This window comes from Dermacentor andersoni, chromosome 3, assembly GCF_023375885.2.
Source record: "Dermacentor andersoni chromosome 3, qqDerAnde1_hic_scaffold, whole genome shotgun sequence".
NCBI classification, from domain to species: domain Eukaryota; kingdom Metazoa; phylum Arthropoda; class Arachnida; order Ixodida; family Ixodidae; genus Dermacentor; species Dermacentor andersoni.
Window position 1 is genome coordinate 14,369,474 of NC_092816.1, and position 234,509 is coordinate 14,603,982.

Here is a 234,509-nt window from a genome sequence, read left to right on the forward strand (position 1 = left end):
AGTTCTTGTTTTTTAATCATCGCGGTCGATAAGCGACGTCTGCTGGGGACAGAGGATGCAACCTTAACATTCCAAATCGGCAACCATCTACGACTTTTTTTTTGGCAATAATTATCAGAGTTAACGATAATCAGCGGCGCGCCAGGCGGATGAAGTCCACTTCAGGGCGAAAACCTCTCCCTGAGCTTTTCACTTGCCTCATCCTGCGCAAACCACGCCCACCCTATATATGCGGATAGAAAGAATCAGATAACAAACGCAGTTTAACGAAATGTAACTTACCCATAAATAGAAAAGAAAAAAAAAAAACGTAACGAATTAGAATGCTGATTAATGCGTGTACACTTTCGCGAAAGCGCGGATCACTGTGTCGGTCACCAATGCGTTACATTCAAAGAAATTAGAGGCATCCAAAGAAGTATATGTCTCTGCCGAAACATGACTGACGAAGTAAATTGGAATACATGTGCGAGTAAAGATTACGATCTCTTCACGAGCCCGGTAAATATACAAATATAAAGAAACTAATCACCGGAACAGGTGGCAGAAGCACTTGCGCTCGCCGACATGCGGCGTCGTCCTGCAGCAGTCCCCGATTGCATTTGATGGGTTTTGAGACGGGACAATTAAGCACTGTCACGTAGAAGCGCCGACCTTATAGGGCTTATAGATATACCTGTTGCACAGCGACGGCCGGGACCAGCTTTGGCCTCTTTCTCCCGTTGTCGCGGAGGAAAAAGATGGTCGGCATCAACAGGTGTCCAATCAAGCAAAGAAAGAAAAAAAGGCGGCGGTGCGGCGGCTCTCTCAGCGCCCGACTGGCCGCGCTCTCTCTTCAAACTGCACACACCACTTTTCCCCGCAAAAATCCATCAACTGCCGGGACGCGTCGCTCCCCGCGGTTTCTGCAAGGGCGCAAACCGTGCGCACTGCACTGCTTTATTGGTCTCCGGCGCTATGCCGGCGCTACTTTTTCAAGCCAGGCAAAGGCACCCGGGAGTTCAGCGAAAAGCTTCGAGGCGGCAGAACTTTCTTTCCCTCGGTTTTTCTCTTCTCTTTCAGGAGCTTCGCTTGCCTATTGGTCAAAGATGACGACACCCGCACGATGCTATTGGCCGACCCGAATCACGTGCCCTGCGAGCGGTGCTTCGATGCGAAGCAGGGAGCGCACTCGCGTCGTCTGCTCAGCGGTGCGGCCGCGTCGTCTGCTGGGGATCGTCGAGCCGGCGATTTCAACGAATAGGAAGGAGCAAGAAAAATAGTGGATAATAGGCGGCAACTGACAAATCAACTCGGGGAAGGTCCTCGCGCAAACCAACATCTTTCGCTTTTGCGGTGAGAGGTTTCAAGCTTAACTTAAGCAACAGGTGCGTGCAGCTGAATGCGCGTCTCTTGGCCCATTGCGAACTACGTGCTCTCGAGTCCTCGCTAGAAGAAGCACGCTGCCTCATTTTGCATGGCGGAAACAGACGAAAATTCGCCTCTGGCGGGCGAGCCCAAGGCGTCGTTGGTCAACGAAGGTGGCTGCAACGCGGCTTCTTCTGATCGGCACGAGCAGCATTCGTCATCGGCCAACAACTCCGGTTCTCAGGCCGTGACGGAAGTCTGCTTGACTCCCCGCTCCGACGCCAAGGATGCGACGGACAGTTTGGGCCGCAAGTCCGGCGACAGAGAAGTATGGGGCAAGAAGGCCGATTTCCTCCTGTCCGTGATTGGATTTGCCGTGGACCTGTCCAATGTGTGGCGCTTCCCCTACCTCTGCTACGCCTACGGCGGGGGTAAGTGTTATCGCTCACTTCTCAGATGAGTGTTCTCTCAAAGTCTATCTCATACATCGAGCTCAAACCTGGAGCGCCCTCAGCTTGCAAGGACTAAATTAAGGCCGAGCCGGATAAACTATAATAGAAATTGCAAGCACACTTTCGTTAGTCAGCTGCGCGCAGTTGGGTACCGAGAAAATAAAATATATGTCAATTTATAAATGGAATAACAGCACGGATTTATATTACTTACAACTGTGCAAATGCTATTTCTCGCACCATCACTCTCGTAGGCAGGTATACGAAGCATCTTAAACAGCGACAGTATAAGCGTTACAAAGAACAAATAGATAGCGGTCCCGCTTACTTGCTGTCTCTAGCGCTTTGGGGTGAGTGGTAAAAAAGTAAACCGTGACTGAATATCGATGCGCGATCTAGTCAATAAGCGCCTAATCTTACTCTTGTGTTGCGCTGCGCAGCGTATGCACATGCGCCACGCAGATCGATCTTTATTTCAGGTGTGAGTATTCTAGTGGCACTTCGCAGAATTTCGTTGAAGTCAGTTGGTTTTGTTGCGAACCGAGGACAATCGGCGACACAACTGCCAAAGAAAGGCTGCAGGGTGAAAGAAATACCGCGGGTCCTGAGCGTTGCACGCACGCGCATAACTCGTTGCAATGCCTCATCGTCGCCTGTCTTGCCCCGACAGAGGCGCTGAAACGGAGGCAATACGCTAACGAGCCTGGGCGGAGTGGGCCACAACTGCCAGACTCCGCGCTTGTTCACCGTATTTATGCTGCATGCAGCATTCATACGGGCCATTTATCAGCTACGGAGAAGACAAGTGCCCGTAGCAATCCCTGTGACGGATGCGAAAAGTTGAACTGACATGCAATAACTTGATTTGGGCGAACTTGAAGCAGCGGGAAGAAGACGAAGACAGCAATCGACTAACACACACAGCAGGACAAGCGCAGTTGAGCTGACGTTTTATAGGGTTCTTTTATACCTGTATACTGATTTTTTTTAAAGCCATGTGGCTACCAAAACCGCGAAATGCTTCACGGAGTTAGTTCACCGTCCCTGCTGCAACCAAGTCTTGGCGTCAAAAGAACATCCCGGCATCCGTGATGTCCTTCCCGGATCCTTAGATCTCCACATTCGTCCTATACCCTTCACAGCATGAACGCAGTATGGACACGGCTCTCGGGAAAAGCATCGGCATAGATAAATAAAATATCTGCTTTACAGAGAGACAGAGAGAGATAAAGAAAGAAGGCAGAACTGGAATCATTAATATGCACATTTATCTTAGCTAATTGAATATAGTCGCGCATGAAATTGCGCACGATCAAGTGTGGGGGTTTAGAACGCTACGCACATGTAAAATGTGCGTCCACGTGGATTATGCCGCTGCGGTCGTATCGGAGTTCGCGTTGCTTGTTTTGAGGCGGTTCACGGAGAAACTGACGGACTCACGCGGTTTACTAACGTGCCCCCCTCCCCTCCCCCAATGGGACACAACTGTAAGGACGATGAGAAACGCCGTATATAGCGGACGGCTCCGCATTAACTCTGTCATCCTGGGGTTCCTTAGGGCACACATAAGTCGAAGTACACGAGCGTTCTTGTATTTCGTCCCCATCGAAATGCAATCGCCGTGGCCTGACATCGAACCCGCGACCTAGTGCTCAGCAGCACGAGATAAGCAGTGAAAAACGTGTTTGATGCAGCCGGCCACAAGATTCACGAATATATAGAACAAAAGCGTGTTACAAGGATTATCAACCAAGCGATATTACCGAACGATTACTAAACGATAGAGCTAAAATGTCTGCCAATTTTTTTTTTTTGATCAGCGCTTCATTATTATCATTATCATAATAGGCGCTTCTAACTATCCGTCAAACGATGACACGTCTTTCCATGAAAATGTTCATATTCGTTCGCTTCGCATCAGTTACAGAAAAAAATAAACGAGGCTTCAACGCTTTGCATGCCAAGGGCATCCACTATCAGGCGATGCCCGCAAAATCCAACTTCTATATACGCCCTGGGTTGCAACATTCTAGTTTTTTCCGTCGTAGCTTTGAACACTAGCTGTAGCATCTCCCTTCATGGAAATTGCTCGCTTGAACAAGGTTACTGGTTGAACAAGGTTACCACGCTTATTGACGCTCTAGTGTCTACTAGTGAGTCCACACTTTTCCATTTATGTCGTAACACATAAAAGGTTTGATTTCAAGAGGCACACATTTCTCGTTTCACCGCAATGGTCGAACTCAATATTCAGATATTCTCGCTTTTCGCCATGTACTTCAGTACTTAGTGATGGGATATTGGGCTTTTTTTTATGGGTTTTCAATTAGGCGATCACAGGAGACATACCTAGGCAAGTAAGCAAGTCATCTGTGGAAGTTGGAGAGTGTATGGGCACACTTCTTCGCGAGTCTTTAGCCGTGCCGTGAATCATCAATGGCAGGATTGCACGGTGCCGGAGGCTAGGGTCGGCAACGTAGACCAATCGTCTCTTCTAAAAAAAAAAAGTAATCCAAAAGCGTGCTTTCCGTGTCTAGTGCATCGTCCCACCGGTCAATCGGATTTCACTTAAAAGCAGAAAGCTATCCTTCCATTTGTGCCGTTGGTGACTGCACCGGCTTGTAATTAGAAAGTTATACCATTTCCCGACGTTACCCGATAAAAAACGGCTCATGTAACACAACTTTTCGTCCGAATACATATATACACTGCTTCTTTGTACATACGTATTCATAAAATATTAGCCACAATTTGGCTGTAGTGGACCGCCCCATCGAAAAAATCGGGCGTTATTTCATGGATGTATAGTTTCTGGGATTTTGGTGAGTTGCACGCTGCTTCAAGAACACATCGCGGCAGCTTGTGCTGTATACGGTTTGTCGCTGCGTCAGCCTTTGCAATTAAATGTTAGCCGCGCACTCAATCTTCCTCTTGGAACGTGAATCTCCCGGATAGATTTTCTCAACTTCGGATGTAGAAGCATCGATGAGTACTGCATGCCTTTCCCGACCTCTTCGCTCAGTTGACTCTTCTTACTTACTTCCTATATGTGGCGCGCATACCCACTACGGCGAATTCGGCGCCTAAACGGGTGTCTGGAAAGAAAACGTGAGAGAAAAAGTATATTCTGAGCCATGATGTGGAAGCAGTTCCGACCATGTCGCTGATACCTGAAGGAGCACTGGGTCTTCGCCATCAGGCTAGATGGTATTCACGGTCGCCTGCCCATCCGCTCTTACGAGCGTTATTTCGAGTCACATGAGTGGCTGCACCAAATATAAAATACGAGTTAAAGTGCACTCATTTATTTACAAGCGTGCCTCTTGGCCCTCCTCTTCTTCCTCTTCCTGTTCCTCGAGTCTTCTTCTTTTTCTCCGAAAAATCACAAGCATGTCCGAGCAGTACAGCTGGCGCGCAGCTTTTCACGATACCTCGTCTATCACGTTTCGGGGCATTGCGACGCCGTCGACGTATCGTGCACGAGCACTACGTGTGGCATCATCTCCCGCCGGCGGACTTGTCACCGTCACATCGCGTGCTAAGATAACGGGGAGCTATGGGAGCGATATGATTTTAGCCAGGGCAGTATCACTCGGACGCGAGACAGGAGACGAGGTGGGCACGTGGACCGGGGTGATCTTGCATAATTCGCGTTACCGAGCTTACAGAGGAACCTACTTTAAGCTCTCGTGTAGCGGAAGAGGAGCTTGTCGCTCAATCACTGACGGCAAGGCGCGATTGGAGTAGAAACCAGAAAGGCGGCCGCCGTGGTGCTGCCGGCTCTCGTAGCCTCGTTTCTAAGGCGCCATCGACGCACAAAGCATCGCGAGAGCGACTTGGCGAGCGAGCGAGCGAGCGAGCGAGCGAACGAACGAACGAACGAACGAACGAACGAACGAACGAACGAACGAACGAACGAACGAACGAACGAACGAACGAACGAACGAACGAACGAACGAACGAACGAACGAACGAACGAACGAACGAACGAACGAACGAACGAACGAACGAACGAACGAACGAACGAACGAACGAACGAACGAACGAACGAACGAACGAACGAACGAACGAACGAACGAACGAACGAACGAACGAACGAACGAACGAACGAACGAACGAACGAACGAACGAACGAACGAACGAACGAACGAACGAACGAACGAACGAACGAACGAACGAACGAACGAACGAACGAGCGAGCGAGCGAGCGAGCGAGCGAGCGAGCGAGCGAGCGAGCGAGCGAGCGAGCGAACGAACGAACGAACGAACGAACGAACGAACGAACGAACGAACGAACGAACGAACGAACGAACGAACGAACGAACGAACGAACGAACGAACGAACGAACGAACGAACGAACGAACGAACGAACGAACGAACGAACTCATAGACAAACAAACAAACAAACAAACAAACAAACAAACAAACAAACAATTTCTTATATTAACGCATAGACAAACTTAAATCATAGACAAACAAACAAACAAACAAACAAACAATTTCTTATATTATTTAACAAGCAAATGAGAAAGATTAGCTGTCGCCAGCAAATAACAAGCAAATGAGAAAGATTAGCTGTCGCCAGCAAACTACGACAACTCCAGTTAACCTCGCCTCAATAAAGAAAATGGCAACAGCCAGTGCAGTTTCTTTTGTTTCTCTCGATTACTTGTAAAAGGCTGCACGTGACGAGATACCACTTGCTTGGCTGAAACCTAGTCCAAGCCTATTAACTACTTACGTTCAAAGACACTAACGCTTGCGGTGGTAGCGTGTACCATTGAATCACCAAGTGCGAATCGGGCGCGGTAGTTTTTTACTTGGCCACGGCGTACAAAAGGCCCGCGTGTGTTATAGGAGGAAGTCGCGCTTAGCAACTGCTACAGTCTATTCCCTTCAGGCGCTGTGTACAACTATGCTATTCAAGATGGTACATCAAAGGCAAGAGCACTGATCATAATAATTATATTTACAACCTGCGGCGTGTATTTTTGTGCACTTCTGATTGGACCTTTGCTGCACGTTTGAATAATATGTCTGAAGTGTTTTAGTAAAACGAGTTCGAAATTTGACGGCTGGGTGGTTGCTCTGAGTGTCAGTTTGTCGTCATGCAGCAGGTTCACTTCTTTCATTGTCTTTCTTCACGTTCTTTAAAGTGGTGGTAAAGGTGGTCTCCAAATATGGTAGAAATGAAATAGGTGATGTCCTCATATCTGATGTTCCTGTAGTGTAGAGACTTGTCATACGGAGTCCATTCTATAAACTTTAGAAAACTGTCTGAAGAGCCCAAAATTCTTATACTGTTCTGCACGTGCATGCTTTCCATGATTTTAATGAAGCAAGATATGTGCATTGTAAAACTATATTTTCAACGAACAGAACTAGCTGACACCTCAAGGGGGCTATGGTGCAGAATAGAGCATAGCGAATGCTAGTTTTATTTCTTTACAGATATACTGCCATTCGCATTTCATGAACGCAGTGCAACTGTTTCCACACTGCATGTTCACTCGTGGTCCATGTTACCGAAATAACGAGCTAGCTGCAAAGAATATCAGCACCTTCGAGTCTGAGGCCAACGAGTAATCCGGCAGAGATTCCCTATTGACGGTAGTTGACATGCGAAAACTTCATAGGCATTCGCGCTGGCAAAGTTACTAAAACGTAGGCAAACAGAAACGAACGAGATTGATGTGGATCCAAAATAATGCTTGGTACGCGTACATCGTCCTCGTACTTCTGGTTTGTGTGTTTACTGCACATAACCTTAGCAGCGCAAATACCTGTATGGTAAAGGATCACTCGCATGCTCGTCGAACCACATGGTTGTGCGTAAGTCACGAACGAATGCGTTCGCATGTTTTACCTCAGTGCTCTTTTGCCACTCGCTCCTCTCAAGCGAGTACACGGCTCATGGGACCGTTTCTTGGACCCACGAGCACCGCCGCATATCTTAACTTTCCTGCGTGAGGTTTGCTCGATCGAGACACTGGGATATATAGATTTGGTTCCGTGTTATTGTGTGTTTTGTGCGAGTGCGGTGTGCTTTGTGTGTGCGTGTCGTTTCGTACGTTTGCGTTTTCATCTCGAGCAGCGCGTCAGACACGTCAGCCCCTCGTTAAGAGCCTCATTCGCGCAAACATAAAACCTATCGAGTGTTTCTCTGCTGTCGTGCACGTGTGCGTTGATTGGAGTTTAGCTAGCAGAAAATGTCACCTGAAATGATAGCACGATGTCGAAGGCTCCGCGCGCTTCGCAAACGTTCGTGACGGTGCAGCGAAGTTCGCTAGATGTTTTCGGCGAAGGCGCAGCTTTGGAGCTGCCGGGGGAGCTGGGTGTTGCAGCTGCGTCTGTTGTCGGCTGTCAACACGGTGACAGGCGTACGAGATCGGCGGATACACAACGCCTAGCGGAGGGACGAATCGGCCGATGGTAGAAGAATAGCTGCTGAGCGCCGAACTTATTGCCAGTCACCTCGAGCAGTACTCGTGTATAGCTTCACGATTAGCGTAACCTGTGCAGCTTATGCTCACTCATCAGCACCTATGCGGTGTTACGGCCAGCTCTTTACTACGTTTTATTCGGACTTCTGGCTATAGTTCAAATGGCCCATGTCTGTCGGGTGGCTGCTATTTACTTAACTTTGGGCGGCTCCGTTATTCTTAAGTGTTTTATTTTCTGTTGCTTATATTGTTATAAAGTTTCTTACTTTTAAGTTGGTGTCACATCCACTGCCGATACCGTTATTCCTCTCTGTCTCGTATAACGTTCGCGTCGCTCTTTGCAAGCGCACCTGTAGTCTGTCATCGCAATTTTGATCCTGCGAAAAAAAGAATAGAAATACTGAGTTTCGCAAAGGGATATGCAGTGCCTCACCACATGCATATCACACCAAAGCTGACGAAGGAAAACTTAGAGACATCATGAATAGGCCAGTGTTATATATAACATTCACTAAAAGACAAGAAAAAGATAATTATGGGATGTGAGGAGGTAGAATACGTGAGCTCACACTTACAGGAGAGCTAACGAGAATAGAGCGAAAAAGTGAAGTGCCCGTTTTACCGAATTCCACGTGCACGCACTGTCGATGCGGTAATGCTGCGGGAAAGGAAGTTTCACAATGTACACATTGCCATATATTCTGTCAATTCTATGTGGGTGATAGCCGAGGACTGGCCACGACATTGTGTACACGAACACGCACTGGCTGAAAGCAGTGCTTCGACCAGTCGTGGATAATCCGAAAAGAGAAAAAAGTTTCCAAAAGCAATTACGACCGTTGTCATCAGTTGTCTGCGACGTTTACGTCCTGCCTCACGGTTTATCGCATGTACACAGCGATCGATTCCGCCTGTTATTTCCTCTTGACACGGTTGTCCGATGGTGTGCAGCAAGAACGCCGCAAACGCTGAACGTAAATGTCCGATGCTGTAATAGTGGCACACGTGTCGCGTTCTAATCTCACGTCAGGCTAACGCACGAGTGCAGTCGGAAGTCGTGAGCGGAGAGGAGGATGCCTATTGTCTGCATCCCTACCAAACTTACTGGTGCGAGTCAGAGCTAGTCATGAAGATGCGTATGCCGTTCGAAGTAAATATGCCCTGACTTATCCCCTTCCAGCAACAATGTGTCGAATGTTCCATCTTCAAGTACCAATTTGCAGTAATAACACTAATTTAGGCTGCTTTCGATTATAAGCGATCCCTGCCCCTGATTTCGCGATTGCGCAGTCGACTCCCTTTAAAGCGATCTCGAAGTTCACCTTAGCATAATTAATCGACAAAACTAAATATATACTACTGCGGGTGCACCCAGATACCAAATACACACAACAATAAATGCAACGGCATGAAAACAAGAATGCTGGGCGTAAGAAGTCACATTTGTTAAATTTGCATGATACGAAGCGTCGCTTTATGCACTCTTAATCAATTTATTGTGTCATCAATGCGGAAACCTGTGCACTGTTAGAAAATCGGGCATATAACCTAGCTTGTTCGAAATTTATTCATTACCATCATGTAAAAAAAAAAATGTGCATAGTGTTCGGAGCGATATCAGCAGCATCATGTGTTAACACCGCTAGTTTTTGTGACTGCTGGCCAGTGTTTGCACTTTAATTATCGGACTCTAGAGGAATTTCTTGCAGCTTTCTTGACATTTTCATGTTAACTCAAAGAACCCACCGGAAGTAGTGAGCCCTGCATATAGCAGCCCCGACAACTTCAGCTTTTATTGAACCATCTCTCTCTCTTTAGGATCTTCTCGGTTATTGTTTCGAAGGTGCCAGTATGCAGGGTTCCACGTCATCGTTGACCCTGACGTAGATGTTTGTGTCCACAGAAGCATGATTTCCTTGTCGTGCAGCAAGCAGAATACCAGCATTAGTGGTGGCTCCAAACGTTTGACTTAAGCGAATTAGTGAATCATGTTAAGCGAGTCCCCCCCCCCCCCCCCTTATGAAAATATGAGATGAGTTTCACATGGAAGTCTGACGAGTTTTGACATCACAGCCATTAGACTTTCTGATGAGTTTCTTTGGAATTTTCTGATGTATTCCTAATGTCATTCTAAAACATATTGGCCACCGTCTTTCTGTAGAATTCTTGACGAGTGTTTTTCTTGTGAGCATGAAATGTCTTCCTAATGTGCGCTCCAAAGCAGTTTTCTTGTGACTTTCTCACGTCTTCCTAACGAATCTCTAATGAGCTTATACATTAGATTGCTGGTGCTCATATTACTGCTATATCAAAATTGGCCACCACATGTGGTAACATTCTCTCATGTGTCCCAATGGTAGTCAGACCTTAATTAAAGCTGTTACCTGTGCGTGACTGTCTGTGGTGCTATATATATGCAGCCTGTATGCATGTATGTCCAGCAAAGATGCAGCACTTTTGACATGTACATGGGCCCTACATATGCTGCATGTTAGACATTACTCAACGAAAGAAATTTAACAAAAACATTTATTGGGCATATCAATGCTTCCTTAAATGCAGAAGGAGGTGAAATGGAAGGAAAACACAGTATCAGTCTGGTTACGGATGTGATATCTTCCTTTCATTTAATCTCGCTACTTATCATTGAAGAGAGGCTGTTCTTGAGGTGGAGTGTCGTCATCTTGAAGTAAGTGCATGTGTACCCTGCATGGTAGAAAGGACAGAAAATTAACAAAACATGGCAATCAACCACAGAAATACATGCTGTATCACTTGCTGCAGAACGATCTGGAGATGTTATAGCTAGTTCTGCGAAAAATTTATGTGGTGTCGGTTCACACAAAGTTGAGGAACCACTGTGTGGCCTTTGGGTGCAGCAGTAACGACAGTAAGCAGAAATTGCTCTTGGCTGTACAAATGTGCAACATGGATCAGCTGTGGCATGTGTACATGTTGTGAACAACTTCAGCTATATCGCTTTCCACTTGACAAAGGACAGCAGTGTCTGTGGATTGCTAGCGTGAATGGGAAAATCTCACTAATTACTTGGCATGGAAATGAGCGTAGGAGTGTTTGTGTACAGGCAACCCAATCCCAGAGACATCCAAGTGCCAGTCGTTATAGAATATTTGCATCAGCTACGGTCACAGTTCTCACACATTCCAAGCCTACTATGTCATGCATGTGTTGGCCTCCTGAATGATGGCATATATCCCATTCAAGAAATACACCACACCATGTCTGGGTTTTTTTATAATTTACACCCGAGCACTGCTTTCAGAGGGAGGGCACAAGTTGAAAAACAAATGCGTAGAAGCATGATAAACAAGCTTGCATAAAAATAATTTAATAAATAAGCATGGTGGTTGCTATCCCACGTCATTAGAGAATATTCCTCTTTGTCATGCAATCATAATGAGCGTTGACTGACACACGTCCCATTTTTGGATGTGGTATTCCTCACTGATTTTATTGTATCAATCAGTTGCCATAGGCGAACGAAACAGATAAACAATCTAAATCCAGTGCACAGCTTGTCGTGTCAATGCATGGTCAAATGGGAGGAGCACACTGGTCCTTTGAGTGAATTATGGTGCTCTCCTAGGCGCATGCTGAGGCACTGGCTAGTCAGCGTGCCCGATGTACATTGGACCATATATGCATGTGATAAAAGAATAGCCTACATTAACCCTGAAACATACGAGACAAATTTTGGGTATCTTTAACTAAGCAAGCCTCCAATGCCTGGGTGCCTTTGTCAATTCACTTGTGGACTGCAATGCACATAAATTTCCAGCAAAAATAAATTAGGCAGCATATGCACAACAGTCATGTTGTATGGTCTCCCTTCCCTCGCTGCGCAAATTTTGTCCTGAAAAGTTACATGAACTGATTGAATTGAAAATTGAATCGAGAAAGGCAAGGAGGCAAGCGAGGCTTGCTTGGTTAAAGGTAGCACCAAATTTATCCAGTGCGTCTCAGAGGCACTGTACTGTATTCCTTTCACATGTGGTCAAATGTACATAGCGCAGACTGGCTGGTGCCTAAATATGTACCTATGAGATCACCATATTTCACTCAAAAGACCAGTATGCTTGTCCGACTTGGCCACACATATCCGCAATGGGGCTTCAGGCCGGATTAGGATTGTTTGTCTGTTTTCACCCATGACTGAAAATTGGCAAGAGAAATCAGTCAGGCACACCACATAAATAACAATAAGTGTGAGCCAGCCCCCATTATCAATGCATGAAGAAAGGCATCCTTTGTAGATTACAAGGGATAGAAATTAGTCTGTGCCTATTTACTTACTTCTTTTTATGCAAACACCATTTATCATGATTTTATGCCTTTGTATTATAACTTCTGCCATCCCTCTCAAATTAACTGGTGCACAACACAAGTGCACATCCAGTGCTATTTTTGTCAGTGCACATCCAGTGCTATTTTTGGTCATGTTGCATAGTCTCCCTTCCCTCGCTGCGTAAATTTTGTCCTGAAAAGTTACATGAACTGATTGGCAAATTCAAATGGACACTACATGTTTCGCCGAGTGGACACAGCTGGTTCTCAGAAATGCACAAAAACAGTGATGGGTATCTGTTGGCATCCTGGAGTGTGTGCAAACTAGCTGTGACATTGCTGCAGTAGACACACTCACAACTGCTACAATGCCTACTAGCATGAATAGGGGCAGCTTGCAAAGAAAAGAATACGAAGAAAGTGAGAGAAAAAATAGAAAGCTTACCAGAAAACACCTCACTACTTAAGTAACTGCAGCACAATGAATACTGGCCTTTCATTTCAAGAAATTCGAGTTCATCAAATGTGTATTTGCCAGTGACAGTTATTCTGAGAACAAGACAGACATAATTGTAAACATCAATGTTAAACAATAGTATGCACACTGCATGCTTAGACCTTTGAGATATATGGCACACTACACTTCGAGTTCTTACATGGTCAAAAACAGCACATGTGTGCATCATAAGCAGAAAGGAAAACAGGGAAATATATGCTACAGCATAAGAAACAGTTCCAAACAAATAAAACCAAAATAAAAAAGAAACATACTGTGTATAGGCAAAAATGAAACGGACTTGCAGCCAAGCAATTGATGCGAGAAAAATACTAAACGTCAGGTCATGCGAGGTGTAGCTTTAACAGAACAAGATAACGTGTGCATAATGTCTACAAACACAAATAAGCAGCAAGTGGAATAAAGTTGCACAAATATTTAGCCTATTTAGCAAGATGCATTAAGTAATATGTCGATACACTTATCCACTAATGATACAGAGATCCTACTTTTGTGAACACGTACACTTAAAGCATACCTGACATGTCCATCCAGATTACACGCCGTGCTGCTGCAGCCATGGCCACGGGTTATGTGGACACTGTTGTGGGTCACGGCTTCACCACTACAAAGAGAATTCTGTGTTAACTTATAGCTGTGGCACAATAAGACTATCACATCGTGAACACATGCAAGGAGCATGTAAAAACAGTCACGAAAACAATGCCTGCACTGGTGCAGGGTGGCAACAGAGCACAAAGTCGAAGTCACTGTTGAATGTCACGATAACAGGGACCCCTTCAACAAGGCAAAATTTCACACGCAGCAGCAGCAGCGCATTACATTAATGTTTGTTTACATAACGATTCTAGAGTTTCTTTCGTGACTTGAAGTAACTATCCCTTGTAATGTTTACTTAAGTCAAAGTTATGGCAACACCCCTTCAAAACAAACCTGTACCAGTAGCACGCTGTGATTGCTTACATATTTTTTCCCCTAATACTGCTCGTAAATCGAAAACCTTGTAAGCAGAGATTATCTACAACGTCGAATCATTTATAAGCGAGGAAACGTCGTAGCAGTAAGAATCGGTCAAGAGGTAGATGAGTCGTTATCATGCGACTTCAGCAGAAAAGCGGGAGCTCACGCACAAGCGCGCATGATGAACACGATTATTTCCGAACGTAATCTTTCTCATCAGAAGAAAACGCTTATCGAGATTTTCAATTCTGCATTATGGCAATAAATTCGCGCAACTCAAATCTGACACCCAGCAAGCATCGGCATAGGTTTCACTGTTGTCGTGGGAGTTCTCTTTCCTACGTTCGCAAGGCACCCTATGCCCACACGAGAAGCACGCACAACACGTGTGTAGTTAGCAAGCACGGTTACTCACCCGTTGAATGGCACGACGCGGTCGAAAAGCGCCTTCCAAGTTGCCGGTGCTTCGATGTTACTCCCAGCAGACATGTCGGTGCATAGTGGACGAGCAGTGGCACGCTAACAACACGCATTAATTCTTCGCGACGTCCACCCAACTTTCCACGACAACCAGAGACAAAGGGAACGCACTCCACGGCATGAACATCGTTGGTCCACATTTGGCTGGCGCGCCAGCACACGGCGAGTTTGCAGCGTGACACAAGCTGTCTGTGGCACTTATGCGCACGCGAACTAAGTCACATTTCGGTACAGCGAACACAAAAACACACGATCAAACAAGCACGACGTTGCAGCTCGCACACCAGACAGACTCGTGAACAGAGCGACAGGCTGACTGGATTGGATTGGATTGGATTGGAAACGGGACGGTGGGTGGCGCCACCAACAGGTCGGTTGGGGCCAGCCAATGTCTCGGCTAGCGTCATCTGAGGATTTGTACGGCTGCCTAATTCCGCATAGCTGTTGCAAGACAAACGGAACCACAGATAAGTCTATATTGTAAGCTATAGCTTGGCATAGAAAGAAATTCTATAACGCATTTTCAATTTGAATCGCTTCTGCTATCTGCAGCCAGCAAACGCATGACCTTCGAGATCTGAAAATGTTAACCCTATAGAAAACCGTTGCGGTGACGTTATTCGAACGATTTTCACTTCGGTTACCTCTCATAAAACCCGTGAATTACGCATTTCGCTGCTCCCCGTGCTACCTGCGCCGTCACTTCAAGTTAAATAACTTCCTGCTGTCGTTAACATCAACTATATAGCCTCAGACATCGTTGACGCGATCTCCGAGAGACACATGTACAGTGTGCGATGTTTTAGTGCCCGTTGCAACAGTGTCAGTCGGAAAGCATCAATTCTGCTCGTGTGGCGCAGCTTACACCCCTGTCGTCCGTATCTTGCTTTCGTGTTAGTGTGTTTAATGTGCGCGGGTTGGAGTCCTGTCGCTCGTGCTTTCTGTGTTGATCGTGCTACCCACGAAGATTCCTCGAAAAACCCACATGTCTCGGCAGCGTGCATTTGTCCTATGTGGTATATGCCAGAAATGTGCGCTGGCGTACGATGTGCTTGCAACCAAGTACTACAGTGCGTTCCAGCAAATAGACGCTGCCGCTTACGCGCAGTTTTTTTTTTTTTTTTTTCCCGTCGTGGTTGCTCAGTGGCTATGGTGGTGTTGGGCTGCTGAGCACGAGGTCGCGGGATCGAATCCCGGCTTCGGCGGCCGCATTTCAATGGGGGCGAAATGCGAAAACACCCGTGTACTTAGATTTAGGTGCACGTTAAAGAACCCCAGGTGGTCGAAATTTCCGGAGTCCTCGATCCACTACGGCGTGCCTCATAATCAGAGAGTGGTTTTGGCACGTAAAACCCCATAATTTTTTACGCGCAGTTTTCCATGTCATGATCATGTCAATCTGCACAATTGTCGGTTTGCCACTTAAAGACTAGTAACACATCCGAGAAATCAAACTGCTGAGAACAAGGCATACGCTATAGGTTTGCACTGTTTACCAAATGTGATAACGGGGTAACACGAACTTACAGTGCTCTTTAAAAAGGAAAGAAAATGACGTCGTTGTTTGGTGCCTAGCCCTGATATATCGGAAGCGTTTCCAGAGTACTCGGCGCTCACGCTGTGTTATATCGTTTTCTTCATTTCTTCATTCACCCACCCAAGGTACTGGGTGTGAGTGACTTAATTGCTAGATATTAATTAACAGTGCATTAATTAGCACCATCTTCATTAACAAAGGTCATGGGTTCGAGTGCCTCAAATAACTGTATCTTAACTGTACCTTAATTAACATCGCCTTCATTAACACCGAAGATCGTGGTTTCGAGTGTCTTAATTGACTATACCTTAATTACTAATACCTCAATTAAAATCGCCTTCATTAACAACAATGGTCGTTGGTTCGATTCTCACACAAGGTAATGTGTTCGAGTGACTTAATTCCTAGGTCGTAATTAACCGTGCCTTAATTAGCATCGTCATCATTAACAAAGGTCGTGCGTTGGAGTGCCTCAAATAAGTGTATCTTAACTACGCCTTAATTAACAGCGCCTTCATTAACACCAAAGGTCGTGGGTACGAGTGTCTTAATTAACGACATAATAATCAGCTGCACCTTAATTAACATATTAATTAACAGGCTTCGACTTCCACTAAGGGTCGTACGTACGTTCGAGTGCATTAATTAACTATATCTTCAATAACTGTCTTAATTAACGGTGTCTTAATCAACACCAAAGGTCGTGGGTTCGTAGCCTTAATTACCGCCAAAGGTAGTGGGTTCGACTCCCATGAAAGGTTGAGAGTTTGTAACCTCTTCGTACATCGACTGCTCACGCCGACAATGGCGGATTTTCCGGCTCATGAGCCATTTAATGCTATCGCATTACAAAGAATTTTTCACGACTTGGCACCGTACACATTCATATGTGATGTACTTTGACATTAGCAATAACACAAAAAAGCTGTATACTCCTCTCATCAGAAATCCTAAGGTGCATTGTCATTTGAGTCTCTGATGTACTTGTGATGCCAAAATACATTAGACGATGCATTTCTTATGAATGTCTGATGTCACCTTAGGAACACATAACGTCCTCTACAGAAACTCATGGTTCATTTTCATAAGGGCCCCCCCGCCCTCCATTTCTTTTTACTGCGTCTATGGGAAACCAACCAACTGTTCACACATTAATCGCGTTTGTCTTATCGGGCGCTAACGGGAGATAACACTAAAGTAAAAAAAGGGGGGCGGGAGGAAAGAAAGAACCACTCTCGTTGTTTTTGTTTTTTTTTTCTTTGTTTATCCGGGTTTAGAGCTGCAGTGACCTCAGTGACATACCTGGCATTTCCTGGCACTAGTCTAAAGACGAGCAGAACTTGCGGAACGGGTTGTGTAAATCAGGTAACGGAATGTCCAACCATGGGTAGATATAGTTTGCCCATCTGCTATAATCTGTATAACATCTTCTGTATATATGTACCTGTAATGAAACAACAAACTTGAACGAAAGCATTTGTCCTAATGCAAGCGCGTGTTGCCAGAGGCACGGCGGCGAGGGGGATTCAGGTTTGCTTACGGCACAATGTAGAGGGGGAAAAGGTGCGATAGGTGGGGGCGGGCGATGCCGATTCCAACACGAGTGCTGCAGACAGTGTGCGTGCGTCCTGTCGTGTCCCGCTGATTCACTCAGCTGGCAACGAGAATTTGCGGGCTGTGCACTGGAGTGTTTGATTGCGGGCGCAACGCGGTTGTTCGCGACGTGCACCCAAGCTGCGCGCCCCAAGTCCGGTCAGACGCGCCTCGTTCCGCTAAACTCCAATGTGCAGCCAGCGGGAGAAAGAGCGGTGAAGCCACTTTGCTCTATAGTGCACGTCGCTGGGTTGCTCCATGCTGGAATCTGCAAGCCTGCATCGCCCGCTCGGCTGCATGGGATCACAGGGTTCACAAGTGTGCCGTTATTTGCAAAGTTGCCAACATTTTCTTCGAATGTACATCGCTAAACTGAGACAATGAAGTCGCTGAATTTTTGTGAAATTTGGCTCCATTGTCGCTAAAATTGTCGCTACAACTGTCGCGTGAATTTTACATAGTGTAGGAGTTTTTGGAACGCTGTAATATAAACTAACATGGCGTAACGCATCTATGTAAATGTGTCACGTTCGTCTAGTGTCTATGTGGTGAGGAATAAACCGGGAAATTACCAGGAAGGTGTAGATTCCTTTATCTTTTAAACATTGCCTTGAGATTTTGAGATTGCAAATCTACACGGCTCAATAACACGGGTCACCTGATTGTTTTCTCAAATATGGACTTTCTCCACGTTATGGCTGCAAATTTTCCAGTATTCAGCGCTCATGTAAGGAGAAAAACATTATGCGACATGACCTTGTCATGTTTTTAACACGGCAGTGACCATTACGTAACTTTTATGCAGGTCAGTACTATGTTGCCGCCTTTTAATCCACCTGAAAGGTCCAGGCAATGCTGATTTGTTCAAAAATCGTGAGAAGCGGAGGCAGTGCGTTCAGATTCGCGTGAGCAAGCCCAGCCGGTCCGAAACTTACGCCTTTCTATAGTTTATCTGTCCTATTATTCAGCTGCTGCGTTCTACAAAACTTATTACAATAAGACTTGGTATTTAATTTACTGCTTTACTTGCGAACGTCCATCAATCGAACATACTAGTGAAACTGCAGTGCTCATCCGCAGCATTAAAACATATTCTAATGAGTTTCATAAACGATGAAAAATAGCATATTCTGTGAGCACAATGGGAAGCTTGTTTGCCTCGCCGCAATTAACAGTAACGTATGGCCTCCGTGAGTGCAGACAATCGTTGATTCATTATGTACACAGCTATAACCCACGGGCCGTTATACAGAAACCCTAGGCCGCCTTCTTGTAGTTTTTGTTTTCATATCGAAGTGCGTTCTAGAAAGTCGAGCACAAAGCAACTTTCTTACCTTCGAAATCGCTAAATATCGTCAATGTTTCTGTCACATCGCAGAAAAAAAAAGAGAAAAGAAAGAGAAAGGTTCGTGGGTAGCTAAATAGAAAAAAAAAAGAATTGTCACCAAACAAACCGAAAGTTCGTTAAGTCGATTGAGAAATCGCTAATATAAACTAATCTGAACCGTTATCTTACGGTTGTGTTTCCAAACCACGCGACCTCGTATCTCTATTGCGGGAATTCGGAAACAATATCCCTGAATTCTGATAGTGGAAATACGATGATTTATTGGTAAACGTGTTCAGTATGGACAGAATGTTTCGCACCCTCTCGCACCCACTTTTAGAGCAAGCGTACTTAATCTAGACTCCAGACACCACCTACTATCTGCGCGGTTGAGACAGCGGGCTTAATGGCAGCTGACGACGAAAGTCTTGACGAGCAGGCACTGCAGCGGCAAGCATGCGAGATGAAACGGCTGAGCGCTAGCCTCGGCCATTCGTTGTGTCAGTAACCGCAGTCCTCTGTTAGAAATGGAACTGTCAACTACAAGCGTTGCAAATTTTACAGCGAAGCTGTATATGTGTAGCCGATTCGTGCGCACGTCCGTACCTCTGTTGCCTGTACGCCGAAAACTCCTCCGGCGAAACCATGTGCACATGCGCGAAAAAAATAATTTAAAAGAAAGATAGAGAGGCGCGCGATTGGCTTTGCCAGTGGTGACGTCGTTGCTCTTCGTCGCAGCCGAGCGCGCGCGCAACAGTTTCTCTCCGGCTCCGAAATGGGCAGGTCACACGTCATACGTATTCCTGAGGAGCAGGCAGCTTTCGATCAGCAACACCGCGAGCAGAACCGGGAACGAGCTCGTCTGCGCCGTGCCGATGCTGCAGCCCAGGCACAAGAACAGGCTCGTGCAGCCGAGCGCAAGCAGCAACTGCGTACGGAGGACGCGGCAGCCTGCCCAGCCGTCGTGGATTAACCCAGTGATAAACACCGGGGCCGCGCGTTTCAGCTTCGCTGATTAACCATCTGTACAGAGTGCTTGGGCGGTGTTTTTTTGTTTTGTTTATAGGGACCCTTCTCAACCGGCTATAGTTCGCGCACTATAAACATATGGCGCTTGTGCACCGTGACTATAGCCATTTGTTGCGTCAAGAACCGCTGCTTAGCTTCAGTGGTGGTTCGATTCCCGGTCGAGTTCCTACCCGGATGGAATGCAACAACGCTCCGGCGCTTAGCTATAGATGCGCACGTCAAAAAACGACAGATATGGTCGATGTGAATCCGGAGCTCCGGCACTACCGCGTCCCTCGTGACCGATGGTCCAGCTACATGAGGACGTTGAACACCGCATCTGAAAGAGAAGATTCCTTTGCGAAGCCACCCGGACTTTCCAGACCGTGGCTGCTGCCTTGCCGAAAAGCATATAGAAATCGAATTACCTGTCAGACGCTGGGCTCGAACCTGGGTCTCCCATCACAGCAGCCCGGTGCTCAAACCGTGAGGCCGCAACCGCGCGTCTCTCGTGCCGACCAGCTCTTTGAGGCGCCGCGTGTGCCGCCTCACTGCGCAGCACGGGTGGACGACGAGCGCGCGCTATAGTTCAAATTAATAGCGTTTGCTTAACCGCTTTACGAAAGCTTCGCTTCGCACAGATTCCAAAATGGGCGTAAATCTGCTAAATATGCCGTACGCGTACTCATTCAGGTGAAGCTGCTTCTTAGTGGACGGGCAACTGTGGCATTCTAACGTGGATCTTTGTACTAAAACCTCATCAGGGCGCCGTGTTTTGTGTTCACAAGCGAGAAGTATCGAAAAAAGAAAGATGAACCACTCGTTAATGGCGTTCTGTCAATTCTGCTTAACTGTATAGATATATACTGTCCTCCTATGCTTTCTTCGTCCTTGTTTCCTTGCGCCACAAGCCCGGAATAAAATGCCAAACCATCACCTAACTCAAACCAAAGTATTGCTGTGGCTAAAAAATCTTGGGATTATTTTTATCAAAGGCAATAATCCGAGAAGAAAAAGGATATGATGACTGATTGGCACTGCAAATTTAGTCGACACTTGTCGTTCGCGCTTGTAGATATTTATTTTCTGGTCTTGATTAACTTCTGGCCCCATTCACTGAAACTCAATGAATATATGAGTGCACTCTTTGGGGATTTGGTCCACTAATGGGTGGTTTACATGTGCTACGTGAGAATGTTCGAAGCTGAACGGTTCGTCAACAGTCATAACATAAACGAGGGACCAAGAATATTACGTACTATTACAAAACTTCAAAACGTGGATGTTTGAAGCTCGCGGCACGATATAGGTAAAACTGGCGCATTTATGACACATTTATGTGAGGTCACATAGAAAAAAAAAGTCGCAGTCTTGCCCGAAAGGCGAAGCATCGAGTGCGATAGCAAGTTAGTACACTACTGTATGAAGTAAGAATAGCAGATTTGTCGGTCGTATAAACTTGTTAACATTCGCTAACTAACTAAATTAACAAGCATAGTGTCACGCGTGCACAAGCAAACATAAAAACACCTCACTCGACGACTGCGAACACTCGCTGTCAAAACGCTGTCAAAACCGCGGCAGAAGCGAGCCAATTGACCTTCGTATCGCCTCTCGCTTCAACGCGAATTAAGCGGCGAGAACGCAGCGCACACGAAGCTACCAGCACTCGGCGCACTTTGTCACCATCGCAGATTGCTTCTAGCGGCAGCACCGTACACAGCCCCCGCCGGAGTAGAACCCCCCCCCCCCTCTCTCTCCGGTGTCTTTCGCGAGAAGGAAGACGGCGCAATTCATCCCCGCTTTCCTCCCTTGTGCGTGCGAGATCGAGGTACAATGTCGTCGTATCGTGAGTACTGAGAGACAAGGGTTGCGCGAAGTACGCTAAGCGATTTGTGCGCTGCGCTGTAGGGTTAGTCTACGAGAGTCCCCTCACCTGCGAAAAGTTGTATCTGTAGGCCAAACGGGCAGATGCCTGAATGATCGACTGAGGGAGCATTCCAGCAACTTAAAAAAATGGTGGGCGACCCTAATCTTTGACTTAGGTGTCCCTTTCATTTTTTCAATTCAATTTTCATTTCAAAAAAATATACATTTGGTAATGATAACATTCAATTGATCGGTCTAAGCACACTGCGCTTGTCGACCAACCGGCAGTAGATAGCGCATCTAAATATATATAACGAAAGTGTTCCACAGAGTTATTGTATCAACATCACATGCTACCCATTATTTTTCCAAATTCAACAATTCAAAATGATGCGCTATACACAAAATGCACTGCTTTTCCACTTACTTTTTTAACAAGACGCTCTTTTAATGCGCTGTACACAAAATGCACTGCTTTTCCACTTACTTTTTTAACAAGACGCTCTTTTAATGCATTGAGCCACAAAAGTAAGTGGAGCGCCAATGCATCTATCATATCATGTTATCTGCAACACGCAATTTAGAAAAATCCCATTAAACTTTAAAAGTGATGACCCTGTATACAGCAATGCTCGCATCATTTGGACAAGGCGTAATGAGCATGGAAGGATGGATATGCGACATTTACGTGTCTTCTGACGCTTTGTCCAAATTTTCGTGCCATTCACGCATACATTGTCGGCGACAAGCGCCGAACTGGCGGCTTGCTACGACTACATGCCAGCCGAGGTACGCAATGGGTGCGTCACCACGTGATGAAATATGGCGGCGCCCATGAGGGCGGGGTCGGCTGTTTCAGCTTCCTGCAACTGCTGCCGACGCCAGCCGCTTGGACTGCGCTACATAAATTAGATGACACAACATCTGTGCAGCAACATCTGGACACAACCTCTGTACAGCAACAAAGGCGTATGTGTTCAATGATATGGCGTACATGTGCTTACACAAATCACGGCCCTTTGGCAGCGTATGTATTCGTGCACGGCGAGCGCGGTTTTACTACCTCTTGTCTCGAGAGCCTTACCGCCGGGCAAGCACGATCCCGTATCAGGCCCTGATGTCGCTCGCTTTGTGCTTTCCGGTGAGTCGGAAATAGACGTCACTCACCTGGGTGGCTGCTGAAAGCGCGACTGTTGCGCTCTTCGTCAATTCAGTCTCTGTTTTCTCACTGAAGGTGGCCAACAACTGATTGCGCGTCTGCAACCGATCGTGAACTCCTCGGAATACAACTCTTGCATTAGGGTCAACCGCGTGACTCTCTGGTTAAAAATTTAGTCTAACGTTCACAATTAATATACATTAAGAGGGTTTAGGCCAGTTGGTATTAGCAATGAGAAAAGTGCAAACTCAGTATACTCTAGTCATGGCGACCTAAATGTAAAAGTGGGCAAAGGGCAGGCTGGTGAACAAGCGATTGGCAACTACGGCATTGATTCTAGGAACACTAGAGGAGAGATGTTGGCAGAATTCGCGGAAAGGAATAAGCTGCGAGTAATGACCACCTGCTTGAGGAAGGCAGAAAGTGGGCCTGAAGAAGTCCTAATGATGAAACCAGAAATGAAATAGATTTCATACTTTCTACCGACCCTAACATAGTGCAGGATGTAGAAGTATTAGGTAGGGTAAAGTGCAGGGATCATAGGTTAGTGAGGCCTAGGATTCACCTCAATAGGAAGAGAGAAAGAGTAAAATTGGTCAAGGAGAAGCAGGCTAACCCGCTAGTAGACGCAGTAAGGGCAACAGCAGACCAATTCAGGCTAGTACTTGCAAATAAATATGCAGCCTTAGAACAGAGAGCTGAAGATGACATAAAGTTAATGAATGAAACGTAACTATAGTAGGATACAACTTACAAAACAGCAGTTGGCAACTAAGGCACGCGGACCGCGCGAGGTTGTTACTCCGCCCGCCAATCACGGAAGCAGACAAAATCGTCATCATGTGTCCATTTCAATATGACGTCGTACTTTATCGGCGGAAGCGATTAGGTGTGCAACAGACATGGACAAAGTCTATGGAGTCTGAGCATTTCACTCTTCAAAAGTACGCGGTATAGTTCATTTCACTGCTGACCTGATTTTACTCATGAAACTTCAGTGTCAACTGAAATGAAACTTGGAAATAAATGGTTGCAGCGAAGTAAGCCATTTGTTTCAGTTCAATAAAGAATTAGGCTTTCACCGTTCCACTGTATAAGACGAGTGAAAGCGTACAAAATTACGCGCTTATAATTTTATTTTTGCGGTTACCGCCTTATTTAGGTAACAGGGAAAGTTTGAAGTACGAACTATTTGCAGCCTCGTGGAGGAACAGTGGCTAGCGGTTATGAGGGCGTAGGCGGGGCTTCACTGCAGACTTGAGTTGTATCCGACATGAATCTCTTTGGAAAAATCTACAAAGTTTACACAGCTACCTTGGTTCTCGCTAAGAAAAGTGGAAAGGGGTCGGACAAGGAGACACAGTCTCTCCAATGTTATCCACTGAATGCTTGGAAGAAGTATTCAAGCTATTAAACTGGGAAGGCTTAGGAGTGATGATCAACGGCGAATATCTCAGCAACCTTCGGTTTGCAGATGACACTGTCCTGTTCAGCAACACTCGGGATGAGTTACAACAAATGATCGAGAACCTTAACAGAGAGAGCGTAAGAGTGGGGTTGAAGATTAATATGCAGAAGACAAAGATAATGATCAATAGCCTGGCAAGGGAACAAGAGTTCAGAATCGCCAGTCAGTCTCTAGAGTCTATGAAAGATTACGTTTACCTAGGTCAGTTAATCACAGGGAACCTTGATCATGAGAAGGGAATTCATAGAAGAATAAAAATGGGTTGGATCGCATACGGCAGACATTGTCAGCTCCTGACTGGAAGCTTACCATTATCACTGAAAAGAAAGGTGTACAATCAATGCTTTCTGCCGATGCTAACTTATGGGGCAGAAACTTGGAGATCGAAAAAGAAGCTTGAGAACAAGTTAAGAACCGTGTAAAGAGCGATGGATCGAAGAATGTTAGGCGTTACGTTAAGAGACAGGAAGAGAGCGGTGTGGATCAGAGAGCGAACGGGGATAGCCGGTACTCTAATTGACATTAAGAAAAAAAAATGGAGCTGGGCAGGCCATGTAATTCATAGGTTAGATAACCTGGGGACCATTAGGGTTACGGAATGGATGCCAAGGGAAACGAAGCGCAGTCGAGGACGTCAGAAGACTAGATGGGGTGATGAAATTAGGAAATTCACAGACACTATTTGCAATCGGTTGGCGCGGGACACGGGTAATATTGGAGGTCGCAGGGAGAGGCCTTCGTCCTGGGCAATGAACACAAAACAGGATGCTGCTGCTGCTGCTGAAATGATGTATGTATGTATGTATGTATGTATGTATGTATGTATGTATGTATGTATGTATGTATGTATGTATGTATGTATGTATGTATGTATGTATGTATGTATGTATGTATGTATGTATGTATGTATGTATGTATGTATGTATGTCATGATTACTGGGGAGAGCGCCCTTAGTGGCTATGGTGTTGGGTTGCTAAGCACGTGGTCACGGGATCAAATCCTGGCCACGGCGGCCGCATTCCGATGGGGGCAAAATGCGAAAACACCTGTGTACTTAGATTTAGGTGCACGTTAATGAACTCCAGATGGTCCAAATTTCCGGAGGCCCCCACTACGGCGTGCCTCATAATCAGATCGTTGTTTTGGCTAGTAAAACCCCATAATTTATTTATTTTTAGAGCGCCTAGCAAAAGAACAAGTGGACGGTAAGACAGACAACAGCGGCGCTCGTTCTTGTTGGTGTCGTCGTAGAGTTATTGTTCTGCTTCGTGCTCTGCCCAGTAATGTTAACGTGTGCGTTCCTATGGCAAATCAATCCAGAGAGATTATCGCGTCTTCCCTATTTGCGAGGAAATTTGAACGAATTTTATGAAACACCCTGTAAGGAAAAGACGTTTGAATTCAAGTACGCGAATCAGTCCTATTACGCAGAAACAAATTCCAATCTGACATAAATGCAGTGTGTAAAGTGTTTCTGAAATTTGGTGGCATGAATAATTTCCCTTCCAATTTAGCTTTCTTACTATTTTACAACAAGCTCCTACAGGACTTTGTATGTTCTCTGAGTGTGTCAGATGTTTGAGATGCAGAGAGAGAGAAAGATATCATAAGGAGCCAACAAACACTGACACGAACGATAACATAGGGGAAATTACTTGTGCTTAATAAATGAAATAAAGAAACGAATAATTTATCGTTTCTTTATTTCATTTATTAAGCACAAGTAATATCCCCTATGTTGTCTTTGGTGTTAGTGTTTGTTGGCTTCTTATGATATTACTAATAAAAATCGAGCCCCTCGCTTAACCCCCTTTCTTCTCATTTACAGAGAGAGAGAGAGAGAGATTCTATTGGAGGATAGGCATGCTTGAGCTAGCGTGCCTGCTACACTTTGAGAAACAACTTTGTTGCCTCGGTATAGAGCCGTACGCATCCGCGTAATTGAACATAAGAAAGGGAGTTAGGAATGTTCTCGCGGATTCACTGGGATGCTTGTGTGGGATTAGAGGGAAGGATCAATCCCGAGTACTACGTCAGGTGCACACATCAGTCTTGTTAGCATCGAACTGGAGGAGCTATCCACAAACACAATGGCGAAAAGGAAGAGTTTGAATGGTTTTCTTAACACGCAGTGTAGTGTTTCTGATTGCTAACTCCAACTTTGTTGCAGTTTATTTCTCGTTCTTCTATCTGCACTTCAATTGTGCCCCCCATTTCCTTGTTATGCCTACTGGCACATTTCTGTCGTCATTGTAGCAGGCGTCTTTAACGCTTATACCCCATTTGGGGCTTTGGTTGCTTATCTTGAGGTCCACGTATGTGCCCTATGACATCATACGTCTGGACTGTAGGCTTTGAGTAGACCAAATTACTTGCATTGTGTTTTACATCCTCCTTCTCTCGTCATCGTCACCCATCATGCGCCTCTTTCTTCTCTCTTTCTTTCCCATTTCCCCTTCCCCCAGCGCATAGTAGCTGGCTAAAGGAATGTACCTCAGACCGACCTCTCTGCATTTCATATTGTCACGTACGAGTTTGTGCTGGACCAAAGGACGTTGTGAGGTGAAGAGGAGGTTGAAGTGTCTCGACGATCGGTATGTCGACGATACAAATTGTTAAGAAAAAGACACCTAGAACTTCCGTTCGCAAAAGTAGGGTTAATATTATCACCAGAAATCATACTATCTTTCGGTGCGTCAGTTATAGGGGTCAGCCACAGGGACGTATTTGATGCCGTTTGCAGTTACATTCAGTCAACAAAACGAATAACTTTTTAACTTTTGTCCTGTATTTTGTTTGTATTTGTATGTTTTTTAATCTCTCTTTCGTTATATTTTTTCTCATCGAATAAGTAGCACTTCAAAAGATTAGGTGAACGTTTCAGCACGCAATCCTTGGCCAATCCCCCAGTGTGGGTATGAGCCATAACATGAGGCCATCATCATCATCATCATCATCATCGGTAGATGGTGTTACCCTGACTACTGAGCTACAACCTTGTAACTGTTTATATTGTAAAAACATATATTTTCTCCCCCGTAACATCTTGGTGGACGTTCGGGGCACTCTTGCCACAAGCCGGCCCTGGATCTTCGCAGCGGGCGTCACATCGGTTCCGCTGTTATGGCTACTGACGCTGCCTCCGTCGCTCGGACACCAGCGGAAGTAGTGCTAACCCACCTACTTCACCCGGGAATCTTCATTGGCACTGGCAAGGTCAATGTCGAAGACTGGCTGACGTCGTATGAACGCGTCGGTAAGCACAACAAGTGGGATGCCACACTTTTGCTGGCCAACGTGATCTTTTACTTGGGAGGAACCGCGAAAGTATGGTTCGAGACGCATGAAGCCGACGTTAGAAGCTGGGACTCCTGCAAGGAAAAGCTACGCGGTCTTTTCGGAAGACCTGTGGGACGTCAAATGGAGGCCAAGCAAAAGCTAGCGTCTCGTGCCCAGACATCAACCGAATCGTACGTCCCGTATATTCAAGACGTTCTGGCTCTCTGCCGTAAAGCGGACGCGGACATGCTGGAGGCCGATAAGGTTGGACACATCTTGAAGGGCATCGCGGACGATGCGTTCAACCTCCTGCTTTGCAGAAACTGCTCAACACTTGAGTCTATCATTAAGGAGTGCCGGAATTTTGAGCAAACGAAGAGCAAACGCATCGTGCAACGCTTCGACTGACTTCTGAATACGGCAGCCACTTCCTCCTGCAACGACTCTCCGGCGTTGCATAACGACTCCTCCGGCGTCACATTCGCCTACAAAACGACGCACGTCATCCATCGCGAACTTGAGGCTACGGCTCCAAGTTCTCACTGCCCCCATACGCATGACAACATGACCCTCTCGCTCATTCAAGCTGTTGTCCGCCAAGAAATTGCAAACATGGACATGTAGTCTGCCGTCCGCCCACATCCCACCCCTACCGCTCCTGTCATTGCCTCTGCTGCATCCAACAGTCGTTTCCGAATCGATATCGGAACCCCTCTGAATGGCGAACACCGGATGACAGGCCAATTCGCTTTGCTTGCTCCCGGGTGGGTTACATCTCCCGCCACTTCCGTAGTAGCTGCTGGTAGTCCTCGCGTCGACCATATGCTGATCGACAGAGACCCTCGGCCTCTGTCACCCCTCTCTGAACCATATCATGCCGGCCTTCCACCTCGGGGACACACCACAAGCCGCTCGCCTTCGCCGCAATGCCGTCAGTCCCGCTCGCCTACAACTCGACGTTCCTCGTCCCCATCCTACGCGGGCCGTTTCTCGCAATGCAGCCCCCGGAGGTGCGGCTGCATTCACGACTCTGACTACAATACCTCTGGTGACCCCTACTGCTCGACCGAACCTTATTGAAATTTTTGTTGATAATGTACCCGTTCAAGCCCTCATCGATGCTGGCGCTCAGGTATCGGTTATGCGATGAGATCTTCGTAGCCGTCTCCGTAAAGTCCTGACACCTGCCGAGTCGCCTGCCGTCCGAGCAGCTAATGGCAGTACAACAGCCGTGATGGGAATGTGCGCCGCCCGTGTTACCATTGCCGGCCGTCCAGTGTCAGTCCTGTTCATTGTACTAGCCGAGTGTCCCCACGAATTGATTATTGGAATCTACTTTCTGACTGCCCATTCAGTACTTATTGACTGTGCCACCGGCACCCTTGGCCTCGAACTGCCCCATTACTTTGCCGACCTGACCGACGGCCACAAGTCCCGACTTCGTTCTACTGAATTTGTTCGACTGCAACCTGATGTTGCGACTTACGACCTCATGTCGCCTTCTCCACCACTTCTAGATGGTCCTTACGTGGTGTCCCCACTTTGCGACGTCCTCCTGGCCCGTCAAATAGCACTCATCGTCGTCGTCGTCGTCGTCGTCATCATCACCACCACCATCATCATCATCAACATCATCATCATCATCATCATCATCCGCCTGTTTTATGTCCACTGTAGGACGAAGGCCTCTCCCTGAGATCTCCAATCACCCCTGTCCTGCGCCAACCGATTCCAACTAGCGCCCACAAATTTCCTAATTTCATCGCTCCATCTAGTCCTTTGTCGCCCTCGATTGCGTCTTCCTTCTCTTGGTAACCATTCTGTAACCCTAATGGTTCAACGGTTACATGACATGACCATTACATGACCATCCCAGCTCCATATTTTCCTCTTGATGTCAATTAGGATATCGTCTATACCCGTTTGCTCTCTGATCCAAACCGCTCTCTTTCTGTCTCTTAACGTTATGCCTAGCAATGTTCGTTCCATCGCTCTTTGCGCGGTCCTTAACTTGTTCTCAAGCTTCTTTGTCAGTGTCCAAGTCTCTGCCCCATATGTCAGCACTGGTAAAATGCACTGATTGCACAACTTCTTTTCCAATGATAATGGTAAGCTTCCAATCAAGAGCTGGTAATGTCTGCCGTATGCGATCCAACCCATTTTTATTCTAAATTTTCAAATAGCACTACCAAGCTCAATTGTAACTCTTGTCAACAATCAAGCGTGGCTTCCTCTTCTGAACTTTACTTCGTGTCTGCAAGTGCTTCCTGAGGGTGTATCTCTCGCTGTGCTGTCCCCTTTGGAAGACTGAAGTAGCTGCTCTTACGCCCGAACCACGATTCGACACTGCTGCACCTTCTGCCCCTCCTACTTCACGCAACGACAAGTTTACACCAATGATAGCTACCGATTTACGATCTGCTTACGCCGACGCCCTTCGCCGCATTCCGATGTCCTATGAAGACATCTTTGACTTTGGCAATCGCCCACTAGGTCGAACCCGTGTCGTCGCCCATCCAATCCACACTGGTGACGCTTCTCCTATACAACGGCGGCCCTACCGTGTGTCTGCGGCTTAACGCCAGGTGATCCAAACGGAGGTGGACAAAATGCTCTCCAAAGATATTATCGAGCCTTCCTGCAGTCCGTGGGCGTAACCTGTCGTTTTGGTTAAAAAGAAGGGCAATACCTGGAGATTTTGTGTCGATTACCGTCACCTCAATAAGATTACCAAAAAGGACGTGTATCCGCTTCTGCGTATTGATGACGCGCTGGACTGCTTACACGGTGCCAGTTATCTTTTGTTAATTGATTTGCGCTGGGGCTACTGGCAAATCGCTGTGGATGAACGAGATCGCGAAAATACCGCCTTCGTCATGCCAGATGATCTCTACCAATTTAAAGTGATGCCTTTCGGACTGTGCAATGCCCCTGCTACCTTCGAGCGCATGATTGACTCTCTTCAGCGCGGATTCGAATGGACCACATGCCTCTGCTACCTTGATGACGTCATTTTTTTTTCACCGACATTTGAGAGCCAACTCTACCGACTGTCAGCTATCCTTGGTGTTTTTCGACGAGCTGGCCTACTACTCAATTCTGCAAAATGTCATTTCGGCCACCGCCAAATACGAGTACTTGCTCATTTGGTTGACACTGCTGGCTTCCAGCCTGATCCTGATAAAGTTCGTGCCGTTGGCGAGTTTCCACTTTCGCGTTCTTCTACCGGTGTCCGAAGTTTCCCAGGGCTGTGTTTCTATTTTCGGCTATTTATCCAGAACTTTCCCGAAATCGCTCGTCGTCTCACAGGCATCCTCAAAAAGAACACCACTTTTCGTTGGGGACCCGACCAGGCTGCAGCATTTTCAACGCTTATCAGTCGCCTTATCAATCCACCCGTGTTGGGTCATATTGATCCGCATGCCTACACAGAAGTTCGCAATGATGCCAGCGGCCATTGCATTGGCGCTATCTTGTCCTAACGACAGCGGGACACCAATCGCGTGATCGCGTATGCTAGCCGTCTTCTTTCAGCACCAAAGCGTAACTACTCCATAACAGAACGTGAATGCTTGACCCTTGTTTGGTCCATTGCTAAGTTCCGCCCTTACCTGTTCGGTCGGCATTTCACCGTCGTGACAGATCATCATGGTTTATGTTGGCTATCTTCACTCAGAGACCCGACAGGCCGTCTTGGCCGCTGGGCTTTACGCCTACAAGAGTACACATTTTCAGTGTCCTACAAGTCTGGGCGCCTACATAAGGACGCCGACTGCCTCTCCCGCTATCCTGTCGACCCTCCTGATGGCACCGAAACCGATACAAATACCTGCGTTTTGTCGATCTCCGACTTCTCACACATCGCCGACGAGCAGCGTCGTGACCCATATACGCGATCCATCATCGAACGCCTTACCTCGGATCAACAGGACGTTTCCCTTTGTGTGTTTGTTCTCCAGGACGGGACCTTATACCGACGCAATATGAATGCACATGGTGCTGAACTGCTTCTCGTCGTTCCCCAGCATCTGCGCTCGACGATTCTCTCGCAGTTACACGATGTGCCCACCGCTGGTCATTTGGGTGTCTTCCGTACGTACGACCGTGTGCACAGGTGATTTTTCTGGCCTGGGCTATATCGCTCTGTTCGAAGTTATGTCGTTGCCTGCTAACTTTGCCAATGCCGCAAGAAGCCTCCATTGTCTCCCGCTGGGCACCTTCAGCCTATAGATATCCCAAGTGAGCCATTTTACCGCGTCGACCTGTACCTCCTTGGCCCATTTCCAACTTCATCCTCGGGCAACAAGTGGGTGGCCGTTGCGACGGACTATACCACGCGTTATGCCATAACGCGGGCCCTCCCTACGAGCTGTGCAATTGATGTGGCTGATTTTCTCCTTCATGAAGTCATACTACATCATGGTGCCCCACGTCAGCTACTCATTGATAGAGGCCGCTGTTTTCTTTCTAAGGTTGTCGACGACCTTCTTCGCTCTTGCTCCACGTCCCACAAGTTCACGACGGCTTACCACCCACAGACAAACGGACTTACCGAGCGTCTCAACCGTACACTTACGAACATGCTCTCCATGTACATGTCCGATGATCACCGGGATTGGGACTGCACCTTACCCTTCGTGACATTTGCGTATAATTCGTCGCGTCGCGATATTACTGGTTATTCTCCGTTCTATCTACTATATGGCCGTGACCCACTCCTGCCTCTTTGACTCGCTGCTACCTTCCGATGCCACCACTACCACATTCTATGCTCACGACGACGTTGTCCGCGCGGCCACAGCACGTCGCATTGCCCGTGACCGTCTTCTGACGTCTCGGACTATCCAAAAGCACCGTTACGACAGTCGTCGTCGGGACGTTTATTTCAGCCCTGGGTCACTTGTCCTAATTTGGTTACCCTCCCGTCGCGTCGGCTTTGCGAAAAACTGCTGTCGCTATACGTCGGGCCATACCGAGTCCTTCGCCAAGTCACCAGCCTCACATATGAGATATCACCTATAAGTTCGACTTCTTCTACACCACCAAGCACTGATATCGTGCACGTTTCGCGACTAAAGCCATATAACTCGCACTGATTTGACACCCTAGGAAGCATCGAGACGATGCTTCTGCCGCCAGGGGTTAATGACACGTACAAGTTTGTGCCGCTGTGGACAAAAGGACGTTGTGAGGTGAAGAGGAGGTTGGAGTGTCTCGACGATCGGTAGATGGTGTTACCCTGACTTTCTGTTCTCTCTCTCTCTCTCTCTCTCTCTCTCTCTCTCTCTAAGACATCATATTAGGGCACAATGCTTTCTTTTTAGGGACCGTTTCAGGTGTGTCAACGCTAAAAAAGTCTTTCATGCCGGACTCAAATCTTATTGATTTGAAAATAAAGTTTACAATGTTGCCTTTATTCTTTTCCCTGTCTATGTAGCCAGGGATAAATGGGGTCCAACTGGAGGGGTAGGAAGCAGCACGCACCCGGCTGCTCCATTTCACACATCTGAAAAATGCAAATTTGCATTCAAAATGAAGGGAAAATGTGAAATATTAAAAAAAAGGCACTTTCGTTGCGCTAGAAATGACGCACACAAGAGGGAAAAAAGAGACGGAACGTTAACAACGAATGCAAGTGACTGCATAAGGTCGTCCTTAATATTTTGAGAGCATATCCGTGCTACAATAAAGATGTTTTTCATTGGAATGCATCATTTTAAGATCATTAACTGGTCATGGTCTAAGTATCATCTCAAGTGACAGTGGACACTTAGGCCCAGAGCCCTAAGTGTGTGGCGTGGCTGTAACTACCTTTGATAGGCACATATGGGGGGCGGTCCAGCAATATGTGGGTCACGTCTCCGTCCGCCACTCCACACGCACGCCTTGTCGAGCTTCCAGGGTGGCTTTAAAAAGAAATGCTTCCGCCTTGGCGTTCTTCGCCACATCACGGCGAAAGCGGTGAAACAAAGTTTCCCAACTTCACAGATGCACAAAATTCTAGTTTAGGGTCTACGGCGTACAAAATTGATGTCGTGGCCTCTACGTCGTATTATACCGCAGATGATCTCTATTATGCATTTCCTAGTTTCTAACCTTGTTACTGAACCGCGTAATGGTGCGTTCTTCTATTGTATGTTCGTGCGCTCGTTTATTTCCAACTTTGCCACTGTAAACTGTCAAGTTGGAACCCACCGAAGTGTGAGTAGAACTTGTTGCTGGGCGAGTTGGTTGAGATCTAATGAATACAATGTTGCGTCAAAAAAGGAAAATAAAGACTTGGTAGGGAGAGTACGAAACAGCGCTCAATCTGTCGTTTCGTACTCTCCCTCCCAAGTCTTTATTTTCCTTTTTTGACGCAACAATGTATCCACTGAAGTGTGTGGAATGGTCCTCTCCATCCCCGTCAATGAAATTCCATGACCGCGATTTGTCGCAACGTTTGTCAGCTCCGCATTTTTTCACAATGACTTAATTTTCCTTTATCACGTTACTTCCGTCTCCTCATTTGACAATCACTTGTGGATGAGGAAGTGGACACGAATCGTCGGCATTTTATTTCTGCTGTAAAATGAAGCAGATATGTGCACAAACGGTCGTAGCACGGGGTAGGCGTGCATTGCAAAAGCTGCCGGCAATGCTCCGCCCGAGCGCCGCTTATCGGCCGCGGCAGAGAGTCCGATGCCTGCCATAGTGCACACGTACTGACAGCAAAAATGAGCGGCGAGGAAGCGCAGGGCGCAACCGGATGCGCGCAGTCCATCCATCCTCAACCCGGCTCGCACTCCGGCCCTGCAAAGGCTCACCGGGGGCCGAAACACGCTTCTTCCAATTTAAATGCACAATGTCCCTTTCGGGAGCAAAGTGGCACTCGCGTTTGTTCGCGGGTGAGGGTGCCAAGCAGTCCTCTTGATAACTATCGATGGGAGTTGTGAATGCCTTTGGGACAGCCCCTCTAATTACAGCTAAATCAAAGGTTAACAAAGTGAAACCAAGACTTAACGGGGCTAAACCAAGCTTTCGCTTTGCATATCCAGGGTTAGCTGAGCTGAGCCGCAGCCAATTGTTTCCTTCCTCCATGAAAGCAACACAGCGCATCAGACGCGTCGGGCACCACGCCACACAGCAGCACGGCGCGCGCAGTAGATCCGCAGCAAATTCCATATCCCAGAATTGAAGTGTATGGCGTCCTGTATCTGCCTTTTGAACGTCGCTATTGGAAATGACAAATAAACGTTCAGCGTACTAGAAGTTACAGCTTGAGTGATATTGTGAACAAACATTAGAAAAAACTCGGAAGCAATATTTTTTTAACTTGTTTGGGCGTAACTAGCGTATGCAACGCGATCCTGTACAAAGGGTGGGGGGATCTCGTTTTGTTCTCGCAACCTGTCCGAATGTTCTCGTTTGAGCGCCCGGATAACGGCTCTGGCTTTTGGCTCAAGGTCACTTGGAGGTCGCCGACAGCGGAAGCTGAAAGCAGTTCACGCTTAAAAATAATGCGAGAAAGTCTTATATGTATTGTATTCGGGTACATATGCCATTAGTGAAAGTAGATGCCGCAGCCTCCGCCACGGTCCCTTTTCCGCATCTTGAGGCGCAAGAACTTCATCGAATATAAGCAACGACACGGCAAGGCGGTCTCCGCAGATTAGGTGATGGACGCGGCTGTCGGGACGCGCCTTTGTGCTCGGCCACCGTCTCGTGACGTTGGCGTCGTCGAGACGGTGGCTTCATAGCTTCACAAAAACGCCGTATGCGGGCTTCCGGGTGCTGCTATTCGCATTATCGCGCATTTACGACAGACAAAATGAGCACGGTTCCTGAGTGTACAGGAAGCGTGGATTCTTATCGAGCACCTGCATTTGATTTTTGGTAATGTATAACAAGCACATGACATATCCAATATACTCTCGAGCCAAGGAAGGCATACAGAAAATGCCTTTCTTTTTTAAATTGAACTGTTATATGAAGTGCCGCCTAAGATTGCGACAATCATTACGAGAGAGAATTGAATTGACAGAAAGCGGAGCTTGGGCAATTGCTCGCTCATTGCCTTCTGCTCTGCACTGGGGAAAGAGGAAGAAGATAATCGTCACATCCCTTGTGAGGTAAAATGAAACGAAAGGGGAAGAAAAGACAACTTTATGCCGTTGGTGAGCACACGTAGCCACCGTATACGCCGAGTGTGCGGTGCTCCATCAATGGAAATACGGCGGTGCCTGTGCCGTCCTCAACTTGCATGCTTACGGGCGAACCACCACGGTAGTAGCTAAGCGGCTATGGCGTTGCGCTGCTGAGCACAACGTCTCGGGTTCAATCCCGGCCGCGATGGCCGCATCCCGTTGGGCGGGAAACGCGTGTGCTTACATTTAGGGCCACGACTGCGGACCAAAGGGGGTCGAAATTGATCCGGAGCCATCTTCCACTGCGGCGTCACTCGTAGTTGTGCAACACACGGGGCAATGTATGCCGTCACGTATTATGGACGTAACCAATTAATTAGAGAAGTCATAATGCTTTCGCATTCAAATCACGTAAGGATACTGAAGTGACTGTCAATTTTTTCTCCTATGGTATCTTCAAGCTTTAAGATTGCTGGAGTCGAAGCTTTCGCTTAAAATGTGCGCGACAAACCAGCGGAACTGAGGCACTTGGCCATTTAGTTAACTAGCCAAGCAGCATACTAGGAGCAGCATAGAAGGGATTATATGTGAGGAGAAAACCTGCGATAATATTGATATACTAAGTAAAGGAAAAGGAAATGAAAGAGCTAGTAAGCTAAATACTTGCTCTGTCCACCAACAGGGCTAGCTAACTTATGTCTTTCTTTAGAATGTGCAGTAACCAATGACGGTTATTGTCAATGTAAGCGAATAGGCGAAGGCTTCTGGAAAGCCATTCGGTCCATTAAAGGAGTGATGCGCTCGAAGCTGTATATTAGTTGCAGTGAGCATATTTAGGTCGCGTTTGTTGTTTCTTATAACGAATACATCTGCAGCGGTAGTGTAGGTGGCTATACAGGAAAGTCGATTCGTCGTGTGTGTTGTCATCCAGCGTGATAGGCGACTGCCAGCCTCCTCTATCGCAGATGCCGCAGAGAGAGAGAGAGATAGAGAGAGAGATAGAGAGAGAGATAGAGTGGCGGGAGATGGAGGAGTTTGTCCTTCACGACCACCCCGCCACCGCATCTCGACCAAGGCATCGAACACCCAGTGACACGTGCCAGTACGCTAAATCAATGAAAATCAAGTAACTCAAAGAAACTGCTGAATGTAATATGCGCCATTCCATTGATAGGTCGGTGTGCTTTAGAGATACCTATGAGCCGACGTTACTATATGGGCAGCTGTTATGTAGGAATTTATTTATTATTACTCAAAACAGGGCAGGCGCGCTTACTGGCACTACTTTGTCGGTCAGCATACTGCAGGGTTTATGAAATGAAGCCCGTTTGTACATATATATATATATATATATATATATATATATATATATATATATATAAACGAGAAGAAAGGGGGTTAACCGAGGGGCCCGATTTTTTTTCATCCACTTTAATTTCCCCTATGTTGTCCTTGGTGTCAGGGTTTGTTGGTTTCTTATGATATGACTATATATATATATATATATATATATATATATATATATATATATATATATATATATATATACAAGTCAAGTTTCATTAAGAGCTTGTGGTTCCCGCGCGCATTATATTTGTTGCATACAAGAAGAATGCGACGCGTGTCAGCGAGCGACGTCTTAATAACACAGTTTATTAACCAGAACACTATAATTAATTGAATAGAACGGACTTTCGAGAAGCCAACAAAAACATCAACAGGTGTTTCTATTTTCTCTTCCAAATGCTGAGTTATGCACTCGTTTTGTTCTAGCATGGCCAATTCAGTTTATATATTTCTGTAGAAGCGAGATTGGCAAGGCGTAAATATACTAAACTGACCGAGATACTTTGTAGTTCTGTGGTAAACATCGCTAAAACAGGATCATAACATGAGAGAAACGGTCACACAGCAACCGTGTCTTTAGTTTCTCTTGTCTTCGTCAACTTTTCGAGCTGTTTGCCGTATTACGTCGTCGCAATGACAAGCCCGGCTAACAGCCATACTGAAATTCGTACTTGCTGATTTTTAAAGGGTGATAGAGGTAAAATACACGTAGGTCTCTAATTTCTCAAATTGTTTTGTAGCGCTTGTTGTGGAGTGTAGGCACTTGCGGTTTCCATTACTGTTGGAAAAACTGCTGTTTCTTCGATGTGTCCGTTGGACGTGTACGGCACATCCGCGTGCCAATCAATACGCTGTTGTTATCATGTGGAGATGTCACTATTGTCCAGCATTGTCGTCCAAGTTTTGCGTGTTGAAGGGTGCCTCGGTTTCCGTGCTCGTTATTCCTCTCACTGCCAATCTGCGGCATGCGTCAGCGTTTAATAACATCCCTATATGCGCATTAAATGTCCCACAAGTGTGGAAGTAGCCGCTCAGTAATGAATTCGCTGTTCATTCGAAGGGCCGTGAGTGCAGTCCAAAGGGCACCGGCGTACAACGCTGTCTTTTGCGTGCTTCCATCACTCTCTTCCTGCTCGCAGGCGCGTTCCTGGTGCCGTACATGATCATGCTGGCGGTGGGCGGCATTCCCCTCTTCTTCATGGAGCTCGCTCTCGGCCAGTACCACCGCAAGGGCGCCATCACCTGCTGGGGAAGGCTGGTGCCCCTCTTCAAAGGCATGTCTCACGCCGTGTACTCTGTAGTTGCTGCCCCGCGGGTAGACGGCGTCTCTTTGAGTGTAGACGGATTCTTGTAATGGGGGGATGCTGTAGATTTCCAGCGAAGCCGTCTCTATCTTTTCTTTTATTGTCTCCACCCAAGCTTATATTCTAGGGCGACACGTGCGAAATTCCTTGCTATTATTTTTCCGGGAAACGCAGATTTTTGAATGACATTGCTCAGTTTGTTCTTTGAAAAAGGACGTCACCACCTATTTGCTGTACGTCTCAAGCGAAATTATTTTTGCAGGGCTGAAGAGCACCTGCGAAAAAAAGAAAGAAAAAAAAACGAAGGAAGTAAGGAAAAGAAATACAAACAAGCCATTTTTGTTATTTGGTTTTATTGCGTGTGTGTGTGGCGACAATTTTGATTGATCAGTAAATTAAATGCTTTTGTGGTATGCGTATTTCAGCGCTAACGTCCGAGAGTCATTTACCATGCATATGCCGTGTTTGATGCTTAATCACTTAGTTCCCAGTCCATGTGGGAAATGTATCCCTAAATAACCGCTCGATATTTTCTGGATGCAGTCTGTTTTCTCTTTACCCGCCGTGCTTGCTCAGTGGCTATGGTGTTGGGCTGCTGAGCACGAGGTCGCGGGATCGAATCCCGGCCACGGCGGCCGCATTTCGATGGGGGCGAAATGCGAAAACACCCGTGTACGTAGATTTAGGTGCACGTTAAAGAACCCCAGGTGGTCGAAATTTCCGGAGTCCTCCACTACGGCGTGCCTCATAATCAGAAAGTGGTTTTGGCACGTAAAACCCCATAATTTAATTTTTTTTATTTTCTATTTTTTGTGTGGTACGCTCTGAATTTTGCGCCAATTTTTCGCAATTGGAGATTCTAACGCTTCGCCGAGTATTAATTTTTTTTACGCCAGCAGTCTTGACAGCTGTACTTCTTTTGTTCATTGTCTGCGACAATACCATGTTTGTCATGTTTCTATGACAATGCCTATAGAACCCGGCGTTTCCAGGAAACCAGTCTGAAGGCAACTCCGTCGCGCCGCGCCGTTGCTTCATCTGTGCAATCCTGTAAATAGTAGCATCCGCCCTCGCAAAGCATCGCTCGAGTAAAAGCGTAACAAGATGGCGCTGCCGCGCGCCAGGAGGAGCCAGTTCGCCACGGCTGCTTGTGCCTCCCGCGACGGGAGCAGGGGAAACACAGGGATCCTCGAGGCGTCACTAACGCGGGCTTCTCCGAGGCAGCAGAAAATGAATTTCCGGCGATCCTCTGCCGCCCATAATCCGTCGGCCATCGTAAGGTGCAGCGTCGCAAGATCTTCGCCCTTGCCGCACCTTCGAGTGTATAGCTCCGTTCGCGATGGCCTCCTTGTTGCCGCTGTTGGTTGATAATGATCCCCCCCCCCCGAGAGAACTCTCCGCGTTCTCCCAGGAATTGCTCCTTGCTCTTTAAAATCCCTCTCAGCCGTCTTTCTTCTTGCCGATCCAACGAATAATAGACCAAGAGACCAGAGTGACTTGCCTTCTGGGGTCCATTATTTGCTCTTCCTTCTCCTCTCTTCTTCGCCGAGCCCACTTGCCGTTTTTATCGATAGCTCGGTCTCACAATAGGGGCGTAATCCTTATGACGGGCTTCTCAAGGAGCGCTGTTGCGCAAACTCTCTGTGTCCCAGCTTCGCATTATTATTATTATTTTGTATTCCCTGGGTTTTCTCTGGCTTTAACCTTATAGGAGTTGGATGGTAATATTCTGTACCTACACCGCTGGTAGCAATCGGCTATCGTCTCGGACGGGTGGTGCACTCCATAGTCCGTGCCGAAGGTGCGAACAAGTGCAGGCTTTCTCTTTAGCATTGTTTGACGTATCTGTTCGTGCGCAGGTCGGAGGTTTCTTATTCGCTCGCAGTTCAATCGGGGAAGAGAAAGAATAGGGTTGCCGGCGGTAGAATGTAATTTTGTAATCACACAGCGACGCGAAGTTCCTCTCGGTTGCGGTTGCCTGGTGTAGCAGCCGGAACATCGAAATTGCATGAAAAGGCCCAGCCAAGTTCGTTTCTCACTCTGTTACCGTTTGCTGCGCCATGTTCCAAGTCCGTTACGCCGTGTTTGCCTTTTTTAGTAACAAACACGTGACCGTAACGAAAACGGCGAGTCTGGCACCGATTGCCCTCTGTCTCGGGAAGTTATACAAAAATGTGCGTACATCCGGAGGCTATGCGCTCGGAGTATGCAGCCGCGTTCGAGCGGAGCACGCGACTGGCACAACACCTCGACAGCGTCACCAAGAAAGTAATGCGGTTCACGCGCAGGAATGAGTTCTAAGTTGCGCACATTTCTCCCGGCGCATGTTTCCGGAGTGCAGGCGTGGGTTACACGGTGGTGATGATTGCCTTCTACGTGGACTTCTACTACAACGTGATCATCGCCTGGGCGCTCTACTACCTGGTGGCGTCGTTCACCACTGAGCTGCCGTGGACCAACTGCAACAACTCGTGGAACACGGAGAACTGCCTCGAGCTGGCCTACGGCCAGCGGCTGCTCAGGCTGCCCGCCAACGAGAGCTCTTCGGCCCTAGACGACGGCGTCGACGGCCGCGACACAAACGCCACCGACGACTCGGACAAGGCGCTCGCCATTGACGTCAGGGCCAACTACACAACGCCGGCCGAGGAGTACTTCACGTGAGTCTGATTGCTTGGCGCCATGGTCAGTGGACGCACTTTAAGCCAACTCACGAGGCCTTTTGTCCATAGCCAAAACTTGATTGTCTTGTAGATATTGATGTTGGAAACGAATTTGATTGATTGATTGATTGATTGATTGATTGATTGATTGATTGATTGATTGATTGATTGATTGATTGATTGATTGATTGATTGATTGATTGATTGATTGATTGATCGAGCGAGCGAGCGAGCGTTTTCGCCTTCATCGGAACGCGGGCGCAAATAAAACCAGTGACATCGTGCGCAGCATCTGGACGTCATAGGAATTGAGCCATGATGGCGCGTGTTGGCTGTTTTTCACAGACATTTTGAGCTATAATGCGAACTACATGCAGAACATTTATCACAAGATCGTCTTTATACCACATGAACTGCCGCTGCCACACAATGAGATTAAAGCAACGCTAATACGAGATTTTGCAGCTCAGCTGTAGATCTTATAGGTCCTGCGAGTACACGTCATGTGGCGTTTGACGTATGGTGTGGCTTCTCTGGAATCTGCATCCGACGACCGTGTACAATTCTATTGCATGATGGCGTTTTTAATAAGAAAGATCATTGCGATTTCGTATGGAGAGAGAGAATAAAGATTTATTTTAAAGAAAAGCTAGTAAGAAATTCTTGCTCGATGAGTGGGGCCCTCAGTCCAGGGCTACGCGTGCCCGCTGAATCAGCCGTTGCTGCCCCTGCCGGCTTGAGCTGAGCAGCGCAGACTTGGGTGGAAGACCTGAAGGATTAGGGCATTGCCATGTAGAGTGGTATAGCGTGGGTTTGGTACCACAGTAAGGACATTAGGAAGGGCTGGGATGAAAGAGGTGTAGCATGTACACGACAAGGAAAGGAATTGGTCTGCAGTTGTCGTCAGGCAGCGGCATCTGCCCTATTAAGAGCAGGATGAGGATGGATATAGATATGGCGGCCCTGTTGGCAGTATTCGAACGTCGCGGTCTAGTGTGCGGGTTTTCTTATTGCGTCATCTGGGTCGGGCAGCTCTTCCGACGGTGCCCTGCCGGTCAGACCTTGGGCGAGCGCATGAGCGCATTCATTGCCATGGAGAGAGGCGTGTCCAGGCGGACAGACGATACGCACCTTGCGTAACGCGGAAGGAGAGGATTCGATGTGTGTGTGTGTGTGTGTGTGTGTGTGTTGCTACAGCATCTGCATTCGCCTGGTACAGAGAAGCTTATATACTGTATGCACTACAGGAGGGAAGAGTTCTTTTGTTTCGGCAAGGTGGTTCGACACACTGTAGGGTAGATACGTATAGTACAGCGCTGGTCATGTGTGCAAGTGTTCTTTGTCTTCATCTTTTCGCGCTATTTAATCTTGCTCTATGGAACTCCTCTAGGAATGTTACAGACGGCTCGATGGAGAAAAGGTAGACATCTATGGCCACATACTATGTTACATTTGTTGACATGTATAGTATATGAAATGACGCATACACGTGTGCACACATCCGTACATACATCTACGCATCCACGCGCGCGAGTAGTACATACATACATACATACATACATACATACATACATACATACATACATACATACATACATACATACATGCATGCATGCATGCATGCATGCATGCATACATACATACATACATACATACATACATACATGCATACATACATACATACATACATACATACATACATACATACATACATACATACATACATACATACATACATACATACATACATACATACATACATACATACATACATACATACATACATACATACATACATACATAAACTGAGAGCACAATATTCGAATGGTCATCCTCCTCGTCTCTACATACACACATGCATCGTGGAATCCGTGCGAAGTCGTGAAGCGATTAATCAAACGCTATAAATTTGCCGGTTTAATTGTCGCGTCTTTGGCATAAAGGCAACTGGCGCGCGCGCTCACGTGCACCTCGTGCCATACGCAGTGTGAAACACGCGGCGATCATCTCGAAGAGCTAGTCGGCATCGGCACGATCGAAGTACACGCGCGGTTCTAGCCTTACGGTTGGAACATCGGGCTTCTGTGCTGGGGGCTCATAGTTTCTATCCCACCGTCGGGCACGTAATTCAATATTTATTTTTTAAGCGTGAGCTATTCGACACGATAGCATCACACTAAGCAACCACGATCAGGAAAGTCCGGGAGCGTGCGCCAAGAACTTTGTAGGAAACAGGAGCAAGCGTGAAGATTTAACTGCGGGGCGTCATGTCCCGAATCGGCCCAGTGAGTCGACACGATTCCTTTTGACTGCCTGTCCTCTCCGGGGTTCAGGGCACATTCGTGAGTCCACGAAAGGTGCTTAATTTGGCAGGAGCTGGCACTCATTTGTTACACCGTAGAAGACAGTGTCCGCCTGGCCACACAGCCAGGCGCGAGCCGCGGTTACGGTGCTCGCGGGTGAGCGAGAACCCTGAAGTGGAAGCACGACGTGCAGCCCTTGCGCAGGGGGAGCGAAAGGAAGTGAGCACGCAAACAAAATAATCGTGCGAATCTCGCACACGCGTCTGACGCATGCGTTGACCCAGTACGTTCTCAGTGGTTCTCATGTATACACGCAATAGCGCTTACATCGCAATATCTTCGATTATATGCACACATATCTACAACGTGTGGGTATTTGCTTGTGCGCTTGGCGCAGCTTATATACCAAACATACCGTGTTCAATCAAGCTTCCCTTTCCTCTAAATCTAACTATGTGTTAATCTGGTCTAATTATTGAACGACGCATTATTATTTCTTTTCCAGCTTTCTTATTCGCGTGTTTCGTTTCACTTATTATACTTTTATTATTTATTTACTTTCTTTAAGTCGTCCAATTCGTGCCCCCTCCCCATTTCTTTTTCTTCTCCCCTATTGCTTGTCTTACGCGCTTTCAGCTTAGACGAATTAATCATTACAACAAAATGATTAATTAATTAATCGATTGATTGATTAATTAATTTTATATCTTCGTATTGAGTCCATGCGATGTTTGAGGCTCGACAACAACCGATTGACTCTAGGAACGGCATTCTTTGGCAATAAATCCAGCTGAACGGACCTCTTTTCAGACACCTTACAAGAACTCATTTTACAGCACTCAGGTGTAGCGTAATGTTTATTGGCACGAGACGTACTTTACAAACAAACAAACAAACAAACAAACAAACAAACAAACAAACAAACAAACAAACAAACAAACAAGCAAGCAAAGAAGCTAATAAGTTCACACCTTGAACGCGAAGTTCGAACTTGTTTCCCGCGGGTAAGAATGTCGGTAGATAATTTCACAAATTTTCCCCATTTCTTGTATATATGTAAATGCCAGAACAAACGAATGGCTAATGTTGTTTGCGCGTAACCGATCCATTGCGGAGGAGCTGCACGATCAACGAGCACTCTGAGACCCCTCGGCCGACAATGTGCGCAGCGTAGGAAAGAACGCTTTCCCGAGTGATTTGCGCAATTGCTATAGACGCTCGCGATTGTTTACACAAGTTTTCTTTTTTCTTTTTGATGACATTTGTATATATAGTGTGTGTTTTTATATGCATCTGGGTAACCTAGACATGACGTGTCGCGCGACACAAATAATTATCATGTCTTTGTATGTTACATAACGAAACTGGCGGCAGTGATTACAAATATAAACATTCTTCAACCAAGCATCTGTATTAAAAAATAAAAAGAAGAAAAATTACTCAGCTTTGCATTCCTCAACTCGTGTGCGAAGATCGCTTTCTATGCAACGAAGACCGCGGCAGTGAAAAACCTAAGCAGGAAGAAAAATGCGAAAATGTGGTGCACCGCATTATTTACAAAACCATGTCCATGGTTTTGCTAGATGCAAAAGTGTCTCCTGAGGAACGAAGTGAAACGGTGCAAAAAATAATAATAATAACAAAAGAAGACAGTAACGTAGCCAGCAATTGAACAGTACTCGGGCCGTGTTTTGAAGGAAATAAACGCCATCGTCGTCGTCACAATCATTATCATCATATCTGCGATGGAAATGTACTTCGAACGGAACTGCTCTTTTCTAGTTTTATTATTAATTATTATTATTATTATTATTATTATTGTTTTTGCTTGTTGACACCATATACACTTCGTCGTCGTCGCCAATACGCGTGCTTGAGAGTTTATGGACTTATGGAGTTTTTCGTGTCGCTCTACGATTTTCTCATTGACACCTTTAAACTAATTATAATATTTCAGAAGCTGGTTAATTAATTAAGACTGATTATTTAATCAGGCGAAATGAAAACTAATCTGAGTATCTACAAGCGACGGCAAACAACATTATCTTGGTTCTGTCCAGCTACGTGGCATTTGCATATTTGTTTAATGTTTGACTCAAGTTACGTGGTACAACCTGCTTATGGCACCTCCTTCGTGTTTGAAGGTCTCTCTTTCTTCTTCTTTTTTAATCGACAGATATTTTGTGTGCGCCTTTATTAGCCTTAGAAAAAAAAAAATATCGAGTTCGCGGGGCGCGCGGCTGCGTGCATCGTATGTAGCGCACCTCCTGCACGCAACACTGGAGAGAGCTCCTCGCGCGCCCATATATCCACGCCCAGCGGTCTCGGCGAGTGATGGCCGCGTGCTCGCGGCAGCCCGACCCGATGATCGCGCGCGTCCGCCCACCTGTGGCCGCGTATCGAGGCGCAACGAAGCACGCCGTCCATAAAGGCGCGCACCCCGAGGGCACCGCGACCGCTCGCCACGGAGAATCGCCCGGCAGTTGCGCGCAGCGCCGTTGGACCTTGGCGGCCGGCAGCCGCGCGGTACCTCGTCGCGTTCTGACGGGAAAAAAATAGAACGCAGTGGCGAAAGTGAGGGCGACCAAAGAGGCGGGAGCGGTATCCGCCTTGCAAAGAACGCGAAGTGTATTATCCCGAGTGTGCCAGAGAGAGAGTGGGGGGGGGGGGACGCGTAGTGAGAGTGGTAGTCCCAAATGTTTTAAAGGGCAGTGGATATATCGCCTATACCTATCGATAATGTCAACAATCAACGCAGTCGCAGACAACGTATTCGTTTGTCGACGTCAATGCAGTATATCCAAAGGATAAGGACTTTCGTATTGCGACAGTCGGTGCCCCGATATTCTTTAGAGGGAGAGGGTGTGGTGTGGAACTTTGCGATCGAAATCAACGAGTTGCCGGCGAGGCTACGGGGTGGCGGACGGCGGATCGAAGCCAGTCAGATGGTTCCAGTGGAGCTCGGTAATCCCTCCGTAGTGCACCGAACTTCGGAGAGCGGGAAGGACGCCATATTCGCGGACCATCGGTAACCGTCGAGACAGCCGCGGGGACCACGGGCGGCCGGCTTTCCGGTGTCACACTTGACTGGTCCCAAATGCAGCCGCTCGGCGGGCTACGCTGTACCCGCGCACACGGACCCTTTCTCTGGCCTTGGCTTTGGCTCCGACTCTGGCCATGGGCTGGCCCAGGTCTGTCAACGCAGTGCACCACTGCCTGGCCGCTGTTGCGTGCCTCACTGCGGCGTTTCTCTTTTACGGCGATCAGCGCCACCGGTATGCGGTGCAGTTCGCGCCAATCAAAGCGGTATCACCAATCACCGTGCAGCTCGATCAGCTGGCATCAGTTGCTCTCCCCTTCAGGCACTTGCGATGGCACGCGGATAAATGCCTCTCACGTCAGCGCTAGATGGCGTTGACCAGCTTCCGAGTCCAGCCTCTAAATGTTTTTAGCGTTATAGGTCCCGACTCTCGATTTTAATCATTTGCGTCTTTCATACCGAAACAACAACAACAACAACGACGACGACGACGACGACGACGACGACAACCACAACAACAATAATAATGAATCTTAAGCCCCCTTGCGCCCGAAGCTCACGTTCCGAGTATGAGGAACTGTTGTTGAAAACGAAGGTTAACGGCTTGTGGTTGGTCGGAATGTGAAAGCTACAGCCTTTAAAAAAAGCGGAAATGCTTGACAGCGCAATAGATGGCCAACATCTCCCTCCCGAAGGTACTGTAGCGAGCTTCTGTATAGGTTTGAGGCGCTTTGAGCAAGAGCCCAGCTGCTTCCATGTCTATGCCATCGTGCTGCTGCAGTACTGCACCCACTGCCGCGGTCGACGTGTCTACCATATGGCGAGTGGGCCCGTCGGGCAACGGATGAATCAGCAACACTGCAGTCGCCAACCGCGATTTGGCTTCGTGGAAGGAGTGTTCGTACTCCGAGGACCAGTGGAAGGCAGGCGTTTTTTTTTTCCAAGTCGTGACGCTGCAGATCGGTAAATGGCTGAAGAACTTGCGCACAGGATGGTATGAAGTGCCTGTGAAAATTTGTGAGCCTCAGAAACTCGCACAACTTTCAGAAGGAGGTTGGAGAGGGGAAGTCCTCGATTACTCGCACCCGTGAATCCAGTGGCTTGATGCCTTGGGGTGAAATGCAATGGACGAGAAAACCCGGCACTTGAACTCCGAAAATGCATATCTGGGTCTTTAGGACCAGGCCGTGTTCATCCAGTCGCTCAAATGGGAGGCGAAGGTGCTCTTTGTGCTCTTTGTCTGTGAGACTCGCAACGAGAATGTCGTCAAGGTAGACGAGAATGAACGGGAGTCCGCGCGTAACCTCGTCCATGAACCTTTGAAAAGTGTGTGCCGCATTCTTCCAACTGTAAGGAATACGGACAAACTCAGAAAGGCCAAGTTGAGTAGTGATTGCTGTCTTCGGAGTGTCGCTGGATTCGACAGGAGTTTGCTGCTACGCACTCATAAAATCGATCTTGCTGTATATTTGTGTTCCTGCGCGAGACGGGCGCCGAAGTCATGTCTGTGGAGAAGGGGATATTGATCCGGAGTAGTGACGGCATTCAGAGCTCGGTGATCACCACAAGGCCGCCAGTCGGCACTGTCCTTCTTTGGCACCATATAGAGAGGCGAAGACCGCTTGCTGGAGGAAGGACGAATAACGCCGAGCTGAAACATGTGTTCGAACTCAGGGCGGGTGACTTCCAACCTCCGTTCAGCGAGCCTTCGTGGCCGGGTGGCGACAGGTGGGCCGGCGGTGGTGATGTGATGCGTCACCTTGTGTTTCACGGGCAGCACATCGTTTCGGGGCTTCGTGAGTTGCGGGTACTTAGAAGTATCTTACCTTACGTTGAGACCGGCCGAAGCGTACGGATGCCAGATGAGGCGAGATTAGACTGCAGGCAAAGTACATCGACGGATTTGACGTTATCCTTTAGGCGCCAATCGCGAGCACTCACATCTAGGTTGTAATGGCTGAGGGAGTCCACTCCTAGTATGGCAAAGCTGACGTCGGCGATCGCAAACACCCATCTTTGGAAGCGCCGTAGTTGAAAACGGGCCTCTACTTGCATAAACCAAACTCGGGGATTCTTGGGCAAAAAGCTGGGAAGCTGAAGCTCTGCGGCGATGACAGAAGACGTAATCGTGACATCGTTTCTGTCAGCAGGAGTATGAGCAGCGTCGTTCATGGATATAGTGTTCGAAAAAACAAAACCGTACATGTCCTCGGTGACCACTTGTTGGGAGCTCGGTTTAGCGAATACACGTTTTGGCAGGTTGAGAACGGGGAGTCGACTGGCTTTATTCAAAAGTAAAAGCAGGCTTGCCGAATGGCGGTGGTGGCGTCCCAGTCGGCAACCACTTCGGTTCCAAGAGAGAGCAGGGGGAAATGGCGACGGCAAGGCACGGCCAAGCGACGCCTTAGCCAACCACATTGTGGACCTGTCTCGGCATTAGGTACGCGGGGATTTTTTTATTTTGTTTACATAAATGGGTGATATAGAATGCAAGACTGCAACGAGGAAGAAACACGCCCTGTAGTGCCATTTCGAATGACCTAGCTGGCCTTCAACATCCGCCGTGGAAATCAGGATCATCTGGTGCACGGTAATTTTTCTGTGTATGTGTGTACTTCCCACAATTTCATGGTATAATGCCCAATGGGGTCGTGCCCGACACGTAATATTTTGCACTGCTTGCAACGAACGGGTGCTAACCGGTGAGACCTCGTGACTGGTAGGATGCTCGTGAGATCAGTGCCGGGAGAACGCTGCAGAATCTAAACATACGCGCGTCGACGCCACGTCTTCTACTTGCTCGCCGCGGCCGCTTGACACTCCGCGTTACAGTGAACTAGAATCTAACTCCGTGGTGGGTTCTAGTAACGTTGGTGACGGTTAACGTTCGAGACACTGACCAACGGGTTGACGCGTAGGTTTACGGTGTAGGCTTTTAGGAACACTTAATGAAAAATGGCGCAAGCGAACGGGGACTCGATAGAAAAAAAATTCAGAGCCATTCCACTCTGTGCAAATAGATGACCAGCGGATCTGTATATATTGCCGCGTGCTCTATGTAGACGTGTAGACGACGATACGTGCTTTAACGGACTCCGTGTAATGGGACTGGGGGAATGGAAAAATGAAGAAGACGCCTTTCTTCTGGTGGGTTTTCAACAGGATATTCTGCCGTCTTGCTCAACGTGTTGTTGTGTCATGCTCGCGTTGAACCACGACAATATGGCGATAAATATGTTCGTAACAAATATATTGATTGAAAATAAAAGACACATACCAAAATGAATTCCGTCTTTTAAGATTTTTTATTGTTTCATTAAATTGCATACTCAATGATATTTTTCTTATTTTTAGCCTTCTTTTGTTTGCTTTTTTGGATTTATTATTTGTTCACCAAGGTGACTATCGCTGCATGATCGCTATGATATACGGCCAGTGGCTCTGCGGCGACAGTGAAAAGCCCCTTGGCCAATGTGAGGTATACACGACCGATGACGCGTCATGGACACACTGATGTTTGTGTAACCGTGAATGCCGAACCTTTCCAAGAGAAACGCCACGAACCCCTTTCCGTCTGTCCGAGACACGTCTATGTTGAAGTCACCTACAATTATACGATGGCAGTGGAGTCGGTAAGGGTGAACAAACCGAGGGCACACACGCTTGGCGTTTGCGGCACGATCTCCGCCCGCCGTCGCCGCGCGCATTCCCGCTTCTGTTCACGACGGTGCTCTTCATATAGGCGCGCTGTTCTTCCGCATTCCTCACCGCACGCGGATTGCACGGCTGGAAGGGAACTGAGATAAGGTTACGTGGTTTGCCCATAGAGCCCGTGACATCGAACCACTATCCATACTAAACAGTGTCTGTTCTGGTTTTACGTTACTTATTACGATAGTTTTTATAACAATACGTGCTGACACTTCTCGCTATTAAACGCAGCTGGATCATACCCGGCAATACACTTTTGCTTCTTTAGCTCTTTTAGCTGTGGGGTGGCCGCAATCCTTTTTTCCTACGCACACATATCGGCAGAACCTAGCGTATAACAGCTCCGCTGTAAAACACAGGCGAGCGCAGAAAATGTAAGCACGGCAACGAGCCCAAGGAGCTAGTGATGGGATTTAGAAATACTGACTGTCGGGCGTGTTTCGTAATCCATGCTCAAAATGGCGAAATGTAAACGCAGGAAAGAACCCAAGGAGCTAGTGATGGGATTTAGAAATACTGACTGTCGGGCGTGTTTCGTAACTTATACTCAAAATTGCACCATTTAAACAAGATAAAGTGCTGGAGGAGCTAGTGATGTGATTTCGAAATAATGACCGATGGGCGTGTATCGTAATCCATACTCAAAATTCCAAAATTTAAACACGGGAAAGAGCCCAAGGGGCTAGTGATGTGATTTAGAAGTACGGGCTGCTGGTCGTGTTTCGTAATCCATGCTCAATATGGCAAAATGTAAACACGGGAAAGAAGCAAAGGAGCTAGTGATGTGATTTAGAAGTACTGGATGTTGGGCGTCTTTCGTAATCTATACGCAATATTGCACAATTTAAACACGGGAAAGAACCCAAGGAGCTAGTGTCATTTACAAGTTCTGCCGGTTGGGCGTGTTTTGTAATCCATACTGAAAATGGCAAAATTTTAACACGGGAAAGAGCCCAAGGGGCTAGGGATGTGATTTAGAAGTACTGGCTGTTGGTCGTGTTTCGTAATCCATGCTTAAAATGGCAAAATGTAAACATGGGAAAGAACCCAAGAAGCTAGTGATGTGATTTAGAAATACTGCCTGATGGGCGTCTTTCGTAATCCATACTAAAATATCTCGTCCCTGTTCGTTTGTGCCATTCTTTCTTGAGTATGGGTGACCAACACGCCCAAGAGTCAGTACTTCTGGTAACACTTCCAGCGATAGCATGTCCTCTCCTGTTTTGTCTCGTTCGGGCAATCACCTTGAGCTTCAGCACAATGCGTTGGCGGGCTAGTTGGTGCGAATCCATGAATACTTTGTTTAACGCAAAACGACAGAGACAAGAAAGACGACAGGACAAGGCGCTACTCTCAACTGACATCATTTTATTGCGTCACTCCTTTATAGGTGGCTCCACCGCATGGTGCTCACTGCGCATGTTCCTCTGGTTTGAGCGGTCTATAAAGGAGTGACGCAATAAAATGATGTCAGTTGAGAGTAGCGCCTTGTCCTGTCGTCTTTCTTGTCTCTGTCGTTTTGCGCTAAACAAAGTATTCATGGACCTTGAGCTTAAATTGTAAACTTTAGGACCTAATTATATCACGAAACATTGATTGACATCAGCCATGTTTACATGTCCGTTCTTTAGCGCCGTGCTCCTGGCATTTTCCTTTATGGACCGCAATGTACATCTCAGCGTCGGTTGCTTTTCCGTGCAATTAAATGGCAGCTGCGCAGCGTGGGAAACGGGACTCATGAAGATTATTGCGGCGCCATGTAATTACACCCTGAAAGTGAGCAGTTTTCAAAAAACTACGAATGACATTCAAATTATCATCACAGGCGAACAAAAAAAACAAAGAAAAAAAGAATCAAGGTGAAAATCTGTAGAAACCGTGCATGCCTTGTGTGGATGTTGGTCTTAAAGTCGGTCTGGTAAAATCCGGAAGCCTGCATTCAATGAAGATGTTTTCAGCGTGCATTATGGGAGCATGGATATGTGCACTCAGGTGAAAGTAACTTTCGGTGGAATTCGTAATGACTCGTCCAACATGTGGGTGTTCGACGAGCGTACATTCGCTTCGTTGTTGGACTTGCCACAACGGTTGGGCCGACAGACGAATGCTCGGACTGTGCAACAGAGAAGTTAATACAGACGAATATGTATACCTACATATGTAGGTATAGCAGTGAGTGAGAAGAATGGGTCGGCGTGGTTTTATGTACTACAGTCCGACGTCCTTGGCTCGCCGATACACCCTTACGAGTATGAAAAATGAGCGAGGTGTGGCGATCCTGGTCACCCAGGTTTGGATACTTTCCTGTAAGATAGCGCACAGGAGCAGTCTCAGAGGCCCTACACGCGTAAGTGACTGGCGTAAATTTGGTTGGCTCGCACCACTTTGTGTGGGTGACGCGCAGATTCGATTCCCGGAATGAATGCAGGGAAGCACTCATCTCCGGACCACGTGTCCTGACAGTGCTGTATATAGAGCCGTCGCGGATGGGGTGACATGCCTCTCACTCCCGGCGTCACCGAAGGTTGCTTTCGCAAACGTTTTTATTAAAAATTCTTGCACGCAGGATACATATAAGCCATCGAGGTGAAATATTGTAGACAGTGAGCAGACTGAGAGTGAGTACTACAGTGATAGCCTTAAGCATTGTCTTGTGAATAATGAATATAAATGAATAAAAACAAATATGCAGGGAGCATTGGATCCCCTTTGGAAATCCTTCCGAACCTTTATAGGGTCGCTTTCAGCCGATGCTGTTCTTGGTGTCAGTTAAGCGTTTGAATCTACCATCTTTCTGTATAAAAAATGTATGCCAACTAAGTGTTTGCGTGAATTTTTCTTTATTTGCGTGAATCTTACAGATATGCGAAAACTACAACTTAACGAACGTGCCGATCAACAGGGGAGCAAGATAAGCAAGTTGAGTTCGACGCAATAAGCCAAAGCAATAACGAAGAACTATATTAAAATCGATATTAAACGACACTCTTTGTAATGTGGTAGGGCAGGTTTTACGTGTATTTAGAATCTGCATCACGGAACTTTAACTTTACGATTGAGATACGCTGTGAATCAATCGCTTTCTGTATATGTATAGTTAGCATTTAGTAACGAAAGTCATGTTTATTGGACATATGCACCGGGCACAATAAACGAGGCCTCTTTTCTTTCGCATGGGCATTTCGCAACTTCAGCTATAGTTAAGATATGTATTATTATGTTTGCCTGGATAACGATCACACAAAAAAAGCTGTATTTGCTAAATGAAGAATAATTGGTGGTGTAACCGCTGGCTAAGGTGCAAAAGAGAACAATTCAGCCAGTGATAAACCAGACGAGGCAATCACAAATAACAACGACCTACAAGGTTCCCGTCGTATTTTACTTACATGCATTTTCGCACAATTTTAAGGTGGCGAAAAGACAATGCCAATATCCGGTCTTGAGCACCCAGCAAGCTTTGTCTTTTGTGTAGCCGTATCGCCAGAAGGAAGTAGCTCAGTAGCTTCACGGCAAAACACACCGCCAAACTAACGAAGCGGGCCGCGAAAGCCGTGTACAGCATCCCTTTGGTACATGCGGCGCTCTTGCCTGCCCACGGCCGTGCAGGTGGCAGTTTACCCTTTCATTTTCGGGAGTACTCCTGTACTCCCGATTTTAAGGATGTGCGTGTGAAATGAAACTACGATTTGGGAACGCGAGCTCCTCGAAGAATACCTAATTACAAAATACGGATCCGTATACGATGTGTCATCGCGTCATCTGTTATGCGTGCCGATAAAGCATGCAAGTATCCAGAGCGATGCACTTGCTTTGATTACGTTAGATATGATTGTGCAGTAGTCTGGAGCATGCGCAACATGGTGGATTTGCGGTTTGCGATCCTCGACCATGGACTCGTTACTTTTACAGTTTTTTTTTTTTAGCAAGTCATCACCAGGTCTACACAGTGTTCTATAGAACACCGTGGTTTTGTCAGCTTGTGATCTTTAGAAAGGTTCGAAACATGTTCATTGAGATATTTGTCTCACTAAACGCGGTATAGTCTGTGCGCGATTCACGCCCAGTGTCATCACTCCGTGTGGCTGTAATATTCGGAAATCCTTGAAGCACTGCCGGCGCAAGAGTGGCGCCCGTTACCCGAGACGCATTTGCGCTGCTGATGTATATGGCGGAGTTTCATCGTACGCGACGAAATCGCCTCTTTTTTCTATTTCTCTCGCCGCTTCCTCTTTGGCGCCCCTTCCCGGCACGGCCATCGTGAAATCTCTCTCCCACCCATCGCTCCATCACCCGTGCGGTAAGTATGCACCCGCCTGCGTGTATTTACTTCGCCGCTCCGCAATGCTTAACTTCGCGGGAATGATAGATGGATGCGATCTGGCTGGTGTCACCAAAGTGCCTAGGCACTTCCCTCCCCATCCGCACGTATACGTAGGTGCGCGCAGGCTTTCGTTTCCTTCGTCTTCCCATGGGCTTCCTGCTTTTGTGCTGCCATGGTTTACTACTTTTACATTCAGCGCTCTGCCCGTTTGTGCTCCTAGACGTATCCCCGCTTCCCGCCTCCTCGTTTAAGCTTAGCCTGTTCCTTGGCCTTCCCCTCGGAGGAGCGAGGGGGAGGAGGGGCTTGACGTACGTATGTGCGTAACATTTCTCGTCGAATAGACAGCTATAACTTGGAGCACTGAGTATCTGCCCGTTCTTGACCAATCCCCCAGCTATGTGTATGTGACACATGGATGTAAAGAAATCTATGTAATTATGTGTCGTATACTTCTCCGTGCCCATACACCTCTCGCCAGCATAGCTCCCTCGACAAGCATCAGACATCGCCTTCGACCTCGTGACGCAAACAGCTAACAGCTACAGGTGACGAAGCTGTGTTTGTGTCATCCGCTATTGCTGTAACCTCGCTAACTCAAGCAAGCTTCGTTTGCGTCATTTAGTCCAAATAGCGTTGGTCTGTCGTGTTCTTTTTTTCTCGCTCATTTGGCGGACCGTTGTCTCTTAGCGTAACTTTATAACCAGCAGTGTCGGGACATGTAGTCTCGATGCAGGTTGAAGGTGCGTTCATAGCGATCACGTGACTGTTGGCTATATACTTGAAGCGATTTTTTTTTAAACTCAGAAGTTTGGGCCCGACCTTTCGTAAGCGCTCTCGTAAGCGCGTATGCTCTTTTATTTAATTGTGGTGTTTTATGAGCCAAAACCACGATTTGATTATGAGACACGCTGTATGGGGGGACTCCGGATTCATTTAGACCACTTGGGATTCTTTAAAGCGCACCTAATGCACGGGTGCTTCTGCATTTTTGCCCGTATCGAAATGCGGCTGCCGTGACCGCGATTTGATCCCGCGACCTCGTGCTTAGCAGCGCTACGCCATAGCCGCGAGGCCACCACGGCGAATCAAGATGAAAAGACACGCACTAGATAGATACACACATACATTATCTACGTCTTTTACGCTGTGCTTCATCATCATCATCATCATCATCATCATCATCATCATCATCAACAACAACAACAACAACAACAACAACAACAACAACAACAACAACAACAACAACCTATTTTGTCTCCAATGCAGGACGAAGGCCTCTCCCTGCGATCTCCAATTACCCCTGTCCTGCGCCAACCGATTCCAACTAGCGCCCGCGAATTTCCTAATATCATCGCTCTACCTAGTTTTCTGCCGTCCTCGACTGCGTTTCCCTTCTTTTGGTACCCATTCTGTAACCGTAACGGTCCAACAGTTATCTAACCTGCGTATTACATGACCTGCCCAGCTGCATTTTTTTCTCTTAATGTCAATTCGACTATCGGATATACCCGTTTGCTCTCTTATCCCAACCGCTCTCTTTCTGTCTCTTAACGTTAAGCCTAGCATTCTTCGTTCCATCGCTCTTTGCGCGGTCCTTAACTTGGTCTCCAGCTTCTTTGTCAGTCTCCAAGTCTCTGCCCCATGTGTCAGCACCGGTAAAATGCACTGATTGTACACCTTACTTTTCAGTGATAATGGTAAGCTTCCAGTCAGGAGCTGACAATGTCTGCCGTATGCGATCCAACCCATTTTTATTCTTCTATGAATTTCCTTCTCATGATCAGGTTTCCCTGTGATTAATTGACCTAGATAAACGTACTCCTTCACAGACTCTAGAGGCTGACTGGCGATCCTGAACTCTTGTTCCCATGCCAATCTATTCATCATTATTTTTGTCTTCTGCATATAAATTTTCAACCCCACTCTTTACACTCTCTCTGTTAACGTCCTCAATCATTTGTTGTAACTTGCCTGCAGTTTTAAAATAAATTTAACTTTCTGATTATGAGGCACGCCGTAGTGGAGGACTCCGGAAATTTCGACCACCTGGGGTTCTTTAACGTGCACCTAAATCTAAGTACACTGGTGTTTCCGCATTTCGCCTCCATCGAAATGCGGCCGCCGTGGCCGGGATTCGATCCCGCGACCTCGTGCTCAGCAGCCCAACACCATAGCCACTGAGCAATCGCGGCGGGTTATCTGCAGTGTTGCCGAATAGAACAATGTCATCAGCAAACCGAAGGTTGCTGAGATATTCGCCGTTGATCCTTACTCCTAAGCCTTCCCAGTTTAACAGCTTGAATACTTCTTCCAAGCACGCAGTGAATAACATTGGAGAGATTGTGTCTTCTTGTCTGACCCCTTTCTTTATAGTCATATCATAAGCAGCCAACACTGACGCCAAGGACAACACAGGGGAAATTGTGTTTTTTAATAAACGAAATAAAGAAACGACAAATTAATGGAAATGAAAGTGAATGAAAAAACAACTTGCCGCACGTGGGGAACGATCCCACAGCCTTCGCATTTCGCGTCCGACGCTCTACCAATTGAGCTACCGCGGCGCCGTTTCCCCATCCACTTTCTTCGGTATTTATGTTTCCGAGTAGAAACATGGGAGTGTTAGCCAGCGCCACCACTCACAGACCTTCGCGGCGGATGTGGAACATCCTTTCAGCCGCAATAGTCACGAGAACGTGATCTTTTTGGGTGAAGGCAACCGGTCAATAAACCCAGACATGCTACCTGAAGGCATCAATGTTTCCGGATTCGAGACCCTCATTATGTAATAAACGACAAATGCGAAGGTTGTGGGATCGTTCCCCACCTGCAGCAAGTTGTTTTTTCATCCACTTTCATTTCCATTAATTTATCGTTTCTTTATTTCGTTTATTAAAAAACACAATTTCCCCTATGTTGTCCTTGGTGTCAGTGTTTATTGGCTGCTTATGATATGACTAATAAAAACCGGGCCCCTCGGTTAATTCCCTTTCTGCCCCTTTCCTTATAGGTATCTTCTTACTTTTCTTGTGGAGAATTAAAGTGGCTGTGGAACCTCTGTAGATATTTTCCAAGGTATTTACGTAAGCGGTTTGTACTCCTCAATTACGTAATGCCTCTATGACTGCTGGTATCTCTACTGAATCAAATGCCTTTTAGTAATCTATGAAAGCCATATAGAGAGGCTGATTGTACGCTGCGGATTTCTCGATTACCTGATTAATGACATGGATGTGATTCATTGTAGGGCATTCTTTCCTGAAGCGAGCCTATTCCCTTGGTTGGCTAAAATCCAGTGTTGTCCTTGTTCTGTTAAAGATTATCTTGGTGAAAATTTTGTATAATACTGGGAGTAAGCTAATGGTGCTATAATTTTTCAATTCTTTAACGTCTCCCTTTTTGTGGACTAGTATAATGTTTGCATTCTTCCAGTTTTCTGGGACCCTTGCAGTCGATAGACATTTCGTATATAGAGCCGCCAGTTTTCCAAGCATTATGTCTCCTCCACCTTTGATTAAATCGACTGTTATTCTATCTTCTCCTGCCGCTCTTCCTCGTTTCATGTCTTGCAAGGTCCTTTCGACTTCATCGCAAGTTATAGGAGGAGTCTCTGTATCCTGTTCGTTACTGTTTCTAATTGAGGTATCCTGACTCCTCTGGGTACTGTACAGGTCAGTATAGAATTCTTCGGCTGCTTTTACTATACCTTCGAGATTGCTGATGATATTACCCTGCTTATCTTTCAGTGCACACATCTTGGTTTGTCCTATGCCAAGTTTCCTTCTCACTGATCTCAGGCTGCGTCTATTTTTTACGGCTTCTTCAGTCTTTGTCACGTTGTAGTTTCGAATATAAATTATTTTCGCCTTGTTGGTCAGTTTTGACAGTTATGCGAATTCTGTCATATCTCTTGAGTTAGACATTTTCATTTTTTGTCGTTTCTTTTTAAGGTATTTTATTTATTTATTTATTTATTTATTTATTTATTTATTTATTTATTTATTTATTTATTTATAATACTGCAGTGTGAGCCTTTCTCAGGCTCTTACAGGACTATAATGAACAATAGGTAGTACAATAGGTTTGGTGCTCCGGAACATCACTGAAAAGACGTAGCTTACATAAATAATCGAATCAAAAGTGTGCAGAGCTCTAGAATCACACAATTCATGACTCATAATCAAGAAAGTTATGGCTATAAACAGATTTACTTGGGAAATTTTGTTACTTGGGAAAGCTTGTCTACTGGTTGCCTTGGTGCCTTGCCTCCCAGTTGAAGCCAGCTTAGTTAGGGTTTCATTCATTACCTCTACGTCATCTTCATCTCTCTGTTCTAAGGCTGCGTATTTGTTTGCAAGTACCAGCCTGAATTCGTCTGCTTTTGCCCTTACTGCATCGAAGTTGACTTGTTTCTTCTTGACCAATTTTACTCTTTCTCTTCTCAAATTGAGGTAAATCCTAGCCCTCACTAGCCTATGATCACTGCAGTTTATCCTACCTACCACTTCTACATCCTGCACTATGCTGGGATCAGCACAAAGTATGAAATCAATTTCATGTCTTGTTTCGCTATTAGGGCTTTTCCAGATCCACTATCTGTTGCTACGCTTCCTGAAAAAGGTGTTCATTATTCGAAGCTTGTTCCTTTCTGTGAATTCTACTAGCATCTCTCCTCTAGCGTTCCTAGAATCGACGCTGTAGTTGCCAATTGCTTGTTCACCAGCCTGCTTTTTTCCCACTTTTGAATTGAAGTCACCCGTTACCACAGTAAACTGAGTTTGTACTTTTCTCATCGCTAATACAACATCTTCATAAAACTGATCTACTTCCTCATCATCGTGACTGGATGTCGGAGCGTAGGCTTTTACTACCTTTAATCTGTACCTCTTATTAAGTTTAATTACGACACTGCTACCCTCTCACTAATGCTGTAGAATTCGTCAATGTTGCCCGCTATGTCCTTATGGATAGGAATCCCACCCCGTATTTCTTCTTATCTGGGAGACCTCTATAGCAGAGGACATGGCCGTTATTCAACAATGTATAAGCCTTACCAGTTCTTCTAATCTCACTAAGGCCGATGATATTCCAAACCATGTCTGATAATTCCTCAAAGAGTCCTGCTAAGTTAGCCTCACTCGACAGAGTTCGGCTGTCAAAGGTTGACAGGGTCAGTTTCTATCGGCGGCCTGTCCGGACCCGGAGATTCTTAGCACCCTCTGCTGCGTTACAGGTCTAACTGCCGCCTTGGTCAGGTGCTCCACAGCTGCTGGGGACTGATGGCCATGGGTTAATTGTAGCAATCATCAGGAAAGTAGTGGGCGAATACTGCACCAGGGAGGCCAATTCCTATTCTGGTGAAGGAGTGTCTTTGTTCAAGCTAAGTGGGGCTTTCTAATTTGGTTGTACCTGGATTAGTATAGCCCCACTCGCTCTCGGCATCTTTTGCCGGTGTCAGGTGTCCCTCCAAGCCTGCAGATGGGCACTGGAGGAGGTGAAATTCAATCTTACCATCGTCAGATTAAAAAAAAAAAAGAGAAAAAAATAAGAAGTCGAATGGTGCGGACGCTTTGACATCGGCTCCAGCTTTCATCAATGTTCTCGAGTGGTTCTCCCTACGAAACCGCGCGAGTTATGCCTTAATCGACGTGGCACGTCAAGAGGAATCTGCCGATACCGGATTTTCGTCGGTAGAAGGACTTGTCGCCGTTCTGCGAGTGTTTGAAACACGGCGAGGGTAGGCTTAGACTCCCGCGCATGTGGGACTTTGAATCCAGGATGGACGTTGTGGAAGGAGAAGATATTACTCGAGAAGAGGCATGCGACGCGGGATGGACGGTGGCGTACGGCCGCCGGCCCGGCAGGCGCAGGGAAGAATATTCTTCGGCTCAAGACGGTGGAAATACAAGTGGCAGACGGAGGGACGGCGGCCGCACCACCGCACCACGCGACGCGATACGACGCGTCACCGCTGCTTCGAGGCTGCCTCGACTGCCGAGGGACACTTTTCGCATCATTGTCAGACCACGCGACGGCCTGAATGTAAACAAGGTCAGTAAAATACGCTTTGAGCAAGCCTTGGCCATGGCGGCATCCTTGGCTCCGGCCACAATCGAAGAGGACACGATGTGTCCCAATGGAGTTCAGAACATTTTTGTCGTGTGTACTCCTCACGAGAAAAACGCGGACGCGTACGCCCGAGTGCAGCAAATCAGGCTCGGTGAAGGCACGTTTGGGGTGGCGGCGTACCTGGCCCCACCCGAGAATACGTGTAGAGGTGTCATGAGAGGAGTCGACGTGGAAGTCAGCGAGGCTCAACTCAGAGCGAAAATTGTTAATCATAGGAATCCGGGCGCTTTGGAGGCCAGGCGGATCAAGAATACTACAGCGGTGGTAATACTTTTCGACGCGAGTTTATTTCGCTGCACACTCTACCGACGCCACACAGAAGTCTGCTACGGTTGCGGAGGACTGAGACACCGGGCTGACGAGTGTCCCAACCCGGGAAGCAAGTGGTGTCGCACCTGCGGCAAACGATCGCCGGCGGAAAATCACCAGTGCGATCCTAAATGCACGTTGTGCGGTGGCCCGCACCCCACAGCGGCCAAGGAGTGTAGGGACAAATTTCAAGTTCCATATATCGTCAGAGGAAGACGGCGGCAGCGGCGTCGACGCGCCGAGCAGCTGAACCGGGGAACCGACGTCATCACGGCGGGCGGCAGGAGCCGCTCGCGCACGCCAGCTGTGCAGGAGCGCAGCACCGAAAGAAGCCGCTCTCGCACGTCAGCTGCGCGGGAGCGCGGTGCAATCAGGCAGCGCTCCAGATCAAGAGGGCGCTCGGTGTCCAGCGTGAGGATCCAGGAGGAGCCTACCTGGGCGGATCGTGTCAAAGGGAAGACGAAGAAGGAGCTACAGAGACCCACGGAGGTAACGCGGTCGGCTTCGCCAGAGCATGGTAGTAGATCGCACGTGGACGCATTACTAAGGAGGTTAAGAAGCTTAGAGAGGAGGTACGCCGACTCAAAGCCGCCAAGGGAAACCTAAAGGCCATTGAAATAGAGGAGAGAGACCAGGCGCCACAGGTAGTCGAACACGCCCCCCTTCCTAAAGACGAGAGCGACTCGGAAACGTCTGAGGGAGAGGTCCAGCAAAGAAAGATGTTGGAGGAACTACTTAGGATAAGCAGAGAAAATCAGGAAAGCGTAAAGCTTTTGGTCCAAAGAGTGACGGTACTAGAAAAAAAGGCGGGGATTAAGGCCAAAGCCAAGGTCCGGGCGCAAAGCAAGGTAGTGAATCACTCCGAGGTTGCTCCGGCTGTGGAGCAAGGCATGTTAATGTAGCATCATGGCGGGCGATCACAAAGAGCTGGTAATATGGCAGTGGAACTGCGCTAGTTTTCAAAGGCACAAGGCTCCGCTATGGCAATTTTTGGCGAATGAGGTGCAACACTGCAGATTTTGTTATTACAGGAGACACTATGTGACAACCCTACCCTCTCTGGCTTCAACGCTGTGTCGGTCAGGAACGAGGGGGGCAGAGGACTAGCTACGATGATAAAAAAAATCTAGCCTTTATTGAACATCCAATCCAATCTGAACGGGGTAATATGGAGGCCCTTTTCGTGGAGTTTATACCGCACGGGCGTCTTAAGCAGAGCGTCTTTGTGCTTAATGTCTATAGCCCGCCGTCGGACCAGAGACAGACGTTTAACTCCCTGCTTAGGAAGGCGACGTCGATAGCCAAGCACTCTCCTCTGATAGTTGCCGGGGACTTTAACGCCCCTCATAATGCATGGGGCTACGTCAGACGAACTGCAAAGGGAGAGAACCTGGCGAGGACCCTGGATGATCTCGCGTTTTCGGTAATCACGGACCCAGGGTTCCCCACTAGGCTGGGCACGTCAGTTGCGCGAGACACACCTGATTTGGCATGTATAAGAAACGTAGGTAACGTAACGTGGGCCAATAAGCAGGAGAACCTGGGCAGTGACCACTTCATAGTAGCGGTAACTTTAAGGGTGGACGCCCGACTAACGTAACGTGGGCCAATAAGCAGGAGAACCTGGGCAGCGACCACTTCATAGTAGCGGTAACTTTAAGGGTGGACGCCCGACCGGCCAGGGTATTTCGAGTCACGGACTAGGAGGAGTTCAGGAAACTTAGGAAGGAGCGAACGAGCGCATTTTCCTCGTTTGGCGAGGCCATCGAATCGCTAACGGAGGACGTCGAGAGGGCTACTAAGGTAGTACAAACGGAAGCGGAGGTCGTAAGAATGGATCCGCACCTAGCGCACCTGTTGGAGGCGAAATCGTCAATTCTGATGAGCTGGAAAACACAAAGGTTAAATCGCAGGCTGAGAAAGAAGGTTGCGGAGCCTAATAGAGAGATCGAGAGATATTGCGCGAAGCTCAATAGGCTACAATGGGACGAGGTCTGCGCGGCAGTAGACGGGTCCATGCGCTCAGGAGGGAAGTTAAACCTCCTCAAGCACCTCCTGGGTGACGCACAGACAAAGCATAATCAATGGCAAACACTTAGTAAAGTCATACACCGGCACAAACAGGAGGGAGGTACTGAAGAGTCACTTTTGAATGGCATCGCGGATAGATACCTTCCTATAGGGACGACGCAGGAAGGTGATTATCCGCAAATCGAGTGTGCGACGGTAGAGGAACTGGTCGCGCCCTTTAGAGAATCGGAGATCAGGGCGGTGCTCTACAATTCAAACAGCAGATCGGCTCCGGGTCCGGATAAAGTTTCTAACAGGCTATTACGAAACCTGGACGATAAGGCAGTGGAACTACTAACTAAGGAGGAAGGAGGTCAACAGGGTATGGGAGACAGGACATGTGCCTGACGGATGGAGGTCGGCTATAGTGACACTCATCCCTAAACCAGGAAAACCCCTTCATTTGGACAACATGAGGACAATATCACTAACCTCGTGCATAGGCAAGGTAGCTGAGCACGCGATCTTGAACAGGGTTTCCGGGTACATAGAGCGCAGAGACCTACCTTTTCCCACATAATATGGTTGGTTTTCGGCCTGGCCTATCGACGTAGGAGGTTATGCTAATGCTAAGGAAGCAAATCTTTGATAGCGGCACCTGGGACGTGAGAGGAATTCTCGCCCTGGATCTCACTAAGGCGTTCGACACAGTGTTACACAGTAGATACGTTCGACACAGTAGATACATTCTACAGGCCACGGCCGGGATAGGCCTGGGAGTCAAATTCCAGGCCTTTGTCAGATCCTTTCTCATGAATATAACTGCTACTATTCAGGTGGGGCAGATTCGGTCGAGCGTGTACAGATTGGGGGCTCGGGGTACCCCTCAGAAATCAGTCATATATCGCCACTGCTCTTCAATATAGTCATGAAGGGTCTATCAGACAGGCTGGGCGGCCTCCAGGGCACAGGTCACGCACTTTACGCAGATGACATCACGATCTGGTGCTTAGGGGGCTCCCTAGCTGAAATGGAGCAAGCTCTACAAGCGGCCTTGGACGAGATGGAGGCTTACCTCGCGGACACGAGTCTCTCAAGCTGTCTATGAGTAAATCGGAGCTGTTACTTTACATACACGCAAGACAAGGGGTTATGGGTATGACACCCCTCAACCAGCTACCCGTAGTATTATACGCGAATAATGGGCAGAAAATTTCTAGAGTTGACTCAGTTAAGATCCTTGGCCTGCTCATGGACGCGAGGGGCTGCAATGCCAGAACAATTACCCACGTTACAGCCAAGACGGAGAATATGTTGCGGTTAATTGCTAGGGTGTCCAACCGAAAGAAGAGGTTAGGGGAAGACAACCTCCTTCGGATGTACAACGCGTTTCTCATGAGTCATATTAACTATGTGGCGTCAGCTCTAGTATGGACAAAAACGGAAAAGACCAAATTAAATACCCTCATGCGCAAGAGCATCAAGAAAGTGCTAGGCTTGCCTATTGCCGCGAGCTCCGACAGGCTAGATCAACTCGGGATGCACAATAGCATAGACGAGATCATATAGGCACAGATTACTGCCCAGGTGGTTAGGCTATCGTCGACCGAAGCTGGCAGGCGAATTCTCGACGAGGTTGGCATGGCTTCTAGGATAATGGAGGACCGGCGCATAACATTGACATGAGAAACGAGGGCGACCTACTTGGTGAGGCCTTTCCCGCGAAACGTGCATCCACAGCACAACAAGGGCAGACGTAAAGCCCGTGCACGAGCCATCTTGAAGAAAGTTAGAGATGACAGAGACTCCGCGGTCTTTGTCGATGCGGCGCAGTACGGGAACATGAGAGTGCTCGCGTTGTCGGTTTTAGACGGACAGGGGGTGCTTCGCTCCTCGGCCTCGGTCAGAGTATAGCAGAGCAAATTGCGGTTGCGCTGGCCTTGTGTGACTCAGAGCGTTCCTACATTTACACCGACTCCAGAGACGCAATCAGAGCTTTCGAATCGGGTAACCTCGCACGAGAAGCGGCCTCTATTCTAGAGAAAAGGGCTTGCCCCGGTTCTCATATTATCACGTGGTTCCCCGCACACATGGGGACGAACGTTCTCGAGGGCTTCCCAAACCTCAACGATCTGGCCCACGACCGTGCGCGAGAACTCACGCGCCGCGACGGTCTGGAGGCTCCGGAGGGGCAGGAAGGGACTCAGCAGAACGATCCACTCCTCACATTTAATGAAATTATTAAACATTACCAACTTGGTCGGAGAATTTATCCTCTGCCTCACCCGAAGCTCAGTAGAGGTCAGTCAGCTACTCTTAGAATGTTGCAGACGGGATCTTTCCCGTCGCGGGGATTCCTCAGCAGGATGTACTCAGATGTGGACCCTAGTTGTCCCGACTGCAGTGGAACGTTTTGTTCTATGGCTCACATGCTCTGGCGATGTCCCCCGTTGCCTAACGACTTCCTCTCCAGCGAAGCCGAATGGGAGGAGGCCATCAGAAGCACGGTACTCCAAAATCAAACCCAGGCTATCCAGAGGGCCCAGGAAAGGGCGGAGCGTCACGGCGTTCTGTCCTCTACGTGGGTGCGGCCAGCGGCTACAAAGGCCTCCCGTTACGAAGTCCTGACGGTAGCTCCTCAGGATTAAATAAAGTTCGTTGTCGGTCTGTCTGTCTGTCTGTCTAGAAGGATTTGAACTTTCGACTATGGCAACCGAGCATTCAACATAGCTCGGTCAGGTAGCCCTGTTGGTAGCGAGTCTACCTTATCGCCAGCAAGTACAGCCCATATGGCCCTACATGCCCGAAAACTTCTTTGATTTATCCGCTATAGATGAGTTCAGCTGATCGCGATGGGTAACTCAATATAGAACGATTTCTAAGCGGTTCTGGCCTTGTAGTTCCGGAACTCTCGCGTGCGCAGGCGGCCGTGAACTTGGCTAGGGAAACTATACAGGCGTTCTGATGGCCTCGGACAGCACTTAAAACGAGGCAAAATAATGGTGGAAGTGGTCGCTTCTCTCACCCGAAAGGCGACGAGACACGGGGTATTTCCATCTTGTGCTGCGTTGGAAGATCAAGTCGTCGAGAGTGGATAGGCTGCACTGTGCTTGTGTTACGATAAATTACCAACACGCCCAAGCCTCTTCCAGCAGTCAGTAGCATTTAGTTCTCTAGTTTAAAACAACCCCTATGCTGGAGCCACGTAGTGGTTCATTGCTGTGGTCATGAGGGTGGATCGTTTAAGATCTGATCCTACTATTTATCTTAATACGGTAGTCTGGTGGTAATTGCACCGAAGCTAAGAAATAACTATATATAATATATACACTGACACGTAATAATATTCAATACGTAAGCAACATTGGCTGAGGTATCTTCAGGGCACACATGTAATGTGCGGAGCTGAGAGCATTAATCAGGTGCAGGTGTGGATATTTGTTATAAGTCCTTGCTTTTCTCATGAACTAAACGTTAAACGAGAAGTTATCCGAAAGACAATGCCCCCTGACAGTTGCCCGTTTGTCCTACCCGCCCTCCGTGCAGACGCCACCTGCTGCAGCTTCAGTACAGTTCGGGCATCGACGACTTAGGCTCGATCAAGTGGGACATGGCGCTCTGCCTCCTCGCCGTCTACATCATCTGCTACTTCAGTCTTTGGAAAGGAATCTCCACCTCCGGAAAGGTACCTCCACTCTCTTCCTCTCTCTCTGTCTCTGGGTCGGACCATTCTACAAGTATGTAGGACTGTTAAGAAGTACTGCCTCAAAATGGTAGTTGATTTCTTTTTTTCTACTCCTCTGAGTATGTATATTGACCCATGCAATCATGATGATCCATGGAATCATGATCATGATCATGATTGCATGGGTCATGATCATGGATTAACCAATCAGTCATGAATGCAAGTGACTGCGAACCTGAACCAACGACGTTCGAGAACACATATGAATTTTGATGTGCTGAAAATTAGAGCATTGTTCAATAATAGCCTGGCTAAAAAAAATCGGTTTGCAATTGGTATTCAGTCACGTCATTCAGTTAACGTTTGTCAAGGCAAGTAGTCACGGTGCGTCCAAATTACGAGAAGTAAATCTAAAAAAAAAAATGCGACGAACCTATGCCACTTTAGGTGCGTTACATTAGTTTACTGTTCTGTAACACTATTTTGGCTTATACGTAAAAAAAAGATAAATAAAGATGATGATGACGATTACGCCTCAATTAATGACGCAAACCAACTGTGAAAGCATGAATGGAAGAGAACACTTTCAAGCAAGTGTGTAGAATTAATCCGTACCACTATATGTGAACTCACAGGGAACGAATAAAACAAAAATAGGCAGTCTCCCTCTCTCTCTCTCTGTCTTTATTTTTTAGAGTATTCAAAATGAAAATTTGGAGGGAAAGTCAGACGGAGAGCTGAATCGAGCACAGTGTCGGGCGCCGCTGTGGCAAGGGTGGCGACCTCTGGCGTGGTCGATACGTCGGTCTGGCAGCCGGGGGGTGCCGGTGCAGGTGGCAGTGCACTTCCGGTTAAAAGCTAATTGGTTGCAGCCGCCGGAAGTGCGACCCGGAGAGTCGGCTGACGGCGCGGCAGCGAAAGAGCGAAGAGCCACGGGCCAAATCCAATATGGCCGCTGCAGCCGAGTGGCTTTTCGTGTCGCCGAGGCCTCCAGCTTCACCACCTTGCAGCCTGCCAGAAACAGACGAGCAGAAAAAGCGTCGAATAAGTCATCTGTAAAACAAAAAAAGAAGGAAGTACGCATAGCACACAGATTGGCGAGGGAAGGGCCATCGCGTAGGAAGTCACTGACCACAGCATAGAGGAAAGGAAATAAAATAGAAGAGGCTGAAGTGAAGGGTAGACGAAAATATGAAAACGGGGATGACCATTACCTCTACGCCGCCGCTTAGCGTCAACGTTCCCTGGCCTCGCCATGGAAAGGGGAGGCGATACGCTTGGCGAGCCTTTACGGCCACAGCGATCCCTTTCGCGGCATTGAAGCGATCAAAAGGGCTGCGCCTTTGTGTTCGACAAAACCTACCGAACACATCTGTCCCTTTTCTTTTCCGTTAGGCACACGCACATGTCCTGAAGCGTTTCGCGTCTTCACTTTGGCGCCACTTACTGGCAACCTCTTCTTTCCATTGTGACCTAGTTACATTACCCGCTGCTTCGCCTGGATGACTCGAGTGGCCTTCCTGCTCCGGAAACCTGTTGCTTCGCCGCATTGCAACGGTGCTTTGCGGCAAAGGTGGTTGTTTTATTTCAGTTTAGTTTTTTTCTTTCTCTTGCTCTGTCTTCCTTATATTTGTGGGAAAAATGGACAGCAACGCTAACGGTTTATTACATTTCTTTTCGTTTTCAAGAAACGTGGCCCACGTTACTCGGGCTGGAAATGACCACTTTGTGGAGGGTAATTTCTTACTGTTTAAGCAGCAATATGGCCCACTTGCCGCTTTAGCAGAGATGTGCGTTATATCACCGCCTTAATATTTCAGTAAAGAAGGCGTCTGCATAAGCTTTAGAATGCTGCCTATTAGACATAGGTAACGTGTTTCATTCTCGACACCTAAATGTTGGTGAAGCTAACTGGTCTTTCAAGGTGTTTTTGACCTGAGCTTGTCTTCTTTGGCGTGAACGAGCTTTGAAATTAGCGGTGCGGGCTTTATCATGTATATTAGTGTTTCGACCGCATCCTTGTTCTACTTTTGTTTGCGTTCGCATGCCTGCTTTTTCTTACGATAAATACCTAGCGACTTGTTCATCTTTCAGTCGTTCGATGCCTAGCCTGCATTGCAAGAATGATTACTCACAAACAAAATGGCACTATTCGGCGCCGAAGCGCTTTGACTTTCTCCTTTGGCTGAATGTGTATCTGAGAGAAAATATGGTGCTCAACTGCTGGAGACCGAATAAATGAAACGTTGCGTTTGTCTCGGGGCCGTGGCTAGTGGCACTGCGAACAGCTGTCATGTATTAGGGCTGCACGTGTCGCTTACTGGCCGAGCACATTCGTCGAACTGCGCAGAGCGATGAGCATTCGGGAGGAAAGTGGTTGTGAGGCAGGATGTGAGCGTGAAAAAAGTTTCGCGTCGGCTCTCGGCTGTCAGTGCAGTATGTCGCCACTGAACACGAAGGGACTCGCCATCGGAACGGAAATCCACAGCCAAGGCCTTCGCGTCGACCAATTGAGTGAAAGCGGAGGTCCAACAAGAAAGGCATCCCGGAAGGTGGGCGCGTTCGTAGGATACGCCCGACAAGATATCGTGTAGCAACTCGAAAAGAAACGGACCATGGAATAAAAAAGAGCCGCGAGAACATGTCCCGTAACTGCGGCTTTTTAGTTGAGATAATCGGAGGGTCACTGGAGCCTACCAGCTTTTTTGTTAAGGTTTTGTTTCTGCTTTCCTGACAAATATGAGCGAAAACATAAAATTGTTGGCCCTTATTGTCCCACCTCCGTTCACCGAATGCCTGTTTCTTTGGCGCTTAACGTAGATAACCCCGCACTTTGCAGAATTTTCTCGCCAGTACTTAGTTCATTCATCGTGTCAGCAAATAATTCCGTAATTATTTAATTACAATGTAGGCTCCGTTGTGCCTCGGAGAAAAGCAATGGGTGACGTTATCTTTACTGCGTCTGCCTATCGTGCGTCACCTGCACAGAGTGAGGCACGCCGGCAGGGGCAACTCTTCCGCCCGGGAGACTCAGCCCTCGCTGTGCCGCGCAGGTGGTGTGGTTCACGGCGCTGTTCCCGTACTGTGTGCTCTTCATCCTGCTTATCCGCGGCACCACTTTGCCCGGTGCGGCCCAGGGCATCGCCTACTACCTCACGCCGGACTTCAGCGTGCTCGCAAACCCGAGGGTGAGTGACACTGTTCGGCACGTAGGCCACAATCGCGGCTGCTTGCTAGAAATCGAGCTCTATGCAGGCCGACTACTACGCCCCCCCTCGTTCGAATGATCTTGCTGTGCTTCGGATCTCGAAGCGTTGAGAGAATTATCACACTTATAACCACTCTTCCCAGCAATGTTAGAACACCCACAAACGCAGAAAAATAAGAAAACAAAAAACAAACAAGAAGGCACAGAACAGTGTGCTGACTTTCAACTAACACTTTTTATTGAGGATGAGTCATTGTTTTCCCTACTTCTGTATGTGCTGTAACAGTGCCAGAATGGACGCGCGCATCTCCAACTAGCCAGCCAAAAAGCATTGTTGACGCTTATAACTGACTGCACTGCGTGACAGATGAACCGGTGTGTATGACGGACGTTCGTGCATGGCACACCAGCCCGCCGTGAAACATACACTCTCGTGGCTTTGACTGCGAGGAGTGGTACAGTGGTAGTAAAACTACCTTATTTTTTTCTTTTCTTTAGGGTCTGTTTTTATTTTAGCAATTATTTTGACAAAATGTCTGCCGTAAGCACGTGCGGCCACATACGCTGTTGTTGCACGTGCTATGACGTTCGAAAGTTATGTCACACTTGGGCACAATGCTACATGCAGCGCCAACATACTTTGTGGCACACTTTAGCTACGTGCAGAACTCTTAAAGCGGGCGCTACTCCTAAGATGTATATAAACACGCCTAGAGCATAAGCTACGCCCTTAATGTACCCACTTTTAATATGCACCACCCTAATTACTCTAATTGAGACGATCATTAGTGAATGTCTACAAGTCGGTGTGCTAATTCAAATTATGCATGTTGTAATTATGCATGTTATAATTCAAATCATGTCCTATCGGAGTGCTTTTCCGTACCGATACATTTTCCTCCTTTCAAGCACCAGGCACAATGTAACTTTCTGTTCGTATATTGCGTGACGGAGCCTGCAAGTTGTTTTGACATCAAAATGAGTGATATTGTCTTCGTCCAAGACTTCAACCATGCGATTACTCAATGTAGCAGCTCTCATCACAGGCGTTCATCAAAGTGACATCATTTGGCTGCCTCCGAACTTATGCATTTCCTTTCAGGTTTGGGTGGATGCGGCCACTCAGGTATTCTTCTCCCTGGGTCCCGGCTTCGGCGTCCTGCTGGCATTTTCCAGCTATAACGAATTCCACAACAACGTCTACAGGTCGGTGATGCATGTAACGGAGTATACATGCTGCGATGCAGGCATTCGCACAAGACTGCAAGCAGTTCAAATAGTTGGGGATCGTTTCGACATCTCGCGTCAACGCACTGGTATCGAACACCGGTACTAATAGAGGAAATTTCCAGGCGAATAAAAATATACCCATGAGCATGACTGGCACTGCCGAGGCAGCCTACTGATGTATCCTATAAGAGAGAGAGAGAGAGAAAGCATTTTAATGAAATGCAGATAGTTCTGCAGGCGTATGTGTTGCCGCCTAGATGCCACTCGCTCAGCGGGCAGAATATAGTGCACGCACGCTGCATTATGCTGGAGCTAACCAATAAGCACGAAGGTTGGGCTTATAACAAAGAAGCTTAAGAAGAAGCCAAGAATCCTGCGACGAGTGATGGAAAAAAGAAGGGCGTATGCGATACGTTGAAAGGGAGACTGCAGCGTAGAGTAGAACGTAAGCGGCTCTAGCTACTAGTTTAGTTAAGGTTAGAAGAACAAGTGGAGTTGAGCAGGTGATATAATGAGTACAATAAATAATTGGCGGTCGATCATTGTAACAGAATCGATACCAACGGAACGGAAATGCATTCTTGGGCAGCTGGGAAATAAGCGGTGGAACGAGATAAGAGAACTTCCGGGCTTAGGAATGGAGTCGACTGTCACAAGACATCGTCCCATGCACTGACCGTAAATCGTTCCGCGAGATGCTAAATAACCACATTCCTTAAGTACCGATCTTATCCACCCTTACTCCAACACACGTTTCCCTTTCTTGACAATTCTTTCTGGCTTGTTTTTATTAGTTGTTTCTTTTGCTGTTCTGATCATTTGTTCTGACATTGTCGCAAGGATTATGTAATGCATCCGGGCCTTTAAGGTGAAAATAAATTAAATGACATGAATTGAACCGGCTAGTTAAAGATCGCAGGGACAGGTCTTTATCTTGCAGCGGGCATAAGATAGACTGATGGTGATGATAACTAAGGAAGCCCTTAGGGAACCTGCTTTTTTGTTTTTTCTAATGAGACAGTGGTTTATTTCAAAACTGAAGGAAACGTATAAAGGGAAGGCTGGCTTCTTCTGGGGTTCTTTAAAGTGCACCTAAACCAAAGTGCACGAGCGATTTTACATATCGCCTCGTTAGAAAATGTGGTCGCCGCGCCCGGGACCGAACCCGCGTCCTCGAGCTCAGCAGCTGGGCTACCGCGGCCAATGTTTAATATTGGGGTCGTTCTTTATATTCGCTGTTGTACAAACGTTCTACCTGCCACACAATTCTTTCTTGCAACTTTTCTTTAATATCACACCTGATACACGTTGACGCCGAGAACTTACAATTTAGGCTTCGCTATGCTTTTGCCGAGTGACACAGCGTGAAGACTGAGCAGATCTCTCCCGGCTCGTGCACTCGCATTACCACTCGTCTGGTCGCGCACTACAGCGCGGGTTCGTTCCCCTTGCCCCGCCCGCCTGTTCAACCTGTGCAGAGACGCGTTGCTGACGAGTGCGGTGAACAGTGCCACCAGCTTCCTGGCGGGCTTCGTCATCTTCAGCGTGCTGGGCTACATGGCTCACCGCGCGGACATCCCCATTGAGAAAGTGGCCACCGAAGGCAAGCTTTCTTGTCTCGCCGAGCTGTCTTGGTATACGCCGTTGCCACATCGCCGTGATAACGCGATCAAATCAGCAACCACAGCCATGTCTTATGAAGACGTGTCAAGACACTTATAACCAAGAGGCGAACCGCGTGCTAGGGTGGCGTTCTCGGCCGATGGCTGTCGGGAATACATTAAACTTTGCGAGATTTCGGCTCACTGGCACCGGACGCGTCGGCGTCTATGGGCGACAGCGTTCCTGGCACTGTGCGTAGAAACAACGTGCTTGGTAGAGTACAGGGAACGCTTTCGCCCATATAGTCGCCGACGCCTCTGGTGTTAGCCGAGCGGAATTTCACGAAACCGATTGCGTGTATTCCAGACAGTGATCGACTTCGGAGAATATTTTCTCATGTCACAAATGTTGACGACATCCTATAGCGCGACCGCATTCTGTGTGCTTCACGGCAGGAAGAGTCACGTCATCGCAAAGACGGTGGTGATGTATTCTGATTACAAACAATATCTCAAGGCGTCGCGTCTGGCATAACGGCAGCTCCTAAATACGTTCTGGCACAACGGTAACACTGCAGAGCGTATACTTAAAACGCTTCATAGTTTTCATCGATCTTGATTGCTTTTATGTCCGAACTTTGTCCTGGGGTATATCGCTGGATGTAACGTTTTGGGAAGGGCAGCCCCTATAGCCAGACTAAACACAGAAGTTGAGGTGAATGGAGTCACCACACCGAGACGACATTCGCCTTTACTTTTGCGTTCTGTATAATCTGGTTCTGTTCCTTCCAAGATTGTATTACCAGCGGCTAGCAAACGCTTAATCTCGTTGAACTCCTGGTACCGGTTTATGAAATTACGCACCAGACGAATAAATCGGGTCTGAGATACCAAAGACCACTTTTGATGCCACCTTCGTTTGTCAACGGAAAACGCAGGCCCCGGCCTGGTGTTCATCGTGTATCCTGAGGCGATCGCTACCATGCCTGGCTCCTCCTTCTGGGCAATCATCTTCTTCCTCATGCTGCTTACGCTTGGGCTCGATAGCTCGGTGAGCGAGAACGCGCGGCAATGTGTGACGCAGTGCGTTTCGGTCGTGTCGTGTCCGCGCTGACAAAAAGGAATGAGTACACAAAGATATGGTAACGGTACATTGCCGTTATAACCATCGATAAGTGAGCAATGTACCTCGTAACTTAACGGCCAAATTGAAGTGTCACTCGTACGGAAACCTCAGCCCTCTGAAAGTATTAAATGTTCATCGCTTTATATGTGTATTTAAGGAATCGGTTTGTTTTTCCTGGAATATTGGAAACAAAGGTTGTTCCATCTTGCAGGCCTCACAATAAACTAACAAGTCTGTTAAGGGCTAACTTAGTGCGACGGTTTCTACCAATGGAAAGTGCGACAGCCATGTGGAGCAGGCGTGGGACCTTATGACGGTCTCTGGCCTGCGCTGGGAGAACAGAGGCATCAAAAGCCTCCAGGAGTATCGCTGTCGAGCACCGTGCATGGTGTGGTCGTGTCTCTCAACATCAGCTGCCAGCCGTCGGCGGCCCGGTGCAAGCATTAATTTTACATGTCGCTTTTACCCGAAAAGTACGGAATAAACGATGCAAACACGACTTGAGTGCATGAGATAATTTGTTGATAACTTAAACGAAACGGAAACCACGTTGCTTTCTGTGGAAACCGAAAACCGGAGGCACGCGAGTTCTCGACAGTAAAGAAAACAACCAAATTTTGTTTTCTGTTAATTTCTGCAATTTGAGAAAAAAGATTACAAATTAAATTATGGGATCTTACGTGCCAAAACACGATCTGATTTTGAGGGACGCCGTAGTGGGGGACTCTAAAATAATTTGGGCCATCTGGGTGTTTTTAAACTAAATCTAAGTAAACGGGTGTTCTCGCATTTTGCCCCCACCGAAATGCGGCTGCCGTGGCCCAATTTGGCAAGCCCTAAGTTTGCATTCAAATAGGACTGCCGTGTTTCCACAATGCGTCCTTGTCAACGATTCCTCCCCCCACTTCCCCCCCCCCCAAATTCCTACATAGATAAATAAATAAATAAACAAACTTCTTCGGAGTGTCTGTCCTCCCATTGCCTCGTCCCACTCTCTCCGTGCAGTTCGGCGGCTCGGAGGCGATCATCACGGGCTTTAGCGACGAGTATCCCTTCGTGAAGAGGAACAGGGAGCTCTTCGTGGCCGGCCTGTTCACGCTCTACTTCATCATAGGACTCGCCAGCTGCACGCAGGTATGGCACAAGCGCTCGAAATTACTCGAGAAGCGTCATTCCTAAAAGCCGTGCGCAATATGCACGAAATAGCGGGGAGAGGAAGGAATACGCGTGAGAAGGTAAGAACGTAGCTGTCCTGAATGCGTTAGCAGTAGTCATTCCGCTGTTCGTTCACATACCTATAGTCATGGGAGCAAGTCTTGCTCTGTTGAGAAACACCTTGAGATGACTGAGTCGCTGATGTAGCAGTTCCCCAAGACGAAAAAGCGTTGATTGATTTATTGATTTATTTATTTATTGATTGATTGATTGACTGTGTGATTGATTGATTGATTGATTGATTGATTGATTGATTGATTGATTGATTGATTGATTGATTGATTGATTGATTGATTTCTCTTTCACGGTCAGGGCGGCGTGTACGTGGTGAACATGCTGGACCGCTACGCCGCCAGCTACTCCATACTGATCGCCGTATTCTTCGAGGCGGTGGCTGTCTCTTGGATCTACGGTGAGACGCCGTGCGTCGTTCTAGAAATAACGACACGCAGCTAAATAACTCGTTTTCAGGCCGCGTTGCGCGATCTTTACGCTCCGGTCACACGTACGCCGGGCCACAAGGAAATCGGGCTTCCACGCGCGCACTGCTAATGGTGACTGCACCGCTGCGTCCGCGATGACGTAATATATTTACCTTTGTAGCGGGTGGACACTATATGTTCTGTAACTAATGCAAAGCGGTGATTTCGGCTCTGCCTATAGAAAGACTGGATCAATACTGCGAGCGTGACTGAATATTGTTCTAGCGAAAAAAAGATAAAGATAAAAGTCTCGTGCTTGTGTTTTGCTGCAGTGATGCTGTGTGTTAGACGTCTCGGTAAAAGCAATTGCAGAATATTTTAGCGTCAGAACACAAGTACAGCAATATACCAAGTACTGTTGTGTATAGATCTAGATCTTATTGCCGACTGCTCTTATAGCGCTAAATCGTTATCCGACTTGTTTGCTTGCCTGTTTTAGTCAGAACAATTGCCAACGAGAACCAAATATATTAGCTCTTGCCTTAAGAGATTTTTTTCCTTTCACAAACTTTCATGGCTGTTTATTCAGGGCTTGGTACCACTGAGTGTAAACATTAGCGCCGTTATTGTCGGACCACTTTCCGATCGCTGTTCCAGGTGGCACTTATGGCTCCTTTTCCTTGAGTGGCCTCCGCAGTTTTATTTCTTTCACTGCATATTTTTGTGTTACTGGAGGAAGTCTAGCAGGCCTTGCATCGCTCCATGAGTTATCCCTCTTTCGGCTATACTAGCTGATCAATAGTTCAAACACAACTACCTCATAATGCGTACGCCCATTCACCTGCGCAATGAAGGCGCTGCTGTCCATGGCTCTTACCGCAACTAACGTATTGGGATACCTTCTGCGCCCGCCGTGCTTGCTCAGTGGCTATGGTGTTGGGCTGCTGAGCACGATCGAGGTGGCGGGATCGAATCCTGGCCACGACGGCCGCATTTCGATGGGGGCGAAATGCGAAAACACCCGTGTACTTAGATTTAGGTGCACGTTAAAGAACCCCAGGTGGTCGAAATTTGCGGAGTCCTCCACTGCGGAGTGCCTCATAATCAGAAAGTGGTTTTGGCACGTAAAACCCCATAATTTGGGATACCTTCTGTAACATTATAAATTTCTACAACACTGTCAGTTGGGGTCATTGGTGTAGATTGATCGTTATAGTGAAAAACAATTCAACCTTAGAACAAGAATACGAAAAGATAAAAAAAGGGAAGCCCTGGCCCACATCCGAAAAAGTTTGCTGAAGAGAAAGCATTATAACCGGCCCAGTTGGCCCCAAGATCTCAGGCGCCGAACAACGCAGCTGTACAATAGGTTGTGCCAAAGCGCTGGCCCACCGCGAGGTCTTTACACGCGAACATCTGCGTCGACCCGTAGCGGCCGGTTCTGGTTGTCCGCTAGCCACGACACCGATACTTTCCGCGTGTTCTTTCTAAATCGCTTTGACACGCGCTCGCATTGCAAACCGGCTCGCATTCTTATAACTAGCTGTGACGCCCAGGCCTGTAAATCGATCTTAAGTAACATGACGAGCGATCTTCTGAGTTCATACTGGCGTCAAGCAGATTGAATCGAGGGTCTTCAATGTAGTACCATATTCAATGGTCTCAGTAGATAAGAATTTCCGTTGGCGATAGGCGCAACCTCTTGTCACTAACGAAAAAAATGGCGGTGTTAATGTATACGTAGGTGACAACCGGTCGGAAACGTGCGAGTCTCACCGGTTTACTGTCATCCGTTTAGTCTAAACTTGCTGCACTTGCACATTTCCTGCTTCTATAGCTCCCTCGTATGCTTTGCATGCATTTCACGTGTTGTTACTCTTTAGTGTTATTTAAAAAGAGTTGTCACCCTTTGATATCAGTGAGAGTTTGTGACGCTTCAAGCACGCCGTATACATGCTCGCCCTACTCGCTGAAAGTATAGAACACATCAGCACAAGCGCGTAGACAGGGACGAAACAGAGCAAGTGGTTGTGCGCGAAGGAGCATTTTGGTGCGGCTCTCCTCGTGGCTTTTTTCCTTCAGCCAGCCGCGGTAACTCAGTGGCTAGTTGGCTTAGTTAACACTGCTGCTGACCATGAGGTCGAGGGTTCGATTGCAGGCCAAGTGACTGCATTGCAACGGCATGCAAAAAGCACTGAGACTTGGGTGCACGTCCGGAAACACGAGTTATCGCACTCTGATTTCTTGTGGTCTCCAAGTCATATCGAAACACTTTAGAGTGCGCGGGGATGCGTGCGTATATGTACAATCGGCACTACGGATGAGGCGTGTTCCGCACCCCGTGCCATTTTTTAGAGACATGCGCTATCCAATAAATAGTTACACCTAAATTGATGAATTGATTGAATGGGTTTGACGTCCCAAAGCATGAACAGTGAGTCTATTATATACGCTACAGAGGGGGGCTCCTGAGTAATCTCGACCGCTTGTGGTTCTTCAGCGGGCACCTAAATATAAGTGCACGAACGTTGTTGCATTTTGCTTGCGTCGAAATATCTGCGCCGTCGCGGCGGGTGTTTAAACGTAAAGGTTGTACGCCTCAATGATATGCTCTGTAGCTGCTCATTGGCACCGATCCACGCCTCAGATCTACGATAATCCCAAGGTGCCCATGCAGTTAAGCTTTTTCTTTCGCCAAGTATATCGCACAGTGCTGGTTTATCATTTTCTCTGGTCGCACATAATTTTTTCCGCTCTTATCTGACGTTATGCACTTGAGTAAGCACTTTGTTCTCATAGATAACGGATACAAACGGCCCAATTATAGAGCCAAACTGAAGAGCGGAGAAACGAACAGGAACGGGTACCCATAGCTGATAAAGCGCTTTGAAAATCGAAAGTCTTCATGGTGACTCGTGATGCGAAGAGGTGCTTGAATGCTCCGGCAAAGCTCTTATGCTTGGAATAAGGCTAGCGTGATTACTGTATCAGTTGGACACCGTGGTCCGCTGCTGCCTGATATAGCGCATCGCTTAAGGCCGATCCACACGACGGACTAAATTGCTCTTTTGGACCGCGGTCCGCGCATCACGTGATAGGACGTCACCAGTTCGTGCGTACCGTCGTTGGCCCGCGCAAGACCGCGGCCCTCGCGGTCCAACAAATCACCGAGGCTTTTCCCGCTTCAGTTTTGGCGGCGGACCGCATGCAAACCGCAGCGATTTTGGCGTAGCCAACGAATGTTGTCCGGCAACAGAGTGTCTTCAGCCAAATCCAATCTAGTTTTCAGCTCAGCAAAAGCCAGTCAAGGCAGTCGTTTCATGTCCGCCGTTCCGCCTACACGTGCGTGCAGCAGATATATTGTTTAAACACCGTGTCCTTTTGGAGTGACGAGGAGGCTTTATATTTTGTATCCCTCGTTGAGCAGTTCCCGGCTGTGTGGGACTCGAGCCGGCATGATAACAATGATAACACTCTGGCCGAGAGTGTAGCTGGTTGGTCTGCTCTGCCGTCTGCTATGGCATTCCGCCGTGTGGATGTGCTCTGCGCCGGACCGGACCGCGGCGGGCCGTGACGTCGCATCACGTGACCGAGCGGCCCGCGGACTTGGTCCGTCGTGTGGATCGGCCTTTACCGACGCGGAAGTGTGAGGAACCGCGACGCACAGTCTACCTGCTTAAAATTTACTTACGTGCGTGCGATGTATTCCTTAGGCGTGCCCAGCGTTAAACAGCAGCTCTTTCACTGCTCCATTCGCCCACGGCGTTCTACGTAAACTTTACCTACTTCGCTGCGACCCAAGGTGGTCGCCGTGTCAGCGGAATTTCGCTCCACACAGCGATGCCGATATATTTGTAGCACCCGCATCTGCTGCCCACATCCCCCCGGCTACACCGCAAGCGTGAAATGGGCGCGATGCGGACGTTCTGGAGGTTTTCAGGGAAGGTGATTCTCTGGGGAATCCGTGCTCTGGAGATGCAGGTGAGTCACTGGTGTCTCCGCGTAGGCCGGCTTGAGGCGGTCTATACAGATTCTCCTCACGTCCGGGTCACAACTGTGGAGCGCGCAATGAAGAACGACCGACACGTAAGCTGAAGAACTGATGAATGCAGCCACACTACCATCTTTATTTCCTTCGTTGTTCTGGCTGTGGGCGCCATCTGGCATTGTAGCGGATTCGGGCGCTGCAGATTTATTTCTCTCATATGGTAAAACACACCGATTCTCCGCAAGGCGACATGTGCCGGAAACGTTTCTTAAACAAGTGTTTAATATGATCTTACACCAGATTTTGTTTTCAACGCGTAATATGACCTCTGAGAAATTTAATTGGGAGTTTTTGCGCCACAATGCTTCTAGAAGTACGCCATAGTTGTTGGCTATATTTTAGTCTAACACGGTGCACGCACCCCAAACAGAATGTGCTTAGCGGAGCCGAAAATCGTGCTGGTGCAGCGCGGAACGCAGTAACGATTGAGCCACGTGGCGACTTGGACCTTGGCTTAGACCGTGTTTGACTTTATATCTAGTACGAGGAAATAGTCTGTGAAGATTGACGCAGACCTGCGTGCCACGGGGTCTTGGCTCGCGCTCAGACGCAACCCTTGTTCGCAGGGATCAGAAGGTTCTCGGAGGACATTAAGGAGATGCTGGGCTTCCCCGTCGGCTTGTGGTGGAAGTTCTGCTGGGCCTTCGTGGCACCTTTCTTCATACTGGTGAGTCGAGCAGAAACGGATGTCTTTTTGTGCTGCGCCCAAAGTTTTCATCTCCCCATTCTACGCGTTCCAGTGTGATACATTATTTGATGACGACCAACGTACTAACGGTTTCCCATCGATAATTCACATACTGCTGGGTTCTATTGTGACCAGGCGCACAAGGATAAGGCGGGGCATGGTCTAAGAAAACGTGTCGCCCTATCGGTATGCTGCACATTGCGTCTAGCGTTGCATATCACCTTTCCCTAACCTAACGAGAGAACAGCGTCAGCGCTTGTGACAAAACAAGTACATTACGCAGCGGCGATGTTGTTCGAAATCGTCGTACGCTTAACGGTATTAAAGGGCCCCTCACCAGGCCCCATACCAAATTTCGGTTACACGCTGGAAGTTGTTACGTGCCCTCTAGGGAGCGTTCTGCCGCAAAAATGTTTCATATCGGCTCATTAATAGCCGAGATAGAAATATTTCAGTGCCACGAACCCACGAATTCAAGAGGCAAGCTCCACTGCAAAGCGAGGCACTCTCTCCGCTTGCCCCGTTTAGCCTCCGCAGCGAAATTCCTTCGCGTGACGCATACGTCACGGGCCCCGCTTTCATTTTTTTTCCTCGCCTTTCTTGCGGCGCGGCGCACTTCCGCTGATGGCGGCGCGCGCGAGCTGTTGTGATACTTTGCAGACACAACAATCGTTATCGCGCATTGCATGCTGTGCACTTGTCAGCTCAATATGGCCAGACCTGGTGAGGGGCCTTTAAAAGGTTGACAGTTCGTTACAAGGAAAGACTGCTGCGCCCCTCTGGATATAGTCAAGTCAGTACGAATCACGTTCCTGTTCTTTCACAACTCTGTGCTTCGGGTTATTGCACATGTGCGCGGAGGAGGGCTTGTGAGTTGCCGTGTGGTGTAAGATTCGTCGGACGATCTCGCCGCTGCCACCATTTGTTAGAGTTGTCGGACGATCTACGAGCTGTAGGCCGATCTCACCGCTGCCATTCAGATGTAAGATTTGGCAGTTGTAGCTGTAGGAAGGAGCTTGACTCTTCGTCGGGACTTAGGAGAGCAGGATTTATTTACATGCTATTTACAGTTGAACATGAGATACATCGACAGTCTAGCGTGACTCCCAAATGGCGCCCGCAAGACAAAGCATACAGCAAACGAGCACACAGCTCACCAGCACATTTCGAGCACGACAACGAGCACCCTCTAGCAGCCGACAATCGCTGCCTACAAGCACCCCGCTCGACGTCATAGTTCGACGTCATTGTAGATGACCCGCCCTTTTGGAGGAGGTGGGCTCTCGACTTGGAGGAGGATGAGGGCTCACACACACGCACGCACACACACACATAGGTGCAATGGTATGGAGCAGACGTCAGAGGGGCTTCGTAGAACTCGGAGCCGTTCCGGGTGGCGCGTCCCTCTGGGTAGCACATTGTCTGCTGTCTCGAAAAGTGCATGGGAAGGAGCCTTCGACGGCTACCCGCGGCAACTCCCCCACTCATAGCAGAACAGGGCGGCGTTGTCGTGTTGCGAACAAAGCCTGCTTCGTCGAACTCGGAGCCGGCCCGGGTGGCGCGCCCGGGTAGCACATTGTCTGGTGTCTCGAAAAGCGCATGGGGAGGTTCCGCCAATCACCTCCCCTCGAGAACTCCCCTGAGCTGACCCCTCGCCACGTGGCTGCCGGTTATCCGCAGTTCTCTGAAGTGCGCCACCGTCCCGGTTGGATCGGAACACGTGCAGCGGGCTGAAATAGCTGCAGGCCGATCCTAACAGTGGGCAAGCCCTGCGACAGCCGGTGTAGGTGAGCTGCCGCAGACCGGCCGGCAGCGGCGGCCCTCTTCGCCACCAACTTGCAATGACACAGCGAGGAAAGCTGTGTGTTCTTGCGGTTCTGCCCTACGCAGTTCATGCCAGCGTTTCATGCTGCATGCACACGGCTGTTGTGCAGTCGTTTTGGACTCGTGAAGCGCGATGGCCGCTGGCTGGCCACGCAGGTATACCATGTGACGGAACGCGTGCTCGACAGACCTCAAAATTAGAGCGCATTCACACCGGCGATTAAAAAACCGAGGAGCGCACGACTGACGCAGAACAGTCGCTTTTCGACAAAAGCGACCAGTTGCGAGCGTTCGCTTTGCGACCAACCGGGTCACTTGACTTCTGCGAGTTGTCGGTGCGAATGAGCCCTTAGTCATGCCAATAGCGAAAAATTAGCGAAGATGGCTGCATCAAATCGCTATGCACATTCGTCAAGTGTGCTTTGCGGGGCAACAAAGAAGAATGATTCTTTGAACTCATTGAGTTGCGTTTAACGTTTTGAAGCAACCCACGGGCTATGGGAAATGCCGCTGCGAAAGGACTCCGCATTGACTTTCACTACGTGAGGTTCTTCGTTATGCAACAAAATCGCGGCGCGTCAATGCTTTTACATTTCGTCCTCATCGGAATGTGGCTGCCGGGAATCGAACCCTCGGCTCAGCAGTACGACGCCACAGTCACTCGGCCATGGCAGCGGGCAATCCGTTGGACTAACCTGTGCCTAACTGAAGCCATTGTAGCGCAAATAGAGCCGACAGAGAGAACACGAGACCGGGCACCACGGTCTTCCGCTTTTATTTGCGCTACAATGGCTTCACCGAGTATCGACCAATTGCCGAATAAAAAGTTACGTTAACCTAGCTAGGTTGCTGTAAGCTGCATTCTGAAATTTGTAGCGCTTTATATTCTAGAAAGCGATGTTAAAGAAAGACGTATAAAATAATCGGTGACTCGAGCGCGTATGAAAGCAGCTGAAGCGGTGGCTAGTAGCTACTCTTCAAAAGCGTGTACTCGTTTTTCTAAAGGAGTTTTTGGAGGCAAGTCGTAGTGGCGATAAGTACTCTGCTAAGAAGTGAATGTAAAGTTTTTGTACGATGAAAACGACATCATATTTTGCACTTGATCTGTAATTTGAAGAACTCGTGTCAGTATATTTTTTTCTTGTGACATTTTGTTGATACTGTAACGCGACGCGAAAAAGAGGTTGCAAGCTTGCGTCGTTACGCTGTTCCTGCTGGAAAGCTGGAAATTCAACGGGAAAAGCAAGCAAAGCTGGAAAAGCAACGGGAAATTCAGGAGCAATCATAGTTATACAGTCATCGAAGCTGCTATTGCTCTTACAGTGTTCGTGATATTAAAAGCTATGTTTCTTGCTCTATCGTGACATGTGTGTCTTGAGTATTTGTTGTACTGATGTCAATTAATGATGTGTTTCTTTTGCCTTTGGGATGTTCCGTTGCCTGCCATAAGATTTTCATGTGAAAGTTTCTGATGTGATAAGTTTTTCATGTGAAAAAGGAGTAGTCGGATCTTCCTGTTAGTGCTAACCTTATTTACCCTTGTAAAAAAGAAATAAAGATCAGTGGTTACACCACTTTAATCTTCTCGCACAGTGCGTCATAAATTGTGACAGCCTCTTGCCAAGTCCAGTTAGTTGTTCATTAATAAAAATAAACTTACATTTCGCCTGTGTTTATTATCAACCCGCCCAAGTACGTATTCCGTATGAATGCATATTAAGACCTGAAAGTATTTTATTTCGCCCAAACGTTACGATCTTTTCATTCTTTGTGTATGTCAAGAAAGTTGCTGCGGTATATTTCTACTGGTATGTATGAACACTGTGCTGTTTAAGCTCCTCCGACTTCATGTTTCAATGTACTTTTCTCTACCGATGATCAACGCTTTAACTAGTGGTTAGGTTCTTGGTTCTGTTTTTCCACTCCGAAACAGCGTTTTTCCTACACAAATACCTCCACACCTTAGCCGCCCATCATTTTTTTTTTTTAGGAACAGGCTGCAGAAAACAACGCCTTATTCTGACCTTACGAATTACGACAAGAGAGTCACAATCGAACTTACTCAGCTGGCGCCGTGTCCACCCTCCTTATTGAATTCGTATTTTCCGTTTGATAAAACTTGCCCCAGGACTCGCTCATCTGCACGAGGTGGATCTCCTATGCACCTTGTTCGTTGCAAATAAACCACCAAGCGAGCCAAGTTGCAACAGATTCAGTCGTTGTCCCATCGTGTAAACTGGTGCCGAGTTGTGTAACTACTACTCTGCACGAATATTCCATAGTTCATTTGCACTTCCCTAGTAGCTGCTTGATTCGTGTTCTTGAATAATCTATAAGCGATCCGAGCATGTATTCATGAAAAAGTTCCCAAGCTAGAATGGTTCGGCAACAGATTCCAGCAAACCGAGGAGTTGGACACATCATTAGCGAACACGGCGGCCCGTCAATAGCAAACAGCACTTACGATCGGAAAACTTTACGTGTCTGACCCGTGGTGCATATGTACGCGAGATAGAATCCAGACGCCCTGCTACTTGAGCTGCCGACCGTGCATGACACAAGTGAAGCCGCCCGTACGCTGAAGAGCATTTTTTGTGTGTTTAACGAGTACACTGACTCCCTCGGCGCTGCACAATTAAGCGCCCGGCAGCTTTATACGCACGCATACACGCCCTGCTTTTATAGCCATTGGAAAGCCGGCTCCCTACCTCTAAACAGTTTGGAGAACGCCACGAATTTGCGAAGACAGACACAATGTTCGCTGGCTATCCCCGTTTATCGTCTACGTGGAGCGGGCGCAGGCGCACGGACAGAACCAGTGTAACGATGCTAAATACCTGTATGCCCCCCGCTCTATCCTTCTCGCCCAAAAATTCACGTCTCCTTCGGGACACACGCGCCTTAACCTCTCCGAGTGTCTGCTCCATTTCCCGTAATCTTTCTCGGGTGGAGGAAGTCTCTGTCCTGAGAATACGGGCTGGGCCGGCCTTAGACACTCCGTCACACCTGGGCCTAGAGCCCAACACCCACTGAACCGCCCAAGGTGTTGTGCACCAGCTTCTACAGCGTACCTGAAAGGAAAGTTGAGTTGATATGGAGACCGGCTCACTCTGGGCTAGAAGGCAACGAACTTGCCCACCAGTTCGCCCGAGAGATGGAACACCGGGTAGAGGAAGGTGAGCCACAGTCGATAATTAGTTATAGGGACATTACGAACCATTACAAGATGGAGAGGCACCGTTACCCCGATCTTCACAAATCGGTTAGCAGAGAACAGCAAGCGATCTACAAGCAGATATAGGCAGGATCCTTTCCGCACCCTTACCTTCAAAACAAGATGTACCCGGAAAGGAACGAGAAGGAACGCAATTTCTGCAAGACTCAGTTAGGCACGCTCCAACACGTCATTGGAATATGCGATTTCGTCAAGGCGATCCCCCACCTCTTACCTGCCCCACTACCCTACCCCATCCCTCATCCACCCTTATCGAGTGATGGGAGACCTTGCTAACCAGCCCCGCCCTGGAAGACCAGCTCGTCCGGATCTCCAGGGTCGAGGAGGCTAGGGAAGCATATGGGTTCCGTGAAGAGGGAACCACTTCCATCGACGGCGTCTAAGAAGATGTCGAGCTCGGCTCAATAATGTTGTTTCTCTCTCTCTCTCTACAGTGGACATTCACACAACCTGCTGTGACTCTGCCCAGCGACGAGGGCGGCTCGAGAAAGGATACTGAGCTGGCTAGCTACGAACGGAGTTACAGGCTCATCGACGACAAGTTCGCTAAGCCACTATGCTGCACTTTTTATAGGGGCAGGGCCTTCACGCTTTTCTTTAAACAAACATCTGCGCCACGGGGCAAGCTTTTCGTAAAAAGAATGTACACAACGTGCGGACAGGTCTCCTCGGGATAGAGGGCGAATGGTCATCCTGATAATACGCTTCCGGGGCGTCTGCGTGGTATTGCAGGCCGACGCGACAACTTGCGCAGCCGTGATCTTCGATAAGTGCTACCTTAGCCTCTTTATCTATGATGGCGGATCTTACACACACACAGAAAAAAGTGAGCTCTTTTTGTGGGCTCCAGACAAAAGTGCACGTTTCTGTGTTTTTCTTTGTCGTCTTTCTGGGTGAGTAAGCATTGTCTCACTATCGCTCCTGTATCCAGATGTTCAGAATGGAGCACCTGACTGCACGGTGTGTCGACGGATGTCTGTGTAACAGTTCAACACAGGAAAGAAATTCGTGCTGTTTTCTTACTGCATGGCCGCGGCTTAAACGCGTTGTCCTTTGTCGTTTCCCAACGCGTATAACAGAGCTCGCAATAAACCCCATTAATAATTGCTCAGTGCCACTACGGCGTGTGGCATTATTATGCAGCCTGCATGATCGATGATGCGGGCTACTCAGTGGTGCGCTACTGGACCTTTCCGTGACTTCCTAGAACAGTCGGGTCTCGTACTCGATGAAACAGTATATAGGACCGACATACTTTCACCTTTGCCAGTGCTCGCGCACTTTTTTCGCGCTTTATACGAGTGAAAGTGAAAGCGTGTCTTCGACACCCAGGTGATCATCGCCAGCGGCCTGGTGAACTACGAACGGCTGTCGTACAACGAGTACAAGTACCCGTGGAGCGCCGACGCTGTGGGAATCTGCGTGGCAGCCTCGTCGGTGCTCTGCATACCCGCGTTCGCCCTGTGGAACCTCATCCGGACGCCTGGAACGCTGGCACAGGTACGTCGCCCTCTGGGCAGCCATCCCGGGCAATGTTCAGAAACTCGTATAGCTGTGAGGTGCCACAAACACTTGAACATATATTTTGCGTGTGTCCCGCGTATGCGCAAAAACGACAGCAACTTGTCTCTTCCATTGCAACGATCCACAAGAGACCGCTATCAGACGAGTTTCTTTTAAGTCATTGGCCTAATGCAAACAGCGCAGCCCTGGTAACAAGTGCCGCTATAGCTTTTCTCCAAGCCACTGGGCTAGACGCACGGCTTTAGAGATGCCACAACTGTGTGGATTTGTATATACGCATCTCTTCCTTATACCATCATCATTCATCAGCCCTTTCCCTCAGTGTAGAGTAGCAGGCCAGAGCAAGTTATAGCTCAGGCCGACCTCTCAATCTTTCTGTAAATAAATTTCTCTCTCTCGTATCGCGGCACTTCCGCAGCACGTCCCGAACAAAACAAAAGTTGACCAGGATGATTATAGTTAACGACAGGTGTTGCGTGGCGTTGTTGTAGAGCTGCGTCAGCCTCTTAGTTGTGTTTGTGATTACTTCTTGAGGTCTTGCTGGCGCAAAGACCTCAATCCACATTTTACAAACTTGTTGCGACACATTAATTAAGGTTGCCTCCCGTCTGGATTTACACTAGCAGCAAGACCACTGTTACCCCTGTGGTGCCTACAACAGCCACAAGTACACCTCACAATCCTGCAGGAATTACGAAGAAGAAACGTCACTCCAGAGTGGCTCTGTATACGACAGTTGTCACTGTCATTACTGAACGAGACATATGAACAAAGAACGCACATTTACACCGATGGATCTGTCTCAGCCACCATTTTCACAGGCGCTGTTACCATCCCGGCCTTACAAGTCCCAATGAAGTCCAAGTTGTCCCACATAACGACCTCTACAGCAACAGAACCTGCTGCCCTACATGCCGCTGTTAATTACATCGCAGAAGCGAAGCCTCGAAAGTGGGTCTTCTTTTGTGATTCCAAGACAGCTGCTCAGAGTATACAGTCAGAGTTACGACGCAAGACGCATGAACAACTGGTGGTTGAGACTAGAGGTTCTCCATCAACCCCTCATAAACGGACATGACATCATCTACCCATGGCTTCCGGGGCACTGTGGCATCGTCGGTAATGACCTCGCTGATGATGCCGCCTGGTCAGCCCGTAAAGAAACCCTGACACTTCCTATACTCTTCTCAAGCTTACTTGCTCAAACCAAGACTGAAACTTTGGGAACACCCCGATTTTCTCGAACTGTTGTCTGCACTGGCTGGATTCTACATTGAAGCTGCAGATTCCATCGCACTTCTCCCGCCGTGATGCAACTTTACTGCACGGCGTCTGGTTAGGCGTGGCTTTTAGGAAAGCCTACTCATTCCTTATCGGAATGTCCGACAAACCTATCTGTGACTCATGCAACTGTGAAGAGACGATCGAGCACTTGTGTTTTTGTTATCTTTATGAAATCGAACGTGACGTGCTTGGAAGTGTGCTAAACCAATTACACACCGTACCATTTTCAGAGAAAAAGATTCTTGTACCATAGCCCAACGCGTCGCAGGCTTACAAGGCGACGCGGGCATTTCTAATATTTGTGACATTAACTGGCCTCAGTGACCGATTGTAGTCGTGAAGTGATGGACAACCGCACGTACTCACACTGATAGTACCTTCTTCACTCCCTCTCCTAACGGCAACCTAACCTCCACAAAACCTGCAATATCTTCCGACATCTCCTCGATGATTGCATCAGTAAATCACACAACGGCAGAATCTGCAGAAGCTACTACATCGGGCCCCGGCCTCCGATGATCAGTTATTATGGAACCTATCTGCCAAGTACATTAGCGCCCAAACACCTCAACAGAAACCGCCCTACACAGGCCAGGACAACGCTGAGATGGAGGCCTCCGTTACCCTTGCGGAACTACAGGCGGTGTTCGCATCTTAAGCCCAAGGCCGCCCCTGGGGTCCACTGTATTAATAATCGCCTTGTTCAGAATGCATACAACGCCTCACTGGCGACCCTCCTGTGTCACATCAATGCGGTATGGGAATCGGGCTCTTTGCCGTCGTCCTGGAAGCATGCCAAAATTGTAATTATTCCTAAACCGGGCAAACCACTGCATTTAGACATTCTGCGCCCCATCTCCCTCACATCATGTCTGGGGATAGTCATGGAACACATTATTCTTCAAAGGCTTACTGCACACTTGGACAAGCATAGCTATCTACCACAGGCCATATTTGGCTTCCGCCCACGGCTACCCGCGCAAGCCATTATGCTTCAACTATATCACCAAATCATTGATCCTAATCAAGAGCCCCAACTCGACACCTGGGCCATCCTCGGTTTGTATCTTAGAAAAGCTTTCGAACAACGTCAAACACAACGCCATATAGACAAGAACGGCACCGCCGAGCGGAGTTGTAGCGCCGGCGTGAGAGCGCCACATGCGGGGCAAAATTCAACCAGCGGGTGTACATCTCTCCCATCTCTCGTTAACACCGCCTTGATTGCCTCTTGCACTGCGCGTGTTTGGGCACGTTTCGTACTGCGCGCGGTGTGTACCTACGTGTGTGTGCGTGGACGTTTTATTCGAAGGACGGTGTACACGCTTCTGTTTGCCTTGAAGAAGATTGGTACGCTGGCGATTATTTTCATGCCTGCAATGCGGCGAAAAGGCAGCGTCTGCTTAGCCATGTAAGTGACATTGAGCAGGTAACTGGAAACGATAGCGGGTATGTGCCGCCGAAAAACATCGTCGGCACATACGATGCGTGTTAGCTAATGTTATTTTTGCAGTTTCCCACAAAATGTTTGCTACAAATCCGTGTTGTCTGTGTTGGCGACAACGGACAACACAGCATCGACACTGTGCAGAAATAAACAAAATATATTTCGCATAGCACAAGTACGACATGCGTACACAACTGTAACTAGTACGTCCCCTACAATATAGAATAGAGGCAGCAACGTAAGTAGCTTGATCATTTTTCATCAGTGATCAAGAGAGGGAAGTTGAAAGTATTAGTAATCATTTCTGCTTCGGCAATGCCTGCGCGACCAAGACGCTGGCGTGTATCGTCCAGTAACTCGATCGATCGGTGCAGTGGTGATGCAGGAATGAACTCCGGTCATGTTCAATGCATCGTGCACATATTCAATTTCTCGGCACATGCGAACTTCGGCCACTGCTAGCGCATATAACAGAAGTGGTTTCCATTTTTGGGCAGCGCACGCACAAACGAAACACGAGAAAGAAGACAGGACAAGCGCTGGTCGAACAACTGAAAAGGTTTGTATACTCAGTAATCATGAAATTCATGTGGATTACATGTAAAAACAGTCATATACTCACGAGTTATCAATGAACGAGATCGCTTTGTTTGCCAGTTCTTTACTTCGTTCGGCGCACCCCAGTAATCCATGGCTGTCGTTTGCTTTTTTCGTACCATTTTCTTGTGAATCGGCAGAATTTCACTGGTGGCATCAACCCTTTGGTGTTTACATTGCTGTCGGGAAAGTTAACAACACAATAATAATTTCTAGTCATCCGAAGAGGCGCCGTCGCAAACAAGAGACGTTTCGCGCGCAGCGCCAACAAAGCGCGGGCGCAACCTAGAAGGGAAGCGGCGGAAACGTACACCCGTGGGAGGTGAAATCGTTCCGGCAGGGGAGAAACGAGCGCTGGCGCCTAGGATGAAACTTGGCGTGCGGACGCCTATTGGAAGCGCTGTCACATTTGCACGTCGGCCGCAACACATACCGCTATATTGCAAATTTATTTTCTAGTCGTAAAGCCATTCTAACCATCGGTGAGCTCAAATCAGACGTCACCTCACTAGGGAGTAAGGGCACACTGCAAGGGTCAGTACTCTCGCCCATGCTCTTCAACATCGCCCTCGTCGCACTCCCGGAACGCCTCTCTCCACTTTTCGCCCAACGCCGCCAATGTAAAGCTGGGATGAGTTGGGGCTCAATAATACTCTGGACGAGCTCATCGAGGCTCAGCGCTTAGCTCACTACGAATGCCTTTCCCACACCGCGACAGGACGCCAAGTCCTCAGTAAGCTGAGCATCCCTTACCTCACGCAGGTTGGAGTCAAACTCCCATACCGCTGGATATCCGCGACATTTTCCTGATTCCCCCTCTACCGAAGAACGTGCACCCCGACTACAATACACCACGTCGCACGGCAAGGATTCAGCAACTTGGCAATAGGTATGAGGGTGCTTCGCACGTGGATTATGTCGACGCCATGGACTACCCGACTTACTCGGCCGTGGCACTTGCTGTGGTCACGGGCAATTGAATCTGGATATCACAATAACCAGCTAAATACGCAGAATTAATCCTGAAGAGGGCGAAGAGGCTTCTATAGCTCTTGCCTACGCATAGGCTACTGCATCGTGCATCATCACTGATTCCAAGATGGCCCTACGCAACTATACCAGAGGACTCATCTCATCCCAAGCGCTCCGCATTCATGGGCACACACCCCTCCCGTCGCCGCAGCAGCATCCACCTGATCTGGGCCCCGAGCCACGCAGGTTTTACCGGAAACGAAGCCGCGCACGACGCCATCCGAGCAAGCGTCCACCGGGCACGTCAGGCCTCTTCGGGCCAGCAATTTTCCGGATGGCCTTACCATCCGCAAGGCCCTGATCACGTGGCCGTAGCCTTCTATAGCGCAGCCACGCGCGAGCGTATCATCACCTATGGCGAGATCCTCACGTGCTATGGTAAAGCCCGCCTCAAATACCCCTCTCCCTACTAGTCTCTCAACAAACATCAATCGACCACGTGGCGGCTTTCACAGAACTTTCCTACGCCGTCCCTGTATCATCACATTTACATCGATGCCTTCACACCGAGCTGCGAAACATGCCATGCGCAACGCGCAAATGTCCACCACATTATCTGGGCATTGTTACGACTTTGCACCGCTGCCACCGCTATTCCGACTTTGAGGTGGTCCCGTAGCGCTCGTCACCCGTTTCGTGACAGAGCGTTGGTAGCGAAGACTCCGAGTCAGGCGTCGGTGAGAATAACAAAAGGGACTTTATACACTATATACAGGTCATTATACAGGACATGAAGGGATCGGCACTGGGGCCGAGAGCTCACAGCAAACGCGACTGTTCCCGCACGGCGACGTCCGGCGAAAACGCGTGACACATCTCGCTCCAGTCGAGAGCGGCACTGGCTCCCGGTGGGTCGGCGGATCCGGTTTTCCAGGCGGCGTGCCGCGGCTTATAAGCCCCCAGAAACCATTGTCACTCAAACGGCCCAATACAAAGTGAGCACTCGACGGTCGTCCGAGAGGTCCAACCAGCGACCGCGCTGGCCACCCCGTTCAAAGTTGGCGGGCGCGGTGACCTCCAGGCAAGGGGAGGTACGGCGCCGAGCTGTCTGGCACTTGGCGACACGTTTGAACATGTTGCCCGCCGATGCTTCTCCGCAGGACACCACTGCCTGACGGCTCAGCATCTTGACTTATCAAGGGAGAATTAGGGCGCTGTGCCTTTCGGCGCAGCCCCGGGTTTGTCCAAAGGGCGCTCGCAGGATAAATTCTGCATCTTGCAGATTCGGAATCCGGGCTTGTGGTAATGGCACAACAGCATGCCCCGCAGCACCGCACGCCATCAAACAAAGCACCTATCCTACATTCAGAATCACCACGCTGGAGCAGTAGGAGGCCATGCTGCTCAGCTAATGCCCGTAGGCTCAAATCTGGGTAGTCCGGATGGCCGACAACGCCGCCAAGACTCAAAGTCTTGCCGCCGCCTGAGGAAGGGAGGCTCCGATGGGGCTAATCTTCTGACCCACCGCATTCCTTTGCCCCAGCAGGGACATTGAATAAAGTTCTTTACTCACCCTCTTCTTTCTTTTCTTCCCTTAAGTCCGTTCCCCTGTGCAGGATAGCAAACCGGACGTGCGCCTGGTTGACCTCCCTACCTTTGCTTCCTTCTTTTCTTCCTCCTCCTCCTACTTCTTCGAAGAAATCTGTGCTAACGCTGTGGGCGCTTGTTAAGCTATTTCTGCCGTCAACCGGGCGGGCTATTTCGCTTAGTCGTCTTTGGTTTGAGCAGCGCAGAGAATACGAGGGACGGAAAATCGGCGGATCCCGTGCACTGTGGGAATCGGTGTAAGCGAAGCTTTGTATGCTTATCTTATTTTGTTGTAGCGTAAACTGAACGACAAGGACAACAGAAAGGCACATCTGACACACACTGCACTGTGTGTGTCAGATGTGCCTTTCTGTTGTTCTTGTCGTTCAGCTTGCGCTACAACAAAATAACATATGCCGTATACCAACAAGCCCCTATAGCTATCCTTTGTATGCTGTTTGGTTTTATTGACGATAATTAGCGATGATGTTGGCGGCGAATGTGTAATTTTTTCAGCGTTTAGTCCAGTACGAGAGTGGTGAGTTGATGTTAAACGTTACCTTGCGTGTATCGCTGCTGTTTGTCTGCGTAGTCCACAGAACACATAGGGAGACGTGCTTCCTTGAGGCGTTGTTGTGCGCCGTTGTTCATAATCTCTGAGAGAGACAGCCGTGGTCATTATTAACATGGAACATCGCATCGTGGCAGAAAGGTTAAACTTTGATTGAATCATGTGGCTGTGCGTAATTCAATTATCATAAAATTGTATGTGTATACATTGTATACATGTATACATTCGCAGTCTGCACCACGTTTCGCTGCGTAGCGAAGGCGCTCCTGTTCCGCGCGACGCTTCTTTCGGGCCTGGGTGTCCTCAACGCTGAGGGCACGCTTTGGAGCCATTTTGCTGGCGCGTGTTTATGTGCTCCTTCTGTATACATGACCAGCACGCTGTTGAGACGCCAGCTCCAAGCGCTTTCTTCAGGCTATGTACGGTTGTAATGTTTACACTATCGCAGCCCAGCACGCGACCTCCACAGCCCAGCACCTGCATTTTTGTCGCATAGGAAAACAAGCACAGCACGTTCCTGCGCACAAACTCTGAAACGCTGCCGCGGCGGCGCCGGCTGGGTTGCGCGGAGGCGAGCGCTAGCTGGTCGTGCAGCAAGAAACCCGGCGGCACGTGCTAGCAGTACCACAGCAGCAGCGCCCGGAAAGTCGGGAGAAGAGGGTCGACGGCTTCGCTTTGAAAAAGGGAGACTCATCGCATCACTTGCAAATGACGTTTGTAGCCTTAAAGGCTGCGATGTGTGTTTTTTTTTTTTTCATTCCTCTTTACGGGCAATGATGGACAACTCGTGCGTTAGAAGATTAGTGTAGACTGCAGCGACAAGTTTTGCGATATTGAGATAGGTGCAGCAGAAATTAAGTAGGTGTAAACACAACGTATATTACACGAACAGGCAACGAAGAAAGAAAAAAAAAAGTCCGAGGACACCTAAGCCCTTGTTGTGGGTTGTGAATGCGCAAGCAAAAATTGAATTGAAGAAATCTATTTTCCATTACTTTGATTGTCGTACAAATACAGTTGCAAATGTTGTGGTATAAAGTTTGTAAACAGGGATAAGGTGCCTCAGAAAGACTGACCAACGTTTCAATTGGAGGACCTATCTTCGTCAAAGGCGGCCTCGTCATCCTCGGCATGTTAGTTTTAAAGGGTTAGTGCAATGACGTCACGTGCGGGTGTTGTAGCTGGCGGCTGGTTTTAAAGGGAGAGACTTCAGATGTAGTGAGCGCTGTCGTCCGACGTCTGTGAGCTTCGTTCCCAAGACGAGGGGACAAGAGCGGGAGAGTGGGAACGCTGAGAGAAAATAAAAGCAAGAAAGGAAGAAAAAAAAGAAAAAAACCAAGGCGACACCAAGACGAAAAAAAAAGGAGAGAAAGAACAAGAAAGAAAAAAAAATAAAGAAAGGCGGGGGGGCATGGGAGGGCGTTGGGGGAGCGAGAGGTTAAGCAGCATTCAGGGGTGTCGTTGGCGGCATGTTCTTGTGGCATTAGAAGAGCCGGTCAGGTGGTCAGTGCGAGAGTAACACAAAAGAGAAAAAAAAAACATGAGTTGAACGAGTGACTTGAGTTGCATAGCAACAATACGTCGAGTAATATTGAAGTAGTTAAGATGGCGACGAGGAGTCTGCGGTGCAATGTATGGGGTGACTGAAAGGCAGCGGCGTGGTCTTTCAAGGGGCATTGCCCCAGTCGCTCAACGTAGGTGTCGTTCCGGCGGCATCCAGAAGTGGTGATACCATGGGTTGAGGCGCCGAAAAAGGCATTGAGCGACTGGGGCAACGCCCCTGGTACAGCCAGAAGGCCTTAAGTTCTCCAGAGGATGTTGCCCTGCCTCGCGCGCCACAGGAGAGGGCACGCGAGATTGAAGTGTGCTCGCCGGCTCACCCTCACACGCTTTCACTCATACGGAACCTCACAGAGACGGCGACGGCAGAAATGCACCCCTGGAGTGTCCATATAATTGCTATTGCACTAAAAAAATAAAAATTATGGGGTTTTACGTGCCAAGACCACTTTCTGATTATGAGGCACGCCGTAGTGGAGGACTCCGGAAATTTCGACCACCTGGGGTTCTTTAACGTGCACCTAAACCTAAGTACACGGGTGTTTTCGCATTTCGCCCCCATCGAAATGCGGCCGCCGTGGCCGGGATTCGATCCCGCGACCTCGTGCTCAGCAGCCCAACACCATAGCCACTGAGCAACCACGGCGGGTACTAAAAAAAAAAAAAAAATAGAAGAGGCGCTGGGTAGATACGCATCGTTCGATAGTGAGACGCCTGCTGTGTCACAGGGAAAGCGCAAATGCTAGACATGCAAGGAGACGCCGCGAACATGCGCAGCGTCGGAGCACAAACTAACAGGGCGCGAACGTGGTCGCTACATTGATCTCGACGGTGCGACGCCTGTTGCCTTCCGGACGCTCTCCAGCTCGCCGGGCGATCTCCGCGGGGTGGTCAGACGCCGCTCCCGCGCAATGCTCAGAGAAGACGGCCCGGCCTCGCTCTCATCCATGGCGAAGCTCGCACTGACTTAGCGAGCGCGGCGCTCCTAGCCAGGGGCGCGGCGAGTCATGTGGTCAGGCGGCGGCTAGCGCTCGCGGCAACACACGGCGGCGCCGGAGCGCGGCGATTCATGTTATGCGTTGCCAAAGTTACGGCGCAGCTGCGGTCAAATGAAGGTCAAATTCGCGGCGACGGCGGATTTGACGGCGACGGCGAGGTTAGTAAAGCTTTCGCTTTAAAAAATACAATGTCCAGTTGGACACCGCAGTGCGGTCCTTCGAGTTATGAACTCCTCGCGGGCAACCGAGTTGAGACGCTTACCGAGCCGAAGTTAGTGCGCAGGCGATAGCTTGCGCGGACAAGGAACGCGCGGATAACACAAGCTGCCGAGAGCAAGGGTGATGTGTCGTCACGGCGGTGCCCTCTCCCCTCACGCAACACATACATCACGTGCAACGCTGTGTAAGCTACGCAAGTAGTGCGGTCTCCAAATTTTATCACTGCGCGCGTTCCATCTATGCTTCGCTGGGTGCCAGCGGCGTTTGCTCGTGCGAGCATGCACGTGAGGCTGCCGCGACGGGATGCAGATAGCACAAGAACGAAAAGCAAATTGATATAAAACAACGTGTTAGCAGCCGAATGAGCGCACGGTTTGTCTGCTTCAGGGTAAATTCTTCTTTTCATTTAGAACTGACCTTATATAAAGAACATTTTCACAAAAGTCGGTCAAAAGACACCGAACTGTTTCTAAGTGCGAACGCAGCCACTGCAAGACTATCTCTAGCCTCCACAGCGTTGCACCTGATGTTAAAAAAAATTAATTATGGGGTTTTACGTGCCAAAACCGCTTTATGATTATGAGGCACGCCGTAGTGGAGGACTCCGGAAATTTCGACCACCTGGGGTTCTTTAACGTGCACCCAAATCTAAATACACGGGTGTTTTCGCCCCCATCGAATTGCGGCCGCCGTAGCCGGGATTCGATCCCGCGACCTCGTGCTCAGCAGCCCAACACCATAGCCACTGAGCAACCACGGCGGGTGCAGCTGATGTATGAAGCGGTGTATAAGGAGGTGTTTCGCCCGCTCTGCTCCGTCGAGGCGCGCTCGTGCCATCGCGTGTATGCGCACTTGTGTTGTGACGTCGCAGCCAATGACAATGAGAGCTTAGGTGCCGTTTCACTGCTACAGACGACAGACGCGAGGCTTCTTCGCTCACTGGGCCATTTGACGCTTTCGCATCAAAAAAGCAGGATGATATGCAATGCGCTCATGAGATATCGCATACTTAAAAGAAAGTGGATAGTTGATATGGTTTGTCGGTTATTTTCTCGGCACCAGATAAACTGGGAAGAATAGACTGCACTTTTTCGCGAAATTCCAAGCGTGGTAGAAACGCCATTTGTATACGCGATGTTTTAGAGTTGTAGTTTATTCATTGCCCTTGTGGTGTGTTCGTGTTTTACTTGTTAAAGTGGTTAGTGTTTTAACATCCTGCAGATTTCATTTTATTCACATTTCACCTATTTTAAGGATGAGCAGAGTGAGAAGACGGCTAGAGCACATTGAGAACAATGTGCCTTGTGTTTTCGACCTGCTTCGAAATACTTGCAGCCTCCGAAATGCTCCAAAAAACATGCGCTATCTGTAATAGTCCTCTGGACACTCTCAACTACAGATAACTGACAAAAGGTTTGTATATGCACGTGGAGGGTTATCCAGAGCAAGTGTCCCGTTTCTGCATGCACAGTTGCACTGGTGTGCTGTTGTGTTGGTAGAACATATCTGCTTCACTTTCTTTTTCAATCTCTGTCACTTACTTCTCCTCATCGCATCGCAGCGGCTTCGGCTGTTAACCACGCCCTGGCGTGACCAGGAATGCGACTTCAAGAAGGACGCCAGTGCCTTGGCGCCCAGTCCACCTCCGGTCAGCGTCTAGGGGGCGCGCGCAGCGGCTGGGTCGAATGCAGCGAAATGGAGACTCGGGATTCTCGTCAACTCAGCTTCCTCCGGGGAATCGTGACAAGCCGAGTACCGATGTTCTCTTGGCCCTGTGCGCTTGTATTTATGTACACATACTCAGCGTATACTCAACGTCCAGCAAGCTTCGGTGGCGTCGCTGCGGTTTGGATGCGGTATACACCATTGTCTATGTGCCTGCATTATACCACTTGCCACTTAACTCGAGAAAAAAAACAAAAAAAAAAAACATTATACGTGTGTCACTGCTCTATCACAGCAGGACAAAGCGGGGAGATAATGGACAAGATAAGGCTGTTGTTAATGTTGAGCCACGTTTGCTTACGGCTTGGCAGACAGCACTTGACAAAGAAAAATTGGGTCAAAGCCCTTGAAAGCACTTTCCCTATACGTGCGCGATGGAGTTATAGTGTTTCACGGTGGGAAACAGTGTCAAAAAAAAAGAAAAGAACACTACGACTGACTGAAGGGCTGTAGCTGCGTATTGGCTGTTATTATATTTTCCTTATCTTATGATTTTTCACGGCAGGCGTTACAAAAAACGAAAAAGATTGAAAGAAAACCAGGAGCGTTTCGTGGACCACAGGTGTGGGCCGACTATGGTTAAAACGCGTGCGTTATACTTAGCATCCCTTTTACTGTCATATGCTGTACTTTCGAAGGAACCTACTCTGCCCTCCTTCAGCTATATATGCATATATAAACGGCTGGACAGTGCCGCACAGGGCTACCATGAAGCAACGTCATGTCGGTGTGCAGTTGTAAGCATTACAGTTTAATACTCAAAATTACCAAAGGGAAATATGCTGCTAACCTGCGTATTTCGGCAATGCATCCTTTCATCCACTATGAAAATGATGTGCCGTACACATATTCGTCTAAGCTTCACACTTTTGACATTTTACAACCGCCTGGCCTGCTATGTTAGTCTCATTTGCAATCGTACAGAGATAGAGAGACAGATGGGAGGAAGGAAAGACATAAAGGTTAACTAGACTTCGTCCAGTTTGCTACCCTACACACAAGGAGGGAGATGGGGGAGTGATAGAGAGAGAGAGAGATTGTAAATTTTTACTGTGCTTATGACCTACCTAATTCAGGCTCTAATTTCTACGATCCTACTGCTTTTGTAACATGAAAGATAGAAATAACTGTTTAACATATCGAATATGTTACTGCCCAAATGTAATCCATACCTAGTGGCGCGCATGTTTAAGATTCTCGAAACTCTAGTATTGACGCACAAGAAATGTATGAAGCTGCAGTGTGCTCTATGAAGACAGCCGTGCTAAATTGTGAAAAAAAAAGATCGATGTACTAGCCATGACTTCTCTCGGTGGTTGAATGATTGTAGCGCCAGATTTCCCTCTGTGGTAATCTGAGTACGGGTGCGCAAGGGCCGTGTTTTCCTTTTTGCGTCCTTCTTCGGTTTCACGATGCCCTTGCTGGATTAGCAACGGTGGCCAGCTAACACGCAAGCAAACATGCATGCACGCGTGCACATTGAACATGAAAACGGAGGCGCTTTTGATTTTGCCCCGAGCTTCGCGACATCGGCGTCGGGCGTTGCGCAGCGTTTCTAATTTCCGACCGCGTGCGTGAGTGCTGGCGGCGATAGGGCAACATACAGCACAGCATCGTCTCGCCGCGCAAAGTATATGTATATTGAATGAATGCTGCCTCGCTTGGGCGTTTGCGGGTCCCACCATAAACCGCGTGCAAACCCGATGCATACCTGGAGCGTCGATGGCGCACCATTTTTCGACACCGTTAAGTGTGATTGAATGAATGTGAATTATTGTACTCGTTAACACTAGGAATCGCAGCTGACGTGCGCACGGGTGGTGTCGTCCTCGGACATCGTGTTAGAAGCACTCGGTTTCCTTGGCGACACAACAAACGAAAGTATGAAAAGCCATGCTATATATAAATGCAATATGTTGAGTACAAATATCCTTTGTGACGGCTAAACTGTGCATGTAGTGCAGTGCTGCACAGTGGCAGGCACTTATATATTTAATAACGATAGTGAAGGCGTTATGGCGGATCAGCCGGGGTGGACCAGTGACCATGGTGTTCAACTTCTGACCGTGTGGTAGCGGGTTCGATCTCGGACGCGTTCCCGTGGAGACGCAAGGCAGAAACGCTCGTGTACCGAGCTTTCTGGTCAAATCTACGCGAGAGTCTTTCGCAGCCCTTCTGTTGCGCTTGTACATTGGAGCTTTCATTTTGCTGCTTTCTCCGCAATTAAGGTTTCTATGCACAGAGGGCACTATCACTCTCAGATAAACTATTCACACAGTCCAGCGGGGCGTAATGCTTTTCTTAAGCTTGAAAGAGCTGCCGCATTCGGCTTTGTTTTATTAGGCTACGGCAGTGCGAGAGTACGCTGCTAGTTCCACTATAAACGCACAGCTTCGCTTCAAGTTTGTTAGAGCTAAAGGTGATTGATCGCTTACTGCAACTCACTACTGCGTCACGCGCCACCGATGACATTCTACACGTCCAACACAGTGTTGCTAATTCTCTATCAGACTCTTTTATTCTATGTGTTCTTTTTTGAATAACGAGAAAACTAGCAAAGAGCAGGCGTGACTGCAAGCATCCGCTTCAGCATGCGTTCACGAATCTGTATCGATGCCGTTCCGCTGCGAGAAGGTGGACACGTCCTTTTCTTCCGCAGAGGGAGCCTGAGTTCTTCCGCGACAGTGGCCAGCACGGGCAGACTCGGCATGTCTCGGTATCGAAACAGCCAAGGATTCTTTTTTTCTCTGATTTTATCTGTCGGACAAGGCCACCAGATGCGTGTTTGTTCATATTAGGTGGCAGCGAAAGAATGTCTTAGATGCAGACATATATTTCATGTAGTGTAGGTATGCGTGAAGCTGTATTTTCTATAAGGTGCCATGTTTCTGGAGAACTAACGTCATATTTGAACATTATTTTTTACTTTCTTCTAGTCAGTGTGTCAAATGTCTTGGCACACAACTGAAGCACGTACGATGTCATTTACCGTGTTTTGAAGACTATGTCACATGTTAATTATACGGGTGTCATGTGTCGGTGTCATCTATTTTCCTTTCATTTTGTATGTATGAAACTTGAACGTAAACTGGAAACTGCCGACATGCGTGCATGAATAGCGGTTTCGTTTTGTAACGTGTAGTATTCCTAATACTTAATGTATGCGCTTATTAAACCAAACACGGACTAGAAGTGTCGCTTACCGCAGCCAACGTTTTGGTTTACATACAGCAGGTAGCTGAATGTTGTTGCTCGCTACAAACATCGGGGAAATCGAAACCGATGTGCGAGTTGCAACGGTTTCATAGCGGTGGGGAAAATGTATACATGCCTTGGCGTATTTCGTTGAGACGCTTCCGTGGTTGTTTATATCAAAACAGAAAATGAAAGAGATAAAAAAAAAGAAAGAAGAAAGTTCCTCTAGGAGCAGACCGCGATTATCATGTGCTTCGTTACGCGATAACTATACCTGGAGGCGTATAGCGACGTATACGCGCACGAAAGGCAGGAAGGCAGACACACACACAGCGCTGGTACGTAGTACATTCGTAGTTACCACCGTTAAAGGATTGGGGTGCGTCACACGCCACACAAAATTACAGCAGATCATGTCAGACGCGTTCGTGTCGATGAACCATCATTCGCACAAAGGTATAAATGCGAAACTCGGTACGTATGACACCACTACGAGCCCCTGCACGTCCGTTGGAGACATCAGGTGCAGCGCTGTGCAAGCTAGAGATCTCGAGTCTTTTAGCGGTGGGTGCGTTCGCACTTAGACATACTTGGATGTTTTACAGGGAAGCTGCTAGCCTCTGGTTGGTCGAGATTTTTCGTGTCAGTAAGAAAAAAACTTGAACCAAAAAAAAAAAAAATTCATATCTGCCTGACTCTGCAAACTCCCGGAGAGCAGCGTGAATACGATGAGCGTCGAAGAGTGCAAAATCGTAATGCTCAACAATGGTGTCGTGCTAAGACTAGGCAGAACAATAAAACATTTCGCATCGAAATCGAAATGCGTAATCGACTAATGAACAAAAATTCAATGATTAAGTTATAACTAATTACCTTTTAGCGCATGGTGCAATTCACAAATTGTAGCCTGGGAGTTCGCACGGTAGATCCAACTGAAACAAATTATGATGACACCAGTTCCGAAATATTAATTCCCGAACTTTACAAAGGAATACGTACATAAAACAGCGTTTCTTTTTTTAAAAAGTAAGTGGAACGAAGGGAATCCTTGCAGCAAGTTTGATGGCATATATCTCGAACGTTATGTCATCCACCAAATGCTTGTTTAGTAATTATGCCTTGCAGTCTCGCGAGCGACAATTTGTAAATTGCAGTATGTGACGTAAGGTAACTAGTTGAAAGTTTATTTCGTAGATTTTTTTGTTGATTAGTAGCTTATGCCCTTCGAGTTCTCGTGCAAGTAATGTCCGCCTCTTCGATTAGACCAGCTCAAGAACTCGTATCGGGCTATCTGCCACAGGGGATTTTTTAAACATTACTTAAAATCTTCGCAGAAAGAGCTGATATATGTTTGTGTGGTCATCCTTACGGTCGGCTCAGCAGCCGTGTCTCATTTTTTGTTCGGGGCTGCGGTACTTGGTTGCGTTTAAAATCCAAATTGCACGACCCCGTTTAGAAAAGGGGACCCATGATTTCGTCCTATCATCATGTGTGGTGAAGCATAGAGGGAACCATAGTCACGCTGGAAGAGGTGTAATAAAATTTCGTCGGTACGACGTACTGGTTATTGCTTGTCTGTTGGTTTATGCCAGAAAGCACGTAACGCATTTCATTGGTTCCTTTCGCTCAGTGTAAACTCGCAGTTTGGCGTCGAACTTACCCTTGTTCATCACCAAAATAAACGCGTCTGGTTCTTCTGTCGTCATTATGTATTTCTTAATTATGCACAAGCCTTAGGTTGGTAAGACCGTTATCTTTTCTCAACGCGTAGCTTAGCCGGAAATGATTAAATTTTCTCTGAACTTGAATAAAAGCTTGGCCAAAATATAACTCGTCTGTTCACCCTAGTAAGCAGCAGCAAGTCAATTTATTTTCTGCGAGTTCTCTGCAGTCGCTCTCTCGGTGCTCGAGAGCACAAGCGTGCCACTGGGTCCTCCTGTTCCTCGTGACTGCGTTTGCCTGAGGCCAATATCGTGTTGCCTTCTGTTCCTTGCTCTCCCGGCTTAGCAGTAAGAATAAGCCCGCGCTTGGTGCGAGGCCGCGGAAACAATGTTGTCTCTCATTACTTTTGAGGTACAGACGGACCCTGAGTTTTGTTCGTCGTTATCTGCTCTCATCAGACAAAAGAGAGGAGCCTTATCACACTTCGCATGAGGCATTTGGCGCGGGAAAGAACTCTTTGAGGGTGCCACCTACCCGCCTCTCGTATCTCTCGCTCCCTCTTTTTTGTTCTTCAGGCGCCTCTCTCGCGCTCGCGTCCATGACGTCCCTCATTCTCGCTTTCTCTTTCGCACGTCTGCTCGCCAATGCATCACTCGCCGCTACACAGCTGGGCGGCACAGACTGAGCCCTGACTTGCCCTTGCGGTGCTGCTGGCGCCGTAAGCGCAGCGCACATTCGAGGAGTTGACAGCGCATGCGTGGTCTGCGGGCTTGTAGCTATCCTCTCTACGGTCCTCGTCGGATACCTGCTCGGACCCGGCAAGTGAGTACCGCTGAGCGCCGGTCTTTCTTTTTCTGGCACCTTCCAAATCCTTCCAGTGGAAACAGGAAGCGCAACTTGACGCACTGGGCTAGTTGGCATTCCTTTGTGTGACAAGTGCGTGTAGCGTGAAGCAGTCACAAGAGGACGACATAGAGAAAGAAATTCAACTGTTGAAATTTCTTTCTCTATGAGGACGGCATCAAACAGAGACCAGTGGTCGTTTCTTTCTGCAGGGTGTCGTGCTGTTGTTACTGCTTGACGCCTGCGCACTTTGAACATAAAGGAACCGAACATTAAATTTCCCGAGTTCACCAGGAAACTTGTACTGTAACTTTCGTCAGCCGGCGACACCGAAGTGACCGGCGGTCAGCTTAAATGTTGCTAAATGTTGAGAACTTCCTTAGCTTTTTTTTTTGTCTTGTGAAGGCATAATAAATCGGCAGAGTGGCTGCAGGTATTCCGCACACATCGCCATGACCAAATGCGCAATGACCTACCAGTTCCAACCTATGGGCTTGAGAAACGGCAATGGCGAGGGCGAAGACGAAACACAACGCTAACCGGTATTGAATTCTATATATTACGACCATTCTAACTGACACGCGAAACTAGGGAAACACAATCGAAAAACAGGATTCGACCAACGCCGATGTATTGGACGTTAAAGATATAGTAAAATCTGATGCAATTGAGCCTTTGTGATGGTAGATAGCGTGATATTACTTGCCTCAGAAAATGAAGACATGTAGTGCGGTAACGCGTGGTAACCGTGTTACAGACCATTGGAACGTTCATTACGGGACATTAAAGCGGGACAGAAAACATCAGAAGTACGTAGGTTAATTACTGGTGACGTTCGTGTCTTGACAAGTAGCATCGTTGTGTGTGCTTACCAAACCCTACCTTTCTGTTATTCTTGTTTTTTGTCCATTCGGGAAGACATAAGCTAACGGCGCTTATTATAATGATGTGTGTCAAAGTCGGCATAAATCGCATCGATGCTCGTACACACACACACACACACACACACACACACACACACACACACACACACACACACACACACACACACACACACACACACACACACACACACACACACACACACACACACACACACACACATATATATATATATATATATATCCGCGGCGCTCGACACACAAGGACAATGGCGTGAAAATGTCATGACATTAGGACATTGGAAGTGTTTCCGACTTTCTACCGAAGAGTTTTCACGCCGGCAGGCATCAGACATTTTGCGACGATCACTAAGTAAATCATAATTTATCCATTTTCAATTTTTGATATTTTAGACCTTACCTTAGCTATACGGAATTGTATTACGGAATTGTAGCGGAGCAGTATGACGAAATATCTGGAATGCTGAAGCTTACACAGGTTTCATACGTTTGTTGCTGAAGTTTGCAACGAAATGCGTTGGTGTTTCACGTACCTTGGCACATACAAAGGCCTTGAGTGAAATTGATGCGGTCAGTGCCAATGCATTTCTCTGTAAGCTTGCAAACGTATTTGTCAAAACAAGGTTATACTCTTGCGGTAACTACAGAGTTTTCATGGGGACCTTGTACACCGCCAGGCTTTAATTGGCTGCATTGGCTTCAAAAGAATAGGAATTTTATTTAGTTAACATCAACTAATTTTCAGACAATTAGTTATCACGCGAGCGCTGAAATAGGACGCTTTTCGTACCGAGAAGACCGCGTCACCAGTCGGCCGGGCCCACTCGTCGTCGCCTGGAGCATCACCCACGGCGAGATTTAAGGCAAACACTCGGAGGTGACATGGTGCTCTTCAATCACGGGTCCCTTCCCCCCAAAAGAAATATTTGGCCCTTACCATTAAGAAACCTTAAAAAGAAGAGCGCTTGTGTATAGCTTTAAAGTTCTCAAAAAGATAATGAGCTGTTGTACGATCAGGTCCGCGACCACTAATACAAGTTTGGACAGTTACTAAGGTAATATGCAATTCACGTACGTTCTTATCTGAAGTCATTCGTTTGCAATAAAGATATCCCGCTGCTCTAACTTTGTTGTACACTTCGCGCCAGAATTTGACTCAATGTTCCGCGAGACCTGCAACTGGCCTTCGCATATGGGCTCAACCAGATTTTGGAAACATTGCACTGCTTCATTTTGTTATAGAAATAAAAAATGTTGAATAGTGAATGTCTTACAACTTCTTACACGTGCTTAGACTATAGAGGTTTTGCATGTTTGACTTCATATTTGTGGTTTGTAAGCTTGTTAGTGATGTGATTGCGTTAGCGTATTTGTGTTGATTCATGTTGTGACCATACTGCGCTTATAAAGTTCCGTTTTTGTATGAATTTGTGCTTAAGCGTCGTGAAGTTATACGCATGTTGAATTGTAAATCTGTGAACTTCACATTGCCTCTGTGTTTAGCTAATTGTCTGTTGAACTGTATATGTGTGCCTATTGTTTGACTGTTTTGCTTGTTTCTTTTTCTTGCTTACTCTGTGAGAAGTTGTCGGCGTTATCTAAAAATGGCAACATTTTCTTTAATGTATAAATAAAGAAATCGTTATTATTACACAATCTCTGAAGTCCGCCGGTGGGAATGCTGCATTGTGAGGAAGAAAATACATTTTGTTTTTTCTCTACTGCACTGCTTGGAAAATTACTGGAAGTTCTCATTAAAATACCCGGCGTAGCGCTGCCTTGAACTTGAAATTCAGTCCTGTTACCAGAGCGCGACTTTCTAACTTCTAACTTCGCCGCTATATTGGTGCGTTTTGTGCAGTTACACATTATATAATATACCATAACTGCACCTTTGTGAGTCACCGCGATTCATGTATGCGTTTGTTATTGTGTATTGTCCTATGCGGCCTGGCTTTTGGTTCCTACAGAGCTGTCAATAGCAGTTTCACGCCTCCAAACAGAATACAATATTTTCATCAAATAAAATGAGTGAGTGAATATTGAACAAAATGGAATTTAAGGATTCCCAGCAAATGCTGACAGCCGATAAGACAAGATATATTCGGGTGGTGAAAAGAGGCAAAATCGACAAATCGATAAGATAGTCAGTAATGGCAGCTTAACACATCCAGTCCGGCATTTGTGAATGGCAGGTTATTTATGACCGTACAAGAGTCACATTTTTGTTTGCAGAGTTCGGTTTACGATACTACCAGAGGGAAAATTGGCGCTGATTTGCTGTTTTATGCGCGGAAACGCCGGCATATGGCGGCTTCGGATTGGAATCTTCCTCTCAAAGCCAGGAACCTTGGAAGTCTCGTCTGGTTAACAGGCATTACGTCTATAACAATACCTAATTATTGAATAAAGTAGTGTGTAAAATGAAGTTTCTCCTTTATTGGTATATAAAGTTATTTGTATAAAACAATAAAAACTTGTACAATTATACAACGCGTGAGCGGTACAGGCTAGCCCCTAAAGCGGAAGAAAGACTACAAGGTCTACGCTCAATGTGCTTCAGTTTCAATAATCTGACTTTGTTTTCGACACTTACTTGTTGTGTTAATTGTGAGTCAACAATAAGAAAGGCGTGTTCCGGGTAAAGAAATACTTTTTCTGATGATTTCTTTCTAAGAAATCTTTACTTATTCGGAAATGTCTTAAGCGAAGCCATTTAGAGACGAGCACCGCACATCCAGGCATTTCCATGGTGGCACAGCGTTCATTAGGGAACTCGCATAGATGGTGGCGCCAGATGTTTGTCAAGGCAATATTGCAAGAAATTCCACGCAATTATTCCCCAGATGAAGGCAGGGCCGTTAGTCAGTGGTGACACTAGATGCGCTCTAAAGGACGTCAGTATAGTCGCTGATAAATGTCACCGATTGGAATAAATACCTAGCCTTTTATGGTTTCTGCCGTCATATATCTGACCAGCAGCAACCGAATCTACAACACATGGATCCCCTATAATGAGTGCGCAGCTTGTAGCGGCGATTTGCATGCCCCGAAAGAGCGTTCGCTCTTCGTATACTTACAGGGATGTTGGATTTCCTTTGCTGCGAATTGTCGTGACTTGTGATGTGTCTTGCCATTTCGCCCAAGTTTGACGAATATGTGTTGGAGCGTGTGTCCATATACTTATGTATATGACAACATTTTTTTTTTAAGTTTCACCCGTACTTGTTAGTCGAACGTGCAGCTGACACCGTTCGTGATTTTGTCCTCTGTTAGATGTCTTGGCTGTGGAGTGTTCATTTTTTTGTTCGAGACAGTGTGAATGTCAATTTAGCTGCACGTGGTCAGAAGCTGCATGGTCAGCAGCTGCACATTCGCGCGTTTACTGTTCCGTGCTGACCAGGCTGGATGTTGTGGCGCAAGTTTCAGTGACCAATAAAGGCACAGCGGTAAAATTGAGACGTGTATATCTCGGCAAATATTCTCCCTCTTTTTTCGCTCTTCACACACACGCACACAAAGACACACAAATATATGTCGACTTGACTTAAAAAAAAAACAGTTGTTTTTAAGAAGCGCATCAGCTTCTCAAAGATATAAACGAGGACAAAAGAAACAGAGGGGCGCGGTTGTTGTTAATAACGACCATATAAAGCCAGCATGCAATGAAACAAAGGAAAGCATAGGGATGAATAGCTGTGGTAAAATTAAAACCTAGAAAGTAATGAAAAAAAAGGGGAATAAAAGTGGACGAAGGAATATTTAACTTTTCGCTGGTGGGGACCAAACCTAACACCTTCGAATTTGTGTTTCAATTTTTTTTTCATGCATACATTCCGACAACTGGTCGTTCTTGTTAACCAAACGTTTCTCCGTGCAACTTTATCTTTTCACCTGATCAGTCGTGATCCAGAGTCAACCATGGTCAATCATGATGACCTTCGTCGGCCGCCGTGACGTCGTCCTACACAAAGCTTTTGAGAGCGATCAGAAGCCACGGATCATCAATTTGTTTCATTTTAATGCGTAGCATTCTTGTCCGAGTCAACCCAGTATTTGTCGTTTATCTCGCCTATTTCGCACAGCAGCCACTAACAAGCAGCGAGTAAAAAAAATGGTTTGGATAGTCATCGTACATGACTTCTACCCTAATTAAATTAAACAATGTGTGCCCCGGAAGAAGGTGCGTAGAACTACATTTAACCATGGCACCACTGCACTTCTCGAGAAGCGCTGCTTTGCATCAAAGGCCAGGCTCCCCTTACTTAACGGCTATTTCCGTTTGTTCTCTGGCCCACACCGCTCTCTTATTGTCTCTGAACGTTATGCCTAGCATTCTTCGTTCCATCGCTCTTTGCGCGGTTCTTAACTTGTTTTCGAGCTTCTTTGTCAGTCTCCAAGTTTCGGCCCTATATGTCAGCACCGGTAGAATGCATTGATTCTATACCTTTCTTTTTAATGATAATGGCAAGCTTCCAGTCAGGATCTGACAATTTCCGCCGAATGCGCTCCCACCCATTTTTATTCTTTGAATTTTCTTCTCATGATCAGGTCCCCTGTGAGTGATTGATGGGTAAACGTACTCCTTCACAGCCTCTAGAGGCTGACTGGTGATCCTGAACTCTTGTTCCCTTGCACGGATATTGATTATTATCTTTGTCTTCTGCATAGTAATCTTATACCCCACTGTTATACTCTGTCTGTTAAGATCCTCAATCATTTGTTGTAACTCGTCCCCAGTGATGCTGAACAGGACAATCTCATCTGGAAATCGAAGGTTGCTGAGTTATTCGCCGTTGATCCTTACTCCTAAGCCTTCTCAGTTTAATAGCTTGAATACTTCTTCCAAGCACGCAGTGAATAGCATTGGAGAGATTGTGTCTCCTTGTCTGACCCCTTCCTTTATAGGTATCTTCCTACTTTTCTTGGAGAGAATTAAGGTAGCTGTGGAATCTCTGTATGTACTTTCCAAGATACTTACGTAAGCGTCCTGTACTCCTTGCTTACGTAATGCCTCTATGACTGCTGGTATGCCGACTGAATCAAATGCATTTTCGTAATCGATGAAAGCCATATAGAGAGGCTGATTGTATTCTGCGGATTTGTCAATTACCTGATTGATGACATGAATGTGGTCCATTGTAGAGTATCCCTTCCTGAAACCTGCCTGTTCCCTTAGTTGACTAAAGTTCAGTGTTGCAGTTATTCTATTGGAGATTGTCTTGGTGAATATTTTACATATTGGAAGTAAGCTAATGGACCTATAATTTTTCAATTCTTTAACGTCTCCCTTTTTGTGGATTAGTATAATGTTGGCATTCTTCCAGTTATCTGGGACCCTTGCATTTGATAGACAGTTCACATAAAGGGCCACTAGTTTTTCAAGCATTATGTTTACACCACCTTTGATTAAATCGACTGGTAGTCCACCTTCTCCTGCCGCTTTCCCCCGTTTCATGTCTTGCAATGCCCTTCTCACTTCATCGCTAGTTATAGAAGGAGCCTCTGCAACGTAGAATAGAATTCTTCTGCTGCTTTTACTATGTCTTCGAGATCGCTGATGATATTACCCTGCTTATCTTTCAGTGCATACATCTTGGTTTGTCCTATGCCAAGTTTTTTTCTCACTGATTTCAGGCGGCGTCCACTTTTTACAGCTTCTTCAGTCTTTCTCACATTATAGGTTCGAATATCACTTTTCTCCTTGTTGATCAGCTTTGACAGTTCCGCGAATTCTATCTTATCTCTTGAGTTGGACACTTTCATTCTTTGGTGTTTCTTTATTAGGTCCTTTGTTACTTGGGAGAGCTTGTCTACTGGTTGCCTTGGTGCCTTACCTCTCACTTCAATTGCTGCTTCTGAAGCCAGCTTAGTTACGGTTTCATTCATTGCCTCTATGTCATCTTCATCTCTCTGTTTTAAGATGCATATTTGTTTGCAAGTGTTATCCTGAATTGGTCTGCTTTTACCCTTACTGCGTCTAGGTTGGCCTGTTTCTTATTGACCAATTTTACTTTTTCTCTCTTCTAACTGAGGTGAATCCTAGCCCTCACTAACCTGTGATCACTGCACCTTTACCCTACCTAACACTTCTGAAACATCCTTCACTATGCTGAAATCGGCAGAAAGTATGAAATCAGTTTCATTTCTTGTTCACCATTAGGGCTTTTCCAGGTCCAATATTTCTTCCAACAGTTCCTGAAGAAGGTGTTCATTATTCGCAGCTTATTCCTTACCGCGAATTCTACCAACATCTCTACCCGAGTGTTCCTAGATACTTCTAACCTAACCGCTTCCTCTAACCTAACCTTGTCCATTGTATCTCCCCTTCCACTGCTCACTCTTCTGCTGCCACTTTAAATCTAAGATCTTGTAATAGTGCGCCGGTCCATTCGACTGCGGTCCCGTTCGGCTCGAGTTGGGTTGCTCTCAAAACGCTCTTGCACTCGCTGCGCCATCTGCGGATTTCTTAAGACGCACATAACCTGTGCCACTGGGTATGGGCCCGCTATTTATGTATGTCCGTATGTGCGTAAGGCCTCTAAGACCAAGCGCAACCTACGTTCGTGTCCTTGAAATATGGCGGCATGCACAATAACATCGTTCACATATTACTGAGCTAGAGTCACAGTCCACTTAAGGGGAAGCTTTAGCTCGGGCGCTCCAATCTAAATACGTGTAAAAGGAGAATTCGTTTTTCTCGGCAACCCCTGCACCAAATTTGGCGAGGTTTGTTGCATTTAAAGAAAAATTAAAATCCATAGTGACTGTTAGTTTTGAATTGTTGATTTAGGTCGTAAATTTTTTATTAAAAAGTGGCAAAAATTGGAAATTTTAATGACGAAACTATCAAGTTCGCAACGCTGTAACTCGGCAAGGAAAAATGATATCACAATTCTGAAAATTGCGTATAACAGTAAATCTAAAGCGGACAAAATCGATACGTTACGCATGAATATTAAAAAATTTAGTAATATGAAAATACAGCTTTTGCAGAACCCCTGTACACAACGTAACGAATTCACGCGATATAAAATGACATGTCAAATTTGTCCGCTTTGAATGTTCGACTAGATGCCATTTACAGAACCGCGTCATGTGTTCTTGATACAGAGCTATTAATTTATAAAATTCGTGCTTTTATTTCTTTTCGAACTTTCGAATTGTTGAAAATTTCTTTGACAAAATTCAGGCCCTAAATCTCAATTCCGCTTCCAGTATAGTCAATAAAATTTAACTTTCTCAAATGCAACAAATTTCATTAAAGTCGGTCCAGGGGTTATCTCAGAGAAACGTTTTTGCATTTTGCATGCATTTGAATAGGCCGCGACAGATTTGCGCCCGAACTAAAGCTTCATCTTAAGATGCCCAAATAAAGCTCTGTCCATAAGACGCTAGAACGCATCTGGGGCGTTCGACAGGCGGAAAGGCAGACGGTTGAATTGGTACAGACCGACAGGGTAGAGAAGGCGGTCTTCTCTGAGTCTTTCGTGTTCATTGGCATCTGCTAATAGCCAGACAGGAGACTTGGGAGACAGGAGACAGAACGCTTGTTTCTGTGCTCTATACATTTTTGGTGAACTCTTTGCCTTTCGGGGTGCCTCACCTCCCCGTCTTGCGACCATGGACGCAGAGCATGCCACAGGCCCGCCTGGCCAGAAGTCATCCCGGCTGTCAACCGCAAGGAAGCGAGTTGGCTCCCCCAGCGACACCGAGGACACCGAGCTGTACTCTATGTCGGAAGACGACTCATCCGACGACGGCTTCATACCCGTCCGGAGTAAGAGGGCGAAGAGAAAGATCGCCAACACAGCGCCGTCACCTCCTGCGAGCACTACGACTATGAAGTCAAGGCCTGCGCGCTGGCCACACGTCATCATCTTTATGCCGGAAGAACCGTCAAGCAACCTACGGTTGCTGAACAGGAAAGCCCTATCCATTTTTCTGGAACGTGCGGTGCCAGATCAAATTAAAGACATCAGAATAAACCCACGCAAGAATATACTCGCCATAGACGTGTACAACGCGAGTGCGCTTGGAACACTTAAAGAAATCACGGAGCTTGGCGGAATCAAAATGCGCCCCTTCATCCCGATCGACGACACATCGATAGCCGGTGTAATTTACGACATTGACATTGCCATACCCAATGAAGATTTACCTAGCCTCATCAAGCCGGCAAACGAGGGCACGATCATTACGCAAGTGCGCCGTCTTGGGGAATACGCGCTGCGTAAAAGTAATCTTCAAGGGGGATTGCATACCCTCCCACGTTAAAGTCGGACATTTTCGACATCCAGTTCGACCATTCATCCAGAAGCCGCTTCAATGCCATCAGTGCTTCAGGCTAGGACACGTAAAGGGCGTGTGTCCCAACTCGCTTCTGTGTCCCCGTTGCGCTGAACCTCATGCAGAAGTGACCTGCGGTGCCACAGTTCTGAAGTGCGCCAACTGTAGCGGCCCTCACGCAGCCTCGTCGAAAGACTGTCCCCGCATCAAGAGGGAGCGCGCGGTTCTGAAGCAAATGGCCAGAGACAATTCGGCCCACAGGGAGGCAGCCGAAGTAGTCCGGCGTCGGCGTCGACGTCGGCACCGTCGTACGTCTTCAAAGAAGGCGCATGAGCGAAGCGATAGTACCCGCTCCACTACGGTACCACCTAGTCGCGACGCGAAAGGGCCCACCACTTCCACGAGGGCATCAGATAAGACTCTTTCTTTAGAGGAATGGCCTACGCTACCGAGCCGCTCCCTTGCTAAGGAACCTCAGAAGGTCACGGCGCCACCGGAGCCTTCTCCGGCCATTGATGATTCACCTAAAACAGATCAAGTCATCTCGGTGCTACGTTCCCTCATGGAGGCCATCCGAACGATTTTAGTTGAGATGGGGACACCGTCTGCTCGAAGCGCACTTAAAGTGCTGGACGCCTTAAGCCCAGTGCTTGAATCCCTCAACTAGAAAGATGGCTACCCATACCCCATCCTTCCGAAAAGAAGTCAAGGCAGCGTCCGTCATGCAGTGGAACGCCAGAGGGCTAAAATCACGAATTTCAGATTTCCGTCAGTATGTGTACACCAATGTGTTTCCACTCATCGTCATTTGTGAGCCCAACTTGTCGAAACCAATCAGACTGTCAGGGTACGAATGTTTCATGTCATCAACAAATAGTGCATGCAGCAAAATCATCATTTTTGTTCGTCGGGAACTCACCTATGTTTTGCAACCGATTGCGCCCCACGACGACAATCAGTATATATGCGTCACAGTTAAAAAGAACAAACTCTTGTTTACTCTCATAGGCGTGTATATATCGCCTTCAAACAATTTCGACACTAGAAGATTAGCGGATATCTTGAGTGTTTGCCCCGCCCCATGGGTCATCATAGGAGATTTCAATGCACACCATCCAGCATGGGGAAGTACAAAGACAAATGCAAGAGGACGAAGATTATCAAGCATCGCCTACAACTATGGCCTTACTCTCTTGAACGATGGTAGCCCCACCTTTCTTCGAGGCGTGACATACGGCAGCTGCCTCGACCTTGCTTTTGTCTCCAACTCTCTCACCAGATATGTGAAGTGGTTTCCAGATATTGAGACACATGGGAGTGATCACATTCCCACCTATCTGAACATCAAAGGCTTGTCGTCTAGATCTGGCCCACGGAATACCATTCGGACGATTCAATGGGCCAACTTCAAATCTGATATGGAAGATGCCTGCAGCGAGGGCCTACCCTCTGGGTTAGAACAAACAATTAAAAATACGATGCGGAACGCCACTCGCATACTGACGATCTCTCACACGCGAAACGACTTCGACATAGAATTAGAGCGACTTCGCGCACTTCGTCGCCGGGCGGAACGTCGATATCGGCGTACAAGATCAATCCATGACCTTAGGGCAGCCAGGAGGATACAAAAGAAGATTCAGCGTCGAATGGATAGATTAGCGTCGGAACGTTGGGCAACGTTTTGCCAAACGCTCGACCCCCGCAAGCCGCTGTCTCACATTTGGAAAACGGTGCAAGGTCTGCGTTGCCTTCCGGAACAGCGTTTTCCATTCAAGGCACTCGCGCTTTTCCAAGGGCGGCAAGACATCGATGTCGCAGAAGACTTTTGTGCGCGAATGGCAGACCAAGCGACACGTCCAGATCCTCCAGCCCGAGATGATGTCCCCCATTCCCGAGATTGCCGCATGGACCTTCCTTTTACAATGGAGGAGCTCGAGGCGGCACTAGCTCTCTACAGGCGCTCATCATCTCCGGGTCCAGATGGTATATCATACCGAGCCTTGTGCTATCTCGGAGAATCCGCACGGATAGCACTATTGAGTCTCTACAACACCTCATGGCAGGAGGGAAATGTTCCTGACGAATGGAAAGTGAGCCGCCTGGCGCCAATCTTGAAGCAGGGCAAATCCCCGCTAGAGCTCACCTCTTACCGTCCGATAGCGTTGGCCAGCTGTGTAGGAAAGATAATGGAACGGATGATCCTTGGCCGCCTGGAATGGTACCTTGAACACTACAAGATTTATCCGAGTTCCATGGCTGGTTTCCGACGTGACCGCTCTTCCATCGACAATGTAGTTGATCTCGTTTCATATGTCCAGCACGAAAGGTCCCGTAAACGTTTATCTGCAGCTTTATTCTTAGATGTGAAAGGGGCATACGATAACGTATTACATGAGGCTATTCTCGACGCTCTTGCGACGGTTGGCCTAGGTGGCCGAGTATTTTTATGGATTGCAAGTTACCTATCTGCAAGATCATTCTATGTATTAACTGACGATGGCCCAACTACGCGACGCTATACCAGCAAGGGCGTTCCTCAAGGCGGTGCTCTCAGCCCGACGCTATTCAACCTCGCTCTTATTGGGCTTGCTGACCACTTGCCAACTACCACCAAAATTTCAGTATACGCAGACGACATCTGTCTCTGGACTTCGGCAGTCACAAGTCCTCAGATACGTGCACGGCTTCAGAGAGCGGCTACTTTGACAGCGAGCTACTTGTGTGAACAAGGTCTCAGTATATCGCCAGAAAAATGCGCCCTAGTGGCGTTTACTCGCAAACCAATGACGCCTTATGTCATCTCAATCAATGGGCGGACCATTTCCTATGTCAGAACCTACAGATTTCTTGGCATAATTATCGACCGAGACCTCTGTTGGAGCCCGCACGTGGCTTACATGAAACGACGCCTAACAGCAACCTCCCAGTTGTTTAAATACCTGACAGGAAAGACGTGGGGGATGTCAGTAGACGCAATGCTGAGACTCTACAGAGCTCTCTTTCTCGGTTTTTTAAGATACAGTCTACCTGTACTGAACAACACCTGCAAGACAAATATTCGTGTTCTGCAAGCAGCGAAAGCTCAAGCACTCAGAGTTTGTCTTGGTTTGCCGAGATGCACGTCAACTGAGGCAACTATTGCGATTGCTCGGGACCATCCAATGCAGACTCACATCACGGTGGAAACCCTGAGAACGCATATCAGACATTTGGCACGGGCCCCCTATCACCACCTTGCAACACTACCTTCAGACAGGCACCAAGCATCATTCTCAAAAACTATTGTCAAGTACAACGACAAACTTCCCTCGGGCTTCACCGCTGCATCTAAACCATCGATGCCCCCTTGGTGCCTTGTCAGCCCCACAGTCCATCTCAACGTGCCAGAAATCGGGAAAAAGTCTGAGCTGTCGTCGCCTGTGCTGAAACAACTGTCTCTGCTTCTTCTGCACGAGAGGTACGCAGACAGTGCACATATTCATACTGACGGTTCCACAAACATCCAGTGTTCGTCCGGTGCTGTAGTCGTCCCAGAAAGAGGTATTACCATCAGCTTTAGGACTGACCACCCAACGACATCTACATCTGCGGAACTAGCTGCTCTTCGAGCTGCACTTTGTTTTGTCAATCGGGAACCACCTCGACAATGGTCAATTTTCAGCGACTCAAAGGCAGCCCTACAATCTGTACTATCAGCTCTGCGTCGCGGGCAATTCGAACAGCTCGTATTCGATATTAGATGCCTACTCCATACATCACATGAGAAAGGACATCACGTGACGTTTCAGTGGCTGCCAAGTCACTGCGGCGTCATCGGAAATGAAGACGCCGATAAAGCCACTCGGACAGCTCTTGAAGACACACAGGAAGAGGCCATACCACTTTCACGGTCCGACGCAGCCAGCAGACTTCAAGTGCTTGCACGGGAGATCACGCTCTCTCTATGGTGCACACCAAGCAGCCAGACCAACCGCAGCAATGATCAACACGACCTGCCCTCCTTGATGCATCTCTGTATGCCAACCGGACTCCGCCGAAGTGAGGCCACCCTGCTTTATCGCTTATGGCTAGGGGTGGCCTTCACGAAATCTTACTCGTTTCGCATTGGAATGGCCGACAACGCTCTCTGCAATGCCTGTCTTTGTGAGGAGACGCTGGAACACATTCTGTGCGACTGTCCTGAATATAATGTTGAGAGACAGTCCGTGGCGTCCGTTCTAGCGCACCTTGACAATAGACCATTGTCAGTTGCAACCATTTTCACATATCGCCGACTGAAGACATCTCAGCTGAAGGCGACGAAGGGACTACTTCGGTTTATGAAGGATACGGGCTTGGACAAGCGGCTGTGACAGTGATGTCACGTACTGCACAAGAGTGACAGACTGTAACCAACGATGTGTGTGCCGTGTTATGTGCCCTCTATCTCTTCTGCCCCTCTTTCATCCCCCCATCCCGCTCCCATGTGTAGGGTAGCAAACCGGTTAGGCAAAACTGGTTAACCTCCCTGCCTTCCTTCTCCACTTTTTCCTTCCTTCCTTCCTTCCTAGTGTCGTGCGATAACAAGCCCCCCTTCAAAGGTATCGCAGAGGCGCAGTGAGGGGTACACATCTTCAAGTGGCGCTGTAATCCACGCTAGACCAAACTGTCCCGTCTTTCTTTTTTCACGAGTGCTGCCGGTGACGAACAAGGGCTAGACGACTCGAAGATGGCGCCTCGGTCAAGCATATTGCGCTAATGTTCTTGTATTGCTCAACGCTCGGACGGTGCCACACGGCGGAGTTGGTGGCTTGCGGGCCAACGACCTTCTGCGTCGACGCGGTGCTCGACCTATGTCGTACAGCCAATCTGGTCTGCCGATGGCGCAAGACAGAAACCGCATGCCCGAATCAATGCTTCTATACTTGTAGATTCGAGCTCAAGGTGGGAAAGCTGGCCCCGAAGTTAACATTTCCCCAAAGGGTGTTATTAGGCGGCGAGGTAACACGCGGTGTTTTCGCCGTCGATACAAGAGAAGCCACGATGGGAGCAACAAGATCTGAAGCTTTACCTATTGCCTTGACTTGAACAAGTATAATTGGTTGTGCGTTGGCATTCACGACAAAAATGTGTATCGTTCCTTTGTCACACGGAGTAGGCTCCGTGGTGATGCTGCCTCCTGAAATGGCGGTGAGCAAAAAAGTATCTCAAAGAGAACGTCCGCTGTAAGGACCTTTTCAAACTGGGCAGGCGCATCTGAACCAGGACATAGCAGGAGTGCGGTGCAGGCCTCTCTCGCTTGCAATACGTCTTGGTTGTTACTACTGTGAGCGTTCCGTCGTTTAACGGCAGGTACGAGTGTAGAGAGGAAGGAGGTAGCACTCTTGAAGCAAGTTAGGACAGCTGTTGCAGTACATGAAAAATAGCTTGGAACAGAGGCCTGGCAACACGGAGGAAGGAAACTAAGGACAGGCCCTGACGTCACTCTTTGTGAAGCAAAAGTGAAGCCGGAAGTTGGCGTTGCTCATGGCGATGCTCCGCCTTTTGTGCCACCCTCCTCTCTTGTTTACATCTTTCGCGAAACCACGCCGCGCTGCGCGTGGTTTCGCACGCGGAGCGCGCGCGCTCGCGCAACATCCGGCAGAGCACGGTGCAGGTAACACAGCGCAACAAGACACGGTGACTAACGCAAACCCGCCCACACAGCGCCTTTGCCACGGCACGAAACCTACCAGAGCAACACGTGTGCGCGCTCAAAAAATCAGAACAACGCCGCCATTGTGGCCCAAAAGGCGTGGCCATGCAGCAAAAAAAATAAAAAAGCAGCAAAAGAAATGAGAACCTATACGTCATTTCCGCCACACTTTTCTCCTAGCGCGCGGAGGGGGTAGGGCCTCTCCTTAGTTTCCTTCCTCCGTGCCTGGCAAGGTTGCAGGAACAGGCGTCTGGTGCGCATAGAAAAATTGACGGTAACTCCTAAGGAACTCGTAAGGATTCATAATGAATTCTTACCAACTAGCTCAGCTTTCTGTCGTTCTAAGCTCCTGCTTGCTTGCACCATCCACAGCCGAGTACAACCGGCCAGATGGGACTATCGGCCACAATAAAATCGATAGCAAGCAAAGAATAGCAGGCTCTCAGTAGAGGCTGGCTGGAGGAGCGGAAGCACGTCTTTGACTAATGAAAAGTTCAGGACATTCAGAGATGCTCCTGTGTCTACGAGCGCTTTGACGTTCCGATCGAGCAGGGTAATGTCGACGAAAACGTATGGTGCGTGAGGGTTCTCCACAGCACGCCAGAAAGGGTGACGCGAATGCAGTGCGACTGCTCCTGGTGGTGCAACTAGGCGATCCTCAGAAAATATAATGCTGGCAATATTTTTTTTATTAGAAAAAGGTAGGTAAAACATAAGGCAAAATGAGAAACAAGTAACAACAATGAAATACACTTCATACTCTCTGCAGTTCCCAGCACAGTGCAGGGTGTAAAGAAGTGTTAGGCAAGATAAACTGCAGTGACCATAGTTTAGTGATGTCTAGAATTTCTCTCAATTTGAAGAGAGAAAGACTAAAATTAGTTAAGAATAAATAAGCCAACCAAGATGCAGTAAGGGTAAAAGGGGATGAATTAAAGCTGGTGCTCGCAAACAAATATGCAACTTTAGAAAGGGAAGATGAAGATAGCGTAGAGGTATTGAATGAAACCGTAACTAGGCTGGTTTCAGAAGCAGCAGCTGAACTGAATAAAGAAAAGACAAAGCAGGAAAGTGTTCAACTTAAGAGATCAGATAGAATTAGCTGAACTGTCAAAACTGATCAACAAGGAGAAACAAATGTGAGGGTTTTATATGGTTCCAGGGACCAACTCAATACAGTTTCGTAAATACGGCAGTCCACTTGTGCAAGCAATATGAGGTATTATTGTTATTATGCTTCTTGGAATGTGGCAGAATAAAGTATATCTTTATTTTTCTCTCGTCTATCGGATACGTGTGGGTCCGTCGGTGCTCCTGTTTCTTCCTGTATTCACAGAAATGAAAGGCAGCATATCTGTTCAGAACCCTTTGCTTGCACAGCACTTACGCCTGAAAATGTTATCGGATAGTTTGCCTTTTGTGCCGTGAGCATGCTTGTTCGCACTCATTAGTCCTAGTTGGCTCAGGTTTGATAACGGCATCGTCAACACAGGCAGCCAGCAATCTCCAAGATACTCCAGAGTCCGATCGCACTAATGCGATAGTACGATATCACCAAAAAGTGGGTAACACACAAGGCTATGTTATGTATCGACTCGCTATGCTCGGCGATGTCTGCAGCTATTGCATGTGTTTTCTGAGCCTTGCACATTTTACGTGCAAGACTATAGTACTTTTAGATTGAGAAAGTATGAATATAATATGAACGTTGCTCGCTTCTCACGTAACAGAGATTATTTATTTATTTATTTATGTTTATTATTGTGCACGCAATAAAACGCACATTGAAAGTTTAAATCTTAGACTGATAGAATTTCTTTATTTGTTTTTTTAGGATAGCTTAAATTTAATTTGGTGGGCACAATATGACAGGAATGGTCGGAGCAACAACATCAGAGTGTAGTGTCAACCTTGGAACACCAGCGGTGCCTATAGCGTACTTCACATAACATTTCATACTTTTCTTTGTTGCGTTGAACTGAAGGTTGAACTAAAACCTGAAAAGAAGAGAGGTTGGATATTGGCAGGGTAGTAGCAAAATACCCGTGTTTTTCGTTTTTTTTCTTTTTTGCAGCGGAGAGCTTACTTGACTGAGAGTCCAATCATACAGTGATAACACAGAAAATGCTGTGGAACATTTTTTTATCAGAATTTTCCGATCTGCATTGAGGATGTAGTAAGGCTCAAGTAACAGGCCGGAAAAAACAGTGATATGGGAGCGTGATAGCCATTATACGCCGGCATTGGTGGGTCGCAGACGACAAGTGTGACTCTAGGTGTAAGAAAGTAATACTTTGTTTATCAACGGATGTTCCTGAGGCTCACGCTTTATGAAGCTTTGAGTTATTCTTACAATAATTGGTGACGTCCGAGTCTACGCCCCAGCGACGGCTTCCTCCAGGTAACACAGACTGATCTCGAATGCTTTTGCTGGCTTCATGCGCCAGGCATATTTTCTTTTTTTTTTCAGTCAAGCCAAGCTAAGTGGTAAGATGCGCCAGCAGTGCTAGTATTACAGTGCTGGCACCCATTCTCGACACAATTTGTCGATGGCATTTTGTATCTCACAGAGACCATAGAACTCGGAGTACTAACTCGCAAACTCGCGCGCATACAGCAGCCCTCATGTGCGCCGCGATGCATTGAACAGCTCTGCCGCTCCGCTCTTTACCACGAAGGCGCTGGTTAGCGTGAAATTTTTTGACTTCGTGATACGCACAGCACAAAATGCAAAGGCGTAAAAATATACGAACTGCAATCTTAAACAATGAATATGCGGCACTTAATAACAGCCGACTTAGGTACAGTAACGTCATATACTGCATCCTAAGTACCATGATTTTACCGCCATCTAAACAGGTTGGCAGTCTAGTTGGTTTGAATCCATGATAGAATGTCTAAGCGCGACTGAACGAGGACGTAGAAAGAAACAGACACAGAGACAGCGCTCTGTGTGATTGGACCACAGACCGCCAGGCCGTGCCACGACAGTTTGAGACAGGCTTTAAGACAATTTCATTGGCAATTTAAAAAAAAAAAATTATAATTCCTACTTAAATCGTGAACAGAATGCTGGATTCTATCCCTATAAGTCATGCACATTTCCTTTCCATCAGCGTCTCGAAACACATTCTGGCCAATTGTCAGTCCATTTAATAAAGATGAAGAAATAAGAACAAGAAAGATTAGCTAGAAGTGGTTTTAGCAAGGAAGCCTTCCGTAAGGCGCTTAAGTCCGAAATGGCTGGGTAAACATTGCAGTCGCTGTCGTGGTGTGTGGACATAATGTAAGTAGAAAGAACAAATCGACAGAAAAGAGCGCGATGGTGTGTTGGGTTGCTTGCTATATTCTGAAATCTCGCAACGCAAATGTAAACGGAGTTTATGCGCGCAATTTCCGGCAGCAAAATGAACAGCGAGTTACTGCTTCTTCTGTCCATTTGTTCTTCTTATTTGCCTTTTGTATTACACACTGACAGCTACGCACCCAACTAGCCCAGCATCCCACTTTGGTAAGCTACATTCCACTCACTGCGTGTAACAGTATTGGTGAACAAGACCGATTAATGCAAGTTCAGTTCGACCGAGCTATCTTTGGAAGATGCCGTACTAACAAGGCCCTATAGCTACCCTCATCAACTTCAACAATATTTTTTTTTTCTGAAATTGGAAAGTTGTCAAAACTTCCGTGTCGAGTAGCAGCACTTCTAGTTTCGTTTTCATCATGTGTCGACCGCAGCGCTGGGTTCCTGGAGCGGCAGCAAGGCAAAACTGTTGCGCGGAAGTCACGTGGCCTTCGCCCAGCTGCGTCTGCCGGTCTGCCGTGTCTCGGCCGGTGATGGTCGTGGTGGCTAGTGTGGCGCCGGAAAGGTAGGAAAAATTGCTCCCGTCTCGGCTGGCCGGCTCCGCCCGCCGCTGCTTTCGGCTCGCAAATGACCGACGCCGACTACACGCCGGTGCCCACGTTTGAAAGCGGCGACGACCGCAAGGCTGGAGCACTCTTGAAGACGTGAGTGTTCTGCCGTGTTTTGTCTGCATGTCTGCCGTGTTTTGTCTGCAACCAAACTTGAGCTTGACAACGCTAGTTGTACGACTCGGGAGTCGACCACATTATTTTGCCACGCTTGGCGAGTACGGATTTTCCTGCTTACTATGGAGGAGATTGTAATGGGGCTTAAGTGGCACTTTGATGCTCTTACCTTTGGTGTTATGTTGCAGAGCTTGATATTTCTTGGACAGGTACAGGACAGGTGGGGGTAAGCTAGGCACGACGGGCGGATGCGAAGTGCACGTTTTTTCGCAGCTCGTCAATGTCGTATGGCAGTGTGAAAATGCAGACGCCCGTTTCTCAATAGTCGAAAGCCGTCGTCAGGGTATTTTGTACCGCGTACTCCGTACCGCTCTGCTGTGTTTCTGTTGGCGGTAGCTAAACCTTCGATAAACAAGCTCAAGTGGACAGTGCGAAGTTTTGTGGGTATGCGCCACGAGGTCTCTGATAGCGGTTTCGGCTCGCTGGCTGACGCACTATTGTTGAGCTCGAAACACGTGCTTTTGTTCCGCTGTGATCGGAGTATTTTGGCGCCGAATGACGTAGCCTCCGCGTTCGAGGAACGCCCACCGCAAATTTTCTCAACACGAGCGTATGCGTCGAAATGCGCGGCGCGAAGCTGCGTCACGTTTCGCTATGCGCATTGAAAAGCTTCGCTAAGCGGTTCACGCCCTCGGCAAATTGTGCGCGATGAGATGGGAAGCAGTGTCCGCTTTAAATCTAACATCGAGGGGACTGCGCTTTTCCTTGCTGGGGCTTGACTTATCCCAAGCTTGAACTGTCATCGTTGAAGAAAATTTGCGCCTGCTTCTGGTAGTTGAACGGACGTTTAATGCTGTTGTACGAGTAAGATCGAGCTTGAAGGGCCTACTGAAGGCTAATTGTCGAGCGAGCGATTTCCATAAAACTTTGCAGAACTCTCCTGAAGCAGAATAAATTTGGCTCTTTTCTGACGCAGCCGCCGTGTCGACTATACCTATTGTACCAGTGCTGCCCTGAGTAGGCCAACGGACTATGCTTCAAATAGCAATTAAACAGTCATCGCGGGAGTGCTTGGAGAAGGTCCTTATTTTTCTTCGTGCATTGTTCTTGCCGTCGTCATTTCTAGCGATGTGCGTCGTGCCTCAGTCAGCTTAATTATACTACGGCGATCTTTTTCTCCGGCTCCGTTAGATTCTCAAGATAAGGTTCGCACGTTTGTCTTTCCTTGAACGGTGGGGACTACGGCAGTGATGCGCTTTGCGTGCGTGTGTGTGTGTGTGTGTGCGTGTGTGCGTGTGCGTGCGTGCGTGCGTGCGTGGCGCTACTTGAAGACTGAACAGGTCTGCGTTAAATGTTTGCACACCCCACTGGTAGCGCTCTCAGCGTGATCGCATTGCAAAAGTGAGGCATTCGTTGACATTTCAGCAATAAAGTGCTAACTTGGGCCGGTTGGCAAACGTCTGAAAAAAAAAAATAGTGACAACACAAAGACGTGCAGACTAAGTGATTAGTCTGTTTCAGTCTGCACTTCTCTTTCTTTGCGCTCGTACTCGTTTCTTCAGTACGTTTAGTGCGCGTGAAAAAAAAAAAAAAAAAGAAAATGTGGCGATTTAGCGGAAAGCTTAGCGGTAAGCGGTGAAAATCTAGCGGTAAAGAGGAATACGTCAGCGTTACGTCGCATCTCTGAGGTGCCAGATCCATGGTTTAAACCGGGTTCACTACTTTGCAAAGTGCTCAGGAGCTCACTTGACACACGTCCTACCTCTTAGGAGCGAAGTGCAGCTTATGATGGTACGGAGAAGACCGTCAATCCCACCATCTATATATATGTATGTATATATATATATATATATATATATATATATCTGTATAAAGACGCACACACCTCTGCCACATGACCGGCTTCCCATACTTCATACTTTTTTTTAAATTCAACTTTGACGCTCCTAATGCTACCGCATTAAAAGTATCGAAGTGCTCGTGACAGGTCACACCGCCGATCCCTGTGACAACACCTAATGCGCATTCTTGGAAACAGTCATGCAGCGCGAAATTAGAGGATGCAGTTGTGGGCACATACGCAGCGCAAATGGCACGGTCTCCCGTATTGTTCCCATTGTTGTTCGCGGTGTACAAGTTTTGTTCCTCAAATATCACAATAACCAGGTCAAGCTACAGGTCACCTGCAACATGCTTCGTGCTACGAAGAACAAGCGCTCTCCCCGTCTGAGGCTTCGGCATTTCTTGATGGGGGCCGGCCTGCGACACTTGCGCTCGTGCGTGCGTGGCTTTGACGCTCTTGACAGCCTCGACATTGCTGTGTCCCTTGCGATGCTACGCCTCGTGTCACCACCACGGCTGGCTGGATGTACGTTGTTGGCCTCTACGCCCAATCCTACGGTGAGGGGAAGTGTGACCACCTTGGTCTTCCCCCCCGCCGAGTATCTATGAAAGTTCCGGATAGGGTGGCATCGATCACTGTGAGTGGCGACTGAGCTTGCCGGGACAAAGGTTCGCTCCAGGTTTTAATTCGAGATTCAGAGTGAAATACGCGCTACAATTGGGAGGCTCTATAGAAACGGATCTTGAACAACGCTCGAGCTGCAGCAACCCACAGTACAACCCGTACTTCGTTGTCGAATAGTATGTTTTCTTTTTCTGCGCAACGCCTCAGTGGAGGGCATTCTCGCTTTTCAGTCGACAAAAGGAATGGAATGTGGAGCTTGTTTATCAGAGCTCAGCCAGTGTGAAATTTCCTAACGTGAGACTTTGCATTTATTGTAGGCCTGTTTTTCAAGCTGCGATTGACCAAGATAAGTCTATATACGGCATGAAAAAAAAAAAAAATGACATGGTGGAAGGAAGAAAATTGAGGCTTAACCAGGCAAGTATTCAGTCTTTTCGTGGCCACGGGTGCACTAAAATAAAGCAGCAGATGAATCTACTCGGTATATAGCCCAAGATGACCAGCTGTATGTCGAGCTGTTATCGCATTTGTTTTGTTATGCGAACGACAATAAAGAACACCTCAGAAATGGGAAATATCGAAATTCTTTCATGCGATGTGCGGTGCGAGATAAATTTTGCAAAGGACGTTACACTTGTGACGGTCGCGTCGATTCCAGTAGCCACGTTGCTGACCTGTGAAAGTCTGCAGGACCTCCTCGAAAAGTTGCGCGCATGCTTGTGACGCGCAGCGGTGTGGCCGAACGACTTCGGAGCGCGCCCGTGCCCGTCGCTTTTTACGCTCCTTTGTTCCTCGACGGCCGCGGGGCAGTGCGCGCCTTTCTTTAGCATCATTCTTGTTAATAGCGGTGCCGCGTTTGTATGGGGTGCGCTGGGTTACACCGAGTCTTTGAAGACTGAGAAACCGGCGAATATTTGGCACGCGGTGTGGCTGACCGACTATATATGGAGAAAATACGAGGCTGGCCAAGTGCAGTTAATTTAGTCCATTCCTTTCCACATTACTGCCCTGGTAAACAGCAGGTGACTGTGTTCATAAGCAGTGCTGTTAGATTCGTGCCCTTGCTAAAGAGACCGTGTCGTCTTATGGGGGTGCGTCCCGACTTAACAACATGTATGTAAGAAACGAGATCCGGCTGTGGACGTATAAGACGTTTCAACTTCTAAACAACCGATGTTCTCGATATATGCCTGTTTTGTATAGCAGTTTGCATGGATATGTTTCGGTTGTTTGTCACGTTTGTTTGTTGCCAATAAAATTTTGGCAATAGGCAGTGTTGTAGGATGATCGCTGTCTAGAAGGTGGACGTGCGAAAAAAAGTTAGACGTATATGTCACGAATTAGTAGTTCGTGCACAACCACACCTGTATTTTATAACGTACCTACACTCGGAAATAAGCGACTACCGCCATTCCTGAAAAAAAAAAGTCCATGTGCTCGAACAGCGTCTACTCTAGCGCACTGGTCTAGTATATAGCAATTCCTCGTCACCTAGGCCTTAATTTTCTCCAATCGGAGGCTGTCGCAGCGTTTCTCTTGGCAACGAAAATAAATAATTAACATACATAATAGAACAGCCTGACGAGAAAAACAAATTGAAAGGGAAGACGCATTTATGCGCATTATCGAAATATGGCTGTCATTCAAGAGCAGTGGAGGAATACTGTAGATGCAGAGAAGTGGGCCTGATGCATCGCAGGAATTGGTCTTCAACAAGCTCAGAAGATGCCAAGCTTTTCGGTAGTTGGATAGATTACGAATGAGGCCAATTAATAATGTAGAGGCGTAAAGCAGCGGAGCATTAGTAAAATCACTGTGAAAAATATCTTATCATGACAAGCGAATCCCAGATAGCTGGCGATAAAGAACGAATTTAATTTTTAATGTAAGAGTAGATAGAATTTGCCGACATTAAATCCTACCGACCAAGTAGAGTATCGTCAATGGTATACAGCGAGGCTAAGGTTAACACACGCCTGAAATCGAACTTGCAAGCTCGTGGTCAGGACATGAGACATTTGGATAACTGCAGAATAGTTTTACAGTGGGCAGACTCATAAGCGATAATTTATCAGTCTCCAGAAATAAAAAAAAATAACGTACAGCGCGAAGGACAAGGACTGCGAGAGACATGTCTCTCGCCGTCCTTGTCCTTCGCGCTGTACGTTATTTTCGATCATGAATTACCAACTAGCCCAAGCAACCACCCTAGTCCAGAAATAAACATTTGTATAGTTGACTTTCTTGGCCATCAGCAGTGTGTAAACACTAAAGTTTTGTGGAATTCCTGGGGATGAATGTATGGGGGAAGACAACATAACGCTACTAGAGGAAACATACAATACACGGGAAGGGCTAACGGCGCGACAGTTCACGTTCAGAAAGTTATGCTCCAGGGCTGCCTGTTATGGCGTCTGCTCGTTATGATGTACACCCGCGGTGAAACGTAGGCGGACCACATGCAACTGTGGCGAAAAAAACTTAATTTCTTTGCAACTACACTGACAATCTGGAACTGACGAGGACACTGTGATGTTTGCAATATCAAGTCTGAACCGCAGTATTCCGCACACTTCTGGCCGCGAGTGCACATGATGGCGTAGAAAGGAGGCCAAACTTAGATAAATTAGGTTAGGGTACAGTCTCGTATTACAAAGACGTGTGGAGGTTTTACGTACGCACGTGGTTTTGTTTGTGGACGGTCAAAAATATTCGGCTTACGGCGGATACTTGCGCCGAAGACGGCGGCGCCCTGTAGAATTCATGTTCAGTGGCGGTTGACGGGAAGGTCGCGAAGGCGTGCGACCGCCCTCAGTGTGGATCAGCGCCGATGGCTGTCCAGCGAGCGCTACAAGTCGTAGGTTCGTTTCCAGGCTTTAAAGCGAGAAGTGCCCCTACGCCGAAGTTTCGGCGCACTCGCAGCAACCCCGTATCTCGAAGGGCTGTGAGGGCCCCTATTGTTTTCCCCCCAAGATGTTCTCTGCGGGGGCGGCCTGAGCGTCGTGCGGTTCAGCGGCCGATACGGCGCGACGATTGACACGCGAGCATGGCGAGGTCCCGCGCTTTCTTTTCGTCCTTTGCAATTAGCGTGGCAGGTAAGGCACCAGGGCAACCAGTAGGCAAGCTCTCCCAAGTAACAAAGGACCTAATAAACGACAAAGCATGAAAGTGTTTAACTCTGGAGATCCTATAGAACTCCCTGAACTGTGAAAGCCGGTAAGTGGTATTCGAAATTAAAACGTCGGGAAGATTGAAGAAGCAGTAAAAATAGGCGGAACATGAAATCAGTGAAAAGGAAACTAGGCATAGGAAAGAGCAAGATGTATGCAGTGAAGGATAAGCGAGGTAATGCAATAAGCGATTTCGATGCTATAGTAAAGGCAGCAGAAAACTTCTATACAGACATGTACAGCACCCAGAGCAGCCACACAACCTTGATCGGAAGTCCTGACGAACAGTATTCAGAAGTGTCCCTTGTAACCAGTGATGAGGTTAGAAGGGCTTCGCAAGACGTGCCCAGAGGAAAAGCGGCAGAAGATGGAATAACAGTCGATTTAATGGAAGGTAGAAGGAATGTTGTACTTGCAAAGCTTGCTAGCCTTTATACGCAATGCCTCACGACGTCGAGTGTTCCAGAGAGCTGCAAGAATGCCAGCATTACACTAATCCATAAGAAGGGAGACGTTAAAAAATTCCATTATAGGCCCATTAGCTTGCTTTCAGTATTGCGCAAGATATTCAGGGCAAATGCTAATAGAATCAGTGCAACAATTCAATAACAAAGAGAACAGGCTGGCTCCAGGAAGGGGTATTCTACGATGGATCACATCCATGCCCTCGATTAGGCAATGTATAAATCTGCAGAATACAAAAAAGCACTCTATGACTTTAATATATTACGGAAGTGGGTTCGGTTCAGTAGAGGTACCAGAAGTCATGGAGGCATTGAGTAATTAAGGTGTACAGGAAGCATACGTGAATACCTTAGCGAATTTTGATAAAGGCTCCACAGCTACCTTAATTCTCTGCCAGAAAAGTAGAAAGTTACCTATCAAGAAAAGGGGCCAGGCAAGGAGACACAATCTCTCCAATGCTATTCACTGTATACTTGGAAGAAGTGTCCAAGCTATTCGACTAGGAAGGATTAGGAGTGAAGATCCACGGCGAACAATCACGGCAATCTATGGTTTGCAGATGACATTGTTCTGTTCAGCAACACTGGGGATGAATTGCAACAAATTATTGAGAACTTTACCGAGAAAGTGTAAGAGTAGAATTGAATATTGTCTTCTCTTTTTCATTACTCCTTCAATAACCCCGCTGTGTGTAGGATATAGGAGTATAAGTATCTCGGTGTCATTTTTACGCATAACATATCATGGTCTAATCATATTGATTACATTTGTACAAAAGAACTGAGAAATTGAGGTTACCCACGTCGTACACTATCCAACTCTCCAAAAGAGATTAAGCTACAGTTATATGAATCGCTAATCCGCCCTGTTGACTACGCATCTGTCGTTTGGAACCGTTATAAGCAGTGTGAGATTAACAGGCTAGAAGCAATTCAGAAAAAAGCTAAGATTTATATGTCACCGTTATGATCGTGACTCTTCACCCTCTTCGGTACTTCGTTTCTTGAATTTAACTTCGCTCTATTGACGTCGCCGCATAGCATAGTTAGATGTCTTGCACAGCATCGTCATTTCTTCTGTTAGACTTTCAAAAAACTACACTAACCTCACGTTAGTCATCGACGAGACATCCCAACTTGAACTTGTTGCCCTACTTTGCACACCAGTAATATGTTTGAATTCAGGTTTTTCCCTCGTTCCATAGAAGACTGGAATTCCTTACCTGGGTCTATTCGCTCACGTTCACCCCGAAGTTTTGTATCTGCCATCCAAGATGAATGGTCCTAGCTCATCACCCTCGTCGTTGTATCGTACCTTTCTGTGTGTAATTTTCCTTTGTTAATCCTCTCCTGCTATGGCGCTTATTGAGCTGCAGCATAAATAAATAACTAACTAAATAAATAAATAAATAAATAAATAAATACAATTTGCAAAAAACCCTGGCGAGAGAACAAGACTTAATGGTTGGCCGTCGAGTTCTATAATCTCTGCAACAGTGCGTTTTTCTATATCAGTTACTCACAGGGGACCCTAATCATGAGTTTAAGAATAAAAATAGGTTTGAACGCATAACGGCAGGCATCACCAAATCATGACTGTCAATTTACTGCTATCCTAGAAAAGAAAAGAGCACAATCATTGCATTCTACCTGTGCTAACACACGGGGCAGGAACTTGGAGGTTAATAAAGAAGTTTGAATAGTTAAGGACCGCGCAATGAGCGATGGAACCAAAAATTTTAGCCATAACGTGAAGAGACCGGCAGACAGCGGTGTGGATTAGAGCAAATGGGAGTAGCCGATAGTCTAGCTAAGATTAAGAGGGAAAGATGTAGCTGGGTAGGCCGTGTAATGGGTAGAGCAGACGAACGGTGGTCTATTACAGAATGGGTGCCGAGAGAAGGGAAGCGAAGTCGACGACTGCAGAGAATTAAGTAACCAAACTGATGTCACATGGAGTGTCATGCATTTACAGGATGTCAGAACTTGTATCCTGTACTTTACACACTAAATATAGTGGACTGTTTCATATGGCGAAACAGGAATTCTTGACACACATCGCCGATATACAGCCGCCGAACTACGCCGTGCCGTCTCCGATCGGCATCGAGTGAAGACTCAACGGTCCGTGAATGCGGGTAGGCAGCGTGAAATTCACCCATCTTGGACACTTGGTCGTCGTTTCCGAGATACTGCTTCCAATTGACGCCTTGCGGGTTTAGCTTTTAAAGAAGGGCGAGTGCAATCTTTCACGCATCTCATGTCGGGTCATCTGCAATCGGCGCCGCCGTCGCAGCAGCCGTGCGACCGACGCACGAAAACGCTGCCGCCTCGGCACGCGGGAGGCGCACCTCGTGTCCTGTCGTGTCTGTAGTGGCGTGCGCGACTCGTCAAGCGTGAGCGGAACGTGGTAGTTACGGCGGCGTGTGCCCTTGCCGGACGCACGTTCTCGACAGCCCGAGGACGCGGCTCTGGCTGTCGTGGCTTCCGACTTTGATTGTAGTACACGAATACGTGGTACGCATTAAGCACATTGTCCTTTAAATGTCCGTAGCTGGTCACCACTACATGCCGTGTATGATGCATTTATTACATTTGGTATATATCCAATAAGGTATTTCACTATACCAGAGTTCGCTAGCCGCAAGACGCATTATTAGGTGTGAACATTTTCGTGCTTCCCCACTTTGTCTTAACTTTATTTATTGTCATTTCAGCTGTCATTAGCCTTCTGTTTATTGTCTGTACACTGTACTGGTTTAGTGTAAATGGGTGATTTTTTCGCGAGAGACGTGATGTAGACAAAGTAACGTACTTAGTTCGGTCTATCTGTCGTGCGTTAGTTGGTAGATGAATTTTAAGCGGCCGTGTCTGGCCCTAACAGATAGTGTTTTAAGACCTGCATCAGCTAAGAGGTTTGTAGGGGAGTCAGAGGAACTGTATTTATTAAAAATGAACCTCACAGCTTTTCTTTGCACCTTTTCTAGTTTTGATATGTTAGTTGATGTGTGTGGAAACCAGATGATATTAGCGTATTCTAAGACGGGGCGAACAAAAGTTGTATAGGCTAGTAGTCTGGTGTGTTTCGGTGCAAGGCGTAAACATCGTCTAAAGAAAAAAAGCTTGGGTAATGCGACTGAGGTAATATCAATATGTAAGTTCCATGAAAGGGCAGAAGAGAATGGCAGACCTTGGTATTTGTGGTTATTTACTTTATTCAGGCAAGTGCCACCGAGGGCATAAGAAAATTCTGAAGGCTCCTTTTTTGTTGTAAAGGACATGCAATTTCTGCCTGCGCCACAGCTTGCAAGCGTTATGTCAAGATCCAAGATGCCATTGCATGTGTGTTCGTAGGCGTGTAACATTCTTTGAGAATAAACATGAAAACAGCAGGGAAAACCTCTAATTCTAAATATTTGTCATTCTACCCAATCACCACGATCATCATCATCCCCATTATAAGCGTCACTGGGGCCCCGAGGTAAATTTAGTCCTCCGGTTCCAAAATGTCCTAATCCGGCATTGATGTAGGGACACATGAGGGTGCTATACAGCGGCCACTTTTGTTCGACACTTCAACAAAACTATTGCACTCGTGCAGATCGCCCATTCACGGATGCGTGAACGGAGACCTTGCATTTCGTACAAGTGCGCCGGGTTCGTACTATCTGCATATTCAAACAGAGGCTGGGAAAGATCGCTGTCGCGTGCAAAGATAACTTGTGCCCACTTGTACAGCCGTCGCCGCCGTCGTCGTGAAAAGCTTCCAATGTCCCCTTGTTACTGTACTCTTGAGCTGCTAGAAACTATATGGCAGTCTGTCGATAGATGTGAAAACAGTGTGCGACACATCGCCTGCCACGTATCCTTGCTTTCCTGTTTGTTTCGTCTGCATTTCTAGACTTGGGGACTACAGCTGCGATATTCTGATTTATCGCCGTTCGCTGGTGCTCCCTGTCCACAGCCTCTGTCGAGCCTACAGTGTTCACCACAGTAGGGGGCGTGCCTGCCGGCGTTCAAGCCTGGCCAGCGACGAACTCGCGCCCCAGCGCGCCCGTCGTTGGATCGACAAGGCTGTCGCAGAAGCCCCTCCTCACAAACTGTATAGTTTAACTTGCTATGGGCACTGATGCTTGCTCCTTTGCTGTCCTGGAATGTTTGTACCGCCGCATCATGTTAGGATTACGTGTGGTAGCAGCACAGGTCACACTTCGAAGCGATTGCTTAGTGGCGTTATAAGATCGCTGTGGTTAGTCCGTGTTAAATTGCTTGGTGCATATTGCTTGCTGCTTTTTGATGATGCGCGTCGGTATCGCGTCGAAGACGACGAACTGGGCCTTGGTGTCGAGCTGTCGGCTAAAGTGACCATCGCTGTAGTTTTCATAATTACGTCGTAAATAGTCTACAGTTTTTCAGCCCTCTTTCGTGTAACAATATATGTCGGGGGGGGGGGGGGGGTGCTGGACATTCCTGTATATGTGTGCCTTACGTGCATTCGAATTTAATGGCAACTCCAAGGAAGAAATTAAGCACGCAAGAGCTGTAGAGCTCTACGCAACGGTGTCTTTTACTGAAACATTTCGCATTATCAACTTACGCCGATCGTACCTGTACTTTTACTATTGCTTAATAAACAATTCCTTTAGTACGGCTCAATACGTCGGTGTCATTTGCTTAAATTATTTGCATAACAATCTCTTTTTTTTCGCTTAGGTTGCCACGCGGCGTAACGTCATAATGAAGCTAAATATAAGCATGCAGCCCCGTTTCATAGAGATACTGCAACAGTGACTGGTAAAATGTTTTACGCTGGGATGTTCATCGTCACAAAGTACACACACTAGTCATGCATGGTGATGTTTCACCAAAGCTGGTCTTTGCACCAGGAAAAATCAAGAATTGTATAGAAAATTAACAGGGTCTGCACTAGATTTGCAATTCTCGTTAAAATTTTTAGTCGAGCATCCTGTGTATCGTGTGGTCCTCCTGTGCTGTTCGCTGCTTTTGTCGTCCAGCTGCTACCGGCTCCCCCGGTTCTTTACTGTTCCACATTTGCAGTGGGAAAATTAGGGACGGTTGGCAAAAAGTGCATTTTGAATGTCATAGCTATGCTATATAAACTGAATCACAACAACGTTCGAAAGAGTTCTGTGATTCACCGTGCAGTGCGCCTCTTTCAATCAGCTCCAACTGTCTTTCCAGCGGCCAAAAGCGAATAAAGAGCATTATATTCACTGCTGGAGCATACGGCGTTCACTTAGCAGTTACACGCACAGTAGAAAGCAGAATACAAAGCGCTGTTATATGCACAGACCGCACGTGCGCCGTAATAGCGCATCTGTTTTTAATGTTAAACTTTTTAATATCCTTCTAAAATGCACCACTGGTCATACGACTTAGAGCTCTTTATTGTGGCATGCTTGCCAGGCCACTGCGGTGTATTGGGTAGTGAGATAGATCAGAGTGCGGCGAAAGCTGCCTCACCCGCTGTGACGGATCTGAACCAGGTTCCAAGACATTCGTCAAAGGTTCAGTCCAAAGGCAGTCCGAGTTTGGTAAAGAGACAGAAACTAAACTACACCTGGCAGAATCGAGATTGCGGGAGAGAATATTGAAGCTTCCGGGCAGTCGGTGGTGTAGCACTCTGTATAGTGGACTATATACGGGTATATAAGACAGGCAACACGCGCCTGGTTTAACTGCAGCAGACCCACCAACCCGCGTGAAGTGCCTTCATTTTCATCGTGCAAGAATACTATACTCGCCTATCATAAACCTCTTCACCCTGCGCTATTTCTATGAGAAGCGGTTCCCTATTGAAACTGTTTAACATATGTAAGAATATGTTAAACGGATCGATTATCCTCTGAGCCATCGAGTTTTTCGCAGATTACAATAAGTATGGATAACAAATATGAGGTTGAGCCCTCGTGTGTGTGGTGGTGGGGGGGGGGGGGGGGGGGGCAGCTGCCGAGCGACTTCGGCACAAATGAACTCCTTGATCTCGCAAAGCAGGAAGCCGTGGTCGGAAGCTGCGGTTAAGCTCGAAACCGAGGTATCATGTGTGGAAAATACTCCAGGTCAGGAAACGTTGCCTGCGGAGTTCATCGTAACTCTGACAAAGATCAGCTACTTCGACCTCGGTTCGAGGGTTTTTTGATAGCATTTGAAAGCGTCGTCTTCGATGCCCTTCAAGATATGACAGATCTTATCGGCTTCGGTCATCGCTACATTGACGCGCTTACAAAGGTCGACGACGTCTTCTGTGTAGTTGTTCTTGTTCTCACCGGGCTGTTGGCAACGATTGCGCAAGCGCTCTGCGGCACGAAGCTTTAGCACCGCGGGGCAACCGAAAACTTTCGTGAAGCTCGTCTTGAAGTCGTACTAGGTGCGTAGGTCAGATTCGTGGTGGTGGAACAACAGGTTGGCGACGCCTGTGAGCTAGGAGACCGCGTTGTTCAACTTTTGAGACTTGTCCCACTTGTGGGCACTCACGCGTTCGTAGGATGAGAGTCAGTCTTCGACGTCGTTTTCGTCGGAGCCGCTGAAGATTGCTGAATCCCGTTGACGCAGAGCGCCGGAACATAGAAGGGTGGGCGAGGCCGGTGGTGGGCGTTTGCCTTGCGTCGTCAGGCATGATGGGCGGCAACTTCCGACTGCGGATTTCCAGGGTTCGGGAAAGCCTAGCAACCTCCACCAAATATGTACCGCGGTTTAATTAACAAGCGAGAACGATGCGCAGGCAGGTCTGTTGATCCAGGGTCATACACCGAGCGCGCGAGCTGTGTCCTCGGGCGAGGGATTGACGATGCACCTAAATAACACGCCTGTATTCTTCGCGAAAACATATATACGCGGGCGAATCAAAGTCTCTGTCTCTATTTTCTTCAGCCAAATTACGGCCGTAAAAGCGAAGTCAAATTATCCATTCCGAGCGGCGAGCCTCTCTTGGAGCGGGCCAGCCTTCCGGTAGCTCCGCGGCACGGGCGCTGCTGTCAGTTGTTGAAGTCATGGCGGTCGTGCTTCACACGGCGTACGAGCAACGAAGTGTGGTTCGTTTTCCATGGAGCACGGGACGAACGGCCGTCGAAATGCACAGGGAAATGCGGTCCACGTGTGGGGAAAGGTGTCTCGCTTTGAGAAGTGTGAGGTGTTGGTGTTGCGAGTTCGCAAAACGCCGTGAAGAATTGCATGACAACGAGCGTTCGGGGAGGCAGCGTGCGTCGCTGGCTGACGTTTCACGGGGAGTGTGGACCACCCATCATACAGTCGGTACCTCGCCCCTACTGATTTCCACGTTTTCGGTCCGCTGATGAAGTTCCTGGGAGGACAGCGATTCACGTGCAATGACGAAGCCAGGACAGCGGTCCGACGGTAGTTTCACAGTCAGTTGGACGAATCCTACCACAGGGGCCTGTCAAATTTAGTGCTGCGATAGGACATTTGTCTGAACCGGTGTTGGGACTATGTGGAAAAATAGTGTAAGGTACGTAGACTAGTACTTACATTTGTAATTACCTGTATGTACGTCATTTTGGCTAATAAAGAATACGGGCAAATACTTTCTAAATCGCGCTCGTATACGCAGCGTCGTCTACTCAGTCGAAGGCATTATACACGGATGGGCTTGCGGTGATTATGTATACATTCCTCATATTTTCTCTACACACCCTAATGTACATTACTCGTTGTTACAGATATGTAACCAGTGATTTTGTTTTTAATGCGATTTGTATGCTTAGGATACTTGACGCACTTTCGGGTATGTTTGTCTCTAACAGTTTTCCCACCAATTTTGGTCACTGAATAGTCCGTGATCTGACGGGCTGGTTAGCGCGATTGGGTTGCTGGGCTGAGGGAACCGCGTTCGAAAAGAACCGTTGCACCAACTTTTGTCGCTGAGTATGTGTCACTTCATGCGTGCTCATCTTCAGTGAGGTTCCTTTGACGTCAACTTGGGTAACTGGGTATTTGCCACTAGTGTTGTGGCGCTTTTTAAGCGTACAAAAAGAACAACAAAGAAATCCATTACAATTCTTTTGGTGCTGGGCGGAATCGAACCCGCGTCACGTATATTCAGACACGCGCCACGCGGACTTCGCGGCGGTGCCGCTAGATGACGCTACGTGTGCAGAGGGATGCGCGAGAGCGGCGCCCGGTTGCAGCACACGCCCCATACATGACGCGTTTCGGGGATGTCTATAAGGTGTATCGCTACATCAGTGCTACATCAACATTACTCGTGGTACGGGTTCTAGTGTTCTCTTTAACATTTTAACTACATATTTTTAGCGTGAGCGTGCTCTTATACGCCGCAATGTATCCTTTTTACACCCTTATACAACGATTGTCATTCTAAATCAATGTTTTCTCACATATTTGCCTGTTGCCTCCAATTAAAACCGGTCATGACGCTCTTTGGGCTGAGACATCCTTGCGCCAAAAAGAAACAAATAAATGAAAGCTTCGTCTGAGAGCCACATTTCTGAACCCTTGTATGATGCACGACATGGGCTGCTTCCGTTGACAAGAGCTAAAACAGGACATTTCCCTGAAGGAGTTCGACGAGTGCCAGTTTTCTTACCATCGTCAGTTTTAGTGACGAAGCCTGCGCTGCCCGACCGATCTTGTAGAGCGCGCGGAGCTCGTCTAGAGGCACTCATAATAGAGGCACTCACGCCGACACTGCATAATCTCTCTCACACGCGTCGTCAGCGAATTCTCGGTGCGTGCACGAAATTCGGATACTTCAGCCTTGAACTGTGCGAACCTCCTGAAACAAAAAGGTGGGCGTTACGCAGCCGTCGCGCAGCGTTGCCTCTGGAGCGAGCCCCTCCGGATGGCGCTTCGGACGCTGGTCGTCTTCGCCGCTGTGGGCCGCGGTCAAGCGCGACGCGCCGGTTGGTCCCCGTCGCTTCCGGGAACACCCGCGGGCCGATGCCCCCGCCGCTCTTTTAGCCCTGGGGGGAAGGGGGTGTCCGTGGCGATGCCCCTCGAACCGTGGAGACGGACAAACGGAAGGGGACGCGTGCGCCGCGATGGCCGTAACGAGCCCGCATTGCTCCCGCGTGGGCAAGCGCGGTGCACCTTCTGCGCAGCCGCGAGTTACACGCAGGCAGCAGGGAACGAGTCCGCATCGAGCACGCATGAACTACACGCGCGCGTTGTCTGGTGTTGCTAGGAGACCGGCAGAAGGTCGCATTCGAATAAAATGGCCCTGTGCCGACTTCCGGCTTGTTTGCACTTCGTTCAAAGCTGTTATCGCTTGCAGCGTCGCAGAAAATCTTGGGCGATCGCAAGATGCAACGGATCACATTTACGTTTACTGAAGTACTATAGCGCCAAACAGACGACACAAGAAGAGACACGGACGAGCGCTTACTGACAAGTAAATTCGCGGGTAAATTCGAGTAAATTCAAAGTCCCGGTTGTTTTCTCAGCCCCTTCAAAACTTGCTACATTGTGCGCCCGCGTTAACAACCAAAAAACAGAACGCGCGACCTGCGGAACCCAGCATACCAATCCTCTTGTTAGTTGCAAGGAAGGGGTAGTATATCAAATTCCGCTCTCATGCAAAAAGGTTTACATAGGACAAACGGGGCGGTGTCTAAATGAAAGGCTGAAGGAACACGAAAGGTCACAGGAAAAAGGAACTGGTTCCAATATGGCCATCCACTGCAAAGAGTGCGGGTGCAAGCCTCGCCTAAGAGAGACCATCATTCTGGACAGAAGTCGAGACAGCGTGGCCCGCGAGCTGAAGGAAGCCTTCCACATTAAAAGGAAAGGCCTTGAATGCGTAAGCGAACCATCGAAAATTCTCTATAGAAGTGAGATGTCATTTTTAGAAGCCCATAGTTAAATCTGAGCATGTTGCTGCGCCGCACGCGCCTGGTGAATATTCCTAATCTTATAGTTTTTATGGGGTACTCCCTTACGGCGGTGTTTGTGTATCGCGTAACCATTATCATTTATAGTCATTTGGCCCTGTACACCACGTGTCATCTTCACGAACGTCACCTTCACAATCGTTCTATCGCCTTTTACCCAGTTACCATGTGATGTGTTGACAATGCGCATGTCGCGCCGCCAAATTTGCGTATACATATTGTGTGTTTCCGTCATTAAAGCATCAGTTGTGAGTAAGCGCTCGTCCGTGTCTCTTCTTCTTGTGTCGTCTGTTTGGCGCTATAGTACTTCAGTAAATATGCACCAACTAGCCCAACAAAAAGTTCTGCTTGAACATTTACGTTACTTTTTTTTTCTTGAATTTAGCTAGTGTGGCCTTTCTATGTGTTTGTCTGTAACGCGCAGTTATTGTTTCTCCAAGTTTCCGATGATTTTCGACCTTTCTTTGTGAGGACATCAGCGTCATGACTACCCTCTATATGTAAACTAGCCCCCCGCAGTTCGCATTTCCCCACCGCGCCACGTCGCAATGGGGTGTTCACTGAAACCACTTTCTTGCCGGTGCTGCACTTGCGAAATCTTTCGAACGAGATCCGATGGCGCGTGGAGACACATGTACAAGTTTGAGGTTTCTCCGTAGTTACACCATTGTGTACCGTAACTGACAATAGAAACATTGCTTTTCCGATTTTTGAATAAGTCTTCCGTCACTACTGGTAGCATTCACTGCCGCCGAGTTCGTGAAATGCGAGTTATGGCGCTTTACAGCTTATTCTCGGAGCAATGCTTTCGAGTTTTTCTTAACTTGATTGACTGCGCATGTAAGCACAAGTCGGACAAGGCAAACGTGGACAGGACGAGCGCGAGAAGTGCTCCAACTAGCTCACCGAGATGTCCTAGTGCAATGTTTTGCACTTAGCTGCATATATATATATATATATATATATATATATATATATATATATATATATATATATATATATATATATATATATATATATATATATACACACTAACAAGCTATGGCAATAAGAATGATAGGTGTAACGTTAAGGGATAAGAAAAGAGCAGATGAGGGAACAAACGCGAGTTGATGACATCTTAGTTGAAATCAAGAAAAAGAAATGGGCATGGGCAGGACATGTAATGAGGAGGGAAGATATAACCGATGGTCATTAAGGGTTACGGACTGGATTCCAAGGGAAGGGAAGCGTAGCAGGGGGCGGTAGAAAGTTAGGTGGGCGGATGAGATTAAGAAGTTTGCAGGGACGACATGGCCACAATTAGTACATGACCGGGGTAGTGGAAGTATGGGAGAGGCCTTTGCCCTGCAGTGGGCGTAACCAGGCTGCTGATGATGATGATATATATATAGTTACCCTCCGGCGGTAGTTGATGTCTCGTTTCTCACGAATGCTCTGTAGCTTTCAATGTAATGTAGGTATCTTGGGGAAAATGATACTGATATTGGCCGGTAAGAGTACTCTATGATTACACCGAGTTTTATTTACATGTGATAATTAATTTGTTCGCAGTGAAGTTGTAAACGTTACAGAATTCCCGTCTACTGTCAGTGCATGGCCGCCTACGGAGGGAGTATGGTTACAGAAAACGGATGTAACTCTTGTTTTATCGAAACTATCCAGAAACAGATCATACTGAAATTGGTTGCTAATACGACTCTATCATTACGCTGAGGTTCATTTACTTTGTCGTAATTACGTAGTTCACTATGAAAATGTAAATATTGTGGAATTCCCGTCTGTCATGCGGCGGTACTTGAACACGTCACTACTTCATAAAAGAACGAGAAGAAATCACTCCACAGTCAAGCTGTATTCATTGTCTGTGCCCTTGAATAATAATAATAATAATAATAATAATAATAATAATAATAATAATAATAATAATATCTTCATTGCCATAACAGGTATAGAGTTACCAGGCCTAAGTCAACAAGGGCTCGTGGGACATGGCCCTGCAGATTTGATAAGGCATTACATTGAAATGGAAAATTCAGATATCAACGAAAAATAACGCTTTTACGTAAAGTGCACGTGACATTACATTTGGCTGCGCAATTTATTACAACAGTGCATAGAATTCAAGCTTACCTATAACAAAACCTAAAACGAACAAACACAAAATGTGAGACTCAAGTCTTTCAAACAATGCCACATAAAGTTACATGAGGTAAGAAGACAAAGCTAACGTGAATATGGAATAGGTTTTAACTTACAGAGCATGGGTCATCTTTTTAAGTAATATTTTCGAAGTTGCTGAAAAAATATCCTCTGGTAGATTGTTAATCAGGTTGGGAACGTACGCGCATCGTCGTGCATCACCGTATCTCGTTGAGGAACGAGTAAAACAGTAAAATGCACGCCGGAATGGAGCATGCGCGCAGGTGTGTGTTTAACTTTGAAATACCAGTCTCGAAAATGGCGTAACACCACTGTTTGAACAACGAGCGGAACGAACGAAAACCTACGGTGGTAAATATAGTTCGAGATGAAAGCAGAGGCGAGTTATACGCTACACTTTAGAGCATGTTTTTCAAAAGAGCGTCAACCCGGCTCTCCCAATGCTCAGAACAGAAAGCGAAAATTGTTGTCTTGCCTTAATATTCCATACGCAAGAGTGCGTGCAGCAGTCGTTTTTTTTTTTTACCGAGAAGGGAACTATACTTTTAGTGATAAGTACCCAGGCAACACTTCCGAGTTTACTACATATATGCGCTAAATGTGTTTCCCACGACAGGCTTGAGTCAAAAAATACCCCCATGTACTTTAATGACATACTCCACTGGAGTACAACTATACATGGCGAACAAATCTTACTGTGCAAGTAGATAGTTCGTCTATCGACGTCTTCAAGGGATTTCTGAAACAAATCAGCTTTGTTTTTGAGTGATTGATTACAAGAAAATTTTGGAAAACCAGTCATAGGCATCTTTTTCTAGCATGTTGATCGCCGATTTATAGCATAAATGCTTTGCTAGTAAAACGGTGTCATCGGCGTATTGAAAAATTGTGCGTTTTAATAATAATAATAATAATAATAATAATAATAATAATAATAATAATAATAATAATAATAATAATAATCAGTCTATTTTATGTCCACTGCAGGACAAAGGCCGCTACTTGCGATCTTCAATTACCTCTGTCCTGAGCCAACTGATTCCAACGTGTGCCTGCGAATTTCCTGATTTCATGGCTCCACCTGTAGTCTTCAGCCGTGCTCGACTGCGCTTCCCTTTTCTTGGCACCCATTATGTAACCCTAATGGTCCCCCGGTTATCTAACCTACGCATTACATGGCCTGCTCAGCTACATTTTTTTCATAATGTCAATTAGAATTCGCTATCCCCGTTTGCTCTCTGATCCACACCGCTCTCTTCCTGTCTCTTAACGTTACCCCTAACATTCTTCGTTCCATCGCTCTTTGTTTGCGCGGTGCTTAACTTGTTCTCCAGCTTCTTTGTCAGTCTCCAAGTCTCTGCCCCATATGTTAGCACCGGTAGAATACATTGATTGTACACCTTTCTTTTCAATGAGAATAGTAAGCGTCTAGTCAGGATCTGGCAATGTCTGCCGAATGCGCTCCAACCCATTTTTATTCTTCTGTAAATTTCCTTCTCGTGATCAGGGTAGCCTGTGAGTAATTGATCTAGGTAAACATACTCCTTCAGACTCTAGAGGCTGACTGGCGATCCTGAATTCTTGCTCTCTTGCCAGTCTATTGATAATCATCTGTCTTCTGCATATTAATCAACCTCACTCTTACACTCTCTGTTAAGGTCCTAAATCATTTGTTGTAACTTTTCCCCAGCGTCTCTGGACTCGGACAGGCCGCCAGTGGAAGCTGTCTCAATAGGTGATGTTTAATATTCGTATTTATATTCGAGATTCATTCGTTTGTCATAATACAGAGGCTGTTCTCTTGGGTGTCTAGTCCTTAGCTAGTACCAACTCCCGCGTCGCATTGCTGTATTCCACTATGCCTTGGTGCCAAACTCACTTATTTACCATAACACCTTTCCAACATGCTTGCATGTCGGTGCGCATAAGCGGTAGAATCCTGCTTATAGCTGGCGCGCATGTTGTCGGCTGTACCCTGTGAACCGCGCTTAGGCGCTGACCCTTGCCATAGCATCGCAACTGTCGGCGGAAAGTTGCGCTGTCCGCGCCACGCTGCACGTTTGCCCACAGCGCGCGGCTCGAATCCAATCAGATCGACGCGGATGAGAACAGGCGCCTTCGCGACGCTCGTCTACTTCGTCGGAATGCCACTCTTCGTCGGAATGCCACCCCGACTCTGGCCGTTTATCTTTTACGAGTCCAAAGGGTGAACAGCTGATTGCGATTAGGAATGTTCTCTTTTGCTCTTTGTTGGCGGCCGGAAGCATAATCATTGCTCGGCGTCATTCTGTGGAATTTCCGGATCGTACAGCAGTTCCTGGTAAACTTGATGCATATATAGAAGCAGCAAGATTACTACACGAAGTGTGCTGCAAGTTGGACTAGTTTGTGCAAATTTCTAACAAAGCGTGCGGAGGACAGCTCCCATCTCTGTTCACTGGTCTGTGTTATTAGGTGAAGAGATTATAAGCTATGCTCCCCATAGTGCTTCTTCATTTGATTAACGCACCTTTTTCATACCGTGCCTTCTGCGATACGATGGCTCCTATACATATCTCGTTAAGGTGTCCGCAACATACCGGTTACGTGGTAAAGAGCCGTGTCCGCAGCTCTGTTTTGTGTGGAATAGCGGATGCTGTCATACTGCAAGTCATAATAAAAGAACTGCATTCAGGATAGCCAGCTGTGTGTCGATAGGTGCATGCAATATTTCACCTTATCTTAATCCAGCTTTCAACTGCTTACAATATCGTGAACCAGGAGTATGGATGTTCATCGTGTGTACCTTTCCGTCTCGCGTTTTTTCAGTTGCGGCATTTCGCCAAGAATGTACTTTGATCTCACATTTTCTCATGGATCTCACATGGAAAGTCGGCTCAGCCAAATGGCAGCTCTTTCAAGAGCTCACACATTTGGGCCGAGATCACATTACTGCTTTTGATATCGACAGCATTGTACCATGCTTAACAGGTTTTATAATTGACGTTGCTGAAAAACGCGTACAACAAGTTAACGGACTCGCTTATAAGCGTCAATTGCCTTGGTGAAATGACGAATGCCAAAAGGCACGTAATAAACAAAAAGCCTGAGGATTGCTTCGTGACTCTCCAGCTATCGAAAACCTGATTAATCTTAAATATGCAAAATTGCAGGGCAGAAGAACGCGTCGACGTGCTAAGAGAGAGGGTTGGGAAAGGTACATCGCCTGTATAAAATGGAATACGGTAAATAAATTAATAGGACGGTGGTCGCATCCCGTACCCTTAGTAACTAGCCAAGATAATAGCCTGGAAGATAATGCAGATCGTCTGGGCAAACACTTTGAATACTTGTCAAGTGTCGCGCTATACACAAACCATCCTGAGGTTTAAAGAACGGGATCAGCGACAGCCCCTTATTCGCAAAGATTCATCGAGTGAGGCTTACAATGCCAATTTAGCTTAGCTGAACTTATGGCAACTATCACTTGTTGCAACAACTCGGCGGCGGGTGGCGATCGTTTCGTGTATGAAATGATTAGGCACCTACCTCATGAAGCACTTCAAGCACTGCTGTCTCTTTTCAATGCCATGTGGGCCGGTAGCTATATTCCGCCTCAATGGAAATAAGCTTTAGTTTATCCCGATACTTAAACAAGGCACAGACCCGTCCTTAACCAGCAGCTACAGGCCAATATCACTAATAAGCTGTCTGTGCAAACTGTTTGAAAAAATCGTAAACCGGCGCTTAATATCTATTTACTGGAAAGTAAGAACATCAGACCCGCCTCATAGAGAGTTTCAGAGGGGGAATATCAACAACAGACCACCTTGTTCGCATCGAGGCAAACATCAGAGATGCGTTTACTACATAAGCAGCATTTGCTTTCAGTACTTCTAGACCTAGAGAAAGCGTATGACAGGACATGGCGCTTCGGGATTCTGCGGGATCTTTCCGCAATGGGCGTCCGTGGGAACACGTACGTTAAACATAATTGAAAGCTATCTTTCCAACCGCACCTGTCGCGTAAAAAATGAACGACGCCTTGTCTAGATCGTTCATCCAAGACACTAGCGTTCCGCAAGGGCAAGAGAAATGTGGCCATTATTAAAACAGAGCGCTGTGGGGGATACAATAGGTGCGAGGTGCTCCGGGGTATGTGGAAAGGTGTAATGGTTCCAGGACTTACTTTTGGAAGGGCGGTTGTTTGCTTGAAGTCAGGCGTACAATCAGGGCTCGATAGCAAGCAAAGGTCAGTGGGACACCTCACATTGGGCGCTCACGGGAAGGCTACAAATGAAGCTGTGCAGGGTAATATGGGCAGGACAAGTTTTGAAGTGAGGGAAGCTCACAGTAAAATTGATTATGAAAAACGACTGATGAATATAGAAGAAAGTAAATGGACTGGGAGAGTATTCAGGTATTTGTACAGGTATAACATTGATTCACAGTGGAGGAAAAGAACTAGGAAGCTTACCAGCAAGTATGCGGCCTGTAGGGTGGGCAACACAGCAACAAAGAAGGTCAAGCGGGAAGTCAGAAAGGCTGAGATAATCTCATGGGTGCAAAGAGGAAAAAAAAACTAAATCAGGAAAGAAACAATTTATGATTACTTAAACTGAAGCGCGTTACTTTTCGAAGCGAGATCAGGATGCCTTAGAACACGCACTCATAAAACGAGATATAAGAAGGAAGAAGCATGTGCTTGCTGCGGTAAAGGCATGGAAACGATGGAGCACGTTTTATTAGAATGTGAAAATATCTGCCCAGTGGTCGATTTAGGCGTTTCTGGCCTCCTTGAAACTCTTGGTTTCATTGAGAGCAGGGGGAAAGTAACATGTCCGCAATAAATATTAGTAAGAGGCGATTTGAAGATTGGTGGAAGTAGGGAAACGACAAACAATGGAGGTGCACAAAAACAAAGTTCACAATGGGGGTTCAGAAACTTTGGTTATGGGAATTCATCGTAGTTTCGTTTTCTTTTTCTTTTTAACATGGGTCGGACATTAGGAAATAAAATAAGAGCTTGGTGGCCCAATCCACCGCCCCGCTCCTAAGGGGACGCTCATATCATGCATCCGTCCGTCCGTCCCTCCGTTTATCTTAACAATCAATTCTCAGCATACAGTCATTCCACCCAGTGTTTTATTCCATATATGTCGATGATGTGCAGATAAGTTCCAAATCATGCAATATTGCTATCTTCGAACGACAGCTGCAGCTTGGAATAAACAAGTTGTCTAAATGGGCGAATGAGAATGGCTTCAGAATAAACACCCGAAAAAGTACTTACGTACTTTTCTCCAAACGAGAGGTGTAGCACCACTGCCAAGTATTATGATCAAGGGAGATCAACTCTGTGAGCAGCGAACATAAATCTCTCGGAATCATTTTAGACTAAGCGTTTAGACTAAGCATTCGCCATATTAAACGTCTGAAGACGAAATGTCTCAAAATAATGAAACTCCTAAAGCTTGATCCACACACATGGGGTAGTTATTCAACATGCCTCCTGAAGTTGTACAGGCGCCTTGTCAGCTTTCGCCTGGGCTTTGGGTGCTCTAATATATCGCTCCACAACGCCAGGAGCATTAAAAATCCTAGACCCAGCTCACCATTTAGTTATCCGTCTCGAGACTGGTGCCTTCAGGACAAGTATTGTAGTCTCTACGTAGAATCAAACGAGTGGGCACTCCGTCTACAGATGTCATATTCCAGCTTCATCTATTATCTAAAAGTAATTTCTAATATCTGAACACGCTTGTTACACAATTGTAAACGATATGTCCTCTTCAATAATCGGTCCAGGGCAAGGAACCCCTTCTCACTGAGACTGAGGAATCTCGGTGATGTTTCCCACTCCTACAACATCATGTAATGTTTCCTGCGAAGCTGTCACCGCCGTGTTAGTGGCAGCTCGTGGAATGTGACATGTCGTTTGTTGAAGTCACTAAGCGTGCTCCATAGATTCACATTTGAATGCATTTCCTTGAACTTCGGTCGACGTACTGCTGCCCGGAGTTTTACACCGATGCATCGAAGTCGCATGCCGGTGTGTCTTATGCAGCAGTCGGTCCGTTCGGAGTCCGACATTCGGCATGCGCAAACGATACGAGGGTGAATCGGAAAGTCTTTGCCCTATTTTTGAAAGCCAAATTACGGCTGCAAATGCGAAGTCCAATTATCCATTCCCAGCGGCGGACCATCTTCCGGTAGCTCCGCGGCACGGGCGCTGCTGTCAGTTGTTGAAGTCATGGCGGTCGTGCTTCACACGGCGTACGAGCAACGAAGTGTGGTTCGTTTTCCATGGAGCACGGGACGAACGGTCGTCGAAATGCACAGGGAAATGCGGTCCACGTGTGGGGAAAGGTGTCTCGCTTTGAGAAGTGTGAGGTGGTGGTGTTGTGAGTTCGCAAAACGCCGTGAAGACTTGCATGACAACGAGCGTTCGCTGAGGCGGCGTACGTCGCTGACTGACATTTCACTGGAAGAGTCTGGACCACCCATCATACAGTCCGTACCTCACCCCTAGTGATTTCCACGTTTTTGGTCCGCTGAAGAAGTTCCTGGCAGTACAGCTATTCAGGTGCAACGACGAAGCCAGGACAGCGGTCCGACGGTAGTTCCATAGTCAGCTGGACGAATCCTGCCACAGGGGCACCTCAAATTTAGTGCCGCGATGGGACATTTGGGTCTGAACCGGTGTGGGGACTATGTGGAAAAATTGTGGGAGGTATGTAGCATAGTACGTATATATGTAATTACCAGTAGGTACCTTATTTTGTCTAATAAAAAAAAGGGGCAAAGACTTTCTGATTCGCCCTCGTACCTTCACGGCTGAAGCCTATGTATGCACTATTATAAGCTGTGAAACACATCCAAAAATTAAAACGAGAAAAGACAATTATATTTACTCTCTAAGCGTTGTCAAAGCTTTAGTGTCGCTACAAAAACATAAAAACCCTGTAATTATTGACATTTATACACTCCTGTGCAATGTTTGTGCATGTAATCAACGTGTAATATATGCTGGACAGCTGGCACAGAGGTATTGAGGGTAATATGCTCGCCAATGAAATCGCCAACCACAGCAACAGAAGCTGTAAACTCATCCATAGCTGTTCCCGCCATAGATTTGAAACCTTTCATTCGGAAAAAATATAAACGACTATTGACAAGGCTTGTGGGACGCCCAAACGTCGAATAAACTTAATTTAATCAAGGCACAGTTAAGCACGTAGCCATCAATAAAATCAGGACAAACCGATGTCCTGTTATGTCGACTAAGAATAGGGCACACATTCGGTACAAACAACTTGTTTTCTGATGATGAACCCCCTACATGTGGTAGATGTGGTGAACGTTTCATCGTCATCCACGCCCTTGTGGAGTGTCGGGAAGCAGAAAGAGAGGAAACAGCGCCTCCCTTCAGCATATCGGCAGCGTATACCATTACACCTAAGATCATTTCTTGGCACCAACTCTTTATTGGACACCAAATCTGTTTAAAATTTTTTAAATCGCATTCTTACATTGCACATTATCAGTCCAAAAGTTACGTAATAGCGTCTCACTAGAGGCTTCTGCTCCGTTAGTTGCATCTATCATAGCACGTGTCTCCAGGCCCTTGCGTTCAAGAGCCCTGACGAGGCAATAGGGCTACTATAACTTATTTTTAGTATGTCATCTCATCAGAGTACATATATTTTATGTTGGTGTCAGACCTCGCAATTCATTGTCATTATTTTATTACGTATATATTTTATGCAGTTTACAGCGACTGTTTCAGGCCCCTTTACAGCCACGTCACATCTATCTCTCGTTATTCATCGCTCCAGTGCCAACTAATTAATCTTGACCTGGCGCTCTTTGGTCATACTTGGCCCTATAGCGCCACAATACATCACATTCATGAAGAGATTTGGGAAACGGCGCAGTTAAAAAAAACATCCAGAATTCATACGAGTGTATTCGTTCGCTCAAACACCATTTTTTTTGTGGTTGTGAGAGGGTGAAATATGACATGAAACACCTCTAAGGGTGAAGTTATCCTTAATGTGTGCAGGCCTACCTGTGTGCGACGCACATTTCGACGTCTCTCTGTCGGTTCCGTCATGCTTCTCGCTGGCGCAGTTGTCGCGTGAGCAGGCTGGAGAAATTGCTTCTGCGCAGAAGTTTGCAGGGACGACATGGCCACAATTAGTACATGACCGGGGTTGTTGAAGTATGGGAGAGGCCTTTGCCCTGCAGTGGGCATAACCAGGCTGATGATGATATATATATTCTTAAAAGGTGACTCATCATTTTCTTCGGACGCCAGAGACAGGAAGAACAACGTCGATGTTATTCTTGCATTCCGTGCTACATCTGTCAACCTGTTATCGGATTTCACTTATTTGGCATGGATTTTTCTGTTCCCGCATACACTAGCAGGCAAAATGAGCCGAGCGTGCCTTATAAAGAACTTGCATGAATTCCTCTTGTCAGGAGAGAAAGATTCGACACGCGTACTCATGATAAACTCCATTAATTCCTCTCTTCAGCTTACACGCGAAAATCAGCTTTGTAAATGAAATATTGCAAGTGATCAAAAATAAAGCGCAGCGCTTACTGTCAATCTCAAGTCTTCTTCCACTTGGGTCGTGAATAGATTGCAAAAGTTATGTATGTGTAACTGACGCAAAACCAGTCACGTAAAGGTCGCGTTTGCAAAACTTGTCGAAGGCGTCAGGCTGGTAACGTGGTCTTTTCACTGGATTTAAAAATAGCTCTTTAGCAGACTCAAGCAGCTCTGAAATATGTATGTCTGTTTTGATTGATTGCGTACTGTGGTAAAATGCCTTATTGAAAACTTGACAGATAGAAACAGCAAAGCATTTCGCGGCACATCTTCAATCCGTATTTTTTCAAAAAAGCTCTTATAGGTCTCTAGCAAAGGGTTATTAAGCTTTGAGCACTGGCTGGCATCAATACTGCAATTACAGTATCCGACCCAGTAACTATAATAAAAAGGTAATTAGTGAATTGTGTTATTAAGTAACAATATTTGATATTGTGGTGCAAATTCTAATGTTCGCGGCGGCTGAAGTTTGACCAGCAAGTATTGTCTCGAATACCTTCTGTTTAATAATGACAGTCGCCGCCAAAAGCCGCAGTGCGTGTATAGACTATTATACTCTTGGTTCGTGTCCTGATACCTCAACCGGTTTCGCATTGCATAGCGATTAAGCCCAATACGGGTAGAAATTCTCGATTGCGAAGAGTTGCTGTCCCCCAGTCTGCGCAAAGAAGCAAATCGTGACGAACAAACTCGATTCCGAAAAAAGTGCCTTGTGTCACACCGCGGTGTTAAACAAGGAAGGTTAACCCGAGCAACCTGCACGAATGCCGTTGTGAAGGAACTAATAACAGAATGTGTTTCGCGAATGAATAGGACCTAAAGCTCGTTGTATGAATTTCTTACTGAGCTATATACGTGGTAGCTTTTTGTTACACAACCCTCCCGACTCTTCTCGAGGAATCCGCCAACAGGCTCGTGTAAATGAATCGAAGCCCAAGTGTTGAAGGGCGCAAACGACCGCGTCCTGTTTTGTCCAATTCTGCGGTGCAGATTGTCGAAGTTCACATACGTCTACTTATGCTCTTGCAGCAATTTTCTTTTTTTTTTTTTTTGCAAGAAAGCGTGCGTGTCGTGCGATGCATGCGTGATGTACATACCGCTCGAGATAGCGAAGTCGACCGCCATGCCACGTTTACATCTACTCTGACTATCCCCCCCCCCCCCCCCGCCCTTATTTTCTAGTGGCATACGGCGGCACTCGTACCACCTGTTCACTCTGCCGCTCTGCCTGCGTTGGTGTGGATATACAGCTGCTCGGTTCTGACAGTGCGAACAGTTGGAGAGCTGCGCCCCACCACTCGTTCTTGATGCTTTACATACGCAGTGCACCGCCTATACCTCTGTGCGAAGGGGCAGTCCCGTGAAAAAAGAAATTTCGCTGCTTCCATGATTTGGCAAGTTTGATAGCGCCTGACGGGCACGCCGCGCTCGCACGAACGGCTTCTTCGTCCGAACAATCCAGCGAACCAGCTGGTGCGCTGCGCTGCCTGGATGCCACACATATAGTGTCGCCGCGCTCACATCGAGTCGTCGTCCCTGCGCTCGCGGACTTGCTGGCACTTTGTGCTGCCTCGCCGTGTGAGTTGGTGTAAGCAACGTTGCGCGGAAAATGAGCACGAGACTGCACGTGACCCGGCTGAAGGAGCCGTGAGTATACGCTCCCAAGGCTCCTTGTGCATTGTACGCAGATTGCCTTCAGTCCTTTTGAAAAGTTTCTCGGAATTGGTTACGTGGAACATTGGCCTTGAATACGAAGTCGTATGCGTGCGAAAGGGTCTGACAGTGGTTTTAATTATGTTCTTGCCGTCAGGTTTCTAAACGATCGGTTCTAATTAGCTAGACCTTTGTGTCGTCACAAACTACGAATAACGTTCAGGATCTGCGTCTCGAACACCGCGAGACAACACGAAACTCCTGTATGTATCAACAGGCCAACCCATCAGGCGATGTCGCATCATGATATCCGTGTTTATGCAAACAGCTTTTATCATAACAAACGTGCTGTTACTTCCTCCACGTCCATAAATATGCTGCGATCAGCATCTAACCGTAGTGTTAATTAAAGCGTGTTTTTGTAGAGCGCAGCTCTTTGGCACCCGTTCCCGGGTTGAGCGTCGGCGTCCCTCGGCGCAACCGCGCGAACGCGCTCGTGTCACTGCTCTCGCGTTCGTCGTCTTCTACCACAGCTGGCTCCGATGGCGCTCATCATGCCAGCGTTCCCATACTGCCCCTCCCTCTGCGATGGCGCTGACGGCACTGCCCACTGCCAGTCAGTGCGGTGGCTTCGGTCTCATCAGCATATCGCGAAATGAAGACACATATCGAGCTACGCTCAAGTTTCGCATTAAGGAGTACCGTAATCGTCGGACACTTTTTTTTTTTCACGTTCCTAACATACCAGGCGGGAATAAGAACCGTCTAGAAAAGCATTGCGTTCCTGAGCTCTCTGCGTGTCTCGGGATACTCGCACGCACCACGGCTGCTGCAGGATGGACTACGTCGTTGCCCGTGTTAACTTTCTCGTATACATGAGCACAATTTAGTTATTATCACGCAGGCAAACTTTTATCTCGCACAACATTGATCGCCAGTTCTTACGCGTCCCTCATTGCGTCCCTCATTGGGCATCGACCGGCACTGCTCACAAGCTCGTGCTGAAGCGATGACGCAGTGGCTTTTACTGAGGAAGAACTGTCGCGATCCTAGTTTGCAGGTCTATGGAGATGGCTGCCCTCAGCTGCGGTGTCTCAGTTGCTTTAAGGGGTAACTCTTGCCGCTAATTATCGAATCCATAAAGCACGTGTCTAATTCGTACTTTAAAAAAAATCAGCCGGTCCCGCGCACTGTGGGAATCGATGTAAGCGGAGCTTTGTATGCTGTTTGCTTTGATTGACGATATAATTAGCGGTAATGTTGGCGGCGAATGTGCAGTTCATTCAGCGTGTAGTCCAATACGAGAGTGGTGAGTTGATGTTAAACGTTACCTTGTGTGCACTACTGCTGTTTTTATGCGTGGTCCACAGAACACATAGGGAGACGTGTTTGCTTGATGCGTTGTTGTGCGTCATTGTTAATTTATGATGTCTGAGAGGGTTGAGCATTATCATATTGGCATATTGCATCGTGACAGAAGTGTTAAACTTTGATTGAATTATGGGACTGTACGTAATTCAATTACCATAAAATTGCATGTGTATAATTGTACACATATATACATTCGCAGTCTGCACCACGTTTCGCTGTGCGTAGCGAAGACGCTCCTGTTCTGCGCCACGCTTCTTTCAGGCCTGTGTGTCCTCGACGCTGAGTGCGCGCTTTGGGGCCATTTTGCTGGCGCATGTTTACGTGCTCCTTCTGTATAAATGACCAGCACGCTGTTGAGACGCCAGCTCCAAGCGCTTTCTTCAGGCTATGTACGATTGTAATGTTCACACTATCTCAGCCCAGCACGCACCATCCACAGCTTAGCTCTTGCATTTTCGTCGCATAGGAATGCAAACACAGCACGTTCGATACGCAAAAACTTGGCAACGCTGCCGCGGCGGCGCCGGCCGGGATGCGCGGAGGCGAGTGCCACCTGGTAGTGTCGCAAGAAATCCAGCGGCATGCGCGGCAGGACCGTCACAGCAGCAGCGCCCAGAAGGTCGGGAGAAGAGGCAAAGGAAGCTTCGCTGCAGAATAGATACTGACCTTTGAGCAGCCAGGGTGTATGCTAGAATGCTAGCTTCGTTGAGGGATCGAGAGGCGCTGCGAAGACCGACCGAGACTTTTTTGCCGAACTCTGACGCATTTTCTTAATGACGATGGTCTGTCCAGGCTGCCTCAGTTATACCCAGACATGGGCATTCTCACGAGGTCGAGCCCTCGTGATAGCGTCCTCACCCTCAATAGGTGAGGCGACGATCGGCTTCCGAATATTGTTGAGGTGAGGGAGTGTGACGATGCGAAGCTAAGCGAGGAAGACGCGACTCATATTGCTAAAGTGCAGATTACTCACTTAGATCGTATGCCTGGTTGGTGGCTTTGTGCTCTGAGGTTCCCAAGCGCACTGGCAGGAAGCCTCTTTAGCTGGGATGTACGTCGAAACCGGCTTGCAACTGACCTTAGTCGTAAATGGTTGTTGACGTTGGCTGTAGCTTAACTTAGCGACTGGGAGCAGCAACGAAAGTGGGAACAGTGACTGCCGCTTTCTGGCGTAACTCCGTCGTTTCTTGTTTTTACGGCGAATCTGTATAAGGCTCGGGCATTTCCGTCGTCCGCGAGTAACCCGCGAACTAGCTCGTTGGCGCCGCGAACGCGCTCGTGCCACTGCTCACGCGTTCGTCGTCTTCCACGGCTGGCTCCGTTGCCGCTCATCGCTTAAGCTGGCATGAGCCATTCATTGTCAAGAGGAAACTATCATCATGATCACAATCAACAGCAGCAATGGCTCAAGCATCGTCGTCTTCCACAACTGTCTCCATTGCCGCTCGTCATTCCAGCGTAGAATTTAATTTCTGTTCTGTTGTCGTAATAGGGAGGCCGCGTTAAAATTTGTCTTTACCGTGGTATGAACCATGCTTAAGGGGGTGTGAGCCATTCATTAGCAAGATGAAACTATCAGCAGCATTGTCTCGTGCATCATCTTCCACAGCTGGCTTGTTTGCGCTCCTCGGCGGAACCGCTCTAACGCGTTCGTGCCTTTGCTCGCGTGTTCTCCTTCCACGGCTGCCTCAATTACCGCTCATCATTCCAGCGTAGAATTTAATTTCTCCTTTGTCGTCCTATGCGGAGGCCGCGTTAAAATATTTATTTACGGTGGTATGAACCATTGATCCATTGAACCATTGAAAGCAACAAAATCCCAATAAAGAAAGGCGTCAGGCAGGGAGATACGATCTCTCCAATGCTATTTACAGCGTGTTTACAGGAGCTATTCAGAGACCTAGATTGGGAAGAACTGGGGATAAGAGTTAATAGAGAATACCTTAATAACTTGCGATTCGCTGATATTGCCTTGCTTGGTAACTCAGGGGAACAATTGCAATGCATACTCACTGACCTGGAGAAGCAAAGCAGGATGGGTCTAAAAATTAATCTGCAGAAAACTAAAGTAATGTTTAACAGTCTCGGAAGAGAACAGCAGTTTACGATAGGTAGCGAGGCACTCGAAGTGGTAAGGGAATACATCTACTTAGGGCAGGTAGTGACCGCGGATCCGGATCATGAGACTGAAATAATCAGAAGAATAAGAATGGGCTGGGATGCGTTTGGCAGGCATTCTGATCATGAACAACAGGTTGCCATTATCCCTGAAGAGAAAAATGTATAACAGCTGTGTCTTACCAGTACTCAAGTATAGGGCAGAAACCTGGAGGCTTACGAAAAGGATTCTACTTAAATTGAGGACAACGCAACGAGCTATGGAAAGAAGAATGATTGGTTTGACGTTAAGGGATAAGAAAAGAGCAGATTGGGTGCGGGAACAAACGCGAGGTAATGACATCTTAGTTGAAATCAAGAAAAAGAAATGGGCATGGGCAGGACATGTAATGAGGGAAGATAACCGATGGTCATTAAGGGTTACGGACTGGATTCCAAGAGAAGGGAATCGTAGCAGGGAGCGGCAGAAAGTTAGAAGGGCGGATGAGATTAAGTTTGCAGGGACAACATGGCCACAATTAGTACATGACCGGGGTAGTTGGAGAAGTAAGGGAGAGGCCTTTGCCCTGCAGTGGGCGTAACCAGGCTGATGATGATGATGAACCATCGGTAAAGGGGCTATGAGCCATTCATTGTCGAGCGTGACGGACACATTTAATAACAGGTGATACGAGAAGGTGTGTGCATACCTATCCTCACGAAGACCGCCGATCAGGACAATAAATATGTTCATACCTTTGTTAAAATTCTGTCACCTGTGTGTCTTGTGCTAAACAGCTTCGCTGCTCATCCACCTTCACAGAGTGGAATGGCTCATAACTTCTTTTTTCCACTGAGTAACATAGTTACGCGTACTCCTTTACTCAAAATTAACATTCTGGGATTCACCTTTTCTTCGCTCGGATTAGAAAGACAAAAACGTGAGGCTTGCGAATTTTCAGATAGCGTGGCCTAGTGAAGTCCACATTACAAAATAAAAACACTTGTTGTTAATGTTGCTAAATCTCGACTACAGTACAACCCAAACTGATGTGTTTTACGTATTGGTTTGTGGCAACTATTTGGTTAGTGTCTGATTACAAATTCCAGCAAGCTGTTTTCAAATCTCGGTAACAATGGTGGAATTTCCTGCATAAAGAAATAAAAACGTCGCTAGCAGTCAATTAAGAATATCAGAAACTCAGCACAGAATACATTTATGCTCAATCCTTTAACCATCTTAAACATCTTAAGAAAATATTAAGCTTTATGCCATTAACATATTTTTGTCTGGAAAAGTATTCCCTCCGGCTTTTCAGTTCATGCCAGTGATCACAACTTACAAGATTTCCTCTCCCAAAACTGCGCCAGGGATAGGAGGGACACCGCAGTTGGGCCCCGGTGACTTCTACCACATAGGTGTTTTGTTTTTATAAGTACCAGCGAAATGTAGTAAATACTAGATTTCTTTTTTCACTTTGCCCCCTACCGAAATGCGGCCGCTGTGACATACTTGGAAGACGTGACCTCATGCTCGACAAGAGAAACTTTAGTTACTGAGCTACCACGGATGGCATGCACACTGGTGATCTCATCTGAGATCTGGTGTTCGCACCTTAAGTGGCATTCCGTATTCCTACAAAGTTGCATCGCCATCGGTCGGTTTGCCGTCACGAGAACAAGAACAGAACCTCCTTCCATCAAGTGCTACACCTGCTTTGCATTGTGCACGTGTTCGGGATTTCGCATTACGATGGTGCAATTCTACATACCTGTAAGTTGTGGTGGGCTCTAAGCGGGTTCTTATTTTCGGGTAAACGAGAGAAGGGGAACTGAGGGGCTCGATTTTGTTAATCATGGCCATATAAAGCCAACAGACAGTGAAGCCAAGGAAAGCATCGAAGAAATTAGCTGTAGTTGAGATTGAAATGTAGAAAATAATAAAGGGGAAAGGGAAATGAAAGTGGGCGAAAACGTGTCGCCGGTGGGAGCCGAACCCACAACCTCCGCATTACGCGTGCGTTGCACTACCAGTTGTGCTCCCACCGACGACAGACGACCTTTTCAGCCACTTTCAGTTCCCTTTTCTTCATTATTTTCTACATTCCTATGTAAACCACAGTTAATTTCCCCGATGCTTTCCTTGGCTTCATTGCCTGTTGGCTTTATGTGGTCATATTTTCGGATAAAGACAACGTGTGACTTTCTTCCGCGCTTGTAACTGTAAATATGCAGCTGATTTATGTTGATTATATTTTCTTCCTGTCGCAAGCGTCGAATGAACAGCAGTTTTCACGTGAACAGTACCGCGAAATTTAGCTGCGAATTCGGATACTGATTAAGGTAGTCAAGACAAACTGCCCTGGCAGGCGATAGTGGTCTGGCAGAACAAGCCCGAGCTGACTGCACAAGCTACTAGCTCAGCACTGGAAAGGCCTAAACGGGCTCTCCTCTGAGCGTGTTGACATATGATATATGATATAATAGTGCATGAGCAAAAGTCGATATCACTTTGGTATCCCCGCGTGGACGAATGCGAAAGCGATGCGACGTATTCCCTATGGTCACTCGTTTAACGGGACGTGGTATTGTTTCCACCTTTGCCTTGTACTATTTATTGAATCACGTGCCTAAGCCTCGTTCGTGTACTTGCGTGGACCACCAAAAGAATCGGCCGCAGCTACTGACTGAAAAGTCGAAGGTTCATCCATCGCAGCGCACGACAGAACTCTTTGGGAGCTCGGTTGGGCGGAGGCAAGGAATACACGTTTTAACACGTTTGTAACGGAGAGTCCACTGCCTTTATTCAAAGGTAAAAGCAGCTTTGCCGAGTTAAAGTGATGGCGCCCCAGTCGGGCAGCCACTGCGGTTCCAAGAAAAAGCAGGGGGCAATGACCTCCACGGCGAGGCAAACTGGATTTCCGGAGCAAGGGGCAATGACCCCCACGACGGGGACAACAAAGTGACGCACGGTCGCTACAAACTCACCGAAACCACCACAGCGACTGGCAGTAGGACAGTGCTGTCGGCGGCTTCGCAGATGGAGGGACAGTATCGGGAACGCTGGCATGATGAGTGGCACCGGAGCCAGCTGTGGAGGAAGACGACGAACGCCCGAGCAGTGGCACGAGGGCGTCTCTGTGACCACGCGCCATGTTGTACATCTCCGGCCACGCCGCCGGGTATGTACAACGCCGGATTTTCCGCTTCATGAGCCATATAATGCTTTCGTATTAAAAGGCCGTAACTAAGTGCTAGCCATGGAGCCGCAACATTGCGAACCATGCTTATAGGCAAGCGAATTATCTAAACCTGGACCCTACTTCGATTTCGTCAATCATGTCACAGAGCAAACAGTGTTTTCTTTAGTTTTCTATCGTACCTTTGGCGGTAAATACTACATCATAAAACTAGTAGTTAGCATATTCAACTAGAGGGTGAGGGAGAAAAGCAAAGTGAGGAGATTTGCCCACCTGGTTACACCAGCACCATTTTCCGCTTAGTGTCATGCTAACTCTATTGGTCTTCCTAGTGCCTCTAATTTAATGCCACAGCTAGTGATGTACAGTTCGCTGGCCGAGTTGATAAGCGCCATTTTGATACCGTACATGTATTTGTGATTGCACAGCATGCAGGGTGCACATACAGGTATGTCCGAAAAGTAATGTCAGTGAGTCGATTAAAAAAAAAAACTTTATTGATCAGATCGGCACAATACATTTCAAAATAGGCTCCTTCTGCGTCGATACATCGCTTCCAGCGAGATTTCCTGGCATCGAAGGCGTCATGGTAGGCCACCTCCTGAATGTCTTTAGAGCCTTGGTGCAAGCCTCTTTGACTTTGTCACCTGTCCTGAAATGGCAACCTTTCACGGGAGTTTTCGATCGTGGAAACAAGAAGCCCGAGGGAGCCACGTCGGTACTGTAGGGCGGCTGGAGAACCGTTGGCCCCCATGATTAGACCAAGAAGTGGGTCACTATGAAGGAGGTGTAGGCTGGCGCGTTGTCGTGTTGGAAGTTTCCAATCGCCCGCGATAAGGCCGGACGCGATGAACCCTTCGTTTGAATCTCTTGAGCACTTCCACGTAGAATTTGGCGGTGTTGACGGTTATACGATGTGGTACAAACTCATGGTGGACGAGCCCCCGGATGTCAAAGAACACCGTGAGCATGGTTTTGACCTTTGAATTGCACATTCCCGCCTTGGGGCGAGGGGACACCGAGATGTGCGACTCGGCACTTTGCCTTCTTCTTTCGGGGTCGTCTTCTAACATCCAAGGTTCGTCACCTGTAATGACATTGTCTAAAAAGTGGGTCACTTTCACACAATTCCCAAAGTTCCTGGCACGTTTCAACGCGGCGCGATTTTTGGTCGTCCGTTAACATATTGGGCACAATCTTCGCGCGCACTTATCGCATCTGCAAATTATTTGTGAACGGTACTGCTTAGAAGCTTCATGTCTGTGCCACTAAACGACGCTCAAACGACGGTCTGAGTTTAAAAGATTTCACACGCGTCACATTTTCTTCGGTGATGGTCATTGGTGGCCGTCCAGCGCGGGCTTCATCGCTGACCTCTTCACGGCCTTCCAAAGAGCCCCGTGCCACCGGTAGGCTTCACGTTCCGACAAACAATTCTCCCCAAAGGCCGTCTTTATCATAGGAAAAGTTTCCACTGCGGACTTGCCTAGTCTCACACAAATCTTGATGGCGCTGCTTCGTTCCAACGAGCGCTGCATTACGGATTGCTCGGGAAATGAAAACGAGTTTCACGGAAAAGGCTGTCCTTAATTACTCGCCAGATAGTCTCAGATGACTGAGCCTTAACTGAGCGGCGCGTACGTAAGCCAACTTCACCTTCCACCAATCTGAACTGGTCCTAGCGCGCTGCGACGTGTATAGTCGCTTAAATATATAATCACTGATATTGCTTTTCAGACGAACACTACGATTCGGCGTTGCAATGTCGAGGAGTGTGCGGTTTGTCAATCCTCCCCCCCCCCTTGATATTTGGCATATATAAAGTAAATAAATAAAACAATAAAGATACCAACAGCGGAAGACATCACTTTTACGAGCGGAGTGAAGGGCAGGGGCATTAGCCTACGTGACTAGCTCGGCCGCGTCACGATCATTGCTAGTGACATATTTGATGACTAATTCACGTGCTTTATTGCTTTTTCACTAAGCGGAGCAACAACCGAGCGCTCCGCTGTTTCATTTCAATTGGCGCTGGGCACGAAAGCAGCTTCGCCGGTGCAACTGTCGTCTGACTGCGGCCGTAACCTTTATGCGACGTGCGGCGACACATGTCGGACAAGCCGCGCAATGGTGTCCATCCGGGATGAAAGCCGCAACGACTTGCGCTGTCGAAGCAATCTATGCGGGCGACCGCTTTAGTGCCGCTCGCTCAACGCAAATTCCAGCGTTCAGTACCGGCGTAGCGATGACGAAAACGGTACGCGGCGGTGTTCGAAAAGCACCACGGGCAGAAACACTTGCGAGCAAAACTGTTAGTCCCGTGTTGCGCCAAGGGAGCCGAACTCTGGAGTAAAACCTGATATATTCGATTTTGTTTATTCAGTGTGCGACCACTGCGTAACCCTCATTCTGAGGCACTCCGGCTCACGTGGACGGTCTGAGATGAGGCCTCAGTTTATTTCCTTGTTTACTTTGAGTCTTACCTATAGAACGTTACGTGAAAGGAGCGTTCACCAGCTCTCTCGTTTTTCTGATAACCCTGCCGCACTACACAAATATTTACCGAAAGACGCACAATTTCGCCCCTTAGTACGCCACTTACAGTACCAAGAAATTGGTTGAAGCGAGTGGCGCGACACAGTTGTTGTCAAGCGAGGAAATAGATAAAAGGGTGCTTTGTTATGCTTCGCTGCGGGATTGCAGCGCCGTCTGTGCAGCACGGCTGCAACCTTGTAGGACGTTTTCGTGTTTTAATGTATTTCTGTCGCGCGCGGGCTCTTACTCACTTACGTCGCACTGGTTGTCGAGTGCCTCTGTTGACGCTGGTGTCTGATAAGCCCGTAGTATCGCCGGTGCCTTCGGTTGTTGGCACTTCCAAGTCTTCCCTGGCAGGATCCTCCACGAAGACGTCTCATAACCATTTGGCAAGATCGAACAATAAGACAATTGCTACCGAGAAGGACATATTTTGCTACACTGGTACTTAGCAGGCAGCCAGTTATCTGAAATCGCTATCTGTAACTGGACTCGTCCCTGCTATTTCGTCACCTCTTTTAAGCATGAAATGCTTTGTGCTCCCGTTGTCAGCGACCTTCAAGTGACCTTGAGCCAAAAGCCAGAGCCGTTATCCGGGCACTGAAACGAGAACATCCCGGCAAGTTTGCAAGAACAAAACGCGATCATCCGGGGAGCCAGTCAAAACGTAAAATAATGCGGTCTCTGACCCTCAACCCTTTTTGTAGGACCGCATTACATAGGCTAGTTACTGCCCAAATAAGTTACAAACGGTATGGCTTCCGAGTTCTTCATAATGTTTTTCACAATATCGCTCAAGCTGTAACTTCTAGTTCGCTGAAGTTTAGTCATTTCCAATATCGACGTTCAAAAGGCAGATACAGAGCACCATACACTTAATTGTCATCTTTTCGCGCTGAGCGCTGAAAGTCAGCGGCCCGTGAGTTCCACGGCGCGGGTATTGCGTCATCTCGAGAGATGGCGCCACGCAACGTGGCGCCTCCTTCAGGCGCTTCTACCCGCCGCGGTGGCTTAGCGGTTATGGTGTTGCGCTGCTGAGCACGATGTCGCGGGATCAAATCCCGCTGACACCTCAGTACTGCAAAGAAGAAACGCAACTCTTGCCTAACCACATTAGAGAGAACATTGTAGTAGACCCTATCCCCAAGAACATGCACCCCACCCACAATCAGGAGAGAAGAGCAGCGCGTGCCCGCATGTTGCACAAACGTTGTTTCAGAGACCCGGATACGTACTACACGGACGCTAGCCCGTATCCCTCGTCGCCACGTTGCGGGCTCAAATACACAATCGCCGTTGTCAATCAGGGGAACCTGGTAGCCTCAGCCTCCATCCGCGCCACATGCAGCGCAGCAGCAGAAGCAGCAGCAATCGCTCTCGCACTTCGCGACGCTGAGAGCACGGGAAGGTCCGCCCGTGTCCTTACTGACTCACAAGCGGCTTGTCGTTTATACCTGAATGGAACACTCCCTATACAAGCCATTCGAATACTGGGTCGCACACTACAATGGACCCATGGTATCGTCTGGTGCCCCGGGCACGAAGGCCTGCGGGGCAACGAAGAGGCGGACTGCGCAGCTCGAGGTCTCACTAGCCGAGCGGCAGACCACACCGTTCTTCAGCCCCCGACAGACCGACGAGCGACCCACGAGTTATTAACGGCAGGTCAACAAATACTACAGGACCAACGGCTCGGAAGAACGCAATACGATCCCCCACACAAAGCTCTCAATAAACTCCAGGCAAGGGACTGGCGCCGCCTGCAAACTAACACATACCCACACTTGTCTCGTCTACACGCAATCTACCCAGACAGTTATACGTCCCGAACATGTCCCTGGTGTAGCAACCACACAGCGACACTCGCGCACATAACACACGAATGCACCGACCGTCCGGGCGACGCAATTTCGCCACGAGTCACAACACACACACTCACTACGTGGTCTTGGGAGGCGAGACTCTCCGAACTGGACCTGGGAAGCCAACTGGCGACCCTCGACCAGGCCCGGCGAGCCGCGATCGCCAGTGGAGCCCTGTCAGAGGGAACCACCCAGGAATAAACCGCGCAACGGTTTCTGCAATAATAAAGTTTCTCCTCCTCCTCCCGGCCGCGCCGGCTGCATTTCGATGCAGGCGAAATGCAAAAACGCTCGTGTCCCGCGCATGGGGGGGGGGGGGGGGGGACGTTAAGTTTTTCAGGTTGCTCTATAATTTTGTCGTTGACACTTTTCATCTAACTATAACAATTGACAAGGTGATTAAGACTAATTATCTATGAATACTTTGTTTAGCGCAAAACAACACACACAAGACAGACGACAGGACAAGGCGCTACTAGCTCTCAACTGACATAATTTTATTGCGTCCCTCCTTTATAGAACAGCTGAAACTAGAGGAACATGCGCAGTGAGCACCAAGCCGTGGAGCCACCAACATCCGATCCCAAGAGCGCACTCATGCGACAGAATCCAAAAAAACCAAATTCAGCGCTGTACAAGGTTAAGGAAGGCACACTAATGCACTGTGACCCCAATGACTGAATGAAGAATGCTTCCGATAACTCTCGGGCGGTGGTGTCACGGCTCTTTTTCAAAGTAGCGCCTTGTCCTGTCGTCTGTCTTGTGTCTGTTGTTTTGCGCTAAAAAAAAAGTATTCATGGATTCGCACCAACTAGCCCGCCAACGCATTGTGCTGAACTAATTATCTAATTAGGCGGAATGAAAAAAAGAGGATCTTCAAGCAAACATTACCTTGGTATTTTTGAACTCCAGCTAAACTTAGCTGAGATGCCCTGTATGTATGCAGGGGGATCATTTTTAGACTTGTGTGGAAGTTTTAAAAAGTCGCCTGCAGCAGATAACACAATGCCAGTTCTTCAGCTGTATTGTTAAGAGAGGCGGACATTACTTGCGCGAGAAACTGAAGCACATGTTCAACTAGTTAACAGTAATTCACTAATTAACTGCATAACTAATCAGCTTATGGCACATCTTGTATTCTACAAATTGTAGCCGGCGAGTTTGTCATGCGTATCCTATTGAAATTAATTTCCAGAGTTGCACCAGGATATATGCGCCGTCAAACTCGCCGTAAGAATGTACGGTTGGTCCACTTACTTTTTTAACAGAATGCTCTTTTATGCATTGAAGAATATAAGTAACGAACGCCCATGGGAGGGGGGGGGGGGGTGTTTCGTCCCACACTTTGGGAAATATGTCGAAGCTGTTGTCATCCCGGAAATTCATTTGAAGTGGATGCGTCTTGCAATTTCACCGGCTACAATTTGAAAGTTGCAATATGGGCAGTAATTTGCTTAGGAAGCTAGTCATTTTTTGTTGGTTGAATACGTGTTTCCATTTTTCATGCAAATAATGGCCGCCTCTCTGAACAGTCCAGCTTAACGAGTGACATCATGTTATCTGCAACAGGCGATATTAAAAATTTAGAAAAAATTATTATATATATATATCGCCAATTACCCTCCGATAAACCACGTTCACCACATGGCAAAGTTCATGAGCTCACTCGACAGGCCTTCGTCCTGCAGTGGACATAAAAGGCTGCTGTTGCTGATGAACGCGGTTTCAGTCGTGGATGCGGAACCTCTGATGGGTGCGACGTAATGCTAACGCTACTTCTCTCGCGTTTACCGCTAAATGGACCACTGAATTTTTTTCTAATTTCATTCGTTTTGCGGCCGCCAGTGAAGAGAAGAGCCAGCCACGGCGCGTGTGCGGAAACGTCGCAAGCAGCTTGTCGCGGTCAAAGTTGTGCACGGCCGGACGTCGTGCGCGCGATGCGGCCGGCGGAAAACAGTTGGCGTTTGTGCAGAAGGGTTTCAGCTTGTCAGCATACGTTTCACCTTTCGCGGAATACCAAGGGTAGTACTATGGACAGTGCCAAATGCGGCCATACTATAAATTCTTCAATGACGGCGTTTTGAGCCAATCGGCGGCCGTAGGCGCCCTGTGAGCAGATTAAAATTGGCAAGGTGGTGATTTCGCCAATATGGAGGAATTTTATTTTTGATGCTGGTATTTATTTGCATTCGTTTCGAAACAAGGCGGCGATAAATAGTAACTTGGCCTGTTTGAGATAATCAAGTAATTTATAGATATTTATCAGTCTAGTATTTGGTCTGTCTCCTTACTTTTTTTCTTCCTCAAAACCTCTATATCTACCTTGTATAATTACTTAATTGTGCATGTAACGTATCCTGTCCTATAAATTTATTCCCAGCTCTCTTCTTCACCAATACTATAAACGTTTCTCATCTCGATTGCTGACCGGTTATAATGCATTCATCCACTTTAAATCTCAGCGCTTATGGAAGTTGGACGTTTCCGACTGGCCTCGCTGGGTTAATACCTTCGCTTTCCATTGGAGTGTACTGAGTTCTCTCCAGATTTATTGCTGCAAGAGGCACATGCCTCATCATGTTGAGAATATTCGCTCCGGTGCGTCTTTGAAGACAAGTTAAGGACCACGCAAAGAGCGATGGAACGAAGATTGCTAGGCATAACGTTAAGGGACAGAAAGAGAGCGGTATGTATAAGAGAGCAAACGGGTATAGACGATATAATTGACATTAAGAGGAAAAAATGGAGCTGGGCAGGTCATGTAATGCTCCGGTTAGATAACCGTTGGACCATTAGGATTACAGAATGGATGCGAAGAGAAGGGAAATGCAGTCGAGGACGGCAGAAGACTAGGTGGAGCGATGAAATTAGGAAATTCGCGGGGGCCAATTGGAATTGGTTGGCGCAGGACAGGGAGAGGCCTTCATCCTGCAGTGTACATGAAACAGGCTGATGATGATGATGGAGAAGATTATGATGATGATGACGACGACGACTGGCCTCGTTGGGTGAATACCTTCGCATTCCATTGGGATGTACTGAGTTGTCTCCAGATTTCTTGCTGCAACAGACACATGCCTCATCTTGTTGAGAATATTCGCTCCGGTATGTCTTTGTCCTTGGACAAGCGGCAAGACATTGCCTTTTGTGTTATAGTACAGATTTTGTAACCCTGGCGGCTAAAGGCGGCAAGACGCGCCGCTATCGGCACCAGCCCCGGTTGCCAGAGTTACTTGTGTCATATACCACGTAATTACTCGTCTCTTCAATAAAGATAATTCCCGAATTCCCTGTGCTAAGCTTAGGGCCTAGATTTCTGGCTGTATTACAACACATATTCGCAAGTCCCTGTAAATCTTTCATTGCCTTGCACTGTGTAAATTCTCTCTAAATCTAGTGCACCAACAATGCAGGTAGCGACAACTTGTGATACTTTGTCTAACCTCAACGTACGGACACGTTTTCTTGTTATACTTGGGTGGGGGATTGTAAAATAAAATATAAATACATGGCTCCATGTTGAGGTGATACCGCTACCGACACCTTGCAGGCGTACTTAAGTGCAATATGGTTGGTCTCTGCAATAAACCTGTTCTCTTTGGTTGTACTCTGCGCCCCAAGATGCATATTGCCACCATCTCGGCTGTTCGTGCCTGCGGTAGCAATGTATGAGACCGGGCTTCTTGGTGTTCCATTCTTTTACTCGGTGCAGAACCAGACAATGGACTAAAGAAATGGGGGTGCGGGGTAGGGGTGTAGACAGCGCTTGCGTTCCCCTTTCTCGAGTCGTTTGTCTAGTACGTTTTGCGTTGTAAAACAACATATCTACGGCTCCATTAACACGGTATTTCGTAAACTTATTACTGTTTACCTATTAGCGAACGACGGGAACCGTGGACAGTTACCCGGTCATTGCAGCGTACTGCCACTGGCAACCGTGTATGATATGGCATACGTGGTCAATGCTGTCGTGCTAGTTAGTGCTAGCGCTGTATACCGAGTGATTATTATTCAAGTTCTACAGAGTTAAAAAATTGTCTCTGGCAGATAGCATAACTGTAATGCTTGAGCTGGATTATTCAGAGGCGGACATTACCTGCACGTGAAATCAACATTTGTTCAACTAATCAACAAACATTAACCAATTGACACGTACACGCAAAAGACATATGCAATTACACATTGGGTATTGCATAAAGGTGGGACTCTAGTTCTAGCAGGAGTTGTAAAAGAGATCCCTAGACTATACGCTTTTGTGTAAACATAATATGGGAATTAGTGTTTGCGACAGTACAAATTTATTGCGTTCATACTGATTCCGTGGTGCAAGCATGAAAGAGCGAAGGGTAGTTTCGTAAGGGATAAATTACTGTTATGATGTTAGATCTGTCAGTAATTTATTCAACTGTTCTATAATATACGAAAAAGAAAATGAGCCATAGTACGGTCGTTTGGCGCGAATAGCGTGTTCGGGAGGGGGGGGGGGGGGGGGGTGATCGTTGTGGGCGTGCAATAGTCGGGTAATTAATGCTTACTCAAGGGTATGAAATATCTTGTTCAGGATTTTGTAAAAAAAAAAAACGAGAACGTGATAACAAATGCAATCTTTCACGGGTAGTGTATTAAGCACGGGGTAAGCGAATCTGAGTCCATTCTTTTTAAGTAGAGCAGAGCTCGAAGTGCAGTATCTCGTGCAACAATAATGGGCAATGAAGTAGTAGGGTACCTGAGTCCGTAAATAGTAATTGCGTAAGTACCCGCCGTGGTTGCTCAGTGGCTATGGTGTTAGGCTGCTGAGCACGTGGTCGCGGGATCGAATCCCGGCCATGGCGGCCGCATTTCGATGGGGGCGAAATGCGAAAACACCCGTGTACTAAGATTCAGGTGCACGTTAAAGAACCCCAGCTGGTCGAAATTTCCGGAGTCCTCCACTACGGCGTGCCTCATAATCAGAAAGTGGTTTTGGCACGTAAAACCCCATATTTTTTTAATTGCGTAAGTAATATGCAAGCGTGTGAAGTCTAAATATATAGTTCGAAGTGTATGTAATTGGAAGATAATACGTAGTTTATAAAGTATTAGAAGTGTCTTGTAAATAGTCGGTGTAGTTTCGTGGATGTGTTCATGCCACTGCAGTTGACTGTCGAGATAAGGCCCTAAAATTTTCGTCTCATAAAGCTTTAACTATTTACAGCTATTCAGTTTTCAAGATCTAGTGTTCATTAATCGGGTGTCCTTCACGGATATGACTATGTATTTACATTTAGTTATTTTGCTCGAAGATTGAAGCCAGTTCGGCAGTTTTCCCAGAACATCTTTAGGTCTTTTGTAAAGTTTAGTTTAAGCTTCAGTGGCTAAGAAAACATTAGTGTCGTCTGCATATAAAATGCAATATCCTGATAGGTAGACGGATAAATCATTGATATATACCACAGAAGGAAACGGCTCAGCATGGATCCCTAGGCCACAGCAACGGAGTCTAAACTTGTTGGTGAAATGTTTTTAAGGGGAGAATTACGTTAGTAGCCTATTTTGGGTCAGTAGGTTCAAGCAAAAGAACTAGGTCTACTAGTTGTCAATTCGGAGTCTGATTGTGGATCATTTGCGTTGCCTGTGGTCAGATTAGAAGTTAGTCGCCAGGTAACTGTCGAAGCTTTCAGCAATTACTGAAGTGTCACTTGCTGTTGTGCCATTCAGGGGATACCACTTGTGCTATTTCTAATGCATGTGTTTAGTGCAGCATTTATAACTTAATTTCGATGTTACTTTTGACGTCAACCTGTGCGCTTGCTTGATTTGTCAAAATAGCTTCCCTTAGAGATTCTGATTAAAAATTTCAGCCTTGTCTTATATTCCGTACACTTGCTTTTTAATGTAACGTTGTCTGGCTTTCACTTTAGTTTGTTAAACGTGTTGTCTTTGTGGTTTATCGACTTTAACCAGGGCTTGCGCTTCCCGTTTCTCTTAGTAACTTTTAAAACAATTTCACGATTTCGTACATATCCTAAATATTTCAATGAAATGTTCATATTTACTAACCGTGGCCACAGCAGCGTAAACGGGGTGCCAATATTCTTCCAATAAATCATTGGAATCAATATCGTATTCTACATAATACGAGCCTGCATGGGCCTTGCATTACTACTGGATTGTACTGGTGCAAAAACAGGAAGGCGGTCTGTAATACCTCATAATAACGTTCCACTTGGAAACGTAGCGTCTGGTAAACTTATGATGTATTCGAGTGTGCTCTGTCTTGAGTTAGTAATTCGTGGTACTGTAATTGTTGTAATCCGTAACTGGTTAGTAAATATGTAATTGTAGTTAGCAAAATTGCTTAATGTCAATCTTAAGGTCACCCAAAATAACGATCTAGATTGGTAGTGCTTTTCCAATAATTAATCAACGTAATTACTTTACGGCACATATTTAAATTTACGAATTGTTGTCGGCGAGTTTGTAAGGCGTATCCACTTCGAATATTCAAGATGACGCCACTTTGGACATATTCATTGCCAAAGTGTTCGATGAAATGCAAGGGCGTTCCAGTTTGTGCTTCAGCATAAAAGAGCGTTCTCCTGAAAAGAATTATGTGGAACAGCGCATGTTTATCGCTAGATCGATGGCGTATACCGAAACCCATGTCTTCTTCGAAATTCATTCCAAGTGCATATGCGTTGCAAACTCACCAGCTACAATTCGTAAATTACAATGTGCCGTAGGGTAATTAAGAAGTTAATAAGTGAACTTGCGTCAATTAATTTATTGTAGTTTGATTTCTCGTGCATGTCCGCCTTTTTGAATAATCCAGCTCGAGGACTAGAAATAAGCTGTCTGCCGCAGGCAGCTTTTTAAAAAATGTGCAAAACTTAAAAATGATCACCTTGTATATTTATGCTATATATGAATAATTATGCGGCAGAAAGGATGCTCCACATCCGCCGCCAAGGTTTGTGAGTGGTGGCGCTGGCTAACACTCCGAGGGTTAGTTCTAGTTGCAACACATAAATACCCCGGAAAGTTCATGGGGAAACGGCGCCGCGGTAGCTCAACTAGTAGAGCATCGCACGCGTATAATGCGAAAGACGTGGAATAATAATAATAATAATATATGGGGTTTTACGTGCCAAAACCACTTTCTGATTATGAGGCACGCCGTAGTGGAGGACTCCGGAAATTTCGACCACCTGGGGTTCTTTAACGTGCACCTAAACCTAAGTACACGGGCGTTTTCGCATTTCGCCCCCATCGAAATGCGGCCGCCGAAGACGTGGAATCGTTCCCCACCTGCGGCAAGTTGCTTTTTAATGCACTTTCAATTTCATTAATTTATAATTTCCTCATTTCAATTAGTAAGTACAAATGATTTCCCCTGTGTTGTCCTTGGTGTGTTTGTTGGCTTCTTATGATATGATTAATAAAAATCGGGCCCCTCGGTTAACCCCCTTACTTCTCGTGCTATTTATGAGTAACTTATGATTGGAAATCTTCATAACTGCTAAGGAATCATATTACCGCTAAACAATTACCAGAATTACAAATTAACGAAAGAATGAAGGCGCTTGCAAGTAATCAATTACTTGAAAATTCTTTTCGGCTAGTCGGGGGCAAGCGGCGATGAACAGACGGAGGTAAGTAGTACGAGGACGTTGCGTGCAGGTTCGACGGCCTGAAACGCTTCGCCCCGATTGAGTAATCACCGCGTAGCCAGCGTCTATTGCCGGAGGTCCTTTTCCTCTGAACATTGACGCTCCGACGGAGCTATAGCCACGGCGACGTCGATCAAGTGTGGTGGCAGCACGTGACTCGCGAAGGCACGCGCCCACTGCGCTCTGTGCACGAATCGGTCGTCAATCCGGCACCGAGAAAGTGAGACGATCGTGATGCTTCTTTGAGGGTGGCGGTCTTCCGAGAGTCCCCCGGTGTCCGGGGCATCTGTGGCGGCGTTTTTCAATTTGCACCGATGAGTTCTGCCAGGTACCGGCACCGAGGCGAAAGCTCAGTGGCACAGGCAGCACCCAGTGAAGCACACGTGCCCTGAAGACGAGATCGCAGCTCACAGCCCGCCGCACCGGCTGCCTATATAATAAGCGCAGCTTCAGACCGCCGTGAAGCCCTCATCGCGCTCTGCATAGGATGTGTGTGGAAGGGAGTTCGCCATCGCGACGTCATATATACAGAGCGCGACGTGGCCAGCCCAAACTGTAACGGCTGTGCTTTGTGGAGCAGGAAGCAGTAGCCGCGTTTCTCTAAGTGTTGCCAACCTCCAAAGCTGAATTTTCTCACTATTTGTATCACAATATCTTAGCAGATGTCGTTACTTTAATTTTTAAAATTCTGCAGGCCACTTATGGGTGTCCCAAGCAGGAGTGGGTACAATGCGAAGTGCTCAGCGCATGAAATTATGTACAGAAAATATTAAGTACACAACACCATCATACTACAAAAGAACGCTAAAAAGTTCTAAAGGACAACGCTCGCTAGAGAAAAAGCTCCATAACAAAAAGCAAAAAAATTGGCTAGGACAAGCAATGACCACATCGGCACACTATGGAAAAATTGATTTTTCGGTAGATGCAAGCACATATTCTGTTAAGAATGTCCGAAGGTAGTTTAATACAATCTGTTATTGTTATGGAAAAAGAGTTACGTTGTTTAGCTTGTTGTCGTGCTTCCCATAAACTTCAACGATAACTTATTGATCGATAAGCATAAGTATCCTATGTCTAGTACTGTTAACCATTGTTTCCGGAAAGATGAACTTGCTTCGAGTTTTATTGAAAGGCGATACATATAGCCAAAATTTTGCTTTGATAAGCATTTAATTTCTAGTAAATTAAAGTAATGTTGCCTAAGCAGCGTGCGTAGTCACGCTCATCTCGGCAGTCAATTGCGTGGTCACGGGCAGAGATAATAGGCGACAGTGTGAACATACAAGTTTTGTAGAGCTGACTTTGCACGTCGAAACCGAAGATGCTGACTCGAGTATTGATTAGCCGAAGTCCGGTTCAGTTTCGAGGTTTTTATTCTATACGGATCATTGTACTGAACTTCAAAACATCGCAGTTTATAAATACACGTTGCTAAACACTTGTACAAACCAGGGTCCCATAGAACGAAGGCTATAGCGGGACATAGGATTAATTGCTACAAGGACGCTCTTCCTTACAAGGACAGGTCGTTGCAGACACCCCGGCAAGACTTTTGCTCACTATGTAGGTAGCTTGAGCTCATTAGTTAAGCGTTTCTCGAGGAGTTACCGCGACATCGTCTGGATGTTTCTCGAGCACGATTAGTGGCGCTTTGACTAGTTTGTGAAACTGCTTTACACCACCTGTTTTAACGTTGCCTTCGTATTTTCTTTTCGCCGCCATCTTTTTGGTATTGCATCGCGTTGGCTCTTCCCGCTGAGATTGGTTTTGGGGCACTAATCCGTCTGCGTCTTCGCTTCCACACTGTCAGTCTACTTCTGTACTTGGCCTGGGCTAAACTTAGTCCAGTGTTATATTGCGTCAAACTGGGCAATAAGTCACCATGGTTGTCAAGACATGACGCACGGCTCTGAAATTGACCAGACGGTTTCTAACGAAGTATGACGCGAAGGCTGCTTACTTCCATACTTTTGACGACATCCACATATTCTAAGGCTATTTAACGTTTCAAATTTTATCTGGCTACTTCACTGCTGTCATCGTTGTCGTAAGCATACATTTGGCGCCGTGTTGTTCAAGCTCGTTGTGGGGGCGCCATGTTTCAACAAGATTTTTTAATCTACTATTAAGTGGCATCCTGTAGTGTATTCATGAGTCTAGATGCATGCATCCGGCAAAGACGGCCTGAAAGAGGGAAACATGAACTGAAGTTTCCGCGCTGGTGCCGAGTTTTTGCTCCATTGCCATTTCAATACATAAAAGCAGATGTTATTCACCCGATTGTTGCAGGAAGATATCAAGCAAACCCATCCGGATTTCTCAGTTTCCAAGTTGAATAAAAATTATTCCTGCTTCGGGGATCGAGCGCAGGACCAGCGCCTTTCCGGGGCGCCGCGGTCACTGCCATAAGCTAACCAGGGGTCTAGCAGACCGAAAAGCAAGGTCGATCTAATCGACATATCGAAACACAGGGATACTATGTCCGTGCTACTACGGGGTCGATGGTAATTTTCCCTTTTACGAGCCTTTCTCCGCCTTGCGGGCTTCCGCAGAATTGATTTCCGCTATTCGACGAAACTTGGGCTCGTAACGTGCAGGGACAGCGTGGCCAGGGACGACACGAGTCGACAGCTACCTAAACACACCCACGCTTTTGTTTTCAGTGACTAACCTTGTGTTGTCTCGTCGGATCCGGGCACGCCGGCGCGCTCTCGAACAGCCGCTGTCCAATGTGCTACACCGCATGCCGGCATCGTTCTCACTGCCCCTCCATCCCGCAAGAGAGATGCGTATGAGACACACCGTGGGCGCTGCAGCCTGTTCGGGGCGCGAGTCGTTTTCCCTCCTCGATTGCAGAACACTCGATCTGCCCGATAGATGCGAGCCGCCGATTGGGCGGCGGTGTCGCGCTACGAGGGGTGCCCACTATCGGCTGCAGATACGCCGCACCGGACGGTCGGAGTGCTTGTGTCGGCCGAGAGATCAGCCGGGGGGCTGCACGTCCGCGCTCGTGTTACTTCAAAGTGCGGGGTCTTGACGCCGTTCCCCGCATACAGCCTTCATTTGTACGGGACTAACAGCCGCAGGAAGCCATGAGTGAAAAGACAAAGCTGCTGAACCGCGCTCCCTCTAATGGTGGCTACGGCGCAGTCGATGGCCCCAAGAGGCTCGCCGAAGACCTCTCCGAGCCCAAGTGAGTAGCCGGCTGTTCGAATACTGTTTTCGTTTGCTGCGTTTCGGGTTCAGTGATCATTCTGCCAAGCTCTATAATTGACTGCCAAGCTCTATACTGATGCAACGTACCTTTATCTGCGGCGTTTCTCCATGGCCAGCTCTTGAGTGTTTTATTTTGCTCCTGTAGGTGCGTACGGAAAGCTGTGCGCCTAGCTCTTTTATATCGTCATTTTCTTATGGTATCAAAAATGTACCCGCTTGCGCGGCCAGCGGGCTCGTATTGTGACGTGCAACTATACATCTGTATTGTGGCGCGTTGTGATTGATGCTATGTCACATTCGTGGCTGTACACACCCCGTACCATGCTCACGTGCGTAATGATATCGCCACGGTGTGTCGGCGTCTTTCAAGCTCCAGTGTGGACACACATAACGGAAGCCGTGGCTATCTTGCGCCTTCTCGTTTACTTCTGGTTCTTGGCTTGATCACTTGAAAGCGTTGCTGTAAGGTGTATCGGCGACATCTGTCTAGTGGCGGTGCCGTGATTTTCGTGTGCTTGCCCGTTTCATAACGTGGCGATTATATTTTCGATTACATTTCGGTTCGCGATTGTCGCCTCAGAATTCGTTACCGACGCTCTTGAAAACGCCTCTATAGATTAAACGGGTTGTTCCCATCCTTCGTTACGTGGTGCTTTTGGTAAGGACATAGTGCTTCGTCGCAACATCAGCTTCACGTCAAGCACTCGTGTGCTATCTCTGCACCAGCAAGTACCGACCATTGTTAAAGCTTCAGCAAAGCTCTGGAAACTAGTATTCTGTATGTACGATAGGCCGCGCAGACTATATATCTTTTTCCTTTATGGCTCATTGTCTGCGTTGCTGATAGGTGTAAACCGCAATAGATTCGTTAGTAAACTACGCACCTTTGTTTTTTCTTTTTTTAAAATATTACTCCCACATTTACGTCTTAGCCTGCTAAGGCCTTTCAGTAAAAAAAAAAAAAATATAGAATAAGCAACAGCTTTCTGTAGCCTATTGGTTAAAGAATTTCTGGGAGACGTAGCGGCGTATGACTGTTATATCGTGCGTGATGATTATGCCGTATGGTTAATCGTGCCGTCTCGGCTGCACGACGACAGTGATCCTTAAGTTACGGTAGCCGCACGAAACGACGAATTTAATTCGACGCGTTATGCTTATCAGCACCGGTGGATTATACTTTTCTCAGGTCTAATTTGTGATAATTATTCAGTCTGGCATTTCTGAGCCGGAGCCTTAGATTCCGTAAATTTGAGTGTGCGATTCCGGGAGTCGCAATGTCTGAGCACAAAGCTCCGTGAGTGAGAGTCGGCGATTGCCTGAACCTGGGTGAGCTCGACTGAGCATATCCTCGAGCCCGTGAATGAATACGCTTGCCTGAGTGGTATTGGGAAGCGAGTCCGAGTGGGCCTAGACGGGTCTAATTTCTGGTGAGCCCGAGTAAGAGCGAGGCCCGCAGAGTTATCTTGGTGAATAGGTAAGAGCTTTAAGCTAAATATATATTTTGTATGTTCTATTTATTTTACTGACTGGCTCAGGTTCGCAGTCTCATAGCTGACCTAAGAAAGACCAGCTCATGGCAGTGACGTTTGCTTAAGTGTCGGATCTGTGTCATGGAATCAGAATCAGTGAGTTACGCTGGTGGTCTGTTTGAGGCGCAGCGGATTTGCGTGGTTATGGCACTCTCAACTATTGTAAATATCATCTGTACTGTATCAATAATATTTAACCTTAGAATGCCCAAACAGTTTCAGACAAGGAAAATTGGTGCAAATTGTTAACATTTATTTCTGGCCATAAAGAATACATTTGCAGCACATGTTCATTCAGGTATAACTTAAGTACTATATTAATTAATTAATAATTGGTTTGCTAAACTATCCACCGCGGAAACATTACTGTAGCATGTCAATAACGTCGTAACTAAGGGCTTTCGATTAAATTTCCCGCGTTTCACTCAGCATTTCGAGGCATCAAAAACTCGGCGTAGCCCACGTGGGGCATTACAGGGTTAACTGATGTGGTGCACGGCCATTACTCAAAGGTGCCAGCATAATTTACCGCCTGTCCATTGGAGTATAACCGTGCACATTACGTATATAAGATTTGATTTAATGTACACCACTAATCCTTTGTTCACATTACTTCGCTCAGGCTGACTCCGCTTGTGTAAAAGATTCACCAGGAAGCACGGGCTGTGTTCAGCACGTGGTCTCGTGGAACAGTTGGAATAACATCTTTGACCTACTTGAACTAACCTACACAAGCTCACATTCACCAAGATTCTGTCATGCTCATGCCGACTTCGACTCACTCATACTCGCGCCTAGTCCGAATCACTTTGAGTCAATCACTCACACCCTTGGAACTCGGAGAGTCATAGTTGAGTCCATCCAAGAGTGAGCTTACCGATTTTTGAGCGCACGTCTATGAAATAGGTGTGCCTATTTCCGGTTTTCTTCACGTGAAGAGCGGGCGAAGGAAAGTTCTCCAACTGCCTCCGCAACTATCTTGTGCGGCCCGTGTGGTCATTGTATCGTCGCTGTTAGGCCATTCCCGTACTCCTTCCTTGCCTTCAGCGCACGTGTCGTTTAGATTTATGATGGATGTTGCGCTGCCTAAAAGTATGTCTGCTGCTCGAACTTGATAATTACTGAGCGTCGAACAGATATTTTTTACGCTGAACCTGCGAGGCGAAAAAGTGTTTTATCCGAATGTCCAAAGGTAACTCAGGGGCGGACTCTGTTACCTAAATATGGACGCTTCGTATCTACAGTTCGGAAAAGAGCCCTTGAATTAGACATGAGACAATAGAGAACGTTTAAGATCGTAAAAAGCAGCCTCCGTAACTTAAGTTTTTTCTCAATTTCATGTTTGGCTTCCCACCGAATTACGCATGAAAGTTTCGAAATATAAATAGACCTGATGGCAATTCAAATTCGCGGCTTTCGCACGAAGTTGCGAGAACGGAAACTCAAGCTACACAAGCTCTCGAATTTTTTTTCGCTCGGGGCGTCGAAAAAGCCGGATGGCTGTGTTTAAGCAATGACGGCACGGATAACGTTATCTGACGTGACTTTCTCATTGTTCAGCTGGGCTACCACGAGGTCACGTGAAATCACTCGAATTCTTTCTGCGAAGTCTGCAAGGGTGGCGATACGGTAGGCGCCTGCCAGGGGTTCGCGCGCTATCGCCCGCAGGTAACAAAGGCGGGCAGAGCGCGGATTGCAATGTTAACGAGATAAGGCGACGTGTACACCTATACCTGGATCACTTTTCTATAACGTGTTGAAAGGGAGTTACCGCTGCGGTGGCTGCGCGTGTGGCTATCATTCATTTTATACGCATACCGTTGAATGGGGCTGACTTGCACGTCTTCTGATTTGCGAGCGGAAGTAGTGAATGGCTTGAGTGGCATCACTCAACTTCAAACCAAATACTCTGAACGCCTATCTCTAAACAGCTATGGAACATTTAGCCCTTGGTGGAGCACAACTTTTTTAAAGCCTTCGTGTAAAATAAAATTTAGAAATTGTGCCCCTGTTCTCTAAAGACTGGTGATGAAAGTATTTTCAAGTATAATATTATTAATGCCCAGAAAAAAAACAAGACTACATATTCCAACAACTGTCGCTATAATCAAATAACTGGGACACAAGTGTACCATTGAAATTGGCTCCCCTAAGATTTACGCATATACATTGAGGTTCTTTTTTGCTTGAAATTCACACGTAGAGTGGTTAGATAGCATTTCTTCCTTGCGTAGTCACGCACGCGCATTTTGTGCTGCCTGTACTGCTGAGCAGGCTCCTCTACAGTAATTAACTTGTCAACTGGCTAAGGGTTTCCTATAGTTAGGACTGATATAGGTGAAGAAACGATCTGTATATCTGACCAGTAAATTATGTCTGCATCAAAATGAAAACAAAAGGCGTATATATAGCGTTCCTGAGAGACGTTTTGCTCTTATTTCTCATACACTAAAATATTATTGTGAAATAAAAAAAAGTATATGACAATTTTAGTGACATACGTTTTCTGTCTTGTTTCTCACTTTTGTGCTTTCACTAACATTTTTGTTGGTGGATCTTCTTCCGTCACTTTGCAAAAAAAAGATCCTCATAGTTTACTCCTGCCCCCCCCCGTTTAGTTACGGTACGTGGGACCGACGGGCTGATGCCTAAATGTGAAATTGCAGGAGCATAGCCAGAAAGTGCAAAAAGGGAAAGAGGGCTTTCTTGGAATACATTGTTTTCAATGCGGATGTCGTCCACTTTTTGACAAGACAGCCACACTAGCTAGAAATGCACATGGCAATACAATAATTATTATTGAGGCAGCGGCTACTGCTTTGTATCAGTAAGCCTTCCATAGCATTGAAGGATAAAAAATTTGCTTACTCAATCATCTGCACGTGGGGAGCCGCCTTAGGCTATGGTGTTTTTCTTGAAGATTTGTAGTAGTGCTGATAATTTGCACAAATACATGTGATTGTGATCACGTGTACGATGCTATATTGCTTGTTTGTAATAAAACGCAAGTTGGAAGTCAGAGCTTGTCCAAATCGCTTCTTCTTGTGTTCTGTGTCTGCTTTTTCGCTTGTTATATCAGTATATGGAATACTAATTAGCCCGGTCTCGCACCTCCCCTCTAGTGACTGCAGTTTCCATGGGGCACGAAAGATGACTACGCGACACATCCGGGCATGAAATGACCCCAATGGCGTTACTCGCCGGGAGAGCAGCTGTACCTTTCAGAAATTGCCTAATCGGCTCGCGCAAATGTGATCTTGCTGCCTACAGCTTCGTGGCTGCTGCAGCTGCCCACAAATTTTAATTGATATAATAAAGAGACGAACAACACTAATTTAGCTCACCGTACTGAGGTTTTTCACTTTACCGTATAGGGACCAATTCTGTCAAAATACAGAAAAACAGTCTTTGAGCACTATATAAAAAAAAAGAAAAAGAAACCATTTTTTCAAAATCACAGAACCCATGTAGTTTCTGTGCAAAATTTTCCGGAGGAAAAATTGAAATTTTCAGTTGTTTGCTTAGTTTTTTTTTTTTTTACTTTCTTTGCAGGGCCATCTGGGCGCTATAACGTATTTTGGAGCACGGCAAACTCTTTGCAGTTATAAAGAAAAGTAAATATTATAAATAAAACAATTTACGCATTGACGGCGACTGTTTTGCTGCTCGAGAGACTCACCGTAGTAGCACTGTAACAACGATTGGTTATTGTCTGGCAGTTAGTTTACACCATACCAGTAAGTGGCGCTTTCTTTAACCATTCTCCAGCCGCTTCAAAGACGCTGAAAGTTGTCTCGCATATATGTACACAACTATCCTACAAAGGGTTGAAATGTTAAATTAGCATGACCGCTGTATACACCGCATGGAAACCTGAGATTCACGGTCAGCCTATCTCGGTCCTTGATTTACGTCGTAACGTTACTGTGGAAAAAAACTGCATAGACGCAGGTGCCTGATTGCTCGTTAACTGAAGCTAATGAACACTATCAGTTAAGACTTGGCTGTGCAGAATGCGTGTGCCAAACAACTTATGAAAAGTGTCGCCAGCACACTGACACGGGGTAGACCGTTCACGGGCTGAGTCCATTGCGAAAGCTCTGGTATTCTAGTATATGGTGGTAACTGGAACTTTGAAGCAGCTTCGTTCACAAGCACAGCTCAAGTTCCCCACGCGTACGTACAATGGACGCTAAGTTCGCTAACGTCGGTTCTGCCACTCGTTTTCCCGCCTGTGTTAGCAATGCAGCAGCATCGCCCTTCTGGTCGCGCGTACGTGGCAGCGCGAACCCATTCAGTGTCTGAAGCTGTGCTGTATACTATACTACAGAATTTTCAGCTTGTGCATTTCAAGCGAACATGGGCACCTGGCACTTAAATGACACGGCTTCCGTTACTTTACGCCATGAAAATACTTTTCAGTAATGGCTGCGCCAATGGCAACCAGTGTATCCGGTACACCAATCATCCGTAACTGCACCACGATTTTTGCAGAAGGAAGTTAAACGCGGAGATCTCCCGACCTACTTACATTATGTTGTCATACCAGGGAATTTCAAGCACCCTTAATATAGGTCCATTGAGTGCGCAGTTTTCAGAAATAAGATTTTTATTGTAGACGATGAGCAAAACGAGAACAAGATGAAAGCGGAACCAACGTTTCGACATAGGCTTATGTCGCCTTGAAAACGACAAGTCCACTTGTCGAAACGTTGGTTCCGGCTTTCACCTTGTTCTCGTTTTGCTCATCGTCTTGAATTTCGACCCCACGCCTCCCCCGTGTTTTCCATGGATGTCTATTGTAGCAAATTTGAAACTGTTCATGGCGGTTACCTTTGTACGCGTTCGCAGCTCAGAATTTATTCCGACCACGGAAACTTGCTTAGGCTCACATTGCTTTCAGTGTAGTGCACGATAGTGCTCTATTTACTTGTTTAGCTATCTCGCTCAGGTCTCATGCATGATTGGACATCTCGAGCGGTACGTGCACTGGCGGCCCTAACTCGGAAAGTTCGCCGGTCATGGACAACTGTCCGAAACCGTGCGAGCACAGTGCGGCACATTTCTCGGGGTCCTTTTACGGGCCCTCCGGCGCGAGCTGCGCCGGGTGTTAACGCGGGACGCCACATCGCACGCTGTCGGCTGGCAGCACGACCCGAGCTTGTTCGTTAGAAATTTAGTGGGCGTTCCATTCCCGCTTTCCTTCTTTGTTTCCTGACCCTACGTGGGCACAGGGTTACGGACAGCGCCTCCGCCCCGTGCCCATGCATGTGCGCACGCGCCTATTCGATGCGTTTGCCACTTTGTCCACTTCAATCGCGGCTAGCACCGAATCTGCCAACGCTTCCTCGATGGAGCCGCTTAAGCAAGGCCTGTACGCGTCTGTTTGCGTTCATTTCGTCCCCTTGAATTTTCCAACGAATTTTCGGGTTATCTTTCATACCCGCGTGCCTGCAACCGACGGGCCCGCGAGGAGTCTTCCCGCGTTTGACCCTGTCGTTCGCTTATACCTGCGTAGCTGTAGTGCACTATGGAACCGAATAGCGCTCTTTCAGAAATGCAGCTGCCGCTGAGAATTGATTTCTGCTAATGCTTCGTTCCAGTTGCATTGATCTCTGGCGTGGATTTTTTCTCGTGCACGCACGTGTTCATTAAAGCTATTATGAAGGCCGCTCGGCGTGCACTCGGCGCCGTGAAACAATCGGGCGATAATAGCGTCATTGGAAACTTGATGGCCTCTGCCGCCGCCTTATCGCGTACGCCTGAAGCAGCCCTTTGTTTTTTCTTATCAACACTTCGCGTAGCTTTCACTGGCCGTCCGAATCCACTCCGTGCTCGCGGAGGTCTGGTTGCACGCGAACTCGGCTCTGTCGGTGGGCTTGTCCACGATCACTCGGCATGAATTTTGCCGCACGGCCGCGATCACCCCTGCCCCGTTTCAGCGGTGGGTCATATTGGTGTACCCTCCCCTGGCTGTGTTAGTCGATCTTTTAACTTGAAGTAAACGCGGTTTCTTCTACTCAAAGGAAGGCGATTTCATAAGTCACCGCTTAACTGATGAAATTAGCTGCGCTTGCGAAGAGCCTTCTGCATCAACAGCCTGACAGGGCCACATTTCAATGGTATTGTGAAGGTTCATTGTAGGCAGTCAGAGGTGTTTCATTTCAGTGAACATCACCGGGATGTTGAAATACAAGGCTTGGAGAACGGAGGCTTAGTAATTCACAAAGCAGCACCCTGTGAGAGTCAGATTGCGTGGCGTTTGGCCGAGGTCGTAGTTATCACAAGGGTAGATATTGCCCCTGTGATAATTCTGTTGAACCTAAGCGAGACGTCACGCAGTCCTGCATGCTGTACGGTGCTTTTGAAGATATCTCGGCAGTTCCTGTGAACATTTTCTGTACGAAAGGAACCAGTCGCGAAAATGCTGCGAAATTCTCGTCACCTGCCATGGCCTGCAGCGTAAACACGAAATAGAGAATTCGAGCTTCGTTTTCTTCAGTAATTCGACATCTTTACTTTTTGAATGAGGTGGAATGTATCTCAGCAAATCTCCTTTCTTCAAAAACTTGCCACTGCCTCGCCTTCTATATGATCAACGAAAGATTGTTACACTGAGTCACCGCACTGCATTATTCGTTACATGAAAAGTGCTAAATTTCGCAATGTCACGAAACTATAGTTTAGCAGAATGCGTTGTTAGGTAAGTTGGTTCATTGTATTTGGAAAGATTGGATGCGCTTTATGGACGATCATAAGGAAGAAGACAGGACAGGCGCAAACAGGGACAGGCGCCTGTCCTGTCTTCTTCCTTGTGATCGTCCACAAAGCGCATCCAATCTTTCCAAATACACCGAACTATAGCAGCATGGATATTAATTTTTGAGACCCAGTCGAATACAAATCGTAGAGTGCGAGAAGCAAAGCGAATGTTGAATGCTTTTTGTCTAGTTTTTGTATAATGGACGGCCTTTACTAGTTATTGTATAATGGACGGCCTTTAATTCTTACCATAAGTATAAATAGATCTTCACAACCTAATGTCACAACATTAGAAAGTTTGTCATTACACTGCACGTTATGAAGCGTCGCTTATTAAAAGCACAAATGGAGCATTATACACCGGAGCGAACAAGCAGTTTACTCATACTCGGGAATCGTTTGTTAGCGCTAATGATAGCGGTTTAGACGTGTAGGAGTCTGGCTCCCCGACTCACGTATAGTGCGTATACTCTACTGCGTAGCTTCTCGTGTTTTATGTCTACTATATGGCCGGCATGGAATTTATCCCCAAATAGGCGATGTGATTTGAAAACTATTCGCCCAACTGTTCGATTCGAAAGCCGGATCGACTATATTGCGATATTCGATTCGCTATTCGAAAGTTTCGAATATTCGCACACCCCTACACAGAATGGACGTAGTTGTTTCAGCGATCGACATACGCCGCTGATAGTACTATTGAACGTCCACTATCGTGCGGCAGTCTGCTGCGCACATGCTCTCTTGCACAACCCTCGTTGCACCAGCTATTTCTTTATCAATCGTAGCGCAGTATACCTGTAGTGCAGTGACTGAAAGGTACGCAAGGGGTGGGGGAGGGGGAGGGGGTGCGGATCCACATCACATGTCAGACGCGACGAGCGCATGTCCTGTCTCTGCTTTTGTCCGTGTTACGTTGCGCTGCCCAGGCATGACTATATGTGCATGCACGTAGTGCACTCGCGAAGCATTCTCTCGGCGTGCGCTTTTAGCCGTTGCGGGCGCAATAAACGCAATGTTAATTTGCCGTGTAGTGCATCGGAGCGCTGGTGGGAACAAGGCTGTGATGTGGCACGTATCGCTGCTTACTTTCATTAGTAAGTTGGGCTCGCGCAAACGCGCCACTGGGGGTCTACCGCAGAGGGCGCTGCACAGGAATGCCTCTTGCCTCACACGCCCTGCATGGTTATCCCGTTGTGTGCAAATCGTTATTAAAGCGATTTACTTCCTTGCCGAACCAGGTTTTCTTGGGCGGGCGATCTCCATGGCATCGGAGCACCGCGCTATAGGCTCGCAGTTGGTGTGAGCATTGACGACTGTGGTTTGTTACCGCTTTTTTTTTCATCACTATTCCCAGCGTATAAATATTCATTGTTGTACTTCTAGCCATACGAAAAAAGGAAAAAAAAAGGAAACATTTGTATCTTGTAGGCACTTTGAAGCCTTGCGATTGCCTGCCGCATCTCGAGTCAATGTCTGGGTGATGCGGTCGAGTAAAGGCAAACAGTGGCTGTCAGCCGCACTCTCAGAGATGGCTGTATGTGTATGTACTGTGTTTATCTCCCCCCACCCCACCGCTCGCCCTGCTTTCAACCGAAAGAAATTAGTCCACATGCCGCTGGAAGCGACGTATTATCGAACGATAGGTGGTCTCAAGTTGATGTGTATATCTGCATCGCAAGATACCGTTACTTCCCGCTTTTCTAACGTGGCCCGTAATTACGCATGTAGTTACTGTTCATGATATCCAACCGTACGCTATCCAAACCAATGGTTCGCGACCTTTTTTGGCACACAGTAACCAAGTGTATACTGAACACTACCTTTTCGTCGTTCGTATACGCAAATAGTTGAGCACAGAATCGCTCGACACTTCTAGCTTGAGCTCTAGCCTTAGCTATGAAACTGCGCCATGCGATGTTGTTAGGGCATCGTCTAATTTGTCGTCACGCATGCACAACGACCGGTGACGAAAGATCTGATCAAGAAGCGACAATATATGAAAGCCTCCAACCCTACAGCTAGAATAGAACTGGCAGAACTTTCGAAGTTAATCAACAAGCGTAAGACAGCTGACATAAGGAAGTATAATATGGATAGAATTGAACATGCTCTCAGGAACGGAGGAAGCCTAAAAGCAGTGAAGAAGAAACTAGGAATTGGCAAGAATCAGACGTATGCGTTAAGAGACAAAGCGGGCAATATCATTACTAATACGGGAGATAGTTCAAGTGGCTGAGGAGTTCTATAGAGATCTATACAGTACCAGTGGCACCCACGACGATAATGGAAGAGAAAATAGTCTAGAGGAGTTCGAAATCCCACAGGTAACGCCGGAAGAAGTAAAGAAAGCCTTGGGAGCTATGCAAAGGGGGAAGGCAGCTGGGGAGGATCAGGTAACAGCAGATTTGTTGAAGGATGGTGGGCAGATTGTTCTAGAGAAACTGGCCACCCTGTATACGCAATGTCTCATGACTTCGAGCTTACCGGAATCTTGGAAAAACGCTAACATAATCCTAATCCATAAGAAAGGGGGCGCCAAAGACTTGAAAAATTATAGACCGATCAGCTTACTGTCCGTTGTCTACAAAGTATTTACTAAGGTAATTGCAAATAGAATCAGGAACACCTTAGACTTCCGTCAGCCAAAGGACCAGGCAGGATTCCGTAAAGGCTACTCAACAATAGACCATATTCACACTATGAATCAGGGGATAGAAAAATGTGTGGTATATAACCAACCTTTATATATAGCTTTCATTGATTACGAGAAAGCGTTTGATTCAGTCGAAACCTCAGCAGTCATGGAGGCATTGCGGGATCAGGGTGTAGACGAGCCGTATGTAAAAATACTGAAAGATATCTATAGCGGCTCCACAGCCACCGTAGTCCTCCATAAAGAAAGCAACAAAATCCCAATAAAGAAAGGCGTCAGACAGGGAGATACGATCTCTCCAATGCTATTCACAGCATGTTTACAGGAGGTATTCAGGGACCTGGAGTGGGAAGAATTGGGGATAAAAGTTGATGGAGAATACCTTAGCAACTTGTGATTCGCTGATGATATTGCCTTGCTTAGTAACTCAGGAGACCAATTGCAATGCATGCTCACTGATCTGGAGAGGCAAAGCAGAAGGGTGGGTCTGAATATTAATCTGCACAAAACTAAAGTAATGTTTAACAGTCTCTGAAGAGAACAGCGGTTTACGATAGGTAGTGATGCACTGGAAGTGGTAAGGGAATACATCTACTTAGGGCAGGTAGTGACGGCGGATCCGGATCACGCGACTGAAATAATCAGAAGAATAAGAATGGGCTGGGGTGCGTTTGGCAGGCATTCTCAAATCATGAACAGCAAGTTGCCACTATCCCTCAAGAGAAAAGTTTAACAGCTATATCATACCAGTACTCACGTACGTAGCAGAAACCTGGAGGCTTACGAAAAGGGTTGTACTTAAATTGAGGACGACGCAACGAGCTATGGAAAGAAGAATGATAGGTGTAACGTTAAGGAATAAGAAAAGAGCAGATTGGGTGAGGGAACAAACGCGAGTTAATGATATCTTAGTTGAAATCAAGAAAAAGAAATGGGCATGGGCAGGACACTTAATGAGGAGGGAAGATAACCGATGGTCATTGAGGGTTACGGAGTGGATTCCAAGTGAAGGGAAGCGTGGCAGGGGGCGGCAGAAAGTTAGGTGGGCGGATGAGATTAAGAAGTTTGCAGGGACAACATGGCCACAATTAGCACATGACCGGGTTAGTTGGAGAAGTATGGGAGAGGCCTTTGTCCTACAGTGGGCGTAACCAGGCTGATGATGATGATGATGATGATGATGTTGATGCACAACGACACAGGCATAGAAAGCACACCAGACAACACACAGCCCTATGAGTGACCATGACCACGCGTGAGCATGACATTCAGCAGCTAGCCTCGGCAAGCCAACCTCTTCGGACCCCCGTCCCCCCTTTCTTCAAGACCTATCTACACAGTGGGTTTTGGGAAATAGATCCACGATAGTTGCCGCTCCTCTCGAGGCATTGTTTGGTTCGTGGTAATTTTTTTGCCACGCCCTCTTCGCGATCGTCCCTCGCCGTCCGCTCTCCCACATACAATCCGCGAGCTCCCCTGCTAGAAATTACCGTTTGCCTATAACGAGGTGAGCACCTATTTCCCATGAGCTTTCCCATTACATTTTTGACTTTGCTTCAAAATTGCCGCGTGATGCTTTCTTACTAGCATTTAACTTCATGGGATAGGAGCCTAGCTATTGTCAAATCTACCGACTTCTAGTGCTAAATGCATTCAGCTAACATCACTGGGACGTTTTCTTGTGACCGGCGCCTGTGGGTTAGCGTCATGTGTGTCCAGATACCTTCTTCGTCTGTCCTTGTCCGTAATACGCTACCTTTTTTGCTCCGACCTGCAGTTCGTTGTAGGAGAGTTTGAGCATATTCAGTAGATTTAGTTAGTATAAAGTCAGTGCACTTCACGCATGATAAACAGAATTTCACCGGTCTAAATTCTACTATACTGTGAACAGTATTGACAAGAAATCTTAAATCATTGACTGTTGGCGCAACTCAAATCAGTGAACGAGCATAGTGCCTCAGAGAAAAGAAAGCTGCGAAAAATTTGGCATACAAAAAATTTGGAGGCCGCTTAAGCTTCCCCTTTAAGAGTGGAACGCGATAGCATTTAAAGATCCCTGACTGCTTCTCACGCTTCCCGGCGACTGCAGCTTATGTAACCCTAATGTTTACCGAAAGACGTTGGCAGCGAACGCTATGCTATGCACGAAGGCGAGCTCCCTGGTAGAAGCGCGGCCTCTTGCGTGGGCAACGATGCGGTGGAGGCGAGCGCCATCTGGAGGATCCGGGTGCGTCACTCCGTGGCCTCGAGATTTGCGCGCGAATCTCGGGCGCCTTGGCCGGTCTATGAATGGTAGAAACGCTGGAAAAGGGGTTTGTGTTTGAGTTTCCGTGTAACAGAATTATGTTTTCTCGTATATTCAAATTACAATCCGACGCTGCCATGTCTGTAAGCTGTGTGTAAGTCGTACTTTACGATTTTTCTGACTTATTTTGCTTTGAAAAATTCAGTTGTTTCAGTAACTGCTTTGTGCTACACGGGAGAGCCTGCGTGGTTCCGATGGTCGACGCTGGACACGGGATGCCGAAGCCGGATTTTTTGGGACACGGAGCCCTTAACGCTTTCGCGTTATAGTGCGCTGAACCAGGCGCGTTATTCAATGCATGTTTCAGGAGGCTGCAGCGTCTGCACAATAAGAAACTTCCTATCGCATGTTTTATTAGTTTTATGCCAAAAAAAAAAAAGAGAAACGTATTTCCAAATTGGTCCAACATATGGGAAATCTCCGTTTAGGTACGTTTGCAAAAAGTAATCCCCCCGCATGCCCCAAGTAAAAATGTGTTATTGCAATAAAAATTACATGGACACTACATTTCAATTTTCGCCGTCGTCGGCGTTTTGTCAACGTGATGTTCCTTAGACACTTTCTATACATTAACAAACCTATTTCTTTCACATCATTCACAAACTTTATTAGTGTTATCGCAGGTGGACTCTCCACTGGAATGTCCAACTGCGGTAACACTGAGATTAGACTTTCAGCAACACTGAGGTTGGACTTCTTAGCAGAAAGTCCAACCGCGATAAGTAACCACAAGCGCGCCGTCTGTTGCAGGTGTGAGGAAAATGATGCGAGGGTGACGACGAGAAAGATGGCTTGATTCGCGCTGTATTCCCGCTGGCCCTATGTTGAATGTCTCGTGCGTGATCAAGCGTGCGTTAGGCTAGTTTTCTCCTTCCTCTATGGTAGGCGTCTCCTCTAGCCCGACCTTGGCTGCTTAGCTGTCGTGCGGCGTGTCTTGGAGGTAATCTGCGGTAAATGCAAAGCCGAGATGGTTGGTGGCTTCAGGCACGCTATAGAGTCCAGGGAGCCTGTGCAGGGACTCAAAAGCGAGCTGTCTTCCCGAGTGCCTATTTTTGGCGGACCCGTAATCCCTAGTTTTGCAGACGCGGTGAAGCGAGAGGCAGCACGAAGCGTTAGCTCTCCGCTGCCGGCGTTCGTCACGCTAACGCAGACAGCGAGTGCTCGCTGCCTTCTAGTGAGATCTGTTTGGTTCTGTGTGTGCGCGTGACACCACCTTTCAATTATTAAATTAGTGGTTTATTGCAATTTACACGGCCGATAAACCTACCACAGTTACTTCTAATTGTTTGACATTTTAATATTGCTACCAGTGCTTCGCCAGGGCGAAACCGCGACATTTTTCGTGTAGTTTGACTAAATTTATTTGTAAAATTGTTACCTTTATATGCAAAGTGTTCGAATCTCTCTGCGTTTGTTTTATGGCGCAGGACAGCAGCTCCCCTTTTTTTCGCCCATTAAATTTAGCGTGCTGCTGCCGTGTACAAAACCGGAAGGCTTTCCGGGGTTTGTAAGCAGCGAAATGCTTGATAAACATGAATTACGTTACAGAGTAACTCATCAAACTCTGCTTCACAAGGTCTCACCAATAGTGTGCACTGACACGAGTTTGAAGAGGCGCGAGTCATGTGCCCTTTCATTATAAGCACAGTTTTATCTAGCTATCGGATGGCCACACTATATTCTAGATTTGTGCGGGCAGATAAAAAAAGAAAAGATATCGTGCCCGTGCCGTAAACGCACATGAATCGTACAAATGGAGCAAAACCGTGCGCGCCCTTTAGGGCTACTAGCTTTTTCAGCCATGGCGACGCCTGTGGCTTGGTTGACCAATTCAAGTTTGGTGAAGGTATACTGACACGGTGGTTCTGTTCCCGTGTGCAGCACGAGCTTCACCAAGCGCGACTGCATAATTGTGACGGTGGTTGTGGTGCTGGCTCTGGTGGCCATCGTGACGACACTGGTTCTGGGCTTGCCGCAAATCAGCGAAAAGCGGGCGCGCTACTCCAACATCACATTCAGCTCGTCGCCCTCGCAGCTCGGCCAGTACCAGCAAGCGGCCGTCACCGTTGACGGGGAGCCCTGCGCGCCCATTGGCAGGTACAATTTCGCACCGACTATACGTCCTTCGTCTCTGCACTGTGCCTCGGATTTTGTTTTTAGTAAACCTATAGCGTTTTCACGCATTTTCTTTTCTGCAAAATTTCTTGTGCTTGTGATACTTCTATTTTCGTAAGATTTTGTTGAAGAAAGAGCACATTTCACGTACTTTTACTAAAATTTGGCATTCAGTCAAAGCAAAACTCAAATTGGTTCAACAGTTGCCGAATGAGAGGATTTATTAACATCCCTTTTGAAACAGGGCGGTGACAAATAATCACCTAGCCTGCTCGAATTTATCGGGTATATATACTATACCTGCTTTTCACTGTAGCATTCTTGTGTACATCTCGATCCTTAATCTTTTTGTCTTCTTCAAAATTTCTGTCTACCTTGCACCGCTACCTGTGCTTGTCCTCATCTCATCCTTGCTTTTTTTTCCACGAATACTATAGACGTCTCTTGCTTCTGTAGACTGTCGACCGGGCAGCGTCGCGGGCAGCAACTTTACAATTGCTAGACAGCGCAGCGGGGCTTGGCCCGAGACGGACATTTCAGGAAGCGCCCAACGTTTGTGTGCAGGCGCGAGTAAGAGCAGGTGCGAGAAAATCTGGGGGCATTCGCTCCGGCTATGTTTTTGTCCTTAGTCAACCAACTCGAGCCTCAAATAGAAAGGCGCTGCCCTTTGTGTTGTCGTAAATAATTACGACGAAGGCGCCATATAAAACGACGGACGAAGGAAGACGACACGGGACAAGCACGTATATAGCGCCTGCGTCGTAATTATGTATAACCAACTCGCCCGACAGCACGTGCTCAGTTGTCGTACAGAATTTCCCTTCTAATTTCTTTATTCCCATTTCTGTAAGTCTCCATGGTATTTTTTGCTTCCATTCTTTACATCCAATTCACTGTCTCTTTTTCTCTCACTTTCTAATTTTGATGACTCTTGGTTTCAATTATCCTGTGCTTCGTTGCCAACTTTCTCAACCTCTTCCTCCATTCTGTGTCCAGACTTTTCAGGATACTTGTGTACTTTAGCCGCCCATTTTTGATCCATGTTCTCTTGTCTTTCTTCAAGACTAATTTTGCTCTGCGCTTCTCTACTTCGGTGTGTTTGTGTTACGTATGCTATCACGTGAAAGGGGAAGCTAGGAGCTAGAACTTCCTGTTAATGCTTGCTCTAAGCTTTTTTTCTTCTTTCCTTCACATTTAGACGTAGCATTATTCTTCGCTGTTCAAATTCTGTGAGAATGTATTCCAGAAGTTGTAAAATTATCCTGCCAATAGTGCATTTCAGCCTTTACCGCATATTTTATGTTTTTTTAATGTTGAACGTATATGTGGTCATAGGAGACGCTCATATTACAAACAACTTATCGAATATGACGTTTGAAAGACCTGTGGACATGTTATGATTTCACTTGTTCTACCTGCGCTTATTCTTTTTTTTCGTACGTACGTGGTTTTCCCTGCTTGATCGTTATATTTCTTAGGTATCGTTAAATTTCGAAGTCATTGCTCTGTTCATTTCAATGTTGTCCTATATCATTTAATGTCGCGTTTCAGTGTTCATCTTGCTTTCCTTTTTCGTCTACATATTTCTCCTCTATAGTTGGCCGTGGCGCATATTCTACCATGTGTTTCGCTGATGACTGTTTAATTTTAAAGACAGACGATTCGAGATGCAATGGCACTTTTCGTAGGACAATATTTGCAACAAGGAATGACAAAGTAAGGATGTCAGATCTTTTAGCAGTTTAACTGACTAGACTTTGCTAATGAACTTTTTAAGCATCAACGCTAGGCCATTGGCTGGAAGTCTGTAGGCAGCAGTGAGCTCGTAACAAATATTCTTTTTAAACTGATGAAAAGACTGTTTAGTAAAGCACGCTATAGTTCCGACTCATTTTCAACGTGAGATCGAAACCGAGCGCGTCGGGAACGCGCCTGACCACGCCTTAGGGTTACGTCACGGGATGAAGTAACGTCGCATGAGATGCGACATCCCGTGGCCTGCCGACCTTTCGCCAAGCTCACCTACGCGAGGCCGTCTGAGGCAATCTCGGTTTGTGACCCCCCATTTGGTCTGTGCATGTTACTCGAAAAAAGAAAGGAAAAAAAAAGTCGTTGGTGCTCGTCGACAGTGGATTCTCAAGCTGTGTATTGAGGGCACGTTTTTTGAGGCACCTACACCGTAAGGCTTTATTTTTCTTTCTTTTTATGTCGGGGTGCGGCTGCTCCCACATCGCGAAATTCGAAGGCCTGATTACGCGCGCTCGGTTTCGGTCTCGCGCCGAGAATGAGTGTGGACACACTTGTGTCTGCACGCCTTAAATTAGCTCTTGATTCGTTCTGAATAGCGTTGATGTATTGTGAGCATTTGTTCAAATGACATTATTACGTTAATATTGATAAATCATAACATTAGCATCACTAGGTTGATAAATTATCCGGCAGAGAATGCTTTATTTCTTCATTTATTTTGCCCGCACTTGTGACAGATCTTGCAAAAGAGTTTGCTTCTTGAATCTTCCATTTTTACTATTTAGAACAGTTGTCGCTGAAACGCACGGTATTTAAGACCCACTCCCTTTATTCTGTTAACCGCTTTTCGACTGCCAACGGCTGGACGAAAACCAGTGTCATCGGCAAAAGATGTCATCGAGAGGCACGTTCCTTGCGGTCCTGTAGTTTTTCTAACCGCTTAGTATATTTTTTCATCCCATAGAAACTCCTGCGCATTAGCCTGACCCTGCGTTGCGCGGCTGAAAAAAAAAAAAAAAAACTTAATGCGCGTCCTTGATTGTAACGTCCACTCCATCTTCATGGGCTGCACTTACCCCGTTTTCAACATATTTCATTATTAGTCTTGTGCTTGATTCGAGTAGTGTTCTAATGTATTCAAGCATACATCTCATTCATGCTGCTGGTGCATACGGGACTGAATTGCTTGGAAACCATAGTTTGTTTATGCAAGGTTACCTGTTTATTTCATGCATAACTTCTTTTAGCATGCCAAATCATCGGTGGTTTTTAATTGCTGTCTTTCGTTTTTGCAGGGATATTTTATTAAAAGGGGGATCTGCTGTTGATGCAGCGGTTGCCCTATTGTTTTGCAATGGCGCTGTGAACCCTCAAAGCATGGGTCTTGGCGGAGGTGTGTTCATCACGGTATATACAAAGTAAGTGTCCTGGTCCTTTTAGTCTTGTCGTGTGGCTTCTTTAGCATTCTCATGGCTGTCTTTGGGTTCTGTAGCCACAGCCTTATTTTGATTCATTGTATTTTTATTCAGTGACAGTGTGTGCATATTATTGCCTTTCGAAGCCACCAGCCACTGTGCTTCATTTGCTCACAGGGGTGGAATATTTCAAACTTTCGGATAACGAATGGAATATATTCCTATTCGATTCGGTTTCGAATCTAATAGTCAATATTCGTAAGTGCGAATATTTTTCGAGTATATTTTGAATTTGATAAAATGTGAACTGTGCAATTAAACATAAAATTTGAGCAAAAATACACTAAATTTCATCCCCGCGGGCATAGCGTAGGCATAAAACATGAACTTATTTAGTGGAACAGGCTACGTCGCTCGGCAAGTCGGACTTGACCGACTTCCAACGATCAATCGTACTTTAACAAGTCCTGTGTATGCGGACTGTTAACATTATAAATGTGAACGCCGTTTCATGTAAATTGTGGAAATGGCTGCTTATTTTAGAAAATTATTAAAAAAATATTTTCGAAAGTATCATTCCATTCGATTCGCTTCTTGCACTATTCGGTTCGTATTCGATTTGTTCAAATACTGTGAAGGTGTTTATTGACATGGTAAGCCAGGGATAAGAGGTCGAACTTGGTGCAGCAGTCAGAACACTGCGAGTAGTCGGCACCGCCCCCGTGCGTAAAGCGCTGGAGATGTGCCTGGCTGACCGGCAGTTCTTCGTTACATTTGTCCCCCGGAGAAAAAGACGCCATGGAGGGATCCCAGAAGGGCTTGAGCCAATCCACGCGAACAGTTTCGCGACCGCGGCGGCGCTAAAAGATGGCGACACAGGCTCTACGACATAGTTGACGGGGGAAGCTTGTGCAATTATACGGTAAGGGCCATGATATCCTGAGAGCAATTTAGAGGAAAGGCCGGGAACTAAAGGTCGGACCCACATCCAAACCAAAGAATCTGAAGGTAAGCTTGGGGGGCCACCACGACGATTCTGGCGTGTCCGATCTGCGGTGGTAAGACAACGGGTGAGTTGTTTGTATTCTTCAGCATGCTGTGCAGTTCGAGATACGGGAGCACATTCCGATGAATAAAGCTGGTAGGGTAGAATTGTATCGATGGTGCAGGAACGTTCGCGGCAAGAAAAACGGAGAAAAGCCTAGTGATGGTTTGAGCGAACATGACGAATGGAAGCACAGCGTCCCAGTTCGAATGGTAGGACGCGGCGCACATGGCGAGCATGTCGCAAGAGTACAGTTGAAGCGCTCGCATCAACCCGCTCGTCTGCGGATGGTATGCGCAGTGGTCCGGTGGTTGATGTGACACTCCTTCAAAGGCGACGTCACGACTCAGGATAGAAAACGCGGCCTCAGTCACTAAGAAGTTCCCGAGGGGCTCCGTGACGAAGAACAAAATGCCACCGTATGAATGATGCAACGTCTTGGGCATTTAATATTGGGAGTATAGCGTTTTCTGCATAGCGTGTGAGATGATGCACTGCAACGATAATTCAGCGGTTGCCAGCACTGGTACAAGGAAGCGGACCGTAAGGGTCGATTCCGACCCGATCTAAAGGACGGCCCGGACAAGGAAGTGGCTACAAAGGTGGGGCAGTGGAATTAGGGAGCGACTTTCAGTACTGGCAGTCGAGGCAGCTGTGGACGTACTTGCGAACAAACTTGTACATGCCAGGACAGTAATACGGAGCCGAACGAGGGTGCAGGTCTTTAACACGCCACCGTACGTTGGAGATCAATGTGAAACGTTGCGCATAAATGAGCCCAAAGATGACGCGGTATTACTAGGAGCCATCGCCTACCCTCAGGGAGATAGTAGTGACGGTAGAGGAGTTTGGCACGAAAACAAATTGATGCGCCTGCCGCCGTAGAGTCATAGGTGCAGGAACAGTTGCAGAATCAGCGAGAAACTCCAAAAGGGAAGAAATCCACGATTCCTTACTCTGCTCAGAGTGCATGTCAACGATGGCAAGTTCTGACAGGGCAACATTGAGTGGACAAAGACCGTGTATGTCCGATAAAATTGGCGAGCGGGAGAGAGCCTCGGAATCAGTGTGCTGTTCACACGAACCTGCTGCTGAGTGTACTGTATTGACTTCACCGCACTGAATTCAAGGAGCTTTGGCTGCTACATATTAACTCATAAATTGGCAACTATAGCAGGGACGTATTTAGCATGTCAGCATTGCTTGCATAATAAATAGAGGTGGCCGAATATAAAAGTTTTCGAGTATGAATAAAATAGTAATAGTAAGTGTTTAATATGGAACGGAGACGCATATCCTTACAGCAGGAAAATTACGCCTGTACTGACTAGTGAAAAAATTGGGAGGACGCTTAAGCTTCGCCTTTAAGAATGGAACGCGATAGCATTCAAAGACCCCTTACTGATTTTCACGCATCCCGAAACTGAAGGGTGCGTAACCGCTAATGTTTACCGGGAACCGCTATGCACGAAGGCGGGCTTCCTGGTAGAAACGCGGCCTCTTGCGTGGGCCGCGCTGCGGCGGAGGCGAGCGCCATCTAGAAGTGTTTCAAGGAAACGGGCGCGCCGCTCCGTGGCTTCCGAGATATTCGCGCGCCCGTGCGCGCAAACAGCGGATGCCGTGGCCGGTCTGATTTGTAGAAACGCTGGAAAAGCGCTTTGTTAGTTTTCGCATAACGGAATTGTTTTCTCGTATATTCAAATTACAATCCGACGCTATCATGTGCGTAGGTTGTGTGTTAGTCGTATTTTATGATTTTTCTACCTATTTTAGATGTAGAAATTCAATTATTTCAGTAACTTCCTTGCACCTTATGGAAAGTCTAGGTATGGGTCGTTCTAAAATCTTTTTGCCGAAACGATGACCGACGCGGGGCGTCGACGCCAGATCTTCTGCAACACTAATAATAAACACAACAGACTTTTATAAGTGGAATAGTCAATTTGTTTAATATTGAGAAAATTGCTCCTAAAATTTTAAGTGCAATGTTCACGAAAATGAAAGTCATCATCAAGCTTTCTGAGTGTTACAAGACGTTGCATAGGGGGAGAGTTTTCATTTATACGGGGGTAGGGGCCTCCCAACCTGATTCATATATATAATAGTAAAAGCTCGTTAATTCGAACTTCAATAATTCGAATTTATGAATAATTCCAACTGTACGATTTGGTCCGGCCAAGCTCCACAGAAGTCTATGCATAAAAAAGCCCGTTAATTCGAACGTGAGGTTCCGCCATGGATAATTCGAACTACGCGCCACCGTGCCGGCTGCTTAGCGCCTGGCACACGGACAGAGAAACGCGCCTACTGCCTAAACACAAGGCTGTGTCGCCTCCAGAATGGAGAGAACGGCGAGAGAAGGCAAAATCGGGGAAAAATCTAACCAGTGCGAGGTCGGCCAGAAGGCAGCGGCGGCTGCCTCCTCTTCGTTCTACGTTAACCTCCAAGACTTCTTGCCCGTCGCAAATCTCTGGGGCTTTGCAAATCTAATTTGCTATGTCGACGTGGACGAGAGTGCAGTGGTGTGTGGTGCGCTGACAGATGAGGACATAATTTCTCGGGTCAGAAGCGCTGAACCTGTCGCTGCCAGTGACGAGGAGCAGGAAGACGAAGCGCCAGTGCGGCCCTCCACTGCGGAGGTCAAGGCTGGATTGAATGCTGTCCGTCTCTTCTTCAGTTTTGAAGAAGGTGAAGAGGAGGCCTTCGGCCACATTCGCTCGTTAGAGCAAGAAGTGTTAGCTGTCGCCTTCAGAAAAAAAGGCAGACTACGATCACGGACTTTTTTAAGCATTAAATTTCTGACATGCCCCACTGCTTCCAAATTGCAGTGTACTGTTGTTCTCCTTCACTTTCGTTAGTTTGAACTTTCGTTAATTCAAACTGAAGTGGCTTCCCCTTGCGGTTCGAATTAACAAGCTTTTACTGTGTGTGTGTGTGTGTGTGTGTGTGTGTGTGTGTGTGTGTGTGTGTGTGTGTGTGTTATATATACACACATACAGGGTGTCCCAGCTAACTTGGACCAATCGTACAGACTGCATAGTAGCCGTAGTCGTATGTACTTACGACCAGCATTTTTTTAATTACGAAGTATTACTTAATTCATTACTTTTAATTAGTGTCATCTTTAATTATTGCTTGAATCACAAACATATCAATTACAATGTTGTTGGGCACCTCAAATAACCTCCGAATCAAGCATTAGTTTAGTGCTCAGCTTTGCCTCATTTGTTTTTCCGAGAAAAAACAGCTATTGATATAGATAAGCTATAGATAACGCATCTCTTAAACACATTCTCTTGGAATGTGAGGTTATAGGCAGAGAAAATGCAGTCTCCCCAGATGAAGCTGTGGTGCGGTGTACGGCTGCACTGTGCAGCTCAAACCTCCAAGATCAAGTCTGGGCCATTCAGCAAGCCCGCGAAGCGCCGAGGAGACAGCATCTCCGGACCTTTTTGGGGCACACTAGGCCCAGGCCACGAATTTGCCAGATTTTCAATAAAGTTTGTTACCACCACCACCTTCGACTTCAAATTATTGAGATTCAACTGTAATTCAAACTCCTATGACCAAATTTCTGTTCAATTTATCTGATCCTAAATAGGATCTGCAAAATGGAATTCTGAGTTATGGTACCAACTGATATGCACAAAAGCAGTTCGAATGAGCCACTCCTTGCAACCCTGTTAAGAAATGAAGTTACTCAATTTCTCTGGCCACTTAATTCCCGATTACCTTCAAGGCTACATTTGGATGGGTGGTGCAAGCTCATAATGGTCATCTATGTGCACAGCAGAGTCAAATGCTACTACCTCTTGTTTATTTATGCTTGATAAATGTTTCCTAACAAGCCATGAGTTTTTGACTGCTTTTTAAGTGGTTTGAGTTCCCTTGAAATTTTTATTTAAGACTTTAACAAGGCATTTGAAACATACCTTATTGGCAACATAGCTCCTTGTTGAAGTAAAATATTCAGAAGATCTAAGTGAATAAGACTTTAAGAAGTTGTTGCAATGTTATTTGCTTCCTTTCAGTACTAAATAGTGTAGGTCTTCAAAAAGATTGCATGTAATTGGATTCTTTGTATATCGTAATGAACAGAGGATTACAAAAACCAAAATATGTGCGGTCATTGTCGCTAGCCTTTCAAGCTATTTTTTTGCATAAATAACACATGACAACAAAAACGCTGCCATATGTAGTAGTTCTCATCAGTGACAAAAAAAAAAGCATGTCCTGTCCTTAATTTTGCAGGACTCCTTGCTGAGACATGAAGATATAGGGGCTATGGTAAATAGTAATTGAAAACACTTTGTCTCGTTTTTTTGTGTGGTTTGGCAGCCACATACTTTAATGCTGTCCTGTTTGAATGGGATTAACAATTGCATAATTTCCATAATTTGAGCTGTTGTGCATAACCTTGTGTGTAGCTTGAAAATCTGCATGCTGCATCTCCTCTTGTCTGCTGTATAGCTATGCGATTTGTTCAGGGCAGACTCATCGTGGAGCTAGTGCACTGTATTAATTTTACTTTCTGTTGAACTTCATGTGCATCACTGGTATGTTCTCTCTGGTTCCTGCAGTGCTACCGGAGTTGCAGAAGTCATCGATGGTAGAGAGGCAGCCCCAGCTGCTGCCACAGCACAAATGTTTATTGGGAACAGTTCACTTCTTTCATCAGGCAAGCAAATATAGCTTTGTGTTTTGATAAATATGCAGCTTAACATAAAAAATGCTTCTTTGCTGCCCGTAAGCTTACTATCTTAGGCCCTGTCGTATCCAAAGAAAGCATGCTTCCGGATCCTGCAAAACTCCGTGCAGTTGCGGAGTTCCCCAAACTCACCAACCTGAAGACACTACGCAGTTTCGTCGGCCTCAGCTTCTATTTTCGCCGCTTTGTGAAGAACTTTGCTGTGATCATCGTCCCTTTGAATCAACTGCTGGCTGCAGACTAGGCTAAAGCGCTGGTGATGCACCTGACTGACCGGCACTTCTTCGTTGCATTTCATATGCTGGAGATGCACCGGGTTAACTGGCGCTTCTTCTTCGTTACAAATATATGGCATTTACTGAATAATATATAACATTAAAACTAGCACCTATTGCAAATATAAATTGCCTCTCACTTATTTTGGTTAACCCTTGCACTAGCAGTGTCGTTTGTGCACTCAATGCGGCTTGGGTAGTGTGTGGCACTTTTTTAAAGGCTTTTGTTTTTTTCACTACTCGTAGTCAAGGACAGCTTTAGAGCCTGCTGAAGTTTTTTCCCCTGGGTTTACTAGGAGCCGAGGCCATCCAACACTCCTGATATATTTGATGGGATTTATTCAACATGTTTCAGTTCAGCAAGCTTTGTTGGTTACTGTAGTGGGCTTATCTGTTCTGTTTCTGCCAACATAGAATATTGTGCTAGAGTGTGTGCTGGTGCAGCACACTTGTGGGATGTGTCTAGCAAAATAATGTACAAATGTGCTTGAACTGTGACAATTTTACGAGTAAATTGTAGTAGATGACAGCAACAGCAGTGCCTCAATGAGTTAGCAGATGACGCCAATTAAATGTTGCAGTATTGCTTTGCTTGTGCCTAGTGCAATTGCAGACACCATGAAAATCGGCAACCCAGGTTTTCATACATTTTCCTGCACTGCACTAGTAGTCCTGGAAATTATACACAGTGTGTGCTGTTCATGGGAAGGCCTTTTGTGGAGATATTTAAGCTGGTGACAAGGAATTTCTTTCCTAATTAATATTACTTTTTTAATTTGGACACTTGGGTGTGGGTGTCAGGCTGAAGCACACAGCAAAATTGGTTGCTCACGCAATGCCTTGTTTCATACTTCACAATCATAGTGCTCACACTATTCTTCCTTGTCATTATATGAACCAACTCTCTTGTTGCCTTTGCCAACTAAAGGGCTTTTTGAAACAAATTTAGGAAATTCGAAGGGCATTTACATCAATGTATTTTTTTCAATAGAGCATAAGAGGGACTGAGGGGGCAAAAGCAATTACTTTTTGTTCAGTATTTTAGATGATTGATCTCTGTCCCTCAAAAGCGTTAACACACACAATATTTGAGCGACATGTATTCATCTAACTACTGCAGAAGTACCGAAACTGGATGCACTGTTGCAATACTGCACTCATTGGACAGCTTTCAGGATAACATGGACTGCCAGCAATATTGTTTTTGAATTCCAAATGCATAATACGTTAGTTATTCCGCTTTTTATAATGGTGGTCAGAACAAATTGCTAATTTATTGACCTTTTGGTTGTTGACTGAGCCCTAAATATTGTTGTAAAATAATCTGGTGATACAGTTGTTGAGCATCCAAGACAATTAAAATGTTTTGATGAGATAGATAGCACATGTTGTAATTCAGCCATGTATCTATCCTTCAAACATTGTGCAAATATCTGCTTACACCACTGTCGCAAACTCATCCTTATCACAATGTACAGTGTACAGATCCAGAGAAAAGTAGCTGGAATCTGTGAGCTGTGGTCAAACTCCATCACAGTGCCCTCTAGCAGCCTCTAGAGGAAGCAAAGCCTTTAATCACGCATGTGCGCAGGCCAGCGCTCGGAGTCGACACACACACACCGCTCGATGTGTTACTTCACCATTGGATTGAAGCATCATTTGCAGTTTCTGCGACTCAACACTCGCCAGTGCTGTGGCACTGATAGCATAATTTCTGCAGTTCGCATGTATTGCACGGAATTCTGTGACAAAAGTGAGTGGAGCTCTGCTATCAGTGGCATCACGCTAATGAGCATTCAGCCGCATAAACTGCAGAAGGCTCTATGATCAACATGAAAAGATAGAACAGTGTGAACTGGCTATGAGTGCTGGCCACCCACGCATGCGTGGTCTGATTTCTAGCTTCCCTTGAAGCTGCTAGAGAGCAGTGGCATGCAATTTGGCCACAGCTTGCATGTTCCAATTATTTTTGTCTGCACATGTACATAGAAATAGCTTGTGCAACATTTAAAATTGCACTAATCACTCTGGTGTGTGTCTTTATGTCTTGCTTGGTCCTGGATAAGTTAATAGTATTTGTCATCCTGTTTCACTGCTTGTTATTTCATTTAGTATATTAAAATTGTTCAACCATTTTATTCTGTTCTGTGAGGTTTGCTATGCTTTCACCCTTAGTCCTTGTGCCTCATTATGGGTAGTTGTGGTTAATGAAACTATGCCCAACTGTGGATTTTCTTGGTATGCAGGTCCCTTGTCTGTTGCTGTCCCTGGTGAGCTGAAGGCGTACCATGTGGCACACGATAAATATGGCAAGCTTTCTTGGTCTCAGCTGGTTGAGCCAACAATTGAACTTTGTAGGAATGGTTTCCCAGTAGGCAAGCACCTGGCCAAAAAGCTTCAAGAGAAGCGGAATGGCATCATTGGAGAGCCTGCTATGAAGTAAGCTTAAGGTCGATTATTACCTGTTAAGAAGCAAGGACTTAACTGATTGATTCAGACTTCGCTGATTATGATTAGCTTCAGAACACTCTCAGCATGTCTTCAGCTTAGCAAAGGAACTGCCATTGGAAAGCAAACTTCCTTTGCCATTTTTGTCTAGTGATGATCAAAAGATTAGAAAACAAACTTCTCCTTGAAAATGGTAGTAGAACAGTATTTCCTATGATTAGCTTCAGAACACTCTCAGCATGTCTTCAGCTTAGCAAAGGAACTGCCATTGGAAAGCAAACTTCCTTTGCCATTTTTGTCTAGTGATGATCAAAAGATTAGAAAACAAACTTCTCCTTGAAAATGGTAGTAGAACAGTATTTCCTATGGTTATTGATAGAAGCCTTCAGGCTTTGGATATGAGTGCCAGCTCCTAGTAGTCGAACATTAATACTGAAAGTTTACTGTGTGCCACATTTTCTGCATATACGTACATACCTTGCTTGGTGTTCACACATTCCTGTCCAATTATCAAGGTATGAAATTCCTTATGGTACCATAAAGGAGCCATCTTATGCTTATAATGTAAGTTTCTATAAAAATAGGTTTGTGTGTAGTTTCATGCCACAGAGCATAAGGAAGGCTATTTGTGAAAAAGTAACACATGCACTTCACTGTAAGCTTGGGGACAGACATGCTGAAACTGCTACTCTTCTCAGGATGCCTACTTTGCATTGAAGGCAAACTGATTACAAATATATTTATATTTGCACTAAAGTTATCAAAGAAATTGGAAACTGGTAAAAATTGGTTTAATAACCTATTGGAGCTCAACTTCTAATGCCCACCACTGCCATCTCTATCCTATCTGTTATGGCCAGCAAGAATACATATGCAGCAAACCTTTAACCAATGGCACATTGTTTGTAATTATCTTGTTTGAGTTACTCAAACTATCACTTTAAGCTTGATTGGTTAGCTCATTAAACTTTATTATGCAATTTTTAACAATATATGTCTAGTAAGGTATAAGTTGTGTCGAAAGTTTGCAGAGTGTGTTTAGAAACAGCTAATGAATTGTTTCTACGGTGACTTTATGGGTTTTTCTTCCAGGCTCTGAAGAGAGCCCATGAAATATGAAAAATGTTTCTGTGCAATTGCCTGCCTTTAGTGCGGCATTTTGTCATGTTTCCAAAGAGAAGTCTTCACGCCCATATTAAAAAGAAAGCTGGCTGTTTCGATCTGCATTCAGCGCAGGCTTGTCACTTAGTACTTCAAATCACGACATATTTCCATTTTCAATCATAGGCAAATTCTCCACAGATGGGGTGGTATGCCTGTTATGTAACAATAGAATGCATTTTTGTAATCCTGAATGGCATGCGTGTACCTTGTTGGCCTCCATGGAGCAACCATCTTGTGTGCAATCTGTGCTTGGAAATCTGGATTTAAGAGCCAATTTCATTAGGCAAATCGCAGTTCTATCCACTTTGAAATGATACTTAGCACAGAAAGGACTTTGGACAGCAGAGAAGCGCACTTGGACTGTGCTGTCCATGTGTACAACGATCGAAAACGAACTGTCCTGACTTTGAGTTCTTTTATAGATTACATGTACGTATGTCTTCATTTCAGCTCACGAGGGTTGCAATGTGGGCTTGTTGGTAATGCATCTTGAAGGGGTGTACGGTAGCGCGATTGAAAGAGGAGACAAAAGAAGACACACAGGGACACACAGCGCTGTGTGTGTCCCTGTGTCTTCCTTTCTCCTGTCTTTTAATCGCACTACCGTACACCCCTTCAAGATTCATTTCAGCACCCTGCCATAGCCATCTATATTCTTCCTGTAAAGATATCTCAAGATGAGTGAAAGCCATGAGTAAGACCATTCACACGAGCACCTTAGTTTACTTTTAATGTGTTCTGGGGTGTTTATTGCAGTGTGCTAAACTTAGGTTCATGTTCATGTGCATAATGGTACATATTACTCATAGTTTATCATATAACCATTCCTTAATGTTGTATATGTTCTTTCAGGCACTGTACAGATACCTCTGAACAGCCAAAGATCTCGCGAATGACATCACATATAAAGGAGCTTTAGTTAACATGTACTCAATAACAATAATGCTGGATAACCATAATACTTCTTTCAAATGGGATTCTGAAGACCATCATTTTTCTGCTGTAATGTACTGATAGTTTTGAAGCTCATTCTCAGAGAATAAACTTTTTGTTTGTTTTTTTGTGAAGGGAGGCATTCTTCAACAATAATACAAACGACGTGTTCAAGGAAGGAGAGATTCTTAGGCGGCCATTGTTTGCCGACACTCTCCAGTTGATTGCTGAGAAAGGAGCTGAAGAGTTCTACACTGGGGAGCTTGGAAAAAAGTTTGTCCAAGATGTGCAGCAAATGGGTTAGTCATTGCTTTTGTTCAGTGGACACTTTTCTGTTCTTGTAGGCAAAAATGCAGTTTTCCTATGTTGCCTGGCTTTCTTTAATCATTTTAAAATATTCGAGCACTTACTTTGGAGTGTTTCTTATTGGATACTGGTTCGCCAAGTGGTGGTGAAAGTAAGGTCTCTTCAAATGATATCTTGCATGTTAAGCATATAACTAGACATTGGCATTTACCTAGTTCCACTGGATGTGAACAGACATTTTAAGTTGTTTCATGCACTGACACAAATTACATGATATCAGTTAATTGAATGGCGGTATACATATTTTCGTTGTTACTGCTTGTAAAACTACAAAGTTTATTCAAAATAATAAGTTAATGAGGAGTAATAGGGGTAAGAAGTAACCACTTGCCGTCATGCATTGGGCCCCTCCTGGAAGGGGAAAATATCGGTTCCAGTTAATGCCAGGGAGTGCAAGATACACACCCAGTTCTGTGCGGTGGCATTTTTTATCTTTATTGTGGCACCTTGATAATTGCGCTTTTTTACATCTGCATAAAAATGCAGCACTTTCTAGCGGCACACTTGAAGGAATTCATACAGGCGTATCATGGTGTGCAGCAAATGAGAAGTTGGCAAAGTTTTCTCTGTGTGCATTTTATGGATACAGCTCGCATTAGTTTAGCAAATGTGAACATGATCTTTGTGCTGAGGAGAAATGTGTTTCGTTCTCGTGTGCAACGAACAGACTGGACAGCTGGGTTGTCAAGAAGCAAAATCACCCACGCCTTTATTCTGCATCGTTATTTATAGTCTAAGGTGGAAAGGGTTAGTAACAGTGAGGGGCGGGTATATGCACGTGGCAATCGTGCATGTAGATAGCACATGCGCTTTCATCAGATATGATACAATATGTATACCACCTTTAGATGACCAGCGAACATCCTCAGATGAAACTACTCAAGAAAGCGATCCTGGCGACACTACAGAAAATGGCATTTGGGATGATCATCCATAATGTGATGCTGGTTGGAGATACTGTGCAAGAGCGTCAGGAATAAACAAAGTATTTCTAGATAACTTCCTTACTATGCGCTTGTTCACACAAAGGCTCTCTGTGCAGTGTTGAAACACATTAAAGAGTGTTGTACGGAACGTCGTTCCTGGAACTAGTTCCTTTTGGGAGGAACGGAGGAATGCCATTGTTCCGTTAAGGGTCGGTGGAACTGCAACAGTAACTTGTTAGGTTTACGAAGGAACAGCAGAGGGAATGGAGTTCCTTCTGTAAATGTTCCACGGCATTGAACAGACTCACGCATGCATGTATCCAGCACATCATGCAGGGTGGACACCAACATTGAGATGCAGCTTTTGCTGAGTTCAAACAAGGGACTTTACTAAGTTGTGAATATGTGTCCTGGATATTTTTTTCCCCACTCATACAGCAATATTGAATCAGCATTCATTAAACATCCATGTATTGTTCCTTTCAATGCGGTTTCTTGTGCAAGAAGTTTAATTGTATTGGTGCATGTGAGTGCCTTTCTAGTTGCACATTTGAAGCACAGTATCCTGACTGCACATTTGAAGACCGAAGTGGAAAGTGCCATATGCATTGTGCTTGTAATAGATGAGTCCTGGATATTTTCTTCCCCACTCATACAGCAATATCGAATCAGCATTCATTAAACATCCATGTATTGTTCCTTTCGATGCGGTTTCTTGTGCAAGAAGTTTAATTGTATTGGTGCATGTGAGTACCTTTCTAGTTGCACATTTGAAGCACAGTATCCTGACTGCACATTTGAAGACCGAAGTGGAAAGTGCCATATGCATTGTGCTTGTAATAGATGAGCACCAAAGTTGCAGTTGGACAAGTCTAGAGTATGTCTGGTGCTCCCCAAGAAAAATAGTCTAGGAGTGTTTCTTTGGGTTCATCTCCAGATAAACTCCTTCTTGATGTTCAAATTCGCATAATATGCATAGTTCGATGTGAGTTTGAAATTGCTCACTTTATTTCTCCTCAGGATTATCTGACCCTATCTTCTAATTAAAAGAAAATTGATTGTAACATTAATGTAATGACATGTTCCAATGTTCAAAGTGCAACTGGAACGTGTTCCTTTCGTATTAAAGGAACTTATAACGGGTACTTGTTTCAACATTGGGAAGGAATGAGGAACGAGCTCTCGTTCCTGTTTTAGAGGAACGTGTACAACACTGGCATTAAATGGCTCCCAACTGGAATGACTGCGAAGGGTTAATGAATATCTTGACAATCTGCCTTCAGCTGATGTTGTCCTGTTAACCATGTCATGTTGCTATCATGTTGATGGCGGCTCTGTGGCATTCTGCTGCTCAGCACTTGGTTGCAAGCTCGACTCCAGGCTTCAATGGGGGCAGAATGCAGAAACGCTTAGGTACTTAGATTTAGGAATAGTGTAGCATAAGCAAGACAAGAATACGGAAAAGAACATTAACATACAGTAGCACCATGTCTGTGGGTTTATGTTCTGTTCTGTGTCCACATCTTGCTTATTGCACTACATGGGTCTTCCAAGATGACTTACCAACAAGCTCGCATTGTGACCTTAGAATTAAGTGCACATTAAAAAAATCCCGTGGGGCTAAAATTACTCCTGAACCACTCCATGGCATTCCTCATAGCCTGCCGTGCAAGTTTGTGACACTAAACCCCACGATTTGAATTTTTATTTTCCTGTTAACTAAAGTTTGGAATTACTAGTTTCAAATAACTAAAGAACTTAACAGATGAAACCCAAGGGCTGTTCGAACCACTTATATCCCTTTAAGGTGCTGTGTACACAATTGTGTACAATATTAGTGCATCAACAGCAAAAGCATTGATGAAAGCAATGATATTTAGAATGTGTCGCATACGGCTTGAAGCACTTCTCATTGCAATTATGCTGGAAGTTTGAGTAACCTGTGAAATATGTTTTAGTAAAGCGAATGGAAAGGTAGATGGCCGGGTGTTCTTGCTCAATGTATGTCGTTGCATCCATCGGGTTCACTTTTTTCATTGTTTTTCACAATGTGTTTGTTGTGCTAGGTATAATTTTCAAGAAATAGTTATTTTCACATCTGATGTTGCTGCAACAAGTTTTTGGCAGGTCATGTAATGTGCAGACTAGATAACCGTTGAACCATTAGGGTGACAGAAAGGGTACCAAGGGAAGGGAAGTGCAGTAGAGGACGGCAGAAGACTAGATGGGGCGACAAAATTAAGAAATTTGCGGGTGCTATCTGGAATCTGTTGGCGCAGAACAGGGGTAATTGGAGATCGCAAGGAGAGGCCTTCGTCCTGCAGTGGACATGCATATGATGATGATGATGTGTATCTGTATGCATTTTATGATCGTTAAGATGCGAGAAATACAGTGAAAGTAAGATTTTAGTCAACAGAAATAATTGGCACCTGAAAGAGATGTGCAGAAAACCAAAGGAATGCTCAGTAGGCTGTTGAGAGAATAAGTTTTCAACTGGCATGGAGCCTTTCCAAGCAGTGAAGGAGCATAATTATCTAGGCCAAATAGTCACAAGGGGCATGGGTCATTTGCAGAAGATCTGCAAAATAAGAATGGATCAAATTGCATTTAATTTGCAGACTCTCCAAAGTCATAAACAGCAACTTACTGGTATCTTTTAAACAATGAATATATCAACCCTACTATGCCAGTACAATGCTACAGGGGTAAAATTTGATGGCTAACAAAGATAAAGCTAGAATCTATGCAACGAGTGATGGAACGGCAGGCAAAACCTGTGGAAATAGAAAAACAGCAGCATGGTTTGGATATCGGTCTGCAGATTATACATTTGTAAAGTTGAGCTAGGAAGGCGATAAGAAAGTGGAGTTAAGCAGGTCATGTAATTTGCAGTTGATAACCATTTGTCTAAGAACAGAACTTCTCAAAGGAAGGAAAATGCAGATTTGGGTGGTAAAAGATTAAATGTATAGTGACGAAATTTACTGGCTCAGTTGACTTCAGTTGATGCAGAACAGGCATAATTTGATATTGCTGGAAGAGCCCTCTGTCCTGAAGTAGATTTAAACAGGCTGATGAGTAAATTTCGTTTTGCCAAAGCCTAGTGTTCTATTTTGGAATCTTGCAGGTGGCCTCATGACAGAAGATGACTTGAAATCTTACCAGGCACTTTTGAAACCAGCCACGAAGTACACCCTCCTTGGGGAACATGTCATGTACAGTGTACCCCCACCTGGCAGCGGACCAGTTCTTTCTCTTGCTCTGGGAATCCTATCTGGCTATGGCTACAGTGGAAGCAATGCCACAAGCAGTGCAGACGATGCTGCTCTCATGTACCATCGTATTGTAGAGGCCCTGAAATTTGCTTATGCAAAGAGAACATATCTTGGAGATGAAGCTTTCGTCAACACAACAGATGTAAGTTGAGCACATTGAACACTCCTTATAGTTGCAATATTCTTGGCCAAGGCTTTCTATGTAGTGCTGGTAAATTGAGATGGAAGTACAAGTCTTAATTTAGCTTTTCTTTGTATACGATGTGCTTGTGGTAACACCTAGCCTCAGTCCAACATCTTATGTTTTTCTTATAGCTTAAGTATAAGAAATACAGGTGAATATGCAGCAGTTTTTTTCCTAATTATTTGTCTCACTTATATTAATAACCTGCCTGATTCTGTTACTTCTAATATAAGCCTCTTTACAGATGACTGTGTTCTGTACCACATAACTTCCGATGAGTCTGATTTCTCCGTTCTTTCATCTGACCTTAGTAAAATTTCCTTCTGGTGTGACACATGGCTTATGAAACTAAACATTCACGAATGTAAAGCAATGCAGGTGTCTCAAAAAATTGACTAGTCCATTTTTCAAGACTATGATCTTAACATTTGCTCTCTTCAGTTCGTCGACAGCTATAAGTATCTAGGCATCCATATCACTAAAAACCTATCTTGGCAGAAACATATCCACCATGTTTTTATCAAAGCTAACAGTACCCTTGGTTTTCTTTGCCAAAACTTCTGCCTCGCTCCCGTTCCGTTCAAACTATTACTATATAAAGCACTCATGCGTTCTAAACTCGAGTACGCTTTACCCATATGGGACCCGTGTGCTAGCTCACTAATAGTCCTTAGAATCAGTTCAAAACCACTCGGCTAGGTTTATCCTCTCTAATTACTCTTGCTTAGCCAGCGTTTCTAGCATAAAGCAACAGTTTGACCTACCTCTCCTTTCTACTAAACATCGGAATTTCCTGCTTATGTCTGTTTCATAAGATATACTACACTAATAATGACCTAAACATTTTTTGCCCCTACAAGTCATTTGTCATCCCGTTTTGATCATCCAATGAAGGTTGGGGTGCCTCAGTGTAAAAGCGGTGCATACCTTGAAGCCTTCATTACGAAAATAACTGAAGACTGGAATCGCCTTCCAACCTCCATCATCGCTATCACAGATCATGTGTTCAAGTCTGCTATCTGTGATCTTGTGCTGCTTCATTAGCCTTTTTTTTTTTTTTACTATTGCCACTCCTCTCTGTAGTGCCTGTACAGCCTTCAGAGTATATAATAAAATGAAATGAAAAGTTGAGCTTCATTATATACCTAGGCCAAATTTACCCATGTTACTTGTTCAGTATGAGCTCACTATTGAGCAGTAGTGTAGCTAATATTTTAATCAAATCAGCATATCAGTAACAGTAACTTTCCACAAGCTACTACTTATGTTGTCTACACTAAAATTCCACTCCAATTGTAAATCATCTCGGCTATTTCATTTATCATACCTAAGTAGTCTTCTTGCTTGGTATGGATCCTTACACCAAAATAAAAGAAATCTATGAGGCTATGAAAAACTATATTTCAATTTATTTTATATTTAAATAACCCTCCCTTAGAGCTTGTAATGGAAAACAGGGTAACATGACATTTGAAAAATTGATGCCCAATTGTTTAATTCACTAAAACTTAGCTTTAACGTCTTGCATTGCACTTATTTGCTTTGTTTGCATGGCATGCTCAATGTAAACACATGCTCTCATAACACATGTGGCTGTTTTTTGTCCTGTGCATTGATAGCTGAACAAAATTATAACTGAAGCTTGCCACATTCTTCACTGATCATTTAGTATGTTTTTCTGTTGCACAATGCTGCTATTTTTGGAACTTGTATTTTCTGACGTGTTCATTCTGTTAACTGGCATCATGTGTGTAATAAAATGCCTGAAAGTAGCCATGATCATTTTTGGTGAGAAAATTGCTACTTTGTTTTATATTGGGACAGTCTCTGTAATGATTTTCTGAAACCAGACTTTAATTGTGTTAACTTTCAATGAATACCCAAGTGATTATACATATATTAATCTGCTAGACGTAGGTGCAGAAATTTGTGAACTCATTAAAATCTCTTGGTACCATTGTGGTCTTCCTCTTCCTTTTTTAGATTGTGGCACTGATGTTGTCACGGGACTATGCCAACTCTCTGAGGTCCAAAATTTCTGACTTTGAGACCCATGAGCCCAGCTTTTACGAGCCAGCATCCCATGTTGAGGAGGACAAAGGAACAGCACATGTCAACGTGCTGGCACCAAACGGCGATGCTGTCTCAGCCACCAGCACAGTAAACAGATAGTGAGTGCACTGTTTCAGCCTCATCTCTTTTTCATGTGGAATATCTGCAAGTGATCCTCATTTCTGTCTGTTAACCACACAAAGCCATAACACCATTCCACATCAAGGAAAACTGAACCTTATCTCGTTTATTTCATGTCATAGAGTACAACTATATACAAAACTGATGAAATGTGTGAGTGAAAAAATTATCAGAGTAATTACTGATTGGTTGAAATCTTGACAACTTAAATCTATGCGCTTTGTGTTTTGCTTCCCGCACTTAAATCGAAATCTGGAGGTATCAAGCTCATGTAGTAAAAATATGCTGGGTGTTCTGGGGTTAATCTGCAGAGAAACTGGGCTTTTGTTGTTTATCTAAATTGGGCTAATAGTTCTAAAAAAAAGTACTTCTGGGAAGGAAGCCATCCAATTGCTTCACAGTAATTCCAAGAATCAATATATTTGCTATTGTTGATTGTGCTTAAATACACTAGTTTGTGTATGTGTACCAAATTTATGAATGTGTCACTTTATCTCCAGCATGATTACAAACAAAACTCTTATTATTCTTAAAAACAGCTCACTAATTCTTTTCATGATTTCAGTCTTTGTTGAAAACTGACTAGAATCAGCAAATTTCCAGCTGCTGGCATATCATCCTTGCATGATTCTCGTCCAAACTGAATTTGAATGTGAATAGGATAATTTCTTGCAACTTAGCAAGTTCTTCCCTTGTGAAATTTGCTTGAGCTCACTTGTGTTAGCCAAGTTTTACTAGCACAGGACATGTAAAGCTTGGTAAGATTTTGATGCTTGATTCAGTTGAATGTTGCTGCAGTTAGCTAAAACTATAACTAATCTGGCTGTTATCCCTTTATGCATCCTGTTGCAGTTTCTGGGCTTACTCTGCTGTATTGTGTTGTCATGTATTGCCCTCTACGCCCAATATAACAATATACATTTCTTGTAGCTTTGGAGCAATGCTGATTTCTCCATCGACGGGCATAGTTATGAACAGTGGCATGGATGACTTTTCTGTGGAGAATGCGACGAACAGTTTTGGTTTGGAGTGGTCAGCAGCCAACCTCATTGCTCCTGGCAAGCGGCCACTGTCTTCAATGTGCCCCACTGTTGTAACAGACTCCTCTGGGACTGTTCGCACTGTCATTGGTGGGGCTGGTGGCTCTCGTATTACCAGTGGCACAGCTCAGGTGAGTTGGCACTTGGCATTACTCACTCCAAATTGATTCTGTTTGCATTCTGCTGCTTAGCTTAAGGTTGTGGCTTCTATTTGTGGGCTCTATCATTTCATTGCATGCTGCATTGGCTGTAATCAGAAACAGCAAGAAGGCAAAAGTGCTCATGTATTCTGAAATGTAGGGATCCATAAAATATAAATGCACTGGACAAAGTTAGCATCTTTCTGCTATGGCATCTTTTGCAATTCATTTGTTTGTTTGGGACACAGGTCATGTAGGGGTGAGATATGCTACTTTCTTCTTTGATTGCCAGATCTGTGGGAGCATAGCAGCCGCACAACAAACTATGCTACAGTTCCGGATTACACTTTTGACACTGTTCAGTAAAATTCGGCAGGATCTGCTGTGCAGTGGCACTGCATTATTTGAAATGCCAAATATTAAGCTCTGCAGCACTCAAGTGTATTGTAAGGACTGTTATTTTTTTTTTGATGGGGAGGGACATTTGCACATTGTATAGATATTATTGTTGCACTAAGTCATTTGCCCTGCTTAAATAATATGGAGTGATGCTGCTGGCCTTATGAGTAGCATGCTGCAGTGGACACCCACCAAGTCTCGTCCATTTATGCAGAATGTGACGCACTCGCCTGTGCTTGTTTTTTGTCTCCTTCTTTCACTCATTGTTCTTATTGCATTGTATCTGCTTTGAATATGAACATCCCTCAACGTTTCGTGCAACTTGCAGTTCTGTGACATCCCACATGCTAGCGTGCACAACCTTCATGCTGCTCAGGTTTAATTTTGATTGACTTGTTTGTACATTTCTTTTCCTTTAATGTCAGAAGCACCCATGGTAGGGCACAGTGGCTATATGGCCTTCTGCTGCTGTGCATGAGGGTGCAGTTTTGATTCTTGGCTGCAGTGGCCATGCATACACCAATGAAGGCATAATGCTACAACTGTGTTGGGCTGCGAAGCACGTGATCGCAGGGTTGAATCCCAGCCACGGTGGCCGCATTTCGATGGGGGTGAAATGCGAAAACACCCATGTGCTTAGATTTAGGTGCACATTAAAGAACCCCAGGTGGTCTAAGTTATTCCAGAGCCCCTACTAAGGCACGTCTCATAATCAGACCATGGTTTTTGGCAGGTAAAACTTCATAATTTAATTTTGTTTAATGCTACATTCATGCACTGTGCTTTAAGTAGATGTTGAAGAACACAAGTGGTGGTCCAAATTGACTTGGAACCCTCTACTGCTGGCCTGTCATAGTCCACATGTTGCTTGGAGTCATTAAATCTCATCAATCCAGTGGTGAGAAGCACAAAAGTATTGGCAGCTTTCAGAAATTCCTTTTACAGTGGAGCTGTTAGAACTTTGCTGGGTTTCTCTTGACGCCCGTAGCTTCGCTGAGCTGGGGGAGAAAGAGCTGAGAGAGTGAAAGCAGAGTACAAAAATAGCATTGCGCAGCATAGCGATGTGGCAAGGGTGGGTGTCACGTAGCGGGGAAGAAGGAGCGGCGTCACGGGGATACAGGTGGTGTGACGTCATTGCTCTCTGATAAAAACCTGCGCACTCACTTCGGCGGTCCTCTTTCTCGGTGGAAAAAGAAAATTATGCATGGCTCTACTATTGCAAACACCAGAGACTGGCGGACCTGGGGGAAACCCAGCAAAAGTTAGACTAAGCGTGCGGTTTGGCACTACTTTACTGGCCTTCCCCCAGCTCGGCTGGTCTCTGGTGTTTGCGATAGCAGAGCCACACATAATTTTTTTGCCATGCACCTTTGAACATTATTACAACGAGCTGAAACCTGCAAAATAATATTTCACACACTAGTCTACATTATGGCATGCTTTTTCGATGATGGTCTGAACAAATTAAACAACCAGCAGACATCAGCACAAGAAATTATGTTTAAACAACCCCTTAGGGAAGCAAAAGCAAATTTCCTTTATTCAGTTTCTGATTATGGCACAAACGAAATCATTGCATGATGTTGTAAATTGTGGTTCTTTTGTTACTTTGGGTAACTTCTGAAGGTTTCTAACTAGAACTTTGTTTCTCTAATGCAATGTTATTCTCAGCCAGTCGTCATCATGACCTGTGCTGTCACAGAAAAGTGGTTCAAGAATTACAGGCTATGTTGCCTTTCCAACCTTTTGTAACTTCTGTGGCCTGATAACCTTTACATTGAACGAGTGACCCACTTGTCCTAGAAATGGTCCTGCTTAACTATTTTTTCTTAGTGCATGCCTTTTAAGATCTGATGTTGAGTATTTTGCTTGCTGCGTTCATTTAGCACATTCGTAATAGTTAACCTGCATAGCATCACTTGTGGTTCATGCTGCTGAAATTTGGCTTGAACTACCACAGTAGTTAGCTGTGGAATGCAAGCTCTGCAATTAACTACTTTGATGTAAACTGGTGTAAGTGCTCCAAGTGCAAACTGTACACATTAAAATTAGCCAATAATAGTTTATAAAATTGTTCTAGAAATGACACTGAATTTCTTGATCTCACATTGAAGCATAGTGGTAAGACAAAATAGTATGTACGGTCGACCACAAAACAGTAAAGGCTATGGTGACTGGATAGATTGAGCCCATTTCCAGGCAGCAGTGGTGTACTCATTGGCATTTGCCAGCAGCAATATCTTAAAAGGTGAGGAGGAATGTCATGCTCGCACAGCAAAGTTACACAATACACAGCCTTTACAGCATCTTACTTGTAGAGTGCCCTACTCAATTGATCTGTCAAGGCAATATCAGCGCTAAAATCAATTAGCGAGCAGTGACTAGTGTAACCAGATATATTTTCATGGACTGCAATTTACACATTCATTTTGTTTTCCCTCAAGTGTCTTAAATGGAGAGCTAATTTCATTCTTTGCTGGCTTGAAGATTGTTGTGAATCACCTCAGATAGCTTCCTATGTAGCATCATCTCCGGCTTTCCTGAGCAGCGTAAAAAGACAATGCCCACGTTTGTATATACATACGTTTAAGTGCTTATAAGTGCTCAAGCGGGGACAAAATGCTTTGGGCATATGACGCTGGCACTACTGAAATGCCACACAGAATTTCGCGTGTGTGTGTGTGTGTTGCAGCATTGTGAAACGAGAATGTGGTCTTTAGTTAGTGCCATATGCTTATTTCTAATCTATACATGTCTAACAAACATACTGTTTTTGCTTTCAAGCAGCCCAAATTGTTATGGTGAGCTGGTGTGCATTTGACATTCGGCATTTTCATTAATGTTGTATTATGCTCTAGATATAATTTCTACAAGACTGAATTTTTACACACACATATTTGTTAAACTCTGTTATGGCATGCTGGCTTGGTATTTTACTTCGCTCAACTTACCTCCATAGATCATCGCGAAGTGCATATGCTATTGATATGGTCTTCACATGTTTTCCTAGCATTATTGCCATTAGCACCCATTACATGCATGCAGACAGATTCAAAGCATAACTTGTTGCTTGTTACGAGTGGTGTTCTTCTAGTACTACAATAAAATGCTTGATTTTATTTTACAGATTTTGTTCAAAACACTTTATCTTGATGAAACAATCAAACAAGCCATTGACGACCTTCGTATTCATCACCAGCTTTACCCCAACCACATTTTCTATGAGAAGTCCTTCCCGCCGGTATGTATACCTGTCATTCATACTCTAACAGAGCTAGCCTTGGTATCATGAATAGAATCTTTTTATTAAAATAAGTTACTGTGCCAATATACATACTTCACACCTGTGTACACTGGAGTGCATTTGTGTTGAGCAGTTATTTATTTATTTATTCAGTTTACCCTACAGGCTCGGAGGAGCATTGAGAGGGGGGGTTACAGAAAAATGACAAATAATTAACGCAAAGAAGGGAACTGCATAGTAAGAGAAACAAATAAGTTTGTACATTGGAAAAAAAGGAACACTGTTCAACATTGGAAAAAATACATACAAATTCAAGGAAATACAATGGAAAACAAAGTCCAAAAACAATACAAAGGCGAATACAATACAAAGCCGTACAACAAGGTCAAGCGAACATGTGAAGTTCCAAATGTTCACGAAATTTCGCAGGATCTTTTATTGAGACAATATTATTTGGAAGGCTATTCCATAGTGCGATGGCGCGCGGTAATGCAGAGTTATTGAATGACTGTGTGTGGCCAAAAATGCGCCTGAAACTGAGATGATTATGAAGTCGAGTAGATGTGCGAGAAGGAGTTTCAAGCGACAAGCGGCTGGACCATGAGTTATAGTAGTATTTATGAAAGAGGCATAGGAGAGCAACAGAGCGGCGGGAATCCAAGTCCGGCAAGAGAACATCGCGTTTAATTTGGGTAAAGCTAGATTGACGACTGTAGTTAGAAGTTATAAAGCGGGCAGCACGATTTTGGATGGATTCCAATTTATCTATTAGGTATTGTTGATGAGGAGACCAGATCGAAGAAGCGTATCCAAGTTGAGGGCGTACAAAAGTTTGGTAGGCCTGTTGACGGATATAACGATGACTGCCAGTAACCATGAGTATAGAGGATACAGTTGCGTCTCTCTAACCCTTAGGCATGGGCCCTGCTACACAGGAAATGCTTAGGCATGTCTTCTTATATTTTCTGCATTTTCGCTATAAACACAGACTTCATTAGCAAATTAAGCAACATGCTGTGAGCTAGACCTGGTTTCTGTCACCTGTGCAATTGTCTAAGTGTTACAAAGCTCTACCAGCTCTTACTAACAGTGTGTTAGCATTACAAAGAAATTAACATCTGTGAGATCTGTTCACCATGGTACCGTGGGACGCTTCGAAACTTAATTGACCTTCTCATATGCCAACACACTGGTGGCACATGCCTAGTCATGTTCACATTATGTACCTTAAAATACCAATGTATAGGAGCTCAGCATGAGTGCAGCACCTCCAGCTGTACAAGGACCAGGTTTTATTATAAACTGGTAATCCGTTAAAATCGCAGATGCTCTAAAACAGCCATGATAATGTAGGAAGTGCAGTCTAGCAGCCGGATGGCTCGTAAAATGTATGTGAGGAACAAAGCCACTTCTTGATTGTGGCAACGTGATAGCCAACAATTTTGGTGCAAGGAATCATGTAAGGAACCTCTGATAAGCATGTTGTCCAGGTGCCAGTAGCCATTCTCTTAAAGTACCCCTAGGAACACCCCTAGGAACATGCTCTTAAGGTTCTTGCACCTCTCACAAGGCCCTCTTTGGCAACACTGCACGTTACTCAGTTTTGAAGCAAGCGAAGAATGGTTTGTAGCTCAGGTCGGGAGTATTTCATAAGGTTTTTCGTCCATCACAATGTCTTATCTTGACATGATGAAATTCTTTTACTTCTACTAAGGGATACGAGGCAGTGGGTGCAGCATGATCTTTAATAGATAAAGGAAAAATCCTGCTGACACGTATGAACAGGTGCCTTGTTTGGTTATTGCATGATACACATAGTCCTTAAGAGCTGCCACCACACAACAAAGTTGAATTCTCCATGCCCATTGCTCTCTTTTGTGTCAGTGTAGATTCAAAGGGTGACCATCTGTTTTGCTCAAGCGGTCCTGTATAGATGTTCTACTTTGCACTTCAGTGCAACGGCAAAAAGATTCACATTAAAGGTACTCAAGAGCAATGCTGAATCATTTTATACCGTTGAGGTATTCTTTCAAAGCTCTTAATCTTATTTGTTAGGCAGGAGGTTATTTCGAACTCATGACCATGTGTATGGAGCTATTTGGCCATATCTGGCCCTTGCACCATAAAAACCCTATACATCATTTTGCACCAAAACCTCCAGATGGGCACATAAGTGTTCCATCGTGCACTTTAATTTAGTGGAAGTGGGACTGTTTTAGCACAGGAAAGGTTCTTGAAACTCTCTGTGATGCGACTTTGGTTCTTTTTAAGTGCAATGTAGTCCTTTTTTTTACCACCACGAAACAATTAGATATCTGTATAGGCTGTCAAAATCCACAATGGCATGTGACCTGATGCAGAAAACTAAGGGCAGCATCGCCAGCCATATTTCATTTTCACTTCTTCTCTGGCTTACCGAACCTCCACTTATAGTAAGAGTGGCCATAGGAATAAAATGACAGCTGAATAAAAACAATGTCATTTTATTGATAGCATGTTTGCTTTCAATGGTCAAGCAATGGCTGTTGGTCTGGAATTTAAAGTCCTTATGAAAACAGCAATAATCTATGACTGGAACTTATAAAATAATTGGGTCTAGACAAACACATTAATTCACCATAATTTGTTTGACGCATTCATTGCAGTTTTGCCTTGTCGGTCTAATCATTTGATATATTTTTTTTTGCAGATCATCCTGGACAAACTGCAAGAATTTGGACACAAGGTCAGGCCAGAAGTGGAGGAGTCGGCATTCCAGGGCATTACACAATCAGATGGTGGTGTCCTTGCCAATGTGGACTTTAGAAAAGGCGGCAGTATAGCTGGTTACTGATCAAATTTGCATGAAGCCCACCACCTGGCCAGTGGCACAGCAGGGAGACCAAGGAGTTCGCTCCTACACACCTATAGGTTGTACTGTTTTCTTCAGCGAACCATTCCTGAATTTCATATTCAGTGCTCCACTCACTACCATCTTTTTTAAAACACCTTTAAAAGGCACACGGCAGCTGAGCCTCATAGATTTTATGTGTATTTAAGATTGTATTTGCCTTTTGAATGTATACTGTGAAAGAAGAAAGTAAATTATTTTTTCAGCCACTCAGTGGTGTTTTGTTCAGCTTTTCTCAAAGCAGTGTTTTGAAACAGGCCTCGCGGCACATCTCTTTTGTTGATTCTGATCTGCAGGCACATTACTCTAAACTTGTGGGGAAGTGACTTGCTAACACCCGACTAGGATGTGCCCCAATTCACTGAGAAGTTCATCATTTGGCATTTTCACACCTTAAGAGAGGTACAAATGAGCACGAAGGTTACCAGAAGATGTTTATGCATGAATGGAAAACGGAAGTAGAAAGCAAGGTTTTACTGAAGAGGCCTTTTATAACTACGTAGCATATTACAATATCGATTCTACACGTTTTGAGACAAGTTATTAAAACATGCGCAGTGCGATAGCGTACAAAACGAGGCTCCACTAATGCATCCTGTTGGCACAGACCATATTGCATTGTCATATTGTGCTAATGTGAAAATGGACAAAAAAGAAGGTAATTTCAAAGCATGTTGATTAACCCTGTGTGTCCCTAGTATGTAATATATTAGTGTAAACAAAATTTCCTCTTTCCAGGTTTTTCCGGTATTTTCTAGATGACATGAAAAAAGCGTTGGGTTATCTGGTTTACTTTATTTTCGTTAAGGATAATCTCGTACACATTTGCGTACATCAAGAACCTTGAATTACTTCATGTGTTCCATAAGGGATAGACAAAGAAGCTCTTTACTGAGAACTGTAGCATAGCGAGGCACTCTGTACTTCTTTTAAACTGGTTCATCACTTGTATGTTGGTAACTTACAGCTGGGCTTCTGTCCTGGAACAGTTTCACAGACTTATGAGCTATGCCACTGTAAACAAAAGGATGGGTACATCTGATGCTTTATTTGATACTGCATTAGTGGATACTCCACTTAGCTCATTGTGCCTTCATGAGCCCAATAGCCACCTTCAAGTCATGTTCTACAAGCTCTGCTTGCATCTCGGACCTTTCTGCAGTGCATCATTGATGTAGGTTGTAGTTATATTCTAGTTGAGGAGTGGAGTTTGGTGCGCCATGTAATTAAAGTGTAAATCCTTCTAGTGTAACCATATATGGATGTTGGTTTATTCAGTAGGCTACAGAAAACAGCTACTGCGATATTACCTCAAAATGCAGCATAAAGGCACCCCTGGACATTACTCTCTGTTCGCTATTGTTATGTTTCATAGCTACAAGAAGTCAGCTGCAGGTGGTTGTGAAAGCCTGTGGGCCTAACCCGCATACGCACTCGCACATGCACACGCACCTACATCCTACATTTAAAAATCGCCTATAGCAGATAGAACAATTCAAGTGCTTGCGCTGAATAACTTTAAGATGCTGACATTCCTTGCACGAGAAATTTAAATGCGTAATCAAATAAACAATTTCAATAATGAATCTTTTAACTAATTACGTCATGGCACTTATTGCAATTTACGAATTGTTGAAGCGTGCTCCATTTAGGCCACGAAAGAGGAAGAACCAAGGGGATGAAGGAAGGGACGATGTGGAGGGAAGTTGGAATAAAATGGTGGGATACAACTGTCTGTATTAAGCTATGTGTTTCATTTAGTTGTGTTTGTAAGGAACGCTACATAATTTGGTACAGCCGCCAGGATGTGGGTTACATTCTTCATCAACTAGACCTTGTTGTAGTGCATTATCTCAACTGGCTACTAAGTGCAACATAAGCCGTCAACATGTCTTCCACACCATGTCAGCTTCTCTGGCCTCATCGACACAGTGCTCACGAAGCGTCCACACGCCGTGAGGAACTTTTGCAGACGGATCAGTCAAAGTGAAGCTGCAGCTATCGACAATAAAAGAGCTTGTTGTGGCACCCAGGCACCATGGTTCTCCCACAGAGGATATGTCAGCGGAGAAGGTGATCCATGTTTTGTAAGTTTTTGAAGTGCGACAGTGACAGATGATGCAACAATGTCAGCGTATGGCCACATGAACTGAATCTCTGAGGGAAGGAAAACGAGCGCCAGATACGGTTGAACCTGATGTTTCTTTAAGGAGGCTCCGAAGATCTGCAACATTGGTTATGGTATTACGAGCATGCTTCTGACAATAATAGGTGGCTATACGATGAAGCGAAAGTACAGGACATGTGATGTTACCTTGGTGTTGCTGCCGGAAAATGGTACAATCTGCAGATCCTGGATCAGAAGCCAACATATCGGGAAAAGTGGAAACACGGCTTCCTGGTGGTGTTTCAATGCAATCCATTGGAGAGATGGTAGTTGGTGCTACCCTTCAGACACGCAAAGCTCCCTACTCGAGTACTGCCTTGGGAAGCGTCGTCTGTTGTGCATGGCAGAGCCTAAACTCTCATCATTCAAAGTTACAGCTTTGGTAACGTTGGGACTCTCTGCCAGTATTCAAAATCAGGTTGAGCTGAAAGCCTCAGATACAAGAGATGAGCGTATGTGGTGTCTGAAAAATTAGCCACTGGAACCAGCACAGGAAAGTCATCCTTGCGGAGAAGAATTTCTCCTGGACAGCAATGAGATCGAGCTTGTAAAATCTGTTGCATATACGATCAGATTTATGGGGAACTTTGAGAACAATTTTTTTTAAGTCCTTGAATTGCTGCTGGAATAGTCCTGGTAGTATTCTACGCATTCCAATTGATTGCGAACAACACACAGAACGGAGCAAAGACAACTGGCCTCTAATGACTCCCATGAAACGACGTACTTTGCATCTCCTAGCATACTTCCCATCCCTATCGAGATTGACAGTGTTGAGATGATTGCATTCGTGGACAGTGGAACGTCTGTGTCCATCATCAACCAGAAAAGAATAGACAGCAGTCATATCCACAATGGCAGCACTCTACGTGTCCAATGTTACGATGGGGCCGTAAGCTCCCACAATGAGTGGGCGTCTGTCGTGATTGAATTTCTAGGACGTTGCGTAAAGAGTGACATGTTCACAATACCCAACATCACCTATGACTTCCTTTTATCTCACCTGGAAATGAAAAAGCTGAAGATACCCTTTATTGAGATGACAAGATTTTGGTTGAAAATACTAAACTGACAAAGTCGAGAGACATCTAGCCCTCTTAAGGTTAGCTCACTGTGAGGAAGACATCAGAGCAAAGTATCCAGAGATGGTATGCATAGAAAACTCCTCCGGCGATTAAGTCCCATGCAGCTCCGTTTGAACTCGCACACAAAACAGTGGTTTGGAAAGCCCCATACAATATGTTAAGGGAGAAAAAGGCTTGGTTGAAAAAGGAGCTGCAAGCAGTGTTGGACGCCTGCATCATCCGACCATCAGTTTCACCGTTAGCTTCACCTTATAACCATCGCCCCTAAGGACGATGGGACTTTTCGTCTTTGTACTGATTATAGCATTCTAGAAGGCCAAACAGAGAATACACTTTACAATGCCAAAAATTGATACTGTTATCGATGAAACCGATGGCTGCCACTGATTCTCGCAGATCGACCTCTGCAAAGGCTTTTGGCAGATTCACTTGACTGAGGAGACAAAGAAGTACACAGTATTCGTTACACTGTTATATTTGTTTGAATATAATTGACTACCTTTCGGATCGAATAATTCCTCAGCATGGTTTCAAGTCGAATGAAATTCTGAAAGCATGCTTGGGCAGCTTTTGCAATGTTTATATAGATGAGTCATTTTCTCAAAGACAAAAGAACATAGTAAAAGTCGAATTTCCCTAGTTCTTTATGCCCTCAGCCATGCACGTCTCAAAGTAAATATCACGGAAAGTGCATTCTTCCAAGAAGTGGCATTTCCAGGCAGGACATTCTGTACCAAAAGCACAAAGCAGGAATCTGTTTAAAGAACTTTGAAGTTGGTGAAGCCTTACCATGTACATTCCCTGTGCATCTTTCTGGGCCTCACTGGACACTTTAGTGCCTTTGAGACTCTGCAGTCAAGACAAAATGCCTCAGATGACTGATGCAGAAAGAAATACCATTCCTGTGGAATGACAAGCGTGAAAGTGCCTACCGTGAACCAGTAAGGCTTATATGTCCGGACCCTATTCTCTGCACTCCCGATTTCTCTGTAGCGTTTGTGTTCAACACTGATACATCGCATTACGCAACTGGGGCAGTGCTCTATCAGAAGCTCTCAAACCAACCTGGCCACCAAAGGCACCATGTGCTAGATACTACAGCTATACATTGAAACCTGCAGAAGTGAACTACACCACCACCGAAAAAGTACTGGCCATCTTGAAAGCTGTTCAATATTTCCAAACTTACCTAGAAGGAGCGAAATTCATACTTTTCACTGACCATGAGTCATTGATACACCTTCACATGGCACAACTACGAGGATGCATTGCAAGGTGGGTTAATTATCTGCAACAATTTGATTTCGTTGTTTTGCACTGCCCTGGTCCACTACTCGCCAATGAAGATGCTTCATCTAGATTGCTCATCTCCAAAACAAGCAAACACCTGGAACAGAAAATTTCGTGGAACAGTGGGAAAGCAGAGATGAAATGAAAGATATCAATGGAAAGTACCACGTGCCACTGGCAATGGTTCCGATGATCTTTCACCTTTGCCATGATACTATTACAAAATCGGGTGGGCATGATGGGTTTTGCTGCACGTACAACAAGCTACTGAAGCGGTTTACACGGTCAAGTCAGGTCAAGTAAAGTACTTTAGCAACTACGTACGGACATGTCACACATGTCAAGTAAACAAAGTGAAGTTCACACAGGCGACAGACATAATGGTAATCCTGCAGCATTCGCGAATCCCCTTTGAAGTTGTTGACTTGGATTTTTGCAGAGCTCAAGAAAGTGCCTGAAGGTGTGAGGAAAATGCAAGCGTTTCCACTTTGCACAGACGAATGTACCAGAATGATTACGGCAAAGGCAAGAAAGGAAGACGCCCTCAGCGTCATTGCTCTCCAAGCGGAAAAACATACAAAGACCATAGTGTGTGGCAATGGACCTAAATCCCATAGGGCTAAACTAGTGAAGTGAATTAGAGACCATGGTATGACTATCTAATTTTGCTCGCCTTAGTACCCCGCCACAAACGGCTTTGCAGGGCCTGCCATCCGAGATGTGAAGCAATTTATAAGGGCATACCTGAAGTTTGCAGGTGGGTGGAAATGCTGCCTAGATGCTGCTGTGAGGCATCATAACCGTTCATACTCCAGTGGCTTGGGGTGCAGCCCTATTTTTGCTGCCTCGGGAGTCACGCCGACACTTACTGCAGACCGCGAACTGGGTATCCTGGGCAAGCTTAAGCTTACCAAAACAAGGAAAAACACGCAGGAGATGGATATCTACAAACACCGCACGAAGAGAAGCTTTGACAGAAGACGCAACAACAAAAGTTGATAAAGGTTGATAAAAGAAAAGTTGGGACTTCAATTTCACGGACCCTTTCCTGTTGTAAAGACTACGTCACAGCACGGCATCTTGAAGACAATATGGTATCTAGGAGCGTCTGGTAAAGAAAATTGTGCCTCCATCGGAAATGTTCTCAAGTACTACACCAGGGGGTCTGAACAAAGAGAGCCAGCGAGGGTGAAGCGTGCTGAATTTAGGACACGAATGAAGAACCAAGAAGGTGAACGAAGAGGAGGACGAGGAGGAGAAGCCTACGTGCTGTGCGATCCAAGGTCAAGCGATATACATCGCCTTTATAACGCATTGCAGTCGTATTTCAACCAGGTTGAAATGTGGCTTAAAGGAATACAAATGTCGCTAAATGTCAACAAAAGTGTCAAAAGTGTGAACAAAAGTGCCATCCTAGTTTTTCCCTGAACTTTTCCTGTCCAGATAACAATGATGTATGATCAGGAGATAATTCCACAGGTACAATCATTAAAATATTGGAATTACTTATACAGAAGAGCTTAATTGACAGACACACAGAGAATTCATCACATTTAAAGGAGCACGGGCTGTTGGTTTGTTATGAAGAGTCGGCAACAGCCATTCTGGAATACGCAGGGAGACTCTGCTGATGATTTATTGTATGTATGTCCAGTCCATTTTAGAGTTTGGTTGCGTATTATTTTCTGCAGGTCCTGCTTATAAATTATGCTCTCTCATTCTTTCAGAATGTGAATCATTACGTCTATGTCATGGCCTTCCAAAATTTGTAGCGAATAATATTCTTTATCATGAAACTCACCTTCCTTCTCTTCAAACTCATGTCGAATACTGACAGTCGAGACATTACTGAATCTTTGCTTCTCCCAGAGACGCTCCTCCTAAGTGTTCATTCGGGAGTCGACTGCCTTCTTTGCGAATCAATGGTCTCGACTGCATCGTCCCCAGGTAATTTTGATGCAGCAGCTATTAGAACCATTGCAAGTATCAGTCCGTGATATGGTTTTCCCAAATTTACCTACTGCAACAATAAGCGTTGAATTCTATAATATTGTTATGTGTGAAGGAGACCGTTTATCACCTTTACGGATGAAGGGGGGCATTTACTTTAGGTCGGGAAGGTGAGCGCAAAAGCAGCCAGCTTGTTGATGAACTCTGTGTCGTCCTCTTCCTCTTTTTACAGCCCGGGACCGCAAGCATGTTCACCAGTCTTCGTTTTTCTCACGCGCAACATTCCTCTCGTCGCAGCCAAGTCTGCAGGGCGAGTCAATCCATTTGTCTTGAAGTGAACAATTTTAAGCAGGCAACATGGACCACTTGGGTCTTGGCAGCTCTTCTACCACTCACCGTGAGGCGAGCTATGTTATAGGTGACTTCCGCGAGTCTGTTAATAATATCAAACGGTCCATTGTAGGTGGCCAAAGCTTTTGACATAACCTGCGTTTCCGTACTGGAGTACACAGCCAGACTAAATCACCAGGGTGATAGGTTACCGGATGGTGGCGAATGTCGTAGCTTGCTTTTGATCTGTCCTGCTATGCCAAAGTGCGCAAATGAGCAATACGGTGAGCTTTTTCGGCAAGGCAGAGAGTCTTGACGATAGTGTACCGGAGTGACTGTGCGTACACCAGGAAGAAAGGGCTATAGCCGGTAGTCTCGTGCTTGGCGGTGTTGAACGCGTACGTGATGAAAGGCAGTACGTCATCCCAGTTATTGTGGTCGGATGAAACATACATGGATAGCATGTTTGCAATTGTTCAGTTGGTGCGCTCCGTAAGCCCATTCGTTTGTGGATTTTATGGTGTCGAGTGACGCTAGTGGGATTCACACAAACGAAGCAGGTCCTCTACGACATCCGCTGTGAATTGTCGTCCACGGTCGCAGATGATCACGCGGGGCGGACCATGTTGCAAGATGCCATATTGCCATATTGCAGCTGGAATGTTGAAACATCAGTGTCAGTTGCGGAGGGCACGGGCGCTGTCTCGCAGTAGCGTGTGAGGTAGTGGACGCAAACAACTATCCAACGATTTCCCTTGGCTGATTTTGGAAAAGGGCCCGCAAAGTCAATGCCCACTTGTTGGAAAGGCGTGCTTGAAAGGCGAGATCGGCTGCAGGAGACCAGCTGGAGCAGTAGATTGCCGTTTGTGGCGCTGACACTGCATGCAGCTGGCCACATACCAACTGTCGCATTTCAGGCCAATAAAAGCGTTCTTGAATCCGGGAGAGCGTCCTCGCCGAACCTAAATGGCCAAACGTCCAGTCGTCTTGCATAACACTCAGAATCGCTGTGCGAAGGCTCTCCGGTACCACTAGGAGAAAACATGCACCAGTGCTGGAAAAGTTCTTATACAGGAGTCCATAGCGTACGCAGAAATGGTTTGCTGTCGTCGATGCTGTCGTAGCGGTGAAGAGCGGTGTTAATTTAGTGTCTTTTCATTGTTCGCCTTTGAAACAGTCGAAGTCTGGAAAACGCGGCTACACAGAATCCACGAGGTGATCGAAGTCGTCGGCGTCACAGTCCGTAGTGCTAAGTGGCATACTCGAGAAGCAGTCCGCATCAGTGTGTCGTCGACCGCTCTTATAAGAGATGGTGAAGCTGTATTCTTGCAGTCGGAACGCCCAGCGCGCAAGGCGGCCACAAGGGTCACGAAGATTTACAATTGAACACAATGAGTGGTGGTCGGTAGCAACTGTAAAAGGGTGTCTATACAGGTAAGAATGAAACTGCTGAAGCACAAATATTACCGCAAGGCATTCTTGTTCCGTGACAGTGTAATTCTGCTCGGGCCTACTTAATGAGCGACTTGCATATCTGATCACGTGTTCGTGGTCACCATAGCATTGAACTAGGACGGCACCACTACCTGTGCCACTGGCATCCGTATGGAGTTTCGTCGGAGCTGAAGGACTGAAGTGTTGAAGAACCGGTCATGACATCAGCAGAAACTTCAACTGACGAAAAGAGGAGTCGCACTCCAGAGTTCACTCAAAGGGGATGTCCTTTCGTAGCAGGCATGTCAGTGGATACGCGACATCGGCGAATTTAGGAATAAAGCGGCGGAAATAGAAACAAAGCCCCAGAAAACTACGGAGCTCCTTGACTTAGCATGGTGCACTGGACGCTTCAACAGCTGCTGTTTTCTGGGGATCAGGGTGGATGCCATCCTTGTCGATGAGGTGCCCAAGCACAAGGGTTCGGCGATCTCTGAAGTGGCATTTCTTGGAGTTTAAAACTGGGCCAACGTTTCTGATGCAGTTCAGAACAATATCCAGACACGAGTTGTGTTCGCTGAAGGTGCAGCCAAAGACGACGACGTCGTCGAGATAGAACATGCAGATGTTCCACTTCAAGCCGCGCAGAATAGCGTCCATAAATCTCTCGAAAGTTGCCAGAGCGTTGCACAGTCCAAATGGCATCACATTAAATTCGAAGAGTCCATCAGAGGTTACAAAGGCAGTCTTTTCCTTGTCCTCAGGATGCATAGGAATTTGCCCATAGCCGAATCGTAAATCTACTGAGGAAAAGTAAGAGGCGGAATGAAGGCAGTCTATTGCATCATCAATACGTGGGAGTGGGTACACATCCTTTTTTGTTACAGCCTTAAAACAGCGATAGTCGACGCAAAATATCAAAGATCCATCCTTCTTTTTCTACGAGAATCACTGGAGCTGCCTACGGATTCGCTTACTCTTGTTACGACTCCCTTCTTCATCATTTCGCGCACTTGTTCGATGGTAATCTGGCACTCTGATGGTGAAACGCGATATGGCTTTTGTCTAATTGGATTTGCCGAACCCGTGTTGATGGTATGGCGTGTTTGAGACCCTGGGATTGCAGGTATTTTGTCCTTCTGCGCAAAGTTGAATACCAAAACGTGCTTCGAAAGCACACCCACTAATGTTCGGCGTTCACTCGTGCTGAGCGATTTATTTACCACTGACAAAAGGGCCGTTTCAGAACTGTGGCTATCAGGTTCTTCCGGCACATCTCTAAGTTCAGCCACTGATGAGGACGCGTGTTCCCTTGCGAAGGCTAATTTCATGCCGTCTGGCAGTATAACGGGCTCCTTAGAACAGTTTACGGTCCATAAGCGAGTGCATCCGCCTTTGATCGACACCACACAATGTGGCACCAACACATTCTTCTTCACACAGTTAATGTGCATCCGTTTTACAGTAGCATCGAAGCTGTCGGAATCGACGCCGCAACAGACAACGGGAACACAAGCGGTAGATGATGCAGATATGACCGTTTCACCATAAACACACAGTGTAGTTTCGTGATCTACAGGGCCAGTTCTCCAGGAGTCCTGACGGAATCCTACCACTTATGAATACCTTCTCTGTGCGGCAGTCGACAGCAGCACCACACTCTCGCAAGAAGTCCATGCCGAGAATAACATCATGGGTCGATCGAGGAATAATTACAAACTCTGTCGTAATAACATGGCCTCCCAAAAACACGTAAGCACTACACACACCAATAGGTCGCAACGGCTCGCCATTCACTCCATAGAACTTTGAATCTTCGTCCCATTTAAACAAAACCTTTCGCCCTAACACCTCTTAAAGAGACACTCATGACCGAAATTGTTGCGCCTGTGTCTACCAGAGCCATCACAGGCACATTATCTACAAGAACGCGCACTTTGTTTTTAAGCATCAACACAGGAGGTATTTCTGTCAGTAGCACGTCTCCAGCAACCTCACGTCCATCGGCCGCGCTAGCTAGTTTTCCGGTGACGAAGGGGACGTGGTGCGACGCAGCGGTGAGGGAGAACAGGGAGCACGACGTTGCGGTGGGGGTAGGGCTTCAGCCCCCCCCCCCCCCCTCCCACTCCCCGAAATTTTTTCGTGCTGTCCATGCGCCGCCGGCCAAAAACCCCCGGCGCCGGAAATCATGCTTGATTTTGTCTAGACTGTCCTTTTCACGCTCGAAAAAAAAGAAAAAAAAAACATTTTAGCGCGAACATTGCGAAATCGGCTTGGATTTCGCGGCAAACCCGCCGTGGTTGCTCAGTGGCTATGGTGTTAGGCTGCTGAGCACGAGGTCGCGGGATCGAATCCCGGCCACGGCGGCCGCATTTCGATGGGGGCGAAATGCGAAAACACCCGTGTACTTAGATTTAGGTGCACGTTAAAGAACCCCAGGTGGTCGAAATTTCCGGAGTCCCCCACTACGGCGTGCCTCATAATCAGAAAGTGGTTTTGGCACGTAAAACCCCATAATATTATGGATTTCGCGGCAACGCCCATGCACCGGGAGTCACAAGTTCCAAAGCCGTGGCGGGCGGGCTCGTCGCGGCATCTCGCTGAGGCCGCGGAATCGGGAGCGCTTGGATTTCAATTCTCACACTTTATGGGTATAAAGTTCTAATAAACTTTTGATGCGAAAGGTACATTGATATTTCCAAAGTCGTGCATTAGATTTTCAATTCCGGAATTTTGTGAGCTTAATGTTGTTATAGACATTTGACGCCAAACGTGCACTGACTTTCCTAAAGTCTTAGATCGGAACATACAACGAGACAAGCCAAATCAACACACTATCAGATATGTTGACAAAACACGCAGCGAGATACGATGAGACGAAGACCGTCGACGAGTTTCTTCGCAAAGCCACTAGCATCGAGAATACACTCGAGATGCGAAACCGGCAATTCGACCGCCGCACCAACTCTACAAACTATGCCGGCGTTCAATCGCTGGCCTCCGACGACCTGCGCGAGGCTATCAGGGCAGTCGTACGAGAGGAGCTTCAGAAGATCTTCCCGTCGTCGCAGCCTCAAGTGGCCTCGATCGCTGACATCGTCAAAGATGAGGTTCAGCGGTCGCTTGGAGTTCCGGAGGTGCAACCTCAATTACCGCAACCCCTGCCAGAAACGATGACCTACGCCGCCGTCGCACGCCGTCAAGGTCCTCCTCCGCGACCGCGCCAGGGCCCTGTAACGCCGCAATTCCGTCGACCACCCCCGCCGCCAGCACGCCCACCCGTCGCCCAGCGCAGCTACCCGAGGAAGACAGACGTATGGCGCGCTCCTGACCACCGCCCGCTGTGCTACCACTGCGGAGAAGCGGGTCACGTCTACCGACGATGTCCATACCGGGAGATGGGACTGCGAGGTTTCGCCGTCAACGCTCCGCGCCCGCAGCAAGGTGAACGCCCTCGCGATATCGCTGACTACCTCGCGACTACTCAGTGGAGCTCTCGACGACCGTCGCGTTCGCCATCACCAGGCCGCTACCTGTCGCCGCAGCGCCGACCATTCACTGGCCCAGCCCGGGGCCGGTCAGCGAGCCCATATCCGGAAAACGAAAAGCAGCAACCGATGGAGGTGCGGTTGCTGTCCGTCGAACTGACGAAGACCCTCCGCCGCCGACGAAGAAGCCGAAGAAACTACCTCGACGACATAACGACACCCCGCCGTCCCGACGAAGTCTGGAAAGAAAGAATGCAACGACGAAAGACGACCTGACGACGTCACATACCAGCCACAGGTCAACGCGACGCAGCCGTGATCCGACGCCAAGACCTAACTGCAACGCCAGACAAAGAACCACCGACCTCGAGGTGCTTCTGGACGGCCACGCAGTTACCGCCTTAGTGGACACAGGGGCTGATTATTCCGTAATGAGTGGACACATCGCCGCCCAGTTGAAGAAAGTTAAGACCGCACGGGAAGGCCCTCAAATTCGTACCGCTGGAGGACACCTCATCACGCCGACTGGAATCTGCACGGCAAGAATAACCATTCATGACCGGACTTACCCTGCCACCTTCGTTATCCTCCAACAGTGTTCACGAGACGTCATTCTCGGTATGGACTTCCTGGACCAACACGGCGCAATCATCGACCTGAAGTCGAAGTCAATAACGCTGTCGGAACATAAAGCGATGCCGCCGGAGAGCCCTCGCAGTCACCACGCCTTGAGTGTGCTCGAAGATCAAGTGAGCATCCCGCCTCGCTCCAGCATTGTTATTTCGGTCGGCACCGAAACACCTGCTGACGTAGAAGGCGTCATCGAAGGCGACCAACGTCTACTGCTAGATCGTGAAATTTGCGTCGCAAGAGGGATCGCTCGACTGCATAGAGGGAAAACAGAAGTGTTGCTGACAAACTTCAGCCGGGAGTTCAAGCACATCAACAAGGGCACGACGATCGCGCACATCGAGGAAATTCTGAAAACCAGCAACGCGTTTGTCCTCTCAGATTCCGCCGCATCTACCCCGACGACCATGGTTCCCGAACCAGACTACGACATTAATCCAGGTCTCCCCGTGATTAAGCAACAGCAGCTCAGAAGTCTGCTCCGACGATACAAAGACTGCTTTTCGACGTCATCGAGGATTCGACAAACACCAGTCGCCAAGCATCGCATAATCACCGAGGAGTGCGCTCGACCACTGCGCCAGAGCCCTTACCGAGTTTCACCGCGAGAACGTGAAGCTATAAGAGAACAAGTCGACGAAATGCTGCGCGACGACATCATCCAGCCGTCGAAAAGCCCGTGGGCATCCCCTGTTGTCCTGGTGAAGAAAAAGTACGGAACCCTACGTTTCTGCGTCGATTATCGTCGTCTGAACAAGATCACGAAGAAGGACGTATACCCCCTTCCACGGATAGACGACGCATTGGATCGGCTCTGCAACGCTAAGTACTTCTCGTCGATGGACCTCAAGTCAGGCTATTGGCAAATAGAAGTCGACGAAAGAGATCGCGAAAAGACCGCTTTCATCACCCCAGACGGCCTCTACGAGTTCAAGGTTATGCCATTTGGACTGTGCTCGGCGCCTGCAACGTTCCAACGCGTGATGGACACGGTTTTAGCAGGACTGAAGTGGCTGACCTGTCTCGTTTACTTGGATGACGTCGTTGTTTGTCTTCGCCGGAAATTTCGACGATCACCTTAGGCGGCTTGCAACAGTACTAGATGCCATCAAGTCATCAGGGCTCACTCTGAAGCCAGAAAAGTGCCGCTTCGCTTACGAGGAGCTTCTGTTCCTAGGCCATGTTATCAGCAAGTCTGGAGTCCGCCCCGACCCGCAGAAGACAGCTGCCATTGCAAAGTTCCCGCAGCCTATCGACAAGAAGGCAGTGCGTAGATTTCTTGGCATGTGCGCCTACTACAGGCGATTTGTCAAGGACTTTTCACGCGTCGCTGAGCTGCTGACAAAGCTAACTAAATGTGACGTCGAGTTCAAGTGGGACACGCCGCAGGCCGACGCATTTCAAGAACTCAAACGACGCATGCAGTCGCCGCCCGTACTTGCGCACTTCGACGAGCACGCCGATACCGAAATACACACTGACGCCAGTAGCCTAGGCCTCGGTGCCGTCCTAGTCCAGAGAAAAGATGGACATGAACACGCGATAGCTTACGCTAGCCGGTCGTTGTCAAAAGCGGAAGGCAATTATTCTACAACCGAAAAGGAATGCCTCGCCATCGTTTGGGCTACAGCGAAATTTCGCCCTTACCTCTATGGCAGGCCATTCAAAGTGGTCAGCGACCATCACGCGTTGTGTTGGCTAGCTAACTTAAAGGACCCTTCAGGACGGCTGGCATGGTGGAGCCTCAGACTACAAGAATACGACATCACTGTAACATACAAGTCCGGACGAAAACACTCGGATGCCGATTGCCTATCACGCGCCCCCATTGACCCGCCGCCGCAAGATGACGAGGATGACGACGCCATCCTTGGAATAATAAGCGCGGAAGACTTCGCCGAACAACAACGAGGGGACCCGGAGCTAAAAGCCCTAGTCGAGTATCTGGAAGGGCACACCGACGCTGTCCCTAGGGCATTTAAGCGTGGATTATCTGCGTTCACGCTTCAAAACAACCTACTCGTGAAGAAGAACTTCTCACCAGTCCGCGCCAACTACCTTCTTGTTGTTCCGTCGGCGCTGCGTCCAGAAGTACTGCACGCCTTACACGACGATCCTACCGCTGGGCACCTAGGATTCTCCCGGACGCTGTCGAGGATACAGGAAAGGTATTACTGGCCGCGTCTGACCGCCGACGTCGCTCGTTACGTCAAGACATGCCGAGACTGTCAACGACGCAAGACACCGCCGACAGGGCCAGCAGGGTTACTACAGCCGATCGAACCTCCTCGTCGACCATTCCAGCAGATTGGGATGGATTTGTTGGGGCCGTTTCCGACGTCAACATCCGGGAATAAGTGGATTGTCGTGGCGACGGACTATCTCACCCGCTTCGCTGAAACTAAAGCTCTACCGAAAGGCAGCGCAGCCGAAGTGGCGAAATTTTTCGTCGAGAACATCCTGCTGCGACATGGTGCCCCAAAAGTCCTCATCACCGACAGAGGAACGGCTTTTACAGCAGAGCTCACCCAAGCCATTCTGCAATATAGCCAGACAAGCCACAGGAGGACAACTGCCTACCATCCGCAAACGAATGGTCTCACGGAGCGCCTGAACAAGACCCTCGCCGACATGCTAGCGATATACGTCGACGTTGAGCACAAGACGTGGGACGCGGTCCTGCCGTATGTAACCTTCGCTTACAACACGGCGGTGCAAGAAACAACACAGATCACGCCATTTAAGCTGGTTTACGGCAGGAACCCGACGACGACGCTCGACGCCATGCTGCCGCACGTCACTGACGAGGAAAATCTTGACGTCGCTACCTATCTCCAGCGCGCCGAAGAAGCCCGACAGCTCGCCCGCCTGCGGATCAAGAACCAGCAGAGGACCGACAGCCGACACTACAACCTCCGACGACGCTTCGTCGAGTACCAGCCCGGTGACCGCGTTTGGGTTTGGACCCCTATACGCCGACGAGGACTGAGCGAGAAGCTTTTGCGTCGCTATTTCGGACCGTACAAGATCATCCGACGTATTGGCGCACTGGACTATGAGGTCGTGCCAGACGGCATTTCGCTATCACAGCGGCGCCGCTCACGACCTGAAATAGTCCACGTTGTGCGACTCAAGCCGTACTACCAGCGTTAATGAACCTTGGGGCTTCGCGTAACTGACCTTTGGACTTTGTTTCTTTTCGTTGTTTTGTTACTTATGTTTAATAAGTGTCCTTATGTGTTTCGCTCTCTTATATTTGTAGCATCGGGACGATGCTTCTTAAGAGGGAGGTATTGACACGTGTACTTATCTTTATCGGGCGACCTCGTTTCGCCGCTTAACAACTGTAATCGCACAGCGACGGACGCGCCTGCATGTATCCGACGTTTCTGGAAAGTTATCGATGCTTCTACCCGGCTGTTTGTTGTCGCCGAACCTTATGTTATCTGATTTCGTCACCTGACCCGAATGGTGTAGAACTTTGTGGAATGCACGCGGGTCCAAACTATTAGTCTGGAACATTCGACGACTGTTCTTTAAAAGCCGACGCGCTTGACCCGCTGATCAGGTTTCCGACGATCGCCGACCGTGTTCGCCGCTATCGTTGTGCTATAACTGTAGCCTGTTTTTGTGGGCACAGGTTCGCCCAATAAAAGCTAGTTTTGTATTCCACCGTATTGCTGCTTTCTTCACCGTCACTACCACGTGACAATATTATTGCGATAGCAATTATATGAAGACTCCAGGCGCATCTCTTGCTGTCGCCGTCGCCCTCATGTTTCGTATGAAGTCTCAGGGCAATAACGTCGTGACCGCGCTCCACATGCCGTATGTGCGAGTGAAAGAGTAGGGGGGCGGGGGGGGGGGGGTGGAATGGGTGAGCCGACGATGGTGGCTCAGTCTTGCGTGCGCTAAGGAGAAAAGCGGGGAGCAAGCGCGCCGCCTTCCTTCGCACGCGATACATCAGATGGAATGGGGGCGGGATATAGGATTCTGTGAATCTGTGATTGCGCTACATGTTTATTTGCCTTGTTAGACGCATTATATACAGTGACTTTTTCTTAGATACGTAGATTTATTGGATACTTATGCGTATACTTAAATAACTTGTTGCGAGGTTTTGTGCATACGTGCAGTGAACTTTCTTTCCAGTGACACTTTTTTGCTCTTTATCAAGCATTTGTATATTCCATTGTATCTTCGCATTTCTAATGAACGAGGGTGAGTTAAATGAAAGTGAGCCTACCGACCCCGTGCAATAACGGTTCGGTTCATTATCTGCGAGGCATGCGCGTAGCACACAGGCATCCCTCATTTACAAAAGTGACAAGCAGGTGTGAGGATAAATGTTCTTTAATGCTCTCATACACTGGGTGAAACATGCTTGCGTGACGTAATGGACACTTCGGAAGTTGAGCAGCGGAGTGCCGTAAATGTTTTGACAGCTGAAGCTGTTTCCCAAAAGGAAATTATTCGCCGTATGGCTGCCGTGTACGTTGAACATTGCATTTCATTGGCCACTGTGAAGGCATGTGAAGCATTGGAGCGAACGGTTGAAAAAGGACGTGAAAGTTGCAAAGACGATCCAAGACCGGGCCAAAGCCATCGTGCAATCACCCGCAACACAAGTGCAGAAGTTGATGAGCTGATGAGACAAGAACGGAAGATAAATATCGATGAACTGGCAGAGCGTGTGAACATCAGTCGCGGCTCGGTTCACAGCATAATTCATGAACATCTCGGTCATCGGCTCTTGTGTGCGCAATGGATGCCCAAGATTTTGAACCACCGCCAGAAGGTTCTGCGCTGCCTTGACTGATCTGATCCGGTATCACAATGAGGGTGACGACTTCTTGTCTGCAATTGTGATCGGGGACGAACCATGGTGCCACTAGTACGAGCCTGAAACACGACGGCAAAGCTTACAGTGGAAACATTCGAATTCACCACCCTCAAAGAAAGCAAAGGCCGTCATTTCCGCCGGAAAGGTGTTGTTTACTATCTTTTTTAAATCGTCAGAGGCCATTACTGATAGAATTTTCTAATGCCGGAGAGACTATCAATCGTTTCCGATATTGTGAAACGCCGGATCGGCTGCGTGTCGCCATCAAGAACAAACGACGTGGAAAATTGACGAATGGGGTCATCTTGTTCCACGACCTGGCTATGGTGTTGGGCTGCTGAACACGAGGTCGCGGAATGGAATCCCAGCCACGGCGGCCGCATTTGGATGGGGGCGAAATGCGAAAACACCCGTGTACTTAGATTTAGGTGCACGTTAAAGAACCCCAGGTGGTCGAAATTTCCGGAGTCCTCCACTACGGCGTGCCTCATAATCGGAAAGTAGTTTTGGCGCGTAAAACCCCATAATTTAATTTTTTTTTCCCACAATGCCCGTCCCCACGTCGCTGATGTGGTTAATGCAAAAATTGGCAAAGTGGGAAACGCTGCAACATCCGCCATACAGCTAAGACCTGTCGCAAGGTTTAGGCGGGCTAGTTGGTATTCCATGGTATCAATCGTCACTTACAGCGCATACATAGACGAGGGACAAAACGGACGACGAAGCCAAGCGCTGTACTTCCAACTGATCTTTATTTTGAGAAACAAACGTATATATACTGAGACACCTAAGGGACTTAGAGGATGGATGGATG

At 46.7% G+C, this 234,509-nt stretch overlaps 2 protein-coding genes and 2 long non-coding RNA genes across 5 annotated transcripts; 2 read left to right on the plus strand and 2 right to left on the minus strand.

The window, feature by feature from the left end:
* The first annotated feature begins 1,203 nt into the window (after positions 1-1,203).
* Positions 1,204-107,839, plus strand: DAT (Sodium-dependent dopamine transporter). Its single transcript, XM_050169735.3, has 13 exons — positions 1,204-1,778; positions 38,359-38,493; positions 40,865-41,183; positions 66,559-66,697; positions 69,751-69,885; positions 71,008-71,111; positions 72,614-72,738; positions 73,675-73,787; positions 74,868-74,996; positions 75,390-75,489; positions 80,114-80,214; positions 86,627-86,794; positions 97,615-107,839. Exons 1-13 carry the CDS (start codon positions 1,457-1,459, stop codon positions 97,711-97,713), a joined length of 1,989 nt encoding a protein of 662 aa, XP_050025692.1. The 5' UTR covers positions 1,204-1,456; the 3' UTR covers positions 97,714-107,839.
* On the minus strand, positions 10,755-14,809 carry LOC140216689 (uncharacterized). Its single transcript, XR_011893272.1, has 3 exons — positions 14,441-14,809; positions 13,583-13,669; positions 10,755-10,949 (listed from the first exon to the last, which is right to left on the minus strand). It is a non-coding gene; the product is annotated as an uncharacterized lncRNA (long non-coding RNA).
* On the minus strand, positions 67,364-172,328 carry LOC126520905 (uncharacterized). Its single transcript, XR_011893271.1, has 2 exons — positions 172,167-172,328; positions 67,364-67,708 (listed from the first exon to the last, which is right to left on the minus strand). It is a non-coding gene; the product is annotated as an uncharacterized lncRNA (long non-coding RNA).
* LOC126520771 (scoloptoxin SSD14-like) lies at positions 103,359-216,691 on the plus strand. 2 transcript variants are annotated; one of them, XM_055065601.2, is made up of 12 exons: positions 103,359-103,457; positions 122,085-122,354; positions 187,848-188,063; positions 191,126-191,248; positions 196,871-196,968; positions 199,520-199,712; positions 201,954-202,117; positions 206,241-206,530; positions 208,556-208,743; positions 209,696-209,936; positions 213,472-213,585; positions 216,278-216,691. In XM_055065601.2, exons 2-12 carry the CDS (start codon positions 122,278-122,280, stop codon positions 216,419-216,421), a joined length of 1,848 nt encoding a protein of 615 aa, XP_054921576.1. In that variant the 5' UTR covers positions 103,359-103,457; positions 122,085-122,277; the 3' UTR covers positions 216,422-216,691. The 2 variants fall into 2 exon arrangements, with proteins under 2 accessions (XP_054921576.1, XP_054921575.1); XM_055065600.2 differs by lacking the exons at positions 103,359-103,457; positions 122,085-122,354 and adding an exon at positions 172,474-172,688.
* The last annotated feature ends 17,818 nt before the right edge of the window (positions 216,692-234,509 follow it).

Coding starts and splice junctions, on each gene's coding strand:
- DAT (XM_050169735.3), top strand. CDS start 1,457: ATGGCGGAAACAGACGAAAATTCGCCTCTGGCGGGCGAGCCCAAGGCG. Junction 66,698..69,750: donor GAATCTCCACCTCCGGAAAG/GTACCTCCACTC, acceptor TGTGCCGCGCAG/GTGGTGTGGTTCACGGCGCT. Junction 71,112..72,613: donor TTCCACAACAACGTCTACAG/GTCGGTGATGCA, acceptor CAACCTGTGCAG/AGACGCGTTGCTGACGAGTG.
- LOC126520771 (XM_055065600.2), top strand. CDS start 172,588: ATGAGTGAAAAGACAAAGCTGCTGAACCGCGCTCCCTCTAATGGTGGC. Junction 208,744..209,695: donor ACCAGCACAGTAAACAGATA/GTGAGTGCACTG, acceptor CATTTCTTGTAG/CTTTGGAGCAATGCTGATTT. Junction 213,586..216,277: donor ATGAGAAGTCCTTCCCGCCG/GTATGTATACCT, acceptor TTTTTTTTGCAG/ATCATCCTGGACAAACTGCA.